Source organism: Chrysemys picta, chromosome 10 (assembly GCF_011386835.1).
Source record: "Chrysemys picta bellii isolate R12L10 chromosome 10, ASM1138683v2, whole genome shotgun sequence".
Classification (NCBI taxonomy): Eukaryota; Metazoa; Chordata; order Testudines; family Emydidae; genus Chrysemys; species Chrysemys picta.
This window is the reverse complement of record NC_088800.1, coordinates 52,313,495-52,583,975: the sequence shown is the minus strand read 5'-3', so window position 1 is coordinate 52,583,975 and position 270,481 is coordinate 52,313,495. Positions and strand designations below refer to the sequence as shown.

The 270,481-nt window shown below is 46.4% G+C and overlaps 4 protein-coding genes across 13 annotated transcripts; 2 read left to right on the top strand and 2 right to left on the bottom strand.

Annotated features, from left to right (window-relative positions):
• The first annotated feature begins 4,374 nt into the window (after window positions 1–4,374).
• Window positions 4,375–28,606, top strand: DECR2 (2,4-dienoyl-CoA reductase 2). Of its 7 annotated transcripts, none has more exons than XM_065559802.1 (10): window positions 4,375–4,800; window positions 5,203–5,312; window positions 6,746–6,814; window positions 8,110–8,161; window positions 20,541–20,676; window positions 21,748–21,872; window positions 23,392–23,485; window positions 24,705–24,809; window positions 25,650–25,867; window positions 28,058–28,606. In XM_065559802.1, the coding sequence occupies exons 1-9, from the start codon at window positions 4,390–4,392 to the stop codon at window positions 25,865–25,867; spliced, it is 1,320 nt and encodes a 439-aa protein (XP_065415874.1). In that variant the 5' UTR covers window positions 4,375–4,389; the 3' UTR covers window positions 28,058–28,606. The 7 variants fall into 7 exon arrangements, with proteins under 7 accessions (XP_065415874.1, XP_023967263.2, XP_023967261.2 ...); XM_024111495.3 differs by having other exon boundaries at window positions 25,650–25,838; window positions 28,058–28,234; XM_024111493.3 differs by having other exon boundaries at window positions 4,682–4,835; window positions 25,650–25,838; window positions 28,058–28,234.
• A 17,893-nt stretch (window positions 28,607–46,499) lies between these two features.
• LOC135974018 (pre-mRNA-splicing factor CWC22 homolog) lies at window positions 46,500–50,821 on the bottom strand. Its single transcript, XM_065559800.1, has 2 exons — window positions 49,940–50,821; window positions 46,500–48,889 (listed from the first exon to the last, which is right to left on the bottom strand). The coding sequence occupies exons 1-2, from the start codon at window positions 50,322–50,324 to the stop codon at window positions 48,351–48,353; spliced, it is 924 nt and encodes a 307-aa protein (XP_065415872.1). The 5' UTR covers window positions 50,325–50,821; the 3' UTR covers window positions 46,500–48,350.
• A 24,236-nt stretch (window positions 50,822–75,057) lies between these two features.
• On the top strand, window positions 75,058–260,033 carry RAB11FIP3 (RAB11 family interacting protein 3). 4 transcript variants are annotated; one of them, XM_005295565.5, is made up of 15 exons: window positions 75,058–77,329; window positions 131,111–131,204; window positions 180,963–181,054; window positions 218,437–218,624; window positions 223,328–223,504; window positions 228,061–228,195; window positions 235,361–235,396; window positions 239,504–239,597; window positions 244,889–244,992; window positions 248,103–248,243; window positions 249,661–249,742; window positions 252,684–252,821; window positions 253,751–253,906; window positions 254,682–254,822; window positions 256,474–260,033. In XM_005295565.5, the coding sequence occupies exons 1-15, from the start codon at window positions 76,331–76,333 to the stop codon at window positions 256,585–256,587; spliced, it is 2,691 nt and encodes an 896-aa protein (XP_005295622.2). In that variant the 5' UTR covers window positions 75,058–76,330; the 3' UTR covers window positions 256,588–260,033. The 4 variants fall into 4 exon arrangements, with proteins under 4 accessions (XP_005295622.2, XP_005295623.2, XP_042710067.2 ...); XM_005295566.5 differs by lacking the exon at window positions 228,061–228,195; XM_024111497.3 differs by lacking the exons at window positions 75,058–77,329; window positions 131,111–131,204; window positions 180,963–181,054 and adding an exon at window positions 201,987–202,230.
• Window positions 173,613–175,729, bottom strand: LOC135974017 (uncharacterized). The gene is made up of 2 exons (XM_065559799.1): window positions 175,180–175,729; window positions 173,613–174,106 (listed from the first exon to the last, which is right to left on the bottom strand). The coding sequence occupies exons 1-2, from the start codon at window positions 175,727–175,729 to the stop codon at window positions 173,613–173,615; spliced, it is 1,044 nt and encodes a 347-aa protein (XP_065415871.1).
• Window positions 260,034–270,481: the final 10,448 nt, after the last annotated feature.

The following is a 270,481-nucleotide window of genomic DNA, read 5'->3' as shown; positions in this document are numbered from 1 at the left end:
TCTAATGCGGTTTTACAAGTGTCTTTTGCTGTGAAGCTTTGCTGGTTTCCCCTCTTGGCTCCTTTACAGATCATGTGGGCATGCAACCCACAACTGCTGCTTTAAGAACAGCTAAACTTTGTATAACCCATTCTCTTATCGGTACCTTGCCTGGCTCCCCCCTGAGAACCTGATCCCTGACTTTGTTGTATTTCTTCCCATCTCCTCAGAAAAGACAAAAGCAAAGTAACTGTTTAACAACGTTCTTTCTTTCTCCCCACCATATGGGATCCACTTTCATTTTAATTGGCTTAATGGTTCCTTTTATTCTTTGAAGAAAGATCCTTCTGGGCGTATTTGTGTGTGTTCTATAGTTTGCTTTTCATTATTTCTTTTACTACTTTAATTTTCATCCCTTCTTCTCTTACTCTCCTTTCTACAGTGGCTGCTAAGCAAGGGGCCAGCTAGTACCAGTAGGTTGTGTCTTTGTGGTGGGAATACCTGTCCCCTGTGAACTAGACCTAGGCCCTCCACTTATCCTGCACATGCTTCCTAACAGCCATCGGATGGTAAATGACCTTCCGGCACTGCTAGGCTGGGCTAGATTAGAACCGACACCCGCAGGTGAGGGAGAGTAGCTCTTATCTAATAGTTAGGGCACAGGAGGTTCATAGAGTTTAATGCCAGAAGGGACCATTCTGATCATCTAGTCCAGAGGTTCTCAAACTTCATTGCACCGCGACCCCCTTCTGACAACAAAAATTACTACACCACCCCAGGCATTGGCTTCGGCCCTGGGCTCCAGCAAGTCTAACGGCAGCCCTGGCAATCCCATTAAAACTGGGTCCCGACCCACTTCGGGGTCCTCCTGACCTAAGTTCCCTGTAAACTGCGAGGCCACGCAGCAGCCTATTTAGTGCCACGCAGGTGTTCAAAGAACCCACCCAGGGACCCAATGGGGGAGGGGCGCTCCTCTCCTTGTCTCCACCTAGCCTGACCCCCAACATGCTGTGGCCAGGACATGGGGCGCCCCTCCCCCAGCACCAACTCTGCTGTGGTGCGGCCGGGCTGGCCCCAGGCACGGCCAGAGCAGCCTGGACACAGCCGTGGCCGGGTCACCCGGACCTGCTGGGGCGGTGCAGCCGGATCAGGCCCAGCCATGGTTGGGGCGGGGTGGCCCAGCCCCAGCTGCAGCCAGGGCGGGGCAGCCCAGGGGTGGCCCAGACCTGCTGGGGCGGCGTGGCTGGAGCGACCCAGCCCCAATCGGAGTGGCCTGGACCCAGGCGCGCCCGGGGTGGCCCTCCCCCAGCCCGGACCTGCTGGGGTCTGGGGTGGGGCGCCTATCCTGCAGCCCCAACCCCAGAGCTGCCACAGCGGGGAGAGGTGCCTCTCCCTCCCAGCCCAGGTGCTGCTGCTGCAGGGAGAGAGAGCTGGGGGGAGTCCTCTCTCCGCGCATAGCCCCTGAGCACCTTCCTGAACCCCAAACCTCTCATTCCTGGCACCACCCCAGAGCCCACACCCCCAGCTGGAGCCCTCACATCTCTGCACCCCAACCCTCTGCCCCAGCCCTGAGCCCCCTCCCATACTTCGAACCCGTCGGCCCCACTCCCACCACATGAATTTTGTTATGTGCACCAATATGAAGGGGAGGTGTCACACATCACCTCCATATTGGTGCACATAACAAAATTCATTCCGCACATGGGTGGGAAAAATTAGAGGGAACACTGGTCCTGACCCACAGTTTGAGAACTACTGATCTAATCTGAAATTCAGCACCACACACGCCAGAGAACCTTACCTAGTAATTCCTCATTGAGCCCATAATGTTATGTACTGCTCGTATCTCCTAGGCGCTAGAGCAGAAAGGCCCCCATCCTGTGCTGTAGGATGGACAACTTACAGTGCATAGCTCAACACCACTAAGCTCCACAGAGCCTTCTTTAGTGCTTAAATGTACTGTAAGTCATAAAAACATTTATCAACCTTTTGCCAAGAGTGGCATAGTTAATTTTTATTAGGAACTGTGGACTCCCTCCGGCATTGTCTTTGCATCTGTGCATAGCTAGTCATTTCAGACCTGACCTGGGGCCTAGTTCTGTGGTTGACTCACTGTGTAACTTTGGCAAACTTCCCAGTGCCTCAATTTCCCTGAGAGGGATATGATGAAATGTTCAATGTTATTATGTTTTGAGTTCTTTCTCCCACTGTCAATCCCTGAGCCATCCCCTCCCCGATCAGTAAACCTTAAACACATTTCCTCATTTGATTTAAAATTCTCTCTTTGATTTTATAGTTTTTTTTAAACTTTACAGCTCAGCATCTAAGGTTAATAAGACAGTAAAAGTGTCAAAGGTTGAAATGGAACAGTTCTGAAGCAATACAGACTATGCAATTTCAATGGCAAACATGCAGATTATTTCAAAATTCTCAACAATAAAAGCTCAGTTTAGTGCCATTAGATGCATCCTAAAGAAAATGGAACTAGATGAAAATGCTTAAGCCACTCAAATGGTACCTTATTCAAGCACTGTGTGGTTTCCTTTGGGAATTAGCATGTAAACTGGAGGGAGGAGCAGAGGGGACAGGTGAAGAGAGAAGACAGATGTATTAGAATAAATGTTTGATTTGGGCCAGAGTAGAAACATCCAAATCCAGGTCCAAATCTTCCCTAAATTTTAAGCTGTTTGGATCTGGGGTTCTCATCTGGCCACTGCCAGAGAAGGGACAGTTGTGAAGGGTGGGATTGTTTAGATCTGGGCCATTCTTTGGATCACGAATCAGTTTTGTTCAGTGTCATACTAGACCAGGGGTGGGCAAACTACAGCCTGCGAGCCACGTGCGGCCCACCAGCCGATTTAATCCAGCCCTCAAGCTCCCGCTGGAGAGTGGGGTCTGGGGCTTGCCCCACTCCTGCACTCCAGCTGGGGAGTGGGGTTGGGGGCTGCTCTGCATGCCACAGCTCCTGGAAGCAGCGGCATGTCCTCCCTCTGGCTCCTACATTTAGGGGCAGCCAGGGGGCTCCACGCATTGCCCCCTCTACAGGTGCCGCTCCCGCAGCTCCCATTGGCCAGGAACTGTGGCCAATGGGAGCTGCAGGGGCAGCGCCTGCAGATGGGGCAGCGCGCAGAGCTGCCTGGCCGTGTCTCCGTGTAGGAGCTGGAGAGGGGACATGCTGCTGCTTCCGGGAGCTGCTTGAGGTAAGCACCGCCCAGAGCCTGCAACCCTGACCCCCTTCCGTTCTCCAACCCCCTGCGCCAGCCCTGATCCCCCTCCGTCTGAACCCCTCAGTCCCAGCCCAGAGCACCCTCCTGCACCCCAAACCCCTCATCCCCGCCCCACCCCACCCCAGAAGCTGCACCCCCAGCCAAAGCCCTCCCCGCCTCCCCAACCCCCCGCGCAGCCCAGAGCCCCCCCCCCACACCCAGAACTTCTAATTTCTGGCCCCACTCCAGAGCCTGCACCCCAACCAGAGCCCTCACCCCACACCCCCGCCCCATGCCTCTGCCCCAGCCCTGATCCCTCTCCTACCCTCCGAACCCTTGGTCCCAGCCTGGAGTACCCTTCTACACCCTAAATCCATCATCCCCACGCAACCCTGCACCTCCAGTCAGACCCCTCATGCCCCCCTGCACTCTAACATTCTGGTCCATCCCAGAGTCCCCTCCCGCACCCTGAACTCCTCTTTTCTGGCCCCACCCCAGAGCTCACACCCCCAGCCAGAGCCCTTACCCCCTCCTGAACCCCAACCCCAATTTCGTGAGCATTCATGGCCCACCATACAATTTCCATACCCAGATGTGGCCCTAAGGCCAAAAAGTTTGCCCACCCCTGTACTAGACTGTATTGTACAGCCCCTCCCCTAGCACAAGCAAAAGTAAGGGAAAAAGGAAAACCATTGTTGAGGGTTACATCCCATGATCCCTACACATGTGGAGATGGGGACCACGTGAAGATCAGCAATGTGGATGTTCCCACTGGAAACAAAGCAAAGGGATATTTGAATGACAGCTACTAACCTTAAATCAAGTATCAGGAGATAGCCGTGTTAGTCTGTTTCCACAAAAGCAATAAGGAATCCGGTGGCACCTTAAAGACTAACAGATTTATTTGGGCATAAGCTTTCGTGGGTAAAAAACCCACTTCTTCAGATGCAAGACCTTAAATCAGACACTCTGGTAGGGCAGGGATTTTATCAATCTCAAATCAGCTCCTAGAGGTTCTTGTGTGGGCCTGATGGGGGGAGAGAGAAGACCCAAGTGATCAACTCATCTCAAGTTGGACATGTTAATGAGTATGATAAATACATATAACATTAGCTGGGGAGGCAGTGTTGCCTAGTGATAGAGCAGGGCAGGGGTCTGTTCCTGGGTCTGCCGCAGGCTTCCTTGGTGCCAGTTATTGCCAACGATGGACCCAGAGCTGCGCCTCTGCCGCCGGGACAGGGCGGGCTCTCTGCTCAGTCTCCGCTGGAGGGGGTGTCTGTGCCCCGCTGGGGGCGGGAGGGGGCATCAGCCTGGCCTGGAAACCGGAGTGTGTGTGCTCGTGGCTAGGTCCTTCCGCCACGCTCTGGGCAGGCCCGGGGACACTACGCCGTGTGCCCCGCTTCCCCACACGGCTCGCGGGAGGGGGCTCCCTCAGACAACACAGCCGCCACCACCCCTCAGCAAGGCGAGCAGCGCGCATGCGCCTCGAGAAACACCCCCTCCAACGGGGAAGGAGGCCCGAGCGGGAAGACGAGCCCCAGAATGCCCTGTAGGACTACAAATCCCGGCGTGCCCTGCGTGGAGCCAGCTGGTGCGCAGGCGCGGTGCACTGGAGGTGAGAGAGATCTAGCTCCGGCTGAGCAGCTCACGGTGGGTGCGAGGTGCGTCCCGAGCAGGCTTTCCCCGTGCCCCAGGCCAGGGAGCCCTTTGCTGGGGTGCGCGCCCCAGGGAGTCCCCCCGGGTGGGGGTGCGCCATGCGGCTCCCCAGCCCCCGCGAGAACCCCTCACAGTGACGCTGGCAGTACCCGGTGGGCTGGTAGCCAGAGTGGCCGAGGCTGGCGAGCGCTAGCGGGCTGGGGCAGGCTGGCATGGGCCGTCCTGGGTGGGAGGCAGTGCACGGGAGAGCAGGCTGGACATGTAGGCGGGCAGCACTGGCAAGGGGCGCGCTCCCCTGGGGCTGCCCCTTGCCCCTGTCGAGCTCGTGGCTTGTGTCTGACCCTGTCTCGCTCTGTTGCAGTGCAGGGAAGCCATGTCCCAGCCTGGCTCTGCTTGCCAGCCGCCGCCTGACGTTGACACAGATGACTGTCTCCAGGACTATTCCTACCTCTTCAGCCCGGATATCCTCAAGTAAGTGCAGGGAGAAGCGGCTATTTCTGGGCCCCAAACATCCTAGCTGTTCTCTGGCCCATGACCTGTACTAATCAATGGTTATCTGCACTTTGCTCCTGTCCTGTGTACCATAACAACCCTGCCTCACACCTTTTAGCCTGAAAAGTGGGGGAGGGTGTCTTCTGGGAGGTCCTCCCAGGAATTGTCTTTTTATTTAGGAATGTAGGATTTGTTATATCACAGCTGGCCACTGGTCCATCAGATCCAGTATTGTGCTTCTGGCCATGGCCAACATGATTCTCTTTATTTGTACAGCACACAAGTGTGTGTGGTCCTTCACATGTGGTGATAAATTAATATATAATGCTATTCATCAATATATCTCAAAGCTCTTTACAAAGGGTGGTCAATATCATTATCCCAGTTTTACTGATGGGGAGACTGAGGCACTGTAGGGTGAAGTGACTCTCACAAAGTGACTTAGCTGGCTAGTGGTAAAGTCAGGATAGAATCCAGGTCTCCTGAGTCCCAGTCCAGTGCTCTATCCATTAGGCAATGTTTCTGCCCTATATAAATAGGGTAGCGTATACTCTACAGGCAGGGCTGTCCCTAGGGGAGTGCGGGGCCCAGGGCGGAAGTGATGGATTCATCTCTTCCGGGACCGACTGCGACAGCCAATTGCACTGGTCAGAACCCCCCCTTCAAAGCCCGGGGCCCAAAGTGGTCGACCCGATTCACCCTACCCAAGGGACGGCTCTGTCTATAGGTTTCTGCTGCAAAGATATTATGATCTAAATTTATGATTCAGAGAAAGTTGACCCCTCCACTCATATAGCTAAAGACCTCTAGCCTACTGTGCAGTGCTGCATATGTGGGAAGGGATGTTCCTTCTGCCACCTCTGGTGGTCAGCTCATATCTTGAAGCTTGAGATTTAATTACTCTTCTCTTAACACATATAGATTCAGATTCCTAATGTTATTCAGCCCCTTGGATTTGGATTAACATCCCCATTTATAGATTTAAAAGTACTGTGTCATCAGTGAAGATGCTTGAGAACTGCCCTCTCTATGGAAGGGTTTCTGCAGACAGACAGATAGCAATGTCCATCTGCTATAGCAGCCTCAGTAGATTCAACCTCAGGAGTGTCTCGAAACTGACCCCTACATTCGGAGTCTGGGACTAAGTATCCTGAGCATGCTATTTAACATGGTGAGTGCTAGTATCTGATCTGCTTCCTAAAGCAGCCCCCATGCCAACAGCCCACTGTCTAACTCCAGGGGGTAGGGTATTTGTTGCTTCCATGAGATTGCTGTGCATGCACTTACTGTCACCACTGTGTCTTTGGCTTTGATCAGAATTGTTGCCCTCCATGACTGAGGCAGGGAAACATCTAGATGAATTCCATGTGTGAGAGTTTGGCTTTGAACGGCTTTACTTCCTCTGCCAATAGGGGCAAAGTTGCGTTCATCACTGGAGGCGGCTCTGGGATTGGATTCCGTGTAGCAGAAGTTTTCATGAGGTATGGATCTCTGATCTTCCATGACAGTTTTGTTCCCAGTCCACCCCATCTGCTTCCTCTACTTTCATATTCCCCAGCTTCCTCCATTTGTCGTTTAGCTGAACCAGCCCAGAGTATTTCCCTCAGTATAGCTTTTGTCTGATTCCTGAACTCGCCCTTTGGAAAAGCCTAACTTTGATTTTTGTGACTTTTCATTTTGCTGCTGGATCCCAGCTAGCTTTGTACATACCAAAATCTATTGAGAGAGGCCATTCTCTTGTGCTTTCCAGCACAGTTTTTCATGTTCAAACAGCTAGTGCTCATATATTTTCATAACAAATATCTTAAAAACATAAAGTAAAATCACTCATGGCATCTGTGCTGTATCCTTTGTATATTCTGATATGTATAGCTTGTCCAGAGAGGATCCATCATATTAGCCAGATGGATGATTGGAGGAATGCTTGTGTTCCATTCCTGTCTTTCAGATCCTGCCAGTTAGATTGTATCAAATGCAGAGAGAGACTTCTCTGGTCATGTTAACCATCTAACTTGTTTAAATCTCTTTACTTTTGTGCACTGAACGTATTGTTGGTGCTAAATTAAATTCTAATCAATGTCCATCATTGCGGGCCATTCCTCTCTGTGCTTTCTGGACAATTTACTTTGTAATCTGGTTGCTCTACAGAATAACTGTGTAATAGTATCTTTACTTTTGGTAACATTTGTAACAGCCTTCTAACTCTGATTTAATTTAACCTGAGCACGCTATGGATTGAACACTCTGAATTCGCTCCCATGCTGAGCCCTGTCGGGCTCTCTTTGCTACAATTTCCTGTTGTACTGTTCTTCGGATGATGAATCCCCTATGCACTGTTACTGATGCATAGATTTTTAGGGCCAGAAGGAAGCATTCTCATCATATAGTCTGACCTTCATAACACAGGCCAGAAGACCTCACCCAGTGATTCCTGCATCCTGCCTTTAACTTCTGTCTGAGCTAGACTAGATCTTTCAGAAAGAAAGAGGGAGCCAACTTACCTTTGCCAGATGTCCATTGTGGAGAGTGGAAGGCACATCATGAATAATACCACTTGCTCTCAAACACTATAGAAAAGAGAAGTGAGCTCAACCTGTCTCCTTCCCCTGAAAACACTGTGGTGAGAAATTCCTAGGCATTCCTGTGGCAGAGCTCAGCTTCAGGTTTACTAAGCCACTGTGGGTGTGACAATTAATCTTTGTAAAGATTTTGAGATAGAGGAGCTGTGTGTGGTCTGTACGAGGCATTCAGTGTCCCTATTGGGGTTTCTTTGCAGGCATGGCTGCCGTACAATCATTGCCAGCAGGAACTTGCAGAGAGTAGCTGAGGTGAGTAGATGGGAGTCTGATGGGGCAGGAGCTGGGAAATCCAAGAACATTTTTGCATATTTCCAAAGAGACCAGAATACGATAGGGGCAGTAAGGCATGGTGGTACTAAACACCTAATGAACTCCACCCTCTTTTGTCTCCATGCACATCTCGAGGAGTATGGTCCGTTCCAGGCACCTCGGTATCTGAAAGGGGTTGAGCTGAGGGGTTATGACAAGGAGTATTAGGATAAGGCTGAGCTAAGAATTCCTCTTGGTGAGATCTGTTGCATTTTGGATTAGTCTTCCAAGGGTAGTGGTGGAAGTTTCAGTGCTTGAGTTATTTACAGCAGGACTGGATGGAGCACTGGAAACAGAACAAGGAATAATGGTCTCAAGTTGCAATGGGGGAGGTTTCGGTTGGATATTAGGAAAAACTTTTTCAGTAGGAGGGTGGCGAAGCCCTGGAATGGGTTACCTTGGGAGGTGGTGGAATCTCCTACCTTAGAGGTTTTTAAAATCTGGCTTGCCAAAGCCCTGGCTGGGATGATTTAGTTGGGGATTGATCCTGCTTTGAGCAGGGGGTTGGACTAGATGACCTCCTGAGGTCCCTTCCAACCCTGATATTCTATGATTCTAAAAGTCAATTGGAATACCACCACCACCCAGCTCTTATCTAGTGATTTTCATCCATAGATCTCAAAAGTGCTTTACAAAAGGGGTGGGGGGTTCCAGTATCATTATCCCCATTTTACACATGAAGAAACTGAGGCATAGAAAGGAAGTGACTTGCCCAGGGTTACCCAGTTAAACCAGAGGCAGAGCTGGAAATGAGACCCAGTTCAGAGTAGGGTCTAATCCTGTATTGGCTCCAGAGGATGGACTACCTGGAACCTAGCAGGGTTTTTCCAGTCACTACATGTTGTTTTTTGCATGATTAAAAGGCAGGTAAAAAGAATGAAATTCTAGAAAGTAGAGGAAGAAAAAGGCCTCTTAGGCCCTGTCTACACTGGTAAGTTTCTGCGCAGTAAAGCAGCTTTCTGTGCTTTAACTCCTGAGGTGTGTACACTGCCAAGCTACTTAGTGCGCAGAAACTGTGCAGTTGCAGCACTGTAAAAACCACCCTGACAAGAGGCGTACAGCTTTCTGCGCCGGGGGTACAGTGCCAAGGTAGACCTAGACACCCTGGTCGATTACAGCGCTGCAATTGGCCTCCGGGCAGTGTCCCACAATGCCTGTTCTTGCCTCTCTGATCATCGGTTTGAACTCTACTGCCCTGCCCTCAGGTGACCAAGCATCATCCTCACCCTGTAAAATCCTTTGGAATTTTGAAAGTCTCCTTCCTGTTTGCTTGGTGATGCGTGCAGTGGTCTCAGCGCATCTTTCCAGGTGACCATGCCTGCTCCACGCACCAGGCGATCCCCCACTTGGAGCAATGCCGAGCTGCTGGACCTCATCAGCATTTGGGGAGAGGAGGCTGTCTAGTCCCAGCTGCGCTCCACCATAGGAATTATGATGCCTATGGACAGATTGCATGATGCATGACAGAAAGGGGCCATGAGTGGGACACACTGCAGTGCAGGGTCAAAGTGAAGGAGCTGCGCAACGGCTACCATAAGGCATGGGAGGCAAACTGCTGCTTTGGTGCTGCGTCCATGAGCTGCCAGTTCTACAAAGAGCTGGACATGATACTGGGTGGCGACCCCACCTCCACTGCGAAGGCCACTGTGGATACTTCGGTGGCTCGCATGCCAGTCCAGAGTGGACCGAGCCAGGAGGAGGAAATCTTGGATGAGGGGGAGTGGGACCCAGAGGCAGAGGATGACTCGGAGGTCAGAGATGCATGCAGCCAGAAGCTCTTTTCTACCCCAGAGGAGGCTAGCCAGTCACAGCTGTCGGATCTTGGTAAAGCACAAACAGGAGAGGAGGCCCCTGGTAAGTGGAATTGATTTGGGGAATTGCTGAAGCGAGTTGTTGGGGGCAGGAGGGTTGCAGAAAGCAGGCTTGTGTCTGTATGATGCGTGTACCACCACGTGCCTAGTCTGAGCGGCAGAACAGGCTGTTGATTGAGGCAGATTCCCATGAAGTGAGGGAATCAGAGATCTCCAGGAAACTCTCATGGAGATACTGGGCAATCTGCTGCCGCAGGTTCTTTGGCAGAGCTGCTTTGTTTCTTGCCCCATTAACGGTAGCTTTCCCGCACCACTCTGCCGTTAAGGGAGGAGGGGTGTGGAACATTGCTGCACACAGGGGAGCCTCATAAAGGCCAGGGCAAAAGCCGCAGTCTTGGAGAAGACCCTCCCTTGATTTCCTGCTCACCCTCAGCAGTGAGATATCTTCCATAATGCACACAGCCTTTGGAAAATGTGAGGACAGGAATGATTATCAGCCCTCCCCCACCTCCCACGGTGCTGTCTTTCCCCAAGAGCCACGTGCCTAGTGTACAGTAGGGTCCGGGAACACTAATCCGGGAACCCTGCCCCTGCAGCTACACACCATTTTGGGGATCTTGTGGCTCATGTGTGCTTGCCTGGGGTCAGCCAGTTAGTGACAGGTATGTGAATACTGTCTGTGTTTTTAAATCACTGAATCAGTGTATTGCAAACAATACTGCTTCTGTAAAATGTTGTTTTGGCTTCACAGAGATGACCTTGGGAGCCCAGCCTCCCTCTTTATCGGCAGCTGAACGGCTGCACAGAATTAGAAAGCGGCCACGAAGAACTACGGAGGACTTTCTGGTGATGTTATCATGCACTATGCGGCCAAAAAATGGGAATTGAAGGAGAGGCGGGACAGCAAGAAGAGGGACCAAAAGGAGAACACGGCACGCCAGAATGAAGCCACGGAGTGGCTCTTAAACATTATGGAGCGCCAAGTGGACACGCTCCAGGCGATACTAGCTCTTCAAACCGAGCAGCTCTGCACCCACCCTTCCCTGCAGCTGCTGTCGCAAAATTCTTTCCCATGTGCCCCCCAGACACTGCCAACACACTGTTATCAATCTCCTGGCTCCAGTCTGTACCTATGGCATTCCACTCCTCCCCCCTCACAGTCCAGCACTGTGGACTCCCAGTACCCCCTGCACTCAACACCCATCCCTCTGAAGTTTGGCCCTGCTGAAATACAGTACTCACTGCATTGTACTCCAAAGTAGAAGGATGGATATGATCCCTGGACATACACAAATCTTTAACTGTCCTCGGACCCCCACCTCCTCCTGGGACCTTCCCTTCCCCTATCCCCCTCAGTGCTGATGTGTTTTTTTTGTTTGACTCTCTCCTCCAGTTGTTGTTTTTTAATAAAATAATTGTGTTGGTTTGAAAGTAATCTTTATTCTATTAATTGAAAATAAACAGAGCCATGCAGAGCAACAGATAGTTATCTTAAACCTCCATATTGTAGCGTCTACACCAATCACAGTCGCCTCCTAGCATTACAACCACTGCAATCCTGAGCATAGCAACAAATATCAGTGGCTTTCAGCTTCAGATCACTGCCTCAAGGCATTCCTGAGGCCCCGCGACTCCCTCTGCCTTCCCACAGCTCTTAGCGGCAGAAGAGGAAGAGATGTTCTGTGGGATAGCTGCCCAGAGTGCACCTCTCCAAGTACCGCCGCAAGTGTGAACGTGCTATTGCGCCGGCAGCTGACAGTGTGAACACACAACAGCGCTTTCCCTTCAGCGCTCTCTGACCAGCGCTGTAACTTTGCCAGTGTAGACATACCCTTAGACTTGACTATGCATGAGGAAGATGACCTAAACTGAATGACTTTGTTAAATCGAGCTTTATTTGTTTTATTTCAATTGAATCAAAGCCTCCAGTTGCAAGTTGCTGATTTCCATGCAGATTCATAAAGTAACAGCAGAACATCTGATGTAATCCAGCATCCCCTTCACCCTGTGTAGAATTCACTAAAATGGAACAAAGATCCAGATAGAAACTGGAGAGTGAAGCGGTGTGACTGATGGGCTGCTTAAGATGCAGGATTGCAAACCCCGAGCACTTGAAAAATCATGAGTTGGGATAAAAAAAAACCTACCTGATTTAAAAAAAAAAAAATTTTTTTTTTTGGTTCTTTTTTGTATTTGACTTTTGGGGTCTGAATCTTTAGGGGCCACTAGGTTACATTTTCAAACTTTTCTCTGCAAATATGAGGGCTAGAAACTTCCTTGTAATTTATTTCTGTAATAAAAGCTGAGCGTCTCATGAAATCACCTGACGCCAGGAGCTGGGGCTTGAAGAGAAACATCAAATGTTGTGGAACTTGTGCTAAAATTGCAAGAGTTGGCAACACGGCAAGTCATGGGCATGCATCAACCCATTCTGATGTGCACTTAATTGTTTGAAGTTGTGTGGGAGGGTGGAAAGACCAACAAATAAAAAAGAACATCCTGAAAGTCACAAACCCTACCTCTCCAGGCCAGGGGGCGTTGGCCATTCTCACCCTGCTCATGTGGGGGTGGGGGAAGGGGCACTGTGATGCTGCTGCAGCTGATAAGCACATAGGCTCTGCCACCATCCTCGTTTCCCTGCCTGCCCAACGCTCACTGGCTCCAGGTCCCTGGTACTCTTCCATGGGGTAGGGGTTGGGAATCACCACTTGGGTTTTCCTCACAGCAGTAGCAGCACGTGGGGCTCTGACAAAGCTGTGGCTCCACCAGGGAAGGTGGCGTGTAGGTCAAGGGCAGCCTGGGTATCTGTGGTCCACCAGCACCTTGCTGGCCTTCTAGCAGTCGTGTGCTGTACATGCCCTGCGGGATCTGTCCCTCAGCGGGGGGGGGCTGGAGCAGGGAGAGGCTGGGGCCGCCGGACCTGTCTTGAGCATCAGGGACATGAGTCATAAATGTGGGGGCCCCAGACTGTGCTTTAGGGATTTCCTCCTTCACTCCTGGGACTGGCCCCATCCCCAGGAGTGGGGGAGAGCAAAGACTGGTTGACTCCTGCCCTGTGCAGTCTCCCAATCCAGCCCTGCCATGTGTCCTGGGGGGCAGAAAAGAGAGAAATGGTGTTGGGGGAAGAGGGATAGAAAGACACATGGGTGAGGAGAGAGATCAACGGGCTCAGGAGCTGCTGCAGGAACTCTGGAAATGGCTGGACAAAGAGCCTTCAGGGTTGAATGAGGCATGAGTGAGGGGTGTCATGCAGGGTATGGGGTGAGACAGTGATGACCTCATAAATCTGTAGTGGGATGAGGGGGCAGAGTCACTCTGGATGTGAAGGAAGACACTGACCTAAGAGTTAAGGGCCGCTCAGCCAAGCACCACATTCCCCCTCCTCCACGCCCCCTGCACACACCAACTCAGGCTCCCTCTCATCCAGACCTTTCACACTACCCAAACTGGGCCCTTGGCCCTCCCACTCTGCTCAGAACCTTATTGATTATGGTGAAAAGCAGAAAGCCAGAGTATCCTTAATTGTAGGGGAAACCATTCTTTCCCATCTGCCCATGCCCAAGAAATAGTTCTGCCCTGTCTCATCTCTCCTTCTCCTGGGTTCCTCACCACCTCTCCCAGGCTCTTGGGGACTGCAGCTGGGTCCCCTATCCATTCCCAGGCAGGAGCTGGGGGTGGGCAGAGGAGCCTAGTCCTGCTGCCCATAGGGGAGTGGCTCTTACTGCTCCCCAGCCAGCTCATGGCGAGGAGGGAAAGCTCCACTGGCCTTCTGCAGCAGCAGCCCTGATTGGCTGCCCCTCCCCTGGAGGCAGCTCAGTGGGGCAGGCAGCCAATCAGACAGGGGCTTCCCCCCCCCACTCCCCCACCCCGGGAAAGGTGGAAATTGGGGCTAGGCAGGAGCATTTCATGTCATACCCAGATGGCTCCGCCCCAACACATCGCTGACTTGGGGCAATGGGGAGGAGAGGGAGAGGCTCCCTGCTGTCAGAGTGGGGCTGCCCAGCCTCCAAAGGCCCGGCCTTCCTTCTCGTCATTGGCTGCAGCTCTGGAGGAGCGGGGCACAGGCTCTGCCTCCCCTGGGCCATCACACAGCTCCTTGGGGTCTCCCAGCCTTGCTGCTCTCTTGGTTTCCTGCTCTCCCTGGCTGTGCCCATAGATCATTTGTTCTTTCCCCTTCTTCCTCTGTTCCTACTGGCACAGTAGCTATGTATGGGGTGATGGAGTCCAATCGTGCGAGTGATGTGACAGAATGTGGCCTTGTATTCACACCCTACACGCTATTGTAATGATCTTTGTCCAAGGCACGCCTTGGGAGGTATCATTTGAAAACTCATATCTTGATGATCAGTAACATGCATAAACTTTATGAATATAAGCTGATGTCATGGCTGTCCTGTGTTTCCCAGATAAGTCTGGGAAGTGGCTAAACCAGTTTCTCTGAGACAAAGGGCAAGCTGATGCCCCAGTCAGGTGTCAACAAAGCTGATGGGCGATGACCTATGAAGTGGCCATTGCTTGGTAAGAAAGGGGGGGCAGGGACAAAGAGATCTGGATCTTAGCACAGAAACAGCACAAGGTCTCCTTCCTCCACCAGCCCCTGTCTCTTGGTTCTCAGCTGGAAATGCTTTTCAGAGAGGGACTGAAACTATAAAAAAGAGGGACAAACACTCAAAGAGACCCCTCCTATTTCTCCCTGTCCATCTCACTCTTTGCACCTGAGAAGACAAAAGAAGCAGCTGTTGGACTCTGTGGGAGGGGTCCTGACCTGACATTTGGCCAGCAATGCTGTTTGTGACATTGCCAACCCCAACAGTTCAGAAATCATGAGTCAGACCCACAAAATCATAAGATTGGCCTAAAAATCATGAGATTCTTGTAAAAGATTAAATCGTGGGGGGTTTTAGTCCACCTTTGGGTTTTTGATCTCCCCCTGCCTACTCTCAGAGGATCTGTGACTAGCACAGTACTGCCTGTTCTTGCATATTTATTGAAAGGAAGAGGATTTTGGCTCCTGCTGGAGGAGCTCTCTCAATAGTACAAAGAGCTCTTACCTTTATGCAATTATGGAGCACGACCTTCAGGGTCCACTTTTTATCTCTTGCCCGCCCAGGCCATGGCAGTCACCTGTTCCCATAGCTGCCAAAATGTTTGCAGCTCCATGCAGGACATTTTGCAGCAGTGTGAAAAAGTCATTAGTCTCACCTAAATGGTCCCCTGCCACTGTTTGTGGGGGAGACAGCTACATGAGGGACATTAAAGACTCGCTCACTGATGAGGAACATCACACATGGAGCTTCACAAAACGTTACTTCCCCCCAATAGTCTATGAATGCCCCATACCTTTTGTGGCTCTATTATTGCCTCATATCCTGCTGCTGTCCTGCAGGAAGCCCTCACTCAGGACTGGGGAATGCAGAGGAAGACGATGGAATTTTAACTCTGCCTTACTCCTGGTCAGAAGCAGCAGCAGTGCCTAGAGCAAAAAGGAAAACCCTGGGGAAATGAGAAGGAGGTGCTGGTGAAAGCTGAGCTCCAAGCAGCTGCCCGGGGAGGCATTATACAGCCCTGGCAGAAGAGGTGAATTGAAGTGGCTCCCCAAAACAATGTGCATCCCAGAGCAGTGGGAAGAGGTGGGGGATGGAGGGCTCAGCCAGGGCAGTGAGATGAGGTGGTAAGAGGCAGAGAAGCTTATTTGACAGCAGGAGCCCTGGGCGCCCGGGGTGGGCTGATAGCAATTTCTAAGTAAAATTAAGCCTGACTCTCAGAGTTCTAAGGTGAGCTCATGAGCCAGGCTTAATTTTACTTAGAAATGGCGCCTTTCACAACTAATTGGCGAGCGTTGGCATGTCTGCTGTTGGAAGCATGTGGTGAGAAACTTTTGCTTTGAATCTAATATTGTTTGTTAGGCTAGGCACTAGAAATGTTTTTGTCTTTATTTTCTTGTAACCATGTCTGACTTTTATACCTCGTTGCTTGTACTCACTTAAAATCTCTCTTACACTTGTTTTATTGTTTAATCTAATCCAGTGCGTTTAACTTAAAGTGGCTGGGTAACTGTAAGGTAACAAGCTATTGTATAAAGTGACAAAGAGTCCTATGGCACCTTATAGACTAACAGACATATTGGAGCATAAGCTTTCTTGGGTGATGCCCACTTTGTCAGACGCATGTGGTGGAAATTTCCAAAGGCAGATATAAATATGCAGGCAAGAATCAGTCTAGAGATAATGAGGTTAGTTCAATCAGGGAGGATGAGGCCCTCTTTTAGCAGTTGAGGTATAAACACCAATGGAGGAGAAACTGCTTTTGTAGTTGGCTAACCATTCACAGTCTTTGTTTAATCCTGAGTTGATGGTGTCAAATTTGCAAATGAACTGAAGTTCAGCAGTTTCTCTTTGGTGTCTGGTCCTGAAGTTTTTTTGCTGCAGGGTGGCTATCTTTACATCTGCTATTGTGTGTCCAGGGAGTTTGAAGTGTTCTCCTACAGGTTTTTGTATATTGCCATTCCTAATATCTGACTTGTGTCCATTTACCCTTTTACGTAGGGATTGTCCAGTTTGGCCGATGTACATAGCAGAGGGGAATTGCTGGCATATGATGGCGTATATTACATTGGTGGATGTGCAGGTGAATGAACCGGTGATGTTGTGGCTGATCTGGTTAGGTCCTGTGATGGTGTCGCTGGTTTAAATATGTGGGCAGAGTTGGCATCGAGGTTTGTTGCATGGATTGGTTCCTGAGTTAGAGTTACTATGGTGCGGTATGTGGTTGCTGGTGAAAATATGCTTAAGGTTGGCGGGTTGTCTGTGGGTGAGGACTGGACTGCCTCCCAAGGCCTGTGAAAGTGAGGGATCGTTGTCCAGGATGGGTTGTAGACCACTGATGATGAGTTGGAGAGGTCTTAGCTGAGGACTGTAGGTGATGGCCAATGGAGTTCTGTTGGTTTCTTTCTTGGGCTTGTCTTGCAGCAGGAGGCTTCTGGGTACACGTCTGGCTCTGTTGATTTGTTTCCTTATTTCCTCGTGCGGGTATCGTAGTTTTGAGAATGCTTGGTGAAGATCTTGTAAGTGTTGGTCTCTGTCTGAGGGGTTGGAGCAAATATGGTTATACCTCAGCGCTTGGCTGTAGACGATGGATCGTGAGGTGTGTCCGGCATAATACATTTGGATTGTCCAGGAGAGTGCTGGACAGTACAAGACATACATTTCTGGGGGGAAATCTGGGATGGGAGTTGTTGGGGTCCCCTGGCAAAGGTAACTAAGGCTGGTAAAAGCCAGAGTGTAACCCATGTGTGGCTGGCAGGCTGCAGGTACCCACAGACGCTCAGGATGTGGCTTGCCTACTGAAAGATTGTTTGTGATCAGCCCAGGTGGGAGTCACTGCAGCAAGTATTGAAGGGACCCAAGATTGCAGCGAGGGGGTGACACAGCCCCTCACTGGTCTCAATTGCACCCCGGCTTGTCACAACTGGCCATTCAGTTTCCACTTCTAGGTTAATTACTTTTGGGCTGCTGCAACCACACCTTTGTATTTACCAGAGCAAAGTCTGCCTTGCAATGGAATGGGGCTGCTCTACACTGGGAGTTTACATCGGCAGAGCTACCCCTCAGGGGTGTGAAAAATCCACACCCCTGAGCAACGGCGCCATGCTGACCTATGCCCAGATGTGGGCAGTACTAGGTGAGCAGACTTCTCTTGACTTAGGCCTCAGTCCTGCAATTGGGTCCTCATAGTGACTCTTTATGCTTGCATGGAACTTTATTGTGCCTGTGCAGACCTGATGGCATGATTGGGGCTTCATGTTGTAACTTTGTCAATAATGAAATGAACCTCTTTAGATCTGTGAGATTCTTGGAGGGTCTTAGATATGCTGCAGTATAACAAGACTACACACAAAAGGCAGAATGTTTTGTTCTGTAAACCATTTTAAACGCCAACCCTCTTTTCATTCAGTTTCCAGGGGCAATCCTGGCAATTACAGGCCCGTAAGCCTAACTCCAGGCAAATTGGTTGAAACTATAGTAAAGAACAGTATTGTCAGACACAGAGATGAACACGATATGTTGGGGAAGAGTCCACATGGTTTTTGTAAAGGGAAATCATGTCTCACTAGTCTATTAAAATTCTTTGAGGGGGTCAACAAGCATGTGGACAAGGGTGGATATAGTGTACTTAGATTTTCAGAAAGCCTTTGACAACGTTCCTCACCAAAGGCTCTTAAGCAAAGTAAGCAGTCATGGGATAAGAGGGAAGGTCTTCTTATGGATCAGTAACTGGCTAAAAGATAGGAAACAAAGGGTAGAAATAAATGTTCAGTTTTCAGAATGGAGAGAGGTAAATCGTGGTGTCCCCCAGGCATCTGTACTGGGACCAGTGCTGTTCAACATATTCTGGAAATGATCTGGAAAAAGGGGTAAACTGTGAGGTGACAAAATTTGAAGATGATACAAAACTACTCAAGATAGTTAAGTCCAAAGCAGACTGCGAAGAGCTACAAAAGGATCTCTCAAAACTGGGTGACTGGGCAACAAAATGGCAGATGTAATTCTATGTTGATAAATGGAAAGTAATGCACATTGGACAACATAATTCCAACTATACATATAAAATGATGGGGTCTAAATTAGGTGTTACCACTGAAGAAGGAGATCTTGGAGTCATTGTGGATAGTTCTCTGAAAACATCCACTCCATGTGCAGCAGCAGTCAAAAAAGCGAACAGAATGTTGGGAATCATTAAGAAAGGGATAGATAACAAGACAGAAAATATCCTATTGCCTCTATATAAATCCATGGTACCCCCCACATCTTGAATACTGTGTGCAGATCTGGTCATCTGATCTCAAAAAAGATCTATTGGAATTGGAAAAGGTACAGAAAAGGAAAACAAAAATGATTAGGGGTATGGAACAGCTTCCATATGAGGAGAGATTAATAAGACTGGGACTTTTCATCTTGGGAAAGAGATGACTAAGGGAGGATATGATAGAGGTCTATAAAATCATGATTGGTGTGGAGAAAGTAAATAAGGAAGTGTTATTTACTAATTACGCAAGAAGTAGGTGTCATCTGATGAAATTAATATGCAGCAGGTTTAAAACAAACAAAAGGCAATATTTCTTCACACAACACACAGTCAGCCTGTGGAACTCTTTGCCAGGGGATGTTGTGAAGGCCAAGACTGTAACAGGGTTCAAAAGAGAACTAGATAAGTTCATGGAGGATAGGTCCATCAATGGCTATTAGCCAGGATGGGCAGGGATGTAAAACTATGCTCTGAAGTTTCCCTAGCCTCTGTTTGCCTGAAGCTGAGAAAGGGCAACAGGGTATGTATCACTTGACGATGACCTGTTCTGTTCATTCCCTCTGAAGCACCTGGCATTGGCCACTGTCAGAAGACAGGATACTGGGCTAGATGGACCATTGGTCTGACCCAGTATGGCCATTCGTATGTTCCAGGTTGTTGGCCTGTTTCCCAATTAGATGCTCCTGTGTGGTCCTGCTAACCCGTATGATAATGATGTCTATTGAAAGCATTTTTTAATGGGTGCCAGTTCTGTGTTTTCTGCTGGAGCTTTGAGTCTGCCTTTTAGCAAATGGCTTATGAGAGATTCTCTGTGAGATTTCTCTGGAGACTTATTCGTGGGAGGAGGGTGGAAAGAACACAGAAAGAACATACCATAGTCAATGTGGCTCAAGAGGCACTGATGACTCTTACTTGGCAATGAAACAGAGGAGTTAGAGATGAAAAGATCTAGCAGCCCAGCCCTAAGGGCCCGAGCGGGGTGGTATCCTGCGGTATCGTCTTCCGTGCTTTGTCTGTTCCAGTTCAAATGACACTGGCAATGACTCTTTCCACTGGCAATGACTCTTTCCACAGTCTGGTAGATCTCACTGTTAGGAAGCTTTTATTGAGACTACATTTTACTTTACTTAGTTTCATTCTATTGCTTTTAATTACATCCCCAGCCTAAGCAATTCCTCTCAATTTCACCCATCAGATACTGCTGACTGTTACCACATCCTCATTAGCCATCGCCTAACCAAGCTTAAATTTTAGCTCTCTCAGTCCTCCAGTGTAAGCCAGTGCCTGCAGCCTCTATTATTTTTTGTTGTTCTCTCTTGGATCCCTCTAATGTGTCAATATCTCTCTGGTAATACAGTGCCCAGAAGTGAACACACATTCCTGCTGTGATCTGTCCAACAGAGCCTTGATGTAAACATTCCACACACTCAACAGAGTAATTTATAGGTTATAGCTACATACAAGAATCACTTCACTCACCACCAAAATGCAGCTGCCTCTGGGGTGGGATATGGCAGCTGTTTAACAGCACAGTCATATGACAGGAGACACAAACAGCTCCCCCAGGTCATGACAGGGACAGAAGGTCCTTCTGCCTGATATGTCCTTTTGCTGATGCGAGAGTATGAGTCTCCCCTCTGATTCCTAACAGCAGGAGGTAGGACTGGGATCCCTAATACAAAATCTTTCTCTCTCTTTTCCAGGCTGCCAAGAAGCTGGAGGCTGCCACTAGTCAGCGATGCCTGCCTCTTTCTCTAGACGTCCGGCAGCCCCAAACCATCATGGCCGCGGTGGACAAGGCTGTGAAAGAGTTTGAACGAATTGACATCCTCATTAACAGTGAGTTGCTTGCGAAGCGGGGGAAGTGACAGGATTTTACAAACCCGTGTGTTTCAGGGAACAAACTCATCACCAACTGAGGGTCAGGAAGAAATTTGCCCCCCCATGGAGGCAGTGTTCTGTTAACGTCTGGGTGCATTGCTGGCATGGGTACCTTTGTCTGAATGCTGGTCACGCTGGAAACAGAATGCTGGACTAGAAGGCATATTGCTCTGTTCTGGGTGAAGCTTCCTATGCTCTCACTGCCCTGTGGGAGCCTGCAGTGCCAAGTGACATGAGAGGCTGGGAATACTGGGTCCCATAGAGGTAGTGGACTGACAACTGTCTGCCAGAAAATGAAGTGCGGAAGGGGGCAGTCAAGCCTCATTCCCAACCCAGCAGGTTCCCCATTCATCTTTGTTTGACTCTACCCTGTTCTGTATCACCCACTTAAGCAGCAATTCAAGCAGTCCCTTCTTGGCTGATCTGGAAATTGATTGCAGCCAACCCTTTGATACCCAATTGTCCCAGTAGCGTTCTTCCTCAAGAGCCAGGGGTGGCGATGCCAGGGGGCACCCGGGCACTGCTCTCTGAACAATGAGCCCTTCACCCAGTTCTGGGACATACTCAACTACTGTATATAGAAGTGTATCCCTGCCTGAAAGGTCTGTGCGCAGCTGGCTGCTCTGCTGCTCCAGCGAGCTAGGGACTCCAAAGCAGGAGCTGTAAGTCTTTGGGGACTTTCCTGACACGGCAGAGGCCTGAGGGGCACTCTTAAAAATGTCCTTTGCTAACTAAAGTGGGGGCAGCTAAGGCAAGTTACAGTGCCCCACCTAAACCGAGGAGCCAGAAACCATTAGAAGTTGCACTGGGCAGCCTGTGTCAGTGTGGCTCTGGGTTGGTAGACTCGAGGCAGATTGCGTGTTCTCTATATAGTGATCAGTTAGGAGGATTGTACACGTGCACACACACCCCGTCCCTGCTGCGGAGGAAGGGAGGGAGCAGCACCCGATGCCCACCTGGTAATAGATCATAGCAGTCTCACTCCCCCGCTCCCCACTGACTGTGCCCCTGGATGCTCTCCCTCTCCAGATGCTGCTGGTAACTTCCTGTGCCCGGCCAGCGCTCTGTCCTTCAATGCCTATAAGACAGTGATCGACATAGACACCCTCGGCACCTTCAATGTCTCCAAAGTGCTCTATGAGAAATGCTTGAGGGTAAGTTCGTCCTACACCAGGGGACGCGCTGCTGGGAAGTCCGTCGTGTTGATAAGAGGGTGGGGGTTCGGGTCCAACCATGGATAAGCTGTTAATAAAATCCTTGCTTGTTATTATAGCGTTAAACAGTTACGTGTGGTCTGGAGTTCAAGGGCATGTTATCACCAGTGACTCCCTTTGTACCAATCACCACTTTAACCTTTTATTAAAACTCTTTAACCTTTTATTAAAACACAGCGAAAGCATTTGAAATGTAAAGTATTAATTGTAACACTGTTCCTTAGTCCCTTTCCATTCAACTGCAGAGAGTCTTTTATGGGGGAACCCCCCATTTGCCAGGCATTTAGATTGGGGGGTGGAGGACAGGAGGAGAGAGAAAGGGTTAGCTTTGGATAGTCTATTGAAGTCCAACCCTGTTTCCTTTGGACAAAACAAGACGAACACGTACTTGTATCCATCCTTTCAGAAAGCAATTGCAAAGATCCTTTTCCTAGCTCATTGCTCTGACCACATCACCCCTCTCTCTTTCCATCACTCCCCTGGCTCCCTCTTTTCTAGTGTATCAAACATACGCACTTGCCTTCACTTCCAAGGCCCTGCTCAGCCCAGCCCTGCCCCACCTGTCATCTCTCATCCAGTATCGAAAGGCTGATTCCAGCCTGCAGCGGACTGACGATGGCAACCTCCATCGCCCACTTGTTAAACTTTCCAACAAGCCCCTTTGTGCTTTCTGCCAGGCTGCCCCTCCTGCTTGGGAGGAGCTCCCCTTAAACACCCCCAAAGCCGCCTCCTCCTCCTCCACCACCAAACCCCTCCTTAGAACTCTCCTTTGCCATGATGCATACAAAACACTTGACAATGATTAGGCTGCTGGTGTGCTAAGACCACAGCTGATCATGCTGATGAATCTTGTCTCATTGGCAGCCCCATCTTATATCACCTCTCTGTCTCCTCGTGTCTTTCCTGTACCTTCCATCCTTGCAGCAGAACCTTCCCCTGACACAGCCATTCACCTGTGACAGTGAATGTGGTTCAGGCGGCCTCTAGAAAGTGGCTGCCTGCAAAATGTGGGTTATACGTAATGCTGGGGAGAGGGTGACCTTGACTTAGGAGAAGTAGATGGAGGGCGACGTGAGCCAGTGAAACACTGATTCTCTTTCCCATCCCAAATCCTTCTAGCTCCTTCACTTTTCCTTGAGGCCTCTACTCTTCTGCCATCTCCTGCCTCCTCAGGGTGCTTATACCTTTCTAGAAACGGGCTGCAGATTGTGCTGGAATGTTCCAGCCCAGCCCGGAAGGAGAGCCGTCCTATGCAGCTCCCAAGCAGGGAGGTGTTCAGAGAGCCAGGCAGCGATGGCAGAACCACAAAAGTTGGGCAGACAATTCCCATTCCTCACCAGACCAGTTTCGCCTTCAGGGTATTTCTCTGGTCAGTCTGTTTCATCGCACGCCCAGGTCCTGCTGCCCCAACAGACGATATCTCTGCTCTGTTCTCTAACTCCCTGTCTTGTTTATCCAGGACCATGGCGGGGTTATAGTTAACATCACAGCGACCTTGAGCTACAGAGGGCAGGTTCTCCAGGTGCATGCTGGGACAGCCAAGGCAGCTGTAGGTACAGTAAACACACCTGACCCATTTGGTTCCTTTCTGTGTCTTTTCAAGCTGCCAAAGCCCAGCCAACTTACTGGTTCTTTCAGAGCCTCTGATGGAGAGACTTGGAAGAACAATACTGGGATCTTGCATAGTACTCCCCTTAGTACAGATAGGCTGAGTCAAGCCCAGATCTCTGCAGCACCCTCCCTGACCAGGCTAAGAGGGGTCACTCGGCCTGGCTTAACAAGTTATTCCCCCCTTGTGCAGTCTCTGTACTTGCCGCTTTCCAGAATGTGACATTGCAGAAAAATTGTGGTGACACAGGATGATGCATTCTGGGATACCACCAGCAAACCGTGATTGTGCAGAAAGGAAAAATAACTGAAAGGAGACTAATGAAAGCTGGTTTGACAAGCCCGCCCCCCCTCCCCACCCCCCCCCCACCCCCCCGCGCCACACACACCCACCGCCTGCGATGGAGCCTTCCGCAGATCGGTGCCTAAGCACCAATCCAAAGCCCACTGGAGTCAGTGGGAGCATTTTCACAGACTTCAGTGGTCTTTGGATCTGGCACTAAGTGACTTGCCAGGGTCACACTGAGCTGGTGACAGAGTTATGTTTAGAACCCAGGCCTGTGCTGGGCTCAGTCCAGCAGACCACACTATGCTGCCGGTCTCCGCGGCTTGTTAATGCCAGATGACGTTAGTCACATGGCCTGTGGGACACATGCACAAACTCACACGTTGTCAGGGCGACTGCTGGGACCAGATGGCAGCGATAAAAGGCCCTCCATCAGCAGGCAGGCACAGCTCCTTGGAGGGGGTATCTACAGAAGGCCAGCTGCTTCCCCAGTCCTGTGCATTCTGACTCCTGTGTTTCATTCAGACGCTCAGCACCCGTCGTATCCCTGATCTGCCCTCCCCGGCCCTGCTAGTAGTGCTCAGTGCTGACTTGCAGCAGCCCTGCTATTCCAGCCTGTCCCCCCCGCCCCCAAGCCCTCTGCTATTCCAGCTCTGGACACACCATCCCCTCCACAGCTCTGCCTAAGCCCCTCAGTCCTGACCCACAGGACCCTCTGCTAGTCAATCCCGACCATTTTCACTCCTTTGCTTTTCAGACTTACACCCCCGGCCTGGCAGTGTCTCTCGCTCCGACCGGCAGCCCCTTCTATTCGCTCTGAAATCCCTTCATTGTTGTTGCTCTGTTTTTCATTCTGCTTTGAATGTCCTTCCTCCCAGATGCAATGACCAGGCACCTGGCAGTGGAGTGGGGGCCCAACAACATCCGTGTCAACAGCCTGGCACCAGGCCCCATTGCGGGCACTGAGGGATACCGGCGGCTCGGTAAGAGGCTCCCAGAGAAGTCCCCAGGTAGAGGCTTCTCCTGAGAGCTAGGGCTCTCTCTGATTAGTGCAACTATATGTGTGTAAGGGGGGAGTTTAGATGGTGTACCAGCCCCCAGAGCTCAGAATGCTGCCTCTGCCTGCCATACCCTGACCAGTGTCTTGCTGCAAGCGGCTAGTGTGTGCCCTGATGCTTGCAGGCCCTCTCTTGTGGTGAAGCTGGGACTTTGCACCACCTTGTTAGTTTACCCTGTGGCCACAGGAGCTTAGCCGCTAAGATTCTCACCCTGGATGCTGTACAAAGGCTTGTTTCTTGCACTCAGTGATGTCCTTGCAATGTCACACAGGTGATCTAGCAACTGCCTGTGCTACCCTAGTCAGCCCCAGCCTACTGTCTTGTTTATGAAAACATTGGCTGTATTTCCATGATAATTTAAGAGACCGTAAAGGTGATGAGGCCACCTAATCCACCCTCCCTGCTGCAGGATTGTTTCCTCCTCTGTATTCTTCAGGTATCTGTCCTGTCCTAAGCAAGGGGTTTCCACCATCTTCCAGGGGAGGCTGCTCCCCAGGCTAAGAGAGCTCCTTGGTAGAACTCTTTCTTTCTCTTCAGGCTAGATCTTCCCTTCCCCACTCTCCTCTCTTTGCCTATGGGCAGATCCTCATGTATGTTTCTGCATCTGCTCTAGTTTCTTAGTGTGGCTCCCATCACTGTAGTATCTGGGCTCCTTGTAGCCCCCAAACAGTGCCAGCCAGTTTCAGCCTTTTGCCCTGGGTAGGGGAACAGCATCCTGCTGGATAAAGAGCCCGAGGACCTTAGTTTGTTTTGTTCTCTCTATAGGTGGCGCTCATGCAGAAGCAGACAGCTACTTCGATACAGTGCCCCTCCATAGGGCAGGGAATAAGACGGAGATTGCCCACGGTGTGCTGTACTTGGCGAGCCCCTTGGCATCCTATGTGACTGGCACAACCCTGGTGGTTGATGGGGGGAGCTGGCTGACCTCCCCTAACAACTTCCCCGCACTGTTGGGTATTGCATCACACTCTGCTAAGCTCTAGGTGACGTGTATTTTCCCCTCTGTGGGACTAGATATGCTGTCCGGGCTTAATGTCTGAACACCTCTTTATGCTGCAAGCAAACCAGTGACATTGGCACAAGGGGGTTGTCCCAGGCATGATGCATTCACAGTGAGTGCATTCTGGGTCACAGGCACTCAGGGTCACCATGCACTCGTCAGCAGCTGGCATGGTAGCCCTGGACTTTCCCTGCCAGGCAGGGGTTGGGGCTGTGTGGCACTGGTCAGTGGTTGGTGTGGACCCCATGCTGCTGTTGGTCACTGCTTTTCCTGTCAGTGCCTCCCCACTGCACATCTGGTTAATAGCAGTTACCATTTTCCTGGTGCTGTAGTTAAATGGGGTGAGGGTGGCGTCACATCCCAGAGGAGCCTCTACCCTTCTCGTGTAGACTTTCCAAGATTAGCAGAATGAAATACCTTGTGCTGTGGTGATTCATATGCAGATTATTCATAGCCCAGGGCCACAGGCCCTGGGTGTGTTTGGCTCCCAGGTGTGTGGGACCTCTCCAGAGGTCCTGAAGACTTGCAAAAACTCATCTGGGATACCTCCCCTGCCCAAAGAGTCCCAGATCGACAGCACCAAGTGTGGAGGTTCCAGGCTAGGCTTCTTGAGAGAAGACTGGGCAAATAGTTAGGAAGTGCAAATGTGTGGTTATTAAATCTGCAATCTCCCAAACACCTTGCCCCATTTCCCCATCTCCCTCCCCAAAACCCACAGGGCGGGGCCATGTGGGAGGAATTCCAGGCCAGCTGGTTTAGTCTGGGCACAATTAGAAAGCGTGTGTGTGAGAGGGCGCACGATGGAGCTCTGGCCAGTTCCACCAGCGCAGGATCTGCCCCCAGGTGTTCAAAGAAGGCCAACCCATGTAATACAAAGTGGTTTAAAGGACAATGGCACCAATCTGCCAGGAGGGGCTGGTGCATGCTCGCCCATTGAATTGGGCAGTGGGAATTGGCAGTGGGAATTAATCCTTGGGCCTCTGGATCTTAAAGCAGGAGCGGCACTGGCTGAGCTAAAAGGCCAAGCTCTGTCAGCCAAGGCTGAAGAAGGCTCATCATCCACTATATGTGGCCCAGCTGCACTAGGGGGGGATGGAGCCCCACACCGAGTGAGCTGCCCACATTCACAGAATGCCCAAGAAACTATTAGTTACAGCTGGAGGTGGCAGACCCAGGCTCGCCTGACTCAGAGCTGGGATTTGGACCTGCGTCTCCCATGTCCCGGGCGATGAGCCCTGATCGCCAGGCTGCAGAGTCAGTCTCCCTTTGGCCCAATGAATATTTTGTTATTTGTACAAAGTGGAATAGCTCCAAGAGGAGAGATTAACTGACTCTTAGTGGTTATGAGCTGTGCTGGTGGGTGGTATCTCTCCCTCTGTCCTCCGCAGGCCGCCCCCCATTTCACAAATCATTTTGGAAGGTCTTGGTCGAAACAAAAATAAATTTGGAAAGCTCTAAACGTTTGGTGAAAAAGAGCTGTGGTTTTCCAGCCAGCCCAGGACTGTTCATCTGGCACCTGTAACTAGCACCATCGGCCCCTAGAGAATGTCTGTCCTTGCTAAGTAACGAGGTGCCTTTTCCCTGTGCTCCGACTGCAGGCTCACTGTGCAGAGACATGCGCAGGTGTCAGCCTCCCCTGCCCCCTCTCTCCATCCTAGCCCTCTCGCACCTTGCCAAACCCATGGACTGTATAGTTGCATCATGTTTTTCAACAACCCAGATCAGAGGCACACAGGACTAATCAGAGACCCACACAGAAGTGTCCCCTGTTTAATTCATAATGTTATTTAACCAAACAACACACCAACAGGTGGAAGGGATGGGCTTGTCCTGTCTCCAAGGGCCCACATTATGGTAATCAGAACCCACGTTAATTAACAGGCTTGCCTGAACATTTACTCTGTATTCAGAGTATGGGGAAGGTGCACTCTGTTATTCATCCCAAAGAGGTTTAAGCCGTGCTTTAAGCACAAGGCTTAAAGCAGCTTTAACTGTGGAGCTGCCTTGGCACCTCCGCAATAAGCTACTGATGTTGTTTGAATGAAGGGGCTCCCTTCCCCCCCCCCCCAGCCCCCACCCCCCCAGTGCTCTTTTTGAGCACTGCCTCAGTCTAGGCCAGTCCACAATGGATTTCACATCCATTTCATTCCCTGACTTCTATTCTGTCTTACAGATCATTGGGCCATGGAAGTGAAGAAAGACAAATGATGGACGACCAGGGACTGACAGACAGGACACTGAGCAAACACTACGGCTTTGGACATCCCTATGACACAGGGTCAGGGGCCAGCCATGACCTCTGGCCATCAGCCGTTGGGATCACCTCACTGGGGCAAAAGTGAAAATGGCAAAGTTGAAGATTTAGTGTATGTCTTGGTGGCGGGGGAGGTGTTGGCGGGGGAGGTGTTAGCGGGGGGGGGGGGGAGGGGGGGCTACGGGAGTCCTGTCCAGAGGGGAGCTGGGCCCAAGTTTGCTCCTGATTTCATATTTTGGAGCTGGTCTAGCAATAGGTGCAGTGCTGGTGATGGGTCTGTGAGGGGAAAGGCAGGTTGCTGGAACCTTGCTCCCCTTCACTGTGCTGTTTTCATTTCTATTACATCAAACTCCTTGTTTCTCTGCTGAATTACCTTGGTAATGCCAGAGAGCAGTCCTGTCACCCCTCTGTCTCGATTCCCAGCTGATTTTTCCCAGCTTTAACCTATAAATTGCTGATATCTTTCCACATCACTGGTTGATACCTTCATCTGGGCAGATGTTCTCTGAAGACGGGCGTTCCAGGTAGTGTGTTGCCCTTTCCCGTTGCAGACTCAGTTCACTCCCATTTGAGAGCTGAAGGCAGCAGTGATCTGCTCCCAAAACTTGCACCCAGCTTGCAAACTGATCTCTCTGTGGCGCATGCCGCCTGAGGCCAGCCCTGAATCTCCATTCCCCTCCTGCACTTAGATGGACTGGTGACCATCCAGAGTGTGCACTGTGAACAGGCGAGAGTCCATATTCCCACCATTAAAAATCGCCCTCAGCAAGCTGCAAATGACCACCTCCCACTGATAGCAGCATGTGCCCTGCTACCGTTCATCCTGCCGGGGATGTGAGCCAGATCACTAGCCCTGCTCTACTGCCACGGCCTTCTGTATGCTCCAGCTCTCAGAAGTGGTATTCAGCAGCCCAGACCCTTGCATTCTGTGGCACCACAGCACAGCAGGGGAGAGACTCTGCAGCAGCTTCACATACACTGTGTAGTGGTGTTACTGAGTTATGAAAAACAGGAGTACTTGTGGCACCTTAGAGACTAACAAATTTATTAGTCTCTAAGGTGCCACAAGTACTCCTGTTTTTTTTGAGGATACAGACTAACACGGCTGCTACCCTGAAACCTGAGTTATGAAAACAACCAGTACAATGTCTACCACACTCCTTGTGCGATTCACTAATGGGCCTTCAGTCTCTGGGTGCTAACGTGCCCAGAACGCCCATTCATCTCCACTAGAGTCATAGGTGCTCAGCACCTTGGAAAATCAGAGCCTGTGAATTTTTATTTTTATTGTACTGCAGGTCCATGTCTCACCAGTGCATCATTGTCCTACAGATGTTGGGGGCAGCCAGAGGTTCTGGCAGTTGGGGAATGTGCAGCAGGCAGTTTGGGCTATAGGATAAGCGCCCAAGCCAAATGATAAAAAGAGTGGCAGTGAAATAGTTAACGTGGACACTGGAATCTTAATAGTGTAAATTTCAAACTCACCACTGAGATGGATGGGGCAGTTCACACCTCTCAGCTTGTGGTTTCAGGCTGCCTGCACACTCAGGCAGACAACACGTCAGTTACACTCAATTCACATTTGAAAGGCTTTCTTTGCAACCAGAAGAACTAAAGAAGCTTTGCTGTTTATTTAAGCTTTGCTGCTAGAGCAGGATTCTGCATTGTGAATTGGGCCCTGACTGCGGCAATTAGGGTATATCTACACTTGTAATGCTACAGCATTACAGCTGCAGCGGTTCCGTGTGGACAACAGCAACTATCTGCTGATGGAATCCAACTCCTGTGAGGCAGGAGCTAGGGCGACAAGAGAACTCTGCCGTTGACCTAGCGCCGTCCACTCTGGGCTTCGGTTGGCTTAACTGCGTTACTCAGGGGTGTGGCTATCCCGATGTAGGTTTTCAGTGTAGACTGGCCCTTACAGACAGTAACTGGTCCTGTTGCCATCCTGTGGGTTAGGTCTTGATTATCAGCCCCATTTCACATGTGAGGATACGAGGCAGAGAGAGGGAAAGCAACTTGCCCAAGGTCACTCAAGGCGTGAGTGTCAGATCCAGCATTAGGACTCCCTGAGCAGTTCCTGATTCCTAGCCCCGTATTTAAACAGCTAGAACACCTGGGACACATCTGGCTCGGGATAAAGAGGTTACAACAATGGGAGGTAACTTGCCAGCCAGCCAGTGGCTTGTCCTTGCTCTGACTTACTTGGAAACAGCAGGTTTAGAATTCTAGTTGTGGTTCAGCAGCCAAAGAGAAGGGAAGTACCTTAAAGGAGAGGCCCATGAGGGTGGTTTCTTTGCCTGCCTGTAGTGGGTCTTTGGCAGGATCCCATATGTCTGTAATACATCAGCGCTTCAGGTGACTGATCTAGCAATGGGTTGTATCCCACAGAATATTCTAGCTTTTCCAGATGTAAAACTGACCATTTCTTTTCTGGTTGCCCCAAATCTTCCCTAATGTCCAAAATCAGAGAGGGAGATTTGAAACAAGCGTATCCTGCATCTAATCCCATCTCCACTAGCTCCGAGACTTTCCCAAAAGTCTCCTAGGCCCAGATCCACAAAGCTAGTTAGGCTCTGAACTGCCACAGAAAGCAACAGAATTTAGGAGCCTGAATACCTTCATGGTCTCAAGTATCAGAGGGGTAGCCATGTTAGTCTGAATCTGTAAAAAGCAACAGAGGGTCCTGTGGCACCTTTAAGACTAACAGAAGTATTGGGAGCATAAGCTTTCGTGGGTAAGAACCTCACTTCTTCAGATGCAAGGCACGAAAGCTTATGCTCCCAATACTTCTGTTAGTCTTAAAGGTGCCACAGGACCCTCTGTTGCTTTTTTCATGGTCTCAGTTTCTTTATCTGTAAAATGCGGAATGATGGTAGTAGGCTACCTCCCGGGTGTGGTGCGAGGATTGACTCCTGCCTGTAAAGTGCTTTAAAAGAAGAAATCATTATCTAAGTTCTCCTACGTTTGTGTCCAGCACACGTTGCTTCTGAGTCCCAGTCTCTCAAGGTACAGCCCGGTACATGAGACCTTTGCATATCTGTGCAGTACTCGATGGTAGGAAATGAGGTGAAATTCACCACGGCCAGAATCAGTGCAGCAGTGTTAGCTACCTGTTCTCTTTAGTTTGGCTGCAGTTAGCAGGGCTCTGAGGCAATAAGTCAGACCAGCTTGTGGAGCAGCTCAGAACTGTATGAGAGCTGAAACAGAGCCTTTATTGCTGCTGACTGATGTATTTGAAAACCCACCCTTGCCTCCTGTGATTCTGCTGAATACAAACTACCTTCAGTTCTGCCTCAGAGTAACCAGAATGCCAGAGGTATTGCTTCACCAGTGCTGAATTTCTCAAATATACCTCCTGTAATCCTTGAGGGTGGAGGATTCCTGCTGTGCACTGGCACTGTCTTTGTTAAGGAACTGAACAGCCAGGAAATTCTCTCCCTAACAGTGGCGCAGATTTGATCAGATACCACTCATCATTGCACCATAGGCAGCAGCCCCTGAATCAGTCTGTGAACCCAGAGAGAACAACAGGGTCTCTCTGTCCAGCAGCCTCTGTAAAGAATCCCATTTACATCCATTACAACAGAGTCTTATCTCTTCTGTGTTGAACAGACAGTACCATCATCAGGTAAATCCAGGGGTGGATTTTGGTGCCCAGCAGGAATAGATCTTTTCTAAATCAACAAATCAGCTGATCCTCTGATGCCCGTGCATGCTAGCACTGCACCTTAGAAAATAAGCTATATGCCATGCAGAAGGGGTGTGAGTGACTCCTAGAAAGGATTTAGCACAGGTGGACAAACTTTTTGGCCCAAGGGCCACATCTGGGAATAGAAATTGTATGGCGGGCCATGAATGCTCACAAAATGGGGGGTGAGGGCTCTGGGGTGGGGCCAGAAATGGGGAGTTGAGGGGGCTCCAGGCTGGGGCAGGAGAGTGGGGTGTGTGGGGGGGCTCTGTCTGGGGGTGCAGGCTCTGGGGTGGGGCTGGGGATGAGGAGTTTGGGGTGTAGGAGGGTGCTCCAGTCTGGGACCAAAGGGTTCAGAGTGCGGTAGGGGGATCAAAGCTGGGGCGGGGGGTTGAAGTGTGGGAAGGGGTGCAGGCTCCAGCTGGGGATGTGGGCTCTGGGGTGGGGCTGGGAATGAGGGGCTTGGGGTGCAGGAGGTGCTCTCCTGGGATCGAGGGCTGGGATTGAGGGGTTCAGAGGGCAGGAGGGGGATCAGGGTTGGGGCAGGGGGTTGGGGCACAGGAAAAGGCTCAGGGGTGCAGGCTCCAGGTGGCACTTACCTCAAGCAGCTCCCAGAAGCAGCTGCATGTCCTTTCTCCATCTCCTACACAGAGGCGCGGCCAGGTGGCTCTGCACGCTGCCCCATTTGTAGGCACTGCCCCTGCAGCTCCCATTGGCTGCGGTTCTCGGCCAATGGGAGCTGCAGGGGTGGCACATGGGGTGAGAGCAGCATGCAGAGCGGAGGCCCGGCTGCCCCTATGTGTAGGAGCTGGAGGGGAGGCCATGCTGTTGCTTCCAGGAGCTGCATGGTGAGGCCCCAACCCTGCTCCCCGGCTGGAGTGCCGGATTAGGGCCATGCCGCTGCTTCCGGGAGCTGCGTGGAGTGGCCCCGACCCTGCTCCCTGGATGAAGCGCCAGAGCGGGGAAAGCCCCAGACCCCACTCCCCAGCGGGAGCTTGAGGGCCGGATTAAAATGGCTGGCGGGCCAGATCCTGCCCGCGGGCCATAGTTTGCCCACCCCTGATTTAGCAGGTCCATGCCACCCTCTCGGTGCTAGAAATAACTTTTAATCTGTTTCTAATTTTGTAAAAGCTTGTTTTAGAAGATTCTGTTTCTTACTTGATTGTGGTTTTGCTGACTGATCCTTCCTCCGAGTTAACACTAAAGAATGAACCCTATCTGAGCTATCATATGTTTACCCGTCAGTGTGTTTTATTCTGCAAACTTACCTCTGCCTCGAATCAATATGGGTTTGAAAAGACAGAGTAAATGTTCATTTCCTCTCATGTTCTTAACAGAGTTTAGAACAGCAGCAACTGAAGATTTAAAAGATCCATGCAGCTCTTGGATTGGAGCAGGTGACAAGCTTTGTATGGGGCCCAAGGCTGTTGAGCCAACCAGTTTGCTGCATGAAAGGCTAATGAAAATGAGACCAAACTGCTTAGCCTAGCTGTGTTCTTCCTGCATCACAAAGGATGGAGATCTCCTGCCTTCTTCACAATAACGGCCTGATCCAAAGTCCGGTGAAGCCAGTGGACTTTGGATCAAGCTGTTATAGAGGGTAATTGTAAAACTAGAAGTGTCACTTAAGCACCTATGAAATGCCATGTAGGGTTTATAGTCACTAGACTGGAGCTCTGCAGTGAGTACATACACCCATAAAAGTGACTCAGTCAAGCCAAAGGTGTCCTATCTGTTGATATTCGCTTCAAGAGGTCAGGTTACAAATACTCCCCCCCGCCCCCCCACTGCCACACCTCAATAAATGAGGATTGCATAGGGGAGTTCCTCAAGGGTTTGGGGCATTACCTACCCCATTGGCTTCAGTAGTCTCAGCAATTGCTGCATGCCTCACTCTCTTACTGTCTCTGGCCAAGGGATCTCTAGCTGTGGAAGCCTTGGCAAAGCCCCCATTTGTGAGGAGTTCTGTGCGGTGCAGGAGGTGCTGCTGCGTTCAGGATATCCTGCTGCCTGTACTTGGGTCTGAGCTCTGACCCTTAGTGAATCACCAGCATGCTGCTTGGCACAGTGCTATCCTGCACCAGAGCTATAACTACCACTCACCGCAGTTAAGCAAAATGCTGTCACGTATCGGGCAATGCCTGACCACAAATGTACATCTGCCCTGCAGGCCTCTGGATTCTTCCAGGTGAGAGAATCTTAGCACATAACAATGGGGGGAAAGAGCAATTAAATCAACCACTTCCTGCAGTAACATAGAAAGGGCTGCAAGGTAAACTACCCAGGAGAGCATGTCTGAGGGAAGCCCCCATGCAAAGCATGACTGAACAGACCCTGAGTATGCACACAAATTACACATGAAATATTTGAAAAATGCAGACAATTGTCTCACTAGAGTCCCAGTTTGCAATAAGACCCCTCTCTGAGTGGGCCTGTAGAAGCAGCAGGATTTAGTATTCTAGAAACACCATCAGTGAGGAATATAACTAGGGAATAAGTCTCTAAACATCAGTTGTCAACGAGGACAAGCAAACTGCAAATGCCTTAGAACAGGCCTTTGCTAATCTCCAATTTGAGTACAGACTCCTTTCCAGAGCACAGCAGGGAGCTACTGGATATTTAAAACTTTGTTAATGTCACTCACAGGATGTTTGCCAGGGAGCTCCGGGCTCATTTCTGCTCCTGTTTCAGTCAATAGGAATTTTGCTGTTGACTTCAGTGGGAGTATTAAAGAGTTACAACTATACTGCACTTGTCAGATCTACACACACTCTTACTCTCCTTGACTTTTAAATGGGTTCTTTGCTCATTAAGCCATGGGATCTACCCTTCTGCGCTGGATCTCCCAGTCTCGGTTAGCAAGGCCAGGCCATTTTCAGCACTCTTGTGGCAGAGACTGGGCAAGGGTGCTGGGCAAAGGGAGTGGAAGTTTGGCAGTGTAAGTAATGTGTTATGGCGTGTGTCAGTAAATGGAGCACTTGTCCGGCCCCAGCGTGAATGAGGGTCTTGTCTGGGCTCACTCTGAGCGCTAAACCTGCTTTTAGGAATGTAAGTGCCTATAGTGCCAGATTCACTGGATCTGCTGCGTGGCAAGAGGCTGATGCTCAGGCTTTGTCTGTTGATAGTGCTCCTGCACTCTAGCTTCTGACTTGTAGACCTGTTTCAGCTCTCACGGAGCTTAGCTCTCAGAAGCAGCTCCATTGTCCAATGCTAGGGTGAGGAGACTTAAACAGAGCTGCCCTGCTCTCTGGTGCTAGCTAGTGGTGCCTTTCTAAATTTCAATTCATTTTGAAAACCATCTCAAAGTGGGCTTGAAATGGTTTGTCAAAATTGATTTCTCCAGGGAGCTAAACAAGTAATGACATGAAATTCCATTCCTTGGTGGAAGATGCTGTGATACACCATCAGCTGCATCTTCACTGCATGTTCGGTCAGATTGCCTCATTCAGGGCATCTCTAAATTTGAGCCAATGCTATTTACACACAGCATAGGGAGCTGTGAGTGATGATTGATGTGCTGCTGAAAGGCCAGCTATTCAGAGGTCTGGGGATCAGTGTGTATGGGGTGGGGAGAGATGAGGTTGTCTCTTTGAGATCCATGGCTGCAGTGTTTCTGGATTAGCCTTCATGGCACAAAGAGAGGGAGGACAGGGTCCCATTCCCCAAACAATTTAAATCCACTTTGCTCTCATTGCTAAGTTTACTTAACTGTTCTGGATTGTTTTGTTGTTGTCCCAACTGAGGACTCCCCCTTCCAGTCAATGTCCTTTGTTCCAGAGCTCCTGCTGGCCAAAGAAATTCATAGATTCATAGAGTGTAAATCCAGATGGGACCATTAGCTCCCCTACTCTGACCTCCTGTAAATTACAGGCCATAAATTTCACACAGTTTCCCCTGCACTGAGCCCAATGACTTGTGTTTGAGAAAAGCACATCTTCCAGAACGGTATGCAGTCTTGATTTGAAGATACCAAGAGATGGAGAATCCAACACTTCCCCTGGGAGTTTGGTCCAGTGTTTAATCACCCTCACCTAAAAATGTGTGCCTTAGTTCCAATTTGAATTTGGCAGCCCTCTGCTTCCAGCCATTGGTTCTTGTTATGCCTTTCTTTGCTAGATTAAAGAGCTCGTTAATACTCAGTATTTTCTCCTCATGAAGGTTCTTATCCACTGTAATCCAGTGACGTCACAATCATCTTGTTGGCAAGCTAAACAAATTGATCTCCTTAAATCCCTCACTGTCGGGCATTTTTCTCCAGCCTTTGAGTCATTTATGTGGCTCTTCTCTGCACCCTCTCCAATTTTCAAACAACTTTTTAAAATGTGGCCACCAGCTCTGGAGTCACCATTCCAGTGTCAGTCTCACCCAGGCTGTATGCAAAGGTAAAATCGCCTACCTATTGCTATTCACTGCTCCGCTGTTTACGCATTAGCCTTTTTTGACACAGCACCACACCGGGAGCTGGTGTTGAATTGCTTGTCCGCCATGACCCCTGGATTGTTTGTGGCATTGCTGCATTCCAGAATACAGCCCTGCATTCTGTAGGTCTGGTCTGCAGTCCTTCTTCCTACATGTATGACTTTGCATTTGGCTGTATTCAAACACATTTTGTTGGAATGGGCCCAGTTTACCAACCAATCCAGTACTGGTTAAGATGCCACTTCAGAGCTTAGCACCATGGGGACCTGATCAGGGGTGCTGGAACAGGGTGGGCCAAGGGGCCATGGCCTCCCACTTTATACCGGCTGCAAGGGCAAGTGATGGGAAGAGGGGGTGGAGAGGAGCGAGCGGGGGACGGGGTTTTGGGGGGAAGAGGCAGTGCAAGGGCAGGGGCTTGGGGAGAAGGGTGGGGCCTAGGGCGGTAGGGCCATGGTTCGGGGGCCTGTGGGCCCCGCCCTTAGGGCACTTCCGCCACTCCTGGACCTGATCCTAACTGGGATCTTTGGGTTCCAGGGGCTCTATCGATATTTAGCTGCTTCAGCTCCTCCCAGCCCCCATCCTGATGCCACTCCATCCCCTGCAACAGCAATGGAGCTGCTGGGTACCCCTCTGTGTGGGTTAATAGTGTTGGTTGACAATTAAAACCCTTGACCCAACTAGGATGGAAGTGAAGATGCAAAGGCTGAGGCAGGAAGCCTTGCTGGAAGAAAGGCTTTAGTCAAACACAGGTGATTGGGGTCACTGCAGGAGTGCCGGGATGGAATTCTCTGGCCTGTGATAGACAGGAGGTCAGAGTAGCTAAATTAACTATCCCTTCTGGCCCTAAAATCAATTCCATGAGGCATGTCGGCTCTTTCATGAATGAAACATGTTCTTTGTACACACAATACACTTTACAGAACACCTGATGCGGGGAGCATTATTTCCAAAACTAAAGAGATTTTTACCCACAGCCCCTCAGGATCCTATTAGATACACCATTTAAAAACAAACCAACTTGAATGTTTGAACAGTAAAAGCTGAATTGCACTGTCCCTACCCCCTTTAGAGGGGCATTAGAGAACCGGCTTCACACTTTCCCCCAACTCAGCCTCTCCCACTGTTCTTTTTGAGGTTCCCACCCTTCTCCATGTGACAAAACCATCACACATGCTAATGAAATTGACATGGCGTGCTTGAGTGGAATAGCAAGGCAGGGCTGCAGGGCAGGGATAAGGGGCATTGGCAGAGCTGCATAGGGAAGGCCAGACTGGAACAGCAAGGGCTACAGGTCAGATTTGGCCCAATTCTCCCATCAATTTTTGAAGTTCAAATGCTGATTATAAATCACCAGAACTAAATGATGTTTGTTGAGCTGAGCTCTAAATGGAAGTGGATCTTGGTGTTTAGTTGTAGGATGCAGGGAGGGTTGCAGATAATGTTCCTGACAGTAAATAAACCTGTACAAACTAAAACAAGTCCTAGAGTCATTTACTGCTAAATACTGTTGCTGTGAAGCCGGATTCTTGCTGGCTCTGCAGAACTGTCTCAAGCCCTAATGAGCATATTGGAGCAGCCACACAGCTCAAGTGTTAACATTCAATATATGGGAAATGTACCCGGAAGCGCAAAGCGGGAATGGATGGGCAGCTTCTACTTTGAATTCCAGTCCCACCACACCTCTTTCCCTAGTATGTACACACACTTCCCCTAGGTGGCAGTAGAGGACAGTTAGATGTAGGCAAGCCGGCCTGGAAAGTTGCCCATAGCTTCTGTTAATCACAGATTCCCATCAATACATTTTGTTTAATCGTTTATGGGAAACATTTGTTTATGGCCAGTATTGGGACCTAGAGACCCAGTGATGGACACAGCATCTTTGCATGTGTTGTGATGTGACAAAGCAGGCTGGACATAGATTTATGGGTGCTGAGATGGGACTTCTAGTACCCTAATCTCACAAGCAAGATAAAGGAAACCAAAACCACCACACTGGACCCGACTAGATCAGTATCCTGGCTCAGGAAGGTGAGCAATACTCATAATGCAGATGGCCAGCTGTGCAGTGCTCCATGTAGGGGGAAAGTTCTCCTGCCTCCCACTGATGGGTTTACGCTCTGACTCATGAACTCTCATCACCATCTTAGCTGGAGGTGTGTCACAAATGTGTCATGAAGGGGCATAAAGCCACCCTTTGTTTAAATCTAGCCACAAAATTTGACTCCATGGTGCTTTTCAGCCAGATGGAGGTTTTCCCCAAGGTTCATAAGAATCCCTCTTTTAACGTAAAGAACTGGTTAAGAGTTTCAAAGCCAGCTAGGGTCAGAGCTAGGGGCTTTAGACAAGGGGAGCTGTATATCTAAATCCTCTAGACAGCTACAAAAGTTTGTTTGCGCTGTTGGACTTCTCCCCTCATTTACTCACGGTGAGGTACGTTTCTTGCCATGGGATCTTTCAAAAACCTGCTTTGAACTCAATGGGATGTCTGTGACAGGAGGCAGAGGCCCCATCTGATCACCGGCAGACAAGGGGTTAATTCCTGTCTCTGATCGCCACAGGTGCACAGACAAGATGGAGTCAGGAGGCTGATGGCAGAACCAGGAAAAGAACCAAGATCTCCTGACCCCTAGCGTGATGCTCTCGTCACTGGCCATGCAGAGAAAAAGAACTGCCCCCTTTCCTCGCAGATGGTATGTACCCTGAATCAGCACCCTCTGTTCCAAGAGCTTGTCAGCGCAAAGGATAGATCTGTGACTAATGGTTTTGGAGAATTTCTCTTTGGCTGTTCTGTGCAGATGGCTATGACACTGACACTATCAATCCTGTTGGAACTGCTGACCTCTACCATGGCATCAATAGCGAATGTTAATGGGGCTTCTCTTGTCACTAACCAGCTAAACATGGATGGAGCTTCGTGATTTAGTGCAATTGCTCTAGGGTCTAGTCTGGGTTCTCAGTGCTTCATTGTTATTTAAAACACAAAATTGCGACAAGTGCGCTCCAACTCACTGGATGACTAGACTGCTCAATAATGACCCAGCCACAAACCCACATGGACCTTCAGCCTTCAATCCCTCACCTTCACCTCTGCTCCAAATGCCTCTGAGAAAGGGACTTTGCAGCCTGCCCAAAACGTTAACACATTGAGACCCCACGGTTTGCTTATAGTTTTCTTTTACACCACATGCTCTGACACACCACACTCAGCACTGTGGCATCAACACTAGAGAGAGAGATGAGCTTCAAATTATACCATCAGGACAGCTAGCCAGCCAGGAGAGTCGAAGATATGGCATTCTTCCACATGGGATCTTCCCCACACCTCACTCCCAGAGCTGATAGAGGCTGGGAGCATGGGTGTAGATTCTCAGAGCTGCACTGACAGACTCCGGAGAGAGGTCTCTGTGATGCTAGCTCCAAAGAATGGCTGTGATTGCTGTGTACCTCAAGGGGAACTGAGCCAAGCTCTTTGCTTTCATTGCCATCTTTCAGGTGCTCTGGTTCTGGCTTTGATCCTTGGATTTTTCAGGCTTACCTGTGGGTGTGACTGAGCTGTTCATTTCCTTGTGAGGTGGTTGGCAGTTGCTAGAAGTTTAATCCTGCTTCCTCTCTGTAATCAGTTGGGTTAGAGGAGCTATAATCCAGATGCATTTGCTAGTATTTAAGAGCACCTCTCATAGTTATAGCAACCAGCAAGTGGTAGGATCCTGGCAATGGACAGGCTGGCAGGCAGCCCGGGCTTGGGAGGTTGTGATGGGGTGTCTAGTTAAAAAGGGCCAATTAGCCCCATGAGAGGCTGCACTGGGGGAGAGGCAGGGCTGCTAAGGCCTAATGGCTGACGAAGCCCAGTGGGGAGGAGCAGGGCTAGGCAGGAAGTTGGTGGTAAGAGGGGACTGTGGGAGGAGCGCTGTAGTTACTCCCTAGAGGTGGCAGTTGGCAAGAGACAAGGAGGAGAATAAGGGGGAGAATAAGGCCTGGGATCCTGCCTTGACCTACAGACTCTAGCAAGAGCCCAAGAAGGGTGAAACAACCACAGGGAGCAGCAGAAGCTCCACTGCTAACATAGAGAGGGGCCAAAGCTAGAGACAAAAGGTAGGGAGCAGCGCAGTGGGGTCTGGGATTGCATAGACACTAGTCATAGGGTCCCTGGGCTGGAACCTGGAGTAGTGGGCAGGCCTGCATTCCTCTACCACCCACTGGGGGAGGGGCACAATCTGGACAATGGATTGGAAGACAGCTTGAGACAGTCCAGAGAGACTGAAACCCTGGAAGGGGAAAAAAGATGGTTACTCACCTTTGTAACTGTTGTTCTTCGAGATGTGTTGCTCATATCCATTCCAATTAGGTGTGCATGCACCGCATGCACGGCCATTGGAGAATTTTTACCCTAGCAACACCCGGTGGATTGGCTGTGCTGCTCCCTGGAGTGGTGCCTTCATGGCACTGGATATATACCCCAGCCAACCCAGTGCCCCCTCAGTTCCTTCTTGCCGGCTACTCCGACAGAGGGGAAGGAGGGCGGGTTTGGAATGGATATGAGCAACACATCTCGAAGAACAACAAAGGTGAGTAACCGTCTTTTCTTCTTTGAGTGCTTGCTCATATCGATTCCAATTAGGTGATTCCCAAGCCTTACTTAGGCGGTGGGATCGGAGTGAAGTACCGTGGATTGAAGAACTGCTCTACCAAATGCCACATTGTCTCTGGCTTGCTGGACAATGGCATAGTGTGAGTCAAAAGTATGTACTGAAGACCAAGTAGCGGCTCTGCAGATCTCCTGGATTGGCACGTGGGCCAGGAAGGCCACCAACGAGGCCTGAGCCCTTGTGGAGTGAGCGGTAAGAGGCAGGGTCGGAACACCAGATCATAACAAGCACGGATACAGGACGTGATCCAAGAAGAGATCCGCTGAGTGGAGACTGGGAGGCCCTTCATCTGGTCCACCACCACAACGAAGAGCTGGGTCGTCTTCTGGAACAGCTTCGTACACTCAATGTAGAAGGCAAGGGCCCTACGAACATTGAGGGAGTATAGCCACTGCTGCTGATGTCTGGCGTGCGGTTTTGGGTAAAAAAACGGGAGGAAAATGTCTTGGTTGATATGGAAGGTCGATACCACCTTGGGAAGAAAGGCAGGGTGAGGTCGTAGCTGCACCTTATCCTTATGGAAGATCATGTAGGGTGGTTCTGAGCTAAGAGCCTTGAGTTTGGAGACACGCCTCGCCGACGTGATAGCAATGAGGAAAGCCATTTTCCAAGAGAGGTATAGGAGGGAACAGGTGGCCAACAGTTCGAATGGAGGCCCCATAAGTCTGGAGAGGACCAGGTTAAGGTCCCATGTGGGGACTGGCTGTCGTACCTGTGGGTATAGACGGTCCAGGCCCTTAAGGAACCTACTGACCATGGGATTGGCAAAGACAGTGCGGCTATTTGCTCCTGGGTGGAAGGCTGAGATAGCCGCCAAGTGAACTCTGATGGAAAATATCGCCAGGCCCTGCTGTTTCAGACTCAGGAGATAGTCCAGAATAAGAGACACAGATGCTTGGAGGGGGGGGCGTGCCACGGTGAGTGCACCAACATGAGAATCGCTTCCACTTAGCTATATATGTGGCCCGAATGGAAGGTTTCCTGCTGCCCAACAGAACCTGTTGCACCAAATGAGAACAGAGGAGTTCTGAGTGGCTCAGCCATGCAGCATCCACACCGTGAGGTGGAGGGACCGTAGGTCGGGGTGACATAGGTGGCCGTGATCCTGAGTGATCAGGTCTGGAAAAAGGGGCAGCAGGTCTGGGGCATCCACACAGATCTCCAACAGCGTGGTGTACCAATGCTGTCTGGGCCACGCCGCGGCGACCAGGATCAGACATGTCTTGTCCCCGTGCACCTTGAGCAGGACCTTGTGTATGAGTGGAAACGGCGGAAAGGCATAGAACAATCGGCTTGTCCACGGGAGTAGGAAGGCATCTGTGAGAGAGCCCGGGGAACGACCTTGGAGGAAGCAAAATGCCGGGCATTTCCGGTTGTTGCGTGAGGCAAACAGGTTGACCTGGGGAAACCCCCACTTTAGGAAGATGGAGTGGATGACATCCGAACGGAGCAACCACTTGTGGGCGTGGAAGGATCTGCTGAGGTGGTCCACCAACATGTTCCGGACCCCTGGGAGAAAAGACACCACCAGGTGAATGGAGTGGGCTATGCAGAACTCCCAGAGTTGAATGGCCTCCTGACAGATGGGGGAGGAACGAGCTCCCCTTGCTTGTTGATGTAGAACATGGCTGCAGTGTTGTCTGTGAGGACCGCCACACAACGACCATGCAGCCGCTCCTCAAAGGCTTGACAAGCCAGATGTACCGCCATCAGTTCCCGTACGTTGATGTGGAGAGAGAGTTTGGATGGGGTCCATAGACTCTGTGTCTGGATGTCCCTGAGACGGGCGCCCCATCCCAGGGATGACGTGTCCGTAACGAGGGACAAGGAGGGCTGAGGGATGTGGAAGGGGCCTCCTTCGCATACCGCCCCTGGGTCTAGCCACCAGTGGAGGGAAGTCAGGACCTTCTCTGGGACGGTAACTACCAGGTTCATGCTGTCTCGACCTGGGCGATAGACAGATGCCAGCCAGGCTTGAAGCGGGCGGAGCCTTAGTCTGGCATGCTTGGTCACGTATGTGCAAGAAGCCACGTGTCCTAGAAGACTCAAGCATGTTCTTGCCGTCGAGGTTGGGAAGCTTTGAAGGCTCTGGATGAGGTCCAACAAAGCTTGGAAATGAGCATCCGGCACGCACGGAGTCCAGGACGGCCCTGATGAATTCTATTCTCTGGGTCGGTTCTAGCGTCGACTTCGCCACGTTGAGAAGGAGGCCTAAACGACCAAACGTGCCCGTGACCAACTGAATGTGGGACTACACCTGCTCCTTAGTGCGCCCCTGGATGAGCCAGTCATCGAGATATGGGTATACCTGTATTTGTCGACGATGGAGGAAGACTGCCACTACTGCCATACATTTGGTGAATACCCGGGGGGCCGTAGAGAGGCCGAATGGAAGAACCGTAAACTGATAGTGTTCACGGTTGACCACAAAGCGGAGGAAGCGTCTGTGTGCTGGATGGATCGCTATGTGGAAATATGCATCCTTCATGTCGAGGGTGGTGTACCAGTCTCCAGGGAAGGTATAATGGTGCCCAAGGAGACCATGTGGAACCTCAACTTTACCATGAATTTGTTGAGTCCGCGCAGGTCGAGAATAGGCCAAAGCCCATTCTTGGGAATTAGGAAGTAACAGGAGTAAAACCCCCTGCCCCTTAGCTCTCTTGGAACCTCCTTGATTGCCCCCATGGCGAGGAGCGTCTGAACCTCCTGAATGAGGAGTTGCTCGTGAGAGGGTCCCTGAAGAGGGATGGGGAGGGAGGGTGGAAGGGTGGGGAGAAAGAAAATTGGAGAGAGTATCCCCTTTCCACCTAGCGAAGAACCCCACGGTCCATGGTTATGAGGGACCAAGCACAGTGGAAACGGGATAAAGGATTCAAGAAAGGTGGGGTAGGATCCTGAACGAGGACTGGTACATCATCCTTGGGCGTCCCGTCAAAAGTTTTGTTTAGAATCTGCCAAGGGCTTGGAAGAGCCCTGGCCCTGGCCGGATTGGTGGTTGGAGGGTTTCCTTCTGCTATTGCGCTCCCGTCTCCTATAGAAGTCCTGCCTTGGTCGAGGAGGGAGATAGGAGTGTAGGGGCTGAGGTTTGAATGACTTCCGCTGGGTAGCCAGTGTGTGCATCCCCAGCGATCATATTATGGCCCTTGAGTCTTTGAGGCTTTGAAGCCTCAAGTCAATCTTGTCCGAAAACAGGCCCTCTCCGTCAAAGGGGAGATCCTGTAATGTTTGCTGAAGCTCCGGTGGTAATCCGGAAGCTTGCAGCCAAGAGATATGCCTCATTGAGATCCCCGAAGAGAGAGTCTGAGCGGCAGAGTCCACGGTGTCCAACAAGGCCTGCAATGAGGTCCGCGCCACCGTTTTACTATCTTCTACCAGGGCCCTGAACTCCTCTCTGGACTCCGGAGGTACCAGCTCCTTGAACTTCATCATAGAGTTCCAAGAGTTAAAATTGTATCGCTCAGGAGAGCCTGCTGGTTCACAATCTGGAGCTGACGCCCCCCCCAATGGATAGACTTTGCACCAGAATAAATTGAGGCACTTGGCAGCTTTTGACTTGGGCGCCGGGGCTTGCTGACCATGTCGTCCTTCTCGTTCACTGAGGCCACCACCAATGAACAAGGCTGTGGGTGAGTGTATAAATAGTCATATCCCTTGGAGAGGACAAAATATTTCCGCTCCAACCCTTTAGCAGTCGGGGGAATGGAAGCAGGTATTTGCCAGATTGTTCTGGCTGTGGTTTGAATGGTCCAGATGAATGGTAGGGCCACCCTAGATGGAGCCTCTGCGGACAAAATGTCAACCACAGGGTCCTCCACTTCCACAACCTCCTCTGCTTGCAGATTCATATTTCGTGCCAGTCTGCGTAAGAGCTCCTGATGGGCGCAGAGGTCTATTGGAGGGGACCCGATATAGTAGTTCCTGCCACCGCCTCGTCGGGTGAAGATGAGGAGGAGGCTATGGGAGGAAGAGGATCATCTGGAGCCTCTTGTTGAGCTGGGACCTATTGCTCTGAGCCCTCGACCTCAGTGTCAGGACCAGGAGCTCGAGTTGGAGGGGGGCCCGGAGCCGGGAAGGATGACACAGCAGTCTCCATGCCTCCAGGAGCAGGACGGCTGGCAGTGGCCTCTGGTACTCGTGGGTTGGATGGGGTTGAACGAGAAGCCTCAGACGGAGCACCCTGGGCCTGGTGATACGCCCAGGGCGTCCAAAGGGGCCACTTGAGTGGGACCTTGCTCCTGCGCCTGCCAATGACCAGCCCCTAAATTCAGGCAACCATGATCCAAGTGGCAGCAGTCTGAGAAGCGTGACCTTGCCTCCGACTCCGACTCGTGGGAGGTGGAACATGATGGCCACGATGGTGCCGAGTGGGTCTGCGCTGAGTCACATCGAAGAGACAAAGTAGAGCAGTACCGTGAAGCTGGAGATCGGTGCCACGATGGTGGAGATTGGTGCTGTGATGCTGGGGAGCATTGCCGGGACCTAGATTGGTGACGGGATCTGGACCGGTGCCTGAATCTGGACTTAGGCCGCGACGATGACCGGCGTCGGGAACGGCATCTGGATTGGGATCTACTCCTGGACTGTGACCGGCGTGGGGAGCGGTGTCAAGAATGGAGCCGGGAGTTGGAGCAGTGCCGCAAGTATGACTGGTGCCGCGAGTATGACCGGCGCTGCGATGGAGAGCAGTGCCAGGACTGCGAATGGCACCGGGACTGCAAGCGACGTCGGGAGCGGGAACGGTGCCGAGAACAGGATCAGTGCCGAAGCTTAACCAACGGTGCTGGTGGGTGAATAAGAGCGGGTTTGCCCCAGGATGGTGCTCCACGAACAGGTGCCAGTGCCTTGGACTGCTGAGGCGATGCCAACAATGTCATGGCAATCAGATCCCTTGCAGCCACAAAGGTATCTGGAGTAGACGGCAACTGGACCTCAACCACACTGCGAGTCGGGGAGTCCAGTCGCACCGGACTCAACGGCTCCGCTTTCAGTGCCGGAGTCAATAGTGCTGAAGCTGCCACTTGTGCCCTGGGCACTCCGCTGCGGGACGTGGCTCTGCAGGCGGATCCGGGAAGGGTGGTGCTTGCTGAGGTGGACCCACCTTTTCCGGTTTCCGGTGCCACTTCTGGCCAGGCGAGTGGGAGTGGTGCCGGACCGATGATGTTGGCTGCAGTGCCGGAGAACATCGGTGCCGCGGGTCTCTATCAGAGTTCAACCACAGTGCCATTCCTACCACTGAAGCCGGGGCGCTGCGCACCGAAATGCTTGGTGCCGGGTCTTGGCATGCTGTTGGAGGCTGAGGGCTAAGAGCTGCCTCCATGAGGAGCTGTCTTAAGCGAAATTCCCGCTCCTTCTTAGTCCGGGGACTAAAGCTCTTGCAGATCCTGCACTTCCCTGCTTGGTGAGAGTCCCCCAGACACTTCAGGCAAGAGTCATGGGGGTCGCCTGTTGGCATGGGCTTAGAGCAGGAGCCGCAGGGCTTAAAGCCCAGAGCCTTGGGCATGAGCCCAAGCAAAGGACGGGAAGGAGGGAAACCCCTTCCAACTCCACTAAGGGTATGTCTACACTACAGGATTAATCTGAATTTATATAATTCGAATTTGGGAAACAGATTGTATAAAGTCGAATGTATGTGGCCACACTAAGCACATTAATTCGGCGGTGTGCGTCCATGTTCCGGGGCTAGTGTCGATTTCTGGAGCGTTGCACTGTGGGTAGCTATCCCATAGCTATCCGATAGTTCCCGCAGTCTCCCCCGCCCATTGGAATTCTGGGTTGAGATCCCAGTGCCTGATGGGACAAAAAACATTGTCGCAGGTGGTTCTGGGTACAGCCTCACCCCTTCCTCCCTCCCTGCATGAAAGCAACGGACGGCAGACAACCATTTCGCGCCTTTTTTCCTGGGTGAACACTGCAGACTCCATACCACGGCAAGCATGGAGCCCGCTCAGCTCAAGACAGCAGTCATGAACATTGTAAACACCTTGCGCGTTCTCGTGGAGTTTATGCTGAGCCAGGACCAGAAAAATGAGGCGAGGAGGCAGCGGCGGCGGCAGCGCAGCGACAAGCGTGATGAGGACATGGACATGGACATGGACACAGAATTCTGTCAAACCGCGGGCCCCGGTGCTTTGGAGATCATGTTGTTAATGGGGCAGGTTCTATCCATGGAACGCCGATTCTGGGCAAGGGAAACAAGCACAGACTGGTGGGAACGCACAGTGTTGCAGGTGTGGGATGATTCCCAGTGGCTGCGGAAATTTTGCATGCGTAAGGGCACTTTCATGGAACTTTGTGACTTGCTGTCCCCTGCCCTGAAACGCCAGAATACCAAGATGAGAGCTGCCCTCACAGTTGAGAAGCGAGTGGTGATAGCCCTGTGGAAGCTTGCAACACCAGAAGCTACCGGTCAGTCGGGAATCAATTTGGAGTGGGCAAATCTATTGTGGGGGCTGCTGTGATGCAAGTAGCCAAAGCAATCACTCAGGTGCTGCTACGAAAGGTAGTGACTCTGGGAAATGTGCAGGTCATAGTGGATGGCTTTGCTGCAATGGGATTCCCTAACTGTGGTGGGGCGATAGATGGAACCCATATCCCTATCTTGGCACTGGAGCACCAGGGTACCCAGTACATAAACCGCAAGGGGTACTTTTCAATGGTGCTGCAAGCACTTGTGGATCACAAGGGACGTTTCACCAACATCAACGTGGGCTGGCCGAGAAGGGTTCATGACGCTCGCGTCTTCAGGAACACTACTCTGTTTAAAGGGCTGCAGCAAGGGACTTACTTTCCGGACCAGAAAATAAACATTGGGGATGTTGAAATGCCAATACTTATTCTTGGGGACCCAGCCTACCCCTTAATGCCATGGCTCATGAAGCCATACATAGGCAGTCTGGACAGGAGTCAGGAGCTGTTCAACTACAGGCTGAGCAAGTGCAGAATGGTGATAGAATGTGCATTTGGCCGTTTAAAGGTCGCTGGCGATCGTTACTGACTTGCTCAGACCTCAGCCAAACCAATCTCCCCATTGTTATTTCTGCTTGCTGTGTGCTCCACAATCTCTGTGAAAGTAAGGGGGAGACCTTTATGGCAGGGTGGGAGGCTGAGGCAAATCGCCTGGCTGCTGATTACGCGCAGCCAGACACCAGGGCGATTAGAAGAGCACACCAGGAAGCGCTGTGCATCAGAGAAGCTTTGAAAACCAGTTTCATGACTGGCCAGGCTACAATGTGAAATATCTGTTTGTTTCTCCTTCATGAAAACCCGCCCCCTTTATTGACTCATTCTCTGTAAGGAACCCACCCTCCCCCTTCCCCCAGCTTGCTTTCAAACCAAATAAAGTCACTATCGTTTAAAAATCATTTATTCTTTATTAATAGATTATAAAAAGAGGGAGGGAACCCGGGTGGGGTTTGGGAGGAGGATCGGCGGGAAGGAAAATGCCACTAAAAAAAGGTTAAAAAAATGACAGCCTTTTGCTTGGGCTGTCCACTGGGGTGGAATGGGAAGGTGTACGGAGCCTCCCCCCCCGCGTTCTTACACGTCTGGGTGAGGAGGCTATGGAACATGGTGAGGGGGGAGGGAGGTTATACAGGGGCTGTAGCAGCACTCTGTTATCCTGCTGCCGTTCCTGAAGCTCCACCAGATGCCGGAGCATGTCTGTTTGCTCACGAAGCAGCCCCAGCGTTGCATCCTGCCTCCTCTGATCTTCCTGCCACCACCTCTCATCTCGAGCGTCTCTCCTCTCCTCACGTTGGTCCCTCCTCTCCTCACGTTGGTCCCTCATGTTCTCACGTTGGTCCCTCCTGTCCTCACATTCACTGGCTTCTTTCCTATACTTTGAAACCGTGTCCTGCCACTCATTCAGATGAGCTCTGTCACTGCGGGTGGATTCCATGATTTCTGCGAACATCTCGTCTCGCGTCTTCTTTTTCCGACGCCTTATCTGTGATAGCCTTCGGGATGGAGGAGGGAGGCTTGAAGAATTTGCAGCTGCTGGAGGGAGGGAAAAAAGGAGAGAATTTTTTAAAAAGATACATTTTGCAGAACAATGCTTATACTCTTTCACGGTGACCAACACTATTCACATTACATAGCACATGTGATTTCTGTGCAAGGTCGCATTTTGCCTCTTAATATTGAGTGCCTGTGGCTTTGCTGCTAGAGATCACAGACGCAGGTCCGGGCAACAGAATTCGGCTTGCATGCGGCCATGGTAAGCCATTGTGTTTCGGCTTCTGCGCTCTCCTTTCCCACAAAGCCCGTTGAGTGCTGCAGTTTTCCGGTTAACATTCAGCAGCACAAAACAACCTAAACACCCCCCCGCATCCAATTCTCTGGATGATCGCTTTATCCCTCCCCCCACCGTGTGGCTGGTATCAGGGAAGATCCCTGCAGGAACCAAACTAATACCCCCCACCCCGCCATGAATTCTCTGGGATGATTGCTTTACCCCTCCCCCCACCGCGTGGCTGGTATCAGGGAAGATCCCTGCTAGCCAAACGCGAAAAGCTCTGGGACAATTCCCCCCCCCCCGCCCTCCCCGCGCTTGGCTAACTGCAGGGAAGGATTTCTTTTCAGCCACAGGCAAACAGCCCAGTAGGAACTGCCACCTCTGTCCCCTTAATTAAATTCCCGTATTTCAACCAGGTTACCATGAGCGATATCACTCTCCTGAAGATTACACAGCAAGATAAAGAATGGATGTTGCTTGAATGCCAGCAAACACTGGGACCATACGCTGCCAGGCTTTGTCATGCAATGATACCAGATTACTTGCTGCAAGCATAGCGCGGTCAAGTGTCCTACCATAGAGGACGGAATAAGGCTGCACTGCCCAGAAACCTTGTGGCAAGGCTTTTGGAGTACCTCCAGGAGAGCTTCATGGAGATGTCCCTGGAGGATTTCCGCTCCATCCCCAGACACGTTAACAGACTTTTCCAGTAGCTGTACTGGCTGCGAATGCATCCCAAGGCCTCAGGGCAAAGTAATCATTAAAAACCCTTGCTTTTAAAACAAGTTTTATATTTTAAAAGGTAAACTCACCTGAGGTCCCTTCCATGGGGTCGTGGTCTTGGATACTGGGTTGGGAGGGTACTTCAGTCAGGCTGAGAAAAAGATCCTGGCTGTTGGGGAGAACGGAGTGCTGGGTGCTCTCTGCAAGCTCGTCCTCCTCCTCCTCCTCTTCCCTGTCTGCAGAATCCTCAGGTGTAGCTGATGAGATTATCCCCGCCTCAGAATCCACGGTCAGAGGTGGGGTAGTGGTGGCGGCCCCCTCTAGAACTGCATGCAGCTCGTCGTAGAAGCGGCATGTCCGCGGCTCTGACCCGGAACGACCGTTTGCCTCCTTTGTTTTTTGATAGGCTTGTCTGAGCTCCTTGACTTTCACGCAGCACTGATCTGAGTCCCTATTGTGGCCTCTCTCCATCATGCCCTTGGAGATTTTTTCAAAAGTTTTTGCATTTTGTCTTTTTTGAACGAAGTTCTGCTAGCACTGAATCCTCTCCCCATATAGCGATCAGATCCAGTACCTCCCGTATGGTCCATGCTGGTGCTCTTTTTCGATTATCGGCCTGCATGGTTACCTGTGCTCTCCACGCTGGGCAAACAGGAAATGAAATTCAAATGTTCGCGGGGCTTTTCCTGTCTACCTGGCCAGTGCATCCAAGTTCAGATTGCTGTCCAGAGCGGTCACAATGGTGCACTGTGGGATAGCTCCCAGAAGCCAATACCATCGAATTGCGGCCACACTAACCCTAATTCGAAATGATAAAATCGATTTTGGTGCTACTCCGGTCGTCGGGGTGGAGTACAGAAATCGATTTAAAGAGCCCTTTATTTCGAATTAAATGGCTTCGTTGTGTGGACGGGTGCAGGGTTAATTCGATTTAACGCTGCTAAATCCGAATTAAAGTCGTAGGGTAGACCAGGCCTAGTACAGACAACTATACTAGAACTAGAACTATTAAACTATACTATAACTATCAACTATTAACAAACTATGTAGGAAAAATGCTAGGGAGAGTGGAGAGTAGCAAAACCAAGCTCCACAGTTCCAATGACCATCACGGGTGGTCAGGGCCGGCTTTAGCAAGAGCGGGGCCCGATTCCTGGGGGCGGGGCTTGCTGCAAGACCCGAGCCGCGCCGCGCTGCGGGGGGGGACGGGGGGAGACCCGAGCCGCGCCGCGAGGGGGGGGACGGGGGGAGACCCACGCCGCGCCGTGCCGCGGAGGGGGACGGGGGGAGACCCGCGCCGCGCCGCGGGGGGGGAGGACAGGGGGAGACCCGAGCCGCGCCGCGGGGTGGGGGGACGGGGGCAGACCCGAGCCGCGCCGCGGGGGGGGGGAGACCCGCGCCGCGGGGGGGGGGGACGGGGGGAGACCCGAGCCGAGCCGCGCCGCAGGGGGGGAGACGGGGGGAGACCCGAGCTGCGCCGCGCCGCGGGGGACGGGACGGGGGGAGACCCGAGCCGCGCCGCGGCGGGGGGGGGACGGGGGGAGACCCGAGCCGCGCCGTGGGGGATGGGGGGGTGGAGACCCGCACCGCGCTGCGGGGGGGGTACGGGGGGAGACCCGCTCCGCGCCGCGGGGGGGGGGGGGACGGGGGGAGACCCGGGCCATGCCGCGCCGCGGAGGGGGACGGGGGGAGACCCACGCTGCGGGGAGGGATGGGGGGAGACCCGAGCCGCGTCGCGGGGGGGGGGGGACGGGGGCAGACCCGAGCCGCGCCGCGCCACGGGGGAGGGACGGGGGGAGACCCGAGCCGCGCCGCGGGGGGGGGGGACGGGGGCAGACCCGAGCCGCGCCGTGGGGGACGGGGACGGGGGGAGACCCGCACCGCGCCGCGGGGGGGGACAGGGGAGACCCGCGTCGCGCCGCGGGGGGGGACGGGGGGAGATCCGAGCCGCGCCGCGGGGGGGGGACAGGGGGAGACCCGAGTCGAGCCGCGCTGCGGGGGGGGGGGGGGGACGGGGGGAGACCCGAACCGAGCCACGGGAGCCGTGCCGCGAGAGCCGCGCCGCGGGGACCGGGCCGGGCCGGAGCCGACCCAAGCCGCGGGGGCCGGGCTGGAGCCAAGCCGGGCCAGAGCCGCTGGGGCCTGCGGGAACGGGCCGCGCCTCCCCGGAGCCCTTCTCGCGCCCCCACCACCCCAGCTTTCCTTGTCCTGCCCGCCCCTGCTTCTTTTCAGACTTCCCGCGAATCCCAGCCGAATGGGCTGAATCAGCCTAAAGCCGGCCCTGCGGGTGGTAAGAAGTAACTGAGGGGGTGCTGGGTCAGCTGTGGTATATATCCTGCATAGGGTGACCAGACAGCAAATATGAAAAATCGGGATGGGGGTGGGGGGTAATAGGAGCCTATATAAGAAAAAGACCCCAAAATCGGGACTGTCCCTATAAAATTGGCACATCTGGTCACCCTAATCCTGCGCCATGAAGGCGCCACTCCAGGGGTCTCCATTGCTGACCCACCGGGTCTTGCTAGGGTAAAAATTCTCTGATGGCCATGCACGCAGCACGTGCACACCTAATTGGAATGGATATGAGCAAGCACTCGAAGAAGAACTATTGTAACCCTCAAGGAGATTACCTAGATTCCTGGGGCTCTGTCTGCTGGCAGCTCAGGGAGAGGCACACCGTCCCTGGTAGGGATGGGGAGCCAAGGCAGATTCAGAGTCTGCCCAGCAACCAATAGGGAGTGAGATGCCCCTCCCAGGGAGTTCAGGAAAGGGGAGAAGCCATTTTTGAGTCAGTCTGGAGCCAGCCTGGGCAAGAGCAGGACTGGCTGTGTGGGGAGCTGGTTACTCCCAGGCCTGCATTCAGGGTTTCCCCTGAAAACTGGCCTCTAGGGACCTGAAAGCAAGCTCCCTAAGCTGGGCTTTTCCTTCTCTACTGATGATTCCCAGTTTGTAGAGTTTTGGGGAAACTTCCCCAGCCAGACTGAATTAGCCCTCCAGCTCCCTAGGTGAGACCAGTCACCACATGGTGAGCTCTGCTCTGGCTGCTAGTTCAGGGCTGCTGCCTGCTGTGTGTGTGTCTGGATGCTGGGCTAGGAGACTACACCTGCACCTTGAGCCCTACACCCCTTTGTGGTGAGAGGAAATCCTGGGACTGATGCAGCCTGATTCCTGCCTGAGGAGGATCCCTCCCAGGAGAGATCAGCCCCTCTGCAGTGACTGAGGAGTCCAGAGTCATCTTTGAACCTGAGGATCATTCATCGAGTTTGTGAGTGCACCATCTTTTAGTCAGTCAGGGAATTTGTTTTGGGGACCCCCTACTCCCTGAACTGTGTCCTCAAGCCAGGGAGTAAGGGTTTGGGGATTTTATAACCTGCTGCATATTAAACCTGTGGAGGGATTTACCACCTTCTCCCACTTGTGAGTCCTTTGTACGGTGACCAGACGTCCCGATAAAATCGGGACTGTCCCGATTTTGAGGTGTTTGTCCCGCATCCCGACCGAAGTACGGTCAGGATGCCATTTGTCCCAATATTTTGTTTCGGGCTTTTTTTTTTTTTTTCTTTTTTTTTACACTCACCCGTCTGCGTCTTCGGCAGCAATTCGGCGGCGGGTCCTTCAGTTGCTGCCGGTCTTCGGCGGCATTTCAGCAGCGAGTACTTACGTCTTTGGCGGCAAGGTTTATGACCCGCCGCCAAAATGCCACTGAAGAACGTCAGCGACTGAAGGACCCTCCGCTAAATTGCCGCCGAAGACCCGGACGGGTGAGTGTAACAATTAAAAAGGTGCCCCCCCTGCGGCGGTCCTGATATTTTCCACTTAGCATCTAGTCACCCTAGTCCTTTGGGCTGTACTGAACCCAGTCAGCCACACTGCTAAACCACAGCAGAGAAAAATTTTGTGGTCATATGTCATCAAGGGCCCCAACAAAGTACGCATACCAATGGGACACTAATCTTACATTTGCTACCTCAAGTCACGTAACTGGGGAAAGTCACAGGTATTAGCAGCATGGGCACCGGTGACCCTAAAAATAGTGTTTTACCCTGTTATGTATATTTGTCTCCTGTTTAATATAATTATTGCATTTGTTTGTGTTATTTCTTAGAAGTCTCCAACTATCTGGCAATAAGTGGGGATTACCCTGTGGTTAGAGTTTTCCTCCCAAGCTGCCCTGGTGACCCTGCCAGGAAGAAGCAAGGGGGGTGGAGGCACCACCAAATAAATTAATAGGAAAAAATAAAGAAGATACACCCTGCTGAGTGAGTGGCAGAATCCAGAAGAACCCAGACCTGTCCATCAAAACCTGTAAGCAGATTGGCATTAAAGAAGGTGGAGAGGGGGCGCTACACTATAGTGAACTGGCTGGAGGGCCAAGTCCTGAAGAGGGAGTAACCTGACTCCAGAGATAGTGGGACTGTGGGGTGAGAACCTGAAGGGGGGGGTGTCAGACTGGTTGTGCACTAATCCCCAGATCAGCCCCAAAAAGGCACCCAGTAGTGATAGTGAACTCCATGAGGGGGTGTTAAAGTGAGACCTGCATATGGAAAAGCATTTCCCTCGTGTACAGGCAAACTGTTGCAGTTCTGAGCATATGGTGATTCCATTGCACCATGGAGACTCCACTGAGCAGTGTTTTCTCTACGATTAGCTGCTTGTATTTCTTTTCTCCCCTCTGTTTGGAAACAAGCCTAATCCCTGTCTCTGAATGTTCCTTGCATGAGGCAGATGTGTCATGATGTCCCTTCTCAGTGATACCTGCCAGCTACTGACCACAGTAAGAATGGCCTTGTCCAATTAGGTAAGCCTGCACCTTCCTTGTACATGCCACCCATTCTCATAGCTGAGACTCTACATGTTGTTTTGGGGCAGCCTCCCCCACATGAGCTGCTAGGAGCTGTGCTAAGAGGGTCTCAGATGGAGGTTTTCTTTTTGCAGAGCTTTCAGTCCCCTTTAGTGTAAGGAAATGGGACCACTGGGTCCACAGTTAGGTTTGACATAGGAAAAGTCTGCTTTGGAAAGTCTTGCCAGCTGCTGTGTGATGAGACACCGTCAGGTTTCACTAGCTCCTTGCTAGATTTCTCAAGGAGATTCAAAGCTTCAGCTCCTGTCTCTCCCCCCTCTCAGGTATTGAGGTTGGGCTCTTCAGAGGGCTGCCCTCAGAACTGAAGAATAGGCGGGCTCAGACCAAGGAGAGAGAGGCAGAGAGAGAGATCATGGTAAAATGAAAGCATCCAGAGAGGATTTATTTTGTCTCAGCACCAGTCCTCTGGCTGCTGGTTCCCTTGGTGAGCTTCTGAAAAGTGCCTGTTTAGGTCTCTATTGCCCAGGGAGGCTGTGGCATCTCTGTCACTGGAGGTTTTTAAGAGCAGGTTAAACAAACACCTGCAGTGATAGTGTAGATCAGTGGTGGGCAACCTGTGGGCTGCACTGGGTCTGTCAGGGTAATCTGCTGGCGGACTGCCAGACAGTTTGTTAACATTTGCACAGCCGCCTGCAGCTCCCAGTGGCTGCGGTTCGCCGTTCCCGGCCAATGGGAGCTGTGGGAAGCGGTGGCCAGCATGTACCTGCGGCCTGTGCATCTTCCCACAGCTCCCATTGGCCGGGAACGGTGAACTGCGGCCACTGGGAGCTGCGGCTGGCCGTGCAAATGTTAAAAAACTGTCTGGTGGCCTGCCAGCAGATTAACTCGACAGGCTGCATGTGGCCCGCAGGGCACAGGTTGCCCACCACTGGTCTAGATAATACTTAGTGCTGCCGTGAGTGCAGGGGACTGGACCAGATGGCCTCTTGAGGTCCCTTCCAGTCCTACGATTCTATGATTCTACAGGGTCTGACAGGGCCCTGGAGCCTGTTGTTCAATCATTGTTGTTTCTGTCCTTGCTCGTAGTGTCCAAGTGGAGAGCAAAGGAACAGTTCCACAGCTGACAGGAATTCAGACTGAGGGGGACACTAGCATCTCCTCATGTTCTTATCCAAGATAACACCTTCATGAGAGGGACTTTGCATAATTTTTCCCACATATTTTGCAGCAGATTAAATTAGTGTCTCTTTGGATTGTACGGGTGTTAGTTCTGCCCTTGCTGCGGTTTTCTCCTCTAGGCACTGGTCTACACTATGAGTTTAGGTCAAAGTAAGCAGCATTAGATCGATTTAACCCTGCACCCATCCACATGACGAAGCTATTTTTGTCGACTTAAAGGGCTCTTAAAATCGATTTCGGTACTCCTCCCCGATGAGGGGATTAGCGCTGAAATCGACCTTGCTGGGTCGAATTTGGGGTAGCGTGGACGCAATTTGACGGTATTGGCCTCTGGGAGCTATCCCAGAGTGCTCCATTGTGACCGCTCTGGACAACACTCTCAACTCCGATGCACTGGCCAGGTAGACAGGAAAAGCCCCGCAAACTTTTGAATTTCATTTCCTGTTTGGCGAGTGTGGCGAGCTGATCAGCACAGGTGACCATGCAGTCCCAGAATTGCAAAAGAGCTCTAGCATGGACCGAACAGGAGGTACTGGATCTGATTGCTGTTTGGGGAGACGAATCCGTGCTATCAGAACTCCGTTCCAAAAGACGAAATGCCCAAATATTTGAAAAAATCTCCAAGGGCATGAAGGACAGAGGCTATAACAGGGACCTGCAGCAGTGCCGCATGAAACTTAAGGAGCTCAGGCAAGCCTACCAAAGAACCAGAGAGGCAAACGGCCGCTCCATGTCAGAGCTCCAGACATGCCGCTTCTATGATGGACTCCGTAAATGGATTCTCACGCAACAGGGATGCGGATTTTGGGGACGAGGAAGATAGCGCACAGCATGCAAGCGGAGAAAACATTTTCCCCAACAGCCAGGAACTGTTTATCACCCTGGATCCAGTACCCTCCCACCCATCCAAGGTGGGTTCATGGACCTTGAAGGTGGAGAAGGGACCTCTGGTGAGTGTACCTTTGTAAATATTGTATATGGTTTAAAAGCAAGCGTGTTTAATGATTCATTTGCCCTGAAGACTTGGGATGCATTCATGGCCAGTACAGCTACTGGAAAAGTCTGTTAACGTGTATGGGGATGGAGCGTAAATCCTCCGGGGACATCTCAATGAAGCTCTCCTGGATGTACTCCCAAAGCCTTTGCAAAAGGTTTCTGGGGAGGGCAGCCTTATTCTGTCCTCCATGGTAGGACACTTTACCACGCCAGGCCAGTAGCACGTAGTCTGGAATCATTGCATAACAAAGCATGGCAGCGTATGGTCCCGGTGTTTGCTGGCATTCAAGCAACATCAGTTCTTTATCTCTCTCTGTTATCCTCAGGAGAGTGGTATCATTCATGGTCACCTGGTTGAAATAGGGGAATTTTATTAAGGGGACATTCAGAGGTGGCCGTTCCTGCTGGGCTGTTTGCCTGTGGCTGAAGAGAAATCATCCCCGCTGTGCGCCACACAGTGGGGGGAGGGGTGAAGCGATCATCCCAGAGAATAGGGTGTGTGTGGGGGGGGGGGAGTGGGGAGGGTTAGTTGGGTTTGTGCTGCACGTTAACCCGAAAACCGCAGCCCCTCCTTTTAAATGGCCAACCCATTTTAAATGGCCAACCCAACGGGTGCTTGGTATGGGAAATGAGGGTGCTACTGTTTGAAACCATGTAATGTTAACAGCTTGGTTCACCGTGAAAGAGTCTACCCATTGTTCTCTAAAATGTGTCTTTTTAAATACTACTCTCCCTTTTTTTCCTCCCGTAGCTGCAAATGTTTCAACGTTCCCCGTATCATCTGTGTCCCAGAGGCTAGCGAAGATTAGAAGGCGAAAAAAACGCACTCGCAATGAAATGTTCTCTGAGCTCATGCAGTCCTCCCACACTGAAAGAGCCCAGCAGAATGCATGGAGGCAGACACTGTCAGAGTGCAGGAAAGCACTAAATGAATGCGAGGACATGTGATGGGATCAAGATGATAGGTGGTGTCAACGTGATGAGAGGAGGCAGGATGCAATGCTGAGGCTACTAGAAGATCAAACTGATATTCTCTGGCGTATTGTTGAGGTGCAGGTAAGGCAACAGGAGCACAGACTGCTGCTGCAGCCATGTGTAACGAACCGCCCTCCTCCCCAAGTTCCATAGCCTCCTCACCCAGATGCCCAAGAATGAGGTGGGGGGGGCCTCCAGGCACCCAACAACTCCACCCCAAAGGACTGCCCAAGCAACAAAAGGCTGGCATTCAATAAGTTTTGAAGTGCAGTGTGGCCTTGTCCTTCCCCCCTCCACCACTCCACCCGGTGCTTCCCTCCTCCCTCACCCCTCCTGGGCCACCTTGGCAGTTATCCCCCCATTTCTGTGATGAAGTAATAAAGAATGCATGAATTTGAAACAACAATGACTTTATTGCCTCTGCAAGCGGTGATCAAAGGGGGGAGGGAAGGGCAGTTGGCTTACAGGGAAGTAGAGTGAACCAAGGGGGCGGGTTTTCATCAAGGATAAACAAACAGAACTTTCACACCGTAGCCTGGCCAGTCATGAAAGTAGTTTTCAAAACTTCTCTGATGCGCAGCGTGCCCTGCTGTGCTCTTCTAACTGCCCCGGTGTCTGGCTGCGCGTAATCAGCGGCCAGGCGATTTGCCTCGACCTCCCACCCCGCCATAAACGTCTCCCCCTTACTCCCACAGATATTGTGGAGCACACAGCAAGCAGTAATAACAATGGGAACATTGGTTTCGCTGAGGTCTAACCGAGTCAGTAAACTGCACCAGCGCGCTTTTAAATGTCCAAAGGCACATTCTATCGTCATTCTGCACTTGCTCAGCCTATAGTTGAACAGCTCCTGACTACTGCCCAGGGTGCCTGTGTATGGCTTCATGAGCCATGGCATTAAGAGGTAGGCTGGGTCCCCAAGGATAACTATAGGCATTTCAACATCCCCAACAGTTATTTTCTGGTCTGGAAAGTAAGTCCCTTGCTGCAGCTGTTCACACAGACCAGAGTTCCTAAAGATGCGAGCATCATGTACCTTTCCCGGCCATCCCACATTGATGTTGGTGAAACGTCCCTTGTGATCAGTGCTTGCAGCACCATTGAAAAGTACCCCTTTCGGTTTATGTACTGGCTGCCTTGGTGCTCTGGTCCCAAGATAGGGATATGCGTTCTGTCTATCGTCCCACCACAGTTAGGAAATCCCATTGCAGCAAAGTCATCCACTATGACCTGCACATTTCCCAGAGTCACTACCCTTGATAGCAGCAACTCAGTGATCGCATTGGCTACTTGGATCACAGCAGCCCCCACAGTAGATTTGCCCACTCCAAATTGATTCCTGACTGACCGGTAGCTGTCTCGCGTTGCAAGCTTCCAGAGAACTACTCAATTGTGAACTGTGAGGGCTGCTCTCATCTTGGTATTCTTGCGCTTCGCGTCAGGGGAAAGCAAGTCACAAAATTCCATGAAAGTGCCCTAACGCATGTGAAAGTTTCGCAGCCACTGGGAATCATCCCAGACCTGCAACACTATGCGGTCCCACCAGTCTGTGCTTGCTTCCTGGGCCCAGAATTGGCGTTCCACAGCATGAACCTGCCCCATTACCACCATGATGTCCAAATTGCCAGGGCCCGTGCTTTGAGAGAAGTCTGTGTCCATGTCCTCATCACTCTCGTCACCGCGCTGCCGTCGCTTCCTTGTCTGCTTTTGCAGGTGCTCGTGCTGCATACACTGCAGGATAATGCACGTGGTGTTTACAGTGCTCATAACTGTTGCGGCGATCTGAGCGGCCTGCATGCTTGCCGTGGTATGGCATCTGCGCGGAAAAAAGGCGCGAAATGATTCTCAGCTGTTGCTCTCACTGAGAGAGGGGGGCCTGATGACATGTACCCAGAACCACCCGCGACAATGTTTTTGCCCCATCAGGTATTGGGAGCTCAACCCAGAATTCCAATGGGTGGCGGAGACTGCAGGAACTGTGGGATAGCTACCCACAGTGAAATGCTCCGAAAATCGACGCTAGCCTTGGTACTGTGGATGCACTCTGCCGACTTAATGCGCTTAGTGGGGATACACACAATCGGCTGTATCAAATCGATTTCTAAAAAATCGACTTCTATTAAATCGACCTAATTTCGTAGTGTAGACATACCGTAGGATTCATGGTCCATGCTTTAGTGGAGCATGAAGGGAAAGACCATGGGATGTGGCAGAGGCTTGCCCCAGATTTCTTGCTTTGCTTTTTGTTTCTGTGGTGGAACAGAGGAAACCCTGGATCCCCTCAGTGCCTCCTGCACACTTTCCTCAAGCAGGAAGAGACCCTTGAACACCTCCTGTTAGACCTGAATTCAGCACTGCTGGAGGTGTCCAGCTCCCCCACCCCTCTGGAAATTGGGGGAGGCTGGGGGAGCTCACTTCAAAGCATGCCTAGAAATGTCAGACTGAGTTACCAGGTCAGATGGAAGCTGGATGGATGAGTTTCTCCTTACTGTTCTGAACACTCTTCTGCCTCTGGCCGGTTGGTCTTTTCACACTTTTATACACATGGTAACCAGCTGTTCCTTCCCTCACCCCCACCCCAGATGGGTTTTTGCTCCTTCCATTGCTTTTGTTCTTGAATTATGTCCAGATGTTTCTCCTGTTTGTGTTTCTGGTCCCTAGGTCTGGAATGTGATATGGCAGCATTGGACACTGGCTTGGGTTGACCTTTTTGGCTCTCCTACTGTCACTAAACACTTGGCAATGATTGTGAACACATGCCCCTTCCTTTCTGCACAGCTCCAGAAATCTCTTTGTCATAATGCAGCAGACTTCTCCAGGCAGAGGTCTGCTCTCTTGTGGGTAGAAAAGAGACATGCCAGGGAACAGACTTCCTCCTAGCTGTTGCAATGGTTGCCCAGTTGGTTTGTACGTTGGCCTTGTTCAAGAAATCGCCTTAGTCACATACCAGCCTGTACTGGCTTATGAATTCATATTTTTAACTATATTTAATATTTTACAGCCACATTTTCAAAAGAGGCCAGTGATTTTGGGTGTCCAGTGTGAGTCACACTTGGATGGATTTTCAGAGGGGAGGGATATCTCAGTGGTTTGAGCATTGGCCTGCTAAACTCAGGGTTGTGAGTTCAATCCCAGGGGGGCATTTAGGGATCTGTTGCAAAAAAAACAAAAAATAGTTGGGGCTTGGTCCTGCATTGAGCAGGGGGTTGGACTAGTTGACCTCCTGAGGTCCCTTCCAACCCTGATATTCTATGATTCCATTGACACTGGCAGAAGATGGTGATGCTCAGCAAAATTCCCACTGACTTAAGCAGAATTTGGCCCACTGAGTTCTTAGAAAGTCACATCTGCTGCACAGCCTCAGCTGGCCAATACATGGAACAACTTGTCTGTTCTCTCACACCCCCTCATGGGAGGCAGATTCAAGATAAAGAGCAAAGCTTTTTTTATATATATTATCTTTGAAAACTCAAAATCCTGCCATCTTAAACCAAACCGAAGGCCTTAGGAAAACTCTGTAAAAGGTAACTGAAAAACCCAAGAATATCTGCAGGAAGCTTCCTAGCAAGGTGAGTTAGGGGTGACGCCTTTAATGGAAGATATGGGTGGTGGTTTTGCAGATAAATATACAATGGGGCTCCAGTTAACACTTTTGACATGTTAGAAATATAAAAGCAAACTTTGAAACCTCAGATTGATTTAGGGTGGATACATTTAAGCCTTGATTCAGGAAAACATCCCTGTTCAGGGAAGCACTTAAGCACCTACTTAACTTGCAGCTTAGAAGAGTTTTCTTTTTTGGATTCAGTGTTGTTTCAGTTTATTTTGAAAAGCAGAGTATCCGGAATAAAGCACACATCTCACAGGCCGCTGTAAATACAATAACCATGCCTACAGAGAGGTTAGCAATTATGCTGTGCACTGCATTCTTCTCTTTCAGGGTCCTGTTCATAGAAAATACAAGGAGCAAAACTTGGTAACTTCAGTGAAACAAGTAGCCATGTTGAAATCAGTGGGACTGTATGCAAGTAACAAAAGGGGGATTTATTCCCCACCATAAAAATACTAGCAATTATTCCAATATTGTTCCCTTTATATGCAATAATGTAGACAGACATTACACCTTCTCTAAAAAGCCTGTCATATCACATGAACTGTCCCTATATTTGCTTTTCCTTCTAAAAAAATTCAACAAAAGAAAACCCCATGGAAACATTTTTCCAGATAATTATGGAGGTAAAAGAGTGACACCAGAGTTAAACCTTAACTAGCTTTCCATTAGAAGCCTGATTTTGACCCACTTCTAACTTTCTCACAAAAGCTGCCTTCCTCCTGAAGTTTCACATGCATGTGGGCTCTAGTCCCAAATATTTTTTGTGTGTACAGGCAAATTTTGAGGTTAATGTAAGGCTTCCCAAAGAGATAAGAGTTTGAAAAACTTCAGGTGTTTTGCTGTGGGAAAAGACTAGCTTCTTTGGACCTTCATCTCAAAACCAGCTTGGTCACATTTCACAACTTCACATTTGTTCAGCTGCTTTGCCCTCAGTGAGAACTAGTGCATTTAAGTGTTCTTAAAATGGCTAGGTATTAATTTCAGAGAGATTCAGTGTGACAGCTTAGAGCCTTTGAAAACTCTCTGGGATCTGGTGGAGTTTATCAAATCTGACAGTTAACTCTTTAGATGTCAGTTCTAATCTGACCTTGCAAAGGGCAGAGGCTGATGGGATCAGACATAAGCATTACACTATGACCAATGTTTTCAGGGGCAAAGGTCAGAGTTAGGCCAATGCTGAACAACTTTGAAAATCCCACTTTAGAAGTCTGGGGAGTTCCAAGGATTACGCAGCTGTAACAGAGGCCAGAATTAGGCCCTAGGTATGGAAACTGAAGTTACTAGATACTTTTTGTCATCTGTCATTGTGAGTTATGTTATCGTTACAGGGCACTTTATATTAAAGCTCATGGGTCCATGTGAAAAGCAATGGTTGAAATACCTGAATGCCAGCTCTGGGTATTTACATCTTTAAATCAAATCTTATTATTGGTGACTGTCCTGACTCTGCATTAAGTGCAGGAAGCAGGCTAATCTCCCTCAAATGTTTTTATCATCAATTATACATAATGTTCTATAATTCAGGCTGGTGTGCTTAACTAACTCATGAATAAATAAAAAAGCCGCACAAGAATACTGTGATATATTTCTGGTTACAACAGGGATAGCTATAAAGTTACTACCTTAGAAATAACTATGCTAACGCCTGTGTTAATCATAGAAGATTAGTGTTGGAAGAGACCTCAGGAGATCATCTAGTCCAACCCCCTGCTCAAAGCTCCAACTCCAGCTAAATCATCCCAGTCAGGGCTTTGTCAAGCCGGACCTTAAAAATCTCTAAGGATGGAGATTCCACCAACTCCCTAGGTAACCCATTCCAGTGCTTCACCATCCTCCTAGTGAAATAGTTTTTCCTAATATCCAACCTAGACCTCCCCCATTACAACTTGAGACCATTACTTCTTGTTCTGTCATCTGTCGTCACCGAGAACAACCTAGCTCCATCCTCTTTGGAACCCCCCTTCAGGTAGTTGAGAGGCTGCTATCAAATCCCCCATCACTCTTCTCTTCTGCAGACTAAATAAGCCCAGTTCCCTCAGCCTCTCCTCATAAGTCATGTGCCGCAGCCCCCTAATAATTTTCGTTGCCCTCCGCTGGACTTTCTCCAATCTGTCCACATCTTTTCTGTAGTGGGGGGGGGACCCAAAACTGGACGCAATACTCCAGGTGTGGCCTCACCAGTGCCGAATAGAGGGGAATAATCACTTACCTCAATCTGCTGGCAATGCTCCTACTAATGCAGCCCGATATGCCATTAGCCTTCTTGGCAACAAGGGCACACTCATATCCAGCTTCTCGTCCACTGTAATCCCCATGTCCTTTTCTGCAGAACTACCGCTTAGCCAGTTGGTCCCCAGCCTGTAGCAGTGGATGGGATTCTTCCATCCTAAGTGCAGGACTCTGCACTTGTCCTTGTCGAACCTCATCAGATTTCTTTTGGCCCAATCCTCCAATTTGTCTAGGTCACTCTGGACCCTATCCCTATCCTCCAGTGTATCTACCTCTTCCCCCAGTTTAGTGTCATCTACAAACTTGCTGAGGGTGCAATCCATCCCATCATCCAGATCATTAGTGAAGATGTGGAACAAAACCAGCCCCAGGACCGACCCCTGTGGCACTCCGCTTGATACCGGCTGCCAACTAGACATTGAGCCATTGATCACTACCCGTTGAGCCCAACTATCCAGTCAGTTTTCTATCCACCTTATAATCCATTCATCCAATCCATACTTCTTTAACTTGCTGGCAAGAATACTGTGGGAGACTGTATCAAAAGCTTTGCTAAAGTCAAGGTATATCATGTCCACTGCTTTCCCCATATCCACAGAGCCAGTGATCTCATTATAGAAGGCAATCAGGCCCATCAGGCATGACATGCCCTTGGTGAATCCATGTTGACTGTTCCTGATCACCTTCCTCTCCTTCAAGTGCTTCAAAATGGATTCCTTGAGGACCTGCTCCATGATTTTTCCAGGGACTGAGGTGAGGCTGACTGGTCTTTAGTTCCCCGGATTCTCCTTCGTCCCTTTTTTAAAGATGGGAAACGGCAAATATAGTGCCCAATCATCTGGGACCTCCCCCGATCGCCATGAGTTTTCAAAGATAATGGCCAAATGGCTCTGCAATACATCAGCCAACTCCCTCAGCACTCTTGGATACACTGCATCCAGCCCCATGGACTTGTGCATGTCCAGCTTTTCTAAATAGTCCTTAACCTGTTCTTTCACCACTGAGGGCTGCTCACCTCCTCCCCATACTGTGCTGCCCAGTGCAGTAGTCTAGGAGCTGACCTTGTCTGTGAAGACTGAGGAAAAAAAAAAAAATCAAAACCACCACATTGAGTACTTCAGCTTTTTCCACATCATCTGTCACTAGGTTGCCTCCCCCATTCAGTAAGGTTCCCACACTTTCCCTGACCACCACCTTGTTGCTAACATACCTGCAGAAACCCTTCTTGTAACCCTTCACATCCCTTGCTAGCTGCAATTCCAATTGTGCTTTGGCCTTCCTAATTACACCCCTGCATGCTTGAGCAATTTTTTTTACTCTTCCCTAGTCATCTGTCCAAGTTTCCACTTCTTGTAAACTTTCTTTTTGAGTTTAAGCTCACAGGAGATTTCTCTGTTAAGCCAAGCTGGGCATCTGCCATATTTGCTATTCTTTCTGCACATCGGGATGGTTTGTTCCTGTGCCCTCAATAAGGCTTCTTTAAAATACTGCCAGCTCTCCTGGATTCCTTTCCCCCTCATATTAGCTTCCCAGGGTATCCTGCCCATCAGTTCCCTGAGGGCAGGAAAGTCTGCTTTTCTGAAGTCCAGGGTCTGTATTGTGCTGCTCTCCTTTCTTCCTTTTGTTGGATCCTGAACTCGACAATCTCACGGTCACTGCTGGCCAGGGTGCCACCCACTTCTACTTGCCCTACCAATTCATCCCTGTTTGTGAGCAGCAGGTCAAAAGGAGCACAGTCCCTAGTTGGTTCCTCCAGCACAGGGCCAGCTCTAGGCACCAGCAAAGCAAGCAGATGCTTGGGACGGCAAATTTGCAGGGGCGCAAGAATCCAGCATGAGAGCTGAGAACCAACAGGGAGCCCTGGGAGCTGTAGTTCCTTGGTTAGCTCCCTGCCTATAGAGCCAGCCCTGGAGCAGGGAAAGAACTACATTTCCCAGCATTCCCTCGGCCGCAATTAACAGGAAAGGGAGGGGGAAGGAGTGTAGAAAACTGAAACCTCATACTGCAGCTTGCCATAAATGGTAGGAACAGAGCCAGCTCTAGGTTTTTTGCCACCCCCCACCCTGGGCTCCCCCCGTACCCCTGTGTTGCCCCAGCCCTGGACTCTCCCCTGCCCACACCCCCTGCTGCCCTAGCTCTGGCCCCCCCCCCGCACCTCCTGCCGCCCCAGCCCTGGGTTCCCCCCCCCCGCACCTCCTGTCACCCCAGCCCTGGGCTCTTCCCCTGCCCCCGCACCTCCTACCACCCCAGCCCTGGGCTCTTCCCCCCACCCGCATCATCTGCCACCCCAGCCCTGGGCTCTTCTCCCCCTCCTGCACCCACACTCCCTGCTGCCCCAGCTCTGGCCCCCACCTGCACCTCCTGCCGCCCCAGCCCTGGGCTCTCCCCCTATCCGCATCTTCTGCCACCCCAGCCCTGGGCTCTTCTCCCCCCCCCAGCACCCACACTCCCTGCAGCGCCAGCTCTGGCCCCCACCTGCACCTCCTGCCACCCCCTCCCCGCACCTCCTGCCGCCCCAGCCCTGGGCTCTCCCCCAAAGAAAGAATTGGGTGGACTAAATGGACATTGCACCTCTCTATTTGAAGCCTAGCAAGGCAGGTACGTGGATCCCACTAGAATTTAAAATGAAAAGTAAGAGAGGGGAGGGCTCTACTAGACTGGGCAGCTTTAGATACAGTACCAGGCACGTAGGAGGATTTACACTTCTGAGCCATGGAAGCAGAAATTGACTTTTCTTTTCCAGATTTAGCTAATATTCAGAAAGGGAATCCAGCACCTGCCTTCCAGATTTGAACACCCTCAAAATTCAGGAGTGCTCAAGCTCAATTTGGGCAGCTGTTACTTAATTTCTCCTAAATCAAATATACTGATCCATTGTAACTTGCTGTAGGAAAAAGTAGAAGAAATTGAGCAAGAAATGCTTCCCAGTAGTTATTAGGACTGGAATTGCTATTTTCAACAGCCATTGCTTTTTTTTATTATTATTATTATTTTTAAGTTTTAGTTTTATTTGTTTAAAAGGAAGACAGTGATATTGCATTGGCAAATTCCCCATAGAAACAAAAAATGGAACAAAGAATAATAAAGGCACCTCAACTTTTCCTCATTTATATAGGACAGTCTTATAATATGCATCTAGATAGCCTTCAGTCACACAAGCTGAAAATTGTTCCACTTTACTGCAGTTCTGTAACCATATGGGAACCAAGCCTGTCTGTGTTCTGTGCACATCCAAAATTCCTGCTGAATGACCCGCCCTGGGAGCGAGTTACCAGTGACCCAGGGCTGGGGCAGCAGGAGGGGGGGGGGGGGGGGGAGGAGCAGCCAAATTTTTTTTTGCTTAGGGCAGCAAAAAACCTGGAGCCGGCCCTGCTCCAGCACTTGCACCAGGAAGTTGTCCCTAACACTCTCCAAAAACTTCCTGGATTGTCTGTGTACTGTTGTATTGCTCTCCCAGCAGATGTCAGGGTGATTGTAATCCTCCATGAGAATCAGGGCCTGTGATCTGGAAACTTCTGTTAGTTGTCCGAAGAAAGCCTTGTCTACCTCATTCTCCTGGTCTGGTGGTCTATAGCAGACGCCCACTACAACATCACCCTTGTTGCTCTCGTCTCTAAACTTAACCCAAAGACTCTCAATAGGCTTTTCTCCAGTTTCACACTGGAGCTCTGAGCAATCATACTGCTCTCTTACATACAGTGCAACTCCTCCACCTCTTCTCCCCCGCCTATCCTTCCTGAACAGTGCTCCAGTCATGTGAGTTACCCCCTCAAGTCTCTGTTATTCCAATCACATCAGAGTTCCTGGACTGTGCCAGGACCAGGGGCGGCAGGTTTGTATAATTTTTGGTGGTGTCCAGAATGGGTCTAATTCCCCCCCACCCAAATGTAAAAATGGACTGGAAACACTAAGAGTTTAACAGTTTCCCTTTATTGCACAATATCACTATTGTAAGAAAAAATTATTTAACTAAGAATATCAATTTTAATACTCTTGATTATGGAAACAACCATACACTCTTTGATTAATAACCCTCAAAAGCAAATACTTTCAAAATTAAAACAAATATAGCCCCTTCTTTTGCGATGTTCTTCAGGAGGCAGCAAACACTTTTCGTCGTTCTTTGGTTCTTGAAATGAAGTCATCCAGGAGACTTGCAATGTCCAATTCAGAGGTAGAGTTCTTATGAACGTGCAGAAATGCCAAGTGATTTAGACGTTCTTGGCCCATTGTCATTCGCAAATAATTTTTCAGTTGGCGCAAGCAACTGAATGATCACTCAGCAGTGCAGGTTGTAGTCGGAATTGTGTCGAATAATTTCAGGAGAATTGTAACTTTTGACATGTCACTCAAGCCTTCGCTTTGTTTTAGAAATTGCTTCACTTTGCTCACTAAATTAAGCTGGCAATTTCTCGATCTGCAAATATCACTCAACATTTCTAAATGAAGAAATAGCTTCTCCGTGTTAATGTCACCATGGAAAGCTTCACTTATTGGGACAATGTCCTGTTTTGAGCCATTTGCTGCCTCAGTTATAAGCTTCTCCAATTTTACTGTGAATGTAAAGCTTTCTGTTGAAAACCTCTGTTCAATGGCAACTTTGCAAGCATCAATTATCCCAACATATATTTGATGAAAATACTCTTTGGGGTCACTGAAGGTGTGAGGAAGGCTTCCATGGTCGAGCCATCTCGGTGGCTTGCGTTTTCTCGGGAGTGTAGGATCATGTAAATAAAGATTTCTTACTTTCTCTACTGTTGTTTTCCAGAAGTGACTGTATGATGAGTTGGTGCGCAAGCCACTCAACACCTCTTGCAACAGGCCAACTTTCTTCATAACGCTTGCCAATGACACGTTTGGGCTTTGAATTTTTGCATTAGCTTCTTCTACAGGACCCATGGCTTTCACAAGAACTGTTAGCGTAAAGTACATTGAAAAAGATTGAAGTTGCTTCGAGAATCCAGTACATTTTAAGCCAAATTCACTGGAAGAGTAACTAAGTTCATCTAGGCAGTTCATCATGGCCTTGTAGTTGTGGAGCTACTGATCCTTAGTATCCATCATGTTGGGGACAATGGTCGTAAAGAAGGTTCCCTTTCATTCTGAAACTCTCTGAATGCTGCCATACGTTTTGGTGACTCCCTGAAGGCATAGATGAAATCTTTCACCATCGAAAACATACCCACGACATTCTTGAATGGCAAGGTTAAGGGAATGTGCAGCACAGTGCACAAATTCCACTCTTGGTTTTTGATCCTTCACTCTGGCTTGGACTCCAGTAAATTTGCCGGACACATTACTGGCTCCATCATAACACTGCCCCTGACAATCAGAAAAGTGTATCTTCCACAATTTTGAAAAGAGAAGCAGTATCCATTGCGTCAGTTTGGTAAAACCCAATAAACTCAAATCTTCCAGTCTTCACTAGAAAAGAACCTTAAAGAAAAACTTACTTGTTCTTTTCTTGACAAATCGGTAGTCCCATCAATTACAATGGCATAAAACTTAGAAGCCTTTATCTTTTTCACAATTTTTCTTAGCACCACCACTGCCATCATTTAGATTATTTCATTAATAACCTCATGTGACAGCCACTTGTATTTTGTGCGATTTAAGCCACTGTCTCAGAATCTGTACTGCATAGCAACAAGAGCTACATCAAATTTGAATCACTCTCATTATGGTCATGTAATGCTATTCCTTGTTGAGCTAGGTACTGAACACTGGTAAAAATGTTGTGCAGTGCAATCCTAGCTAATTGTGATTCTTTTCTGCAACTGGCTGACATTAGTGCAGAAACATTTACCTGGTATGCTGCTCTGCAATCAACCTCTACTCCGATATAACGCTGTCCTTAGGATCCAAAAAATTTTACTGCGTTATAGGTGAAACCGCGTTATATCGAATTTGCTTTGATCCGCCGGAGTGCGCAGCCCCTCCCCCATCCCGAGCACTGCTTTACCGCGTTATATCTGAATTCGTGTTATATCGGGTTGCGTTATATTGGGGTAGAGGTGTACTTCATTACCGTTTCCTTGTGACAGGATTTTTCGTGTGATGTAAAACCACCCAATGCGTCTCCAATCTTGAAATCCAGAAAAAATAAATGTTGGTTCGGCCTTCGTAGAAAATATTAAGATCTTCTTTTCAGAACAGTTTTTGCAGACTGAGCAAAAAGCTCTGTTTAATTTGCTATTGTACTCCAACCACTTAAATCTTGATAGCCAAGATTGCTGAGAGCTCCTTTTCTTATCTTGTAGATTTGCCGCATCTTTCTTTTGTATAACTTCAGTTTGAAAGCTGGGTGTCGAACTCAGGCCGTCAGTTGATTAATTACCCTTTTCGTCTTTTTCTCTGGGTAACTTTATTAAGAATGTATCCATTGTTGATTACTAGTGGTCCTACAAATCAAGAATTTGTTGCTGGGATAAAATGAAGCTACAACGCACTGGCGCCACAAGATTACAAGGGTCAATTAAAAGTGGAAAGTCAGAAGCAGCACTCGCCTGCTTCAATATATTATATTTTGTTGTACCTGTTGTGACGAAGTGGGAATGTTCTTCATGTTTTCTCTGAATACTCCTATATCATGGTAGATATTTAAGAGTAGGTTAGATAAATGTCTATCAGGGATGGTCTAGACAGTATTTGGTCCTGCCATGCGGGCAGGGGACTGGACTCGATGACCTCTCGAGGTCCCTTCCAGTCCTAGAATCTATGAATCTATGGTAAACTGCTGTGTGGATGCTCTTATTTTGGAATAAGAGTGGCATTTATTTGTTTAGCTTAAACTTCTTTCAAAATGAACAAAACTATAATATACTGGAATATGACTTGACACAAGGGGTAATACCAGCATAACTACAGTGCTTTAAAATTCACACCTTAGATTCTACCAGTATAACTTTGCTGCATAGATAATCCCTTAAATGTATGTATAACTTTACTTGTGAGAACTAGCCTTGTGCAGAAAAGTTATCCGTGTACATAAGGGTTTGAGGCCTCTACATTTAATAACTAATTCAATAAAAATTCATAGCAAACTATATTTTTACCTAATGAAGCACGATTCCTCACTTCAAGGTGCATTTTCCCCTCTTGTGCACAAGTACCCTTCTGTAAAATGGGTGTTGTGAAGATTAAGCAAGACCCTGTTCTTTTATCATTGAAGGCATTGGGAAGCACACTCTCTGCCCTGACATTTAATATTTGAGATCCTTACATGAAAAGGCACTTCAGAAGTGAAGTGTAGTTATTGGCTATCCCAGAGCAATGAATTAATAATATAAATTAATAGTACTTTGTCAATCGACGCTCAACATCTTAAATTTAATTCTTGATGTAATTATTGATGCTAAATGATTAATACTTGGCTAAGCTGAACCAATTATGTTGACAAAATACATATTTTTGATAGTGGTGCTGGCATGATGCTCACATCTTTAATGATGATGCAGTCTCACATGGATGTTGACGTATGAGGATTCAGCTCAGACCAATGTGAGTATTGCAAATATCATCTCATGGGACAGATAAGAATGTCCATGACCATTGCAGGCTATTGTAGCCTTGCTTCGTGCAGTTCATTTTTTCACATATGGTGTTAATATGCCTTGCTTCAAAGAGGTTAACGGCAATGTGCCAATTCTGTTCCTACCTTACTCTGTCAGGGGCTGATGCTGCCTAATTGCTGGGATCAACCTGACAGTGACATGCTTTCAAGTTTGACTTCAGTGCGTCTTTATATCGTTTATACCTGCCACCAGAAGGGTGGGTGCCTTGTTTTAGCTGATCATAAAATATGGTTTGAGATGGCTATACGAACAAGATGCCCAGGCAATCTTGACTGCTGGCACTAAACATTAAAAAGGTTGTAGAGCAGTTTTTAAACTAGGAGATGGGGGAAAGCCGACTGCTGCAGAGGAGCATGTGGATCAGAAAGAGACTTCTCTTAGAGGAGAGTCTATTGATAGAGATTCTCTAGGTTATAGTCAGGAACAGAGGATGGAAGAGGATAATGTAAGGGCCAGATCAGATGAGAAACATTCACATAAAGAATCTGACACATCAGAAAAGGGCAGACAAATAAACAGTGACAAGTTTTTAAAGTGCTTATACACAAATGCTAGAGGTCTAAATAATAAGATGGGTGAACTAGAGTGCCTCGTGATAAAGGAGGATATTGATATAATAGGCATCACAGAAACCTGGTGGACTGAGGACAATCAATGGGACACAATCATTCTGGGGTACAAAATATATCGGAAGGACAGAACAGGTCGTGCCGGGGGGTGGGGACTGGCACTATATATGAAAGAAAATGTAGAATCAAATGAAGTAAAAATCCTAAGTGAATCCACATGTTCCATAGAATCTTTATGGATAGTAATTTCATGCTCTAATAAGAATATAACATTAGGGATCTATTATCGACCACCTGACCAGGACAGTGATAGTGATGATGAAATGCTAAGGGAAATTAGAGAGGCTATCAAAATTAAGAACTCAATAATGGGGGGGATTTCAATTATCCCCATATTGACTGGGAACATGTCATCTCAGGATGAAATGCAGAGACAAAATTTCTTGATACTTTAAATGACTGCTTCTTGGAGCAGCTGGTACGGGAACCCACAAGGGAAGAGGCAACTCTAGATTTAGTCCTGAGTGGAGCACAGGAGCTGGTCCAAGAGGTAATAATAACAGGACCGCTTGGAAATAGTGACCATAATATAATAACATTTAACATCCCTGTCATGGGAAGAACATCTCAACAGCCCAACACTGGCATTTAATTTCTAAAGGGGGAACTATGCAAAAATGAGGGGGTTAGTTAAACAGAAATTAAAAGGTACAGTGACAAAAGTGAAATCCCTGCAAGCTGCATGGGTGTTTTTTAAAGACACCATAATAGAGGCCCACCTTCAATATATACCCCAAATTAAGAAACACGGTAAAAAAACTAAAAAAAGAGCCACCATGGCTTAACAACCATGCAAAAGAAGCAGTAAGAGATAAAAAGACTTCCTTTAAAAAGTGGAAGTCAAATCCTAGCAAGGTAAATAGAAAGGAGCATAAACACTGCCAAATTAAGTGTAAAAATGTAATAAGAAGAGCCAAAGAGGAGTTTGAAGAATGGCTAGCCAAAAACTCAAAAGGTAATAACAAAATGTTTTTTAAGTACATCAGAAGCAGGAAGCCTGCTAAACAACCAGTGGGGCCACTCGATGATACAGGTAGAAAAGGAGCGCTTAAAGACGATAAAGTCATTGCGGAGAAACTAAACGAATTCTTTGCTTCAGTCTTCACGGCTGAGGATGTTTAGGGAGATTCCCAAACCTGAGCCAGCTTTTGTAGGTGACAAATCTGAGGAACTGTCACAGATTGAAGTGTCACGAGAGGAGGTTTTGGAATTAATTGATAAACTTAACATTAACAAGTCACCGGGACCAGATGGCATTCACCCAAGAATTCTGAAAAAACTCAAATGTGAAATTGCAGAACTATTAACTAGGGTTTGTAACCTGTCCTTTAAATCGGCTTCTCTACCCAATGACTGGAAGATAGCTAATGTAATGCCAATATTTAAAAATGGCTCTAGAGGTGATCCCAGCAATTACAGACCGGTAAGTCTAACGTCGGCACCGGGCAAATTAATCGAAACAGAAAGCCTTTGACAAGGTCCTTCACCAAAGGCTCTTATGTAAATTAAGTTGTCATGGGATAAAAGGGAAGGTCCTTTCATGGATTGAGAACTGGTTAAAAGACAGGGAACAAAGGGTAGGAATTAATAGTAAATTCTCAGACTAGAGAGGGGTAACTAGTGGTGTTCCCCAAGGGTCAGTCTTAGGATCAATCCTATTCAACATATTCATAAATGATCTGGAGAAAGGGGTAAAAGTGAGGTGGCAAAGTTTGCAGATGATACTAAACTGCTCAAGATAGTTAAGACCAAAGCAGACTGTGAAGAACTTCAAAAAGATCTCACAAGACTAAGTGACTGGGCAACAAAATGGCAAATGAAATTTAATGTGGATAAATGTAAAGAAATGCAAATTGGAAAAAATAACCTCAACTATACATACAATATGATGGGGGCTAATTTAGCTACAACAAATCAGGAAAAAGATCTTGGAGTCATTGTGGATAGTTCTCTGAAGTTGTCCACGCAGTGTGCAGCGGCAGTCAAAAAAGCAAACAGGATGTTAGGAATCATTAAAAAGGGGATAGAGAATAAGACAGAGAATATATTATTGCCCTTATATAAATCGATGGTATGTCCACATCTTGAATACTGCGTACAGATGTGGTCTCCTCATCTCAAAAAGGATATACTGGCACTACCATTTAATACTGCAAACTGCCCTAAGAGAGTGCATATGGAACCGATCAAGTTGCTTAATGTGGCAATGATGTGTTGTCTATGTCTTGCCCATGTCTCACGGCTGCCTGAGAGACATTTAGCTTTATGCTTCATAGAATCATCATAGAATATCAGGGTTGGAAGGGACCTCAGGACCAATTCCCAGACAGATTTTTACCCCAGTTCCCTAAATGGCCCCCTCAAGGATTGAACTCACAACCCTGGGTTTAGCAGGCCAATGCTCAAACCATGCATTTGCATAGGTGATCAGACAGCATTCCAAAAGCCAGAGCTGGCCTTGGCTATGAGGGGTAACCTCATCATCAGCTGTGGCATGCTGTAAGAGTTCCTTCATGCTTACCATCTAAAATGAGGATTATTAATAAATAACACCCAAGTAATAACAGTGGCGGTGTTTAGACAGCGCTTAGCACAATAGGGTCTTGCTTCATGAGTGGTGCTCCCAGGTGTTACACAAATACAAATATTTAATTATTTGTTTGGTGCTCAAATACTTTGAGACCAATCCTGCAGACGCTAATTACAGAGAGGAAAGCTTCATAACACAAGGAGCCCCACTGAAGTCACATTGTAGGCTATGGGCCAATGGTCTCAACATTTTCTATCCCAGGCCCCTCCCCATCTAGGTGGGATGTCAAGAGAAGCTCTGTGTCCCCCCTAGCACTCTGAGAGGAGCAGGGTGGTTGTTCCCCCAGGGCACTTGCCAGGAAGCTATTCTATGTCCATCACTGCTGTTGCTAGTATTAACTCCTGCTGATCAATTACTGTTCTTTGACGTTTATATTTCTGAATAAATCATCACCATTCACGTTGCACTTCATGCAATGCCTGCCCAGCTCCTCCTGCAGCAGGTCAGTTATTAGGCTGTTCGGCTAGTTCTGCATCAGAGAGCAGGAGCTGCTGGCAGCTCGCAGGGGAGTGTCAGCGCTCAGACAGCTTCCAGCCCGTGCTACCCAGCGGACGCGCTGCGGGCTGCTCTGTGCCAGGCAATGCACCAGCGAGGTGCGGTCTCCGTGCGCCCCACCCCGCGCACAGCGAACGCCTCGCACCCACGCGCGGCTCTGCAGAGCGCAGCGCGACCCTGGGCGAAGGCTGCTGGCACCTTAACTGTTCCCGCCTCCGACCCCGCGCACGCGCACCAGCTCTGCTGCCGGCGGAGACAGGAAGGTCCTCGCGCCGTGCCCTGGTTGGGAGGGGTGAGAATGACGGGGGAGTGACATCATCGCTCTAGTTACTGCGGCGGCTAGGCAGGGTAGGGCTGGATTGAGCGATTCACGGTGAACGGGCAGTGCTGGTGTTAAACGGGCGGGCGGCGGGTTTGTTTCACGGCGCCACCGACCTGCCTCTTTCCCAGGCTTGGGAGAAACCATCAAAAAGAATCTCAGCTAGGGAAGGGGCGCACAGACACACACAGCTACCCCCCAGCCCAGAGCCCCGCGGGTGACCACACGGACACACACAGCTCCCCACGCCAGCAGGCCTGGGACGCCCGCTCGGAGGCGAACACAGTCCCGCCCCTGTCGCCGGGCGCGGGAGGAGCCTAAGCCCGGAGACACAAAGCCCTCCCCGGGCTGCAGGCGGAGCCAGGCCGGCCAGCGCGGAGATCGGCCCGCCCAGCCGGCTGCCAGAGCAGAGGCTGTAGCCAGCCGCAGGCGGGAGCCCTCGGAGCTGGGGAGCAGGACCCCTAGCGCCCCCGCACTCTCCCCGGCCGCCGGGGGAGCCCAGGTCCCGAAGTAGCTCGAAGGGCGCAGCCTGTGCTCCGGGCCACAAGAAGGGCCGGGAGCACAGCCCGGTGCTGCAGCACAGCCCGCCTCTGTCCCCCGTTAGCCCGGGGATGCCGGAGCAGCAGGTCCTCCGTGAGCTGGTGGCTTAGCAGCACCATCCTTTGCAGGGGGCGCCGCCGGTTCTTTGGCGGGGGCAGCCCTGGGGTGCGGGCTGAGCCCGGGCTGCAGGCTTTGTCGGACAGCCATCAAGGCGCCTTCGATTCGTGCGTGGCTGCGATTGCCTTTTCCTCCCCATTGGGATTCCTTTAGCTGCTGCCCCGCCGCCGCCGCCGCCTCCTGGGATGTGAGGCCGGAGGGATGGAGAAGATGGATGCAGGCAAATGGCAGCAGCGCATCTCCCGTTTGCAGAGGAGGCTCCCAGGAGCCGCAGCAATGCAGCGGTTCTGTGGTGGGCTCTCCGGGAGACCCGAGCTCTGCCGCGGGGAGACGGCAGGGCAGTGATCGCTCACAAACCCAGCCCTTTGTGTCTAGGAGGGTCTGAGCAGCCGCTGTGATTTGTATTAAATTCTTTTTTTTCTGATGAAAATGGAGCCGGATTTGTTAATGACTCTCTCAGACCCAGGGAGCAAATCGGAGCGGGCATCGCTGCTGACTCTGTTTGCCGAGCAGAATGGGGGGTATCTCATCATGGAGCAGAGAGGGCAGCTGCCTAGCCCAGACCTGGTACTGGTCCCCAGGGAGACGCCCCCGGACGCCCCTTTGTTCCTGGGGCCCTCTTTACAAGAGATGGAGAGCGGGCCAGTGGTGCTAGAGCAGGTTTTGGGGGAGATGAAGCTATCCGGGCTAGATCCTACGCTGTTCTCAGATAGGCCCATTGAGTATTTATACCGCATGGAAAAGCAGGAGAACGGCCTCTTGGACCAAGACACGACCGACCCAATCAGCGACCTGGAACAAGAGTCAGGTGCAGGTGATAATCATCATGGTTGCCCCCAGAGTGATTTTGATTTGAACCTTTCTCTGGTGCAGGGTGCACTGGCCTCTGCTCAGATCACAGATTTGGAGGAGCAGTTCTTCTCTCTTGTGCTGGACCAGGCTGTTTCTTCTCCTTTTCGGGATTTACAACTCAGGAGTGCTGGGCTAAGTCCAGAGGATTCAAACAAGGCAGAAAGCTTTCCTGAAAGTAGCGAAATCCTGCAAGCAGAAGGGGAGTTTTACTTAGGAATGGAGACCTCCCAGGAGGAGAACCACTCTGAAGGACTCACTCCCACTTCCCCTTGGACTAAAGACACAGAAGATTACATATCCCAAAGCTGCCAGGAGCCACTTTCCTTAAGTACCCAGGATTTGTCCCAGATTGACAAGGAGATGGACCTCTTCCCCACTTTCCATTCCTCTAGCAACCTGAGCCAGCCCCCGGAGTTTGCCCAGCCTGATTCCATAACTAATGACTCTCCAGGCTGTCAAGAAGAGGAGCCCCATCTCCGAGCTGTGTTTGATGCCCTAGACCGAGATGGGGATGGCTTTGTGCGGATAGAGGAGTTTGTTCAGTTTGCTACAGTTTATGGCGCAGAACAGGTAAAATTAATTTATCATCTGTATTTCACTTAGGCCGAGGTGCCTGTGAATGGTTACTCTTTTCACTCCTGCTAAGGAACACTCTGTTCTGTTGTTCAGGTATGTTTCTCTTTTGTGCATAAAAATGGTGTATATGTATTGTAAGTCTTATGTACTATAAGACTTCAGTATTACATCTCCTATAATGAAGGTTCAATATGTATTTTCCAGCAGTGTGTTTATAATAATGTTAAGGGTCTGCTTGAGGTCCCTCTTCTGTAGTCCTGACTTGGGCAAAGCTCCTGTTGACTTTGATCAGTATAATAACTCTGGGGGGGGGGGGGGTCAATAAATTGACAAAAGCCAGCATTACACTTGCACAGTGCTGAGCTCCTCCTATTGTGCTTAGGTATTGTAGCATGTGGTATTGTATGGCAAATTAAGTGCTGTTCTAATTTCATGTGAATTTTGGACACAGACTGATACCCTTATTTTTAAAATGTCTTAAATTGCCACTCACATTTCCTATGATTTCTGGTCCTTTCTCTTATGTTTTGATGGGGAAAATTTTGTTTGCTAGTTATGGGTTTGTAGGTCCTTCTTACTTTGCATCTGTTTTCGGTAGCTTGACCTCTCAGCCTGATGTATTTAAACCGTTATTATTTAGAGAACCTGTAATATACCCATACCCCTCTTTACTTGTAGAATTTCTGAGCGAGTGGGCTCCCAGCTCTATGAAAGACAATTTGTTGATGCATTAATTTATGAACCCTGCCATTGCATTTTAGACTTCTTTGCTTATCCAGGCCAACTTCTTCAGATTATTCATATAAGCCGAGTATTTAGGGAGAGTGTGTACAATGGGGCCTTGATAAGCTTGTATCTTTCTGGGTTCCTTACACCTCAGAATTGTGGCAATTGGTAAACACTTGCATGTTTATCATATAAGGCACCTTCCTGAGGAAAATAAAGTAAAATTTGACAACTGGGAGTTTTGAAAGCTTGCTTGTTAGAAATGAGATTGAGGCAAATAGTAAGAAGTAGGTAAAGCAGTGCTTCAAATGGACCAAAGAAGAAAAATCAAAATGAGCTAAAGTTCAAGCACATGTTTGCTAATGAAATGTTACAAATCCAATTTAACTTAGGCCATTTGCTAGTGTTTGTGGACACTATATTTCCTGTATCTGCTTGCTCTTGTTAAACACAATAGTAGGTATTAAGTAGCTCAGTTTTTGATGGATACAACTTTGTGTGTGTGTGTGTGTGTGTCTGTCTCTTTTTCTTGTTTCTATTGTACTATGGTGAGTTTGGATTTTGATATATCCCTTCGTAGCAGATCAAATGTGGTATGGTGTAATATGAAGTCATCTGGTATAACCCAAAATGTGAATTAGCAGCTGAGGTTTCCTACAAGGAGGAAGAAATTAGTCAGTTGCTATCTCATTTTTGGTTTGTACTGATACCTACATAAACCTAAGGGCTTGTCTATACTCACACGCTGGTTCGGCGGCAGGCAATCGAACTTCTGGGTTCGATTTATCACGTCTTGTCTGGACGCGATAAATCGAACCCAGAAGTGCTCCCCGTCGACTCCGGTAATCCTGCTCGGCGCGAGGAGTACGCGGAGTCGACGGGGGAGCCTGCCTGCCGTGTCTGGACCACGGTAAGTTCGAACTAAGGTACGTCGACTTCAGCTACGTTATTCATGTAGCTGAAGTTGCGTACCTTAGTTCGAATTGGGGGGTTAGTGTAGACCAGGCCTAAGACTGTATTCAAAATGACATTACATGCACACAAAAATGCTTCTTAAAAAGATTGAGTATTTATCCAGTGAGGAGATTTACCTGGTCTTCTGTACGGACCTGGTACATAAAGATATAATTCACCGTGAAACAGCACACAATATGTTGAACTTCTGGGGGAGAGAAGTTGTCTGTAATCTTGCTTTCTAATTGTTTTTAGAAAAAATATCCATATAAAAGCAGCAACAAGCCAACATGTCTTTTCCTTGTAAGTCACAAAAGGGAAGGGAACTCAAGTCTGTGATATACTGGGTTAAGGGATAATGTATAAGTCTGTTACCAACTTGTTACATGCCTAAATAGGTAGCATAATAGAAATGACAAAGACGAAGGAAAGTTATAAACAAAATGACACTTCTGTGTCGCTTCATAGGAAGGAGTGTTTGCTTTCCTAGGCTTAAGTCATCTATTTGAAAATTTCATAGCCTCTTACAGCCCCCAAAAGATAAAGTAGTAACGAAACCTTCACTTCAGAGAATGAAAGATTACTCTGTTTTGTTGCCCTCCCCCCAAATTCCAAAACTCTTGGGTTGGTGGGAGGGTTTGCTGAAGAGCCATGTGCTCTTTCCACTGCCCCATCCACCTCTCCGCTCGCTACAAGAGCGAGGGACAAGCCAGAGTCCTAACCTCTAGTTGTGGCATTACGTTTCCATCCACATATTTAAATTGTTCTTGGAAGTACAAGTTGTAAACCACGTCCCAATGAAAATCTGTGGAAAACTACTGTAGAAGCTGTAGGACTCTCTCTTCCTTCCCGCCCCTTGCAAACTGCAGAATTTTAATAAACTCTTCTAGCGGGCTACTTCAGAAATGAGTGGAGGTTTCTTTGCTTAAACATATTCTTATAAGGAAATATAAACACTCAACCTGTGAATGCATAACTAATGCAAAATACTACCAGAATTTAAATACAGTGAACTTCATTATGAAACATTTACTGCAAACATTTTAAAATGTAGTTCTAATAGGTAGTAGCAAATGTTTTGGACAAAGTGGCACAAAATTATGAAACACTCAAGCCCACAGTAAAAGGAGGAGGGATTTGGAATTCCTTGCCCTCAGGTGTGTATTCCCTGTCTTGTCTCTAGAAAGAGACAAGACAATTCCTACAACAGGGTGCAGACAGTCCCTCCATCCAAACATGGCCCTCAGTTTTGGTAATATATTTGGTAAACCCATTAACATTACAGGTTGCTCACAACTTTTGTTGTTGTTGTCTTGGGGATGAAAATTAAAATGGAGCCTAGCAATTTTAACTTGTTTAACTATGTATAATCACATGATAGTCTTCCTATACTAAGCAATCCAAATCAATAGAACATAAGGGCATACAGATTATGTGCAACAAATATGTGGGTTTTTTTGCACTTGCTAACTGTGCAATCAAGTTTAAGTTTAATTACGAATTCATTTTAAGATTAAGAGTTATCGCTGTATCACCTTGCTCAAGTCTCCCATCCTTTCTGTACTTCAGTTTTCCTCTCTGTAAAATGGGAATAACACCAACCTCCTAGGGATGTTAGTTAATTAAAATTTGTAAAGCACTTTGAGATACTTTAATTTCTCTAGCATCATCTGTTCTTAGTGCTATTTATTACGGTCTGATCAGGGTACCAGCTTACACCAATGCCGTGTCTTTTGAAAAACGATCGTTTTAAACATGAGACAAAATGCAGGGTTCTGTTTTTATTCTGTCTTATGATCCTAGATCAAATGTGCTCAGTTAAGTTTTCTTTTTTTAAGTCTATCTGTTGTGTCCCCCCCAATCTGAAGATCCTGCTTTGTTCCTTCTGCATGAGCATAGAATATCAGGGTTGGAAGGGACCTCAGGAGGTCATCTAGTCCAACCCCCTGCTCAAAGCAGGACCAATCTCCAGACAGATTTTTGCCCCAGATCCCTAAATGGCCCCCTCAAGGATTGAGCTCACAACCCTGGGTTTAGCAGGCCAATGCTCAAACCACTGAGCTATCCCTCCCCCCATGATCAGTGACAACGCTGAAATGTATTATAGGGCAGGGGTTCACCTTTTTCTTTCTGTGGCCCCCCCCAACATATTATAAAAACTCCACAGCCCAGCTGTGCCACAACTGTTTTTTCTGGATATAAAAACCAGGGCTGGCAATGAAGGGTACCAAGCAGGGCAACTGCTCAGGGCTCCCATCACAGGGGCACCGTAAAGCTAAGTTGCTCAGGCTTCGGCTTGAGCCCTGGGTGGTAGGTCTCAGGGCTGCAGTCCTGTGCAGTGGGCTTTGACTTTCTGCCTTGGGCCCTAGCAAGTCTAATGCTGGCCATGGTTGGCGGACCCTGTGAAACCTGCCCGTGGGCCCCCGGACCCCTGGCTGAGAACCACGGTTGGTGTATAGCTTGTATATAGAAATGTATTACTTGACACCTTCAACAGTTACTTCCTGGAACAGCAAGTACTGGAACATAGAACTGAGATCCAAGTAAGGTGCAGGAATTGGTTCAAGAAATAACTTTAGTTGAGCCAGTAAATAATAGGGACCATAGTGTAGTTAGGCTCAATGGCCTTGTAAAAAAAAAAAAAAAAAAAAAAAAAAAAAATTAATGGAGATATCCCCTCTCCTAGAACTGGAAGGGACCTTGAAAGGTCATCGAGTCCAGCCCCCTGCCTTCACTAGCAGGACCAAGTACTGATTTTGCCCCAGATCCCCAAGTGGCCCCTTCAAGCATTGAACTCACAACCCTGGGTTTAGCAGGCCAATGCTCAAACCACTGAGCTATCCCTCCCCCCCAACTGTAGTAACAGTTGACAGTAACAAACTAGCATTATGACACTGAAATTTACTAGAGAGATTAAAAACAAAGGAAGCTTTTTTTTTGCTTTTTTTTTTTTTTAAGCACTAAAATCAAATGTGAGGAAACTAAAATCATGTGATACGTCGAGAGGCTATTTAAGTATCCATAATGGAGTTGTTGATGGCATGCATACCTCTGAATAAAAAAGGAAGCAGGAGGGCGAGGAAAAACAGTATGGCTAAATGGAAAGGGACAGGCAGTTATTTGGTATCCTTAGAACATGGAAATCCAGCCTAGGTGAAGCTAATGGACAGGAACATACAGTGGAAATTAGACGGTATAAGGGGACACACCCCCAGTACCAGGACATTTTCAAGACCATTAGTAGGTCTACTGGATTACCAGGGAGTAAATGGAGCCATTAGGGAGGATAATGATCTCGCAGAGAAGAGAAATGACTTCTTTGCATCAGCCATCACCATGCGGCATGGTAGAGAGAGACCTGCTTTTCCCACTAAAGATGAGGTACTGAAATACATTGAGACGTAAAAGAGGAGGCACTGGAATCAACTGATAAATTTTAAGAAAAACAAGTAATCAGAACCAGGATTCACTCAAGAGTTCTGAAGGAACTTAAGTATGGAGTGGCTACAAAAACTTGCAGTATCTAATAAAAATTGATACACATACCTCCAGCCCTCCTGTATCGTTATCTTTTGCTATCTTTAAAGAAGGTGCAAGGGGATGGTACTTGGAATTTAAACTGCTGAGTTTACTACTGTGCCAGATTAGTTGATTGATGCAATCATTTAGTTATAAAACCTAGATAAATATCAAAGTAGGGGGACAAAGTAGCTTTGATTTTTGTCACACAAATCATGTCTATCTAATCTATTAGAATTCTTTTGAGCATGTCCTCAAAATAGTGAATAAAGGAGAGCTGGTATATATGATTAATTAAGGTATTCAAAAGTTTTTTGGCAAGGTTCCTTGAAAGACACTATTAAAGGAACTTTGTAGTTATGGGGAGAGAGAGGTAATATACTATCATGGATTAGACGTTAAGAGAGGGAAAACGAAGAACAGGAATATACTGTCAATTTTCAAAATGGTAAAGAGTTAGCAGTAGAGTACCCCATGGATCTGTACTATGAGAGGTACCTTTAAAAAAGGATGAACTGTGTGATGGCAACAATTGACAATGATACTATTGTTTAGGATAGTGCAGGCCGGAGAACACGGCGAGAACTCTAGAGAAACCTAAAGCAGTGCAACTAGATAGCACAATGTCAGATGAAATTGATGTCAAAAGCAAGGCAATCTACATTAGAAGGAATAATTTGAACTAGTCATACAGTGTACATTACTAAATTTCTTATGTGGTTATGGTTTAAAAACCTGGGACAGCTTTATTTTAAAAAATTAAGTATTGTGTTTGTGTCTTTAAAAAGAAAAGTTAGGATAAAGAATGAGAGAGAAAAATACTGAATATATTATAATGCTATTACATAAATCAAAAACATGCTTTCACATGGAATACTGCATTCATTTGTGGTCACCCTATTTCAAAAAAAGATACAGAGAAATAAGAGGGGTCCACAATGTATGATGCCAAAGATTAGAGACATGGAAAGACTTTATTATGGGGAGAGGTTAAACAGCTTAAAACTTGAGTTCAGAGAGGAAGTAAATAAGAGGGGATGTAATAGTTGTATAAAATGAATGGTATAGAGAGGGTTAATTGGGTGTTCCTATGTTCTCACTATACAAAAACAAGGGGATGCTAATCAAATACCAACAAATTTAAAACCCAGAAAAGGTTTTTATGCAATGCACAATGAACCAGTGTAAATCATTGCAGCAAAGTGGAACAGGAACTTTGTATTCTGACAAGTTTTGTTTTATGTGTTGTGATTTGAAGAAAAAAAAATCTTTTGATCCAAAAGATTACTGGTTGGAGGCTTCTCCCCCTTAATAGAATAAGAAAAAATAGAGACGGAAAAGGCCTGTTACACAATGTGATTTATCCACCTAAGTTAAATGAAAGATTAGCCCCTACAGTTTGTCTAGTCTAGTTTTAAATGTGCCAAGCAATAGGGCTTTTTTGCTTTCTCTTGGGAGTGGCCTACATCCTAACACATCTTACTGTGGGTGTTTTTTTGGGATAATGAGCTTGTATTATATCCCATCACTTCTAGTTAGATCCTCTTGTTATAATCTACCCTGGCCCTTGATGTTTACATCCTTCAGATATTTCTTGGGTAACCATATTGCTTCTCTTCTACTTCCACATGAGCTGTTGCTTAGTCAAGCTTTGCATATTTAGTACTTTTCATCTTTCCTCCAGCACATTTAATCAGTTCTGGTTGCTGTTCTCTGAATTTCCTCCAATTTGTCAACATCTCTTGTAATGAGGTTCCCAGAACAGAAGGCAATGTTCCTGGTGAAATTGCACCTGGGTGTGGTTTCACTCTGTATTCTCCAGTTCACATTTCTTTGTATCCACTGCGCAGCTTACAACATAAAGGTATAACCAAAGAACCAGGGATCTGCACATTAGTCTGTGAAATGGAGAACATGGGCTTTTTTTTGTTATTCCATCAGAGTAAAGCATCTTATTTCAAGACTTATGGGTCATTGTTTTATATGATAGATGAGTGCCTAGAGTATAGTCTGACTTATGACTTCTTGATTAAAGTTCCTCTTGAATCACTGCTGATACATTTGTATTTTGTTCTGTTTGATTTCACTTATTGTAGTTAGATTTAAATCAGAGTGCCCCCAGAATCTAACTTAGGGAGAATATATAAAAATCTGTGGTGAACCTTAATTCTGCAAACTTCTCTGTCTGTCTTTGTGAAAGGAGATTCCTAGTTACATAACGAGTTAATATTTCCCCCTGAAGTATATGAAAACAAGTGGATTCTTACATCATCTAAATGTGAATGGCATTTACTTTTCTTCCATCTGTACTGCCACTGCCACAACTTTCAAAGGTTTAAAAGGTTGTTTATTTTTGGTGTTTGCTTTTTGGGAATGGAACTAGAAGTCCAGTGAGACGTTTTGGGTGTGTGCGTGCGTGGAAGAGAGAGACAGACTCACAATGCCTAGCTTGCCTCTGAACTGCTAAATGAAGTGTGTGGGTGATACAAAACTTCACTTTCCCTCTTATTCTTTTGTCAGTGACAAAACTTCCATTAACTTTAATGATTCAGCTGCCTCAAACATTCAGCTGGGTTGGTTGAAAATCTACCATAGTGATTAGTCTGCTTTTTCCCCTCTTCAACAGGCATTATATCATTGGTAATAAAACATTCTATGTAGAGGAACTCCAGCAGACATGGATCTCTCTCTCCTGCAGCAGGAAAAGCACTTCAGAGGCAGAATACTCCAACAAATATCCAAATTATATCATGAGAAGTTATGGTTATTGACAGCTAGCTGAAAATGAAAGTCACTTTATCTTTTGAAATGAGAGAGGCCCTATTAAAAGAGATTCTTATTATGGAATATATGTATTAGGAATATGGGGATGATTTTTTTAACTTTAAAAGCATCCCTTTTCAAAATGGACAAAGTAGGTGGAGACGTGTATAGTATCAAAAACGGATCTCTCTGAGTGCATGAATGAGGAAAGGAACTGCAGGAAAAAGAGGTCCCTCTGGTTAAAGAAATGGATGAGCACTTGGTTTCTGACCATCACTCTGTCACAGACTTTATCTATGAAGTTGGCAAGTCCATTTAAATCAGAATTTTTTGAAGATTGCCACTAATTTTTGTCTTAAGCTGTCTGGATTGCTCCTCCCCCTCCACCCTGTGAAATGGATATATTTCCCTACCTCCCAATGTTGTGGGGTAGATAAACTCAGTAGTGTTTGGGAGGGGACAGAAAGTAGAGTTGTGCAGTGAGAAATGAGGAGTATTGAAGGGATGTGGGAGTCCTGGACCTCTCTGTTGTGAGGGGAGTTTAGTAGCTGCTGGAGGTTGGCATTTGGCCCAGGAACTCTGCTGTGCAGAGAAGAAGGGGAAAGTGGGGACCAAGGGGTCTGGAAAACATGGGCTGGGTAGCAAGACAGGTCTGTGTGTCTGAGACTGGCATAGAGAACTCTGCCCTTCTAGTGAATGTGCAGAGGACAGCTTGTCTGTCAAGTCCCTGGACTGGGACTTGGGAGATGAGATTTCAGTTCCTGGATCTGCCACATACTTCCTGCGTGACGTTGGCCAAGTCATTTAACTTCTCTGTGCATCAATTTTTCCTTTTCTGTAAAATGTGTGGGGCTACTTCTCTACCTCCTTGGGGTGTTGTGAGGCTAAATTCACTAAGCTTTGAGGGGTGCTTAGCTACTGCAGAGATTGGGGGGGGGGCAATATGATCATTGGCTGTGCTTGTGGGTTGGGGTAAGGGCCTCCCCTGCCTGCTAGCCTTATGCTCACTGGGGATCCATGGGCCCTTCAGGGATTTCTAAGGGGCCCCCCTGAGCCTTAATAAGCTCTTCGGGGGGAGGGCTGACAAGTCTATTTTTGGCTTATTTAGGAGCCAGTTTCAGTTGATTTGGATCTTCAAAAACTGGGGCCCTTTGAGGTAGGGACTGTCCTTATGTCTTTACAGTGCGTAGCATAGTGGGCCCTGGTCTGATTGTGGCTTTAGGTGCTACCCCATATAAATGTTCAATAATTTGGCCTACAGCTCAATTTAACTGCTTAGCTTGCAGATCAGTTAGTCATGTTTGCAGGGATGGCAGTTAGAAAAATCTGTTTACTTGTAGACTGAAGAAACTTGCTGTGGACTCAATAAGCTGGAAGAAACTTGGGTGCTCATGTTGCCGTTTTTAGAGTCCCTTTTCAGATTATAGCTGCACTAGTTGAAATCTGGGGATGGGCGGGGGGAGAGAGAAAGTGTATCTTTTCAGATTTATTCTTGATCCTGTGCTCACCAAAGTCAGAGGCAAAACTATAGACTTTAAAGGTGCAGAATCAGGCCTGAGTTCCCTACCCTTTTTAAATTCCTTTTTTGTTCCTTTGCTCAGGGTAGAATGTTTCTTCAGGCCTTGATTATATGGTGATGGGTACATATGAAATGCCTAATATGGGTAGATAAGTGTCTGATTCAAACTGATTCAGCTTTGCTTTTCTATCTGGTGGTGGTCAAAATATGGATTAAAGAAAAGAGATGGAAAGTATTTGAAAAGGTTATTACAAGGAAAAAAATTCCCAATTACTGACAGAAAAATTTAGGACTTGCATTGATAATGCCAAACTGCAGCTTTCTATATAATGCACACACTCCATCTTGGAGTTCTGTTAATCTCTCATCGGAATGCTATCAGAGAATGCTTGAAGATACTAATTTGATTTTAAGTCTTAATCAAGGCTTGTGGCTTTTAGTTTTTTTGTTTCAGAGCAGAGTTTGAGGGGACAAGTGTGTGGTGAGAGTCTAGGCCAGCTGCTTTTTGAGGCAGTGTTCTTTTCTATTATGTCAGGTGCACTTCACTAGAACCTGAGCTAGCTTCAAACCAATCATCAATTCTCAGGCTTTGATTTCCTTGCTAAAATGTAATCCTATGTTATTTCAGCCTCTTAGCTATGAAAGTGCTTAAAGAGACACTGTACTAGCAGCAATTTTACAACTACAGTAAAATTTCAGTTATGAACACATCAGGAATGGAGGTTGTTTGTAACTCTGAACAAAATATTATGGTTGTTATTTCAAAAGTTTACCATTGAACATTGACTTAATATAGCTTTGAAACTTTACTATGCAGAAGAAAAATGCTGCTTTTAACCATCATAATGTAAAATGAAACAAGCACCAAAACAGTTTCCTTACCTTGTCAAATGTTTTTAACTCTCCCCCCCCCCCCTTTTTTTTTTTTTAGTAGTTTACGTTTAACACTGTACTGTACTTGCTTTTTTTTGTCTTTGCTGCTACCTGATTGTGTACTTCCAGTTTCAACTGAGTTGTGTGGTTGACTGGTCAGTTCGTAACTCTGGTATTCGTAATTCTGAGGTTCTACAGTAAAAGATGTATTTAACCTTTGCCATACCTACAGGATAATATTCTCTATAAAATAAAGTGGATGTTTACTTGGGAAAAGTTTCCTTCCCCCAATGGAATGACTCTAGAAGAATAGTACTATTGTCTTCAGTAATCAAAGGGCAGCAGGGTCATCTTGGGAGATATTTTATTCACTACAATCAAAAATATTTTTTTGTACAACAATTTTCATCTGCAAGAAATGATTCATAGTTAGAAGTATGTCATATTAAGATTGTTTTCAAAGTTGCTTATATCATTACACACCTAAACAGCTAAACAACCAATTGCATGCATAATATTCCTTTCCACACTTAAAATCAAGACAATAAAATTATTTGCCATTCATTGTTGTCAGATGCTGAGATTCCTTTTGTACTCTTAAATAAGTGTTTGTCCTCCCAGCTGACTTCATGTCACAGAACAAATGACTTCCTGGTAGCTGCAACCCACAGTTTGTGGGTAGAATAGTCATCTGCTGCTGCTTGGTGCACACATCTAGATTTTTTTCTTTTTTTTTTTTCCTGAGACCATGTGAGTCAGCCCTAGACTGTAGCTCAACAGCATGACATTAGGGGGAAAAGATTATTTCTTGTATGTGTCAGGTGAAGTGACTGCCTTAATTCCTGCTGATGTCGATAATCGTGTGCTTCAAGCTTTTGGTCTTCTAACATGGATTTAAAAAAAAAATCTTTCAACACTTATCTGGTCATTCTCGTCTTTGTTTCAAAATCCTTGGCAGCCAATTTCCAAGAAAACCCAGCTGCATCCTTTCCTTCTAATCCCTCAGGCTGGTTCACAATGCTAATATTGTTCAATCAGAGTTCTCAAATGCTTCCAGTCTCTGTTCGTTCTTTATTTTTCCTTTTAATGAGGAATATATCATTTAGGTTGCTTTGTAGCAATGTGTCTAAGGGCAGATGGCTTTCTCATTTATGTCCATTTTAGTATGTAAGCTAGTGAGCGCTTCTTTTGTATACCACCCTCTTGCCCCCTCACTCCCCTTCTCAACAGCTGAGTATGAAGAAGCAATTGTTACCTGGATTGTGTCCATTTTATGCTGCATGGCATGAAATCTCCTTGTAGGTTTGGGAAGAAGATGGCAGCAGCTGGTTTGGTGTCGAGCACATTTGCTGGTGGGAGCAAGTTTGGCTTGTTTAGGCACTTTCAGCAAACAAACAAAAGTATGTTTTGGTCTCTGTTTCCCCAGAAGCTGAGGGCTCTGAGAGAACTAAAATGGTAAGAAATAAATCTGACATTGTCTACCCCTAGAGTTTTGTAGTGGCACTAGGTTTCCTTGCCTCCTGTCAGTCAGATGGTTCCAACCCTCACAAATACTTGAAAAGCCATTCCTCTTTACTAGGAACTCGCTTACTAGGCCCTGAGTTCAGGATTTCATGTTTCCTATCTGAGGCATCGTGTACACTGTTTCAGTTCTGTTTTAGTAGCTGTTATGGCATCAATTGTTGCTGGTTAGAAGTGGAATCCTGGCCTATTGTTGTCCTTTCCATCTGGCACAGGAGAATAAGTCTGCAGAAAACTGGTAGCTCATGTTACTTTTAAGAAGTAGGTAACTGAATACTATCCTCTCCCTATCCTGTTTAGGGATATCTGTTGTATAGGTTTTCCTTGTCCATATTGCTACAGTGCTTCCTATTTGTAAATGGACCCCTGAATTTCCTTAGACAGTATTATATTCTCATTCTTCATTCATTTTGGGAACAACTAAGTAGTTGTTTACCTTTGGGAATCCTGTCAAACTGGTTTCTTTAGCATTTCTCCTCCCCAGTGTTGCTTCATAAATAAACATTCTTATCTGGTAGTGTGGGGTGTTTGAAATACTGTGGTCAAAGCACCTTCAGTTAGCTCTGAACACAAGGAAAAACAAACTCAAATTTAAAATTCCATTGGAATCATCAGCTCTAGAAATGAACATCTCTTAATGCTATATGGTCATGTATAAAAGGATCCCCGATTTTGATATCTTGCTACTGTATTCATTTTGTTAAACATGCTTGCTCACAAATTTATCCCCACATAATTGTATATTTCATACTTTCAACAACTCTTTCTCTAACACATGCCAGAGTTTCCATCTCTGTCTGACTGTAAAGTATATTCTCAGTGCAGCATTAACTGAATGAAAATACTCTGACAGCATTTTTTTTACTACATCTGCACTACAGCTGTCTGCTTAACAAGCTAAATGAAAACCTTAAGGCATAGTGATACTTCATTGGTGATTGAGTTAATAAGCCATACAAAACAGGACACTGTCAAATGCCCACAAAAAAGCTCTTTCAACTTTTTCATTTTCCATTTCAAAGACATTGAGCCTTCCTGTTTCAAATGGATTTTCAGTGTGATATTTCTGTTTGCAGCAGTGCCTCACTGAAGCATCCTAAAGCTGTACTTGAATTGTCAATATTAGGACCTGTAATTCACCACTGGTGCTACCTGTACCAGTGGAGGATGAGGCATACAACCCTGTGCAGAGTAGAGTTGGACAGTAGTGGTTAAAAACACCCAAAGCCCGCATAAACTAGAATTTCCACTGTTGCAACCACTAACAGAACTGCCTCGGGGTGACTTTATAGGTCCTAATTTTTCTAGTGTAGACAAGAACCTAAGTGGATGCAGTGAGAGCTAGTATGAATTTAGTGAGGCTTGCAGACTACTGGCCTTTAAGATATGGTCGATGTAAGTCATCTCTGTGACGGGTTTGGTCACAGAAACTCCCTCAAGACTGTCACTAAATGTGCTGGGATACAACTGAGAACAAACACCCCTGCCAGAGAAGGCTTCCTTCCACTCCCATCTTGCTAAGCTAGACACACCAGTCGGCTACAGCACAGACCAAGAGGTTGGGCCACGCCCCCCTGCAGTTCACAGAAACTAAGATTCATTTAGCCCAGGGGCTTCTCAGTTAATGGACTTTTCCAGCACCCAGTGTTCAGTCTTTCTGGGAGCCTAAACCCCAAATGAATCCATATTACCCTGTATAAAGCTTATACAGGGTAAACTCCTAAATTTTCTGCCCTCTATAACACTGATAGAGAGATATGCACAGCTGTTTGCTCCCCCAGATATTAATTGCTTGCTCTGGGTTAATTAATAAGTAAAAGTGATTTTTATAAAAAGTAGGATTTAAGTGGTTCCAGGTAACAGAACAAAGTAAGTTACCAAGCAAAATAAAACAAAACACGCAAGTCTAAGCCTAATACGGTTGGAAACTGAATCCAGGTAAATCTCACCCTCAGAGATGTTCCAGTAAGCTTCTTTCACAGACTAGACTCCTTCCTAATCTGGGCCCAGTCCTTTTCAGACCAACAATGTGGTTTATGGCCTGGGTCGAGCAGTCACTCACACCCCCGTAGTCATAGTCCGTTGTTCCAGTTACTTTCAGCATCTCTTTGGGGTAGAGAGGCCATCTGTTGAGCCAGCTGAAGACAAAATGGAGGGGCTTCCAGAGACTTGTATATTCTCTCTCTTGTGGGCGGAAACCCCTTTGTTCTCTTGTGCAAAATCACAGCAACAAGATGGAGTTTGTAGCCACCTGGGCAAGTCACAGTCCATGAATGATTCCGCTTTTTGCAGGCCGATGCCATTGTTTACATGTTAGTTTGAACGTTCCCAGGGAAGCTCAGATGCGGATTGGTGTCTCCCAAAGTCCATTGTCAGTTAAGTGTTTCTTGATTGGGCACTTACTCAGAATAGTCGTTCTCCAGAAGCTGACCAAATGCTTCACTGATGCTACTTAGAATCAAACACATTGAGATACAAGTACATAGCCAATATTCATAACTTCAAATACAAAAATTATACAGACAGCATAATCATAACCAGCAAATTACAAACTTTCCTTTACTTGACTTCCTTTGTACAAGATTTGGTGCAATTATAGGATGATCTATACGGTCACAGTTCATGTCAGTAATGTCACAATCACTTTTCCCATGGGACAGCTGGGAGATACCATATTTATATTGGTTCCAGTCCAACACTCAAAGCCTTGAAGTAGGGCTACTCCATATACAAATGTTGGCTACTGGTGGTGCTGCTTCTGTGATTTGGGAAGTCCTTGAGGAATGTTGTCAATTGTGAAATGATTGTAAACAAATCCCTTGTGCTGTTAACACCATAGATGACTGAAACTGGTAAGACCAAAACTAATCCAGTTGACTCGTTACTCACTATGTACACTCTTTTCTTTCTTGCATTTCTCCAAGTTGGACAAAAGTCAGTGTCACTCTTGTTGAGAGTGGGTTTTGCTTTCGGATTCAGTGTTGTGGTGTTCGAGCTGCAGGGCTCCTGAGTTAGTCTTAAAATCAACAGCTGCCTTTTGGAATTAAACAATAAAAAAACAATCTCATGTGAGGAAACTGTATGTTTACAACCCTGCGTTTTGGACCAGGCTTGCATTGGCAGCATCCCGTCGTTGCTTCTGCTGCGACCACAGCTCTAAACAGAAACCCAGATGGTGGCAAACTCCAAAGGAGTCTTCAGCTTTGAATGTAGAGGGGGAGGGAAGTGGAATTTACAGCAAGTTTGGGGGTTTTCTGAAGCCTCAGTTGTGAGGTTTCCACACAACCTTCTTTGACATCAGTGTAGCTCTGAAAAGAGGGTGTTAGTTTTCTTTGTTCTGGGGTAGTAGAACACACACAGTACAATTGGTTCCACTGTCATCTGGATCTTTTTGTGTCTTGCATTTGGGTATAGGTCACAATCTGAAATAGGTAATTAGGGGGAGGGGGGAGGGAAGTGGAAACAGCAGTGATTGAACCTTTTTACCTACTGTTAGGGTAACTTTAGAAGTATACCATCTGCAAGCCTAGGAGAACATGTACTCAGTTCTTTGTTTTATGCACTTAACAGCACTCTGTGTATAGTCAGCTTATTTATTTATTTATTTATTTTTTTTAGTTCGTGTTTGGGCTTTTTTACATGGCAACATTGGAAATCTTCAGTAGGAAAATGACTGTAAAATCACAAACATTGGCAGGGGAACATAGGGAGTAGGTATATTACAGGCAGTCCTCGACTTTGATGTTTGACTTACAACGTTTCTGAATTGACACCCTGATTCGACTTACGACAGTTGGTTTCGACTTTATGACCACTCGGTCCCACAATGGAGTGGATCGTGGTTGAGTTATGACATTTCAACTTCCAATGCAGTTTTTAGGAACCAATTGTGTTGTAAGTCTGAGGACTGCCTGTACTTGGAATTTAGTTTCAAGTTGATTGTGTCCCTCTAAAGTAAGTTTAAAAAAAAAAAGTGTTCTAAACATTCTGTCTGCTTTGTGGTAGCAGTAACAAGTCCTGTGTGCATGGATGGGGCCTGGTTCTGAATTTTGGCATGACCTCTGTTTTGGCAGTTTGGCTCTTCTCTTGGCCTAAATGCCAGGGTTAAGTGAGTACAGAAACTTAAGGCCCAGTACTGCAGCATATTTGCAGAGCACCATCGAGGACAACTGCCTTTCTGCTTCATCTATTTGTAAGTGATCAAGAGTACTTTAGTTTCCACTTCTAGCTGTCTTATTTAATGAATGTTAGCATTTGTGGATGGGGCTGAGTTGATGTTTTGGAGACTCTAGCTAAAAACAGCACAGGAGGTAGATATGCTGTCTGGACAATAGACCTCAAACGTGGCATGGAAAGTTTTAATTTTTCATGCCCATCCAAACCTAGGTCTAGCTACTTAAATTGTGGTCAGTCAAGCATACCAATTACTAGCAACTCTGGTAGTGATTTTGTGATCCCAAGAGCTATTCACTCATTGCTGGACTGAGAACTCCAACTCATTTCATACAGTATACTGAACCATCATCACATGGGCTTAGTACAATGTGGGATAGATATAAATTGACAACCTAAAGGTGGAAAAATTCCTTATTCTATTACTCAAACTTGGAGCTTGTCCCTCACCCCCCCCCCCAGTCTTCTCTTTTCTTTGTAAGTGTTAAAGTTACTGCTCTGTAAGCCAGATTGTCTGTGTTACTAACATTCAAGTAGTGTTGTAATCACATCTATGGGGTGTAAATTCTGCTCACAAGCGTGGCTGGCTTAGCTTTAATGGCTAGAAAAGTACACTCACTGTTAAATTTATGCCTTATTTCCAGTCTGAACTTGTCTAACTTCAACTTCCAGCCACTGCATTGTGTTTTATACCTTTCTCTGCTGGATGGAAGAGCCCATTATTAAATATTTGTTCCCCATGTAGGTATTTAGACTGTGATCAAGTCACCTCTTAACCATTTCTCAGGGAGCTCAATCTATTTAGCTTATCGCTATAAGGCAGGTTTTGTAAACCTTTTAATCATTCCTGTGGCTCCTCTCTGAACCCTCTCCAATTTATCAACATCCTTCTTGAATTGCAGATATCAGAACTGGCCACAGAATTATAGCAGTGGTCTCACCAGTGCCAAGTACAGAGGTAAAATAACCTCTCTGCTCCTACTTGACTCCTCGAGGTTCCCCTGTTTATGCATTCAAGGATCACATTAGCTGTTTTGGCCACAGTGTCTCACTGAGAACTCACATTCAGCTGATTATTCACCATGACCCCAAATTTGTTTGAGTTACTGCTTCCCAGAATAGAGTCCCCCATCCTGTGAGTCTTGCCTAAATTTTTTTCCTGGATGTATACATTTACATTTAGTCATATTAAAACCAATATTCTTTGCCCCCGGTTTACCAAGCAATCCAGATTGCTCTCTACTAGTGACCTCTTCCTTATTTACCACTCTCCCAATTTTTGTATCATATGCAGACTTCTATCAGTGATGATTTTATGCTCTGTTCCAAGTCACTGATAAAATTGTTAAATAGCATAGGGTCAAAAACTGATCCCACTAGAGAGACATCCACACAGTGATGATTCCCCATTTACAATTACATTTTATGGCCCATCAGTTAACCAGCTTTTAACCCATTGACTGTGCCATGTTATATCATTCTAGTTTTTTAATCAAAATGTTGTGGGGTACCAAGTCAAATGCCTTTCAGACACCTAACTATATTACATCAGTGCTATTCTCTTTATCAATAAAACTTGTAATCTTCTCCAAAAAAGGTATCGTTAGTTTGGTAAGATCTGTTTTCCATAAACCCATGTTGATTGGCATGAATCTGTCATTGATCTCCGCAGCAGTTCCCCGGCTATTCCAAACCTGGGCACTCTCAAAACTTTAGTGTTTTTGGAATAAAACCTACTGAAGAATGTTCTGAAAATGAGTCATTAGCTACAAGTGTAACTTTAATGCCCTCGTGACCAAATTGGAGTCTGCTTTGCAGGCATCCTTGGCCAAGAGATGGCGCGCGCAGGAATGCAGCAGAAATCCCTTCCACCCCAGGGGCACCTGTTCCAAACCCCCCAGAGTGAACACCCACACCCACAGGAAAAGTACAGTGGCTATAACAAGGGAAATATTTATTTACAGAGGGATGAGAGGAGAAAAACAACAAGGGGAAATATAGGGGGAGTAGTAAAACAGGGTTGCATCCAAGCCAAGGCCCCACAAGCCCAGTGGTAGCGCAGACTGGAAGGGCAGACACTGAGCAATGTGTCTGCATACAGAGTTCAGGAGTCCTGAGCAAAGTTCCAGTTCAGTGGTGAGTCTTGGGTGTTCCTGGTCGTCTTCGGCGCCAGTGAACTTTTCCCCAGCAAACCCCTCCAGTGCCCTCTTCTGCCGCTCTCTGCAAAGCCACACAGAGCGACCATCTCCTCACTTAACTAGCTACAGCCTCCCTCCTTGTTCCCAATGCAGAGCCCCAAGCCCCAGTACTCACAGCTCCATGCAGCTCTGGGCAGCAGCGATACTGGGTCCAGCTCCGGCCTGTCCTTCTTGGGCGATTCGTCCCTGGCACAGTGCTCCTCCTGGCTCCTGTCCTGGGGTGTCCCCGATCGGCCCTGTCCGTCTCAGGCCTCGGGCAGGTTCCCTCTGCTGCTCCCTTTGGGAGGGCCTGCAGGCTGCTCTCCCTCTCCCTCTCAGCTCCAGCTCCACCCCTTGGAGTTTCCCTCCTTTTTTCTTACTCTTCCCCTCCCCCCTAGGAAAAAGATTTAAAGGGGCCATGCTCTCTAAACCCCAAAGGGGTTACACAAGTAAAAAAGTGGGTGGGGGGGGGGAAGAGTGCTATTCGAATTAATCATTAGAAAAACCAGAAATCGACATCTGTGTCTAGATCAGAAATAAAACCCTTCCAAAAAGAGAACTTGAGCAGTTAGTTTATGGACCTGCTTTTTGTGAAACATATTTATGTTGGCACTTCCACAACAGAGTTCTAGGTTCCTTAGACATATCTATGGAAGGTAGATACTGACTAAATTTACATAATTTTCTTGGCAACTGACTGAAGCCACCGAGTATGACTGACTTTTCTGTTCAAACCAGGGAGGGAAATCCCCATCATACTTGACACAAAGACTCTCTGGCTGGACTTTACAGGTCTAAGCAGCCTAGACTATCCTCTTGCAGTCATCCTTCTGTCATACAGGATCTTCCCCACTAAATCCCTGATGCCAAGACGGGTGATGGATGACTGAAATGGTCATGGATCGAATCTAGATTACTGGTTTGATGCTATCAGTCTATCACTTAGCCGGCGTGGTCTAGATCTGCTCTAATCTAAGGGAAGCTTTCTGTATCTTCAACCCTTGATCCCTCTGATCTTCTAATCCAGTTGGTTTCAAAAGCATCATTCCCAAGGTTCCCTTTCTTCTGACATCTGATGTGGTAGTATAGTGTGTTGGTTTTGTTTCTAGAAGCTTACAGTGTGCTAGGTGTGTACGAATACAAAAGAAGCCATGTTTCTGCTCCAAAGAGCCCGTATTCCGATGCAGAGAGACCAAAAGGAAACAACAAACAAGGTGGCCAGGGGGTGAAGAGCTACATCCTGATAGAAGGGTTTAACAATGCCTGTCTTGAGAGTCCCAAATCACAGTATTGTCATAGCTGCTGGTCATGGTAGAGATGTGTGATAAATGAAGGCGGGGGGGGGGGGGAGGGTGGCGGCAGGGAAGGTAGCTCCCTTTTATGGACCCAGCCAGCCAGTTAGCTATAAAATCCCTCTTAGTAGCTGTTCTCTACTTGATTTACCTGTAAAGGGTTAAAAGTCTCACTGCTATGCATAGGTAAAAAGAAGTGAGTGGGCACCTGGCAAAAAGAGCCAATGGGAAGGCTACAACTTTTTAAAATTGAAACAAGACTCCCCTTTTGTCTGTTCTCCTGAAGAGAAGGGTCAGAGGAGTTATGCTGTAAGAGCTTGGGCCAGGTATGAAAAAAAATCATCAGTATCCTACCTAGAAACTACTCATTTAAAAGCCCCAGATATGTAAATAGATCAGGAAATGTCTAGGAAGACGCAATTAGGTTTATTCCTTTTATTTCATTATGGCTTGTGGATTCCTCTGTGCTAACCCCAGGTGCTTTTGTTTTGCTTGTAACCTTTAAGATGGACCTCAAGAGAGCTATTCTTGATGCTTAATCCTTGTAATTGTTTTTTTTAATCTAGCAAAAATGCTACGTTCCTGGATGTATTTTTTTTTTCTTTTATTAATACAGAAAATCTACTTTTTTTATTTTATTTTAAAGAACAGAATTGAACTTTTGTGTCTTAAGAGCTTTGTGCACACGTTGTTTGTTTAAATTAACTGGTGGCAACAGCTGATTTCCTTTGGTTTTTTTTTTCTCACCTCTTCCCCAGAGGGGGGGTGAAAGGGCCTGAGGGCACCACCCAGGAAGGAATTCCCAAGTGCGTAGGGTGACCAGATAGCAACTGCGAAAAAAGGGACAGGAAGGGGGGTAATGGGTGCCTATATAAGAAAAAGTCCCCAAAAAATGGGACTGTCCCTTTAAAAACAGGATATCTAGTCACTTTACAAGTGCGCCTTCCTGGGTTCTCAAAGGGGTTTTTCACTTGGGTGGCAGCATCTACCCATCCAAGGTCAAAGAAAAGCTTTAACCTTGTAATACAAGTCTGGAGCGGCCAGTATTAATTTTTAAAGTCCTTGCGGGCTCCCACCTTCTGCACTCAAAGTGCAAGAGTGGGGAATCAGCCCTGACAAGATTGGTTGAGGGAGTTGACTGAGGAGAGGATAGGGACCTCATGGACTATTGTAGGAAGTGTGTTCCAGATGTAGGAGGCATTGTGGAAGGAAGTGCGGAGATACCTGTTGGAAAAATGGACAGATGACGGGTTTGCCTGGCACCGTTGGCAGAGTGCAGGGGGTGTTGACCATCTAGCGACTGCATCAGCATTAGAGTGACTCTAAGATTAGAGAAGTTTCTGAAACCTGTTCTCGTACATTGTTTGCTGTTACCCCACTTTAGTGATGTTTAAACAAAACTTTTTCCCCTTACGGCCCAGCTGTTGGCTTGTCTGGCAGGCTACCCCATCCTGTTCATCCTGCTTAATTGATACAGAGACTGTCATTAAGAGCTGTCAGTCATTGGTTGAGCCTTTCTCCTATAACCAGCCCTCAGCTTCAACTCTTCACTGCCAGAAATTCTTCCTTCGTTAGTAACCAATAGTTTTCCAGAGTGCTAATTGTTGGAAACAGTCTACCTTTTAAATGGAATTGGAGTCAAATCCAGAGGGAAGTGGCTTCCTTCAAGTCTGAGGGGAAGCTTGTGGCAGATCCAAGATTAGCCAGTTGGGAGCCAGGAACTCCAGTTTGATACTGCAGGAAAGCAATCATGTTTGTTTCCATGAAAAAGCGCAAGGTAGACACACTTATTGAAAGAAGGTGTGTGTTTGTACAGTGCCTAGCATAGTGAGGGTGTAATCAGACACTGGGGCTCCAAGGCACTACAGTAATCCAGATTATCGATACACATTATTGGTAGGTGTGCTTTCTTAAGGCCAGGGGACTCCTCACACATACCCCCTACTTCTCAAGAATTCCACAGAAGGACAGGATCATCCTGAGTACATCAGACATGCCCCAGAGACCCTCACACTTGAATGTCATGGAAGTGAGAGAATGGACTATACTGCTAAGGCATGATTTAATGTCTTGGGGCTAGTCTACACTACCTGCCCGGATCGGTGGGTAGAAATCGATCTCTCGGTGATCGATTTATCGCGTCTCATCTAGATGGATAAATCAATCCCCGAATCGACGCGCGTACTCCCACTTCGTCAGGAGGAGTAAGCGCTGTCGACGGGGGAGCCGCGGCGGTCAATTTGCCGCCGTCCTCACAGCAGGGTAAGTCGAATAGGATACGTTTGCGTAGCTGAATTTGCGTATCTTACATTGATTTCCCCCCCCTTCCCCCAATGTAGACCTAGCCTTAGAGTACAACATCAGACCCAAATCTAGCATCTTTATATTTGGTGTGGATTTTACAGGGTCACTGCTGAAACTGAAAGGCCATCGGATCAATGGATAGACCAATGGCACAGGAAAAGGAATCAATCTCCAGAGTGTGTGTGTGTGTGAGAGAGAATAGATTGATTATAGGTGCTGATGCAGAGAGAAACAATTCAACCTAGCTAATGATCTATCCCAAATATTACCTTTGACAGGATATCCCAGCTGTGTGGCTTAGTATTAAATTAGTGAAAGTCCAAGTGAGAGCATTGAGGAAGTATGCTGGAAAATTAGTACAATATCCGGTTGCCCCAAAGTAGCAGGATTGAGGGCTGCCAGTCTACTAGGATCATCCCCATATCAACTGAAAGTCTAACTCTGTTTCAGGAGCTCTAACAGAGAGGTTATTTGAACCATTGGGAAGGTGGGATCCCTATTCTTAGCAATCATTTTTCCCTTTTCGGTCTCAACTTTGGGTTAGAAGCCTTCAGAAAGGGAGGGTGGTGTTGGTGGTTGGTTTTTTTCCCCCTAATTTGTCAGAATGCGTTAGGGTGACCAGACAGCAAGTGTGAAAAATCAGGACAAGGGGTGGGGAGTAATAGGAGCCTATATAAGAAAAAGACCCAAAAATCGGGACTGTCCCTATAAAATCGGGACATCTGGTCACCCTAGAATGCGTTTATAGGTTAGCTTCCCCTCTCCCCACACACACTTAACACTACTCCTCTCTTTTACCCTAATTTTTTGCATATAGGAGAGGACTACTATTCAAAATATCTAAGCTTAGCTGAAAAGAAAGCAATGAGCTCAGATATATAGAGGTTAAAATTGTTCTAAAATCAACATTCTCTGGGTGGATCAGGTGCTGCGTTTTAGAAGCCTACAAAATGTGTGTATGGGGGGGGGGGAGTGTGTGCGTCACAGGTGGTTCATTGCTGGATATGCAATATTTGAGAGAAGAAATGAGAAGGTAATCTTTATTCCCCCCCACACACACACACTTTGGTCTGGCATTGAAATGGCAGTTTGAATTTGTGACATCCCAGGTACAGTTTTTTGTGGATGTCATAAACTTTGTTCTTTGACTTTACTGCTTAACTGTGAGGAAGTTCCACTTAAAACACAAATATTTTTGAAGATTCAGGCCTAGTAAACTTCTTGGTGGGTGTGGGTGTGGCTTTCTTAAAGTTCTAGTAGCAGAGTCCATCCGTTCTGCCCCACCCCCCCACCCCCCCAAAGAGCTTTCAGGGACTTGCTGGTACTGGTTAACTGAGCGTTTTGCAAGAGCTTCCACGAGAGAGGAACATGGAAATGTACAAAACTGCATTTGTTTGTTTTAAAGTACTGAGAAATAACCCGAGAGAAAAAAATCTTGAAAAATGTAGACAAACCCTCCTCTTTCCATCAGTGAGCAAAAACATTTCTGCTTTGCTTCTACGTGCGGTTATAGATAGCACCTTTTGCAAGTGTGTGTGTGTTTGTTTTACTACTTCTGATACTGTGCTCAGAACACAGGGAAAATGTTGTAGTTACCCCTCCTGATCTACACTGCTATAACCTCTCTGATTAATTATTAGAATTGAAAACTGTTTAGGTTGACCTGTTCCTACCCACTAGCCTCAGATTTTATTTTTGTTGTATACAGTATTAGATGCACATATCATAACGTAAAGCAATAATATCAAATGTAGTCAGAGTTGGTAAGGAAGAGCTGAGAACTTTCCTTCCCAAGTACCTTTTTCAGCAAGGACAGCATATCCTGTCTTCTGTGTTATTACGATTTCTCAAATATGGCAGTGTCCTCTCCACTGTCTCTTTCATGGTGGTGATAGTGATGGCAGTGCTGCTGCTCCATTTGAAGCATGTTCTTTGGTTCCTTCTACCTTTATGGATTTCCAGGCATTTCTGACTCATGTGCGTTCCAGGGCTGTCTGGTTTCATTAAACCTTTCTCTTTCACTTATGCTACGGTCCCTGAGCCATGTCTTTCTGGATTTTATTTGATGTTTGGCTTGTAAAGGCTTGGACAGTGAGATCAAACCTTGCAGGGGTTGTGGGTGTTTTTGGAGGTGTTTTTTCTTTTATTTGCTTATATTATTTCCCCTTTGTAAATTGTGCATTAAATGCATCCCATTAGGGTTGCCAGGTGTCCAGTTTTTGACTGGAATGCCCGGTCGAAAAGGGACCCTGGTGGCTCCAGTCAGCACTGCCAACCGGGCAGTTAGCCCCGCTGCGCCTCTGGCCAGACTTTTAAGGCAGGCTCCCAGCCTGTCCTTATGCTGCACTGTGCCCCAGAAGCAGACAGCAGATCTGGCTTCTAGGCGGGGGGTGGGGCCATGGGGCTCTGCGTGCTGTCCCCACCCCAAGCACCGGCTCCGCACTCCATTGGTTGGGAACTGCAGCCAATGGGAGTTGGGTGTGTGTGTGTGTGTGTGTGTGTGCGGTGCCCGTAGGCAAGAGCTGTACGGAGAGCCTCCTGGCCCCCCGCATAGGAGCTGGAACCGCTGTCCGCTTCTGGGGCGCAGCGTGGAGTCAGGACAGGCAGGGAGCCTGCCTTAGCCCCCGCTGCATCTCTGACTGGGAGCTGCCCGAGGTAAGCCAATGCCCCAACTCTGAGCCCCTGCCCCAGCCCAGTGCCCTCTCCTGTGCCCAGAGCCCGTACCCCCTTCCTGCACTCCAATCCCCTGCATCAACCCGCAGCCCCCTCCCGTACTCTGAATCCCTCAGCCCCAGCCCAGAGCCCCCTCCTACACTCCAAACCCCGCAGCCCCAGCTGGAGCCCTCACCCCTTCCCACACCCCAACTTTGTGCCCCAGCCTGGAACCCCATCCTGCACCCTGAACCCCTCATTTCTGGCCCTACCTCGGAGCCTGCACCCCCAGTTAGAGCCTGCACCCCCTCCTGCACTCCAACCCCCTGCCCCAGCTCAGTGAAACTGAGTGAGGGTGGAGGAGAGCAAGCCATCGAAGGAGGGGTAATTTAGTAAGCGGGGGGCAGGGCTAGGGTGTTAGCTTTCTAATCGCACAAAACCTGGTAACCCTACATCCCATGCTAGCAAAGCGTGTTGCAGCACCTCCCAGGTGGATATACTATCCTGAGGGGATGCGGTGGGGGGGGCTATATGGAGTTATGTGCGCCCCCCCCCCCCCCCCCCCGATTTGCTGCTTGGCTTGTACTGAGCATGCTCACACAGACTGAGCATGATGAGTAACGCTGCTGAAGCCAGCTCCCCTCACTCTGCCCCCCCCCCCCCCCACTATTGGCAGGCATGGGACATCTCCATCTCTTTGTACAGGTAATCTGATGGGATTCACGTCCGTCTGACAGTTTGGATGTGCTTTTATAGAACTCCACCTAAGAAAAGCTTCACGAATTTGAGACACATTTTATTTAAAAATCATAAATTGTGTCAGATTAGTTCCCACTGCTAGATGGGATAAAGCTTCTGTATGAAATGTGATCTTTAATGTCCCAATATCCTTGTTACGTTTGTGTGTAAACCTTGGGCCATGTCTACACTACAAAACTACAGTGGCTCAAGTCAGGTCAACATAATCTCCTTGTGTCGGCAGTGTGCATCCTCCCCAGGAGTGCTTGTTTCGATTAGATTGTCAGTGTGGGGCATTGTGGGACAGCTCGTGAAAGCCAGTAACAGTCGATGTAAGCAATGCAGTGTCTACCTCAATACATCAATCATGACTCTATGCTGTTAGGGGAGGTGGTGTTACTAAGGCTACATCTACACTACAGGGGGGAGTCGATTTAAGATACGCAAATTCAGCTACGTGAATAGTGTAGCTGAATTCGACGTATCGCAGCCGACTTACCCCGCTGTGAGGACCGCGGCAAAATCGACCTCCGCGGCTTCCCGTCGACGGCGCTTACTCCCACCTCCGCTAGTGGAGTAAGAGCGTCTATTTGGGGATCGATTGTCGCGTCCTGACGGGACGCGATAAATCGATCCCCGAGAGGTCGATTTCTACCCGCCGATTCAGGCGGGTAGTGTAGACCTAGCCTAAATCGGCATAGAGAGAGGGAGCTGAATTTAAGTGAAGACGTTTCCACAACTAGGTCAACACAAGGCTGTCTTGCAACACTATGGGAATAGTAACAACCTCTATACTTTTTTTTTTTTTTTTTTTTTTTTTAAAGCACGGTTTAAGGGTTAAGGCTACCACTTGCTTAGTTCCAGGTCTATTTGAAGTTTTGGGGCTCAGTATTTCCTCTAACTTAATAATGTGCAGTGCTCCGTAGAATAACCACAGCTCCCAGTAGACAAAAAGAAATTAATCTCCACAGCAGGGATCCTATGTCACTATCTTTAGTACCTACATTGTGATTCTCATACAAGTAATGTATCTATTCTTTCTTCAGTGCAAATCCCAGTTGCTCAGACCCCACTCTAACAGTGCCCAATGATAGGAGGTCCCCTCAATAGACACATTTGGCAAGTGTTGCACTCCAATTTTTGTTTGTTTATTCCCTCCAGTTTCATGAATCACAGGCCTATTGTATTCCTGAGACCTTGCTGTGCTAGGTTTGTGCTTTTGGGGAGGAGGGAGAAATTCTTCTCAGTCCCCATCCCCAACCCAGCCCTAGCAGACTCTGCTATGCATCTGAAAGGCTGTAGTGAAAGAGGCACACTCATGGATCTGCTCACTTACTTTCTCTTTCACTTTCATTACCTAGAACAGTGGTTTTCAAGGGTACAGGAGGGGGTCAGGGGTTTGGGCTGGGGTGCAAGCTCTGGGGTGGGGCCAGGGATGAGGGGTTTGGGGTACAGGAGGGGCTCCAGGTTTGGGGGGCTCATGGCTGGGGCAGGGTGTTGGGGTGTAGGGAGGGGGTCAGGGCTCTGGGATGGGGCCGGAGATGGGTTTGGGGTGCAGGAAGGGGTTCTGGGTTGGGGGGGGCTCAGGGCTGGGGCAGGGAATTGGGGTGCAGTCTTACCGCCAGTGGCTCCTGGTCAGCGGCGCAGTCGGGGTGCAGAGGCAGGCTTCCCGCCTGTCCTGGCACCATGGACCATGCTGTGCCCCGGAAGTGGCCAGTAGCAAGTCCGTCTCTTAGGCGAAGGCGTGCAAGCAGCTCCGTGTGGCTCTTGGCTGTAGGCACCTCCCCTCCCCCCAGTTCCGATTGGCCGGGAACCAGCCAATGGGGAGTGCGGGGACAATGGGGAGTGTGGAGCCAGTGCTTGGGGCGGGGGGCAGCACGCGGAGCCCAGTGGCCCCCCTACCTAGAAGCTGGATCCGCTGCTGGCCACTTCTGGAGTACAGCGCGGTGTCAGAATAGGCAGGCACTAGCCTGCCTTAGCTGGGCAGCACCGCCGACCGGGACTTTTAATGTCCTGGTCGGCGGTGCTAACCAGAGCTATCCGGTGCCTTACATGCTGTGACCCAGTACTGGGTCACGACCCAAACTTTGAAAAACGCTGATCTAGATCTATGTGGTGCAAATGATGATGATTGGTTTAAATGAATAGCAATAATCCGTTTAAACAACTTTGCAGAAGATAAACGAACCTAATAATTATTTTTCAGTTTATACACAAGTGTGTGCAGTATTTGAGCATCTTTTAAGACAATGTACAGGTCTGTCTCATCTTATGCTGGGGTTACGTTCCGCGGTCAGCGCGTAAGGCGAAAACCGCGTATAGTCAAAATTACATTGAGTGTAATGGCGGGTGGAATCGCCCGCACTACAGGAACAGTATTTAAATTGTTGTTTTTTGTTTTTGCCGACCGCGTAAAGCTGAATTCACGCATGTTAAATACGTGTAAGCTGCGACAGACCTGTATTTAATATATCATGATAAATGGCAGTTTAAAAACAAACAAAAAAATCATGCTGGTCTCTTACTGTTGGGTATGCTACATATCGAACTGAAACTCACTAGACTATAGAGACTTGCTTAACCTAGTCATTTTGTGGTCTGACAGCCCTGATGAATGACAATGTGGTGAAGAGAGGGTTCCTTTATTCAATTCTAGAATTCTTTTGAGGATTAGCAATCAAATGGATCTCTAGACTGAAGCACTTAATGGTGTGATTGAAATTGCAGCCTACATGCTTTATTAACTTGATGACTTTAATAGGATAGCCACCAATTGTAGCAAAGTCCAAAGCCCCCAGGCCAGCATTGAAAATTAAAGGTATAGAGAAACTGTAATGAATATAGTTCTTTAGACATATAGCAGTAATGTGACAGAGGGAAGGAAATTCTCCTTTTGCTTTTTCAAAATTAATTTTAAATGTACTGTCCTTCAGCCTGTCCCCAAGCATTTATCCCTTGATGACTTCCTGTCAGAGGGGTTTTGATAGTGGTGGGAGAGAAATTTGTCCTTTTTATTGTCTGCTAAGGAAAGATGCCAATATCAGGGGGCCTTGGCTACACTTGCGGATTCACAGGGGAATAGCTTGCAGCCCTGCGCTCGGTGTGTGTGTGTGTGTGTTTTTCACACCCATGAGCGCAGCAAATGCAGCGCTGTGAATTGCCAGTGTAGCCAAGGCCCTAGGGAGACAGGAGTAAATGGAGGACAAAGGCAGCTCCAGAATGAAGGACTGGAGGCATCGTCAGCACCTTGTGCTTTTACTGCCTTTGCTACTCAGTGCCTAAGGTGAAATTGAGAGGAGTGTAATTATGCATGGTATTGGCAGGCTTAGTGGGACCATGGTGAACTCAACGGAGAGAACTTTTTTGAGTTTCACTCTACCTAGTGAAGTGCTGAAGATCATTGGATGAAATGATGCAGCCAGCTGTCGAGACTGGGCACAGTATAGCCACCAGAAGCACTGTTACATAGTTTTGTTTTTTTCTTTCCATTTGGACAATAAGGCAATGATGCAATTGTTAAAATGACTTGCTCTCCAAGTAAGAGCAAATAAAAATGTACAGTAGCAATTACAGAGATCTGTCAGGCTTAGGATTATTCTTATTAATCATTTATATACTATTATAAACTTAAATGGATCTTTACGAAGTTGGATTAAACACACACAACTTGAAAACTAGTCACTTAAAAAAAAATTGCGTGAAGTAGTTTCAAGTCTTATACCTGCCCCTGCAATCCCCCTATCAATTTTTGTGGTTTGGCAGTTTATATTTGCCTATTCTTATTTTAAAAATCTTTCTCTCCTCAGTTGCTGTGTGAAAGACCCACACAAACAATGGTGAGTGATGTGGGGCTGCCAAATGCACAAAATAAACTGTGGGGGGCGGGGGGGAGAAAGGCAATACTTTTGTATCTACTCATTAAGTGTCTTAACATCCAAGATGATTATATTAATAGTAGATAAACAATTTTCCAACAGAATTGTGGATTCTAAGGAGATGGTATCCCTTCCCAAAAATTCTTACCATTGCACTTCATCCACTCTCTCGTTTGTGAATGGCTGCATGTGTTTGAGGTTAATGTTCTAACTGTCTTTTAACTGAGAAAGTAGGGTGGCTTGTCTGACTCCCTTGTGCTACTTACCATCTGCCTAGGGAGTTGAAAGATGCAAGCAGTTGTTGTGAAGATTTTGCAGGCATGTCTGTTTCAGAAGGCATCTGCTTCTCGGTGTTGCGTATGTATCACTGTTTACCACCTGGGATCTGAGGTATGATGCTTCCTCTGTGTTTACTCATGAAAATAAAACAGATTTTAGTTTCTTAAATACTGTGTTTGCAATTTTTTCCCCTAGGGATGTTTGAAGGTCTTGATCCCACTAGGATCTTGTTCCTTCCTGAAGTCCTGGGTCTTTTAGGTTATATAGTCCATCTAAACTTATGCATCAGCTTATTCTCTGTTTACTCATTATTCCAGAGACCTTTTCTGATTCTGGAGGATGTTCTGTTTGTCCAAGATGTCTGCTCTGGACACAGTTTTTAGTGAACAATAAAACTTTCTGAAGATGCTGGAAGGAGGGAGATTCTGGAAGAATGGCTCTAGACAGAATTGACTGTGTAAGAATGGTATTGTCATACTCTGTAATTTTGCTCCCAGGGGGGTCTCTGAATCATATCTGCTTATTTTATTGACCAAACCAAGTTTTTACTAGCCTTGGCACTTGCAGAACCAGTGCAACTATGGGAACTGGAGTCAATTATCTTATACATAAATAGATGTCTCCTTCACTCAGTAATTTTTATTACTGGTGGAAAATGTAAGACGCAGAACAACTTTATTCCCATTCTAGGTTGAATTGGGAATGTTGGCAGTTGACAAATTGGAGGGTGAGTTTTGTGACTGAGTAACTTATTTTCCTCTCAATAAAGTTAGCATAGTATGGAATTTTAAAATCTCGATTCAGAGTCACTGCAGGTGTAGTAAGATGTCAGGTCTCTCTACACTGTTACATTGCTCATCTAGACAACAGGGGTTTGAAAGGGTTGATTGTTCACGTGGACTTCTGGACTTCTGATTGAACCAGAGTATTTCTCTGCAAGAAATCATTCAAATTATCTAGTTGTCCCAGTCATTAAACATCTTTTTCTTTTTAACCCCCAAGTTTCCCATGTATGTTTGTAATTAACTCAGCCTCAATTTTTTAGGAAGGGGCAAGTTAGTCTCCATTGTGAGCTCCAAAGCTTCCTTTCAGCAAGAAAGCTCATGAATGTCTTATCCTATATTTCTACTGCTGCATAGGAATGCCCTGCTTCACCCCATGCCTAAGTTTAGAAGACTTTCAGTAAGTGGTGTGATGAGCATGTTAGGTGGTGGTCTGATTTCATGCTTCTGATGTTTATCCCACTTAGTTGTCCAGATAAGTCTCTATTACATGCCCATAAATGCTGAGGTACAACTCTGTCCTCTGTGGTATCCACTATAGGATAGGTTTCTTTTTATAGTCAAGATTTGTGAAGTTACTTGGCATGTTAAAGAGCGCGTGATAATAGGATCTATGAAAAGGGATAAGTTCTTTTGTGTTTTGTATTGACCTGGCTTTCGCAGGAGTTGTTTTGTCTAGAGCAGGCCTTTGGCTGTGGTGGATCTGTCAAGTTTCATGGATTGAGAGGTGGAAATTCTTCTGTGGGCGGTGAAGCAAATCCCACCTGAAGGACATTATTTCTGATTCTATGAATATGATTAGGGAGTGAAAACTCCCAGACTACTCATGCTATCTAGTGTCCTATGTTCTAGCTGTCAACTTGGTTATCCTTCTTCAAAAGGCTTTTCTTCTCCATTCATATGTTGGGAGCAGTATTTTTCCACAGTTGTTACTAGATATTGTTATACTCCCACTAGTTTCAAGATTAAAATATGGAAACCATATGTCAGCTTTATTACAGTCATTTTAGGGATCAGCTCTATCAACCTTTCCTCTTATCGCTGTTTGTCCTGGTTTGGAGGGGATTGTAATTTTGTTTCTATCCTAGAACTTTTTTTCCTTTTACAGACTTGCTCACTGCTACAGAAGGACTACCAGTGGTGGAAATGGATGTCTTGTTGCAAGGGAATTTAACTAAAGCTAGAGGAAGCGTTGGATTTGGATTGTGGATTTTATCTGGCCCCTCCATGTTTTACTAAGTTATTTGTTGCTTTTCAAAAATCAAATCTAAAAGCCCATGAAGAGTTTACACTCCAGCTTTGAGAATTTTTTGCTCTCCTCTAGACTTTGATATGATCCTGATTGACCTTGCTTTAACCATTTCAGGCTGGGCAAAGGGGTGCAGCACTGGAGCACTTGTGAACTGTTAAACCATAAAAGCTTTTGAGAGCTTTCTGGTGTCCGAGAGTTTTCTGACTCTAAACTGAAACTGCTGCAAAAAGAGAAGCTATAACTGGGAGGAGAACTTGCTCAACTTTCAAACTGGTTTGGCCAAACTAATATATTTGACAGCAGGGAGTGCCTGCTCACGGAGCGTGCCTTGTTTGGCATTGAGAGTTGGGTGGCAAGAAAACAAGAATGTCTGTCTTCCTTAAACAGTATGATTAAAGGGTCCTTTTCTTTCAGTGTGGCGGCTGTTTTTCTAAGAAGCTGTCTTCAATCAGCCCTTTTTACATATTTTTTTTATTAATCTAATGTATGAAATTTTGTGGTTTTAATAAAATAAACTTTATAGAGAAATTAGAAATCACGTTTAAACTTTATCTACTATAAAAGACACAATGAAAACTTTGTTCTCAAACTAGCCTTGTGTATGGAGTGAAACCACAGCATCTCTGATACTTTGAGGATATTCCTCAGCAAGATAAACTGTAGGAAACTGCGCCCACCCCCTTACTTTCATCTACTACATAGCTTTATCCTGCAGTCTTCTTGATGATGATGAAGCACACACAAGTTTCCTGCATTGTTCCTATTTCAATAAATGTGTGTAACCCTGCATAAGGAGAGTGTAAATCCTATGAGGTTCAAAGAAAGCCAGCTGTCAGCAGATTACTAGACCTAATAAATCAGTTTTGTCTGCTGGTGGGTTTTTGATTGGGAGGGGGGAATACATGGTTTTTTGTTTCAGCTGGCTTATAGGGGTGTTGGCCACCTCTTTTTACAATTGTATATGTACTTTGGCTTGGATTCCAGTCTTTGCTTCCTGTTGAAATCTGAGGTTTTGAAGTGTGTGTGTGTGTTTTTTTTTTTTTTAACACTCCCAATCCATATGGCTCTCTTCTTATAAAAATGTCCTTGCTTTAGTAGTGGTAGGATATTTATCCTATATACAGGATACTTATTTAGTCAGCTGCCTGGCTTTTTGGTTCAGTCTCCATTCCTGATTAACTTTAAATGCAGTTCTTCCTTTTTGTTTTTTCTTTTAAATAGAACTTTTGAAAGAAGCTGGAATATTCCACAAATTGCCTCATTCTTATCCTTGAATACTTCACAGTGTTGTTAGTGGGGGTTTTCACCTAGAGGCAAGGAATTTTACTGTATATCTACTCCCTTCCTGACACATTGCACACACCTTCAGACTGTGGAAGTCCGAATACTTCCTGTGTCAGCATTTGAATGAGAGTGATTCTGTGAATGGCTAGTCATGATACCTGGAAGAGAATGTTTTTTAATTAATGTAATTCATGTAATTCACTGTACAAAACCAGTGAACTTGGTAACATATATCAAATGTCCAACATGTGCCAAGACAGCCTTTGTCTTGCTAAATCGGGAAAAATGGACTTGAAAGTTGACTTCTTAAATAACTAAGATTTCATATCTCTCCCCCCCCCCCCCCCCCCCCCCAGGAGAGAGAAGAGGAAGGGAGGCTGCATGTTCCAATCACTGATTAACTTGGACTGGCCTCAGAGGTCAGGGCCGGCTCTAGGATTTTTGCCGCCCAAAGCAAAAACAATTTTGGCCGCCCCCCCCTTATTTAATTACCCCACCCCCAGCCCCGCCTCAACTCTGCCCCTTCCCCAAATCCCCAGCCCTGCCTCCTCCCCCCAGGCTCTCAAGCCTAGGAGGGAGGGGAAGAAGCGACGCGCAAAATGGCCGCTCGGGGTCTCCCCCTCCCTCCCAGGTTTGAGAGCCTGGGAGGGAGGGTGAGTAGCGGCGCGCGAATCAGCTGTTTCGCGCGCCGTGGCAGCAGCAGCGGAGGTGAGCTAGGGCGTCCGGGGCACATTTTTAGGGGCGGCATTCTGGCGCTGGCCATGCCGCCCCTAAAAATGTGCCGCCCCAAGCACCAGCTTGTTTTGCTGGTGCCTAGAGCCGGCCCTGTCTGAGGTAATGCTGAGTTTTGTTGACTTCTGTTTTTGTATTTTTTTTTTTTTTTTTTAAACTGACCTGATTTTATTTCAAGCATGATGACCAAGTGGATTGAATGTCAGATGCTCATTCCACTCAGTTCTAGAATGCATCCCACCCTTTGTTTCCTTGGAGCTTCTGACAAATTAGTGTGAAGTGAGCAACTTTCTCCATTGTCTTTTCATATTAGTCTCAAGAAGTAGGTTTCAGTCTCCTTTGGCATAGGGGGAGATTGGAACAAAACAGAACTGATTACATCATTCCTCGTCTTTAATTAACTTTCCTGTTGGTTTGAGGGATCTTTCTTCCTTGCAGTTTTGAACATTTTCAGGATTAAAGTGACAAGAGACAGTGTATGATCTGACATACATGCAATAACTTGTTTTTTCTCCAAGCTGCAGAAGACATTCCAGCTGAGCATTATTTATGCTAGACCTTTACAGAAAAAGCTTTAACAGACACAACTATCAGCTTTGCTTCTGATCTATTTGTGGCTTTTCTAAAAAACGCAAATAGCAGTGCACTACCCTGGCAATTATAGATAAATACCACCACTTACAAATCTTGCCTTGCTCAGTCATAATTGACCATCACTTCTCACTGTAATGAGATCCAGTCCCTTGAGGATATTTTAAAGATTAATTAATTAGCTATAATTGCAGCAGAATAGAAACTGGCTCTCGGGCAGGCATAGGGATCTCTGGATGCCTTCTGCAACACCAAATACCTTAACAAATTACTGACTTATAAACCTAGTTAGGGAAGGTGCAAACCTAACTTTTAACAATTCATTTAGCTGGTCTGCTATTTATATTGGCTAAACAATGCTTCTGAATATGGGTGTCCAACATGGTAGTTCAGATTACGGCTGTAGGCCTCTGGGAAATATGCTGCATTGCCGTGTCGTTGTGTTATACTTACTCTCTTTTCCAAAGTGCAGATAAATAGATATGGTGTGAGCCCACACAAGTATGGCATGTTCATAAAGGTCCGTCCTTTTCCTCTAACAGGTATGTGGCATCTCACTGACTTACAAATCATATGTGATCTAATTAGAACTGCTTGATGTGTGACAGCACATGCCACTAACAAACTGTACAGCAATGTACTATCCTGCAGAGAGAACTACAGGCGTTCAACTGTCGCTTGCCTGATGCTCAATGACAAAATGATACAACTAGTATGATTTCACTAAGTAATGTTTTTTAATACTCATTGAAAAAAGGAGTGATATAACACTCATTTTAAAATAAGCAAACTTTTTTCATGCATATTTCTAATTAAATACAGAGTTTAAAAATGCTCCACTTCCTCTTGCATTGTTACGAACCTCTTGAGGTCACCCTCATTTCAACTAACGTTTCTCCCTATTTCTCATTAATGTGCAATTAAGACCTCACTGGTTTTACTGCTTCAAAAAGGAAGATCTAACTAAGTGAACTGAAGGGTGATGCTTTCATGTCCCTTTCAGCTGCTGGTCTGAACACACTGTTTGGTTTAGTTTGGTTCTTCCCCCTGTAGATAGCATTAGTTTCAGCGTGGGAAACTGGTTCTCATCTCTACTGTAGTTGAGGGTTATGTAACTGCTTAACTGAATGGGGAAGGAAAGAAGTGTTTTACAGTACTGTTTTACAGTGTTATGCTACATTAGAGGCAGCACTTAATTGTTGGCTAGTGACTTTAATGTTTTGAAAGAGTTTAATTGCATTCTTTTAAAACTCTCTGGTTTAGTCTGATATTAAAGATAATCTAACCACGTATTGATCTGATTTAGAAAAAGGAATAAATATCTCTTGGGAGACAAATAAATAAATAAGGAAACCAAAATGCTTAACACAACACTTTTTAAAAGGTAATTTTAAATACAAACTTTGGTGAGGAAGTTGAAATTAATGTAGCAGAAGATTAAAAAAGAATCCATCTTGACATTTTCAAAGCATTGGAAGCTGAGGAATTTTGAAACTGTAGGGAAGATGTATATCATTTTGGTTAATTTCAAAAGCAATTGGTTAGTACAATTTTTATAGCCCTTGATTTCTCATGTTACATTAGGAGCAGCAAACCTAGTCCTAATCAATATTGTGTAACTGGAACTGTTGCTGGGACTTGTCGGGGGGGGGGGGGGGAGAACTAGGTGTGTGTCCTTTTTATGATGCGTAAAAGAAGCCACTTGTCCTTCCAGCTCCTAATTTACATTTGCGATTTGCATCTTCTGTGCTGCACCTTTTCCTGAAAGATGCTCCAAAAGCTACATATTTAGGAGGCTTGACATTGGAGCCGGCGCTAGGCATAAGCAGACTAAGCAATTACTTAGGGCTCTGAGCTCCTCAAGGGGGGCACCCCACTTATTTTTTATTATAAGAACTTGCCTGTTTTTAGTATTTGGGGAGGGAGGAGCAAAAATATTCCTGCTTAGGGCCCCCAATGGACTAGCCCCCTGCTGGACATCACAAGTAGAGTGAAATCTGTGCAAAGGAGAGGGACTTTTAGTCACTTACAAAATGCATTTGGGTTTCACACTGGTCAATCATTTGTGAGAAAAGGTCTCTTTATGAAATACTAACCATCCTCCTTACTTCTATTAAGAGCTGAGAATGCGTTCTTCAGGGAGTTCTCCACCAAGAAGAGGAAGACAAGAATTGTTCTTCTTTTTTATTTTTGAAAGTAAAATAACAAACACAATAAACTCTGCCCAGGAGGGGAAAACCTTTTAGGCCATATGTGTACATCCAAAAAGAACCACAACAACAAGAAGTTACAAACCCAACTTTATTTTTCTTTGCAAGTCACCCTCAAGGATTCTGTGCAGTACTTCTCTCAAAAGTAAAAACCTATGCCTTTATCTTAAAAACACAGGAAACTTTTTTATCTTGGTTTATAAACCTGTTTTATTTAAATATTTTTGGAAAATATCTTGGGTAGCTTTAAAGTTTGTGGACTTTTTTTTTTTCCCCTGTAAAACTTTGACAATGTTAGAGTGTGTGTGTGTGTGTGTGTGTGTGTGTTCTCTCCAGTAGACAAAGGTCCTTAAATTGTTGGATGATTATTCCAGAAAGAGCAGTTCTGCTAAAACTTTGATAATTCTGTGATCTTAGTTTCCAAATGGCAAAATATCTGCCAGCACAGAATGTGAGGTTACCTTGTAGCATTAAAGAGGCCCTGATTCTTTTTATATGAGTAATTCAGCTTCATATGTAGTAACTTTTCTCTCAGGTGAGTCCCCTGATTCTCTTTTCCCAATGCTGTGTTCTCATTTAGGCCTCCCTAACTTAACTGACCTGGAGTTTGATCCTGTGAGGCAGCTTCCAGAATTTGTGGTGCTCAGCACTTTGTAGGATAAACCCCTCTAGAGAAGTGGTTTATGTCTGTGCACCTGTAGCTAGCTTGCAGTGCTACTACAGAATAGCACTGCAATCTGCCTGCTGCCAGCATGATCTATCATTTTACAATTACTGGAATAAGAGACTTGATAACTCAACAGTGAGGGGGATTGCTGAAGACCCTTTCCCCACACCACCTTGTCTATGGTATTAATGAAGTTTTAGATGTGTGATCAAGGTCAAACAACCAACCATTCAAAAACTGATGCAGAAAACTTGATCAACTCCTTTTAGAATGAGAAGTCCTGCCATGTCACACTTCTTAGATCAGGTGTTTCTGTTCTTGTACGCAGCCAAACTATTCTTCCTTCTCCTCCCCATTGGCTTGAAGTCAATAGGGAGCAATGTTTTTGACATTTGACAATGTGTAGATGGTACAGTGATACATGATCTAGAAATGTTTCTAGAGAAGGCCTTAGTTTGTCAGAGGCCCAATGAAACAGCCCAGAGACCGAAGCTTGGGAATATTTATGGCCCTACCCATCTTATGGGCACTGCTGAAGGTATGCTTGGAATGTGGCTGGAACGTTTGGTATGTTTTGGTGCCTGCTTTATTTATAACTACACTTAAAAAAAAAACACTCCACTTGCACACTAAATGTGTTTATTGACTTTCTTAAAATTACTACCAAAGGAGAGAGTGTTTTGATTTTTATTTAAGTTAATGCTATTTCCAAAGTATTGCTCATGGAACTGCTGTTGCATATCCTCACTGTAGGACCTGCATTGTGTGCCTCAGAAACCCAGAGCTCTTCTGAAGGAGAGGTGCTATTTATGGAGTGTGCATCCATCCCCCTCAGAGCCAGCATTGCAGTCATGTTCTGAGAGGCCTGATTCACAGCCGCCATCAGTTCTTCCTCCAGGAATACAGGCAGCCTTGGATTCGTCCCATTATATTGCTAGCCCTCACTACAAAAGGTGAACATGACTATCTTTCCTGGTGGTCAGGGATTCACCATTTCTAAGTAGGGGAGATCTTTACACTAAAAAAGTGGCCTCTGCACTGGACAGACTCTTCATGGGCAGCCAAGTTGAGGCCAGCATCCCCTTAGCCCCCTCTCTTGGGCATGAGAGAACTCAGATGACATCAGACCAAGCAGAACAAATTAATAAAACAAAACAAAAACAAAATCTATGGACACCATGTGACATACGGTCTCCATGCTTTGCTACCCAATGCTAATTATGGTGGGCAATATTGCAAATGTGGTCCCTCCCAATACAAAAATCCCACGGCCTAAGAACTTCTCCCTGGAAAAAGATGTGGGGGACACAAATCTATTTCACACAGGTATGTGGGGCTTTGCCCTTAAGATTAGTTGCTCAAGCAAATCAATTCCCTGTTCTCTGAGCACTAAAATGGAAAACTTTATGGAAAGCTGAGGTTATTCAGAGTCATTGGAAAAGTTGACTTACAATCCTGGATCCTGCCAGACACTATGGAAAGGAATAGAGATCATGGGGCAAATGGAAGCAGTCCTTGAAGTATGATGGGAGAAAATGCCACATTGCAAGTGGGAATACGTGCAGGTTGTTGAAGTGAGGTTAGTCGCTGTCCTGAATTGCAGCAGAGCAATCTGCATGACTCCTAGCCAGCACTGCCTGGAGTTAAGCCCCTGACTGGTGGCAGGCTCCTTCAGTGTGAGAGGAAAAGACCACTATAATTCTGATCCAAATGAGGTCATTGGAGATTGCCCGGAAAGGGTCTCCTGTGAAGCTATGCAAGAATCACAGGCACAGCTTGTCATGGATTGGGCCTGTGTCAAATTGTGAACTCCTCTTGTTCTGTGAACGTCATTTGTTTTCTGCCACTCCACTTTGTATTGTAACTTTCAATGTAAATTGGAGCATCTGTTTTGTAGTGAGGTCTTGACACACAAATGTATGAGAAGCTGGTACAGAGCAATCTGGGGTCATCAACAACAAATGACTCTTTCCTGCTGGAACAATGGGTTTTCTACCAGTTGAGCCATTCACTTTGACTATCTCTACACAGAAGGTGCTGGGAGGTGGGGGGCTGGAGGTTAGAATTTTCCCAGTGGAAGCACATAAGCAAAAGAAGGGACAGAAACTGTTTTGAAAGAGGGGTCTTTTTTTTTTTTTTTTTAAAGAGCAAAAGGCAGACCACCATGACCTGCAGGATAGACTGCTAGCCTTGAGATGCTGACCAAACCCAGAACTGACAGGAGGGAAGAGATCAAAGCGGAGGGGAGGGGAGGGAGGGAGGGATACTGGACTTCCCCCCCCCCCCCCCCCAAGATTTGTACTCTTTAGCATGCTTTGTTAAGAGTAAAGTATCTGTGCTTAAAGAATTCCTGTGCAAAGTCTGAGTTCCTTGCTTTCCTGCCACAAGACCCCTTAAGGAATTAACTCTGAACCAGAGCTCACAGTCAGGTGGACTGTGGGGAAACATGTCTAAGCAGCTATGGACTTGACTGGGAGTGAACGCTGGTCTAGGGATCAAGGGCAGCTGGACTGTGGGGCCATATATGGGGCCTGCATCTGAGGGACCCAGAGCTGGTACCAGTGACCAGTTAGTATCAAGGCCAGTGGGTTTTGAAGCATATGGGATCCCATGGTTGAGTTGACAAACATCAGACTGGAATCTGTCTAGACTGGAGTTCACAACCTGGTGCAGTCCCCCTATGTTCCATTCCCAATCTTGAGCAATCCATGGAAATGCCAGGACATGAATGAAATCATCCATTTTATACAACCTATTCCCCATCTTATTTCTAGACTCAAAGAACTTGGAATAAAGAGAGCCGGGCTCAGTCTGAAACATCTCAACTTCCTAAAGGTCAAGTTTCTATCTTGACATTCCCATTTTACTATCCTGCAGACATTTGCTATGTTTGCATGTAGATGGTCGCTCCCCCCACCCCCCAGTTTTGCTCTCCAGTACAATAAAAAAGGTAGGAAGACAAGAGCAGCAGGTATACTGTTTATACCTGTGTGACTGAAGAGGCTATGGTTCTCCAGTCCGATTTAACCTACCACTGGACCTTCCTATGTCTCTGCCTCTTGGAGGAAGTCTGCTTGTGTGTGGTGTTTTTTTTGTTTGTTTTTTTTAAATCCTCCATCCAGGATCAGATTCATAGCAGATACTTGGATGAAATGATTATCACTCTCATAAACCCTAAAATGAAGTAAACAAATAGTATTTATTCTCCTGGCTGGTTCAAACTCCATAGTTTAACAACCATACTAAACAAGTGAAAGCCTTGAGTTCATCCAGGAGTCCCTTTGTATGCTTGGACATTCTTGTACACCCACAAAGATCAAGTCTCTGTAGTATGTTATCAGCATATTCTTTTAAAAAGTGCTTTCTTAGGCAATAACCCTTTATTCCAGACCTACAAGGTCACAGGACATGACCTTGGAATCTCGCTCTTCCTTACAGCACATGACTCCATAAACCAGCTTTGTGCATAATTTATTTAATGTCAGCAGATTTAATTAGAGTTGAACTTTACATCAAAGTGATGTGGACAGGTCAGATCAGTGGAAGCTGCAGGTAATGAGGGGTGCTTTGTTCCTAATATGTACACTTATGTCTATGGGGAGAGGAAATAAACAGCACAGAGAAAATGTGAAGGCTTACCCAAACAGCTGCACCTATTCCGTTTAAAGTGAATTTATTTTCGGCTTGTCTCCTTTTGACTATCCTAATATTTTTCGTATATTCAAGGCACTATAACAGTGCGGAAATGAGATCCGGAGGAGCTGTGAGTAATGAAAGAATCTGTCAAGTGACAGTCCACACTGTAAAAGCACTTCAGAGCCCTCTGGTAGACTGCTTTAAAGGTAGTCGAAATATGGGAATGCTGCATTTACCTGCCCCTCTTTCTGCATTTTTTAAATTTTCAACCCATGGAAGGGGATTGCACTTTTTCGTCCTCTGAAGTGCTAGTGAGAGCATCAGAGTGAAACTGACTTAATCCCTCATTTGTCTGGCGTTTCCAACTTTAATTTCCAAGGTATTTTTAGAGCACAGCCAGTATCTCCTTGGGGCTTGGGCAGGCTGCAAGAAAAGTTTCCTTATTAGATCAAGAAGCAAGGGCTAACCAACCTCATTCAATCATATGGCTTAGCATAGAAGGCAAACACTCCAATGATCCAGCGTCTCAATACTCAATACTCCTTCCCAAAGCTGTGCTTGAGAGAGTTCCACTAATTGCTGGAGAGAGAAGAGCTAACAGTGCTCTGTCCACTTCACCCCTTCTTGCTCAGAGAAGGGTTCTTGAGGCAACGGGCAGGCTAACATGGTATCAAAATGCATCTGGGGTGCTGCACAAAAGATGCTCATTGAATACCAGCCAGAGGGATGGGTGATTTGTAGCTATGGCTCAGGTCACGATTGACAGCTCTTTCTACTAGAATGACGATTAGCCCAACTTTTTTGTGGATGGAGCTGAGTTGCTCAGGTTGAGGTACATTTCTCAAAGACAGTTCTATACTCTTGGGATCAGATAGACTGCCCTAGACTATGGATTTGCTCCAGATCATTGTACAGGCCCTGAGATTCCATCTTCTGTTGTGGTGGCATACGTAACTTTTGTATCCAGATGTCCTATGGAAAAGTTAAAGGTCAACTTATTGCCGCTGTTCTGTAAGTACAGACATTGGCATTTAATGTCCTGGGGAAAAATTAGCTTGGTGGCCATTTTCATTTTGAGCAGCCTTTTTAGTTCATCTACCATTAGTCATGTCTTTCTTTTTTTTTTTTCTTTTCCCCTCTTTGGAATCTGAACCCGGTCCTGAAGGCAGCTCTGAAGGCAGTTTCTTTAAAGTTTGTCACCTGAAAGGTGGTATGCCACATGAGTATTGTTAACCTAAAGGGTCAGGAATCTGGCAGTCTTGTCTTAAGACTTCTGTTTCTTTTCGTTAGTGTGTTACTGCACACATTTACCTTTCCTCCGACACTTTAGACTTGAACCAGGAAGTCCTGGCCCCTACTTGCGTGCTAAGCTACCTAATAATGAAAGAGCATCTCTGGAATTGTGTTGGTAGCAATATGACTTAAATTATACCTGAGAGAATTTACAGTCCAGTGGATCAAGAATGTCTAGGTATTTGGGAGGTTCTTAATATTCTTCAGGGATTGGATCACTGTACTTGGGTTGTGGTGGCTTGAGCAGAAAGTGTGGAGAAGGTTTCAAAAAGAGGAATTTATAAAGTACCAAGATAACCAGGCTTGATAGGTTAAAGTGCTGTAACTCAGTGTTGCATCTACAAAAGCAAAGGTGCTCTAACCAGTAGTTTAACTCTTCCTACTTCTTTGTAATACGAGATTGCTAGCTTGGTCCTATCATTTTAGACTGGTGGATTTGACAGTGCAGATGCTTTTCTTCTCTAGTTAACCTTTTTTTTTTATTGGAAGCCTTTTCTGGAGGAAGAGAGATGGAGAATGGGATACAGAAGGTTGGCCTCAAAGTGGTTGTGAGCAGGTTTTATTTGTGCTACTCCTTGGCAGTTTCAGAAGAAGAGCTGCAAATAGAGCTCACTGTATCATTTTTGTCCAAATGAAATTCTCTAACTAGTGTATACATGTGACTGACTCTCTCTAGCTTAGTGATGAGTGCACTCTCTTGGGACGTGGGAGATCTAACTTCAAATCCGTGCTCTGGCTGATTCAGAATGACCTCAAAGCTCAGGATTTGTCCCCTTGTGGACATTTTGATAAACTCTGTTTTTTGTGAAAATATTAAAGTTTTGTTATTGTTTCAAAACCGAATGGAAACACGTTCCAGAAATTCTTAGGCCAGAAGGGACCATTCAGATCATTATCTGACCTCCTGTATAACACAGGCCACAGTACTCCCCCAAAATAATTCCTAGGGCATATATTTTTACGAAAACCTAGTCTTGATTTAAAAATTGTCAATGATGGAGAATCTACCATGACCGTTGGTAAATTGTTCCAAGGGTTAATTACCCTTATTGTTAAAAATGTATGCCTTATTTCCAATCTGAATTTGTCTAGCACCAACTTCCAGACATTGGATTGTGTTATACCTGTGACGGGTTGGGTCACAGAAACCCCCTGGGAGCTGCCACCTGATGTGCCAAGACTACTTCTACCCCTGTTTTCCCTGCCAGCTCAGGACTTCAGCACCCTGGCTTGCTGAGCCAGACACTCCCGTCTGCTCCAACGAAGACCCAGGGTCTGAATTACTTACCCCAAAGCTGCAGGTTTACCTGAAAACCACTCACAGAAGTGTGCTTGCCTTTAACACTCAGATGCCCAACTCCCAATGGGGTCTAAACCCAAATAAATCTGTTTTACCCTGCATAAAGCTTATGCAGGGTAAACTCATAAATTGTTCGCCCTCTATAACACTGATAGAGAGAGATGCACAGTTGTTTGCTCCCCCAGGTATTAATACATACTCTGAGTTAATTAATAAGTAAAAAAATGATTTTATTAAATACAGAAAGTAGGATTTAAATGGTTCCAAGTAGTAACAGACAGAACAAAGTAAGTCACCAAGCAAAATAAAATGCGCGAATCTATGTCTAATCAAACTGAATACAGATAAGATCTTCACCAGTTCCAGAATGCTCCCTTTTACAGACTAATCTCCTTTTAGCCTGGGTCCAGCAATCACTCACATCCCTTTGTTCCAGTTTCTTCCAAGTATCCTGGGGGGTGAAGAGGCTCCCTCTTTAGCCAGCTGAAGACAAAATGGAGGGGTCTACCACGGGTTTAAATAGACTTTCTTTTGTGGGTGGAGACCCCCTTCCTCACTCCTATGCAAAGTCCAGCTCCAAGATGGATTTCTGGAGTTACCTGGGCAAGTCACATGTCCATGTATGACTCAGTCTTTACAGGCAGAAGCCATTGTTCACATGGTATCTTGTATGTCTCCAGGAAGACTTCTTATGTGGATTGGAGCATTCCAAGATGCAATTGTTCCCCAAGTGCTTCCTGATCGGGAACTTAACCTTGCGAATTCCTTCCTAAAGAAGCTGACCAAATGCCTCACAAAGCTTACTTAGAAATCAAGTATACAGCCAATATTCTTAACCTCAAGTACAGAATGATATATGTGTACAAATAGGATGAACAGATCTAGTAGACCATAACCTTTACGGAGATATGTTACATGGCACAGGTAGCACAAAACATATTCCGGTTATGTCATATTCCTATAAAGCCTTATGGGAGGTACCGTCACAATACCTTTCTGTGCAAGCTTGGAGATCTCATTATTAAATATTTGTTCCCCGTATAGGTACTTGTAGACTGTAATCAAGTCATCTCTTAACCTTCTCTTTGTTAAGATAAATAGATTGAGGCATATTTTCTAATTGTTTAATCGTTCTCATGGCTCCTCTCTGAACCTTCTCCAATTTATCAACCTCTTTCTTGAATTGTGGGCACCAGATTCTAGCAGTGGTCATACCAGTGCCAGATATAGGGGTAAAATAACCTCTCTACTGCTACCCAACATTCCTCCTGTTTATGCATCCAAGGGTTGTATTAGCTTTTTTGGCCAGTGTCTCACTCAGAGTTCATGTTCAGCTAATAATCCACCATGATCCCCAACTTATTTCAGAGTCACTGTTTCCGAGGATAGAGTCCCCCATCCTGTACTATGGCCTACATTCTTTGTCCTAGACTTATACATTTACATTTAGTCATATTAAAACACACAATTTGCTTCTGCCCAGTTTACTAAGCAATCCAGATAACTCTAAGTCAGTAGTGACCTGTGTTTTCCTTTTTTATTTCTCCCAATTTTTGTGTCATCTGCAAATTCTATCAATGATGATTTTATGTTTTCTTCCAGGTCGTTGATAAAAATGTTAAATAGCATAGGGCCAATAACTGATCCCTGCAGGACCTCACTGGAAACACACCTATTCTATGATGATTTCGCCATCAGTTAGCCATATTTTAATACATGTAATGTGTGACATATTAACTTTATATCATTCTAATTTTATAAACAATGTTTTGCAGCACCAAGTCAAATATTACATCAGCAACATTACCTTTATCAAACAAACTCATAATCTTAGAAAAAAATAGTTAGTTTTACAGGAATGGTTTTTCATAAGCCCATGTTGATATGCATTAATTACATTACCCGCCTTTAATTCTTCAACTGCTCCATTATCTTGCTCAGGTTCGATGTCAGGCTGAAAGGCCTATAATTACCCGGGTCATCCAGTTTACCCTCTTTAAAAATTGGCGTAACATAAGCTTTCTTCCAGTCTTCAGGAACTTTCCCAGTGCTCTAAGACTTATTAGCATTAATGGTCCAGTGAGCTCCTCAGCCAGCTCTTTTAAAACTTATGGATGCAAGTTGTCTGCAAAACAATGAGGTGACTTCATCTGATTTTTCTGCAAATACAGAACATAAATAATGATCACTTTTGCCTTTTATGCATTATTTTTGATAATTCTATGACTTCATCTAGTAGTGGACCAATATCATTGTCAGGATTCTCTTATTTTTTAAATATATTAGAAACAAAAAAACAAAGCAAAAAATACCCACCTCTTCTTATTGTCCTTAACTCCACTGACCACAGATTTTTTTGCCTTGTCCCTTTGCTTCCCTTATCGATTTACTACAGTTCCTTTCTTCAGATTTGTATTCATTATGATCAACTTCCCCCTTTTTTTATTTTTTTTTATTATTATTTTAAATAAATTTGTATTTTTATAGCTGCCTTTGCTTTCCCTCTAAACCAAGTCGGCTTTCTAACTAATATGGCCTGTAACAAGGTACCTCCTTCACTTTGCCAGACTCAGTGCTTCTTCCTTTGGTGGTGGCGGGGCCTGGAGTAAATCAGCCCCATTCTGGATGGTGTTTGTTTTCTCACTTGGGGTTTATTTCTCAATATTTTACAGGAAGGCCTCGGAGCAGGCCCAAGGGGTGCTCCTCTGCCAAACAAAAGAAACAAATTTGCGACACAAAACAAGGGGAATACCTTTTCCTATCCACTCTCTGGGGTGTGTGTGGCCTTGTTATTGGCCCCAGCATGTGCCAGTCCTTCCCCTAAACAGGCAGTCAGTTAGGTAGCTTCCCCTGTAGGGAGGAGAGCAGCCTCCCATGCTGGAGGACCTTTCTCCCTGATGCCACTAGCCCTGCAGCAGCTTGTCTCTCTCCCTCCTCTCTCACCAGAGGAGGGGTTTTTAAAGGTCTCAGGCAGCCCCTAATTGGACTCGGGTGTCCATAGTTGATTTAAGGTGTAACCTCTTTTCAGCTTATAGGGGAAAGGGCCTTTATCATTCTAAGGCTAATATACCTGCCTTCCCCCACTGTCTTACAGCTGTCCAGCCTGACTTTGTCACAGGCCCTTTTCCTCATTAGTGGGATTGTGGCTTTTGTGGCATCTACTAAGGTATTCTTAAATGATTCCAAATTATCACTCTCACTTTTCTGATTAAATTCTTCCTCCCAGCTGATTTGGCTCATAATTGTTTTGAGCTTTGAAGAATTGGCTCTATTAAAGCACCAAGTATATATATTACTGGTCTGGATTTCATTCTGTTTGCACATTATAAATGTGATCCAGTCAAGATCACTTGTACCAAGGCTACCATTAATTCTTAGTTCTGTGATCAGTTCCTCTTGATCTCTTAGAACATGGTCTAATATAGAATTCCCCTGTTAAAAAATGGTCATTTATCGTGTTTAGAAATGATGTATTAGTACTGGCAGCATGAGACCTCCAGCATATGTCACTCAAATTGAAGTCCCCCGAGATCACACAGCTTTTCCCCCTAACATGTTGTAAATCAGTGTGTAAGAAAGCAGTGATCCTGTTCCCTAGTGTGATTTGGTGGTGTAGTAAATACCAACTAGTACCCCATTGTGAGCTTTCTCTGTTGATCCGTAAGCATTCAAGATCACTTTCTTCTGAGTAATCAATGGCTGGGAAATAGGTAGTTCTGTTTTAGACATAGTGCCATCCCCTCTTCCCTTTTGCCCACTTGACCCTTTCTAAGTAGGTTCTAATAATTGGTTTTAACATTCCAGTCATACGAATCATCCTACCAGGTTTCAGTAATACCAACTAGCTCACAAATGAGAAATTCCAGTTTGTCCTGTTTGTTACCCAGGCTCATAGCAGTCGTGTATAGGCAATTCAAGAATTCCTTCTCCAAGTCTTTTTGGTTCTTTGATTTTTCTTCTCAACATTTTAATTTTGTGCTGAGTGCTCATATCTTCCTTCTTTTTACCCTCCCCTTTTGCTGTTAGTTTAATCCCCTCCTGACTACTCTAGCTAGCCTGTCCCGGAGATTGGTCCCTCTTCTAGTGAGGTGGAGGACATCTAAACCATACAGTCCCTTCTCCCCATAAAAGGTGGATCAATATTCCACAAAACCAAACCTCTCCACCCAGCAGTTCATTTCTAGAATCTTCTGCTTTGTCATCTTTTGCTCATGGGACAGGAAGGATCTTGGAGAAGATTGCTTGGACATTCTTCTTCAGCACGCTTCTAAGTTCTCAGAATCATCTGTTATTTGGGAGCTATCCTGCTATGCCGTGTCATTAGTGCGATATAAACCATCACCAATCGATCCTTGCCCTTGACTTCAGAAGCCTATCCAGTTTTAGAGTGACCTCTCGCGTCTTGGCTCTGGGAAGGCAGCACACAGTCCTGTTGTCTGCCTCTACCTTGCAGAATGTTCTTTAGATTTTTCTAGTATTGAATATCCAGCAAGGATCATCTGTCGTTTTTGGACAGTTGGAGGAGAATTTGTGGGTAAGCTTGATTTCTCCCTCCTCCTCCCCCCCCCCCCCCCCCCCCCACTGGTTGGGCTGAGTTGCCATCCACATGTGTTTTCTGTACAGGTCTGTTTCCTTGGTCTGTTGAATCTTATCTCAAAACCTCGAAAGTTGACACACAATTGAATTGTCATTGTCAGTTTTGGACACATTTATCTCCCTCCCCCCCCGCCACTTTGTGGTCCATTCCAGGAGTATCCAGTCCATGTCTCCAGCCAACACTGTCTTTCCCTCTTTATTGTGTCCAGCTATATGCTGTGGTTTTGTGGGTTGGTTCCCATCACCTGCTGGATTCAGTCTAAGCGTATCTTTCTCCATGTGAAAACAAGTATAGAATTTTCTGTAACTCAAACCGTTCTCCCTATTGAAAAAGGACTACATGGGTTGATAGCTTGATAGCTGTTTGTTTTGTTGGTTCTTCCCTTGCATCTGCCTGCTTCCTGTAGGCTCAGTGTTCTGTTTGAGCCTAAGACATGTGATTGGCCTGCCTCCACTGCATATATTTTGCATTCAGAATAGCATAAAACTTAACAAGTTGTCTGTGTAGGTGTCTAAAACATCCCACCAAAATGCATCCCCTTTTCTTTCTTGATTTCCTCCCCTGCCCTAAATAAATAATAGATATAAATATTTTTTCCTGAGATTACTGGTAGGAGCACCAAAATTTCCCCCTCCTAACTTTATCTCCGATACCTCCCTGTAGTACCTTGGTACTTGTATATCTTTTGGATAACTGAAGAGACCAGAGAATGAATTTTTCCACATGAGGGAGGAATAATTCCAATACTAAACCCTTTTCACTGATCCAAGATAGTATTTGTATACTGCAGCATGGATGCAATTTGTGTACCTGGAAGTTTAAGCTTGTTAGTTGGCCTGCTTTGAATGTTCAAGTGTATTATTCAAATCTCAGCATCGATTTCCCCCGCCCCCAAGACAGGGTTTCTCAATAATTCAGTTTGTATGTGTAAAGAGTAAAATAAGGACATATTTCCTTGTCCTAATTTCTTTACAAGTTTGGGGCATAATCAAGTAGCAATTTTGCATTAATGACGAGGAAAAAATATAATACTCTTTTTAGCATCCTTTAATATGTCATCCAAAACACTTCAGATGTGACCAGCTGTTAGAGTAAGAGAAAAGAATAGCTTTGAAGAGTTTTTTTTTTTTTAAAAAAAAGAAGAAAGTCTTTCTCTCTCCTTCTCCCACCCACCCCCACCCCCCGCCCAAAACGCTGTTTAACAGCAATGATAGCAGGCCATTCTGAAATCACACCGAACTCGAACTTCGTGTACCGTACCTCCTGTTGTCTGTTGAAATTTGGGACTTGGGTGAAGGTAATGTAGTTCCAGAAATCATTACTGAAGCAGGTTATTGGTTGACAAGTAATTAAACCTCAAGCATTGTGCATTTTAAAAGGAGGATGCTTTTAACAGACATTCACTAGAAGACCTCTCGAGATCCCTTGCAGTCCTAAGATTCTGTGTGATGATTCATAATGCTTATACATAGTTAAAGATGGTCAAAAGGCCTTGCTGAAGTCGAAGATTGATTTTTAAAATAAATCCTGATCTTTTCAGCAAACAAAACATCAATTCAGTATGAGAAGCTTTTTTTTTCTTTTCGGTTTGTGTTAATATGGATGGCTGATACCTACATAAGTAGCTTTATAAGATCTTGTTTAGATTTTTATGTCCAAGATGTGATTTCCTCCCCTCCCACACCCCCATGTCTACTTATAAACTGTAGCTCTCGCTTATTATTTCTCTATTTGATGCAAAAATACACACTACTGCAATGCTATGGATTCATAGTTAAGCTCACACACATCAGGAAATGCAGTTAAGATTGACTGCTCACATAAGAATGGCCATACTGGGTCAGACCAAAGGTCCATCTAACCCAGTATCCTGTCTTTCAACAGTGGCCAATGCCAGGTGCCCCAGAGGGAATGAATGGAACAGGTTTCAGGGTAGCAGCCGTGTTAATCTGTATCCGCAAAGAGAACAGGAGTACTTGTGGCACCTTAGAGACTAATAAATTTATTAGAGCAGCTTATGCATCCGAAGAAGTGGGATGTAGCCCACGAAAGCTTATGCTCTAATAAATTTGTTAGTCTCTAAGGTGCCACAAGTATTCCTGTTCTCTTTGTGAATAGAACAGGTAATCATCAAGTGATCCATCCCCTGTTGCCCATTCCCAGCTTCTGGCAAACAGAGGCTAGGGACACCATCCTTGCCCATCCTTGCTAATAACTATTGATGTACCTATCCTCCATGAACTTATCTAGTTCTTTTTTGAACTCTGTTAGTCTTGGCCTTCACAACATCCTCTGGCAAGGAGTTCTACAGGTTCTCACCATAAATCTGCCTTTTTGAGAAATAGAAATAGCAATATATTGCGTAGTATTTCTTTCGTGCAACTTCTTAAATATGTGTGTAACATGTAGTAGTAATGTGTACTAACTTAGAACAAGAGAGAGGAAACCAATGGCGTGTGCAAGTATACATTTGTGCAAGGTGTCTGTCTGTGTCTCTCTCATTAGGTGTCTGAGATAGGGTGACCAGATGTCCCAATTTTATAGGGACAGTCCCGGTTTTTGGGTCTTTTTCTTATATAGGCTCCTATTACCCCCACTCCCTGTCCCGATTTTTCACATTTGCTGTCTGGTCACCCTAGTCTGAGAGGAGATCTGAATGTGTGCATAGTAGAGATTCAGCAAGGGCATGCAGAGAATCTGTCTGTTTAGGATCTAAATGTAGCTTGTGTGTGGATGCGTAGGATTTGGGGTCTCTTGACAGTAATAAAATATGCCATGATGACGGTCTGTTTCCACAAGGCTGAATGGTGTGTTTGCAATCCTTCATTGCTGACGTGGAGTATGTGTACATAAACTTTGGCTTCTGTTCTCTAAGCTGTAGGGATGCCCCTGTTCTAATGTTTGAGTCTTGACTGAGAGTGTGGGTGGCATCAGGGAGCCAGCTCCAGCTCCCTGATTTTCAGTTACCTGGCTCTAGCTCAATTTAAAGTCCTATTGTGTCTCCTCTCTTTCCCTCCCCCCCCCCCCCCCCCGCAGTATTAACTTAACACGGAAGGATCCTCAGCAATCTGATGTCAGTGGAGAACTGGGTGTTGTGGGAGGCTTATTTTTCACACCTACGAGATGATGGAACTGCCTCTACCGACTTCATGCCTGTGGAGATTCCCCTAAAACAAAGGGAATTCTGTAGCTGCCATTCTGGCTGTCTTAGGTTCACTTTGTGCAGCATGAGCAGCACAAGGTGAACCGTGTGAGTATTGGTGTGATATGGCAGTGGATTGGTGGTATGCATTTCCAAGGAGCAGGTCTATCTGTGCCTGTGTGCAGAGGGAGATTATCTGCTGGGTGTGCCACTATGGGGTTGGGCACTGGTGGTTTAATCAACTTGGTAGTGTTGCCAGTAACCATGCAGTTAAACCCTTGTGAAGACTTTGTGTTGAATGTTAATTATAATTTTATATTGCATAGTGCCCACAGGCCTCAATCTAGATTGCAGCCCTGTTGTGCTATGCCAAGCCAGCCATAGTTGCAGTTCCTTATAGCTCACGGTGGAACAGTTACTTGAGATTATGTGCACCGATACACATTCTCATATGCGTATTTTATTTTAAAATACCTTTTTCAGTCTGACAGGAAATTTGACTCTGATTAAAATCGAAGTCTGAAATGTGAGTTCAGCAGTTTACCTGTATACCAACAAATAACAAATACTTTTTTTTTGAAAAACAGGAAAAGTGGTGTGGTGTGGTTTTAGCTTTCCACCTCCACTCACTTAAAACAAAACCAAACAATTCCCCAACCCCGCAAGATGACAGAATTGGTTTTTACTTCATTTCCATGCTTGGTGAAACGCTTCAGTTGATGTAAATCAGTATTCGTTCCATTGATTTCAGTGGATCTCTGCCAATATACACTAGCTGAGGATCTGGCCCTGGGTTGTCTTAGACCCAAGATGAATTTTTGGAGAGGGATGCTTCAGCCCTAAAGAACTGTCCGGAGTTATGTTGGAAACAGGATTTTAGACTGTAAAGTGAGTTGCTGCGATGAAAACTCCATTATTTGCCAGTTTGTTTCGTTTTCTCTAAACAAGATAAGCTTGAAATGAAGAAAATGGGCATTAATTTATTCTTAAATTAGTGTACATTTTTCAGTCTCGTATATGGGGATTTGATCCGTAAATCTGCACAAGTTGTGTCAAAATGCAATATCTTAACTTTTTGTTTCTTTCAATATTGTACTTCTTTCTGTCTTTCTTTCTTTCTTTCTTTCTTTCTTTTTAAGGGTAAGGTAAATCTTCCTGTAATTATGTTCTCTGAGCAATTTGCTGGCTAGCATGCTCTTAGTTCTTTTAAAAGCAAAAGTGTTCCAACACAGAAAATTCATAAGAGTAACCAAACCTATACATCACACTGTTTTTAGTTTCACAAGTTATTACTCAGAGGAGACCTACACCTTAAAATGTTTGTGGTTTATTGCTTGTCACTTCCTGTGCATTAATAGTATGTTAGCAATTGTTTTTGGTAGGTGGAGTCTTTCTGAAGCAATGATGTATTTTTTCCCTCTTGGAAATGTTAGAAATCATGCATGAGAATGTCAGGGAACCATGGAAAGTTCGATTACATGTCACTAAAGTGCATGTGTGGGTGGCTTTTTGATATATAACTACAGACCGGTGTACAATGATGAGACATTCATGACACATTGACAACTCAAAGGGACACTGCTAAGCTTGGTAAACACCAAACTCCTGCTTTTCCTGTTCTTGCTTGTTCTCAGATTCTTTTTAGGTGCAAGGTTTTTCTCAAAATAAATGCTGTGTCTCATCACCTTTTTTGCCAAGTACAAGCAAAAATAGAGAAATAATCCAAGCTCCAGCAACATGCAACTCCGAGCAACTGGAATCAGAAATTAGTTTGTGTTCATAACGGATTTGGCCGGGGGGAAGAGTCAATAAGGAAACTACCTCCAAGCTTTACCTATAAATGGTAAAGTTGGAGAGGGAAAGGAGAATGTGAATTGGGAAAGTTCTGTGACAGTCTTTTTAGTACAGCAGTATGAAACAAATTCTATAATTCCATTTGTGCCTTTATTCAGTGTCTGGGCTTTGTTTTTTGTTTTAGAACTAGAGTATATGGCTTTAAGATAGATAAAGATGCCTCAATGTCACTTGAAAGGGTAACTTTCTAAAATAGCAGCCTAGGAAAAAGTGGTTAATTGTTTCCACATCCTAAGAATGAACTATTCTGTAATTGTTTGTCTGAAACGAAGGCTCAGTAGCAGCCATTGAGGGAATTAGATGCACCTGTTTTTTTTTTTTTTTTTTTTTTTTTTTTTGAAGTCTTTGTTTGGACTGCTGAGGAATCACTTTAGTTTTGCCCTCTAATTGTAACTATTCTATTTGAAATGCCAAAATAATCATTGCCAGTTTGCCAGAAATGTCTTATTACTCCTTGTCTCCCATTCACTAGTAGCCTCCTAATCCTTGCAAGCTGCTGATGTGATTGTTTTTTTTTCTACTCCCTGCCCCCTTTAAACATTGCCTAATCATGAAAGGTTTTCCAATTATGTCTAAATACATAGCACAGATTAGTTCATTATTGTTGAATCCTCTTAATTGGGACCCCCTGGTGGACATCCCATTGTCTGAATTAAGCACCTGTCCCAATTAAGAGAAGCTTTCTTTTTTTAAAGTGCTGATTGAAAAAATTTAAGTTGAAACAAAAATATTGTACTGACTCATATTCACTGTATTTCCTCTTTGTATCTCCTAGTCAGTCAACTTCAGTATTAAGACTGGCACTTAGAATTTCACTCCCATTTAATGGTTCATTAAATACCAGTTAACCCCTTGGCATTGTCTGCTTGCGTCCCCATTAAATGGATTTTTTGTTAATATTGTCTCAATTAAGAAGCACTCCTTGCCATTTTCTATCATTAGGCTGAATCTGCTGTCTTTGTAATCAGATGGTGTTTTGATGGATTGTCTCTGTCTTCCCAAATAAGTGAAGTATACTGTGCTTGAAATGCTTTGCCATGAAATTTATAATGCTGGTTTTGTAATTCCAGGTGAAGGACCTAACAAAATATCTAGACCCCAGTGGACTTGGAGTAATCAGCTTTGAAGACTTCTATAGGGGAATCAGTGCTATCAGAAATGGAGGTTAGTTTATTTGCTATTACAATATGAACAAAGGAAAGAGATGAAATTTAGAACTTCAAGGAGTAAACCCTCTAGACCAATTGCTTGGTAAAAACAGTTCCTGGGTTTCCTGATCCCTTTAGAAAGCTTATAAACCTTATTTAAAGTATTAATGTTGTGACACGAGGTCCATTGTTTTCTGTATTGTATGAAGAACAAGGCAGACTGGTTTTAGACGCACTTAAAAAAAACTCTGTGCTACTACATTGCATTTCACAACTAATCAGTAGGGCTGTCAAGTGATTTAAAAAAAATTAAGCACGATTAATCGCACTGTTTAAATGCAAATAGAATATCATTTACTTAAATATTTTTGGATGTTTTCCACTTTTTCAAATATATTGATTTCAGTTACAACACAGAATACAAAGTTTACAGTGCCCACTTTATATTTATTTTTATTATAAATATTTGCACTGTAAAAAAACAAAAGAAATAGTATTTTTCAATTCACTTAATGCAAGTAGTGTAGTGCAGTCTTTTTATCCTGAAAGTTGAACTTACAAATGTAGAATTATGTACAAAAAATAACTGCATTCAAAAATAAAACAATGTAAAACTTCAGAGCCTACAAGTCTACTCAGTCCTCTTTCTTGTTCAGCCAATCGCTGAGACAAACAAGTTTGTTTACATTTGCAGGAGAAATGCTGCCTGCTTCTTGTTTACAATGTCACCTGAAAGTGAGAACAAGCATTCACATGGGACTGTTGTAGCTGCCGTCGCAAGATATTTACATGCCAGATGTGCTAAAGATTCATATGCCCTTCATGCTTCAACCACTATTCTAGAGGACATGCGTCCATGCTGATGACAGGTTCTGCTTGATAACAATCCAAAGTAGTGTGGACTGACGCATGTTCATTTTCATCATCTGAGTCAAATTCCACCAACAGAAGGTAGTTCAGGTTCTGTAGTTTCCGCATCAGAGTGTTGCTCTTTTATGACTTCTGAAAGCATGCTCCACACCTCTTTCTTCTCAGATTTTGGAAGGCACTTGGGTCGAGTGCTGTAACTATCTTGAGAAATCTCACATCTGCAGTGAAAGTATTCTTAAAATGAACATGTGCTGAGTCCTCATCCGAGACTGCTGTAACATGAAATATATGGCAGAATGCGGGTAAAATAGAGCCAGAGATATACAATTCTCCCTCAAGGAGTTCAGTCACAAATTTAATTAATGCATTATTTTTTTAACGAGCGTCATCAGCATGTCCTCTGGAATGATGGCCAAAGCATGAAGGGCATACGAATGTTTTTAGTGTATCTCGCACGTAGATACCTTGCAATACTGGCTACAAAAGTCTCATGCAAACGCCTGTTCTCACTTTCTGGTGACATTGTAAATAAGAAGTGAGCAGCATTATCTCGCGTAAATGTAAACAAACTTGTTTGTCTTAGCGATTGGCTGAACAAGCAGTAGGACTGAGTGGACTTGTAGGCTCTAAAGCAGGGGTCTCAATGTCCCGGCCTGCGGGCTATCTGTGGCCCGAGAACCTCCCCACTGCAACCCGTGGAGGAGAGACGCATGCAGCCACACTGCCGGCAATATCTGCTACATGCACCACCCCCTGCCGCTCCCATTGGCTGGGGGAGAGAGACAGAGATACCATCACTAGTTGCTGGGCAGAGTCAGCCATGGAGGCAGTGTCACTTTTTTCCACAATGAATATAAACAAGTCAAAATGCCAAACACAACTATCTGAGGAACTATGATGTGATTTGGAATAACAGAGACTTCATGGGATAACTCACATGACTGGAGTACTGTCAAGGATGGATATAAACTGTTCAGGAAGAACAGGCAGGGCAGAAAAGGTGGGAGAGTTGCATTGTATGTAAGAGAGCAGTATGACTGCTCAGAGCTCCAGTATGAAACTGCAGGAAAAACCTGAGAGTCTTTGAATTAAGTTTAGAAGTGTGAGCAACAAGGGTGATGTCATGGTGGGAGTCTGCTATAGACTACCAGACCAGGGCGATGAGGTGAACGAGGCTTTCTTCCGGCAACGAACAGAAGTTACTAGATCACAGGCCCTGGTTCTCATGGGAGATTTCAATCACCCTGATATCTGCTGGGAGAGCAATACAGCGGTGCACAGACAATCCAGGAAGTTTTTGGAAAGTGTAGGGGACAATTTCCTGGTGCAAGTGCTGGAGGAACCAACTAGGGGCAGAGCTCTTCTTGACCTGTTGCTCACAAACAGGGAAGAATTAGTAGGGGAAGCAAAAGTGGATGGGAACCTGGGAGGCAGTGACCATGAGATGGTCGAGTTCAGGATCCTGACACGAAGAAAGGAGAGCAGCAGAATACGGACCCTAGACTTCAGAAAAGCAGACTTTGACTCCCTCAGGGAACTGATGGGCAGGATCCCCTGGGAGAATAACATGAGGGGGAAAGGAGAGCTGACTGTATTTTTAAAGAATCCTTATTGAGGTTGCAGGAATAAACCATCCCGATGTGTAGAAAGAATAGTAAATATGGCAGGCGACCAGCTTGGCTTAACAGTGAAATCCTTGCTGATCTTAAACACAAAAAAGAAGCTTTCGAGAAGTGGAAGTTTGGACAAATGACCAGGGAGGAGTATAAAAATATTGCTCAGGCATGCAGGAGTGAAATCAGGAAGGCCAAATAACACTTGGATTGCAGCTAGCAAGAGATGTTAAGAATAACAAGAAGGGTTTCTTCAAGTATGTTAGCAACAAGAAGAAAGTCAAGGAAAGTGTGGGTCCCTTACTGAATGCATTGTAAATTGAGTTTGAGACGCCTGCTCTAAAGTTTTGCATTGTTTTGTTTTGTAACGAAACAAAAAATCTACATTTGTAAGTTGTACTTTCATGATAGAGACCTCACTAAAGTACTTGTATGAGGTGAATTGAAAAATACTGTTTCTTTTGTTTATCATTTTTACAGTATAAAAAATATTTAATCAAAAATAATACAAAGTGAGTACTATACACTTTGTATTCTGTGTTGTAACAGAAATCAATATATTTGAAAATGTAGAAAAAATATCCAAAAATAAATTTCAACTAGTATTCTATTGTTTAACAGTGCGATTTTAAAACTGCGATTAATCGTGATTAATTTTTTTTATCACGGTTAATATTTTTGAGTTAATCGCATGAGTTAACTGCGATTAATCGACAGCCCTACTGATCAGAAGTGGGTTTTCATAAATGTTTGCTGAAATTAGTGCAAGTCTAGTTAGGAAAACTCACTTTGGATTTAGTATATATTGAATCTTGCAATTTTCCCATGGGGTTGGTCAATAAAGGCACATAGTCAAGTGATTTTAATGGAGTGCTTGCAGTGCATGGCTAATTCTGGATTAGGGTGTAGGACCTTCTAAATTGCTAATGCAAATCCACTAATTTTTACTCTAACCACCAGTGCACATAGCATGTGTAAATAACATCTAACAAGAAGCAGATGTAATAAGATTCTTCTGATCTTTTACTGTTTGTAATCTTTGTCATATAATATCTTTTTCGGTATTCTAGCCAACTTGTATTGTAAACTCCTAAGGGCAAGATCATGTCATGTTTGTCAGTAAAATGCCATGCATGCCTATAGTGCTATATAAATAATCTCAATGAATCTTCCACAAAATGACCCTTCAGACATGAGGATGTCTTCAGAAAAGAATGTATAAAGGAATGCTATTTAGCTGTTACCTGTATGAAAACAGTATTTTAGCAGTTCTCATTGGGGCAACTGGATATTATGAACAGAACATGAAATGATTGTTTTCAGCCCTTTTAGAGTACATTTTCTGTTTTTAATCTTTAAAATGTTGAGAAGGGGTATTGATATATTCTGCATGAATTATGTAAAAGTATCTTGTATATGTATTTTCCTCCATAATTGTTCCAACATCATTACTTACTCTGGCGTAGAGAGTAAATTCTGTTGCTGCTCACCTGCTGCTTACTTTCATGCGTGGTCAGTGAGCTACACTGACAGCAGGGAAGGTTAAGCATATTTTAGAGCCAAAGTGGTGTGAATTCATTGTTTCATTTACTATAGTAATTGTGTGTGTTTAAAATACAATACAGTTCTTACAGCAAATAACTTGCACTAAGCTATTAAGTTAAGTTAACATAGTACAAGCATCCTGATTGGCTAATAACTTAGATTGGTTAATTAAATCACACAGTGCTTTAGTATCATGTGCTGCAAAGAGCTGCAGGAGACTGATTTAAAGAGCCTCAGTCTGAGTATCACTGTTTTAGAGCAACACAACCACAAGTGTGAAAGGAGTCTGTTTTTTTTACTGAAACTCCTTTCGGAAAAGTCTGGTTCCATGAATAACCCTTGAAGGTGGGAGTGACTTATGGTCACTGCTTAGATTGCTTGTTGGCTTTATAACCATTCAGCACTGAGTGACATCATTGGTTTTTCCTTGGGAGTTTCGAATCTAAATATTTACAGTTCACTGCAGATTATATAGCTTGAAGGCTTGGTGTGATGCAGCTCTTTAAGAAGAACTGCTCTTGAATTCTGAAGAGGTAGCGAAGAAAGCAAAGAGCCATTAATCTGAGAAATTGCTATCTGAGAAGAGTGTGCATTAACTGAGCCCTGGCTAATGTTTCTCTTCAATAATTCAGTGCCCTGGTGTTGTGTTGTGTTTTTTAATTGGATAGAAGTAGCAGGCCCCAAGACGTTAAGACCTTTCTTATTGTGACAACATTAAACAATTTAAAATATGGTTTGGATTGAGGTTTTGCAACTACAGAGTTTTGCTTATTCACTATAGCAAATACACAACAAATTCCCTTAAGTTTTTATTAATCATAGAAGCATAAGAAGAGACTCAAAGCAGGCACGGGATGTTTCTTAATGAGTCTGAGGATTGAACAATTATCTATTTTCAATGGTTTCAAGCCTTAAAGTCCTTCAGAGGGTTGATTACTGATTGGAGCAATTTGCTTTTATCAAACATCAATGATTTAGATAATGGTATAGAGTACACTTATAAAGGTTATGACCAAAACTGATATATTTTCCCTGACAAGATATGCCTCATACTGAACGGAGCCAAAATGTCTAAATTTATGAGACAAATCCAAAAGAGCAAAGACATTCTTAAAACACTGTGAAGTTGACTGCATTAGTTAGAAGTCGTTACTGTTTATGGGTCCTCTATAGAAGGTGTTGCTACAATTGGCAATGTTATGTACTCTGCTACCTTTTGAAATGTTCATTTCACCATATGGGCCAAAAATGTGCATTGGTAATTCTCCATTAACAGCAGTACACTTTTAAGAATCACCGAGTACTTTTATGTTGACCACTCTTGCAGGGTGATTTTACAAACCTACGAGCATTGCCTAGATACTTCAGCTTGGATTTTCCAATAATAGTCTCACGTGTTGCTATGGTCTGTTGGGACGAGGAAAAGTCCTTGAAAGTATTACATTGAAAGGAGACATAATTGTTGTTTTTGTTTGTTTGTTTGGTGTTTTTTTATTTTTTTATTTTTTTTTTTAATTAAATGGCCATGTTGACTTTTAGTGACTAGCTGGGAAAATTATAGCAGTAAAAATAAGAGACTGAAATACAACTTAGTTTGAGATGCTGCTAGATTGACATTGCATAAGGTAGCAAACAGTGAACAAGGTAAGGCCATTTTTTTTTTTTAACTGATAATTGGAAATTAGTCAGGTAGGTTAAATAAGGTTGGAGTTGGAGAAAATCTAGACTCCTTATATTGTATAGTTTGAAATGTTGATAAGTTATGAAAGAAATAACACACGTTGGCCTTTGGAAGAACAGAGTTAGTGTAAAAGTGTCAAGAAAATTGTATGAACTCAGGAAGGCCTGGGAAACCCACAGTGGGAAAAGTGCAAAATACTCCTGGTACAGTCAAGTAAGCACCTACTGGAACATAATTCCAGTAAAGTCAGAGAAAAAAGATGAAGTGGCAACAGGAACTAATGTGGCTATGTAGAGAGATAAAACTATCACAAGAGACAATGTTTACAAGATCTAAACAACCTGGGATAAACACAAGCTGTCTGAAGCTAGATAAATTCAGACAAGAAATAATGTGCAAATTTTTAACAGTGAGATAACTAGCCATTGGAACAGCCTACCTAGGGAAGCAATGGATTTGCTGTCACTAGAAACTATATGCTTTAGTTGAGGTTGTGGGCTTCACACAGGAATTAGTGGATGAAATTCTCTGGCCTATGGTGTTTCGCAGATCAGACTTGATGATCATAATGGTCCTTTCTGGCCTTTAAAGGGCATGTCTGCATTGTAGTTTAAGCCCAGGATTAGTTGAACATGAGTTAGCAGTCCCTGGGTTTGTTAATCTAGGGCTTGAGTGTCTACACTCATTTGTGACCCCCCCCCCCCCCCAAGTTAGTTAGGAATTGTCCCAACCATTGGCGCCGACTTCCCCTTTGCTCAGTGGGTGCTTGACCCCACCCCGTCCCTGGCCTGCCTCTTCCCGCCTCTGCACCGTCCTCACCCTGCCCCCATTCCACCCCTTCCCCAGAGTCCCAACTCCTTCACTTCCTTCCTTGAGCGTGCCACGTCCCCACTCCTCCCCTTCCCTCCAGGAAAGTCCTAAGCGCTGCCAAACAGCTGTTAGGTGGGGATGGGGTGCAGGAAGCGCTGGGAGGGAGAGGAGTGGGGACGCGGTGCGCTTGTGGGTGGGGGGGGGGAAGGAGGTGGGTGCTGAGCATCCGCTAATTTTCCCCGTGGGTGCTCCAGCCCCGGCGCATCCACAGAGTCGACGCCTATGGTACCAACTTGGGGCTCCAGCGTCTATGCTGCATTATGTTGGGCTGAGTCCAACCACCATATTCCAGAATGTGGCCACTCTAGCCCTTTGTTCATGGTGCACGCGTGGGAAAACCTGACTGCCCAGAGAACAAATGAACTCGACTTGTGGGATAATTTTAGCAAACTGCCCGAGCATGCGTCTTGTGGGGCTATGTGTATGCTGCAGCAATAGGGTTTGAACCTGAGCCCTGACTTGACACAGGCTTGGATCGTCCCCACAGGTGTGTGCTGAACACTGTGCAGGTTGAAACCCTTGAAGAGGGGAGCACAGAACTTAAATTGGGGGGGATTTATTATTTATTGCCACAGTGTTTAGGAGGCCTAGTCATGGACCTGGACCCACTTGTGCTAGGTGCCGTACAAACACAGAACAAATGAAAGAGTTGTCAAATAATTGCAGTATTTGTATTCTGTATGCAGAGAGAGTGGAAAGATGTTAAAGTCAAGCATGGATTTTTCAAAAATGGTAGGAGAACCTAGGTCTTGTCTGCACTGGGGATTTGTCAGGGGTAGCTAGCCACCAGTGTAGCTGCATCAGTGCAAACCTCTAGTGTAAACAGGCAAGGCTGCTATTTGTACCCAGGCAGTTTACTTCTGTTTGAAACCAAGATAATCGGCACTGGTGCAAAGTGTGGCTCAGTGATTTACTCTGCCTGCAATGCAGGTTTGCACTGGTGCTTGGACTTCAGCCATCAGCAAATCTCTTGTGAAGACGATGTGTTCTTGCTGATACAGTGTAGGAGAGGGCCTCAGGTTGGTGTCAATGTTCCTTCCTGCATTGGTTCTCTCCTGAAGCATCATTCACCGGGAGACAGCCGAAACCAAGTTTCCCCTCTGAAGCAATGCTTTCCCACTGAAACCTGCCAGTAGGAGTCACTGCTACAGTGACACAAAGCATTTTAGCTTGTCAAAGCTTCTTACTGGCTGACTATTAGTAGGTGTTTGTAGTTGGATACAGCTGACAGTTCCATGGATCTGCCATGTGCCAGACCCATCATGTGGGTGGCACTTGATGCTTTTTCTTTTTACAGCTGTCGTGCTGTTTTATGTCCTTTTTTTATAACATGGAGGACCTGTTCTAGTTCTGCATGAAGCATGCATAGTTTGTCATTTAAAGCCATGAAGAACTCAGCAGGCTGAGTTATCCAGGACTGCAAAGATGGCTGTAGAAAACTACTTAAGCCACCACCTACACAAAGATATCAAGGATTTAAAGGACTGGAGCCAATTAGTCTATAGTTGCATGTGCACACTTAAGGCAAGTCTACACTACAGCGCTACATTGGTGCTGTGGTTTGGTGAAGACATGCTATGCCGATGGAAGAGTGTCGTGGAAACCGCTTTAAGTTATGTAACTTGCGTAACTCAGGGGGTGGCTTTTTCATACTCCTGAGCAACGTAACTTGCATCGACTTCCGTAGTGTAGTCGATGCAAGTCCCCCAGGGCTTGTCTAAACCGTGCAGCTTTTAGCGACAAGGCTGTGTCGACACAGCCTTGTCGCTAAATGTCGGTGTGTGTAAATGCTCTTTGTCTGCACTTTGTCAGCACTTTCACTGACAAAATACTTACAGCCCCATGAGTGGTGTTCGCTTTGTTGGTAGGAGAGCGCTCCTTCGGACAAAGCCACGTTCACACTGCCATTTGCTGCGGCAAAACTTTTACTTTCGGGGGAGGGGCTTTTTTAAGTACCCGTGAAAGACAAAAGTTTTTTGTTGACAACTTGGCAGTGTAGACAAGTCCTTAGTGTGTTGGAGTAAATTCAGAGTGGCTCAAAGATCTGTCTCCCTGGGCCTCTGCATTTATTTCCAGTTGCTGTGGGGGACCCATAGTAGACTTGAGAGGGCTTATCTCGGTAGCAGTGGCTGCTGGTGAAAGTGCAGACAGTTCCTGGGATTTGTATCTTAAGTCTCCCAAGCTTTGGCAGTTTTTCTTAAAGCCCTCGCTCCTGGAGTCAGGTGATCATGTGAGAGTCTCAGCTTGCATTTAAAATAAAAAGCAAGTTCTTAGCCCCCCTGGTTGCAGAGAAAAGCTTGAAAACATAACCTTTAAAGGCTTGAAAACCAGAGGATTCATAAAGAATCCAAGCTTTATTTTTTAAATCTCATGACTTTTTGAGGTGCCTGATCTGACTTTTTGGAATGGTTTTGGCTTGGCAATACTGAGGTTATTACCTTGAGTCATGTGATTGTGCTCTGCTGCGAGTTTTTAAGGGGAGCAGAGTGGCTAGGCCAGTGGATAGTGTAATCGGGCTGTACGTGCATTTGTAATCGGAGTCCTGCTGGTGCTTCTCTGGATCTGATAGCTCTAGGGGACATCTTAGCACAGATGGAGCACCCTGGTTGGTCATGATCCACTGATCATTTGTGGCAGTCTGCCAGACACACCATGGGGTGCCAGGTGCCACTTGATGCTTTATTTATTTTTACAGCTGTTTTATGTCCTCCCTTATTATAACATGGAGGGCCTGTTCTAGTTCTGCATGAAGCATGCATAGCTTCTCGTTTAAAACCAGGAAGAAGATACAGAATGCGTTTGGGGAGGGAGAGGACAAGACTGTAGCTTTATACATCTGTCCTCTTCTGCTACATCTGGTAACATACGTCATTGATTCTTTTTTCTTGTGGGGTCTCCATTGAGATGGCTTTTTCTGCAGAAAATAAAAGCTTTCAATGCACAAGAATATATAAAATCCAAGTCTACAGGCACTCAAACATTCTGAATCCAGCTGGCTTTGATAAGAGTATAAAGAATTACGAATCCTGGTTAAGAGTACAGAATTCTAATTGTATCCTAACTAATGCTGTACAGACATGGCAACGTTCTGCAGCATGGTTATTAGTAGTGTTTAGTAGGGCTGTCAATTAATCATCGTTAAATCATGTGATTAATTTAAAAATTAATTAATTAAAAAAATAAAAAAAATAATTAAAATTTTTTTGGATTTTTTTCTACATTTTCAAATATATTGATTTAAATTACAACAAAGAATACAAAGTGTACATTGCTCACTTTATATTATTTTTCATTACAAATATTTGCACTGTAAAAATAAAAGAAATAGTATTTTTCAGTTCACCTCATACAAGTACTGTAGTGCAATCTCTTTATCGTGAAAGTGCAATTTACAAATGTAGTTTTTTTGTTACATAAGGTCACTCAAAAACCAAACAATGTAAAACTTTGTAGCTTACAAGTTCACTCAGTCCTACTTCTTGTTCAGACAGTCGCTAAGACAAACAAGTTTGTTTACATTTACAGGAGATAATTCTGCCTACTTCTTATTTACGTCACCTGAAAGTAAGAACAGGCATTTGCATGGGACTTCTGTAGCTGGCATTTCAAGGCATTTACGTGCCAGATATGTTAAACATTCATATGTCCCCTCATGCTTCGTCCACCATTCCAGAGGACGTGCTTTAATGCTGATGACGCTCATTTAAAAAAATAAGGTGTTAATTAAATTTGACTGAACTCCTTGGAGGAGAATTGTGTGTCTCCAGCTCTCGTTTTACCCACATTCTGCCATATATTTAATGTTATAGCAGTCTCGGATGATGACCCAGCACGTGTTGTTTGTTTTAAGTACACTTTTGCTGCAGATTTGACAAAACGCAAAGAAGGTACCAATGTGAGATTTCTAAAGATAGCTACAGCACTCTTCCCTAGGTTTAAGAATCTGAAGTGCCTTCCAAAATCTGAGAAGGGCGAGGTGTGGAGCATGCTTTCAGAAGTCTTAAAAGAGTAACTTCTGATGTTGAAACTACAGAACCCGAACCACCAAAAAAGAAAATCAACCTTCTGCTGGTGGCATCTACTCAGATGATGAAAATGAACAGGCGTTGGTCTGCACCGCTTTGGATCGTTATCAAGTAGAACCCATCATCAGCATGGATGCATGTCCTCTGGAATGGTGGTTGAAGCATGAAGGGACATATGAATTTTTAGCGCATCTGGCATACAAATATCTTGCGACGATGGCTACAAGAGTGCCATGCGAATGCCTGTTCTCGCTTTCAGGTGACATTGTGAACAAGGAGTGGGCAGCATTATCTCTCGCAAATGTAAACAAGCTTGTTTGAGTGATTGGCTGAACAAGAAATAGGACTGAGTGGACTTATAGGCTCTAAAGTTTTACATTGTTTTATTTTTAATGTAGTTATTTTTTGTATATAATTCTATATTTGTAAGTTCAACTTCCATGATAGAGATTGCACTGCAGTACCTGTATTAGCTGAATTGAAAAATACTATTTCTTTTTTTACACTGCAAATATTTGTAATAAAAAATAAATATAAAGTGAGTACTGTACTCTTTGTATTCTGTTGTAATTGAAATAAATATATTTGAAAATGTAGAAAACACCCAAAATATTTAAATAAATGGTATTCCATTATTAACAATGCAATTAATTGCACAATTAATCACGATTAATTTTTTTACTCGCTTGACAGCACTAGTGTTTAGCTAACAGTAGAGCTGTTGGGAGGGTCCCTAGACCCTATTTAATATGTAGGGCAGTCATGTAGAAAAAGGAACTTTGAGTGGCGATGTGTACACTTGATTAAGAATGCTAGATACTCGGTGCATCAGGATGTGCAGTCTGACATTTTCTCTGGTCTAGGTTTGTTGCTGAGATTTTTATCCATATTGTGTCACTGCTGAAAAGATTTCATTAATGATCCAGACCACCCTAAACTGCCACCCATTAGGAAGACATTTTATTCTATGGCTGAAGGTGGAACAGATGCCTTTTGTTTATGTTGTTTACAACTGTCATTGGGGAGAACAGAAACTGCTATGAATGTAAAATCGGAATCAATTCAAGAGCAAGAATGAGTCAAAATTGCTCTGACTGCTTTTCTCTGTATCACATTCCAGGCCACAATGTCTTTGTACTCGGACCAGGGATTTTCAGAAAGAGGAATGTTAACTTTTGCCCCCCTTCCTCCCCCCCAAGTAGGCTAAATCCTAGGAATTAAATGTGTTTTGTCTTTTAATATTTATGGTATTTCAGTAACAAAAAAAACTCCTAGGGAAGCATCTTAGCTCAGAACATATTTCTTGACGCCTATGTAATTTAATAAGACAGACAGGCAGCACTCATTCGGCTGGCTGCAGGTAACTTCAATGCAGTACAACTCGTGTAGAAATATGGTTGCTCTAAATGGTGGGGAAAGGAAGATTAATTTGCTGAAGCTTAAGGCATCTTTGTCTTTTTTGTATTTCTCAGTCCCTTTGTTTTCTTGCTTTTAAAGAGGACGCTCAAATTCCTTTTATTGACACTGGCTCTTCATTCTCCTGACTTCTTAAGAGATGCGCTTGTTGGCCCATGTGAAGAGGTGGGGGATGGGCATCTCCCCCAGTGATGGAAGGGGGACAAGATTTCTTGTCCCCCCATGCCCCAAAGTCCCTTTTGAAAAAACAGAAGCACTATATTTAAAAGTACTTCGATGCATTCTTCCCCTCCTCCACTATTTTCTTTAAAATGCGTTACCAATTGAGACCCCCCCCCCCCCCCCCGAAAATGTGCTGCTTTGCCTCTCATTTATAGAGGATTGTTCAAGCATTGTGGTGTCTTTGACTTTTCTCATTTGTGCCCCAGTGCCAGTGAGTACTGGCCTGTTGGTATGGCCACAGAGCTTGCTTCTATTCCTTGTTTCAATATAGTATTTTACACCCCACGCCACCTAGTGGCTGAACAGTGTGATACAGTTTAACATTCCATTACAAGGCCAGCTCTGGGTTTAGTGTAGGAGTTAGTTGCTGCTACTGAGGGAATGAAATTGTCCTACATCTATTGTGGGGTGGATATCACACTCGTTGTGAGAGAAGAGAATAGGGAGGTGTAGAGGATTTTTATTTATTTAATTTATTTATTTATTTAGAATCCAAAGTACCTCTTTTGCCACATGACAATATAGCTTGGCCCCAAACTTGAATGTCTTGGTTACTCACACCTTCTTGTCTGAAATGGGCCATTCTCATTACCACTTCAAAAGTTATTTTTCCTCCCTTGGTATCCTGCTGTCAATTGAATTGTCTCATTAGACTGACCTCACACTTGGTAAGGCAACTCGCATCTTTTCATGTATTTATACCTGCTCCTGTATTTTCCACTCCATGCATCTGATGAAGTGGGTTCTAGCCCACGAAAGCTTATGCCCACTAAATTTGTTAGTCTCTAAGGTGCCACAAGGACTCTTCCGTTGTTTTTGCTGATACAGAATAACACGGCTACCACTCTGAAACCTGTCACCATTTCAGACATGTCCCTCTTTTTCAGATAGAACCATGCAATTTCAGCCTAGTAGTTATTTTACTAAGTAAGTTGTAGGACTACTGCAAGCCTGCAAATTACATTCTTGAGACTATAGATAGGTTTATCTTAGGAAATTCTACTCTTTCATCCCAATGTCAGAGCATCCAATGAGATTTGACTAATCACAGATAGCGGTTTATCTCCCCTCAGAGCTGATGGAGTAGAAGTAAGGGTTAGGGTGGAGAATAAGTAAACATTCCTCCACCATGAAATATTTCTGTCGCTGTTAGAGGTTCATATACATTAGCACACAGAGTTCTCACACAACACATTATGTACTCTAACATTCTGTTTATATGAGTAACTAAATTATCTTCTGCACTCAAGCAGGTTTAGACAGAATGGAAGCAAATAGCAATCAAAGCTGCCTTTTGCATTTGTTATGCAGTAGCAAGAGTAGTGAAAAGCAAGTATTTGTATCTTTAAAATTACTTGGGCCTATTTGTGCCCAATTAATCTGTGATGTAACTCCAATGACCTATTAAATAGTTATACCAAGAATGAATTAGGACCACTGTCCTTATACCATCCATTGGATAGTGTATTTGCCCCAAAACGATATAGCAGATGACACAGTACATTGACCTAGTTTTAAGAGAAACACAAGAAGGTTCTAGCAATGATGTCCATAGGCCTTATCACTGCAGCCCTGGAATAGGGTTGACAGGGAATTACTCAGACATGCTGTCATAAGACCATTGCTATAGTTTAGCAACCCTCGGGGTCTGAATGAGATGGATTTGCATAAGAATCTCTTACTTGTCTGAAAAAGTAGTTTGGTTTTTTTTTAGTTTTTTCCCAAGTGCATCAAATTCCATGCCATCCCATGCAGGAGTATCACACCTCTGTTAAAATCTCATCACGTCTCATTGAAAGCTTAGCCTCAAAGTGAAACCCTTGTTCCAAACTGGAGACCAGCTATCTTGAGAGCTTCTATAGTTGTTCTCCTGCAGAACTGCTGTGTGCAACTCCTAGTGCAATCTTCTGTGTGGTGTGGAATTGTGCACAATACAGAAAATAGTTATGTCTATAAAGACAGTTTCTTGTTTGGAAAAAAAATATAGAACTTCCCCAGCATACATCTGCTTTCTCAAGTCTCTTTCATAATCTTCCTCCTTCCAGTCCAGAAACACAGCAGCATCTGAAGGACAAAGCAGTTCTCATTCCAGTCCTGTATGTTTGATTTAACTCTAGGGTTTTTTGTTTTGTGCATATATTTATCTAGTGCTCATGAATGAGAGATTAATAACCTTGGTTTGAGCTAGGCATAGTGAAGAGTGATGCTATGCGGATTGACATCCCCCATTGCCACAGCTTTGCCAGTGTGTCAGTTATAACCTTTAGCACCCTCTACTATCACAGTCCTGGACCTGGATTGGTTATGCCAATTGTCTGGTTAAATGAGTTTGTTCATAAGTGGTGGCCTCATACTAGGCCAGTGGTTCTTGACCAGGGATACATGTACCCCTGGGGCTACACAGAGGTCTTCTAAAGGGTACACCAGCTCATCTAGATATTTGCCTAGTATTATAACAGGCTACATAAAAAGCACTAGCGAAGTCAGTAAAAACTAAAATTTCATATAGATGACTTGTTTATACTGCTCTATATACCGTACACTGAAACGCAAATACAATATTTATATTCCAAATGATTTATTTTATAAATATATGGTAAAAATGAGAACATACACAATTTTTCATTAATAGTGTGCTGTGACACTTTTTTTGGTATTTTTATATCTGATTTTGTAAGCAAGTAGTTTTTAAGTGAAGTGAAATTTGGGGGTATGCAAGACGTATCAGACTCCTGAAAGGGGTACAGTAATCTGGGAAGGCTGAGAGCCACTGTGCTAGGCCATGTCTGACTCATTTTCACTACACTGACTAGTGAACTAAATTAGTTCATAAGACTCATTATTTTAATTCTAACAGTCTTCTGACACTGAAGAGCCAGGCTCTAATCCTGGTGTACTTAAGCCACGTCGTTCTCATCTCGGAATGTGACCTGGAAGCTGAACAGCCCAGGAAGAGTGGATTGTGCTCAGGCAAATTAAACTTCAAGACTGGAAGAGTGGGGAACTTCTCAAGTCAAGAGGAGGAGTACAAACTCTGCCTTTTCCAATGAGTTACAGCACAGGACTGCACAGGATAGGATCAAATGGAAGTCCTAGCAGGTGTGGGCACACTCCTCTTTCTCAGCCCACCCTATTTTACTTTTCTGGCACATGAATGCCCTAACGTTTGAGGGGAGTGTATTTGGGTCCTGGGAAGTCCAGGATACGGCTACGCATGATCTCCTGGGTGGCTGTGAGAACCACCATTTTTCAGCCAGAGACAATTTTCCAATCCCCAGCATAACAATGCTGTTCTCATTTCCAGCCAGATGAAACAGCTGTCTGTCTCTGGACATCACTATAGTTCCCAGTAGTTACAAATGATTCTTCTTACAATAGTGGCCAAAGGCGACTCTTGGGCCTCCATTGTGCTAGGTGTGTCCAGGCTCCCAGGAAGATGTGATTCCCTTCCTTGAAGAATTTACTGTCTAAAGACAAGCGAGGGGTGTAATGAACAATAAGAAGGGAAAGAAAGTGAAGGTGATAAGTCTGTGTGCTCCCATAGCCTTCAGTGTGACCAATGGATGGCTCTGCACCATGTGAAAAGGAGTTGAAGAGGGCATGGAAGGACATAGATATTAGGAGTGAGGGAGGTGGGAGGATGCAGAAGAGTGGGATTGCTCGGAGGGAGGCGATATGGCATGGGAGGTGCCCTGGAGATGGAAGACAGGGAGGGGTAACAGAATTGGGCCAGAGGGGGATGTGCTCGTTTACATGAAACCATATGAGAGATGGTAGTAGGAAGAGTGGGGTATTAGAACGGTCACTGAGCCAATAACAGCAAACAAGATTACAGGCCGTCCAAGGTAGCAGGTTCTGTTGTCCCAGTCGTTCTGGAAGTGCCCGGCAATTGCAGCTCCTGCAGAGGTGATGGGCGGGAGATGTAAAAGGCAGTTAGGACTTTCTTCTGCTCCCCTTGTCATTGTCCTCCTGACCACCCTGCCCCGAGGAGTCCTGGGCTTGATTTTGGAGCTCCTGGAAGAAAACGAGTAGACCTGTAGTTCTGAGGTATAACTAACCCGTCATTCTGTTTCTTCAAAGAGTCATCTGATCCCTGGATCTCAAGTCTCTAACCTTATTCCTAGTGCAAGCCAGTCTAGTCAATCTGCAAAAACAACAAGGAGTCTGGTGGCACCTTAAAGACTAACAGATTTATTTGGGCATAAGCTTTCGTGGATAAAAACCTCACTTCTTCGGATGCATAGAGTGAAAGTTACAGATGCAGGCAACCAACCCAGGAACCAATCCCTGTAGCAAACCTCGTTGCCTACTCTGTCCCCATATCTACTCTGGCGACACCATCAGAGGACCCAACCACATCAGCCACACCATCAAGGGCTCATTCACCTGCACATCCACTAATGTTATATATGCCATCATGTGCCAGCAATGCCCCTCTGCCATGTACGTTGGCCAAACCGGACAGTCCCTCTGCAAAAGAATAAATGGACACAAATCGGACATCAGGAACGGTAACATACAAAAGCCAGTAAGTGAACACTTCAATCTCCCTGGTCATTCTATTACAGATTTAAAAGTCACTATCATTGAACAAAAAAACTTCAGAAACAGACTTCAAAGAGAAACAGCAGAACTAAAATTCATTTGCAAATTTAACACCATTAATCTGGGCTTGAATAGGGACTGGGAGTGGCTGGCTCATTACAGAAGCAGCTTTTCCTCTCCTGGAATTGAACCTCCTCATCCGTTATTGGGAGTGGACTACATCCACCCTGATTAAATTGGCCCTGTCAACACTGGTTCTCCACTTGCGAAGTAATTCCCTGCTCTCCATGGCCTTGGCTACACTTGCAGATGTACAGCGCTGTGAGTTAAACCTGACTTCGTGCAGCTGAGTAGGGAGAGCGCTGCAGTCTGTTCACACTGACAGCTGCCCAGCACACAATCGTGGCCACGTTTGCGGCAATTGCAGCGCTATTGGGAGCGGTGCATTATGGGCAGCTATCCCACAGAGCACCTTTTCCCATTCTGGCGCCGTGGGTTGTGGGAAGGGGGCGTAGGTGCGGGGGATTCTGTGTCCTGTCCCAATGCCCCGTGATGCATCGCTTCGCATCCCAGAAATCCCTTTGTTTCCGTCCACCTTTGGCACCATCTTTCAACGGTTTCTGTGCAGCGCGATCTGTCTGCGGGAAATGGAGTCCAAACTGCTGAGGCGTATGCTGACGAGTCTCGCCAGCACGTCACGTTTGGCTATCGAACTATTCCTTAAGATCCAAAGTGACAGCGAGAGTGAGGGTGAGGAGTCCGACGATGCTATCGAGCCGCGTAACGCTTACGACACGAAATTGCTTGTGGCACTCATGGACATGCTTAGCACCGTGGAACGCCGCTTTTGGGTTCAGGAAACAAGCACCGAGTGGTGGGATCACATCGTCATGGAAGTCTGGGATGACGAGCAGTGGCTGCAGAACTTTCGGATGAGAAAAGCCACTTCATGGGACTGTGTGAGGAGCTTGCCCCCACCCTGCGGCGCAAGGACACGAGATTGAGAGCTGCCCTGCCAGTGGAGAAGCAGGTGGCTATTGCCATCTGGAAGCTGGCAACTCCAGACAGCTTCCGGTCAGTCGCAAACCAGTTTGGAATGGGAAAGTCGACCGTCTGTTTTTGTAGATACAGACTAACATGGCTACCCCCTGATACTTGACGCCATGCAAGGCACTAAATTTAGCCGTATGGAGTGGAAATCCATCAACCTCAACAAAAAACTTGCACAGATACAGACAGACATCATCTTCCTCTCCAAATGCAAACAGATGGACATCATACCAAAAGGACTGAAGGTAAAAAATCCATTGCAATCAACATACTACACGGCCTATGGTGAGAGACTGTGCCACACTCTCTCAAAGAAACTGAGGAACCACTTGATCAGCATCCTGTACAGCAGACAGGAGAAGATCAAGAATGAGCTCTCAGAACTGGAGACTCTCATACAATACCAACCTTCCACACAAACTTCCACGTGGCTGGACTTTACAAAAATGAGACAAGCCATTTACAATGCACACTTCACTTCTCTACAGAGGAAAAAGGACAATAAGTTATCTAAACTCCTACCTGCCACAGGCGGCTACAACAGTGGTACCCTCAACTCATCTAACAACATTGTCAATCTTTCCAACCACACACTTAGGACAGACTCTTCTGCTGGGCTATCTCGGGGACTCTTTCTGTCCCACCATCCCCACGAACACGATACAGTTCTGTGGTGATCTGGAAGCCTACTTTCGTCATCTCCGACTGAAGGAATATTTTCAACGCACCACTGAACAGTGCACTGACCCACAGGAACCCTCCTATCAACACTACAAGATGAAGAACTCTGCATAGACTCCTCCTGACGGTCGAAATGACAGACTGGACCTCTACATAGTGCTTCCGCAGACGTGCACAGGCTGAAATTGTGGACAAACAACATCACTTGTCCCATAACCTCAGCCGTACAGAAAGCAATGCCATCCACAGCCTCAGAAACAACTCTGACATTATCATCAAAGGGGCTGACAAAGGAGGTGCTGTAGTCATAATGAACAGGTCAGATTATGAACAGGAGGCTGCCAGGCAACTCTCCAAGACCACATTCTACAGGCCACTATCCTCTGATCCCACTGAGGAATACCAAAAGAAACTACACCATCTGCTCAAGTAATTCCCAGCTACAGTACGGGAACAAATCTACATGGACACACCCCCAGAACCCCGACCAGGAGTATTCGATCTACTACCCAAGATCCATAAACCCGGAAACCCTGGATGCCCCATCATCTCAGGCATTGGCATCTTACAGCAGGATTATCTGGCTATTTGGACTCTCTCCTCAGACCCTACGCTACCAGCACTCCCAGCTATCTTCGAGACACCACCGATTTCCTGAGGAAACTACAATGCATTGGTGGTGTTCCTGAAAACACCATCCTGGCCACCATGGATGTAGAAGCACTTTATACCAATATTCCACATGAGGGTGGACTACAAGCTGTCAGGAACAGTATCCCTGATGAGGACACAGCACGCCTGGTGGCTGAGCTTTGTGACTTTGTCCTCACCCACAACCACTTCAGATTTGGGGACAACTTATACCTTCAAGTCAGTGGCACTGCTATGGGTACCCGCATGGCCCCACAGTATGCCAACATTTTTATGGCTGACTTAGAACAACGCTTCCTCAGCTCTCATCCCCTAGTGCCCCTCCTCTACTTGCACTACATTGATGACATCTTCATCATATGGACCCACAGAAAGGAGGCCCTTGAAGAATTCCACCTGGACTTCAACAATTTCCACCCCACCGTCAACCTCAGCCTGGACCAGTCCACACAAGAGATCCACTTCCTGGACACTACAGTGCAAATAAGTGATGGTCACATAAACACTATCCTATACCGGAAACCCACTGACCGCTATACATACCTACATTCCTCCAGCTTCCATCCAAGACACATCATACAATCCATTGTCTACAGCCAAGTCCTAAGGCCTGGTCCCCACTAAGTCCCCACTTCGGACTAAGGTACGCAAATTCAGCTACGTTAATAACGTAGCTGAATTCGAAGTACCTTAGTCCGAACTTACCGCGGGTCCAGACGCGGCACGGAGGCTCCCCCGTCGATGCTGCGTACTCCTCTCGCCGAGCTGGAGTACCGGCGTCGACGGCGAGCACTTCCGGGATCGATTTATCGCATTTTAACCAGACGCGATAAATCGATCCCAGAACATCGATTGCCTGCCTCCGGTAAGTGAAGACGTACCCTAAGATACAACCGAATTTGCTCCAACCCCTCAGACAGAGACAAACACCTACAAGATCTTTATCAAGCATTCGTAAAACTACAATACCCACCTGGGGAAGTGAGGAAACAGATTGACAGAGCAAGATGGGTACCCAGAAATCACCTACTACAGGACAGGCCCAACAAGGACAATAACAGAACACCACTGGCCATCACATACAGCCCCCAGCTAAAACCTCTCCAGTGCATTATCCATGATCTACAACCTATCCTGGAAAATGATCCTTCACTCTCACAGACCTTGGGAGGCAGGCCAGTCCTCGCTTACAGACAACCCCCCAACCTGAAGCAAATACTCACCAGCATCTACACACCACACCACAGAAACACCAACCCAGGAACCAATCCCTGTAGCAAACCTCGTTGCCTACTCTGTCCCCATATCTACTCTGGTGACACCATCAGAGGACCCAACCACATCAGCCACACCATCAAGGGCTCATTCACCTGCACATCCACTAATGTTACATATGCCATCATGTGCCAGCAATGCCCCTCTGCTACATACATTGGCCAAACCGGACAGTCCCTCCGCAAAAGAATAAATGGACACAAATTGGACATCAGGAATGGTAACATACATAAGCCGGTAAGTGAACACTTCATTCTCCCTGGTCATTCTATTACAGATTTAAAAGTCACTATCATTGAACAAAAAAACTTCAGAAATAGACTTCAAAGAGAAACAGCAGAACTAAAATTCATTTGCAAATTTAATACCATTAATCTGGGCTTGAATAGGGACTGGGAGTGGCTGGCTTATTACAGAAGCAGCTTTTCCTCTCCTGGAATTGACACCTCCTTCTCCATTATTGGGAGTGGACTACATCCACCCTGATTAAATTGGCCCTGTCAACACTGGTTCTCCACTTGCGAAATAACTCCCTGCTCTCCATGTGTCAGTATATAATGCCTGCATCTGTAACTTTCACTCTATGCATCCGAAGAAGTGAGGTTTTTACCCACGAAAGCTTATGCCCAAATAAATTTGTTAGTCTTTAAGGTGCCACCAGACTCCTTGTTGTTTTTGTAGATACAGACTAACACGGCTACCCCCTGATACTCTAGGCAATCTGGTATCTTTAGAGAGGGGATAATTTTACTCCTCTGTAACTTCTTTCTCCGTGAATAGCACTTGACCCTTGGCTCCCAGCTTCAAGTCATGCATTAGAGGCTTGAGGTACAAGTGGGAGAGTATTGTGGTGGTGGTGGTGGAGATGGTGATGATGATGGTAACTTCTCATAAAGCCTCTTGTTAGGTCAACAAGTCTCTCTTTCTACTGAATGTTTCCCAGTATTTTGTTCAGACTTGTTTTAAACATGCCATGTGAAGTGGCTTTCACTGCTTCACTGGGGAAATTATAATAGGCTAATAGATTGTGCTGTCATGAAGCTTATCCTGAGATTCAGCCAAAATGATTCTATTGTTAATTTCAATCCTTTGTTCCCAGTTATCCCACTGTATTATGCCAAACAGTACCTCTCCTTGGTTCTTTATACCCTTCAAATATTACACCTCTTACCTATTCTTTTGTCATCTCTCAAGCAGTTATCCTATATATATATATATATATATATAATGCATGCTATCTTTCCTCATAAATCAATCTCTTCAGCCCCCTCATAATTTGTTCTTCTCTGTACTCTCTCCAACTAGAGGGATTTTTCTGGTGCCTAGTAGCAGTACAAGAATGATATGGAGAAAGTACCTCTGCCACCTTGCCCCAAGACGAGATGCTTCTGCAGCCCAAAATTACACAGGGCTATTTTGTTTCCATGTCCCTTCGCAAATTCCTATGTAACTTGTGGTCCAATATTGTCCTAAAGTCTCGTGTGTTAATTGCTTCCCCTCCTTTCCCCTTCCATTAAATAACTTTCATTTTATTGTCTAGGCCCTTTTGTATTACTTCTCAGTCATAACAGGTGTGTGGTGTTCTCTTAATTTAATAACATCTCTGAACACAACTAATGTGTTTTTAAATGTCCTCCTTGCAGATCGCTATTAGATAAGATAGATATTAGATAAGACAGGACCTTTCCCAGTTCATGGTGATACCTCCCCCAACTAAAACTTTTACTGCTTACCAGAACCCTTTCGTAACTTTTCTTCAGGAAGTTTTCAAAAGCATGGAAACGAGAACAGCATTGCTATGCTGGGGGCTCTGGCTGAAAAATTGTGGTTTTCACAGCCACCCAGGAGATCATGCGTAGCCATATCCTGGACTTCTCAGGAGCCAAATACAAAAGCATAACCACATTGATCTGAATTAATTTTGCGCAAGATTTTGTGACTATCTAATGCATTGCTAAAACCCAAACACCCTGTGCTACTTTCCTCATTGCTGTTACTGGATCAGTCAATTATTTTAAATGTTATTTCCATTGTTGGGATTTAGTTGGTTAATTCAGGGAAGAGGAATTATCATCATGTTTACCTCCTGCCAATAGCTGTGCATGCCTGTACTCTTCAAAGCGTGTGCCTACACTGTGCCCTTCGCGCCCCCCCCCCCCCCCTTAAAAAAGAGTGTTCTTATCTCAGGTAGCTAGCTTGGGTTAAAATAGCAGTGAAGACAGGATATCTCAGTTTTTACCTTGTTAGCAGCTTGAGTAAAAACCTAAGGAAAACCTGGGCTTGAACTTTATATGCTAACACGAATTAAAAACGGAGTTGCCGTGTCTTCACTGCTATTTTAATCCAGATTAGCTAACCCGAGTTAAGAACACCTTTTTTGCAGTGTAGACGTACTCTCTAGGAGTCTTGCCTTGTGGATTCTGAGGATGTGAGAACAAGGACTACAAATCAAATTTATGTGAACATTTTCCCTTTTTCCTCTTTCATTTAAAATGTTTTCTGGATGCTCTCTATATATGGTCTGAGCAAAAAACACTTGAAAAAACCAAAGCCCTTTTACGCCCACCACTGACACTGTGATTGAAAGGGTGAGAATTGGTGGGGGAAGAGGGTGGTTTTTGTATGTTTTTATTTATTTTTTATTTATTTTTAAAGCATTTAGTCTACCTGCAGCCTTGGAGGAAAGTTTCATGCACATTATTTAAAACTTTTCTCTGGGTTTGCAGCAACGGCAGTTTTGAATTGCCTTTCTGCTGTGTGTATTTTTCTGCAAGAATGAGTGACCTGGTTAACTGTCCGTGTTCACTCAGATCCTTTTAGTCCATGAGAACTGGCAGCAAAAGAAGCACTGCAAACAAGTGAGACTTTGCCAGGAACCATGGAACAGGCACTCATTTTAAAATCACTGAAAATAAAAATAAATGGAAGTGAAAAGATTACCCTTTTCCCTGTGCTTCTCGAGTTCTGAGCCATCACTTTAAATGCTTTCTGGTGAAATTCTCTTCAGTCCTATCAAAATGCCAACAGGCCAATCTTTCTCCCTTTTTCCTGTCTGTTTTGACCCCCTGAATTTAAGAGGATTGCTACTCTGAAAAGAGACTGTAAAAATGATACTGTGGATTGTTTCAGTGACTTCAGAGCTGCCTATTTTACAAGTGAATTTTTTTTCCTGACTGCTGGTCCTCACCCCTAGATCTGAGGCCTTATCTATAGTCGACATGGTATGTGGGTATAACTATTCCAGCAAAACCACCTCGTGGAGATGCAGTTTATATCGGCAAAATAATTCTTTTGCTTGTATATTTAACCCAGTCCCCCAAACTAAATAGGCCAGAGGTTCTCAAACTGTGGTCCGCGGACGAGCTCCATTTAGGTGGACTGTGGATAGTTTCCTCTAAGGTGCGCTCCTGGGCGGCCGCACACAAGAGAATGAAGGGCCACCCACCTAATTAGTGGAGCCACTCCAGTAAAAGCATGTGGTGAGAAAAATCTTTGATTTTGAATTCCTTTAGCTTGTTAAGTTAGGTATTAGTTTGCATTTTACCTCTTATTTCTTTGTAACCAATTCTGACTTTTATGCCTCATTACTTGTAATCTCTTAAAATCTGTCTTTAATAAAATTGTTTCATTGTTTATCTAAGTAAGTGTTTTGTTTGAGAACCTCCATTTGGGATAACAGGGTTTGTGCATATCACTTTTGTGACAGACCCAGACCAGTGGGGTACAGGAGTCTGGTAGAGGGCAAATATACTGGTTATTGGATGAGTAGTTTTCTGTTCCCTGAGTGACCAGAGCAGGGGCTGCACTAGAGTAATTAGGAACCTGCTAAAACCAGTTAAGGCTAATTAGGACACCTGGAGCCAATTAAGAAGAAGCTTCTAGAATCAATTAAGGCAGGCTAATCAGGGCACCTGGGTTTTAAAAAGGAGCTCACTTCAGTTTGTGGTGTGAGTGTGAGGAGTGGGGAGCAAGAGGCGCAAGGAGCTGAGAGTGAGAGGGTGTGCTGCTGGAGGACTGAGGAGCACAAGCGTTATCAGACACCAGGAGGAAGGTCCTGTGGTGAGAATAAGGAAGGTGTTTGGAGGAGGCCATGGGGAAGTAGCCCAGGGAGTTGTAGCTGTCATGCAGCTGTTACAGGAGGCACTATAGACAGCTGCAGTCCACAGGGCCCTGGGCTGGAACCTGGAGTAGAGGGTGGGCCCGGGTTCCCCCCAAACCTCCCAATTGACCTGGACTGTGGGTTCTTCCAGAGGGGAAGGTCTCTGGGCTGTTCCCCAACCCACATCGTGAATCTCTGAGGCAAGAAAATCCGCCAATAAGCGCAGGACCCACCAAGATAGAGGAGGAACTTCGTCACACTTTCTATTAATTAAATGACTGACTTTCTGTGAGCTTGTATTGTCCAGAAGGAGAGAGCCGGGCAGTACAATAGGCACATTTCTGGTGACAAGTCTGGGACTGGGAGTTTGTTGGTGTTGCTCTGCAACATAATTCAGGAGTGACTGGCTAGAAGCACTCCTATAATTCAGCTGGGAGTGATTTTTGCATGCTGGATTTTTGCATGTGTGAGTAGACCAGAAGTGGTAGTCCTCACAGCAAAGCAGTGTAAATGACATCCCAGTTTGGACATTTGAGGGGGGATAGCTGTCCATCAGTCCAGATTGTATCCTGGGAAATGTCACAGGAAGCCAAAACCACTTTATCAACAGGGTTTCTATCTTTTTATGGATTGTAAAACACCTTGTGGTGCATTATTTGCAGGTTATTGTGCAAGAATAGTTTGATAGTCTTTTGGTGTATAGCACTGGCAAATCTGTAAGAGCTGGTGGCCTATATTATGTGGGTTAGGAACCAGAGCCCATCTGCAGTTCCTTGGGAAGAGGCAGTGTCCACTGCAATATGGTGTTGAGCTATCATCAGAACCATTGGGTTGGCCTGATAACATCTTTGTAGTAACAATCTTTGTGCTTTAAAACCATTCTTACCTTCAACTTTTCATTTCCATTGCTCCCGAAAAGTCCAAATGAAAATATAAGAACTGTAGAAGAGTTCCATGTTTTGTGGATCAATACACAAAGCACTTCAGTCTGCCTGGGACAACACTTAGCACTTGAATAGTAGTGTGTGGAATACTTAAGCCACTAATCTTAAAATTCATGCACTCCAGTATAAGAAATCTCACTGATGAAGCTCAATCGAAATTCACAAATACTGGAATAAAGCTGACTTTTTTAATTTTTTTAAATTCTTTTGAGTGTTTGAAATTAAAGCTCAAAATTGTGTGTTTTGTTAGGCAAAGATTCAGGGGCCAGGGTGAATCCATTTAAAAAGTGTTCTCATTTCCCCACACACACATTTTGAGGGGGCATTTAGGAATTTTTATCCGAAGTGTATGTGGTAGACAGGGAAGATATGCAACACCTGTTCTTGTACAAATTAAGTATATCTGTGGGATTGCTATAGTTTTTTTTATAAAAGAATACTATACTAAGTATTATAAGTGGTGCAGGTAATGATGCCTAAAATTAGGGTTGACTGATTTCCAATATAAAATCCAGTTTTCAGTTGCTCTGTAACTTTTGCCAAACTTCAACTGTTTAGGCTGAAATTTTCCATGTTGAGTGTCTGCTACAGGTCCTTTTTGCTGAGATTAAAAAAAAAAAGAGAGAAAAAAGATCAGTCCGGCTCTTTTTCAGAATGAGGTTAAATAAAAGCACATTGTTTTGTCCACATTAAATTCTTACTAACATTTAGCTCCTCCATGCTTTTTGAGCAGGGACTTGAAATTTGGTGCCGGAATCACCTTGGTGTTAGGGATGTGCCTTTTGTTGCCTTCCTGGACCCACTTCCTATTTCCCACTGTGATCTCTTCCGCTGCGCTCCAAACCATTAAAGGGGTAGGGTGCAGGTAAATCTAATCGTAACATTCCCTTATCAATGCTACATATTCCTTGTGAAAGTCCACCCAAATTTGGCAGTTATAAGCCTCTGAAAATCTGTCTGCACCCATATTCAGAGTTTGGGACCTTGCATTCAGCATGCTCCATCCCCTCCCTTCCAGTTCATCTGAACCAACCAGACTACAAGTGCGGTCCCCGCAGAGCAACTGAACATGTTCCATCCTGAGGTTCTAGAGGCTGAGCAGGATTTTCTTCACAATTGTTCCTAGTGCCACAGCTGTTCCAGCAGAACCAAGACTAGGGAACCTCTTTCCTGCATTTGCTGTGCTCCCTCTACCAGCATCCAGCTAAGGCTATGGGGCAGAACAGTCTGTAGCCTCTAGCCCATGTTCCCTTCCAGAACCAAGCATTGAACCCAGGAGTCCTGTGTCTCTATATTGCTCTGCTGTCAGCAAATATCTGAAACACACTTTGCCAGTGGATTTTGTCTCCCTCTAGTGGTTGATCCACAGAGTGGTTCACAGCTGACTGCTGCCAGTTACTCCATTAGTTCAAGTGATCTGTGATGTAGCAGTAAAGATCTGAATCCTGCTGTGACACAAGTTGTAGATCAATATGGTTTCACATGATAAATTTCTGATTTTCATTTTTTAAAACAAAATTGGGAAATTACATTTTAAAAAAACCTACATCAACAGACTATTAAGACTGCAAATTCAAGCATTCCAAAGTTAGGACATACAAGAATGAGGGTTGCCCCTTCAGCCTTAATATAGCCCCATTATGCATATGCATTATTGGGGTACAATTTTTAATTACATGATCACATGCCATTTTTCCCCCACAGTACCCCTGCCTTATTAGTGCACAGGAGGGATGGTATTCTGGGAACTGAACAGGCTTGTGTAGGGAATGAGGCTGTTCTCTGTCGAACCCCTGCATTGCTTGTTGCAAACGTTGAAAGATGTGTAGCAAATGAGGCACGGGATTGGAGGAAGAGAGGATGGTCTCTTGATTAAGGAAGTTTAATGCCACCCTGGAGAACTTGATTCTATCCCTGCCTCTGCAACTGTCTTCCTATGTGATGCTGGGCAAGTCCCTTGAACTGAGATGAATCCAAAATGTTCCTTGTTTTTCTCGGTACCCAACATGAGAGACTTGGGCTCAGACTTGTAGATGTTTTGAGCACTGACTACTGAGGTTGATTGAAGCTGTGCTTTGAACATATAAAGTGCTCTAAATATACTGAGTACTCTGAAAAATCAGGCGCTAGGTGTTTCAAACTGGACACCCCAAATTAGTGTATCCTTTTGTAAGTTTTGTCTTTAATCTATCTCTCTCTCTCTCTCTCTTCATTCCCCAGGTGTAAAATGGGGACAGTAATACTATCTGATCTCGGGGGTGTTGTGAAGATCAATTCATTAATATTTGTGAGCACCCGGGTGTCACGGAGAGCACCATAGAAATGCTCATGAGGAAATGAATACTTTTTTGGTTCATTGCTGGGTTTTAGATGGTGTATGTTAAGAAGACCTGAGCCAATATATTGAATTAGGGGGATAAAAAAAAATATGGAATAATCTACCCATGCACTGAATGAGGCAGGTTTCCTGTGGAAAAATTAGCATGTGGCCATGAAATTAAATACTGCATCAGAACCATTCATGCAAGGGGACCAAATTAAGGGTGCACAGGAAACTTTAATTCTGACACTTCCGAACTTTTGACTTTGCAATCTTTATATAGTTCTTTAAATGTAGTGCTTTGGATGTAATATTGCATAGTGTATAGAAAACTTCCCTGTTCCTAGGCAGAGTCAGTATGTGATCTCTCCAGATAGTTAGTTAGTTAGGCTGGATCACAAGAAGAGAAGTGGATTCCCCTTTAGATGCAATCCTAGCTGCGTAGAAAAGCGGAGTTGCCTTCCCCTTAAAGGGCGAGAACATACATGTCTATAGCACGCTGGAGACCTTTTCATGCCCCCACTTCTGTCTAGTTCTTTCACCAGCCCCTTATTCTGTTTTTGTTAGTAATCTTTGCTCCCCAGCCATCCAACTCTACTTTTTTCTAACCTTGCACTCCTCCAAACTCCTCTCCATGGCTTCCTGCTCCTTGATCTCCCCTTTCTCCTCACCATATTCCAGGTTGAGTACCCCATTCACAGTTCTCCTGCTCTGTAGCACTTCCCCCACACCCTTCAAATGCCTTCATCCTTCTTGCAGTGCATGTGGTGCAAGCTGAGAGGCTTAAGACTTCTCACACAGCAGCACTGTGTAACTCCCACAAGCTCCCACTTACTGGGTACTAGCATGATCGGGGTTAGGGTGACCAGACGTCCCGATATTTCGGTGTCTGTCCCGCGTCCCGACCGATCTTCGATTGGGATGCATTTTGTCCCGATATCGGCCGGCAGCACTTTTTTGTTTGGTTGGGTTTTTTTGCTCAGCCAGCGGGCACCTCCCCCCCACCCCATGTGTCCCGATATTTTCTTCCCCTCATCTGGTCACCCGAATCAGGGGGAGCAATTCTCCAAACCTGGGGAGAGGTCAAGCGACTCCTTCATCTGTTCATGGCTCCTGTTGCGGGACTCGCAGGAAGCCAAGAGCAGAAGTGCCAATGGTAACAGGCGCAGAGAGGCAGAGAGAGAGAGTGAGTGTGTGTGTGTGTGTGTGTGTGTGTGACCGACCCCTAGCCCTTGTATGCTTAAGAATTGAGTCGAACTTGAAGCTGTAGAAATGTAGAAAGAACCGTAGTGCTGCCCACCTTGTGGGATCCGAAGCTGCTGTTGATATAAAGAAATGGGAGGGGAGAGTTTTTGGAAAGGGTGGAAGGCTTTTCCCCTACCCCTTCCAGCCCCTAGTCAGTGCCACCTATTTATACCTGGAGAAGACACTGCAAAGTGAAGGTCTCCCCTTGCTGAAGTAGGAATCCGTTTTATGAAGGACATGCTGTCCCTGAAGCAGGAGGACTATTAGGCCAGTGCTAAGTCTGTCCTGCAATTAAGAACGGACAGCTATTTGGAACTAAAATTAAAGGCATGTGGTGCAGCGATGCCTCTGGAAATACCAATCCAGCTATCTTGTATCTTTTTAACCTAAAAAATCCAACTAATGGCTTGCCCCTCTGTGGAGGGACTGCTTGTACAGATCGGTTCTGCTCTCTTGGACAGATTCATAGTCCTTAGCTATTGCTGACCCTGACAGTTTCTGGTGTTTACTACATATTTTGACCACCTTGTTTTTAAAACCCTCTGCTTTTAATAGGTTAGTCTCCTAAACGTCAGTCTATCATTTCTTTGGCGCGGAGTTGCTGTCTAAATTAAACTATACTTCAGTCTTTCTTTCTGAGGTTCACGTTAAGATTCCTCCCATCCTCTTGTCCCCTGTCCCACCCCACCCCAAACTCTTTTACAAGGTCTCTAGGTCTCTTTCCTGGTCTCTTCTCTACACTTACAGTTCATGCAAGTTCCCAGCCTCATTACCTGACATTGAATCATTCGAGTTCTCTACGTAATCCTTACTGTTCAAATCATTGCTGGCTTACTAGCTCCCGGCACCAGGTACAGTATGGTATTGTCAACTCACTTAAACACTTTTGAAAGGATCTATTTTTCTAGGTCATTCTGAAGTGAAGTAGACACAATTGGCTCTGCTAGTGACCTGCCTGTCACTGCCCTTGCTGCTCTCCAGTATGGAATGTTCTCCTTAGGTTGAAACCCTCTGCGGTGTGTCCCTAAGCCAGTTTTTAATTTATTTCAGGAGCCATCTCTGCTCATGACTTCCTGTATTCTAGCTCCACGTTTTGCTTTGTAGTATAATTCAAGCCTTTCAGGAAATACTTCTGCTTTCACAACGCCCTTTATTAACACTTATCCTGACTTCATCCCAGTGAATTAGCTCCCATTTGACAAATGGAGAAACTGAGGCACAGAGCGCTTCAATGACTTGTCCAAAGCCACAGGCCTCACTGTCAGAGCTGCAGCTAGAACTCGGGGAGGTCCTACCTCCCCCTGCTCTGTACAGTACACTAGCTCATCCTGCTCCCTCTGTGACTGTACTAGACTCGTGGGGGGAGTTTCTCACCATTCTAGTACCAGCTCTGCCACTGGCAATGCTGTTTATAACTTGTACCGCTGTAGTGTCTAGGAGCCCCAGTCATGGAGCAGGACCCCATTGTGCTGGGCGCTGTATAAACCCAGAACGAAGAGAAGCCCTAGCCCGAAGGAGCTTACAATTGAAGGGTAAGAGGAGACTCAACAGGGGCATACAGACAGGCAGGGGAGCACAAGGAACCAATGAGATAATATAGGTAGGGTGACCAGATCAGCAGTCCAAAATATCGGGACGGGGGGGAGGGGGAAAAAAAGGCATTTAAAAGGGGCCGGGGGCATTAGCAGGCCCCAGCCCCGTGCGCTGCCCTCCCTGCGAAGCCTCCTGCCCCCCCCGGCCCGCCATGGGCATATGCGGCACGCGGTGGATCCGGGCGGGGGCAGCGCGGAGCGGGCAGGAGCCGGGTGGGCGGCAGGGGCCGAATCCCCGCTGCTGCCAGGGAGCCCCGCACCTCTCCTGCTCGTGGCTGCGGCTCCTTCCCAGCGGGATGCGCCTCCCACCGCCCTGGCCACATGCGGCGCGCGTCCCCCGTGCCTACTCTCCCTCCCGCCGGGAAGGAGCAGCTGGTCGCGTGCCGCATGTGGCCAGGGCAGGCCGGGGGGCACGTCCCACCGGGAAGGAGCCACAACCGCGAGCGGGAGGGAGAGGCGCAGGGCTCCCTGGCAGCAGCAGGGATTCGGCCCACGCAGCCCAACCGGCCCCTGCCCAGACCCACCGCGCTACCCCGCGGGCTGCAGGGCTGGAGCAGCCTCCAGGCTGCGCTCCCGGCCCCGGGTGCAGGAGCCCTTTGTCGCGGTGGGGGGCTCAAAGCTGAGCCCCCCGTCTCCCTCCCTTGCCAGCCCCCTTTGCCCACCGGGTGCCCGGGTGCTGGAGCTGACTCACCAGCTCCAGGATCCAGGTACCACCGCCACCCCCTCCCTCCCAGGCTCGTGCCGCCATGCTGCAAGCCTGGGAGGGAGGAGGAATGCTGTGTGGTTGGGGAAGAGGCGGGGCCAGGGCAGGGATTTGGGGAGGGAGCCAATGGGGGAAGGGGGGGCGGAGCGCAACATTTCTTTTTTGTCCAATGTCTTTTTGTCAGTCGGGATGCGGGACAAAGAAGCAAAAATCGGGACGTCTTGTCACCCTAAATAGAGGTCAGCGTGATAGGCAGTGGTCTCTCCATTGTCAAGTTTGTTTTATGGGCATCATAGCAAGGAGCATGGTAGGAAGGGATTTGAAAAGAGGACACTGAGGTAGCTTTGCCGATGTTCATGGGGAACCCCCACTCTGAACGCAGGGCAGTATGGGAGAAAGTGTAAAGGTGATTGTTTGACTATTTAACAATGGCTGATCAGAGGCGAGTCGCATCTCGATAGTGTATGAGAGGTGATAGGCAGTGGAGGGCCTTGAATGTGAAGGCCAGTAGCTTATGTTGGACGTGACAGAGAAAAAGGAGCTAGTGGAGGGACGCAAAGAGAGGGGTGATGTACTCAAATTGAGAAGCTAGAGAGATTATCGTTGCAGTGGCATTTTGAATGGATACAAGCAGGGCAAGATGGGATTTGTGAAAGCCAGCGAAGAACATGTTGCTGTAACTGATATGTGAGATGCCGAGTCTGAATGAAATAGGAAAGGCTGCATCTGGGGGTGTCAAGCCTGCTTCCCCACTTTGAACTTTAGGGTACAAATGTGGGGGCCTGCATGAAGACTTCTAAGCTTAACTACCAGCTTAGTTCTGGTCCGCTGCCACCATTCTCAAAAACTAATTCCCTTCCCTGGGTAGCCTTGAGAAACCTTTCACCAATTCCCTGGTGAATACAGATCCAAACCCCTTGGATCTAAAAACAAGGAGAAATTAACCATTCCCCTCCTTCCTCCCACCAACTCCTGGTGAATACAGATCCAACCCCCTTGGATCTAAAAACAAGGAGAAATTAACCATTCCCCTCCTTCCTCCCACCAACTCCTGGTGAATACAGATCCAACCCCCTTGGATCTAAAAACAAGGAAAAATCAATCAGGTTCTTAAAAAGAAGGCTTTTAATTAAAGAAAAAGGTAAAAATCATCTCTGTAAAATCAGTATGGAAAATAACTTTACAGGGTAATCAAACTTAAAGAGCTCAGAGGACTTCCCTCTAGCCTCAGGTTCAAAGTATAGCAAACAAAGATAAACACTCTAGTAAAAAGGTACATTTACAAATTGAGAAAACAAAGTAAAACTAAGGGTATGTCTACACTACGAGAGTAGTTCGATTTTACTTAAATCGAATTTTTGGAATCGATATTGCAAATTCGAACGTGTGTGTCCACACTAAGGACAGTAATTCGACTTTGTGAGTCCACACTAACGGGGAAAGCGTAGACATTGGAAGCGGTGCATTGTGGGCAGCTATCCCACAGTTCCCGCAGTCCCCGCTGCCCATTGGAATTCTGGGTGGAGCCGCCAATGCCTTCTGGGTAAAAAAATGTGTCGAGGGTGCTTTTGGGTAACTGTCGTCATCCGTCCATCACTCCCGCCCTCCCTCCCTCCCTGAAAGCGCCGGCGGGAAATCAGTTCGCGCACTTTTCTAGTCAGTGACAGCGCAGACACCACAGCACTGCGAGCATGGAGCCCGCTGCGACCATCGCTGCAGTTGTGGCCGTTCTCAACGCCTCGCAGCTTATCATCCACCTTTCCCAGAGGCAGATGCAGATAAGTCAGGCGAGGAGGCTACGGCACCGCGGTGAGGGCCTGAAGTCTGAGAGTAGCACAGACCTGTCAGAAAGCACGGGACCCAGCGCCGAGGACATCACGGTGGCAATGGCTCATGTGGATGTTGTGGAACGGCGATTCTGGGCCCGGGAAACAAGCACTGACTGGTGGGACCGCATATTGCTGCAGGTCTGGGATGAACCCCAGTGGCTGCGAAACTTTCGCATGCGGAAGGGAACTTTCCTTGAACTTTGTGAGTTGCTGTCCCCTGCCCTGAAGCGCAATGACACCCGGATGCGAGCAGCCCTGACTGTCCAGAAGCGAGTGGCCATAGCCCTCTGGAAGCTTGCAACGCCAGACAGCTACCGGTCAGTCGCGAACCACTTTGGCGTGGGCAAATCTACCGTGGGGGTTGTTGTGATGCAAGTAGCCAAGGCAATCGTTGATGTACTGCTGTCAAAGGTAGTGACCCTGGGAAACGTGGAGGTGATCATAGATGGCTTCGCAGCGATGGGATTCCCAAACTGCGGTGGGGCCATAGATGGAACTCACATCCCTATCCTGGCACCGGACCACCAGGCCAGCCAGTACATTAACAGAAAGGGCTACTTTTCCATGGTGCTGCAAGCACTGGTGGACCACAGGGGACGTTTTACGAACATCTACGCCGGATGGCCGGGCAAGGTTCATGACGCTCGTGTTTTCAGGAACTCTGGTCTGTTTAGACGGCTGCAGGAAGGTACTTACTTCCCGGACCACAAAATAACTGTTGGGGATGTGGAGATGCCTATAGTCATCCTCGGGGACCCAGCCTACCCGCTAATGCCCTGGCTCATGAAGCCCTATACTGGCGCCCTGGACAGTGAAAAAGAACTCTTCAACTACCGGCTGAGCAAGTGCAGAATGGTGGTGGAGTGTGCTTTTGGCCGTCTCAAGGGGAGATGGAGAAGCTTACTGACTCGCTGTGATCTCAGCGAAACCAATATCCCCATTGTTATAGCAGCTTGCTGTGTGCTCCACAATCTCTGTGAGAGCAAGGGGGAGACCTTTATGGCGGGGTGGGAGGTTGAGGCAAATAGCCTGGCTTCTGATTACGCCCAGCCAGACAGCCGGGTGATTAGAAGAGCCCAGCGGGACGCGCTGTGCATCCGGGAGGCTTTGAAAGCTAGGTTCCTGAGTGAGCAGGGTAACCTGTGACTTTTAAGTTTGTGTACAGAGAAGCTGAACCTGCCCCACCGTTTCTTTACCCAGTTAATGTTGACTATCCTCTCCAGTTACATACCGCCTTCACCCCCTTCCAACACACGTTTAGAAATAAAATCACTTCTACTTTGTTAATGAACACCGTTTTTTTTTATATCACTGTTTTCGCGGGAATGTTTTAAACCTGGGACGCAGACTGTGGTGGGGAGCGGGTGTAGTGTAGTGACGCAAATGATGCTTCTAAACTCCAGGATTGACAGGCTCCGCTGTGGTGGACTGGTTGTTTCAACGGAGCCTGTCACCCCTCCTGATCGGGACTGTGTGTATGGGGGGGCTATGTGACTTTGTGGCAGGGGGAGGACGGTTACAGATCCCCTGCTGCGTGGCTCTGTGATCCAGGATAAGGACCGCCGCATAAGATCTGTAACTGCCCTCCCCTGCCACAAAGTCACAGAGCAACCCACCCCCCACCACAGAACATGAAAACCACCTCCCAGACTGACCAGGGTAACTAGTGACTGCACTGTGTATGTGCCCTGCTGCTCGACCTGCCCCCGCCTATGTACCCTGCTAAAGGTGACTGTCCTGTCCAATTACCAACCCCCTTCCCCCCCTCCTCCAAAAGAACATGATGGAAACAGTAATTAACAGAAACGTATTTTTTATTAGCAACTACACATGAAACTGGGAGGTGAAACTTGGACGGGGGCTTGTGTGAGGTGGGAAGGAAAGAACTTGTCAAATTTTGGGGAATGAGAGCCTTCTACTACTAGAGCTGTCTGCAGGGGTGGAGTGAGAGTTTGCACGGACTCTGCCGCCTCTCCTCCTTTGCACTTTGGGTGAGGGGGGTATGGGACTTGGTGGCGGGGGTGGGCGGTTACAGATAGACTGCAGCGGGGCTCTGTCCTCCTGCCTCCGTTCCTGCAGAACATCCACAAGGCGCTGGAGCGTGTCCGTTTGCTCCCTCATTAGTCCAAGCAGCGTTTGAGTCGCCTGCTGGTCTTCCTGCCGCCACCTCTCCTCCCGTTCCATGTGTGCTTGGTGCATTTGGGACAAGTTCTCCCGCCACTGGGTCTGCTGTGCTGCCTGGGCTCGGGAGCAGCCCATAAGTTCCGAGAACGTGTCCTCCCGTGTCCTCTTCTTCCTACGCCTAATCTGCGCTAGCCTCTGGGAGTGTGATGCCAGGCTAGGTTGTGAGACAGTCGCAGATGTGGCTGTGGGAATGGGAAAAAGGGAGTGATTTCCTCAGAAAGATAAATGTAGTTGTGAACAAAGAACATAGTCTTTCTCTGTGAACAAGACCATGCACAGCACCTATCACATGCGCACTCAGGACAAGGTCGAATTCTCGGCCTTCGCATTCAATGCCTGGGGTCTTGCACTGCAGATCTGAGAAGCGGGGCAGGACACCGGAATTTGTGTAGCAGGCAGACATGGTAAGCCGTAGACTTGTGGCAGCTTAAAACTTTAATAGTAGCACTGGCCTCCTTTCACATTGAAAGCAATGCCAGTCCCTGCTGCCAGCAATCCGGCAAGCAGGAACTCTGCCCCTGTCCCACCCCCTCGCGGCTGTCCCCGGGAAAGATCCCTGTATGCTGCCCCTCTCCCGCCTCCACCGCGTGGCTGCAAACCAGCGGTTACAGTTCTGTAAAGGAACGGGCAAGCAGTCCCAACACTAACATTCCCCTACCTAATTCAAAGCAGGTCACCATGAGCGACATCACCCTGATGAGGATCTCAGACAGTGAGAAAGAAAGACTGCTTCGGGAAAGCCTCCAAAGACCAGGGCCGTATGCTGCCCTGCTCTGCAGGGCAATGATCCCTGAGTACTTGATTGTCTCGTGGCGCGGAAACGTGTCATACTACGGAGGACCCAATAAGGCCGCTCTCCCCAGGAACCTGATGCAACGGCTTTCCAATTACCTCCAGGAGAGCTTCCTCGAGATGTCCCAGGAGGATTTCTGCTCTATCCCCGGACATATAGACTGCATTTTACTGTAGCTGCACTGGCAGGGACTAAACAGTAGAGCGGCTTGGGCAGAACAATCATGCTAAACCGGACATTGTTAGATTTTTTTTCAATAGTTGCACTGCCCAGGACTGAAACGTTAAGCGCCTAGGGCAAACTAATCATGAGAAACCCATTGTTGTTGTTCTTAATTCTGTTAAAAATAAATGTTTAGATGTTTAAAACACTTACTGGCTGATCCTTCCCCAGATTCTGTGTCCGGGTTAACGGCTGGGGACGGTTGCTAGGGGATCTCTGTAAGGGTGATGAAGAGATCCTGGCTGTTGGGGAAATCAGCGTTGTAAGCGCTGTCGACTGCCTCGTCCTCCTCATCTCCTTCCTCATCTTCCCCATCCGCTAACATGTCCGAGGAACCGGCCGTGGACAATATCCCATCCTCAGAGTCCACGGTCAGTGGTGGGGTAGTGGTGGCGGCCACACCTAGGATGGAATGCAGTGCCTCGTAGAAACGGAATGTCTGGGGATGGGATCTGGAGCGTCCGTTTGCCTCTTTGGTCTTCTGGTAGCCTTGTCTCAGCTCCTTGATTTTCACGCGGCACTGCGTTGCATCACGGCTGTATCCTCTCTCTGACATGTCTTTAGAGATCTTCTCGTAGATCTTTGCATTCCATCTTTTGGATCGCAGCTCGGAAAGCACGGACTCATCGCCCCACACAGCGATCAGATCCAAGACTTCCCGATCAGTCCATGCTGGGGCCCTCTTTCTATTCTGAGATTGCACGGCCATCACTGCTGGAGAGCTCTGCATCGTTGCCAGTGCTGCTGAGCTCGCCACGATGTCCAGACAGGAAAAGGAATTCAAATTTTCCCGGGGCTTTTCCTGTGTGGCTGGTCAGAGCATCCGAGCTCGGACTGCTGTCCAGAGCGTCAACAGAGTGGTGCACTCTGGGATAGCTCCCGGAGCTATTAGCGTCGATTTCCATCCACACCTAGCCTAATTCAACATGGCCATGTCGAATTTAGCGCTACTCCCCTCGTTGGGGAGGAGTACAGAAGTCGAATTTAAGAGACCTCTATGTCGAACTAAATAGCTTCGCGGTGTGGACGGGTGCAGGGTTAATTCGATGTAACGGCGCTAACTTCGACATAAACGCCTAGTGTAGACCAGGCCTAAGACGCCTTGCCTGGCTTTTTACTTACAAGTTTGAAATAGGAGAGACCTGTTTAGAAAGATGTGGAGAACCTGGACTGATGTTTGGTCCCTCTCAGTCCCAAGAGCGAACGAACTCCCAAACAAAGAGCACAAACAAAAGCCTTCTCCCCTCCCCCCCCCCCCCCCCCCCCCAAGATTTGAAAGTATCTTGTCCCCTTATTGGTCCTTTGGGTCAGATGCCAGTCAGGTTACCTGAGCTTCTTAACCCTTTACAGGGAAAAGGATTTTGGAGTCTCTGGCCATGAAGGATTTTATAGTATTGTACACAGGACAGCTGTTACACCCTTCCCTTTATAGTTATGACAGGGGGATGTTAGGCAGAAAGAAGTGGCAAGATTTAGACACAGCCTGCATATAGTGATCTAATTAGGGCAGAGTTGAAGATGACACCCAGGGTATGGCTCTGAGTGACAATGATTGTGGTGTTGTCCACAGTGATTGGGAGAGGCAGGGAATGAGGGGGGTGGGGTAGGGGTTGAGCAGAGTAGGAGGTCTGTTTTGCCACGTTGAGCTTCAACTAGCAGCTGGATGGCCATGAGGAGATGACCCAGAGACAGGCTGTGATGTAGTTTGGACAGAAGTCTGGAGTAGAGGTAGATCTGCAAGCGACTGGCATAAAGATGAGAGTTGAATTTATGTCCGTGGATGAAATTACCCACAATCAAGGTATAGGAGAAGAGAAGGTGACCAAGGACGAAGCAGAGAAAGTTGGAGTGGGAATGGGGAGCCTGTGAGTGACATGCAGAAGGAGCGATTGGGGAGGTAGGAGGAGAATCAGGAGACGACCGTCACGGAAGCCAAATGAGGATGAGCAGATGAAAGGTATGGTAGATGGCATCGAAGGCAGCCGACCAGTTGAGGAGGAAAAGGGTGGGGCACTGGTTCTGAGCTTTGACCAAGAGGTCAGGAGAGACTTTGGTGAGAGCAGTTCCATTGGGACGCTAGGAGTGAAAGTCAGATTGGAGGAGGCCTGGGATGGAATTGAAAGAGGAGAACTCCAGACGGCATGTTCAGTGAACTCTGAAACTAATGGGAGAAGGGGGGGGGGGGATGGAGGGGCAAGTGGAGTCAAGGCACCTCCTATAAATCAGAGATTAAAGCATGTTTGTACTGTGGGGGGGAAAGAGCCAGAGGAGAGCAAGAAAGATGAGAGTGGGTGTGAGGGAGATCAGAGATGGGATGGAGTCACTTGGCCATGTGGAAAGTTAGTGGAGAGCAGATGAGAGAGGGCAGGGAGGAGGTGAGAGTTTGCATGGGTGTCCCTGGTGTCATAGTCAACCGTGTGTAAATCCTGGTTAATGCCAGTGCCCTTTCTACACTAATACTCCCACCGTTGCTGTTGCTGCTAGTGAAGATGTGCTGCTGGTTGTGATAGTGGGAGCATTTCAGAAACAATTCTAGCCTGGGCAAGGTCTTCTATACCGTGCTGACTTCATGCATGAGTTTGTACGTACATGTGAAGGTGGTGTTCATGGGTCTGGAGCACCTAATAATCAGCTAGGTAGTTCTTTTGTTTTTCTTCTCATTTGGACAGGAATTTGAAAGCTTAATGCAGCCTATTGTGTTGGAGGACAGGCAGGCGAGATCTCCATAGCAACCCTTAGTATACACAAAGCGCCATATGGGTGGGGGGGGAGGGGGAGGTTGGGGAAAGAACCTGCCATAAGAGGAAAGATAATGAGTTGAGTAGAAAACTCGCCCATGGTGTTCACTGTTTTTTTGTCTTCATTGTCTGCTTTCTGCAGCTAGTGGAGAAAGTAGCCTTGAGTTGGAGGCATGTGGAAACAAACCTGACTCCTAGCGATTGCTTCTGTAGAAGGGAGCGATGGCAAGTATGCAATCAGCTGTTGAGAAACCTATACATTTTTTTCTTACAAAGCTCTTTTTAGTGGTGCTACATTTTCAAAGCACAAATCACAGTAAGAATAGAATATCTGACTATTCGGAGAGACCTCTCCAGCATAACCAAGTCACAAACAGATGGGGCAACTTGCATCCATATTCTCCACAAAATTAAATAAGATCTAGTGTGTTGGACACTGTCCCTTCATGTAACTGAGCAAGTACAAAGGGTAGGATCAGACAGCATTAGAGCTAACTGGAATGATGACAGAGGGTGAGTGTAACAGAGATTTTGTTTATTTTAATTGTGCACGGTTCCCATCAACAACTCGAGATGTGCATATATAAAATCAGACTCTCTTAATCCAGCCCGCCCCCTACCCCGACCTAAAATCCTCCTATTTCAGCGTACCCCCTCAGAAAGGACCTGAATAAGTAGTTTTGTCTTGAAGCATGCATGGAGGGCCACTAGGTACTTAGACTGGGGAGAGGAGTACATTTGAATCAAGAGCTGAGGCTCTGTTTACTCTAGACTTGTAATTTTTTCCCCCTCTGCTGATAGCAGCAGTCAGAGCAGTATTGTAGACCAGACTTCAGTATTTCAGCCACCATGTTGCCTGACCCAGCTTAGAGCAATTCTAGATGATACAGTGGTAAAAGTGCTGGCAGCCACCCAGTTCCTAGCCACTTGGCACAGATCTGGTCGCTGTAAGCTCAGCACTCCGTATATTGTTAACTCTCTTGATACCCACGTAGAGATGAGGCTCTGAAGTCATAAAGGGCTTTTAGAAATTGAAACTTTCACCGTGAATTGCACCTGGAAACTAACTGGAAGTCAGCACAGTCTGTGGAGCACGGGTGCAATGTGCAGTCTGTGCAGACCACCACTAAATGCTCTAGCTGCAGCTTCCAAATACTCTTCAAATCTAGCCTGAGTTAGAACATGTTGCAATAATCCAGAGGCATGAATTATAAGGTCCGCATCTGATGAGATCTCTCCTCATCCACCTAGAGATGTCAATATTAATAGTATATTTTAGAAGGGCTGCTCGCTCACTCCTCCACAAAGATCAGCCTTCTCCCCGCTCATCTTTGAGACTCTCTCAGGTCACTGTCTCTGTCTCTGCCTCAAAAAGAACAGGAGTACTTGTGGCACCTTAGGGTATGTCTACACTACGGGATTAATCCGAATTTATATAATTCGGATTTGAAAAACAGGTTGTATAAAGTCGAAATGTATGCGGCCACACTAAGCACATTAATTCGGTGGTGTGCGTCCAAGTACCGGGCTTAGCGTCGATTTCTGCACCGTTGCACTGTGGGTAGCTATCCCATAGCTATCCCATAGTTCCCGCAGTCTCCCGCGCCCATTGGGATTGTGGGTTAAGATCCCAGTGCCTGATGGGACAAAAAACATTGTCGCAGGTGGTTCTGGGTACAGCCTCACCTCCTCCCTCCCTCCTCCCTCCCTGCATGAAAGCAACGGACGGCAGACAACCATTTTCGCGCCTTTTTTCCTGGGTGGGTGAACACTGCAGACTCCATACCACGGCAAGCATGGAGCTCGCTGAGCTCAAGACAGCAGTCATGAACATTGTAAACACCTCGCGCGTTCTCGTGGAGTTTATGCTCAGCCAGGACCAGAAAAACGAGGCGAGGAGGCAGCGGCGGCGGCAGCGCAGCGACAAGCATGATGAGGACATGGACACGGATACAGAATTCTGTGAAACCACGGGCCCCGGTGCTTTGGAGATCATGTTGTTAATGGGGCAGATTCTATCCATGGAACGCCGATTCTGGGCAAGGGAAACAAGCACAGACTGGTGGGACCGCATAGTGTTGCAGGTGTGGGACGATTCCCAGTGGCTGCGGAACTTTCGCATGCGTAAGGGCACTTTCATGGAACTTTGTGACTTGCTGTCCCCTGCCCTGAAACGCCAGAATACCAAGATGAGAGCAGCCCTCACAGTTGAGAAGCGCGTGGCGATAGCCCTGTGGAAGCTTGCAACGCCAGACAGCTACCGGTCAGTCGGGAATCAATTTGGAGTGGGCAAATCTACTGTGGGGGCTGCTGTGATGCAAGTAGCCAAAGCAATCACTCAGGTGCTGCTACGAAAGTTAGTGACTCTGGGAAATGTGCAGGCTATAGTGGATGGTTTTGCTGCAATGGGATTCCCTAACTGTGGTGGGGCGATAGACGGAACCCATATCCCTATCTTGGCACCAGAGCACCAAGCCACCGAGTACATAAACCGCAAGGGGTACTTTTCAATGGTGCTGCAAGCACTTGTGGATCACAAGGGACGTTTCATTAACATCAACGCGGGCTGGGCGGGAAGGGTTCATGACGCTCGCGTTTTCAGGAACACTACTCTGTTTAAAGGGCTGCAGCAAGGGACTTACTTTCCGGACCAGAAAATAAACATTGGGGATGTTGAAATGCCAATAGTTATTCTTGGGGACCCCGCCTACCCCTTAATGCCATGGCTCATGAAGCTGTACACAGGCAGCCTGGACAGGAGTCAGGAGCTGTTTAACTACAGGCTAAGCAAGTGCAGAATGGTGGTAGAATGCGCATTTGGCCGTTTAAAAGGTCGCTGGCGATCATTATTGACTCGCTCTGACCTCAGCCAAAGAAATCTCCCCATTGTTATTTCTGCTTGCTGTGTGCTCCACAATCTCTGTGAAAGTAAGGGGGAGACCTTTATGGCAGGGTGGGAGGCTGAGGCAAATCGCCTGGCTGCTGATTACGCGCAGCCAGACACCAGGGCGATTAGAGCACACCAGGAAGCGCTGTGCATCAGAGAAGCTTTAAAAACCAGTTTCATGACTGGCCAGGCTACAGTGTGAAATATCTGTTTGTTTCTCCTTCATGAAAACCCGCCCCCTTTATTGACTCATTTTCTGTAAGGAACCCACCCTCCCCCTTCCCCCAGCTTTCTTTCAAACCAAATAAGTCACTATCATTTAAAAATCATTTATTCTTTATTAATAGATTAGAAAAAGAGGGAGGGAACCCGGGTGGTATTTGGGAGGAGGATTGCTGGGAAGGAAAAAGCCACAAAGAAAAGGTTAAAAAAATGACAGCCTTTTGCTTGGGCTGTCTACTGGGGTGGAATGGGAAGGTGTACGGAGCCTCCCCCCCCGTGTTCTTACACGTCTGGGTGAGGAGGATACGGAACATGGGGAGGGGGGAGGGTGGAACAGGGGCTGAAGCGGCAGTCTGTTTTCCAGCAGCCGTTCCTGAAGCTCCACCAGACGCCGGAGCATGTCTGTTTGCTCACGCAGCAGCCCCAGCGTTGCATCCTGCCTCCTCTGGTCTTCCTGCCGCCACCTCTCATCTTGAGCGTCCCTCCTGTCCTCACGTTGGTCCCTCCTGTCCTCACGTTCACTGGCTTCTTTCCTATACTTTGAAACTGTTTCCTTCCACTCATTCAGATGAGCTCTGTTACTGCGGCTGGATTCCATAATTTCAGAAAACATCTCGTCTCGCGTTCTCTTCTTACGACGCCTTATCTGTGATAACCTTCGGGATGGAGGAGGGATGCTTGAGGAATTTGCAGCTGCTGTAGGGAGGGGGGAAAAAGAGAGAATTGTTTAAAAAGCTACATTTTGCAGAACAATGCTTATACTCTTTCACGGTGACCAACACTATTCACATTACATAGCACATGTGATTTCTGTGCAAGGTTGCATTTTGCCTCTTAATGCTGAGTGCCTGTGGCTTTGCTGCTAGAGATCACAGGTCTGGGCAACAGAATTCGGCTTGCATGCGGCCATGGTAAGCCATTGTTTTACAGCTTCTGCGCCCTCCTTTCCCACATACCAAGCATAGCCGGTAGAGTGCTGCGGTTTTTCTGTTAACATTCAGCAGCAGCAGAAAACAAACTAACCCCCCCCCCCCTCTCGCCATGAATTCTCTGGGATGATCGCTGTACCCCTCCCCCCCACCGCGTGGCTGGTATCAGGGAAGATCCCTGCAGGCACCAAACTAACCACACACACCCCCCGCCGCCGCCCCCCTCCCGCCATGAATTCTCTGGGATGATCACGGTACCCCTCCCCCCACCGCGTGGCTGGTAACGGGGAAGTTCCCTGCTAGCCAAACGCAAAAAACTCAGGGCCAATTTCCCATCTGCGCTTGGCTAACTGCAGGGAAGGATTTATTTTCCGCCACAGGCAAACAGCCCAGTAGGAACGGCCACCTCTGTCCCCTTAATTAAGTTCCCGTATTTCAACCAGGTTACCAGGAGTGATATCACTCTCCTGAGGATTACACAACAAGATAAAGAACGGATGTTGCTTGAATGCCAGCAAACACCGGGACCATACGCTGCCAGGCTTTGTCAGGCAATGATACCAGATTACTTGCTGCAAGCATGGCGTGGTCAAGTGTCCTACCATGGAGGAGGGAATAAGGATGCACTGCCCAGAAACCTTCTGGCAAGGCTTTCGGAGTACCTCCAGGAGAGCTTCATGGAGATGTCCCTGGAGGATTTCCGCTCCATCCCCAGACACGTTAACAGACTTTTCCAGTAGCTGAACTGACCGCGAATGCATCCCAAGTCCTGAGGGCAAAGTAATCATTAAAAACCGTTTGCTTTTAAAACAAGTTTTATATTTTAAAAGGTAAACTCACCTGAGGTCCCTTCCATGGGGTCAGAGTCTTGGGTACTGGCTTGGGAGGCTTGGGAGGGTACTTCAGTCAGGGTGAGAAAAAGATCCTGGCTGTTGGGGAGAACGGAGTGCTGTGTGCTCTCTGCAAGCTCATCCTCCTCCTCCTCCTCCTCCTCCTCTCCCCCATCGGCAGAATCCTCAGGCGTCGCTGATGAGACTATCCCCGACCCAGAATCCACGATCACAGGTGGGGTAGTGGTGGCAGCCCCCCCTAGAATTGCATGCAGTTCGGCGTAGAAGCGGCATGTCCGCGGCTCTGACCCGGAGCGACCGTTTGCCTCCTTTGTTTTTTGATATGCTTGTCTGAGCTCCTTGACTTTCACGTGGCACTGCTCAGAGTCCCTATTGTGGCCTCTCTCCATCATGCCCTTGGAGATTTTTTCAAAAGTTTTTGCATTTCGTCTTTTAGAACGAAGTTCTGCAAGCACTGAATCCTCTCCCCATACAGCGATCAGATCCAGTACCTCCCTCACGGTCCATGCTGGTGCTGTTTTTCGATTATCAGCCTGCATGGTTACCTGTGCTGATGAGCTATCTGTGGTTACCTGTGCTCTCCACGCTGGGCAAACAGGAAATGAAATTCAAATGTTCGCGGGGCTTTTCCTGTCTACCTGGCCAGTGCATCCGAGTTTAGATTGCTGTCCAGAGCGGTCACAATGATGCACTGTGGGATAGCTCCCGGAGGCCAATACCATCGAATTGCGGCCACACTATCCCTAATTCGAAATGTTAAAATCGATTTTGGCGCTACTCCGCTCGTCGGGGTGGAGTACAGAAATCGATTTAAAGGGCCCTTTACATCGAAATAAATAGCGTCGTTGTGAGGACGGTTACAGGGTAAATTCGAATTAAAGCTGATAAATCCGAATTAAAGTCGTAGTGTAGACCAGGCCTTAGAGACTAACATTTGTTGGAGCATAAGCTTTCATGGGCTACAGCCCACTTCTTCGGATGCATATAGAATGGAACATATATTGAGGAGCTATATATACACACATACAGAGAGCATGAACAGGTGGGAGTTGTCTTACCAACTCTGAGAGGCCAATTAAGTAAGTGGAAAAAAAACTTTTGAAGTGATAATCAAGATAGCCCAGTACAGACAGTTTGATAAGAAATGTGAGAATACTTACAAGGGGAGATAGATTCAATGTTTGTAATGGCTCAGCCATTCCCAGTCCTTATTCAATCCTAAATTGATTGTATCTAGTTTGCATATCAATTCCAGCTCAGCAGTCTCTCATTGGAGTCTATTTTTGAAGCTTTTCTGTTGTAAAATAGCCACCCACAAGTCTGTCATTGAATGATCAGACAGGTTAAAGTGTTCTCCCACTGGTTTTTGAGTATTATGATTCCTGATGTCAGATTTGTGTCCATTAATTTTTTTGCGTAGAGACTATCCGGTTTGGCCAATGTACATGGCAGAGGGGCATTGCTGGCACGTGATGGCATATATCACATTGGTAGATGTGTAGGTGAATGAGCCGCTGATGTGATTAGGTCCTATGATAATGTCACTTGAATAGATATGTGGACAGAGTTAGCATCGGGCTTTGTTGCAAGGATAGGTTCCTGGGTCAGTGTTTTTGTTCAGTGATGTGTGGTTGCTGGTGAGTATTTGCTTTAGGTTGGGGGATTGTCTGTAAGCGAGGACAGGTCTGTCTCCCAAACATTGAATCTGTCTCCCCTTGTAAGGATTCTCACATTTCTTATCAAACTGTCTGTACTGGGCTATCCTGATTATCACTTCAAAAGGTTTTTTTTCCTCTTACTTAATTGGCCTCTCAGAGTTGGTAAGATAACTCCCACCTGTTCATGCTCTCTGTATGTGTGTGTGTGTGTGTATATATATATCTCCTCAATATATGTTCCATTCTATATGCATCCGAATAAGTGGGCTGTAGCCCACGAAAGCTCATGCTCTAATAAATTTGTTAGTCTCTAAGGTGCCTGTTCTTTTTGCGGATACAGACTAACATGGCTGCTACTCTGAAACCTGTCTCTGCCTCCTGTGGTTGGGAATGAGAACACTTTCCTTGGGTTTTCGCAGCTGTAGAAGTCAGGAGCCCACGTTGTCTTTTTCAAAATTTGAAATCCTAGAATGATGGAAAGTTGAGATGGAAGAACTCTGTTGGGTTATGTGCCCACCCCTGCCAGTTCAGGATAGTTCCTTGCTACTGGAGATTCTCAAGTGCTTTGTCCAGCATCGTTTAAAGCAAAGCTGCATATAGAGCCGAGTAACTAAAATCGGAGAGAGAAACTATCTCTGATAGGAAAAGGTTTTGAATTTTTAAATAACGTTGGGGCTAAAAATGGGGTAAAGAAAACAGTCTTCAAGTGCCTTTTTACATGACCACTTTATTTGCATAGGAGGAGGAGGAACGCTGGCTAGTTGTCTCACTGTTAGGCCTTGTCTTCACTTACCGGAGGGTCCGGCGGAAGGCAATCGATGTTCTGGGATCGATTTATCGTGTCTGGTTAAGACGCGATAAATCGATCCCGGATCGATCCCGGAAGTGCTCACAGTCGGCGCCGGTACTCCAGCTCGCCGAGAGGAGTACGCGGCATCGACGGGGGAGCCTTCCTGCCGCGTCTGGACCGCAGTAAGTTCGGACTAAGGTACTTCGAATTCAGCTACGTTATTAACGTAGCTGAATTTGCGTACCTTAGTCCGAAGTGGGGACTTAGTGGGGACCAGGCCTTAGAATACTGACTAGCTCTGGCTGAGTATGTGACAATCTCTCTTTGATTACAAAGCAGAATCAAAAGACTATAACCGCTGGCAAAAGAGAACTTGGCCTGTGCAGCTCCAAGAGATGTTACAGACGTAAATTGCACACAGGAGCACCTTTTCATCGGTTGAAGGAATGACCCTGCCATTCTCATACGATAGAGCACATAATCAGACACCACTTGCTAAAGAACATGTTCAATCTTGTTCCTCACTGTGATTTATGGTGTCGCCACTGAAAGCCACACATCCAGGTTAAGGGAGGACTGCTTTGTCAGAATGCCATGTGTTGTAGGCTTCCTCTAAATTGCATAGCTTTACAGTCCATAGACATAAGGTGAGGGTATCCATCAAGCCAGAGGTTAGTTATACAGTAGTTAACTCCTAGAGTTTGGATTCAGGGTGTGTGTGTTATAATGTTCCATTTTTACTGGCCTACTGAAAGGGCAACATTGATGGGTTTTAGGGAAGGTTACTGCAACTCTTAGCTTTGGGTGAGTTAGGGAGAGTAAAAAGGGGATGGGAGGAGATAGGTGTGAAGGCAGGGTTACCAGATGTCTGGGTTTTCCTGGACAGAGCCTCTTTTTAATCCTCTGTCCAGGCGGATTTTTCAAATATCAGGCAATGTCTGGGATTTTTATAGAACAGTCTTTGCAGCTCAGAAAGAGCCCTGATTGGTCTACTTCCTGATTAGTCCCGCCCTACCACTGCAGCTGATTGGTCCATCCTCCTGCAGCCACAACTGCTGGATCCTGCCCACCCAGCCCCCAGCCCTGGGGAGGAGGTCCTGCAGGGAGGTGCTAACTTACGGCTGTCACTGCATCCTGGGCTTGTGCCAGCTGCCCTGCCACCATGACAGGGAGCAACACTGCCCCCCACCTCCAGTGAGCACTGCTGTTGCAGGTATCCCCTCCGCCCCCTCATACCTCTCCCACTACACACACCTCTCCAGCTCTTCCCTGCACCCCCACCCCTCTGGCAGTGTCCTCTTTTTGGGAACCTGAAATATGGTAACCCTAGAAGGAGATCTGGAGTCATGGAATAATCAGGCCTATTTTTAAGAGATGTTTGCTCCTATTTTTAAAATTAAAAAAACCCACTTTGAAAGAGGGGATTAAGTAAATGTACACTTCCTTTGTAATGAGTATAGCAAGCTAGCTAAACCAGGTATGCACGTTTCAGCCCAGTCTCCCCACCCCTGGGCCACTGAGTTCCTGCTGCTAGTCAAGTTTCTGTGCATCACAGTTACTGCTGACACACTCCTTGGTTTTGCTGCTCTCAAAGGACCTGTTGATGATAGCAGTGAAGTATTCTGGTAAACATTGCTTGGTGGTGGCACTTGTGCAAGGACACTTTTTTTCTTCACCCTTAAGGTAAAAGCACTTTTCCCCAGGCTTTTCAAATTGCAGAACAATTTGCAGACCTAGAATGGACTGAAAGCAGCTTGTTTAGGTGGTGATTATTTGTGTTACAGTAGTGCCTAGAAGCCCCAATAGAGATTGGGACAGTCTCTGTCCTGAAGAGTTTTCACTCTAAATAGCCAAGTCAATGGATGGGAAGGGAAATGGAAAAGAGGCTGGGGAAGAGTAATTTGATCATGCTTACACAGCAGGTAAGTGACAGAACTGGACTTCCAGTCCAGTGTTCTGTACAAATAATAATAATAGACCATACTGCCTCCTACTCTTAATAACTAGTCAAATCTATTAATAGCAAAAGCTATTTATTAACATTTTCTGGATAGATGTTGAACTTGTGCACACACACACACACACACACACATTTTCCACTCCATGCATCTGATGAAGTAGGTATTCACCCACGAAAGCTTATGCTCCAATACGTCTGTTAGTCTATAAGGTGCCACAGGACTCTTTGTCGCTTTGTACATGATTGGACAGCTTCTCTAAAACACTATTGTCCATAGTGATTCCTTGCCCTGGTTAATGTCATCCAAGTTAAACAGCTTTGATATGTGTAAATTCAAGAGATGTGATCCTGCTCCCACCATTTAATTTGAGCCCATGGGATTGGGTATCTTACTTTAACCCCTCACCTTCCCTGATTGAACTAACCTCATTATCTCCATACTGATTTATACCTGCCTCTGGAAATTTCCATTACTTGCATCTGAAGAATTGAGGTTCTTACCCACGAAATCTTATGCTCCCAATACTTCTGTTAGTCTTTAAAGGTGCCACAGGACCCTCTGTTGCTTTTTACTTTAACCCAGTGTTTCTCAACCTGTGGGAGGAGTCCTAGGTATTGCTCAGAGGGGTGGGGAGGACTTGTGCAGAAGGGAGCACTGGGGCTGAGAAAAATTCTATGATCTCAGATCAACTCTAATGTCAAGGTGCTTGTGTTTTGGGTAAAGTGGCTCAAGTAAAGCCCCTTGAAAGCCACCCTCTGTCCCTGCCCTTCTGTCTTGGTGGCTCCTGATGGAGCTGCAGGCTCAGTAGCAGCCTGTTCTTTTCACCAGTCCAATGGCAGTCAGTTCAGTCTTGTGTAGAACTGATGGATTCCCCTGCCCCCAGCAGCATGTAGCCTTCTGCTGAGTAGGAGAATGGGGAAGTGGGAAGAGGTGGCATTGCTGGGGAGAACAGTGAAAAAAGCTAGTGACCAACAATACCACAGAAGAATAAAGAGTGAAGAAAGAACACACAGAAAAGGAGAGATGGCAGCAATTGTGCCATGGTATGTTGTGGGGAGACAGAAACCCAGATCCCAATCACCTTCAAGGTGCGGAGGGACACCAAGGACCTAATGTTAGGAAGCACTTTTTTAACTGGATTAATCCTGTGACTTTGGCTGCTCTCAAACTGGGATCTTTAATAATAATTAAAAATCCTGCCTCATAAAAATCCTCCTCTGTTGAAAAGTAAGTCCTCTCTCAACTCTGGCCCGCAACTACCGGCTCTCGCAGGGACATGCTCTTCATTTTGGGGTTCAAATCCACTTCTGATCTCTTTCCTCCCCGCTAGTAACAGCTGACTTTTTCTTTTCTGTGCTTTCAGATTCTGACAGCCAGTTGTATGAGATGGGGTATACCCATGAGGAGGAACCTTCTGTCTGTCCTGATGAGTTTGATGACTTCGTCACGTTTGAGGCAAGTATAAGTAAGCTAATAAGGGCATGAAAACTGGGAGTGTGTAGTCTGGGACTTGAAATACATAGGCAGTCTGCCTTGTAGAGGTGTTGAACCCTCACAGCTGCTGTTAACGTCAGTGGGGGTGGTGCTCAGAGTCTCTGAAAGCTGGTGATGTGCTGAACACAAGCACTGTTCTTGATAGAAAACAGCACTTGTGTAAAAAGTCTGATAGCATCCCTTTGCCTTACCCTTGTATTAGAATCAGTATTTCTGCCTGCCAGACATTGCTGCATGTTGCTTTGGTGCTCAGAGTTGATGATAGCATTGAATGTTCATAAGGTTTTTCCATCTCTGGACACAAGCTGCCAGTGTGTGGTGTGTTCCTTGTGGGAGTGATGCCCCTTGTGGCAAAAGAATGTTAGCAGCATGGCAAAGATACGTTGCTGTGGTTGCATTAGTTTTGCCACTGGGGGTTGTGGCAACAGAGAGCATGAACCCATTTCCAGGAAGTACTTACTATAAATACGCCCATCATGAGCCTGTCTCTCTGCTCCAATCTCTTGGAGGCTGTTTCTAAACAGAAGGACGACACAGAATATTTCAGATGTCATCATTCATTGCTGTGCTGTCAGCTAAAGGCAGAGCAAAGGGCAGTGTGATTTTTTTTTTTCCCCCACCCCCTTTTATTTTTGTTGTTGACATGGCATGTTTCATTTCAAAAAGCAAATGATGCCCTTCCGCGTTGGCCCTCCATACTGGGAAGGATTAGGCCATTCAATTTGTCTCTTGCTGTTTGCTCTCCTCCTCTGTAAATGAGGCTGCTGTTACCAGGACATGCCTGTCAGCTCTAATTGTGGGCTTTTTGTTCTTCCCCAGTTGGCGGGTGCACTGGATGCCTTGCAGACAGCAGCAGCAGGAGGGCCACCATAATTACCCTCTGAGCAAACACTCTCCTGCTTCCATGAAGGCCCAGATCACTGGGTTGTTTAATTGTTTTTCCAATTTTTTTAAATGTTTCCCAATATAATTCAGTATTTCTCTCAAAGCCTTGCGATGGCACCCCCTATATAAGGTGTCTGTGCTTGCTCACTTGCCTACCAGACTGCCCAAGCCTTTAACAGTCCAGAATGGCAGACTCCAAGCTTTGCAATATTGAGACTCCACTGGATAGGCCAGGGTCTCAGGGTTGCTGTGTGTTTACATAGAAATATGTCTACTATTGCTTGATCACAAATAAATATACAGCCCAGAATGCATTTTCTTGGTCTTGTATTTTCTTCGATAGAGGGCTAGGCGCTGTTCTCTTGAGTTCCCTAGCAATACACCTGACACTGATCAGCTTTGTTCTGCCCTTTGTCATTAAAAAGCAACCACTGGCTGCCCTGTACTTTCAAGACCGTAAGTTTTATATGGCTTTCACGTGTCACTTTGAAGACCCTGGTTAGTATAAAGTAAAATCATAATAAACCATTCCTATTTTTAAACCTCTGCTTCTTCCACTTCCGCGGCATTTACTGAAATAGCTTGTTGGCTGGTTCCCACTTTTCACCAAAACCACGGATACTTGCTCTCCAACCTTGGAGAAATCACTTCTGTTTCCCCATCTGTAGAAAGGGAACAATACCAGGGGCTTGGTTAATGTGTGAGCCTTAAGTTCTTCCATTGGGAGGCTTTCTTTAAGTGTAAAGTTATTTATTTGGAGTCTGGCTCTTTATGTGCAAAATGCCCTCATTGTCTTGCCTTGTACTCTGTGCAGGAGAAGATACAAGTGTACGCTTCACCATTTTGTTTGCTCTCTTGGGTATTGGAATAAACCTCACAAACACCATTGCTGTTTTTAGAAAGGTGGCTGCAGCCTTTTGACTTAGAAACCCCAATTTATACTTGGAGGGACAGGGTAGGAAATGCATTTTCTCAAATTCCTCTAACAGTTTGTTCAGCATCACAAATGCTTCTTACCTCTGCTGACTGGGCTAAGCTAAATGGGAGTTGCAGCTGCTGCTAACCTTTTCTGTGCTAATAGCCAGCTAGAGACTTTAAATGTTCACTCCCTGGATTTGACTGATGGCTCCATTGCACTCATACAGTTAATGATCTTCGCTTTCTCACTCTACAGAGCTACTGCGAGCCATTGTGGGGGTGGGCCTGTCTTTAAAGGGAAAGGAAATTAGAGCAAGGGCACTTCCTAGTGGCTGTGTGGGAATGTTGCAATTAACCTGTTATTCTGGGAACAAGTTCATACTGAGAAGTTCAAAGTCACTTACTTGTCAGAATAAAAACATAAATAGAAGGAAAATGAACGGCAAACCTGCAGCTTGCTTTTTAAAACTGAGAATCCATTTTTGGGGAATTGTATTTGGGGTAGTTTTCAGCTGATATCCAGCCCAATGTGTTTTTGAATGTGTTTGGTAAAATCACCATAGTTGTCTGACGCATGACCTGAAATAATTTCCAGGCTATAAGGATTTCACAGAGCCTCTGCAAATGAGAGCATGATAGAAAGATATTGCTCAGTCTTGCAAGTGTAAAAATACACGAGTGTCTCGTGTGTTTTTTTCTTTTTTCTTTTTTTTCTTTTCCCTTTTAATATAGCTGATCAACAGGCCCCTGGTGTGTGGCATCTTATTCTGCGCATCCTGCAGTGCTGTACCAGGGAAAGCTTGGACTGTTTAGAGGAGAAACTAGGGAAAAAGTAAACGAGGAGTGCTGGCACAAACAAATGTGCTGTGAGCTTTCTTTGATGTTATCTGTTAGCACTGTGCTGTTCTGCTAATCTGAGCTAGGAACTGTAGATTAACATTCTGTAGTTGTATGGAGGACATGCCCTAGAGAATTTCTAAGGCAGTATAAAACAGACAGACATAATCAAAAGCCTCTTTCAAGATGATAAGAGGGAAGAAAAGGAAAAAGGACACAAACTTTCAAAAGTCCAGACATTTCCCTTAGGCATACCAACACTGGTGATCCAGTGAAAAGTACCTTGTTTCAGGCTCCTGTTGGAATTTCCCTGCGTATCTGTTTGCAGCAATCAAACAACTTCGCAGCCTTTTTTTTTTTTTTTTTTTTTTTTTTTAATAAACTGGGCAAGGCAATGCAGTTAGAATTGTCATTTAAGATGATGGCTCTTTAGGTTCCCAAACATGTAAATGAGTACATGAGGTTCTAGGCTGTGGATTAGATGAAGGTGAGCACTTTTCAAAATCAGTGATGTCCTTAGGCAGGGCAAAGGGAGATGGGTAACATTTAGCTTCCCTCCTTCTCAGTTGTCAGAGATCTGGTCTCAGAAGAAATTTCTTACAGGTAGGGTGACCAGACAGCAAATGTGAAAAATCGGGACGGGGGTGGGGGAGCAATAGGAGCCTATATAAGAAAAAGACCCCAAAATCGGGACTGTCCCTATAAAATTGGGACTGGTCACCCTACTTACAGGTGACCTGCAAAGGAATAAAATTTCCCTCTTTTGGTACTCTGGCGCACAAAGGAGTCAGGAAAACTCTTTAAAATATATCTTAATCTCTTGCTTATTTTGTACTTCCCTAATTTTACTGGAGGATTTAATGAGCATCACAAAAATGTGGATTGGGCACGCTCCCTGCCCTTAGACGAAGGGGAAGAAGTACTGAGTCCTTAAAAAAAATCTTTATTCCCAAATGTTTGGGTTAAATAGGTGTAAATAAAAGTTGTAAATAGTCTGAATAAAAACTCCTTCCCTTTTTGTTAATAAGGTTGTTCTTCTATACACTTGTGATATCATCATTCTCCTAGTTCTTCCTCTGTATGTAAGTGGGGTAATGAGTCCGCTATTGTGGGGAACTTTCCTAGCTTATACACTACCCTGGTGAAGTGGGCTAGTGAAAGGATCTGAGTCCTCACTCCCACTTCCTTTACCCAGAGGCCTGCCTGACCTCGAGGGCTCTCCTGTGTGGCAGAGTCCTTGTAACCCCAACAAGGTTGGGCCCAGGATTCCTGGGGAGCTGGACTCCCAGCCTTGGCATGGTCACTTAGGGCAGAGGTGGGCAAACTACGGCCTGGGGCCGCATCCAGCCTTCAGATGCTTTAATCCGGCCCTCGAGCTCCCGCCGGGGAGCAGGGTCCGGGGCTTGCCCCACTCCAGCGCGCCAGCCAGGAAGCAGGGTCAGGGGTTGGCCCCGCTCCATGTGGCTCCCAGAAGCAGCGGCATGTCCCCCCTCTGGCTGCTATGTGTAGGGGCGGCCAGGGGGCTTCACACGCTGGCCCGCAGCTTCCATTGGCCGGGAACCGTGAGCATTCATGGCCCACCATATAATTTCCATACCCAGATGTGGGCCTCAGGCCAAAAAGTTTGCCCACCCCTGGGCTAGGGTGTCTCCACTGCGGGGTGGTCTCTCTGCACTGGATGCTTCCCTGACCCACTGATTACATTCAGTTCAAAGCAAATACAATTTATTAAACCGCAATCAATTAAAAAAAATAAGGAAAAATGGGAAAGGTTAAAAGAAAACATATAACCCCGCTCTGAGGCATGGGGGCATCATAACCAGCATCTCTGGAATGTAAGAGAAGTTCAGTCTGTTCCTCACAAGTCCCAGGCCTCCCTCTCAGGCACTGGCTGTGCTGCAGGGATGCTGAGGGTCGGACGTTTGCTCTGGCAGTGGCCACACGGTCTCAGGCTCTAGGTGGCAGGACCCTTCTTCCCAGCATTGCCCTCTCCCCGTCGGGGTTACGATCCCCCTCCAAGTCTGACCTGCAAGGCCTCTTGGCTGGGGGCGTCTCCCTGCACTGGGCCCGCTGCTCAGGGGCCCCCTCGCTCTCCCCAGTTGCTCACCGCACCTGGCTCCAGACTGTTCCCACCCCAGCCCCACTCTGCCTCAGCACAGCTGCTGCTGCTGCTCTGCCTCCAACTTCCTGGGCTGCTTCTCTGGCCCCCCTGGCTCTGGTTGCTGCAGCTCTCCTCCCAAACAGGTCTGCTCTGTGGGCTGCTTCTATGACTCTGCTCCCAGCTCTGACCTGCTTCCAGGGCTGCTTTTCTGGCCCCTCTGGCTGGCACGGACCTGCTCCCCAGCTCAGCTTGGGCCTCCGCTTTCTCTTTAGCTCGGCCCCACTCTGTCTGACCCAGGCAATTACAGCTCACACGGAGGACGGGACTAGCCTGCCCACCCTGTCAATGAGGCTGACCTGGAGCATTGGCCTCTCGGCATTGTTCCTGGGGACTGTCAGTGTCAGGGTCCTGATTTCCCATTGGCCCTTCCCCTTTCTTTTAGTACTGAGAGCTAGCCAACCAAAACAACCCCACTGAATCTTTACATATGGTAGGCAAGACTTGAATCTGTAACGGGGAGGGGGGGGGGGCGGCAAAGGTTTTTGGCCTGAGGGCCACATCTGGGTATGGAAATTGTATGGCGGGCCATGAATGCTCATGAAATTGGGGGTTGGGGGTATGTGGAGGGGGTGAGTGCTCCAGCAGGGGGTGCGGGCTCTGGGGTGGGGCCAGAAATGAGTTCAGGGTGCAGGAGGGGGCTCTGGGCTGGGACCGAGGGGTTTGGAGGGGGGTGTGAGCTCCAGTTGGGGTGCGTGCTCTGGGGTGGGGTTGGGGGTGCAGGAGGATGCTCTAGGCTGGGACTGAGGGGTTTGGAGGGTGGGAGAGGGACAGGAGTACAGGTTCCAGGCATCGATTGCCTCAAGCAGCTCCCGGAAGCAGCGGAATGTCCCCTCTCTGCCTCCTACGCAGAGGCATGGCCACGCGGCTCTGCACGTTGCCCCATCCACAGACGCTGCCCCTTCAGCTCCCATTGCCCATGGTTCCTGGCCAATGGGAGCTGCGGGGGCCGCGCTTGGGGTGGGGACAGCGTGCGGAGCCCCCTGGCTGCCCCTATGCGTAGGAACCAGAGGGGGGACATGCCACTGCTTCTGGGAGCCACACGGAGCGAGGCCAACCCCTGACCCCGCTTCCTGGCTGGAGCGCCGGAGTGGGGCAAGCCCCGGACCCTGCTCCCCGGCAGGAACTCGAGGGCCAGATTAAAACGTCTGAAGGGCCGGATATGGCCCCCGGGCCATAGTTTGCCCACCCCTGATCTGTAATGTTAAAAAGTTGTCTCTTTTTTTAAATCTATTTTTGTTATGGGGGGGAAGGACCTGTTGGATCTTTTGGGTGCTTTTTTATGTTGCGCTGAAAAGGGCCACAGCCCAACTGTTTGCACTTTGCAGGTCCCCTTTACAAGGCCAAATGCCCTGTTACAATTTGACCGATTGTGTTGCAATAGTCGCAACAATGTGGAGAGAGGCTTGGGTTAGGAAAGTGGATGGGGGGAACAGAGGAGGAGCAAAGAAGGGTAGAAGATGGGGGGGTAATGCAAAGTTTTCATTTCTTATCTACAGGAGGTTTGATATTTCTGTAACTGTAGCAACCCACACAAATCCTGTTAGATTGCTGGCTGGCAAAGATGCAGAGAAGATCGTAGCAAAACTGCTTAATCTGCTCCTCGTGACTGGAGATTCAAGCATACCTCTGAACTTTCAAACCTGCCAGTTTGTCACAGACAAAACTGAAATGTGGAACTTATGAGTTTTCTTGCACATCATACACCATAATTGACAAATTATGTTTGAAAAGCCTAGTTTAAGAATGTTTTTTCATTGCATGAATTAAATAACCCAACTGAGTAAATAGAAAACTGGAAAAACAAATTCTGTCTTGTGGGTAAGCCGTACACCCACACACACATCATCAGCAGGGTTTGAACTCAGGACCTTCAGTTCCGCAGCCCAGAGCTCTACTACTTGAGCTAAAAGAATAGTGGTCTTCATGTGAACTGGCCTCCAAAGTGAGACACAAAACACTTTGCCAGTTGGTTACTAGACTGGAGTAGAATATTGGGGTTGACAATTTGTGTATCTTAGTGGGAAGGGTTGTCCAGTTATTAGAGCAGGACATTGGTTGTCAGGATTCTTGGGTTCTATTTCAGGAACGAAGTGTTGTCTAGGAATTAGAAAGGATAACCAAGTGCATAGTTTCAGTATGTTCATTCTGAAATGCATTATGGATGAGGCTTGAGCTTGTCATGTTAGCCATCTGGGTTCTGCTTCCAGTTCCAGTTTGCCTCTGTCTTCGCAAACAAGGTCAGCTCCCAGACTGCTGGACTGGGCAGCTCAGTATGGGGAGGAGGTGACCAGCCCTCCATGGAGAAAGAAGTGGTTTGGGACTATTTAGAAAAACTGGATGAGTACAAATCCATGGGGCCGGACGCGCTGCATCCGAGGGTGCTAAAGGAGTCGGCGGATGTGATTGCAGAGCCATTGGCCATCATCTTTGAAAACTCATGGCGATCGGGGGAGGTCCCGGATGACTGGAAAAAGTCTAATGTAGTGCCCATCTTTAAAAAAGGGAAGGAGGAGGATCCGGGGAACTACAGGCCAGTCATCCTTACCTCAGTCCCTGGAAAAATCATGGAGCAGGTCCTCAAGGAATCAATTATGAAACACTTAAAGGAGAGGAAAGTGATCAGGAACAGTCAGCATGGATTCACCAAGGGGAAGTCGTGCCTGACTAACCTAATTGCCTTCTATGATGAGATAACTGGCTCTGTGGATGGAGGGAAAGCAGTGGATGTGTTCTTCCTTGACTTTAGCAAATCTTTTGATACGGTCTCCTACAGTATTCTTGCCGCCAAGTTAAAGAAGTATGGGCTGGATGAATGGACTGTAAGGTGGATAGAAAGCTGGCTAGATCGTCGGGCTCAACGGTTAGTGATCAATGGCTCCATGTCTAGTTGGCAGCCAGTTTCAAGCGGAGTGCCCCAAGGGTCGGTCCTGGGACCGGTTTTGTTTAATATCTTTATTAATGATCTGGAGGATGGTGTGGACTGCGCTCTCAGCAAGTTTGCAGATGACACTAAACTGGGAGGCGTGGTAGATACGCTGGAGGGTAGGGATCAGATACAGAGGGACCTAGACAAATTAGAGGATTGGGCCAAAAGAAACCTGATGAGGTTCAACAAGGACAAGTGCAGAGTCCTGCACTTAGGACGGAAGAATCCTATGCACTGTTACAGACTAGGGACCGAATGGCTAGGTAGCAGTTCTACAGAAAAGGACCTGGGGTCACAGTGGACGAGAAGCTGGATATGAGTCAACAGTGTGCTCTTGTTGCCAAGAAGGCTAACAGCATTTTGGGCTGTATAAGTAGGAGCATTGCCAGCAGATCGAGGGACGTGATCGTTCCCCTTTGTGCGACATTGGTGAGGCCTCATCTGGAGTACTGTGTCCAGTTTTGGGCCCCACACTACAAGAAGGATGTGGAAATATTGGAAAGAGTCCAGCGGAAGGCAACAAAGATGATTAGGGGTCTGGAGCACATGACTTATGAGGAGAGGCTGAGGGAACTGGGATTGTTTAGTCTCCAGAAGAGAAGAATGAGGGGGGATTTGATAGCTGCTTTCAACTACCTGAGGGGGTGGTTCCAAAGAGGATGGAGCTTAGCTGTTCTCAGTGGTGCCAAATGACAGAACAAGGAGCAATGGTCTCAAGTTGCAGTGGGGGAGGTCTAGGTTGGATATTAGGAAACGCTATTTCACTAGGAGGGTGGTGAAGCACTGGAATGCTTTACCTAGGGAGGTGGTGGAATCTCTTTCCTTGGAGGTTTTTAAGGCCTGGCTTGACAAAGCCCTGGCTGGGATGATTTAGTTGGGAATTGGCCCTGCTTTGAGCAGGGTGTTGGACTAGATGACCTCCTGAGGTCCCTTCCAACCCTGATATTCTATGATTCTTCAAAACATGACCTTCTACATTCTCTCCATTAACTTCTTAGTAGAATGGTGGGAATGACAGTTGTCTCCTCCCTGCAGTAAGGAAAGTGAAGCAGTCCTCAAAAGTAAGAGCCTTGAAGTGCAAAGAAACATAAACAGGGCACTGTGGAAGAGGTGAGTTTGTGACTCAGCCTCTTGGCTCCCGGCCTGTTGTGCCCTGCTTTGCACAAAAGGGCATTTGGAGAATCTTTCTCTTCCCTGCCTCCTGATGGAAGGTTTGCCTGGCTTGGCCAGGTTGTGGAACAGGGAGGCTGAGTCACTTGAAATGACTGCAAAATCAAGGACACTAGGGGTTTGACCCAAGGGGTAGAGAGAGGAAAGAGAGTGAGCATGCCCGGCAAGGCTTACTGTATCCTTGCAATACTCGGGTGAGATGGGGAGACAGTGAGTATATTATCATTTGTAATCTCAGGGATATCTTGATTTGGAAAGAATATGGGAAGATCTAGAGCCCTTTTGGTAGCTACCAAGTAGGGCAGCCAGGGGGAGTAACTAAACTTTCTGTCAACCTGAGGTAAGACAGAGGTAATTAGTGTGACCTGTGTTAAATTGCCAAAGGAAAAAATGCTAACCAGAAAGTACAAATGTGCATTGTACTAGAGGTGCTGAGAACTGCATTGGCAGCATTGCCCTCGGCCGGCCAATCAATGCAATGTATTTCAGAGATGATGAAACAGAATAGATGGTTTTAAATGGTTCAAAATTAGAACAGCAAAAAGTCTGAGCTCTTTAGCTCCTCTGAATTATTGATCAAAGAAAGTAAGACGCACTAACTGATGCATGACGTGAAATCTTCTTACAAATAGATGTTGACCCTTCCAACTCCTGGCCCTGTGGTTATTTGTATTACCCTAGTGCCTAGGAGCTCTAGTGATGGAGCTGTGTTTACACTGGCATTGGAACAATGCAGACTCAGTTACTATTGAGCCCTGAAAAACCAAGGTCTGTTGGTAATATTTCATTAGCCCTCGTGCTCTCTATCAAAGCACTTCTGTTTGTGAAACCCAGCTGCATTTCAGTCAGATGAAATGGAATAAATGTTTCTTAGCACTGTAAAATTGTTCAGTGCAGACAAGGCCTCAAAGTTCAGGTTAGTAGAAGAAATTTGCAGTGCAACAATGTGGTTGATAATGATTGCTTTCACCAAGCCCTCTAGGCAGCAGAACCTGATGTATGTTGTAGTTATGCAGCCATCTGAGTGGATGTGTAATTGTATGGTTATGCCAAACTTGTTCTCCAGAAGCTAAGCTTTTGTGGGATGAGGGGTGTGGGGAGAGAAATCTACATCCTTTAAGGTTGCAGAGAAAACCTTCAAAATGTGAACACTGTAATTATCATGTAGGGCTGCCTGCCTGAGCCTGTATCCAGCCTGTGACAATCACTCAGAGCTGTGAATTCTCCTGTTGACCTGAAGCCTAAAGCCACCACTTTAAAATGTGATTTAACTATTTCACTGCTGCACACTTTAGCAGAAACATCAAGCTAGTGTCTTCCTTTCATGGCTGGGAATGTGGGGGAAGGGTGCAGTAGCACTTAGTGATTCTAGTTAGGATTGAGGAATTCAAGCCCTTGGTCCCTCCCCCTTCAAATTTGTCATCTTTGACCCTTTCCCAAAATGGAGAGACAAACTGAGAAGTGTCCCCTTATCAGAATCCAAAGTTTTTACTGCATCCAGGAAACAAAAAATGCCCCTCCAAGGTGCCCAAAGCCTCATCTGCCACTGCCAAACTGTCCAAAGCTCCCACTTCTCAGTGACAACCTGTAAGTGTAGATACGCATTTAAAATGCCTACATCCGTGGCACTCAAACAGTGAAAAGTTGAGAACTTCATTGCTATTCAGCTTAATTAATAAATAAAACCAAAGAGGTATTGACCGAATGGAGGGGAACGGAACTGTGCAGGGGAAAAGGCTGGGGCAGTGCTGCATAATTCCCGCGTCTCTGCCACTTGTTAAAATAAGATTTGTATTATTTAAATTGCAGTAGCAGCCAAAGGCCCCCAGTAGGATCTGATGCCTCGTCCTGCTGGGAGCTGTACAAATGTGTATATAAAGGTAGTCCTAGCCAGGAGAAGCTTACAACTAAAATTCTGTACATTTTCTATCCTCTCTGGGCTATTCTGCCTAGTGGGAATGGAGAATCAGGAGGGTGCAGATAATTCTTGGAGTCCATGTCTTAGAGGGCCCTGGCCTCAGCCTTTAGTGATTTCAAGCTAGTTTAAGTTGTATCATTTCCTTCCTCCTCCAAATATTGCGCCTTCTGTTCATCCACTGATCCAGCTGCACCCATGCGAGGAACCAACTAGGGGCAGAGCTTTTCTTGACCTGCTGCTCACAAACAGGGAAGAATTAGTAGGGGAAGCAAAAGTGGATGGGAACCTGGGAGGCAGTGACCATGAGATGGTCGAGTTCAGAATCCTGACACATGGAAGAAAGGAGAGCAGCAGAATACGGACCTTGGACTTCAGAAAAGCTGACTTTGACTCCCTCAGGGAACAGATGGGCAGGATCCCCTGGGAGAATAACATGAAGGGCAAAGGGGTCCAGGAGAGCCGGCTGTATTTTAAAGAATCCTTATTGCGGTTGCAGGAACAAACCATCCCGATGTGTAGAAAGAATAGTAAATATGGCAGGCGACCAGCTTGGCTAAACAGTGAAATCCTTGCTGATCTTAAACGCAAAAAAGAAGCTTACAAGAAGTGGAAGATTGGACAAATGACCAGGGAGGAGTATAAAAATATTGCTCAGGCATGCAGGAGTGAAATCAGGAAGGCCAAATCACACTTGGAGTTGCAGCTAGCAAGAGATGTTAAGAGTAACAAGAAGGGTTTCTTCAGGTATGTTAGCAACAAGAAGAAAGTCAAGGAAAGTGTGGGCCCCTTACTGAATGAGGGAGGCAACCTAGTGACTGAGGATGTGGAAAAAGCTAATGTACTCTATGATTTTTTTGCCTCTGTCTTCACGAACAAGGTCAGCTCCCAGACTGCTGCACTAGGCAGCACAGTATGGGGAGAAGGTGACCAGCCCTCTGTGGAGAAAGAAGTGGTTCAGGACTATTTAGAAAAACTGGATGTGCACAAGTCCATGGGGCCGGATGCGCTGCATCCGAGGGTGCTAAAGGAGTTCGTGGATGAGATTGCAGAGCCATTAGCCATTATTTTTGAAAACTCATGGCGATCGGGGGAGGTCCCGGATGACTGGAAAAAGGCTAATGTAGTGCCCATCTTTAAAAAAGGGAAGGAGGAGGATCCGGGGATCTACAGGCCAGTCAGCCTCACCTCAGTCCCTGGAAAAATCATGAAGCAGGTCCTCAAGGAATCAATTATGAAACACTTAGAGGAGAGGAAAGTGATCAGGAACAGTCAGCATGGATTCACCAAGGGGAAGTCGTGCCTGACTAACCTAATTGCCTTCTATGATGAGATAACTGGCTCTGTGGATGAGGGGAAAGCAGTGGATGTGTTCTTCCTTGACTTTAGCAAAGCTTTTGATACGGTCTCCCACAGTATTCTTGCCGCCAAGTTAAAGAAGTATGGGCTGGATGAATGGACCATAAGGTGGATAGAAAGTTGGCTAGTTCGTCGGACTCAACGGGTAGTGATCAATGGTTCCATGTCTAGTTGGCAGCCGGTTTCGAGCGGAGTGCCCCAGGGGTCGGTCCTGGGACCGGTTTTGTTTAATGTCTTTATTAATGATCTGGAGGATGGTGTGGACTGCACTCTCAGCAAGTTTGCAGATGACACTAAACTGGGAGGCGTGGTAGATACGCTGGAGGGTAGGGATCGGATACAGAGGGACCTAGACAAATTAGAGGATTGGGCAAAAAAAACCTGATGAGGTTCAACAAGGACAAGTGCAGAGTCCTGCACTTAGGACGGAAGAATCCCATGCACTGCTACAGACTAGGGACCGAATGGCTAGGTAGCAGTTCTACAGAAAAGGATCTAGGGGTCACAGTGGACGAGAAGCTGGATATGAGTCAACAGTGTGCTCTTGTTGCCAAGAAGGCTAACGGCATTTTGGGCTGTATAAGTAGGAGCATTGCCAGCAGATCGAGGAATGTGATCGTCCCCTTTTATTCGACGTTGGTGAGGCCTCATCTGGAGCACTGTGTCCAGTTTTGGGCCCCACACTACAAGAAGAATGTGGAAAAATTGGAAAGAGTCCAATGGAGGGCAACAAAAATGATTAGGAGGCTGGAGCACATGACTTATGAGGAGAGGCTGAGGGAACTGGGATTGTTTAGTCTCCAGAAGAGAAGAATGAGGGGGGATTTGATAGCTGCTTTCAACTACCTGAGGGGGGGGGGAGGTTCCAAAGAGGATGGAGCTCAGCTGTTCTCAGTGGTGGCAGATGACAGAACAAGGAGTAATGGTCTCAAGTTGCAGTGGGGGAGGTCTAGGTTGGATATTAGGAAAAACTTTTTCACTAGGAGGGTGGTGAAGCACTGGAATGCTTTACCTAGGGAGGTGGTGGAATCTCCTTCCTTAGAGGTTTTTTAGGCCCGGCTTGACAAAGCCCTGGCTGGGATGATTTAGTTGGGAATTGGTCCTGCTTTGAGCAGGGGGTTGGACTAGATGACCTCCTGAGGTCCCTTCCAACCCTGATATTCTATGATTGGTGGTCTCTGCCCTGGGAAAGAGGAGCACAAGCTACTTGGAGATCTAAACAACTGTTGGGCTATGTAGATTGTTTTATAAACCAGGCTGGACAATGCTCAGGATATCCCCTGGTGCAATGCCAATGAGTTAGAGGTTTTAGAGACCCCTGGCCAACGCAGCGCAACTGGAGCTGGGGCTAACCTCTCCACACCTGGAGGAAATCATGCCATCCTCACACTATGAATTTAAAGCACCCATAGCTCTAGTGTGCTTCTTTCAATAAGATAAATGTATTTTAGTCTGTTTCTCATAGGAATAATTTCACAAGATATTACTAGTCCTTCTTTTGCATGAAGTATCAGGGAGTGTTGGTATCCTGGGAGGTGGGAGTCTTATTTGAGAGAGAGAGAGAATTTGACTGTCTCTCTCTTCCTGATCCGTGCTTAGCTCTGCACTTTTTGAATGATTCCAGTAAGCCATTTCCTGTCAACGAGGCGAAGATTTGAGAGACCTGCCATAGTTATCACCTGCAGTGTGAGAGAGGTTCTATACATGAAGGCTGATGTTGCAAGCAGCGTCTACATCATGTACAGGAATTTGCTTTAAAAATAATGAAATCTGATCACAGAGGCAGTTCAGATATTTATCTAGGAATTCTGCTGGGGCAGAAATTTTCTCTGAGATGTAGTCTCTTCTAACTGCAGGCTTACTTATCGTCTAAATACTACTGGTGTTGGCAGCAGGGTGGGTTTGTTATAACACTTTAAAATCAGAGTATATGGCTATATGAAGGAGTTGGTGTTGTAAGACCCTTTTTTTCAGAGGTGTTATCCTGAGTTACCTTTTGGCTTTTAGACTCAACTTTAATCCTTTTTTTTTAATGTATCTATTTTTTTGGAAATCTTTTCCTTACTTTAGGGCACAGAACTAGAAGTCAGATCTGCATCTAATCCTGTCTCTACCACAGACTTTAGGAAACCCACTTAGGGTATGTCTAAACTGCAATTAAAAATCCACAGCACCAAGTCTCGAAGCCCAGGCCAGCTGACTTAGGCTAGTGGGGCTCTGGTTGCAGTGCTAAAAATAGCAATGTAGACATTTGGGCTTGGGCTGGAGAACGGCTCTGAGACCCTGCCCCCTTGTGGGGTCTCAGAGCCCGGCTCCAGCCCAGGCCCCAAATGTCTTCAGTGCAACTTTATTATAACCCCACAGCCCAAGCCTGCTGACCTGGGCCAGCCACAGCCAAGCCATGGATCTTTTATTGCAGTGTAGTCGTATTCTCTATTGCTGTAGCTTGAATTTCCCTAATCTAAGGAGGAGGAACACCACTCCTCTGGCAAGGATAAATTGATGTTTATAAACATGTTGTTCTCTTGCGTGGCAGGCACTATACCCAGACCCTTCCAAACTTCCTCATTTTACAACGGCTTTTTAACCCCGTGCAGTGGCCATTTTGTTATCCATCGTCTTACATCTCCTTTATCCGTGAAGCTAGACTATCTACAGTCTACTTAATAAACTAAGGTGACAATATTCAAGGTGTCCTTGGGTAAAATGCCAGTTCGGGTATGTCTGCACTACCAAAAAAACACCTTGGGCCACGAATCCTAGAGCCCAGATCAACTGACTCGGGCTCATGCTACGGGGGCTAAAAATAATAATAAAAATGCTCCCACTCTGGCTGGAGCGTGGGCTCTGAGACCCATCCCCCTTGCCATGTTTCACAGCCTGGTTCCAGCCCGAATAACAGCGTCAATTCTTTCTATTTTTAGCCCATAGTGCAAGTCCGAGTCAGTTGACCCGAGATCTGAGACTTGCTGCCGAGCGATGTATGTATCTGGTGTAGACATGCACCTAAGGCCTTGTCTATTTTATGCTTATTGACCAATGGTGGAACAAGCGGAAGGTATAGCATAGATAAAACTTAGGAGGGCTCTGGGTGTTTTCACCATCATGTCCTCTAACCTTGCTCTGAACAAATTGTGACATGTCCGTAAAGTTGTCTGAGCCTTATCTACACCCCAGCTCCTGCTGGAATTACCTAATGGAGCTGCACTTGTTAGGAATTATAGGTCTGAAAATCCTAGTCTAGACATAGCCATTGACAGCTAGCTGTCAACCAGCTGTGAAACTCGGATACTTTCTGATAAAAAAGTTAGCTGCTTGGGCCCCATGCCCATGGAAACTCCTAGAAGACAATGGCCACTCCAATTGCCTGGACATTTGGCACCTAGCAACAAATGACCATGGATGGCCCACCCTCCTTAGGAAGCCAACTGGGTATGATCAGCTGGGGAGCGAAGGGCTGGGGAATGGCCAGGTGGGGTTGTTAAGTGTGGGCTGCTGAAGGCAGGAGAGAAGATTCTGGACTGGGCTTAAGGGAGGGGTCAAAGGGCTCTGGACTGACCCAAATGGACTGGTTTCAGAGTAGCAGCCGTGTTAGTCTGTATCCGCAAAAAGAAGAACAGGAGTACTTGTGGCACCTTAGAGACTAACAAATTTATTAGAGCATAAGCTTTCGTGGACTACAGCCCACTTCTTCTGATGCATATAGAATGGAACATATATTGAGGAGATATATATACACACACACATACAGAGAGCATAAACAGGTGGGAGTTGTCTTACCAACTCCGAGAGGCCAATTAATTAAGAGAAAAAATCTGCACATCTACCAATGTGATATATACCATCATGTGCCAGCAATGCCCCTCTGCCATGTACATTGGCCAAACCGGACAGTCTCTACGCAAAAGAATTAATGGACACAAATCTGACATCAGGAATCAAAATACTCAAAAAACAGTGGGAGAACACTTTAACCTGTCTGGTCATTCAGTGACAGACCTGCGGGTGGCTATATTACAACAGAAAAACTTCAAAAACAGACTCCAACGAGAGACTACTGAGCTGGAATTGATATGCAAACTAGACACAATCAACTCCGGTTTGAATAAGGACTGGGAATGGCTGAGCCATTACAAACATTGACTCTATCTCCCCTTGTAAGTATGCTCACACTTCTTATCAAACTGTCTGTACTGGGCTATCTTGATTATCACTTCAAAAGTTTTTTTTTCTCTTAATTAATTGGCCTCTCAGAGTTGGTAAGACAACTCCCACCTGTTTATGCTCTCTGTATGTGTGTGTGTGTATATATCTCCTCAATATATGTTCCATTCTATATGCATCCGAAGAAGTGGGCTGTAGCCCACGAAAGCTTATGCTCTAATAAATTTGTTAGTCTCTAAGGTGCCACAAGTACTCCTGTTCTTCTTTTTCCAAATGGACTGTTATAACTAGGGATGTAAGAGTTCAATCAGTTAACCGATAAGTTTGATGCTTATTGGTTTCTGTTAATGGTTAAACTCCACCCCGGGTCCTGCCGGGCTGCTGGCCCCGTGCACCCAGGGTCCTTCACTGCAGCAGCAGGGATCCCCGGATGTGTTGGGATGCCAGGTGGCAGCCGAGACCCCGGGCACACCTTGGGGCTGGCAGCAGCAGGGACCCTGGGCACGCCACAGGGCCAGCAGCGCCCCCTATCCCCCACATCCGTAGTTCACCAGGTAAATGTTTAAGCATGTAACCAATAGAATTTTAATTGGTTTCACGGTTACTAGTTTTTAAACGTTATTTATATCCCTAGTTCTAACTTTCTGTTCTCTATGGTAAGTAAGGACTTTCTACGCTGTGTTCCAGACATCTAATAAACCCTCGTGCTTTTACAATGCTGGCTGAGAGTCACTCCAGATCAAGGAAGTTGGTGTGTATTGTTCCCTTTGGGTGTGCAAGTCTCCCACAGGTGTCCATTCCATCAGCTCGCTGCAGGGAGCTGATGGAATGAAGCAGGGGTACTGAAGTTTCCAAGGTTTGGGCCCAATAGGCAGTGAAGCCAAGTGCCTTGCCCCCGTGAAACAGTGTTGTGCAATTTCCACTTTTCAATTTCCTGGCTTTCAGGAAATCTTGTGGATTTTAAAAACAACTACATTGTGCAATTTCCCACCTGAAGAATACTCCATATATTTATAATCTTAATTCCAGTTTAACAAAGGATTTTTGTTTAGTTTACTCCCACCACTCCTGAAATATGTTGTTGTTTTTACACTGTGGATTTAGACTGTCAATTAATGGTTTCCTAGAGTATTTGTGTAATTCCTCTGAAGGTGTATAAATGCTTAATTTTCTCTGGTAGCAACAGTGATTTTGTATCTCTGCAAAAAGAGTTAAAAACAAAGATCCCCAATAGAAAACAAATATCATATATAAAAGAACCTCTCTCTTCATCCCAGCAGAGTGAACAGAAGCCTATCTTGTTTTAACTGAAGGAAATGTACATTCCTATTTAATTTTTTTTGTAGTATAAATAATTGCTGAATTTGGAATCTCCTGAGTGGCTGGAGGCTTCTGAAAGATACTTTTTTGTGTTTGGCCAAGTGACTAGCTCTCTGGGTAATGCCAAAGTCCTGTATGCCATCTTCATGTACCTTTGTTCACTCTGCAAAGACAGTAATTGTGAAATCCAGTAAATCATACTTACTTAGGTGTCTCATGTTCATAAAGGCTTGCGTAGACCTAGAAATTGCACTGACTTAACTAAATCCAGTTTCTAAATTTAATTGTTACATTGATGCAAGCCCTTTGTTTGGATCCTTAAATCAGTTTCAATGGGTAATATAGATTTTTAGTTTTGTTTGTTACAAAATTGCCCAACATAGATGATGATATTCCTTAAAGAAAAAGGAAGGAGGGGAAATAAAGGAAAATAATGGCTTTTAAAAATATGTGCCTCTTTTTCATAGATGACAGTGCAGCGGGAGTGCTTTGCTGCCTGCCAAAGAGTCCTTGATCTGGGAGTTTGTCAGGGTGTTATCTTGCTCAAAACAGGATGCAAAGAATTTAGAAAACAAACTTCAGACCTTAGGAAACGAGATGGAATTATTATCTTCAACTCTGAATACAATGGATGGGAAGCTAGAAAAGCTGGGTCCCAGTGCACCACTTGGAACAAACCAAGGACGCTGGGAGTAGTTAGCTTCAACAAGGTTGCAACTCTTGGGTGGGTCAAGCAGTTTGTTTAAGGGAGTGGCCACCTCCACAGAGGTTGGACCTTCAAGAGCTGATGACATTTTTGATGAGCAAGGCAGTGGTAATGGATGCAAAAGTCAGAATCATTTCTGGTGGCAGCTGAGTTAGAGAAAAACTCAGGATTTCCCTGTCATTTCTGAGAGTGCCATGAGTAAAAATGTCATAGGAGGGATCTCATCATCCCTCCCATTTCCAGCAAAGCTCTGGGTAACCCATGACCTGAGATTTTTTTTCTGTTCTTGGGTAGAGCCTTGGTGAAGAGGTTCCTGGAAGAAGGTCCAGGAGGTGAATAAACATATGAAGAGAGTCTAGTAGAGAACTTCTCTAAGAAGGTGAATGCCATTGTGACAATTGGAGATGTTCTTTATAAATAATTGTAACCCCAAATGTGTGAAAGAACTGGGTAAGCTTCACTTTGGATGGAAGAAGGAATATTTAAACAAAATAAATGCTGCATCTCGGCAGGTGGCGACCCTTGTGGTCGCTTCTAAACCTAGGTTCTATGATTTAGTTTAAACACTTCCCTTTTGGTGCTTGCTTAGTAGAGTAGTGTTTGTTTATTCCTTCCTTCATTCCTTCGTTCGTTCGTTCTTGGAGGGCCAAAATCAAATCTGGGCATGAATGTTTTTGAATGTGGCTGCTTTGAAGACCTTGCACATTAGAGAGAAATTTTCAAAGGCACAAAGGGCAGCGTGGCACCAGTCTGCAGATTTTTGAAAAGGTGTCTTTGTAGTTCTCTCCACTGTGTTTCTGCTTGTGTGGGCGAGTTCTTTAGGAAGAATTATGGCTTGCAGGTTGTTCTCATCAAAGTCAACCAGGATTTTATTCGCCTCACCACTGGTTATACAAACAATCTGTTCTTCAATATTAAAGATATTAAAAATAGATGGATGTGTGCTACCAGAGGCTTGGTAGCTAAATAGGCTAAGAAGGCTAAATACTATTTCTGTCATTATTAGTACTGACCACTGTATGGAGGGGTGTGTAGTTTTCCCATCTCCCACCCTCAAGTTGCTCACAATTTAATGTAAAAAAACACTTACACATGTAGCTTTTAAAAATTACAATGTGTTCCTTTGAAATATACCTAACACCTTTACTCCCGAAGTCCTGATGACAAACAGCTGCAGAATACCATAGCCCTCAGCATGGAGGGGTGGGTATGGCAGTGGGCTCATTTGAAGTGGTTTATACCCTGTGTCAAGCCAGAAAGCCAAGAGAAATGTCAAGAGATGGTTTAAAAAGAGAAACTTCTAGTTTGGAAATTCTGCACCATCAAACCTTATATTTTCAGAGATATCCTGATCTGAGATTAAGGGTCCTTAATGTGTTTCAATAATGAGGGCTCTAGGAAACCTGGAGATACAGTACCTAAGCACTTCCCAGGTAGAATAATTGTTGGAGAGAGGTTCCTAATGAGCTTTGAGGCTTGTGCTGCCCTTCCTTGTTAGAAGGGCATAAAGGAAAAAATTCCTTCTATTTAAATTTTTGTTTTAACTTTTAAGAAACTATTAGGTATCACAGGTGATGCAAGAAACATCCCTTCTATCTGTCACTTTCCCTTGCAGCACGGGGCCTGGGTCACTTGCTGGTTTGAACTAGAGTAAATGGTGGAGTCTCTAACTTGAGGTCTTTAAATCATGATTTGAGGACTTCAATAACTCAGCCAGATGTTAGGGGTCTATTACATGGGTGAGGTTCTGGGTCCTGCAATGTGCAGGAGGTCAGATTAGATGATCACAATGTTCCCTGACCATCTGAGAAGATGATCTAGAGAAATGAGAAATAAATCATGTCATTAGGGCTGCATAAACCCATTTACTTTTGTTTCAGTCATAAAATTTTGGTTCTTTAACAACAGCTTATGGTAATAATCAACCAAAAAAAATTTACTTTGCCAAAAATGCATAAGGGTACAAACCTCATTCCTCTTACTATTTATAGGCCTAGGATAGCGAATTTCAGTGTCTGATTTTTTTTTTCCAGTTCTGTGTCCTTTTATAACAAGAGTCCTGTGGCAGCTTTAAGACTAACAGATGTATAGCCTTAAAGGTGCCACAGGACTCTCTGCTGCTTTTTACAGATCCAGACTAACACGGCTACCCCTCTGATACTTTGTTATAAAGTAATATTCCTAAAGTCTTGTGAGAGAGAAGTCATCTGGGAATGGATGTGCCCCAGATCAATTATAGAGTGCTTTAAAACAGTGAGTGAGGCAGATGTGCTCTTCCTTTCAATATAAAAACAAAATCTCGATATGGAATGTCATGTGCTGGGAAGAAAGAAATTGCATGCACCTTGAATCAAGTCTTTGTTTAGTGGCTTTTTTAAGGGGGAAGGAGGGGAATAATTTTTGAAAGTCACATGAATCAAACTATCTGTAAAATGGCAGGGAAAAATGCATTAGCTCACACATTTGTTATCAGAGAGGTTGGTAGGTCAAGAACAAAAGGAACTCTGTTTAGAGACCTGAGGTTAGTCTGTTAAAACCAGCACGAATACTTCCTGAACTTTGCTTCCCTCCTCCCTGTCAGAAATAGCTGGGAGTTACCAATGTGTAGCTGGAGGTGAATTTTCCTTTAGAGAGGCAGCGATATGTGCTCACCTGGGGGCCTGGCATTTAACTCAAAGGAGAAACTAACTGGACTGCAAAACTGGAAAGAGAGAAATCCATGTTAGTTCACGGAGATCAAAATTTCTGTCCAATCTGGAACGTCTCAGTGCTGCAGGTAAGAAGTTTAATGACATGGCAATGAAGAGAAGTTCAGTCTTTACCCTGCTGAGAGTTCTGATTGATTTTTTTTTCATCGAGTCCACTGAATATCTAATTTAGTTAGAAAGTATCTCTTCTCCCTGCCATCTGTGGTGCTCTGTGTGTCTGCAGATTTTTGAAAGGTGTCTGTAGTTGTCTCCATTGTGTTCCTGTTTATGGTGCGGGAGTTCTTTCAGGAAGAATTATGGCTCGCTGGTTGTTCTGCAGCACTGAAGACGGTTTCTGTGAGAAATTGGTAACTGCTTTTCGGAGAGTCCTTTGTTTAAATATTAACTGGATAAATATGGTACAAATTCTGCCTAACTTAAAACAGCCTGTATATGTCTGTAATGAAGTTAGGTTTAAAAAGCTAGAATCTATGAACTTTCAAAAAGCATTGTAACTTGTAACAGCTGTATCCTGCAAGGTGGATAATTGTCAAGATCCCAGGTGGAGTGTTAGAATCGCAGGTTCCTACAAAAAACTGGATGTTGCCCAAATACATAGGAACAATCAGGTATTGCCACACCTGAGAGCTCACAGTCCTACAGCTGGTGACCCGCTGTACGGAAATGCTAAGCGATTTAATAGTTCTCTGTCTCAAGGCATATATTTGCATGTTGGCACTGGAAGATCATACCACTTGCAAACTGTTTCAGGAGTTCTCTTTTTTAACAGGGTCATGGTTTTGGAAGTTGTTTAATTTTTAGCAGCACTGATTAGTGTTATGCTGTAGAGCACCATTCACCTGTTGTGGACAAGCAAGCTGTGCTGGTAGAAAACTCTTTCTTCTAGGCTCAAGCTGTTGTCACAGTGCTGTTGGCCTGCACCGTGCAGTGTGGCACTGGAGCCTGCATAGCTGGCTTTGGGTTCACCCAGCGTTGTCTGAAACACCCCTGAACTCTTGATTCCATTATTAAGGTATCATAGGTAGTGTTTGGGCAGAGGAACTGGATGTTTGTTTCCTCAGTACAAAGAGAATGTTTGTGTTGTCGCTTCTGCTTAACTCTGTCTTTTGGTTTGGTTTTGTTGTGGATTTTTTTGTACAGTTGGTGGGCCTTTACTCCAGAAAGAAGCGTGTTCTTGGTTTGTGCCACCTAACTAATGGGCTTTGTTGGTTCTTGTTGTTAGCCAGCCATCAGAATGGAGATCGTTCTGAAACTGGAAATACCCTTGGCAGGTATTTTGTGTGATTGTAGAACTAGCAAAGGGATGGCTGATCTCAAATGGCCTCCCACTGTTTTCACTGTGTAATCAATACAGGCATTAATCTAAAAATACACTGTTTACTAGGAAACAAAGATGTTCATAGTTCCTAGTTTCTGTGGTCAGGGACAATAGCATTTCAAGTCTGGATTTTAGAATGCATAAGACCAAAGGTCCGTCTAGGCCAGTATCCTGTATTCTGACAGTGGCCAATGCCAGGTGCTTCAAAGGGAATGAACAGAACAGGTAATCGTCAAGTGATCCATCTCCGGTTACTCAATACAGATATTTTTTGAGGGTGGGGCAAGAATGACTGCACAGTAATAAAATGGCACCTGCTGGGAATAAGTTTCCTCTGATTACTGCTGTTAATAACATTAGTGCTATTTTACACTACTTGTACCTCCTGCTATGGGAGGAACTTAAAATGCTTTACGGACATCAGTGAATTTACACTTTCAACAAAGACATTCTCTCCATTTTACAGATGGGGCAAGTAAAGTTCAGAGAGACCAAATGACTAACCCCTGGTCACACAGGAAGTAATGGCAGATATGAAAATAGCACCCAGGCTCATGGCTTAACCATAAGCTATCTTTCCTCCTGCATTAGATCAGTCTAGCAGATTTTGCTATAGACCATTTTACTTGGTTTTGGTTTTCTGAGGTGCACTGCTTCCTCCTTCACCCCACTCTTTGCCTTATCTTTTATCCATTGCAGAATGCGAATATGTAGTATGGCCTAAAAGAGGGGTTGGGAACCTTCGGCATGTGGTCCATCAGGGTAATCCACTAGTGGGCCGTGAGACATTTTGTTTACGTTGACTGTCCACAGGCACACCCCCTGCCTCCCCCGCAACTCCCAGTGGCCACAGTTCGCCATTTCCGACCAATGGGAGCTGTGGGAAGCGGCGGACAGCACGTCCCTGCGGCCCGCACTGCTTCCCGCAGCTCCCATTGGCCAGGAATGGCAAACCACAGCCACTGGGAGCTGTGGGGGGACATGCCTGCGGACGGTCAACGTAAACAAAATGTCTTGCAGCCTGCCAGCGAATTACCCTGATGGGCCATGTGCTGAAGGTTGCCAATCCCTGCCCTAGAATTTTTGCAGTAGGTAAAACTCATTTGCTCTGAATCTTGGGGTACACCCAGCTGAATTCCAGTTATGCTCTTCTCTTGACTGATGGACACAATTTTGGGAGCGCAGATCTGCACAGTAATCTATCTCTCCCCACCCCATCCTAAAAAAGAAACCAAAACAAGACTATAAGGTGGATAGAAAGCTGACTAGATCATAGGGCTCAACGGGTAGTGATCAATGGCCCCATGTCTAGTTGGCAGCCGGTATCAAGCGGAGTGCCCCAAGGTTGGTCCTGGGGCTGGTTTTGTTCAATACCTTCATTAATGATCTGGAGGGTGGCGTGGTCTGCCCCCTCAGCAAGTTTGCAGATGACACTAAACTGGGAGGAGTGGTAGATATGCTGGAGGGTAGGGATAGGATACAGAGGGACCTAGACAAATTAGAGGATTGGGCCAAAAGAAATCTGAGGTTCAACAAGGACAAGTGCAGAGTCCTGCATTTAGGACGGAAGAATCCCATGCACTGCTACAGACTAGGGACCGAATGGCTAGGCAGCAGTTCTGCAGAAAAGAACCTAGGGCAGGGGTTCTCAAACTGGAGATCGGGACCCCTGAGGGGGTCGTGAGGTTATTACATTGGGGGTCGCGAGCTCTCAGCCTCCACCCCAAACCGCGTTTTGCCTCCAGCATTTATAATGGTATTAAATATATAAAAAAGTGTTTTTAATTTTAATTTTAGAGGGGTCACACTCGGAGACTTTCTGTGTGAGAGAGGTCACCAGTACAAAAGTTTGAGAACCACTGACCTAGGGGTTACAGTGGACGAGAAGCTGGATATGAGTCGACAGTGTGCCCTTGTTGCCAAGAAGGCTAACGGCATTTTGGGCTGTGTAAGTAGGGGCATTGCCAGCAGATCGAGGAATGTGATCATTCCCTTCTTTTTGACATTGGTGAGGCCTCATCTGGAGTACTGTGTCCAGTTTTGGGCCCCACACTACAAGAAGGATGTGGAAAAATTGGAAAGAGTCCAGCGGAGGGCAACAAAAATGATTAGGGGGCTGGAGCACATGACTTATGAGGAGAGGCTGAGGACACTGGGATTGTTTAGTCTGCAGGAGAGAAGAATGAGGGGGGATTTGATAGCTGCTTTCAACTACCTGAACGGGGGTTCCAAAGAGGATGGATCTAGACTATCCTCAGTGGTAGCAGATGACAGAACAAGGAGTAATGGTCTCAAATTGCAGTGGGGGAGGTTTAGGTTGGATATTAGGAAAAACTTTTTCACTAGGAGGGTGGTGAAGCACTGGAATGAGTTACCTAGGGAGGTGGTAGAATCTCCTTCCTTAGGGGTTTTTAAGGTCAGGCTTGCCAAAGCCCTGGCTGGGATGATTTAGTTGGTGTTGGTCCTGCTTTGAGCAGGGGGTTGGACTAGATGACCTCCTGAGGTCCCTTCCAGTCTTGATATTCTATGATTCTAAGAGATCTGCAAGCTTCCAGAGGCTGTATGGCATTCCAAGGGGTAGACATAGCAGAGTTCTATTTTTTTAATTGGATTAAGGTCCCTTTCTATATCACTGGGCCACACCTGTGTGAATGTGTGGTCTTTCTGGCATGAGAAATGCACGTTACTCTTCTCCAGGATACAAATTAGTATGGGGCTTTGCAACAGCTTGAGTACGCTTGAGTACACTTGGGTACATTATCTAGAACTACAGAATAGAAGACATTTTATAAAATAAGGATTCTTTGTACTTACGGTAACTTCATGGCATTAAAGGTACTTTCCAAACGTTACCTAATCCTCCCATATGTCCATACCCTTTTGAATTAAAGGCTAAAGCCCAGTTTTTAAAAGTTATCCTCTGATTTTTGGATGCCTCAGTATTTTAGTGCCCAGGTTGAGATGACAAGGACCCAACTATTTTCAGAAGTAATGGGGACTTGCAGCTCCCCTTGACTTTAGAGTTGTAGGTGCTCAGCACCTCTGAAAACTAGGCCATAAATGTCACAAGTTGAGCATGCAAAACTCGAGGCTACTTTTGAAAACTTTTGTCCCTTTGTGTCACCTCTGGCAAGTCACAATGTGTCAGCAGAAATGGGATAAGAATTCTGGTGTTCTTGTGTCGGTGTTCAGTCCACCCAAGGATGCTGCCTCTATAAATAAAATATATGTTCTGAATACAGGTCAGTGGGAAACCTTTGTACTCTCCCTTCCAAATTCAAATATCAATCCAATTTTGGAATCTTTTTTTTCTTTCCACTGGATCAATTTGGGTCACCTCCCACCACTATTTACAGCAGCGATGGGCAAATTTTTTGGCTTGAGGGCCACATCAGGGTTCTGAAACCGTACGGAGGGCCAGGTAGGGAAGGCTGTGCCTCCCCAAACAGCCTATCCCCCGCCTCCTATCTGCCCCCTCCCACTTCCTGCCCCCTGACTGCCCCCCTCAGAATCTCTGACCCATCCAACCCCTCCTGCTCCCTGTCCCCTGACTGCCCCCTCCCAGGACCCCTGCCACTAACTGCCCTGTCCCCTGACTGCCCTGACTCCTGTCCACACCCCCGCCCCCTGACATGCCCCCAGGGACTCCCACGCCTATCCAAACTCCCCTGTTCCCCGTCCCCTGACCGCCCCCCCCAACCTCCACCCCATCCAACTGCCCCCTGTTCCCTGTCCCCTGACCGCTCCGCCCTATCCAACAGCCCCCTGCATCCTGTCCCCTGACTGCCCCCTGGTACTCCCTGCCCCTTATCCAACCCCCCTGCTCCCTGCCTCCTTACCATGCCGCTCAGAGCAGCAGGACTGGCAGCCACGCCACCGTGCTGCCCGGCAGGAGCTCGCAGCCCCACAGTCAAGAGCGCTGGCGGCATGGCTAGCTGAGGCTGCGGGGGAGGGGGACAGCAGGGGAGGGGCCGGGGGCTAGACTCCCCGGCTGGGAGCTCAAGGGCCAGGGAGGATGGTCCCGCAGGCCATAGTTTGCCCACCTCTGATTTACAGTAACTCATGGAGTTGGATTTTCAGGGGTCTCTTCCCTTGATGTGAATATGTAACTGCTAATATATTGCATCCCATTTTTTCAGAAGAACTGGTGCATTGCTACATCTCCACTATCTTTTTTTGGTCAAATAGATGGAATATTGATTATCAACTTGTTCTAAAAATGTCCCATTGTTTTATCCTATCTCCGTGGTTATATTACGCATTTGTATCACACGTTTCCTCCATTATGTCCTTCGTGTGGCAGGACCACTCAACAGCCTGATTCCCAGACCTTGAAAGCTTGCATAATGGCACTCCAGATAAGCAGAGAAATGTAGCCGTGCAGCCATTGCCGTATACTATATGTACAGAATTCTCTAACACGAGCAGCGCTCAACCTGCAGGGAGCAAAAGATTTTAAAGCCTTTGAATAGGAGATAATTTGACCATGAAATGTGTGAACATGGGGGGAAAAGAAGAGTAGCTCTCTGATACAGGCCATACAGGAATTTTAACAGCATTATATGTTGTATAGAATACCACTAGCATGCCACAGGTTTAAAAAAAAAAAAAAAGTGGCAGATAGTGGAATTAACTCCCAAAATTGTAAGGCCTTTCCTTGCCAGAGAGGACTGTCAAAAGTGCCTGGGGCAGAGCTGAGCACTCTCTTCTTGACCTTTTTATAAACACTGAAGGATTTAGCAAGTAAAAGCCAAAGCTGAGACTCCTCCCATGAAAGGAGAAGATATACCCTCCCAGGTAGGGACTGTATGTATAATGTATGGGAGGCGTAATCAGTTAATGTGTGTGACGTGCTTTGAGATCCACAGATGAAAAGTGTGAGGCATTGCTACATATTAGGACAGTGTTTGATAGTTTTACACAATAGATGAATTCCTTGGGAATGCAACACTGCAGAATTGCCCTAGCGTAGGAATGGTCAAAGGTTCAGACTTTGTGCCCATTCAGTGTCTGGCCTGGATTCAACGAGTGCTACAGAGTTCAGCTCCCAAGAGCTCCTCCTCTCCTGAAGTGTGGCATAGGAGGCGCACATCTGAGGAACAGCTGTGTGTTCCTGGCCTTCTCCACTTTACCTCCTAAAGCAGGAGCACAGCAAAAGTGGAGGCTACTGCCAGAGTCTTAACAGTTGCTCAGATGCTTCTGTCAATGGGAGCTGCTGTTTTGCAGCCTGGGACAGGGGAATACCTCCTTTTGGTCCCTGTGGAACTCCCATGCACTCTACTGATGCTTTGTATGAGGACTGAGTTTGTCCCAAAATATGGGGTTGTAGCAGGAAGGGAAGGCTAATATTCAGAGAGAACTCTTCCTATTAATGCTGTTCTGTAGCAACTGGTAGGCCTGGACTCAGATAGTGGAAACAGAACAATACATTTGATGATTTGTATGACTACTCTCCCTAATAGCCTGTGTTGGTGGGTGCATTATTCCATCTGATTTGCAGCACCAAGAGTTTAACTATCCCATACTTGAAGGCATGGAAGTATATATTACTACCACCAAGAATGCCTTTCTCATGGCCTGAAGAAAGCTTGTTCGATTGTGTAAGGCTTCATTTCAAAGGGGATGCTAATTATTCATTGCGCATAAATAAGATTTTGCTGCTTTTTTTTTTTTTTTTAAGCCTTCTTATATTTTTTTTAACCCTTCTTGTATTGCTTTTTAGCCCTGAGGCTTACTTAGGACATGTTTAAGAAAGGAAATGGGAATTTCAGTTAAGCTTTATCTTACTTGATAAAAACTTAAAATACATTAATAAAAAGTTGAGTATTTACTTAAATGGAGGTAAACATATTCACAATAATCCATTTGAATTCTATACATGGAATAAGATTACAGCAATCTCGTCTACTTGTCCCTATGATTCCTTATCAAGCATTTAGAGCAGATCTCACGTGCCATGTTGTATCGGGGGTTCTTTGAAAATGTGCTTACATCTTGCCTGTTAATATAAAAGCAAACTTTGTTAGAGGGAGCCTGCAAATGGTTTTACATGGTTGCCCTAGACAGCTGTTTAAATGGAGCTGTAAAAGGACCTTTCGGCTAAATTGAAATGCAAGGTTTTGCCAGGATATATTTTAACTTTGTAACACTTTTAATCTTTGTTTTTGGAAAGGGAGAACTAGGTAAAACATCTAAGCCTGTCTTCTCTGCATTTTGTCTTGGGGTTTAATATTTAATCTGTGCAGTGAAATGTAAAACACAGTCCTGCACACTGCTGCTCTGAAGGAACACTTGGGTTATCAAGCGTGTGTGTGTGTGTGTGTGTGTGTGTGTGTGTGTGTGTGTGTGTGTGTGTGTGTGTGTGTGTCCTTTGGGATCACATACAAATTAGATTAAAGGAAAACATAATATATGCCCACCAAAGCAAGGTTTCACATAATTAGGTAGAGATTACATATCAGACAATGCTAGAGAGAAGGTTTGTTTCAAATATACAGATAAGCCAGTGGCAGGAATCTTTTGAGACTATACATCAGTGATCCCCAAACTTTTTACCTCGTGCTCCCCCCTTATCCCTGTCCCCACCCAGCCAGGACTGGGGCCATGGCTTCGGGAGGGGGCACACAGACAGTGGCAAGAGGGTCGAGACTGGGGGTGGGAGTGGAACCTAAGCCGGGGCCAGCAGCCGCGGCAGAGAGTGGATCCCTGGTTGCAGGGCCAGGAGCCAGGAACCTGGACGTGGGGCTGGCAGCCAGGAGCGGATGGATCCCTGTACACAGTGCTGAGAGCGGAGCGGATCCTCAGGTGTGAGGCCGGCAGCCAGGGCCAAGAGCGGAGCCGAGTGGCGCTCCCTTCCTGCCCCTGGGGGACTGGTCCAGGCCCCACACTGCCCCCCTCCCAGAACATTCCTCTGCGCCCCCCTCTAGGGGGCACACCCCACAGATTGGGGACCTCTGCTATAAATAATAAAAGTAGACTATATGCATAGTGCTATATAGAACAGGAATCTAAGCATTAGTCAGAATCGCTGTTAGAAAAAACTGATCAGATAGCCTTCTGTTTCTAATGCCGAGAAGTGTGTTCAAAGCTTAACCAGAAAATAAAAAAATCTTTCATTATATAGTAACTTCCAAAGCATACCAGAGCCTGTCACATGATATACAAAAAGTAGGAATGTTCAGGTCTCCCTTCTCTCCATTAATGAGAGATTTAACACATAATTTCAATAACAAGAAGTTTTTTACCTTGTAAATAAAGCAAATAACAGCATGGGAGATTCTTTATGGGTAGAATTTCTTTTTATATATCTGTTTTGTATAACATGGATATTAAAAAGTGAACATTTACAAACCTATTACGGTTAAAATATTTCTTATAATTACAGGGGAACTGATAAGTGTCTCAGATGTCAACAGTTAGCTTTTAGCACAAAGTAGTAAACGTTGACTTTTCAATAGCAGCCAGTGTATTCAAATTGGATGTGAAGTGATGAGTGAGGTGGGGAGTGTGTGTGGTTTTTTCCTAACTTTTATTTAAAATATTACAAGAATATGCATAGACTTTTTTCCCTTTATTTCAATAACATTTCTTCTTAGCAAAGATGTCTCTATACCTATATAATAACAAATGGCTACAAAATCATTCAGTAGGAGTAAGTCTGTTATTTATTTTTAAGTGATTGAGTGATGGTTCCCGTTTCTTTTCTGAAGAGATCAGAGTTCTATGTGCTTTTGCTTGCCCTGTTATCATGGACATGGGGCGTTGTATTGCGTTAGAGACATTGTCATCTGTCTGTAGTTAAAGTTGCAATTACATTTCCATTATAAAGTCCTGTTTTAGTCTCCATACCACTTTTGTCTGGAAAATTGGTTTGGCCTGAAAATTGTATGCTTTGAAAGCAAAAGAGAATGTCTTCTGCAAAATGTGAAGAAAATTTTATCAGACTGTTTGAGTTACAGGTCATTTAAAAAAAAATGCTTCAAAATTTTGACTTTTGTCTACCACTTTGACTACTTCTATCTCAAAACAGCTGATTGCTCTTTCAAACTTTCCAGGTAGTTACATTTCCTTGAACTGTTGTAATTAAAAGTTTCTCTATACTGGATCAGAATGTTTATCCTGTGGGTGGAGTAAGATTGCCATGTTCTTAACTGTTTGTTTCCTTGGTTTTATGTGCTTGGGTTTTGTAGATGATGTGATAGACTAGTGACCGTAACTGCATTGATTTTTTTTATGAAGTATTTGTTTTTAAGGATTTTGGTTTTTTAATTTTTTTTACGTTTGTAATGCTGTTTTCAAGTATAGTACTTGTGTGCTTTAAAATTCTTTCAAGAAAGACAACTTCCCAATAACCCCCCAATCTTTTAAAAGAGATGGAGAGTTTGTTTTGGACATCATAACCCAAAGCTGTAAATAGTATTATTGAAAGACTTTCTTTTAACCCAGTAGGAGAAAACAGCTAAAAATATTCCACTGAAATTTGTAATTGGATCTATAGACAGACATTGGCAGCTGTAGACATAGTGTTGACATGCCCTCATAGTGCCTGTTGGAACTTTCTCTTGTATCAGGTTTCTTATTTCCTGTGTAGCAGAGCAGTTCCAATCTGGAACAGAAGTTTGTTGGCCTCACAAACCAAGAGGCTGGCTTGTTCTAAATACTGTCACCACAAAAGAGCACTGAGGAAGTCTGTAATATTCTGTCCAACAGTGAAATGTGACCAGCTCCTGACCAACACAGCTACCACAAAAACCTCCTTTTTTTTTTTTTTTACTGGAAGTCTAGTCTGTGCTAGCAGTTGGCTTAATTTGTATTAGCACTAAAAATGCGTCCAGTTCTCCTACCATTCCTCCTTCTACTATTTCAATAGTAGAAGCAGACGTAGTTGCTTTCCTGTTAGTATTGTGGTAGAGGAGTGCAAATAATTCTCCAACGTCCTCTGCTAACGTATCTCTCAGCAAACATCAGAGGCCATGCTGTAGTGAGCACTGAGCTTCTACTTGTCCTAGGGCTGACCTCCAATCTCCTCTGTCCTCATTCTACCTATACTGCGGGGGCCTCATTAAGATTCTATCCATCACTTATAGGAAGTAATGTCCCAATCCAGCAAAGTACTAAAGCACATACTTTACGCCTATGAATATGTTTTAAAGTGTTTAATTTTAAGGTTAGTGAAAGCCTCTTTCCCTTGTTAACTAGCTAGTTGGCTAAGGTCTCACCACCACTTGAGCAGAATTAAACTGGCCTCATCAACTTGGTGACTTAGGCTCTGGTCCTTTAAGGATTTACATACGTGCTTAACTTTGACATTAGGAGTGTGTTTTGGAGAGAATTATTGGGGAGTCAGTGAGTCTACTCACAAGCATAAAGCTGAGCACATCTTTGCTAGGTGAGGGCCTTAATTGCCTCTTTCCAAGTGCATCTCCATTCTGTAGCTCAGTGTTTAAGCGTTTTCTGTTTTCTGGTGGCTGCAACCTCAGTGGACCTAGCGTACAAACAGAAAGGGTATGGCTCAAATGGCGATGGGGCTAAGTGACCTGCTGATTAATGGACAAAACAATGTTTTGTTTGAATTGGTTGTGATCCCATAGAGCCAATGTGGAAAATAAGTGAATGGACTGAACTGATGACCTTCTACCTGCTTTCACAAGGTAAAAGTCCTTCCCTTATACTCGAGACAATGGCTTCTGCATTTTTACATACCCTTTCTCCGTCTCCCGCTGCTGGAATAGAGCTTTCTGTTCTTAGAGTATTGTACACTAAGTAGGTGCTTTCGTATACATTCCTTGCAGTCTAACTTAGTCTTATGTGTTATTAGAAGCGCCCAACAGTGTGAGAAACTGCAAGTGAATTCATTAGTTATTCACCTTACAACAAAGGCTGCAGAGTTTTCAAAGATAGAAGCTGGACTGGAAAATGTTAGTCAGCAAATGACTTTGTGTGTGTGTGTGTGTGTGTGTGTGTGTGTGTGTGTGTGTGTGTGTGTGTGTGTCTTAGTCACGTGTGATAAATTACCCAGGAGTTGATGCTGACTATATTTTGCACAACAGAAAGAAATTGGAGGCCTCTGGAGGAATATATGCACACAGCAGTTAGAAAACACAAATTATATCACACCTCACACACGTTCATTTGCTAGAAAGCTCTTGTGCTATAGGGTGGGATGGAAAGGAAGCCTTGTGCTCTCCTTAACAAAGTTTCCACAGAGGTCCCCAGACATGAGTTTTCAAAATGAAGTAAGAGCTTGGGTTTAATTCTGATCTCATTTGCACCAGTGTGAATTGGGATCAATCAAGTTTTACTGGTTTAAATCTGAATGAAGTGAAATCAGAGTCAGGCCTACCCTCTTCTGGGAATTTTCTCAATGTATACAGAACGCAGGTGGTTTTTATAAATGACGTGGTGATAAAAATGTGTCCTCTCTATGCTAATGTACTCACCTTTTGCTACCACTGAGGCTGCTGCACTGATGGTGGTAGAGCCATGGGAGATCCTGAAAAATGCTAATGTAGTCAAGGTTTATGGTGCTTGAAGTGTTATGGACTCCTTTTCTTCTCCCCTATGACTCCATGAGATGAACAGCTCTTAGGTGATTCTTCAAAGACCATAAGTGACCATGCATGGTACTTCTTCCGGCAGTCTACTGTACTGGATGGTGTACCTCATCCGGTGTACTACATGCCCCAATAACTACTATGTGGGCAAAACTAGACAATCACTGCTCTCAAGTGAACTCACACAGAAAAGCAATAAAAGACAAAAACACCATGTCACCTGTGTGTGAACATTTTTCATAGAGCGGTCGCTCCATATCTGATGTCTCAGTCCTCACCTTCAGGACACCTGCACAACACTTTCAAAAGACGAGCCTGGGAGCTTAAATTCATAACTTTGCTACAGGCTAACAACCATGGACTGAACAGAGACACTCGATTTATGGCTTATTACAACAAATCTATAACCCAGTAACATCCCCCCAGCATTTTTTCTCCTTTTCCCCCTTATGATTGGATAGGTATTAACTGGCCACTTCACCTTGAGTGGTCCCTTGAAGTATGCGTTAACTACTTAGTGAAACAATTTGTTCCACCTTGTATTTAGTTGTGACACTCAGAGTGCATTTCCCAGCCCTGATGAAGAGCTCTGTGTAGCCCAAATGGTCTCTCTCACTAACAGAAGTTAGTGAGAGAAAAGATATTACCTCCCCCACTGTGTCTCTCTAGCATCGTGGGACCAACACGGCTACAACACTGCATGAGAAACTTAGGGCAGCTTCTCTTCTAAAGCAGATGGAAAAGCACTAAAAGCTCCTCTGCACAGTCTTTAGCCAATGACAAGGAGTTGGCTTTTGCATTGCTATTATTGCATTGGTCCACTCAAGGTATTACTTGCTTTCTATACCTCTAATCCTTGCAGAAGCAAAATGGCATCAGTTACAGAGCTGCTTTGATCCAGTTGGGTAAACTTCACGTAACGTAGACATTCTTGAGGTCTGTGTGAGAAATGGTCTGTGGTGGCTGGAACGTTGATCATGGCAAATGCTGCCAGCAAAAGGCCTTTGAAAGGGATTCCAGCAGAACTGTGGTTCCTGTATGTAGACTCACGGGCCTCTGATGCTCTCCCTCAGTCACTCACCATGGCGGGCTCCCTGCTGCTGCACTTGAGTCTTCACGGTTCTAACTCCTGTGGTGATGTCTGCCTGCTGGCCCTTTGCTGCAGAAAACCTCCCTCTGCTTCTTCCAGGCAGGGTGGAAATGAGAGAGGAAACCCCCAAATGTTACCGGTTTTCAGCAGGGTGCCCAGATGTAGGAGCCCTGGACTCAGCTTTACAAAAAAGAAGAGAAATGAGAGAGAGAATTACAATAAAATAAAAGAAGAACAGGAGGACTTGTGGCACCTTAGAGACTAACAAATTTATTAGAGCATAAGCTTTCGTGAACTATAGCCCACTTCTTCGGATGCATATAGAATGGAACATATATTGAGGAGATATATATACACACATACAGAGAGCATAAACAGGTGGGAGTTGTCTTACCACCTCTGAGAGGCCAATTAATTAAGAGAAAAAAACTTTTGAAGTGATAATCAAGCTAGCCCAGCACAGACAGACAGTTAGATAACAAGTGTGAGAATACTTACAAGGGGAGATAGATTTCAATGTTTGTAATGGCCCAACCATTCCCAGTCCTTATTCAAACCGGGAATGGTTGGGCCATTACAAACATTGAAATCTATCTCCCCTTGTAAGTATTCTCACACTTGTTATCTATCTCCCCTTGTAAGTATTCTCACACTTGTTATCTAACTGTCTGTCTGTGCTGGGCTAGCTTGATTATCACTTCAAAAGTTTTTTTCTCTTAATTAATTGGCCTCTCAGAGGTGGTAAGACAACTCCCACCTGTTTATGCTCTCTGTATGTGTGTATATATATCTCCTCAATATATGTTCCATTCTATATGCATCCGAAGAAGTGGGCTATAGTCCACGAAAGCTTATGCTCTAATAAATTTGTTAGTCTCTAAGGTGCCACAAGTCCTCCTGTTCTTCTTTTTGCGGATACAGACTAACACGGCTGCTACTCTGAAATAAAATAAAAAAAACCTGGCATAAGCCTTTCCTCCTTGTGGCTTCTTATCAAGCTATGCATTCGCTAGGCCCACCACCTGTTGCATTCTCACCAAAGCTTATCTCCCATAGAGGTCAAGTCTGACTGCTCCTCTTGAAGCACAGGATGAGGTTGTTTCTCATAGGTGGAAAGATGTCGCTACTCCTTCTCTTGGTCTGCTGCTCCCATGGGACACTTTAACATAGAAAGACAGGTCACTTAAATGTTGTTGTGGTATCAACATTGTGGTTGTGTCTGTGACTCAGAAATGAAAATGGCTAGTTTCACTATCCCAAGGTGAACGAAGTGTAAAAAGGAAACAACATACATGCAAAAAGAAGAACAGGAGGACTTGTGGCACCTTAGAGACTAACAAATTTATTAGAGCATAAGCTTTCGTGGACTACAGCCCACTTCTTCGGATGCATATAGAATGGAACATATATTGAGGATACATACATGCAGTAAAGTAAAGTATATTCCTGCCGTTTGGTCACTAGTAGTAATATTTATTTTAGTAGCATTTCAGTAGCTCACAGAGGCCCCATCTAAGATCAGGGACCTCTTGGCCTAGGCCAGGGATGGGCAAACTGCAGGCCATATGTGGCCTGTCAGACCTTTTAATCTGGCCCTCGAGCTCCCGCCAGGGAGCAGGGTCAGGGGCTTGGCCCGTTCCATGTGTGCCGTGGCTCCACGTAGCTCCCAGGAGGCAGCCGGCATTTTCCCCCTTCCGGCTCCTATGCGTAGGGGTAATCGTGGGCTCCACATGCTGCCCCCCCAAGCCCCACCCACTCAGCTCCCATTGGCCGGGAACCGCAGGCAACGGGAGCTGAGAGGGCAACACCTTTGGACAGGGCAGCTTGGAGAGCTGCTGCTTCCAGGAGCTGCTTGAGGTAAGCACTGCCCAGAGTATGCACCCCTAAACCCCCCCCCCCGGGGCCCTGCCTCAGCCCTGATCCCCCTTCCACCTTCAGAACCCCTCGATCCCAGCCCAAAGCACCCTCCTGCACCCAAACCCCGCACCCCCAGTCGGAGCCCTCATCTCCCCCCACAGCCCCCTCCCGCATCCTGAACTCCTCATTTCTGGCCCCACCCCACAGCCCACACCCCCAGCCAGAGCCCACACTCCCTCCCGCATCCCTACCCCCAATTTTGTGAGCGTTCATGGCTTGCCATACAATTTCCATACCCAGATGTGGCCCTCGGGCCAAAAAGTGTGCCCACCCCTGGGCTAGGTGGGCACACTTAAGTATTGAGGGTACTGTGGGTAGATTTAAGTATTGAGAGACAGTCCCTGCCCCAGGGTAATTACAATCTAAACAGACAAAACAGCCAAAGGGCGGGAGGGGAATTGATTTGCCTAAGGATCACGCACCAGGCGAGTTGGTAAGCCAAATATATCTAGGTTTTCTGACTCCAATTGTGGGGCCCTGACAACCCGATCATGCCACCATCTTACAGAACATTAGAGACATTATTAGTAAAGCAGTTAAAAAATATTTTTACAACATTTTTTTGTTGAAAAGTGTCTCTGTTCAAGTCTCTTTAAGATTATATATTGAAGGTTCAACCCTGGCAAATTGAATGTCGTCTTAAAAGTTTTTAAACAAATTTATTTTTATATTTTTGATGGGTGGAGGATTTCTTGTAACAGCAGAAAACAGTACTTTGCAGTAATAAAGCCCGCATAATTACAGTCTTTGTGGTGATCATCCTAGAACCCCAACTAGCTAAACTGCCAAACTTTTTAAAATGAATTGGATAAAAGGCATACGATGATCCAAACCATCGTTGGTCAGATTGCAAACCTCCTTCTAAGGCAGTATGCTGATATTGATCCCTGTGTTCTTCTAACACAACCTCTACCCCTCTCTTACGTATTACACTTTTATTTATTTAGGTTGCAGAAGTGCCCAAAATGTACTTGATATTTTCTAAACACTGACGTGCTCTCTAAAATGATGAGTCTAGGGACACCTTAAAGACTAACAGATTTATTTGGGCATAAGCTTTCGTGGGTAAAAAACCCACTTCTGTATCAAAACATGTGCAATCTAAAAGCAGTAATTTATTGAAGGAAACTATGTAGTACCTGAAAGCCCAAAATTCTGGGGTTAGTAAAATCATTTGGTCTCTTCTGATATGTCTGTCAATTTACAAGTGGTTGGTGTGTGTTGGGCATGCATAACTGCACATCTGGTCATGATTTACAGTTCATGGAACTTTTTTTATCCTTAAATTATTGCCTGCATTTTTATGTTTAATTAGTGTGTGCACGTTTGATGTTCCTGTTGTAGAGCAAAATCAGGTAAGAGTAGCTAATAGTTTTTCTGTTGTATTTTATAACAGGCAAATGAGGTGACTGACAGCGCCTACATGGGCTCAGAGAGCACTTACAGCGAGTGTGAAACCTTCACAGATGAGGACACTGGCACGCTGGTACATCCCGAGATGCACGATGAAGTAGAAACGGACAGTGCTATTGATTCCACGGTGCACTCAGAGTTCACCGATCCTATAGAGGATCCAGAGAATGGGTCAGTGCTGCTCACTTCTGACAAGTATGTAAGAGGGAGGGAGGAGGAGGACAGTAACAGGGTCAAATTCATTGATGGCGTAAAGCAAGCACAACTCCACTGATGGCAAACTCTCCCATGATTTGAATTACTGGCAAGAATATAATGAGGTTTTGGGTCTTTCTAGTTCTAACAGCTTGTTAGTGTTTGTGACTTTATGCAAGAATTAAATATTCTGAAAAAATTAGTATACAGCCTATTTTTAATTACCTTATTTAGTGTGGTAATCTTTTGGAACATGGACACAGAAAATGTCACCTCCTGTGCACATCTGAAAGCTCTCTATCAGTTGTCAAGTTGCTTATCTGTTCAGGGCCTGAGATCTCTCACAACACTTTGAGGAGCAAAGCATAAAGTTTAATATACCACTTTAAATTATATTTTTGGTTATTTGGTTTCTAAAAATAGGAGTAGTATTCCCACCCACACCTTACTTTGTAACTCCAGTTTAATGACTTTTGTCTGAAAAATCTGGTTGCAGGGTATGACTAAAAGACATTCTTTCATGTGGTCTCTGGAACAGCACTGACATTCCTTTGGAGGAACTGTTGTGCTTGACTTGAGTCCTCCCCAAAGGATATTGTGAAGGTAGTTTTGGGGGTAGGGAGGGAAATGAGAGGATGATGGAGAGAGGTAGGGAAGAATGGGGAAGCTGTCAAATTCTACTCTTAGTAATGACTTACCAATGGAAACATAATGACCTCTTCAGTCTTTATCAAAATAAAAGTTTGTTTAACCTTTCTAGTTTAAAGCCTGCTAATTAATGTGCTCACTGTAAGATTGAGAAGCAGATCAGCTGAGTCCAGAGGTCTCCATTCAGGTTGGCATTTCTTTGTTTGTTAAGCCTGTCGCTTCACTTCTTCCAAAAGTGAAGAGGGGATGACTTTTCAAAGTGCTTCTTTGCATGGTGGGGAAAGGGAGGGGAGCAGGTGCTCTGAACTGGGGCGGAAAGAATACTTACCATGAGAGGCCCTGGGTGTTATAAAGGAAAGGAGATTAGCTGGCTGCGCTTTCTTTGCCGAAGAGTATTCGGCTCAGTGATGATTAACTCTCAGTGTATAATCAGCTTCCAAGCTGCTAGGCCACCAAACAGTGCTGATTGTACCAAGGAGGGTCAGCAAAACATGCCGGCCTGCATACGTTCCCCCCCGACCCTCTGGAAAAATGGCTACATGTCTTGGACTCACCTGCCTGTAGGTACAAAAGCCTTTGCTTGGGGATTTTTTTAAATTAAATTGGGACCATCACAATTAGATTTAAAGATGGGGGAGGGGGAGGTGTTTACAGTGCTTTATCCATCCCCCACCTTCCTACTTGTTCAGTGAGGCAGTGTCCTGTAAAACCCTCTGTGGTTCAAATAGTTTATAATAGGGCTTTAAATAAATGTTAAACTTTGGGTTAAAATGTGGAAGGAAGCTTAAGAAATTGAAAATTGTGAAAGGGAGAATATTTACCCAAGAAATCTGACTGCAGGCTGTGGGATTTAACGGCATTGAGGCAGGGCCCCTGTAGAACTGCCTCTCGCACCTCCATTGTGCTTCCAGGGATCCATCACACAGTAAAACCCTGTCACTGTAGCTGTTGAGGCTGAGCGTAGTTCTAAAGGTGACCTTTCAGTCACTGATATTAAAGTCTGTGCACCTTAGACTGTATGAACATAAATAAACATTTCAGCTGTTGATCAGAAAGATTTCTGTAGGATTTTTAAGCCCTTAACATCTACAGTAGATATGCATGAAATAGCACAAGAATGTGTTTCATAACACTGCCCTTTCATAGGGCCCATTCTGTCCTTTAAAGGGATCTGCCTCGCTGAGATCAGCCAAGATGTCTGCTCTGACATATTTTCTATATATTTTGTTTTGTAAATAATCTTTCCTCTGCTTTGTTCTGGCCTGTGTTGCTTTCTTGATGGGTAGTGTACCCTCTCTCATTTGTAAAGGAGGTGCCCTGAGCATCAACCCAGCAGCCTCCGTTTATGCATTTAACTTGTGGATGAAAGACATTCCTAAAAACTTTGAGGCTTGAAAGCATAATTTTTGATGGACCTAGTTAGAGATTTAACTGCACTTCCTTAGTGTGTAGGAAGGTGTGCAGATTCCCAGCAAGTTGAAGCTGAATTTATCTGCTGTCAGACTCGCTTCTGCATGGATGGAAGACTTTTATTAGCAGAGTAAGGCGGAAGTCTCTTAAATGCTGTATATTTTTGTCTTAAATGGCTTATCTATAACTTTTTCATTAGATTTAACATTGTTGGTCTGATACATTTTTTTCTTTAGCAAGTGGATAATGAATTAAGCCACGTCCTTATAAATAGCGGAATTTTTAAAGTAACCGGTTCTCTGATTGTCATTGGAATCAAGAAAGGATGATGGTGCCTGGATGCTTTTTTCTTTATGCGGTTAGTCTGCATAGCAGTGTCCGCTTGGAACGAAATTTTGGTTCCATCTTAGACTTTCTCCAGTGGTCGACTCTTACAATCCCCTATATTCTCTAGAGTTGCATAAAAGCTCTGCATTCCAATTCCACAAGATTTTCCATAAATTAGTATGTAATGAGTTAATATTTGTACAATGGGTTGAAGATGAAAATTGTTATGTAAAGCAGGATGTTTTTAATGACTGATGATAGCTTGAGTATCCTGTCTTAATCAAATGAAATAGTGGGATATCAGCGATGAATCTCGTGCATACTTAGATAAGGGATTAATATGCTAATACAGACGTCACTTGTGAATCTGATGTCAAAACCGTGTTAAAAAAAAAAAAGCAGCAGTACCTCCCCGTTTTTATCCACCTGACTGCTTAAAATATTTTGCAGTGAAAACCAGAAGAGGGCTATTTAGGTTAGTGGCTGACTTAAAGGAAACTTTGATGTTTTGAATAGCTGCCTTGTGCAACCAACGAGGATCTGTGCCACTGACTGGTTAAACCCCAGTACTGGGCTCTTAATAGGATTACACAGCACTAAGTGAAATAACAGGCTAACGTGTAGATGTCGGCTGACTGTATAACTTAACTGCATGGTGTTAACTCAGGAATCCTTTAGCTTTGTTTTCTCTGCCCAGCTAGCTGAGCATACTTCTGTGACGAAGTGGGGTTTTATTAATCTTGTGTTGCATGCGAGTCTTACTGTCCTGTCCTAATATTGTGTGTACCTCTGTTTCCCTGTGTACTGCACCAATATTCCAGGGGTGGGAATTGGGTATGTGATTTGTGCCGAGACCCTCTGGGCAGGTGAGGCTGCCCAGCGGTCTGCACGTATGCTATGGCGGTGCCCTTCATCACCTGAGACCCAGGAGGGGGGTGCAACCAGGTGGCACCTTTTGCCCGTGAAGCAGGACAAAGGGGAGGAGGAGGAGCAATGGGGGTGTCAGGGGACAGATCGCTGGAAGCTGGGCAGTCTGCTTGGGGGACTGGAAGAGGGGGAGTCCAGGCCGTCTAGCCCAGGACTCCCCAAGATGGACTTGGCTGAAAGTCACTGATTTCTGTGATAGCAAGCTCTGTTCTACGCTGTATTCTTGTCATCTAATAAACCCTTCTGTTCTACATGCTGGCTGAGAGTCACTGCTGACTGCAGAAGTTGGGGTGCAGGGCTCTCTGGCTTCTCCAGGAGCCGCACACGGGGAGGAAGGGGATGCTGAATGCCCAAGGTCAGACCAGTGGCGTAGCCAGCTTCTAAGAGGAGGGGGAGCAAATATAAAAAAGGCGCCCCCCCCTTAGCTCCTCTTCCGGCCAGGCCCCCCTGGCTCCTCCTCTGGCCGCACCGCCCCTCCCCCACATGGTTCCTCCGGCCCTGCCGGGCCACCCCCGTGGACCCCCCCTCACTCCTCCGGCCGCAGCTGCCGGCCACCATGCTGTGCCCCCCAGCTCCTCCAGCCATGCCTGCTGCTCCTCCATGGCTGCTGGCCATGCTGTACCACTCCCCAACCCCCCCCCCCCCCCCCCCCCGCTCCTCCTGCTGCAGCTGCCGGGGTATGCTGTGGGCCGCCAGGCTGCGCCCTCTCCCCCCTCCCTCACAGGCCCCACTCCTCCGGCCGTGCCCGCCGCCCCCCCATGGCTGCCGGCGATGCTGCCTGCGCCCCCCCCACCCCCCGCTCCTCTGGCCGCTGCTGCCGGGCCGTGCTGCGGGCCGCATGCTGCGTTCCCCCCCCCCCTCCTCCGGCCGCTACTGGGTCAGACCCAGGAAGGTCAAAGCTGTGTATGCTTCTTGTCCTGGTGACAATATGCTCAGAGAGAGGAGGCATGCTACACCAGAGTCCTGACTGGCTTCGTGTGGAGTAGTTCCAGAACACTGGCCCACTGACTCTGTGACAACTTCACCATTGGTTTTACTGACCAAATTATACATCATCTCACCAGTTTTACTATGCCAAGTTTCATGGTACTTCTGAGACAGGTTTGTTGCATTTACTTTGGTGCCCACCTTGATGGACATGACAGACTGTTGGTACAAACTTTCACAGAGCACTTGTGTTGCCCCTTCCAGGGTCCAAGTACTGTACAAATTATGCTGCAGCCTTCCACTTTCCATAAGAATTAGTCCTTTATCCTGAACTGGCGTGTAATAAGCACAATTGGAATTGTGGGTGTAATATGAACCTTTGGAATGGTAACTACCTTGGCAACATTTTAACACCTTTCTTTTACTTTTTGCTCTGATAGATCCCATCCACAGGACCTGCCCTTGAGCTCAGACCTCAACAATCACTCCATCGTTACCGTAATTAGTGGGGAGGAGCACTTCGAGGATTATGGAGAAGGGAATGAAGCAGATTTGTTCTCAGACAGCCTGTGTAACGGAGAAACCAGCTTTAGCAGCTCCTCTTTCCTTTCTCCCAGGTAATATCACACCTAGTACTGGCAGTATTGTAGCTACTTCCTTTGCACAGCATTTTTAACCAGGCTTTGCACATGTGGGATTTCCTTTTGTTTTATACCAAACTGGTTCACAGAGGGAATCCTGTCAAGTTGAATACAATTGGCTAGTCACTTCTGAAGTTAAAAACCTCTTGCCAAGTTGATTTTCAGAGCAACAAAGATGCTCAGAGCTCCAGTAGCAGTTGTTGGGGGAGTGTGTGTGTGTGGGGGGTTTCAGTTTCACACGCGTCAGGGAAAAAGTCATGTTTCTTTTCCCGTGAGAAGTGTGATTAATACCAAAACCTTTTGTTAGAGAAAACTAGTACCCTGCCTTCGCTGATGCCTCTTGATTCAAAAATCTTCCTTTTATGACTTGCATGTGGTAAGTTGGTTAGTTTGCACTAGCTGATGCAGCTTTCTCTGTTGAAGCCAGCATCAATGGCAGATGGGGCAATGTAGTGCAGTGGAACAGCTGGGGGCTTGGAACCAGGAAGTTGCTGGCCATAGGGCTGGTGTGTTTCCTGAACACTTCGTGTTTTGTGAATAAATGATCCAGCTAGAAAGCAGAGTAAAAATCAAGAAGAGTTCCTTGATGCTGACCCACTGCTGCATCTGAATAGAGGTTTCCTGTGGAAATAAATAACTAGAAAAAACCCTTAGTGTGCTTTTAACTGTTGAGAAGTCCATATTTTGTCTTGCAGAAACAATAATTTTGTGGAATGGAAGTATAAAATACCATTGCCAATATGATAACCCTGAAATTGCTGGGGAAAATAACATGATCATTTCTCTTTTGGATAATGGCACCTAGAGTGGCTCCACCAAGGAAACACATTTGTGCTTTTTTTTTTTTTTTTTAAATAACTGTAAAAGCCCTTCATAACTATCTGACTTGCCAGATGTCTGTTTCACAAGATTCACAAAGCCTGATTAAAACTCAGTAGGCAATTCAGGACTCTATTGGTCGGAAAAGGAAAAGCTCTTGTGAAAATCACACATACGTCATTTTTAATTGCAGTAGAGGGGACACCACTTCTTTGCTAAAATCACCGGTGAAACAATATCAGACACCAGATGATCTTTGCTAACCCTAGAATCCAGAAGCTACAATCCCAAGCTAAGTAACTTCCATTTGGGAGACACATTGTAAACTAAGATTCATGATCCTGACGTAGCATTTTTATTACTTTCCATGCAGTGTCCAAATGTGATCTCCTTTCCATATGAGCCCCCATAGTCCTGGTGATCTGCCCAGCTTTGATCCCCTCCCTATAATGTTCTGCATCACAGCATCTTCCTTCTGGCGGAGAAGGATGTGGATTACCCTGATAGCGTTCATCGCTACTCTGTGTACCCATTAGAGGGGCTTCCAAAGAAGAGAGATTAAAGTGAAGGCTATATAAGTTCCAGATCATGGCAGAAGATGCCATCAGAAGTAGTACCCTGTACCCTAATGTGTCTCTAAACTGTAGGCCTGCCCCCCCCTCCTGTTTTTTTGTCCAGATGTGCATTGTCGATAAGTCCCCTATTTTGAATTTTCTCCAAGAATAATGTTCTATTTTCCTAAACAACATCCCTATGTAACCAGGTTTGGTGAAGCTGGCTTTTGTTGAAATGAACTGGAGGATGTAATGGTTTAGACTGAATTTTTTTTTTGCTGAGCTGTTTTATACAAACTACATAAACAATCATGTCTCCAATCACCAGTTTTATGTTACCAGCTTCTCTAAGTGGGAACAGTAACATCACAGCTGTCTGCTATAGTTCATGGAATCCTGCGCCAGAGGGTTCATCAGAAACTTAAGATAATGAAGGGAACATTAGGGTATATTGACACTTCGCCTTTAACAAACGCTTTGTGTTTGTGACTCCTCGTACTGAGTTTCTGCCCACTCCCTGGTACGTTCATGCAGTTACAAAAGAGCTGCACTGAAGCACTCATTGCTGAAAAATGACTGGTAATTGGTAATTGAAATAAAAGGCTCCAGCGCTACTTTTCTTAACTAACAACATTCTTTCTGTTATAAGCACAGACCCTACATGGGCTATGTTAAGTGACTGTACCAAAAGATGGGAGAGGGTAGCAATGTGTTCATGTAAGTTGCAATGTATGACAGTCAGTGTGGTGACCCTGGGCTATCAGCATGCTTCGTGTAGGTTGGGAGGCCAACGGCCCGGGGTTCCTTCACCCACCCAATGGGCAGGTAGTCTAGTATGTAACTTCATTTCTTGAAGAGTAATTTAAACACTATTTTAAAAATACTACCAATAAGGTGGTGATAGGGGGGACCTGCCCCTGGGGTTATTTTTATATATGTTTGTTGGCCAATGAGGTTTCCCATTTTAGCACGTTAATTTTTATTAATACAGATCAATCTGACAAACTTATTAGGTGTAGTGAGCCATCCAAAGGGTGAATTGCTTCTTCCTTCTGTGTCTGTGACGGGCTATGAACTAGTAAAAATACTCCTTTGGAGCTTCAGTTTGAGATCAAATTCCAGAGGCAAATTATTTTTAGATTATCTATTTTATTTTTGTGTTTTTTTTTAAGATGAGAATCCCCTCTCATGCTTTGTGATTTGAAATGGATGTTTCCCTTTTTCCAGTCACCCTTTCGCAGCTGCCCAGCACCCCTAGTTTGTAAAGCACTACCAACTATAGCAGCTGCCGCTGTGAAGTAATGATCTTCACTGCACGGAGTCAACCCTAGAGGGAGGAAAGAAGTTTTCAAAATGTCATTACCCAAATTAAAATGGGTTTCAAGCATTCAGCGATGATTTATTAGAAGGAGTTGTGTGGTCTGTAAGGATATGTGGAGGCTCGGGAATACTGCACAGAATTTGAATTTGGAACTTTACAGCCTGATCCTGAGATGCACTGGGCTTCTGAAGCTCCCCTTGAAGTCAATGTGGAGAGTTACGGAGTTGCTGAGCCACGGTAACTGCTCTCATTGACTGCAATGGCACTCGGCACCTCTCTGGGTCCAGGCCATTTGCTTGACAAGCAGTATCAATCTGTGCCATGGTGGCTGACTAGTCCTTTCAGGTGTCTTTGACTTTTAACCTTGTTTCTGTCTGCTTACGCCTCTACCTCTCTCTGTTTTTATTAAACTTCTATGTCATGCTTTTTCACTATTAACTTTCCTTTGATTAAAGTTTGTGGCTTCCAGAAGTATTTTCCATTTGGAGAGGATGTATGGTATCCTAGAAATATTACATAGTCTTTGCTATTAAAAATCTTTTTGTGAAACCACTGGTAGTTTAGAGACACAAGGTGGGTGAGGTATCGCTTCTCGGCTCTCTGAGCTCTGGTCAAGTGAAAAATTCTCTACGTTATATCTTTTATTGGTGAAAGACACAAGCTTTTGAGCCTACACAGAGCTCTTCTTCAGGTCTGGGAAACTCAATGGCACAGCTAAATACAAGGTTTGAACAGATGATTTAGCATAAGTAGTTAACACACATTTCAAGGGACCATTCAAGATGAAGTGGTCCATTAAGGCTACAACAACACTGAATACAACACTGGTAATTTAGTCAGTCATCAAAAATGATCAGCTGCTTCATTTGCCAAATGTCACTGAATTCATTAGTACCTTGTGTTCTACATAAGTTGCTGAAAGCCAAAGCCTTACAGTTTGTAGCAGCTAGTGAAGCACTTTGAAGTCTTTTCTAACATCCTCACTTCACAAACTTCGGGCTTCATATATTAGGTTCTCTTTTTAACAGCAAAACTAAGCTGATCCTGTGAACACTTGCACATCACTTTAAAGAGAAAGGTAACATTGAAGTGTCTGGAGCTGGCCCCATGACCTTTTATTCTTTCATTAATATTTCTTTCAAAGCTGTGCCTTCTGAAATGAAAATCCTACCTGTTAGGGTGCTGCCCTGTTTTCATCATACAGCAGCTTTCTAATCTGTCTTTAGAACATTCCTAGTGGAAAATGATGTGTCTGACTGAACATATTTGGCTTTAAACTAAATCACATCACAGCAACATGTCAGTTAGGGCTCTGTTTCTGACCAGGCAAACCAGAAAGAGTTTCTTAGTGCTGTTTAAAAGGATAGCTCTCTAAATTCTGATAACCATTCTAGGTAGGTCCGCATGCTGCTGAATGGCCCACATACATCCTAACATCCCACTGAGTTTAAGAAAGCAGTAACACATAATGCAGCCTGACAGGTACATTGGGAGACCAGAAAAAGTCAATTATCCAAATCCATACCTGTGGTAAGTGGGCATAACCCCCATGGGACAGAATGGAAAGAGGTGATTGCTTACAATAGGGATGATTTGACCCAATTTGTCCAACAAAATGGCTTAATTACCAGCTCAGTTGCACTTCTCAGTCATTGATGTTTGGATTTAATATTTTTATAGTAACATTTGCCCCGAAATTTCTTATTGTAATTCTTGCGTGAAAAGCTTGTGACTTTCCCACCCTTCCAAACATCCACTTAACTTGTGGAAGCCACAGATGAAATCAAATTGGTCTGTTCTGTCCTGTCCTGTTAAAATGACACTTGTGATTTCTCTAGCGTCAACCCGCTCATTGCGAAACTGCACAGCATTATCACTGATGAGGCATTTGAGTTTTACTGTAGCCAGTGCCACAAACAAATCAACCGCCTCGAGGATCTTTCTGCTCGCCTGAATGATCTTGAAATGAATAGGTAATTGATTTTGTGCGTGGCATTCTAAGTGTTTGAACAACATTCTCAAGAAGGAGAGACTCTCATTGTCATCCTCACTTGCCAAGTTATGTTGCTTGATTTCTTCATACAAAAAGGACCATTTTAAATTGACAGAGAAGTTGATGTAAGAGAGCTGTCAGGCCTCTCCAGGTCTTAAAAGTTTACCCTGTGACTTTATGGAAGTCTTTATAGAAGCTAAACAGAAGTCTCATTAATCCAAAATATGGAGCGAGAAAAAGATATTGACAATGGGAATCTTTCATTCTACTCTAATCGGTCTCTTTGCATGTACTGTTGGTTGAGTGTTAAGTGAATGCAGCACTTGATTACCATGCTCTGTGTAGTAAGACTTGTTAACGCTAAACTGAAGTCTTAAGTTTGACATGTACACTATTTGCATCACTGGGAGAAATGGCTAGATAGCAACTTTGAATTAAAAACATTAATTTTGAGTAGCCAGCTAAGTTGGCTGTGGGTATTTTGCAAGCAACTGGTTCAGAAATACCAAGATGCTCTAGAACCACCAGTTCAAATCCTGGCCGGGATAACTCAACCCTTCATTCTTCCACAGTAGATAACTTGAATTCTGTGTGGCTCTTTTGGCAGAGATGCTAAAAATGGAAGCCTTTTCTGTTCCAGGTAGCCACTAAAAGTTCCATGTTACATGACAATCAAATAGGAATTTGTTTCAAGGTCTTTGGCCAACATCCTCAGATCAATGTAAGATAGCTGTCTCCCTGCAATCCCATATCGGTCATCAAGCACTCAGAGAACCTTAATAATAAATAATATGGAGATATACCTATCTCCTAGAACTGGAAGGGACCCTGAAAGGTCATCGAGTCCAGCCCCCTGCCTCCACTAGCAGGACCAAGTACTGATTTTTGCCCCAGATCCCTAAGTGGCCTCCTCAAGAATTGAACTCTCAGCCCTGGGTTTAGCAGGCTAATGCTCAAACCACTGAGCTATCCCTCTCCCCAAACCTTCAAGAGGAAAGTTACTCTACCAACCTATAGTATATGTAGATTACACACATGAGGTTTGATTTTTAGGTTCAAGCTGTTGTTTACAAATCAATCTGTTGGATAGGAGGACTAAAGAAACTAATATTATTAGTGAATATTGATTTATCCAAACTGCCCCCTCCCGTCACTTCCTGAAGCCTAACTTGTCATGTCAGAATCCACAGTTGCTGCTATTGATTTTTCCTTTGTAAGGGACAGCGTGGAATTAGAGGGTTCAGGGCTATGTAAAATGGGAAGTGAATCAGAAAATGAATGGGCAATTGACTTGGGGCTAGTATACACTACAAAGTTAAGTCAACTGAATTACATCACCAGGGCTGTGAAAAATGTCATGCCCTGTCTGATGCAGCTAAGCCGACCTAAGCCCCAGTGTAGACACCACTAAGTCGATGGAAGAATTCTTCCATCCACCTAGCTAGTGCCTCTCAGAGAAGTGGATTTACTACAGCGGCGGAAGTAGTAAGTGTCTATACAACAGCTGCACTGCTTTAGCATTTCTAATGTAGACATACCCTAGCTAAGAAGAACTGCTCTGAATTCTTATGACAAACAGCTGCATCAATTGTTACAGCTTTCAAAGGAAGGCATTCAGCCTGATGCTTTATCTCCAGTTATGCAGTCGATGAATACAGATGCTAGATTTTTCTTGATGTGCTGAGAGCCTCATTTCTACCCACATTATGAGTTTCTCAAGTAAGTGTGATGGAGAAATTCCAAGGCCAGCCCAAATTCTTGTTAATTAAGGAGGGACTTTCAAAGTATCCCAAGAGAATTGGGCCCCTAATCCAGTAAATTTCAGTCAGAATTGTGGGCCTAACTCCCTCAGGCTTCTCTGAAAATCTCAGCCTCACCGGTTTAAATACATTTTGTTTTTAAACTGATTTAAGTTAAAGAGCTGTAACTTTCTCATGTAGCCACACCCTCTGACTGACCAAGAGTGCTCTGTGAGGCAGAACAGACTTACCCCAAACACCATTTTGTGATTCTGTGCTGTCAGCCCTATAGGAAACCTGAGAAATTACAGATAATGGTTTAAAAATTGTTCTCTGGAGCTCCAAAAAGCCATTGGGCATGACGAAGCAAGAGAAGGAGGTAAAAAGGGTAACAGCTATTTTAAAATTTGGCAGACAAACATAAGTAGTGCAAGCAGGGGAATTGAAGATTTACTTTGAGTGGAAGAGCCCAGATTAGCAAGAGGAAGTAGACCTCCAACTTACTTAATAACTCATGAGTAGCTCAGAGATATAAAAGAGGTTGCAACAACCAAGTCAAGAAGCTCTGCAAAATAATAGCTTTCTCCAAACTGAGGACAGTTCATCATGGAAGATTAATCATGTTCTGCCCAGGAAGGAGACAGAATACATGCATTGTACTGCATGAGGTCTAAGCTGGTCACCCAACTGGAGAAGCAGTTGGACCCAAGTGCCAGCCAACCCTTGAAGGAAGATCAGGAAGTCCGAAGTTGTCTCTATTGTTGTTATCTTGTGAAGATGTAAGAGTCAGAGAGCAGAGTAATGGTGAAAGAATCAGAAAGGGGCTGATGAAAAATGACAACAAGAATACAAAGAAGTAGGATCCTCAAGAATACCTCCTGCTTTGGAAAGGAATTCTAGCTGACTACAAAGAGTGGATTTCCACGAAGCAAAGAAGTACAAAGAGTAGGCAGAGGACATAGTAGATCAAAAGAGACTAGTGAAAAGTGGGAAAAAAATGAGGAGTCCATGTGGCACCTTTAAAGACTAACAAATTTATTTGGGCATAAGCTTTCATGGGCTAAAACCTACTTCATCAGATGTATGAAGTGCAAAATACAGGAGCAGGTATAAATGGTAAGTGACATTGGTGGGTGATTTGGTATAAGTGGTGTCACCCGTGTATTCTGTGAATGGGGTTGGGGGGAGGGGGCACAGGGCTGCCTTCATGGAGCACAAATTAGAGATTGCCTAGCCTGTTCATGAGTTTTGTTTATATCAGAAGTAATGAGGCAGCCAACAGCTCATTGGACAGAAACCCATGTAGTGCCCTGGGCTGAGATCTGGTAGACATGACTGCACAGGAACAAGAGAGTAATGAAATATCATAGACAAAATGTTAAACTAAATAATTTGCCTTGTATCTTGCCCTGGAGGCAGCCAAACTCTGGCTGTGTTGGCCCATCAAGGGGAAAGAACTCCAAAGAAGAGAGCATTCTGCTGAGAGAACTGAATCCACACAATAAACAGCAAGAACATCCCAGCTTGTATTGCATGCTGTGACAGAATAGGGGCTACAAGATCCTCTTTCAGGCAATGGCCTTGGACCACTGATGGCTTTGAAGATGATTACCAACACCTTGCACCCAGAAGAAAACAAGGAGCCAAAATATCTAAAACAGCCAAAATGTCTAGAAGCAGGAGCAGCATTGCAAAATCATAGATATTTTTTCAGCAGTGCTTTCCCTGATCACAAGAAATCCTTCAAAGGAGCAGTCTCAGTGCTGTGAAATAAACAGCAAAAACACCCCCAAACCCTGTCTAAAATGTACCCAGGATTCCATTGTCAGATGTTTGCATCTGCCGTAGGGTTACCATACGTCTGTTTTTTCCCGGACGTGTCTGGCTTTTCGGCAATCAAACCCCCGTCCGGGGGGAATTGCCAAAAAGCCGAACATGTCCGGGAAAATGCCGGCCGGGCACTTCCCCTCCCGCGGCTGCTCTGCTCCTCCCCTGACTCTTCGGCTCTGTTTAAGAGCCGAGCTGCCTGAGCGCTATGGGCTTCAGGCAGCCTCCTTGCCTCCGGACCCCAGCCGCCGGCGGGCACTTCCCCTCCCGGGCTCCGGCAGCGCAGGGTCCGGAGGCATGGGGGCTGCCCGAAGCCGGTAGCGCTCGAGCAGCCCGGCTCTTAAACAGAGCCGAAGAGTCAGGGGAGGAGCAGAGCAGCCGCGGGAGGGGAAGTGCCCGGCCGGCATTTTCCCGGCCGGGGGTGCAGGGTCCGGAGGCATAGGGGCTGCCCGAAGCCCAAGCGCTACCGGCTTCACGGTTTGCCGGGCAGCCTCCAGACCCTGCGCCCCCGGCTGGGCGCTTCCCCTCCCGGGCTCCAGCTGCGCTGGGGAAGCACTGGCCGGGGGCGCAGGGTCTGGGGGCTGCCCAGCAAACCGTGAAGCCGGGTAGCGCTCGGGCAGCCCTTTTCACGTGGCTGGGAGTGGGAGGGAGGAGGGGGCGGAGTTAGGGTGGGGTTGGCGCGGGGAGGGGCGGGGCTGGGGTGGGAAATGGGCGGGGCCAGGGCCCCGGGGAGGGTCCTCTTTTTTTTATTTGTGAAATATGGTAACCCTAGTCTGCCGCCAAGCTGCAACTGCTTCTACCCAACCATTGCAATAGGTAGATAAACTTGAAATACCTTTTGTGGATAGATGCACCTCCCATGCCAGGTGGCTTCTCAGGCCTGGGATCCAAAGATGCCCAGATACACTTTTGATCAGCCATTTGTGAAGAAAAACAGATTAATCTCCCTCAGATACAAGTGACGACATGCATTGATTTTTTTTTTCCTTCACAAGTTCTGGAGAAGCAGTATCTAGCCCCTTTCCATCAGAGAGGGGAAGCAGGTTTCCAGAATCCTTGAAATCTCGCCAAAAGTGATTCCTTCACTCAATAGAAATGTCAAAAGTTCACTGTCAAAACCACGATTAGGAAACCAGTTAGCTTGAAAAGCATGATCAGCCAGTGCTTCCCAGAAACTATTTGTGAGTTGATTCGGTTCAAGCTATTTTTAGTTCCTCCTTCTAAGGGGTAAAATAAGCATTTCACCTCTTGGAGTCAGTGATCTACATTTTATGTCCATTGCCTTTCCTCTCTGCTCAGCCAATTGTTCATTTTAAGTTTCTGGATCTTGGAGTGTAACTCCCACCAATATCTTATTTTGAGAATTTTTTTCAGAACTCCCCACATTTTGGGGGAAAAAAACATTTACTTCATCCCTAATTTAGTGATACTATAGCAACAATAAAATAAATAAAACTGGCCCAGTTACTTACTCCTTGCATGTGAACATATAGATGCAGATCTATTAATTTCTATTTTTCTTTCTCTTTTACATTTTTAAATTAGGAGAAAGTGGGGGTATGAACGTTCCATCTTTTTGATGATACTGGGCTTGACTAATTAAATAGATCTTTTATCTTTCCTAAAAATGTCAGGAGATGTTGGAAAGTGAGAACGGGGAATAGGTTTGTAAGAAAAGTTAAATTTTTGAATGAGTGACTCAGACCCTCCCTCTCTGTAAAGGAGTTTCGTCTGTAGCCCCCGATCCTTCCTCTTTTCTCCCTCTGCCTCCCTCCCTTGCCTGAAAGGAGAGGGAGGTATTTAGCAGGTCTTTGTGATTTGAGGGAAGAGAGCTGGTCTAATTGCTTTGAGCATCCAGGCTGTTTCATAAAAGCTGTAGGGTGGTGCTGGCTTGCTCAGTGCTTGGGACAGCAAGTCACTCTGGCCAGTTGAGTAGAATAAAGGGCAAAAATTTTAAACCTCTACCAGTTTCTGGAAAATACCTAATTATAAATGCTCCATATCATCTGCAACATCTCATTAACTATAGTAGTTCCCTGTACATGGGGATACCATGTTGCAAGCATCAGAACTTTAGAAATTGACAACCTCGCTTCTCATACAGTAGCATTGCTCTGGGTGGGAGCAAGGTTCTGTTTAGATTTTAATCAGTCTCCTTTCCTATGAGGCCATCTCTGTTTGTGCAGTGGTAGACGCTGGAGTGTCCCAGTTCATCCTCTTGCAGGTTTCCATGTGATCATGGTTTTGAAGAATCCAGTTGCAGAGGGAAATTAAAGCCATTATTTCCCAAACTTGGGACAAGGGGAGTGAATAAAGGAGAAAGAGAGAAGATTCTGGAGGAAGCTGATTTTTTTTAAGCAACCACTTGATTACAATAGCATACAAAATATATGTAAAGAAATTTGAGGCACATTATGCAGTAACTAGTCCTAATTTTGATTGCATGTTAGTAAACTTAAAAGAGGAAAAAATAGATAAATCATGACTTTTAAAATCACTTGAAGTGGCAAATAGCAAGTGGCTGATGTGAAGAAAGTATTAATCTGTTATGTTGTGAGCAAAGAGGTCCTGTGACCAGGTGCTTTTCATCATCATAGGTGAGCTATGCACTAAGAGAGGGTCACTATATCAGGACATTAAAGCTGTGCAGCATGATGTTAATGTTGATATGTCCTTATAGCCTATGTCGGGATAGCATGCTAAGTATTTAAAAAGAAAATACAATTCTGTAAGAGACGACTCTGTTAGCTGCTGCTAAATATAGCTTATGAATGCACCTATTTCTAGTACTTGAAACATTATCTTGCTTAAAATCTAGTCTTCCTGATTTTAAATGCGAACACAGCTGCATATGAGGGAGGGAGAGAAGAAAAGGTCAAACAAATCAACCCCCAAAATCTGGGGAAGTCGCAGTCTGAAATACAAGCAGCCAGCCAGTCGTATGTCAACCTATGTTGTTATGTCCGATGTCAAACACAATTCAGTAAAATTATAATTGTTTGGAGTTGATGAAATACAGAGGATAGTTCATTGAGCTGTTTGCTTTTTAATTATTATTTTTTGCTCTCCATACTTGTGATTCTAGTACAGTCATTCTGCTTGTATTTGCAGCAGGATATTTCAGTGTTTTCTTTCAGAGATGGGCTCATTGTCTGCACAAGCTGCCAGGTGGATCAAGTGTATTTCGGGCTACAGTCCATTTGTAACGGGTCTGAGTCCCACCAAGCTCAATTCTTCTATTAGCATTTTTCCTAGGGATCTGCTTTCAGGACTGGAATCAACGAGTTAAAAGAGAGAGCACTTTGCTGGACCCATTGAAACTTCTGCAGCAATGACAAGTGCTGTATGTTCCAATTCATCTTGACATGTTGTTAAATGTGTGCAAATTTACCTGGATTTTTACATGGAGATTGCCTCAGAGAAGCTGAGTAATGCATGCCTTGTGTGTGCCGTGCTGTGGTGTTAATTGTAAAGGATATGGCCCCTGTCACTCTTGCTTAGTTTGTTTCCTGTTTCCCCTTGCTCTTCACTCTCAGTTTTCCTGACTCTGTTTTCCTGTTGTTTTTGTTCATTTCACAGTCCAAATAAAAGACTCTCAAGCAAGAAGGTAGCAAGGTACGCTGATACTTTTATTATCCTTTTGTTGTCATTAAGGAATATGCTTGTGTAGGTTGTTGCATGTACAACGGGCTTACAGCTATCTACAAAATGTGCAAAATTTTACTTTTAGAGAAATGTACAGTACAGTTTCTGCAGTGTGTAATGGACGGCAATTTTAATTCACATTATAGATTTTAAAGATTTTTTTTTTAATCATTAAAAAGATATTTTCAGAATGCATTCACCTCTGGAGACTGACTTACGCGTGACTTCTCCCAGGTTGTCCTCCCAGACCCCCAGTCTATGGATGCCCAGAGCATGAGAGTCTGCAGGAGACTTTGCCCATGTTGAAAACTCCTAGTTACTGATGTACGTGCTTTTCTGTATCACTAGCCTAGACAGTTGAGTGAGCCCTTGCCCGGTCAGCTGAGTAGATGCATCCAGTCAGAAATTAAGCCTTTGCCACACCACTAAAACACCAGTCCACGCAGACAGATTCACTGTTTCTGTTTTGCTTCTGCCATATTTCGAGTTGTGCTCCTCCCTGTTTGACTTCATGGATGCCATGAGACTTGCTCTTCATCTCTTCCATACGTTGTTTCATGGACTCCTTAGGCATTCTTAAACATAGGGGCAGAGCTACTCTCCCCAACTGTGGCTTTATATTATTGCATATGTTTCCTGTGGTATAGGGACTGTCTTAGGGCTTGCCTACATGTGGAAATTTACCTCTCTACTTATACAGGTATAATGGTAGTGATATAATTTTGCTGGTAAATTTCCCCATCTAGGCAAGCCCTTGTCTCTGATTCTTGCAATGATCTGTTAAAGGAAGCACTCTGACTGGGCTGTTGCTTTATTTTCACAAGGTATTTAGGTTCCCAATAATGGGGGATGGGAGGAAGCAGTTCATTCTGGACATAATGCTTTCATCACTGTCACGTGAGAGTGCAAATTTTCCCAAACAGTTCATCTTGTTTTCAAGAATCCTGGAACGCTGAAGGGCCAGGATCTGCTTGGGTAATGCTTTAAGGATCCCTGTCTCTCCAGCGGAGTTGCATGAGGAAATTTGTAACAACTAGCCAATGAAGCTATGAGACCTTCCCCCTGTATAACAAAAAGGCAGACACCACATTTGCTCTGAAATTCTCTCAGAAGCAAGATCATTGAGTCTTGATAGCATTTTGTCGGTTTCGTATCTTTTCCTTGAGGGGGTTGGCTTTAATACTTCTTTCCATGGTGTTTCTTTTCTATAGCTGAAGGAAAAAGTTTGTTCTAGCTGTCCAAACCTGCCTTTTTTATTTTCGTGTGTTCATTCTCTGGCATAATCTTTACTGACACCCCTCTCTAGGATTTTTGGAAATCTAATGTAAGACTCAAATACATTGTTCCCTGATACTCTGAGAGAGGATTTAGGGAAGAGGAAGGTTTCTGCTGTTCTTACACATACTCTTTTGTTTCCAGGTCTCTCTAGTTTCAGGTCTGGTTGGGATGTTTGGGAAACATGGGCTGGTCTTTTGAACAGTCTGTGTGATGATTTGGCACCCTCTAGAAATGTGTATTCTCAGATCCCAGGAGTCTGTTTACATAGCAGCATTCCTGAGTGGGTCAGTCAAGCTCTGGAACAAATTCCAAGAAATCTTCACTCCCCGTGAATCTGTTGGGTTTGGAATCAAGGGAAGGGCTGGAGATTAGGTCTATGTCAGGCTTATCCTAGGGAAACAGATTCCCTGCCCTGCTTTCATCAGCTCAGGAGTTCTTTGGAAATATTTTCCAGCTGTTTTCCCACATTGTTTCTTCTTAATTTTTCCTGTAACCAGCAAACGTTTCCAGACTCGGTTCTTTCTCGCTGGTGGGGAAATGGGTCTTGAGTATTACATTTCATGGTTCCCATAGTCTCACTTTCAAGCTATTTGTTAGAAACTTTTTTGCTTTTTTAGTGGTTTTAAGCTAGAAGGCAAGTTTCCAGGCTTCCTATTTAAGACTAGCCTTTATAATTTGACCTTGTGTGACTCCAGAGGTTCTGAGCACTCTCTCACTCAATTAAGTTGTTTCTCTTCCATCTGCTTCAGGTACCATGAGGGAGTTTTAATTTAAGATTAAGCTGCCCCCTTGCCATCCTCTCATTCTTGTTTGTTCTCATGTGATATTTTAAAGTTTTGGAGTACTGGATCCAAGATCACAATTCTAGGTATTTTCATACCTAGAAATTTGGCTGGAGTCAGAGTCACAAATTCAGAGGTTCTCTGCTTAAGCAAACGGACCTCTTCCTGGAAAGTTATTCTTCCATGTGCTACTTGTTGAGCTCTCATTAAGAGCATAAAGTAGTTCAGTGATATTGTGATGCTTTTTAAAAAAAAACACAACCCTTCTTGATTCTGACTGGATGCATACACCTTCCTGGTGGGACCAGAACAGAATAGCTTTCGAATGTAGACCAGGGGCTCTCGTTCACAAACCCTAAATTTCTCCCAGTAGGAGAGATCCTTTCTCTCTATGGTCAATAACTATTTTATAATCATTCTGCCTGGTTTGCATGGTGTGCTTGACATCTTACTGACACCGTGTCATCCAACACTGAGGTATTTTCCAAGGATGTGTCCCAGACCTTTAGTTAAAAATATTAAATGTTTTTGTAGAAAGCAGTAGGTAAAAAGGCAGAGCCGACCTATGTTAAAACTCTAAGAGGATCCATTCTGTGCCTTCTTTCTGAATAGAGTCAGCATACTGAAGGGCCAGTTACTTAGTACTTAAAGACCAGATTAAGAATTAGGATGCTACTTGCTTAAAGAAGATTGTCTTCAGGGATTCAGATTAGCTCTGTTTACTTTTAACTCCCTTGGTTCAGCAGAAGTGACCAAAGGAACTACCATCATCTTTTGTGACTGGGAGCCTTCTCAAGAAATGTTTTTTTAGTTTTGAGAATGCCCAATACTTTGTGACCATTTAAGTAGCTAAAATCTATTAATATATTGCCCCTCCATCATAATGCTTCCATGCTCTGGTCACGGGCCAAGGGAGGGGCTGTGTTCCTGCCCCCGTCCCCTGGTTGTGACCTGCCCAGTTCAGATTCTCAAAAGTGGGGGTATATGGTTCCCCCTGCTTAAAAAGTGAGGAGGTAATGGCCCTTTGCTCCTCCCATTCCCCTTAACCCCACCCCCCATCTCCAGCACCTATGCTACTAATAGTGTATTAACCATAGTGTGTGGGGACACAAGCCATAATACACCCATGTTACTAACTAGTTACAGACTCATGTAAAAACTCCAGAGAGAGAGCCAGTAAAACTATAGTCTGTGTATCCTCAGCTCTCTCTATATCTATAGTTCTTGATGTAAATCCTGTGCTTTTAATTATTCAAGGTTGTAATAATTCTGCTTTCCCCCTTCCCACCCCCACTACGGTGGAATACCGCGCTCAGCTCCTGTAGAACACATGTCATTACATTACAGGGTGAATGTCTAGACTGTTTTGAACAGTGTCCTTTGAAAGAAAACAAAAACCCAAGTGTTATAAGCCATGGCTAATGATTTACTAGTCTCCCACTTGGAGAGCTGGAGTTGAGTGTGTATTTCACAAGCTCAGTTCACTCCCCATTCCTTTCTGGCTTTATCTCTGGGGAGAGCAGAGTACTTTTAGTCCTGCTGCTCTGGAATATAAATGTTAAGTTCAAAACGAAATGAAGTGTGGAAAGTAAGCTCTTTCCATATTCCAAAGAGCAAGAATAAGAAGTGTTAGCACCAAGTTCCAATGCTACTTGTCCATTTCCCCTCTGACAGCCAGGTGCTGTTCACTACAAGTCACAAACCTAGTGAAGATTCCTGCCCCATAGTTCGGCAGTACTGAGGTGTTGTGGGATGCTGACTCTTGTTGGCTTGTCAGAGCATCATTTGGTGAAAGTGAGGCCCGCTACTCGATAGAATCGCTATTTTGCCAGGATAGCCTCCTTGTTTAATCATCTTCACTTACTGTCACCCAAAAGAGAGTGATGGCCCAATGTCTCCTGCAGGAGAAGGGGTGAGGAGTTGAGAGAAATTGTATAAGAAATTATACTTTTCCTTCTGCAATGTTCTCTCTAATGGTCATCTTGCTTTGGGTTGGGTTGGTCTGTCTCGGATAAAGGCACTTACATCAGACGGGCACCCTGACTGCGGATGCTATGGAAGAACCTTTCTGTGACCACATGGAGTGTGCGGATGAGGACATCACTGACAAGGTATGAATGCTATTGCAGCTGCCTCTGAAGTTTTAATGGAGGAATAGCTTCTGAGTGTCCCACTAAGCTTATCTTTGCCGTCGAGTGGTTTTCCTTTGGGAGGAGGGAGCACATGCTCCTAGTGGTTAAACCAAGAGGACAGGATACCCAGGTTCTGTTCCTGACTCTCTTTGATGCACTGGGTGCTCTTGGGCAAGGCATTTCTTTGTGCATCAGCCTACTCATTAATGAAGAAGGTAGAAGAGTACCCATTTCTGCATGGAGTAAATAATGGTTTACCATGGTTCAAGGTCCTGGGACAAAAGTTGCTGGGGAAATGCGAGGTGTTAATTACTTGCTATTATTGAATGCCGGCTGACACTGGGTAGATAACTACTGGGAACAGACGGTTAACTCAAAGCATTCTGTACTGACTGGGGGTTGTGATTTGACAAAATGATCAGAAAAGGCATAGTGTGTTGCTGTGTTCAGGTTGGGAGGTCGAATTCCAGGCTTTTCAGTGGGTGTTGAGGCTCGTTGCACAGCTTGGGCTGAAGATTGCTTCATGGTAAATGGCTTGTGGCTCCTCCTGGCCCTCTACAGTTGACTAAACAATGCTCTGTGTTCTGTAACCTCTTATAATGCTGGCAGGGGGAAGAGATCTGTCCCTCTGTCTCAGGCTTCATCAGCATCCCTTATGTCACTTGGCGTGTGAATAAACCACCCCCCGAGTGACATAAGTGACACTGACATACACGCTCATATGCACAGCACTATGTCAGCAGGAGAGCTTCTGCCGCTCGTGGAGATGGTTTTTATGGTCTCCCGTCATCCTAGAATGTCTCACCAGGTGCACTGCAATGGTGTGGCTGCATCAGTACAGCTGCACCACTGCAGTGCTGTACATATAGACATGGCCTTAGTCTGAATGAATGATGTCACTGACACAGGTGGTAAGATGTACAGTATTTGCATACACTGTATTTGAAGTTGGTCATAGAGCAACCATTCATAGAGCAATACTAATACTGAGAAATATATTTTAAACCAACTTATTTTGTAATTGTTTCCCAATGCTATATACACTGCTGTCTAATGCTACTCTTCCTAGGAAGCAAAGCTATTTGACTTGAAACAGGAACTTCCTGTCTTTCGCTCATGCCTGTTCTGCTCAGAATTTGTCCTGCAGTGAGGCTATAAATGCTGACTTTGTGACATCTCTATTTCATTCCACGTTAACTTACTGGGGAGTTTATGAGCAAAGGATCATGTGGCAGGAGGAGGAGAAACTGCATTCGGGAAAGGAAAGCTTTACTCAAACATCAATAGCTAAAAATAGCCGAGGGAATATGGAAAACTCCAAGCCAAGTGAATTGTGCTTTGTGTAAATGTTTGCTCCAGTGTGAAAATACCTCTTTAAAACTGCTCCTTAATTCTGACATCCTGAATAGGAAGACGAGTGGAGCTGTGGGTATGACAGAGAAATAAATATATATGCATACATATACACATTTCTTGTGCATTTGACAGCACATTAGTACAATAATTCATAGAACTGAATCATTTATACTGTCTCATTTATACACCGGCCAAAATTTTCACACCTAGATGCCTGTGTAATGATGTGGTTCTGGCGGGACCCAACTGAGAGTGCCAATTCAGGACAAATCGCTTAAAACAGGGCAGTTACAGCCCAAGGCTGGGGTTTTTCCACCTCTAAGGCAAACCAAACCAGCCAGACAAAGAGGACTTTGGTCTCACCCCACTGGCTAACCACAAGTCACACAAGCAATTCCCTTAGACATTCCAGTTTCCCAGTATCCCCACCAGTGCCACTCGTTATGGGGACAAATGGTTATGAAAACCAATACCCCAATAAAAGAAAAAAGGTTTTCTCGATCCCAAAGGATCAAGCCCCAGACCCAGGTCAATATACAAATCCGATCTTACCCACAAATCACGCTGTTGCCACTCCTTTAGAATCTAAAATCTAAAGGTTTATTCATAAAAGGAAAAAGATATAGATGAGAGCTAGAATTGGTTAAATGGAATCCATTACATACAGTAATGGCAAAGTTCTTGGTTCAGGCTTGTATAGGGTGATCAGATGTCCCGATTTTATCGGGACTATCCCGATATTTGCTTGTTTGTCCCATGTCCCAACCAATGTTAGGTCGGGACACTGGACAAACAAGCAAAGGCACCGGAGCCCGGAAGGGCTTGCGCCCCCCCTGCCCCGACTCCGTCACCTCCTTCCCCCATTGGCTCCCTCCCCAAATCCCCGCCTCTTCCGCAAGCATGCCATTCTCCTCCCTCCACAAGCGCTGGAGGGAGGCCCTGGAGACGCAGGGGGAGCGCGGGGCCGGGGTGAGTGAGAGTCCAGCCTGGCCACGAGCGCAGGCAGGAGTCAGTCGGCTGGTACCTGGAGGGAGAGTAGGGGGGGCGGCCCGTGGGGCCAGGTGGCGGCTGATCTCCCCACCTGGGCAGTGGAACTCGGGAGCAGCCGCTGCTGCAGCTCCCACTGCCGCGGGGGGAGGAAGCGGCCATGGCGCTCGGCAGTTGCGGCTCTGGAGCCCGGGCCTGAACCCCATGAGCCCGGGCCGGTTGCGAGGACCCAGCAGCGCGCACGCTGCGCCCAGCCCGTGGCCAATTGTGTCTGGGCTGGCTGCCCAGCTGGTGCAATCCCACGGCGGCCCTGGGGTGGAGGTATCGGCAGCCCAGCACCATTCGTTCCCCTGTGGGACCCAAGCGGGACGGGGGGGCTGGGGCCACCCACCCCCACTCTGGGGCCGCCTGCAGGATTGCACCAGCTGGGCAGCCAGCCCAGACGCGACTAGCCAGGGGCTGGGCACGCGCAGCGTGTGCGCTGCTGGGTCCCCACAACAGGCACAGGTTCGGGCCCGGGCGCCTCAGCCACAGAGTGCCATGGCCGCTTCCTCCGGCCACGGCAGTAGGAGCTGCAACAGCGGCTGCTCCCGAGTCCCGCTGCCCAGGTGGGGAAAACAGCCGCCGCCTGGCCCCGCGGGCTGCCCCCCTACTCTCCCTCCAGGTACCGCCCAACTGAGTCCTGCCTGCGCTTGGGGCCAGGCCGGACTCTCATTCACCCCGGCCCCGCGCTCCCCCTGCATCTCCGGGGCCTCCCTCTAGCATTTGCGGGGGGAGGGGTTGTTTTTTTGCTCTGCCACTGTTTTGTTTTTTTATTTTATTTTATTGCTCTCCCCCCACCCCGTGTCCCGATATTTGACTGGGTGATCTGGTCACCCTAGGCTTGTAGCAGTGATAGAATAAACTGCAGATTCAAATCAAGTCTCTGGAGTACATCCACAGCTGGGATGGGTCATTCAGTCCTTTGTGTAGAGCTTCCATTTGTAGCAAAGTCCATCCAGAGGTAAGAAGCAGGATTGAAGACCAGATGTAGTTGAGGCATCAGTCTTTTATAGTCTTTTCCAGGTGTAAGAACATCTCTTTGTCCTTACTGTGGAAAATTACAGCAAAATGGAGTCTGGAGTCACATAGGCCAGTCCCTACATACTTTGCTGAGTTGCAAGGTGTATTTGCCTTCTCTCAATGGGTCAGTTGTATAGCTGATGGTCCTTAATGGGCCATCAAGCAGGCGAGGCAGAGCTAACACCAACTTGTCTGGGAAGTTTCCAAGAAGCATAGCATAAGTTTGAAATACAGACAGTATAGAGCCAATATTCATAACTTCAACTACAAAATTGATACACACATATAGACAGCATATCATAACCAGCAAACCATAACCTTGTCTTAGACATCTCATTTGACCCCCTTTATACAAGATTTGGTGCAACTACAGGACTTTGGTTGCAACCATATTCTATATGGTCCCAGATTATGTCAATAACATCACAGCCTGAAATTCAGCTCCTGTTTCAAAGTGCTCTGGTTTTGAGGGGCTGCACTCCTGCAGCTCCCCTTCACCTCAGTGGGGTTTATGGGTGCTCAGCATTTCTGGCCATTCTGAGCCCAAAGACAGATTTAGTAGCCTAACGTCAGGCACCCAGGTTTGAAACATTTGGCTAGAGTATTGTCAGGATTTGGTTTATACCCCAGATTCATGGACTTGGTATAGATTTGTTCATCGTTTGTCCTTCACTCTAAAGTAACATGTAAAATTCATTTTTGGGCATATCCAAAAAAAGAATTAGTTGTTGTTCTTATCTCAAAAATTAACTTTAGTTTTTACACAGATACTTTGTCCTCAGGAAAGTATTCCCACCTCCTGCTTGTTTATCAAACGCAATGACAATTCTCAGTCTTCTTCACTGCAGCCGTAGTGATGGTGTCACAACACTGAGTGCCGCAGTCTGACAAAGTGGTTGAAGGGTCTGAAGAACACGTTGCTGATAGCACATGTAACATCGCCTTTCTAATAAGGCTGAGAGCAGAGCAGGGAGCTATGTAACTCGGGGGGAGGAAAGGAAATAATTCTAAGTTAACATTCAGACCCCTAAAATGCAGATTTTTTTATAACCAAAGGAAAGTTAATGTATCCAGCTTGTTTTGTGCAACTCTGCAGGAGCATCTCTTAAAGGGACACCATCAAAGTGAAATCTAGTCAATGTTTAAAAGGAATTTAAAGTAGTTTCTGGTTGTAAACCAGCCCTTGAGTCCCCTTTCTAATATCTGTGGCTTGGCAACAGTCTATTCCTTTTTCCTTGTCTCTCTCCATCTGTGAAAAGGACAAAAGGGACATAGTGTCCCTTTGAGGTAGTGTGATACATATTCTCAGCTGGCATACGTTGTCACAGTTCCATTGGAGCTATGGCGATTTCCACCAGCTGAGGATCTGGCTCTATAGAGCCAAATGTTCAAAAACTTAATGAAGACAACCACTGATGTGGCCTTTGACCTTAAAGGAGAAACACCAGTGAAGCATTTGGCCCTGTGTTCGTATTATGGAACACTTCTAAAATTTAGGAGCTAAATTCTAGCAAAGTGCAAACTGTGTTTTTAAAAATCTGTGAGATGTACCTAAATGGAATGCCTACTTGTAAATTTCTTGAATGAGAATGAGGTCACCTCCTCTAGATTAGGGCACATTTCAGCAGTAATAGGTGAGACATGATGAAGCGCAGAACATAATGATTCTCTCAAAGTCGAGCAAAATACAGTTCAGTTTAGAGGCAACCAATTGAATTTCTTCAATTATTACTTCAATGGTTGCATTTGAGTTTTGTCAGGGTGGAAATAATTCTCAGTACTATCATTTGGCCTGCACTTGTAAGAAAGAGAAATAAAGCTGAAAGAACATACTGGTATCTGAATCCTCTCTCTTGCTTGCACAGGTCGTCTTCCTGGAGAAGAGGGTAACAGAGCTGGAAAAGGACACAGCTGCAAATGGAGAGCAGCACAGTCGGTTAAAACATGAAAACCTGCAGCTGGTGCACAGGTGAGGGTATTTGGCTTGTGTCACAAGAGCAAACATATATCCTCATGAGGAGTTTCTAAGGGCTTGTCTGCACTGTGCAACAGTGTGCACTAGAGGAGTGTGAATTCTCTCACACACACACAAACACATTGCATGCCAAGTGACCTTCATAGACCCTGCTGACATCCACCAAAAGTTCCCTGCTTCAACGTTAGTGCACACTAGGGGACTTCTACTTAGTGCACCTCACAATTTGCACCCCTGGAGCGTGTATTGCTGCACCGGGTAGGGAAGCCCTTAATGTATTTTAGAATTGTTCTCTTTCCTCTGCTCCCTGTGTGAATTAGGAGCCACACACGCGACTTTCTCTAAGGTTATTGTCTCTAAAGAAAAGGCAGCCGTTCTCAGAACTCCCTCTGTTGGGTTAAGTGTGTGATGGAAGCACGCCAGTGGAAAAGGAGTCAATAGAAAGATAAAGAAGAGACTATTAAATCTTAGCAAATCTGCCCTCCCTCACAGTTCTAAATTCCATTCCTGTCAAAAGCCAGCAGGCATCTAAACTGCTGCCTTCGCAAAAGGCCTTCTCTGCGTCATTTTCCATGCCTCACCTGTGCACTTTTCTGTGCCACGGACTAACTGCTGGAAATTCAGGTAATCTGCAGATTGTCAGGTCTGAGTCTCTGACCTTTTGGTAACAATGCTAGCTTTATGTTCCAATAGTTCTAAATAATCTCTCCAGCCACACATAACCTAATCTGTAAACTCTTCATGGCAGGGATAGCTGTCGTTGTTGTTGTTGTTGTGGGTCCAGTGCCTAGAGCAATAGGGCCCTGATCCTTCACTGGGGCCCCTGGCTGCTGCTGCTACATTACAAATAATTAACAATAATATTGAGCATTGCTATTTGTGAAGGGAAAGTGACTGTTTGTTTTTTCCACTCTGGCCTTTCATTTAGAATCATAGAATATCAGGGTTGGAAGGGACCTCGGGAGGTCATCTAGCCCAACCCCCTGCTCAAAGCAGGACCAATCCCCAGACAGATTTTTGCCCCAGATCCCTAAATGGCCCCCTCAAGGATTGAACTCTCAACCCTGGGTTTAGCAGGCCAATGCTCAAACCACTGAGCTATCCCTCCCCCACAATTTCAACCCCTGCATTTCAATGGGAGCTAAAGAAGGTCTATACTGTGTCCCTGACTCCTCACTCCTTCCCCCGAAATACCCCTATTGCTTTTGGATGTTGGGACTAGTATAAATCTGCAAATTTTATTTAACCCCTGGGATTTTTAATCTGAGGGGCTTCTGTTCTCCAGGGGTGTTTACGCTCCTCAGATAAAGCCATTAAGAGTTTATCTATAGGACTATACCAGGCCTGCACAACTCATAAAGCGGCGGGGGCCATATTACTCCAAAGAAAACAACCCCTCTCCCCTGACGCCGGCTCACTGCCTGCCTGCTTGCCTCCTCAGCCCCCCACCCCTCCAGCTCGCCTACTCACCCCCCGCCACTGCCCGCCCATTTGCCTCCTCAGCCCCCTGCTTGCCTACTCACCCCCTGCGGGCCGCACAGTGAGCCCACCTACTCACCCCCTGCGGGCCGCACAGTGAGCCCACCTACTCACCCCCCGCGGGCCGCACAGTGAGCCCACATGGGCCACATGCGGCCCCCGGGCCGCATGTTGTGCAGGCCTGGACTATACGATTGTTAAGTAGTATGTGTGTCATGGACAACAGTGATTCAAGTAAAGGTTTTCCTAAGCCCTGATAAACTTCACAGTAACAAGATGTTTTCCTTAATACACACAACTCCCCCTTGAGTGCTTTAATCACGTAGCCCAGACGGATTAATTATTTTTATCCAAATAAAGGGCTTAGGTAACAAGTTGATCAGTTAGAAAAATGTGTCCCTCTATCAGAGGTTTGCATTGCATGCTTTTGTCCTGTGTTTTTATAAGCTCTATAACAAAACAATATCCAAGCAAACTGCAGCTTCCCAGCTGCTGATGCTGAAGATGGTTCATAGTGCACTGCTTTGGGAAGCAAAAGCAGCTTTACAGTAATGTAATCAAAGGTCATAAAATGACAGCCACTCTATGCACTATTTATTCACCTGCTTCCAAGGACAGGTTTGAGGGAGCAGATTAACAGCAAACATCTGTCCACTGCTTGAATGTCTTCTGAGACTTGTGTGCTCCATTGAGAACCATGTGACATTAAAAATGTTTGCCAGTTATGGATGTGGCCTGGAAAAATAACCCTCCATACTCCCCTGGTGATTGAGAATTCAGAGGGAAATGGTCACTTTCTTTAGGTCCTAGATTTGATTTAATTTAAAATTAAGATGCTAGAAGTCTTACAAATCCCAACATCTATTAAACATCCTCTCTGTCTTGTATTATAATATTTCTCTGCAACAATTAAATAATCATTGTTATGTAGGCCCTGCTTAATTTATTGGCAACCTGCAGACAGCCAAATATTGTATTCCTAGAGCTATACAATTATCACTGATGCTGGTGCCCAAAGGAATTACCCATAAGTGGCATGTGAATTTCATACTCCACTACAAATCCAGGTGAAAAAGAAGATAATTAATTAATTAGAGTAATTAGCCTCAGTAGTTTATTCTGTGCAGTACTCTGACTCTGCTACCTACTAAGACACAAGTTTTAAGATAATCTTTTACTTTGTTTTCTTCTCAATCCTCGCTTCATTCCTCCTTTTGGTTAGTTTTAATGTGACCACTGAAGCTTGTAGAAACCTGCGATGATAGGATACCAGCATCCATTGCCTGGGTTCCCAGTGATTTAAATGCGAAATAGGCAGTGGCTTCCAAGTGGTTCAGCATCACAGAGTGCTCAGGGATTGGATGGTTGTGAGGATGTGCTAGCTGCTTTCCCCCAGGTGTCTGTAAGTGCCTTGCAGGTGCCTGTTCTTTGTCTTGTACAGATGCTGATCCTTTTATGATGATCCTCGAACTCCATGGTGGCTTCTACTGGCTTTGCAATAGGAGGAAGAGGGGAGGAGGGTGAAAAGAAAGGAGGACATCCTTCTCCCTAAAATATCTGAATGCCAATGGGACAGCTGTGTAATGTCAGACTTGGCTAAACCCCTTCTTTCCTTTTCTCCAAAGAGCTAATGCCCTGGAGGAACAGCTGAAGGAGCAAGAGTTGAAAGCAGATGAGACGCTCCTAGAGGAAATCAGAAAACAAAGAGAGCTCCTGACCAGGATGGAGAGAGAGAAGAGTATTGAGATTGAGAATCTGCAAGCCAGGTTGGTACAGCTGCCATATCCTCCACATGGTGACGCTTTGGGGGTGTATCACTAATCAGTGACAACTAGAACACAGCTGTGGGTGAGTTTCCAGAATAAACTCCAGCCATGGCTATGCTGTCTCTAATAAAGCTGGCCCCCATGTAATTCTAAACCCTGGTTTTGACTACCTCCTTCCTCTGTAACTTTGTCCCAAAGTAGTAAATTAACTCACCTTTGACAGTTGTCTCCAGCCAGAGAGAACTTTCCATTTGAATTCCATTAGCTCATGCATGCTCCCTCTTGATCCGCCCCTAACAGTGTGAATAACGAGGGTGTTCGCTTGAACCTCCTGCCCGTTCGCATGACTAGTCCCTGGAGCTCAGTTTGACATTGTCACATGAGTCAGCTTCGCAAAGACATGCACAAAATATCTGTTCTGCTCCCAGGGAAGTCAATTCTGCCTTTGACTTCAACAGGCATGAGCCCAAGGCGAGGACTACAGCTTTCCTCCGCCTGAACAGCCCTGAGAGGGAGGAGCAGTTACAGAAGCGTCTGAGCAGTGTTTGGTTATTCTAGAAGGAACAGAGCCACAGCACTGTCTGGGGCTGTCCCAGAGGAATTGTAACAGCAGCATGGGGAGATCTGATCTGAAAAACCAGCTTGAGTAATACCCTTGCTCCTAGTGACTGATCGCATCAGGCAATCACCAGCTTGCAGGCTCTCCCACACCCTCAGGCTGGCTTCCTGGGCAGAGCCAACCTGTCCTGGGCGAGGGATGTCTCTTCTCTCTGGCTGGGCGGTTTTCACTAGGGATTCAGCAAATGCAGAACGTTTCATTCTTGCTCAGTCCTAACTGGCCATGAGTGACAAGAAAGGACCAGGAAGATAATATAGGAGGAAGACTACCCATGTGAATTTGAGAGATCTGAATCTGGGGCACTAGGTGAGGCCATCTCTGGACTCCTCCGGGTTGCTGTGTGCCAATCCCTGGCACTTGGCCTCTGAGGGAAAAATACCGAGAGGAGAGGCATCAAAAATGGGGGAAATAATTGGAATGCAAAGAGCCTGTGCTCAGATAACAAGTTTCACCCTTTGGTGCCCAGAGCTGGGATTTGCTACTATGGGGCAATGAAGGTAGTCAGTGCTGAGCCTGAAGGATGGCCTGGTGCCTTGGGGGTGAGATATCTGTCACAGCAGGCAAAAATTAGGCAGAGGGCTTCAAACAACTCCAGCTAAGTCTGGGTAGGTGTCTCCTCCTTCCCCGTGATTACTGGTGAGGAGGAGTGGGGTGGACAAAGGCAGAGTCCATCCTCAGTCTACATCCACACTCCGGTCTTCACTAATATGCTCTTGTTATTTTTGCTGCTTGCATGACTTTCTCTAGTCTCAGGGCTCTAGTAGCGGAGTTTCTAAGTGTGTTCATTCGTTGCCACAGACTGCAGCAGCTGGAGGACGAGAACAGCGAGCTGAGATCCTGCGTCCCTTGTCTGAAAGCCAGTATCGAGAGGCTGGAGGAGGTGAGGGAGAGCCTTCTCACCTAGAAAGATACTTCAGGCTCGTACTTTGGTGTGTTTGAAAACAGGCTGAGGGATCTGTTCTGTGCCAGAGATTCCTTAGCGGTGAAGCGTGAATGCGCATCTCTGCATGGGATGTGGCATTAATTGTGCCACTATGACTCAGCACCCTGGCCCACTGCTGGCTTTCCTGAGCTTATCATACTTTAGCGTCTCTGCAGTGCACATTCCAACTTGCCTCAAGTTAACCTGTTGGTGTATTAATCACTGACACCTGTGTTCTGCCCAGCTTCCAAGGCAGTGTAGCCCATGCAGAATGAGAGCTCGCTGTGGTTTTCCCTCGGAGTCAGGAATTGTGGTCAAGGCTAAGTGCCAGTTGCAAACAACAGAGATGGAACGCTTTGCACAACAGACCTATATGAATCCCAAGTTCTGTATAACAAGCAAGGCAAACAAGCAAAGAGCCATTTCCTCCTCTAGTCCTACCCTAAATAGAAACCAGGACCTAGGCCTTAATGCTGTAGATACTTACTGAGTCACTGTGTTTGTCGCTGTAAAATCTGTAGATCCAGGACCAACCTCTCTGAGGCAATGCAGTCCTAAATATACTTCAGCAGTAATCCTGTCAGCCGCCCTTAGAACCTCATACACACAAACAAGCAGTGCTGCTGTTTTTTGTTGCCTTATATATGGTACCTGTATCACTCTCTTTGCTGTTTTATGAATGAAATTCTGCCCTCTTGTGGCAAATTTTGGGGAAGTTCATTTCCGGCTTGGGTCCTGCTGACTGAAAACATAACACAGGACGGTGGAACCTTCTTGTAGGGAAGCTTTACTAACCAACTTGGCAGTGCACACAGGTTCACCCTAACAGGTTGGACACTCTCCCAATGCAGCTCACTGAAATGATTATCAGCTTTCCTCCTGTGTCACAATACCCACGTTCCACTGTGTGTGTAACTCCAAAGGGGATGTCATGGGAGACTTTATCACCATTGTATTTTTTAATTGTCAGTTTTAGCAGAGAACACATTTTACACTAACTTGTGTGCGTGCGGAAAGGGGTATGTATAATGGAATATGGATGTATTGTGTTGGTGTGTAATATAATAGGTATGTATTAAATTATGTTAATTTCTGGCTTATATTTGCCAATATATAAGGTTCCCTGAAGAAATAAGATTTGATCTACGTGCCTAAATATGGATTCAAGGGCCTAAAATTTGCCCCCCAAGTTTTTCTTAGCTTCATAAACTTCAAGGCCAGAAGGGCCTATGCTGGTCATCTAGTCCAGGGATAGTGAGTAGGTGGACTGTGGGCCAAATCCAGACTGCCAGATGCTTTTGAACGGATTCAGAAATCTCTTTATTTACTTATTATCATTATTGTTATTATTTTTGTATAATTTTCTCTGGAGTCTGGACCTTCACTTTACCCTGACCAAGAAATTTGGACCTGAGCAAAAAACAATTGACTATCCCTGATCTAGTTTGAGATCCTGCATAAAACAAGCTGTAGAACTCCACCCAGTGAGAGATGGGTTGAGATTTTCCTGGCAGAAAAGATGCTGTATAAAGAATATAATTTAATAACACACAATAATAACAATCCCACGTTTCAAACAGCAACACTAGATCTGAGGGAAAGGGTGTAAATTGTGAGGATTCCTAGGTGCATTCAGCCACCTGAGATGTGTTTATTCTTGACTGTCCTCTCCTCATAACATGTTATTGCTCATCTCTATTTTAGCTTAAATTAGAGTTAATGTGGCTAATGAGCAGTAACAGATGCAATTAGCTCTCCATGGAGGATGCAACCCTCTGCTGATAAACTGGATGTCTCCTTTGTTTTTGTTTGAAACATAGATTTCCTGTTTGTTGTTAATATTATTTCACATTGACAAAGCACCTTTCATCACAGAAAATGTCAATGCATGTTACAAACTAGTAACACATTTTGCAAAGTTGAGTGTCTGCACCTAATTAAGTGACTGAATTTTCACTGGGGGCTGTTGGTGCTCAGCACTCCTGAAAATTAGGTCACTTCTCCAGGCATATAACATGAAGCACCTACAATTTTTTTGGACAATTTTGGCATGTATAAAAATAAGTGACTCCAGCAATCACCTTTAAAGTTGGAACCAAGTTAAAACTTATGAGCAGCACATGACACATTGGGGAGAGGGGCTGATCATATGGGGAAAAGTAGCAGCAGCGTAAAGAAACCTTGTCACTCACAAGGCTCTGGTCACAATTAAATAATGAGTTTTACTTGGTTTTAAAGTTTGAACAAATTCAGTTGACTTCCCTGTTCAACCATCGAGCCAAGGTGGAGAATAATAAAAGGGTTCTTCTGAAAATCCATGGGTGTAGTTCAGTTTTAGATACTAATTTACATTGCTCGGGTTCTTTCATTGTCTATTTGCTCTCTGTGAAATCCATGCTCAGCTAAAACCCAGGATAAAAAAGGGTTTAATGAGATCAGAGTTCTGGCTCTATTATAAACTTCTCTGAGAGGGCAGCTGTTGTTTAAACTAAGGGATTCCTTTGATTTGATGTAATTTTCATCCGGTAGCCCTTGCTTAGGCCCCAGTTCTGCAACAACTCTGTCCTGCCCCTGTGCAGAGTCACTGAAGCCATCTGGGCTCTGTACAGATGCAAGAAGTTGCTCAAATGGAGCTTATGGCAGGAGTCATTTATTACGTATCTCTCCTGACTATGCTGGTCCATTTTGTTTACTGCTGGCAAAGCACTGAGGCTGTGATGTTCTCAGACAACAGATGAAAGCACAGCAGGCAAAAGTGTCCAAACTAATGCACGTCGGCTAAAAGAATGTTCCCATGTGGCAATGTGCATATGTGCTTTCCTCTCCGAATGACAGGAGAGGGGCCTTGCCGTGCTGTGGGGAAGGTTTTGTGATTTCATCTTGCTAAACTTTGTTGCAGGAGAAGCAGAAGTTGATAGATGAGATAGAAGACCTCACTGCTCAATTCAATGAGGAGCAGGAAAGCAAGAGAAAAATGGGAGACAAACTGACCCAGGAGAGACACCAATTCCAGAAGGAGAAGGAGTCCACTCAAGAGGTGAGCAGAGTGAACAGTTGACACCATTCAGCCTGTCCACACCTGTCTTCCTGGAGTCCTCGGCAGAAACTGCAGCTATTTACAAGCACTTTCCTCAGAGGTCAACATGCTGCGTCCTGTACACAGGGCTCAGTGCTGTTCTAGTTCCTCGATAACCCTAGATACAAATTGCACCATGAATTCACCTTGTTATCAGCACCTTGTAATGTGGCCTCTGCTGTTGCCAAATGGAAGAAATACAATGAACTGGAGGGAGAGAAATTAATTGATGCTTTCAGCTGCCCTTACCTGCATGCTTTTTCGTTTCCACGTGCTTGTGTGTCTAGTGTTCACAGTTACAATGGACACAGCTGGGTGGAACAGCTCTTGCCTTATTCCTCCAGCAACAGGGGATTTAAATTGAGTAACAGGTGAAAGTGTATTTGATCATCTTGTTCTAGCTGGTTTGCCACTCTTCAAACCACTGCTGTTTGGCAGTGCCTCGTTGGAAGGCAGTCTGCAAGGGTGCATTGGCTTAGCTGGACTGGGAGCTGGCACAGCACCTGCCCTGTGTGTGGCATCAGCCTGTCCCTAGTCCCTTGCTTTCATGTACATTAAAATTCACTCCAGCGTCTGTCTCTGCATTCACATTCTAAGGCCTGCACAAGTCAGGATTCACCAGCCTGCTCAACATGGCATATTTCTGTGTGGATGTAAAGGTGTAATGGCAAAGGCCTGAGGTAGGAACTTGGGCACAGTCAGTGTTAACAGGAAAAGGACAGGAATATAACACTGAGAACATAACTGGGATTTCTGTACACTTCCTATTGACTGTTCTCTCTCCTCCTGCTGTCTCACACCTCTCTGGTGCAGCAGGGAGGCTCACTCAGTGCTTAGCGCTGTGGCACTATGGCCCTCAGGCACCATCGCTCTCCTTCATTGCATTGCAGCTGATTGAGGACCTCCGAAAGCAGCTGGAGCACCTGCAGCTGTTCAAACTTGAAGCGGAGCAGCGAAGAGGCAGAAGCAGCAGCGTGGGTCTCCAAGAGTACAATAGCAGGACACGGGAGACGGAGCTGGAGCAAGAGATTAGGCGGCTCAAGCAGGTACTGGGATTCTGGGGGCGATGTTTTGGTTTGGCTACTAGATGCCAACCAATTCAACACCACAACAGCAACTTGGACTTCCATATCCAGCCTCACTATCTGGTGTAGACTCCTGGGACTGCACCGGCCTGTTCTTTAGCCACTGGAGGTGTGATTAAGCATTGGCAAAGGACAGCTAGGATTGTGTATGGGAAACAGGAGAGGCACTGGGGAGACATCTCAGCACTATAGTCACAGCTACCATGTCTGTTTGGCCTAAAACCCTCTTCTGGGAGAGAATCGTCATAGCCCGCCCAAGTATCACAGAGAACATGAGCATGTTTCACTGTGGGGGAATGCTTTGCCTTTCTCAGCTCAACAGAGGACTGCAGAACACGATCTCCATGGCTGGTGAGGCACAGATTTCAGCCTCACTTCAGTATCTGGAGATACCCCAGTGAAACGCTGATCCATCACAGATCAATCTGGTCAGAACAAAAGAGGGTTCAAATCTCCCCAGCATGTTGCATGTATTCATTCCTCTACTGAATAAAGCTTCCCAGGGCTCTGCTAGCTCAGGGGAGAACAAGAGTCAGGAGAGCTGTATTCTGGTCTTGCTCTGCCATTTAGTCACCAGGGCACCTTGACCATTTCACTTAACTTCACTATCCCTCTATTCCACCAGCTGTAAAATGTAGAGCACCCCTTTCGTAAAGCACCTACAACACCTGCCATCTGTGGAGCTCTAGAAATGTAAATTATGAACGTATTGATTCTTGTTTTTTGTTGTGAGCAGGATAACCGCAATCTGAAAGAACAAAATGACGAACTGAATGGACAGATTATAAACCTTAGCATTCAGGGAGCCAAGAACCTCTTCTCAGCTTCCTTCTCCGAGTCCCTGGCTGCAGAAATCAGCTCGGTCTCCAGAGATGAGGTACTGTGTGGTGTCTAGAGAAAGTGTATTCCTGTTTACCTCAAACCGCTTCCTCTTTAGCATGAGTGATGTCTTTAATCCCCTCTCTTGGCTCCTAAGCACCTACGTGTGCCTGGAAGGAGCTGAAAGTGCCCTCTCTGCAGTAGAGATCACTACTGATAATCCAGGGATCCCGCTGAGAGCCACAGCAATTCCTTTCTACAGCTTGCTGCAATTAGAAAGGGGCCCATCTGGCAGAGGTGGTGACTTGCCATAGGTCATGGCTTCCCATAGAAACCAGATGCTCCTTGAGATAGTGGTGCACACCTTGGCAAGGATATAGCCAAGGGCTAGCTGTGCTGTTCATGAGGTAATGTCCCCCTTGCTAAGATAATGTAAAGAAGATGATGTACGTTGTCTGCTTAATACCTTAGAAATCTCAAGCTAGCCTCTTACGATTGGTGGAGGACTGAGACCCTGGGTCCATCATGGCTGTGCTCTTTATGCTTCTCCCCCTTCCCTGGTTGTTGTACCAAGTTCTCATGTAGTTGTACCTCAGGCACTTACACACATGGACAGACGAGTTCACCAGCAGGAGCCAAGTGAGACAGGAAATGTTGCTATTTGAGTGAGATACATGCAATATTCCTTTCTCTTGGGACAAGTCACTGCCGTTGTCTGGCAGCTAGAGGAAGAGCATTGGAGTAAACCTTGTCTGTCAGTGGGGGCAGGTGTCTAAGAGTATAAGAATCCACGTTCTCTCATGGGAAAGGCAAGACTATAAGGGATTGTGAGACTCATTCCATAAACACAAAACCCTAAAGAAACTCAGTGACGAGCTCAATTTTCACACTGTAGTGCTGAAGTCCCCATGCTGTCGTGTGCCTAAAACAGGTGTTTGGTTGCCTGATATGTGCATCCGGAAGCATGAATTGGCCATCTGAGGTTCCAGGTTTGAAAACAGGACCCACGACGTTAATATTCAGCATGAGCCTGTGGCTTAGTTTTGACTTGGGCAGACTAGCAGCTCTGTTAGTGGAAGGTGCTTGAGTGTGGAAGGGAACAACTAATGGCCGCCCCAGCCAATCCACATTCCCCCACGAGAGACAAGAAGCTAGAACAACGGGGATTCCAGGGAGCTGAAGCTGGGTTTTGAGGAGGACGTACATTTCACTGGAGTTTGTGCTGGACAGTAACAGGAATGAATATGTCATCCAGGGCCAGCTCCAGGCACCAGCTTCTCAAGCAGGTGCTTGGGGTGGCCGCTTGGGAGAGGGGCGGCAGGTCCAGGTATTCGGCGGCAATTCGGCGGACGGTCCCTCACTCTGGCTCGGAGTGAAGGACCTCCCGCCGAATTGCCGCCGCAGATCGCGATTGCGATCACGGCCGCGGCTTTTTTTTTTTTTTTTGGCTGCTTGGGGCGGAGCCGGCCCTGGTGTCATCAGTAGCTCTTTTAAGATACATCCAGTTTTTCCTCTTAAATCTAAAATTGGAGCAGGGAATCTCTTGTGCAGGACGCAGCTTGTGGGACAAAGGAACCCTTTGTAGCGGACTCTGGTGGGTTATTTTGCTGAGCAAACGGTAGAGGGTGAAAATTGCAAAGAAATCTATGCTAGGTGGCCCTGACTTGTGGCCTATCAGTAACCAGCTTCCTCCTCTTCCTCCCCTACAGCTCATGGAGGCAATTCAAAAGCAGGAGGAGATTAACTTCCGCCTGCAAGACTACATTGACAGGATCATTGTGGCCATCATGGAAACCAACCCATCCATCCTGGAAGTCAAGTAAAGGAAGCCGAAAGCTGCAGACTGTGTGCTGCTGATCTGGGGTGGACTTGGCACACTGAGAGGCAAAGGAGAGACTTAGGATGTCTTTGATCTCCATGAAGGCACATGAAGTGTCACTTCAGATCACTGGGTGAATTAATCCAGTGCCCGGGGAAAAAGAAAACCAGCAACAAAGCTTTGTTGTTGGATTCTCTTTCAAGACCCTTGCTGGCTTTAAGGGGTGAAAGGGAATCTGGAGAATAAATGGAGCAAAACGTGGAGTGGGAGGGGGGAAGGAAAGGACCTGCCTCCCTGTCGATGGAACATATCAAACAGTGGGGCTGACAAATGCTAACTGGAACTGTTGCAATATGTAACCCTGAAATCCCTTTTGGCGCATGGGTGGGGAATAGGTCTAAGGAGTTAAGCAAAATACAGGGCCATGTATAGATTCATTCTGCTGAAACTTTAATGAAAAGAGAATAATAGTGGGGTGGAGAAGTTAGTTGATTGACTTCTGAGATAATTTCCTGCCCTCCCCTGCACAGCCCAGAAATCTGCTTTGCCAAAGTGCCCAGGACACCCTTACTGAGGCAGATTTGTGAATAAGAAATGTTCGTTCCACGCCCGTAGAATGTTTTTGAACTTAGTGCAAAGTTCGTCCCTCAGTCTGCACAACTAGCACCATCTCACACCCCCTCTTCCTGGGGGTTGCAGGCAGGAACCCTAGATGACTTCTCTCCATTTAGTGGGTGGAAGGAAGGGGGCAGGGGAATGGCCATCTTTGATATAGGGGTGTAACTGGAGTTCGACACGTGCCTCGGCATTTGTATTTTTGTTCTCTGGCTTGGTAACATTTTACACATATGGCATCTTCTTTAAATTCACTGTTCATCTGGCTCCATTCCTCGCACAATACAGAGGGGTGGCTTTCTTCAGCACTCCCCATTCCTCTTCTGTGGCATGCTCCTTCAGCATCAGATGTTAGCACTTCTCTATCAAACCATGGGACCTGAGTTGGACAGGACTGCAGTAAGGTAGCAATCAGTGGGAGGGGTGAAAGCCACACAGCTGTAGATGGAAGGACAGCGGCTCCCTATCCTGCTGTTTCCTTGAGCGAGTGAAGGAAGGGCTGTGATTTCTTCATGGTTAATTAGCATGCTTTGGAGCCAGCCTGGTAGCTGTTATGTCCTCCTCACTTCTGCTGTATGGCCCACAGTACCCATGTAGCCGTAGTAGTGCTCAGCCATAAGTGGGCACGCAGCTGTTCAGGCTGGTCCCCTAGTGGTGCAACAGAGTAAGTTCTAGCAGAGGGGACCAACATGAACCGTTCACACGCTTGTTTCGAGAGCCAAGGACCTCCGCCATCGTCCCCTATGTGCACGAATGCCAGTGTTACCATGAAGTGTATTGCAATGATCCAGTCAGAGGTGGGCTCTGCTGATGATACTGCAGCACTGGAGGTAGAGCCCTTTCCATGCCCGGGTTCTCCCCATTCTTGTGCTGCGATGCACTTGGCTTGCTATCACATTCATTGAGTAGCTTAGTGGCTCTAAACCAGGGACCGGCGGCTGCTGTTTTGATTTCTTAGACGACCGAGGCCACCTGCAGTGTAGTGATTACAACTGAGTCTTATACCCCAGTGAAGGTGGTGCTCGGAAGCTAAGGGGTACAATTGACTGGAGGCTGAAATCGAAGGCCTCTGGGAAACAAAAACCATATTAACTTCAGACCCATTCAGGCTAGTGTGAAATGCATTTTAAAAGTCTTGTACAATGCATCTGGTTTAATGAATTTTAAAACCTATACAATGCATCATTCAATAAGTAAAAACAGTCATTGATTAAAAATGCCTGTTCCCCTCGGGCTACCAGAACAACCTTCAGGCTAGCACATACCCAAATGATCCAACTTCCTTGGCTTTGATTTTGATTTCTGTAACTGAAAGGCGGCCTGGTTCCAGGCATAGTTGGCATGTTGAATATACAGTAGATTTCTATTTTAAAGGGGGGTGATTTCATTTTTAAATCACCTGGTTAGCTTTCAGAAGGGCCCTGTTAGCCAGGCTGAATCCCAAATTTGTACAAAATATGGAAAATCCCAGTGCATTGGTCTGCACTGGAACATCCTAAATGTGCTCATCGGACTGGGTCATCTGAGCTGCTAGTCCAGCTGCTTACCAGGGAAACCAGATCCAAATCCTCCCTCTGCTGAGAGTTGGAGAGCGATAAACACCACAGCCCCTTCGCTTCCCTAAAATCCCCTTTAGGCCATCACAACTACTGAGCTGGCAACTCTCCTTTATTTTATTCCATGTCTGGAAAGTAAAAGCCCTTGGTCCCAGATGGCTTTTTCCAGGGCGTAAGAAATTGCATAACTGGATTCATGCAGACCCAAAGGATGATTCTAACGTGGGTGAAGAGCCTGTGTGAGTGAGAATAGCTGGGGGATCCCAAAAACACCCAGTGGTGCTGACAGTCCCTGTCTTTCCCACTGTAATGGAGAGATGGTTTCATGGGATGCCTGTGCAAAATGTCCATCTTCATACGGGTTTGCCTTCTATTAAGTCTTTAACCCAGACTTACCCAGTTTTCATTTGAAAACTAAAGTAAGAGAAAAAGCGACTCCAGGGACAGATGGCAGCAGGTCACTGCTTTCAACTCCATCTCCCCCATGCAGGGTCTGGAGCTCCAGTCTCATTGGGATGTTCGAGATGTCCCCAGTCGCATTCTGTGAACACACAATGCCCTTGGTCTTGTCTTTTGTAATAACTGCTGAGAGAGATGAGACAACCTGCCTTCCAGCGAGGGCTGCGTTTTCTCTTCCCTGGACACCTGAGCAATGAGCCATCATCTTCCTTCTCCCTCCCCACATCCTTGTATAGCATCTCCCAGCAAGCCAAGAGCTCCTGCTCATTCATTCTCTAAGCTGTCCCCTTGTGGACCTTTTCCCTCCCTGAGCCTGCGGGAAGAAGCCACGTAATGTACGTTTCCAGAGTAGCTTTGGGTGTAAATCGGTGTATACTTTGAGAGGGAAATTTTTCTATCTTGTAGAGTAGGTATTTTTTATAGAATGGAGGTTGATCAATTTTTTTAATACTTTAAAGAAGAGAGAAATGTATCTGTGTATACACATAAATATATATATATATATATATGTATAAATATATAAATATCGGAGATCTGCCTTTCTCAACTTGGGATCGTGTATCCCCAGTTAACACATTTTTTTTCTGTTGATCACTAAGAGGTACTGTAACTGTAAATAAATCATCGGGAAAAGAGTTTTAAACAAAAAAAGAAGCACTGACTTGCACACTGATCATGCTTTAAGCCCCAAGGAAAAACTGTACTTCCTGACAAAATTCCCCTCTCCCTGCTGGTATGTGAAGGAAACTCCAAACAAGAAGCAAAACCAGTATTGTCTGAACTGATGTATTCTTGTCAAATTAAAAGCTGTTACCATTAATCTTTGGGGGGCTTTTTTTTCTCCTGTTTCCCCAGGAAGGAAGGGATGGCAGAGGAGGGAAGGACTGGGAGATGCTGTTGTCATAACCCCATAAATGCTGACACAGATTTTAAAAGCAGAAGTGGTTGAGTGTTGAAAATCACTATTAACCTAGGAAAGAGTGAGCTTCCTTTGGGCCTGGCAGACTCAGCGAGGCGTTTCCTGCCCCTGTTAGCCAGGGGTGGTATAAAAGCCCTGGGAGCGTACAATGATGACAGCCTTACAGCTCTACTAGCAGCACAAACCGTTGCCACACCGAGAGCCAAATCCTGCTGTTGCTGCAGTGTAAATTGGGAGTAACTCCATAGACTTCCATGAGGTTACTATGGATGTGTGGAGGGTAACAGAGCAGAATGTGCACAAGTCTGTGCCATGGGAGTTTTGCCTATTGATTCCAGCAGAAGCAGGATGGGGTCTTGGCCCTCTGATCTCAAGGCTGGCAGAGGCTAGGTTCACCATGCACGCTGCTTGCTCAATGCCCCCATTCATTGTGTTGCCCCCAGCGACCTCATCTGTGGAAATCATGCAATGGTGTTGGGCTGTGGAGCCAGCATTATCCGGCCTTCCTCTCTGAGCACTCCTCATTGTGATGACATCAGGCGAGGAGGGGCTGCAACATAAAGGGAAGAGGAACTGGAATCTTGTTGGGTTTGGAGGCGGGTCCCCTTTTATCATGGGAGGTTCAGTCACCGACGTCAGCCATGCCAAATGCGTCCCTGAAACCCAGCAGTGGGAAGGTTGGACGTTCCATCCTGTGGTGCTTAGCTGCATATAAGTAGTTGCAGATCACTGAATGGTGAAGAACAACGCCAAAGGCAGTCCCAGGGCTGCCTGTGCAACTAGAATCCGTGTGAGTACAATTGCCAGCTAGAAGCTCTGGTGCCTACGGGATGGGCATGGTATAAGTAACCTGGGGAGATGAATGAGTATCATTTATACAGTGCTGCAGTTGTGCAAGGGGAACAGACTCCCTTCCACTCTGCTGTGGCCACCATCCCTCCGTGTGAAATGGGAGTCGTCTTTTCTTTTTTTAAATTCAACAAATACATTTAAGGGTAACAAAATTCTGAAGTTTTAGAAACTCTTACACTGAATGTTCTCTCGGGCAGATTGTCCCCGGCCTTCTCTTGCATTAAAGAGCAGTGACGTGCAGAAGGTGGCATGAGCGCAATGTAAAGGGATCTGCTGGAGCGGCCCACTTACTCACCTGAGGACCCTGTTGACTTCAGCAGTCTGACACGTCCGCCCAAGGGCTGCTCAGGAGAGTACAGAACTGGGCTCTGAGTTTCCATGGTTGAAACCATGAAGCATCAGGAAATGCAGAAGCTGTGGTTCCAGCAGTAGCTTGAGCACGCTGTGCACCCTGGATTTCTTCTGGCCTGTGTCTTACAGGAACAGGAAGTGCTCTGTGGCCCTTTGAAAGGGACACTGCTGACTCAATCACACTCTTCTAAAAATGCATTCCCCCAGGCTCACGAGAAGGAATGCCTGAGATGACTGTAACTGGAAGAGATTAAGGGAATGTTTACAGTTGGTTCACTTGATGCCTTGGACAGCACTTGGGGTCTGATTTTTAGAGGTGCTGAGTACCCACTATTCTGTTTTAAGTCTGGTTGCTAAAACTGCTCAGCACCTCTGAACACTTTTTTTATGTATAGTTAATTGCACTGATTTCTCTCTCTCTCGTCGGTTTCCTCTTTGTGCCTGGGTCTTTTCTGTAGCCACAGGGGAGAGAGAAGTGTGATTTACAATAGGCAAATAGGCTTGGAAAACCACAAAAATTGGAAGGGGGTTAGGGGCACCACAATAGGGTCTGAAATGAATGACTAGATTGACAGTCTCTCGTTATTACTGTCGAGACCTTGGCCTTTGCATTTTTTACTTCTGAGCTTTAATTGTGAAATGCTGATGTCATTTGAACTCTGTTTTACACTTCCTCTGCTTTTAAAGAAAATATATGCCTGTGATTAATGTCAGTGTTTAATGGCCAGAAGCAAGTACTTTAATTTAAAGATCACCTTGGCAGAGACTGGTATGGAAACGTTTGGCCGAAGAAGGAATGTGCTGGGAATCTGCAAGTGTGTGAAGCAGTAGCGTAGCTAGAGGGGTGCAGGGGAAGCAGCCACTTCCCCTCTGCACATTTTCCAAAAGTGGTGCCTTAGTTAGGGGTTACCATGGCGCCAGTGGGCAGGGCCCACGCTCCGCTCTGAAGCTTGTCCTGCCGGGCCGGCGCTGGGCTCCTGCAGGCAAGGGGGGGGAGGGCAGCACAGACGGAGGAGCCATGGGGGGGGGGGGCGTGGCTGCAGCGCGGCCGGAGGAGCCATGGGGAAGAGGCCCCACTGCATTATTATCAAGGCAGGGCGCGTTTTCCCCGGCGCTAGTGTCGGCTTTTGCCCTAGCCTTTGGCGTAGTGCTGCCGCTGCAGCAGGGAGCGCGTTGCTGCTCTCGGGGCGGTCGCGTGTCCCTGGCGGCTCGCCATGCAGCAGGGGGCAGGCCAGGGGCAGGCTGCCATGGGAGAGAGCATGTCCAAGCAACTGAAGCTGCAGCTGGGGGGCGAGGCGGAGATGGAGCAGCGGGCGTTCAGCAACCCCTACCCGGACTACCAGCTCCACAGAGCCGCCGCCGCCTCCTCGAGCCCAAGCGAGGCCGCGGAGACCCAGCGGGACCCCGCGCCCTCCCCAGTCGGGGAAGAGACTGAGTCCCTCCCCTTCGGCCGGGAGAGCGCCCCGGCCTGCTGTCCAGCGTTCTAGAACCCCGCCGGGCTCTAGAATGTTCAGTCTCCTCCCCCTTCACCCTCCGCCTGGGGGGCCCGGCGAGGGGGGTGCCCGGCACCGTAGTGGCACAGAGGGGAGGCCAGCGCGGACCCCATGCGGGCGGGTGGGCAGGTGTCAGTGGCCTCTCATGGTCTGACGGGGACTCGGCTCCTCAGCTGGTGTGTGCCCGGCCCGGGAGTGGGAGCGAGAGCCCCCCGCTGCCACTCCGCCTGTGCAGCCGATGCCCAGCACCAGCCACTCTGTCCATAAATGGAGAATTCAGCTCGGCCAGCATGGCCGGAGGAGCCATGGGAGTGGGGGGGACGTGGCCGGAGGAGCCATGGGGGAGCGCAGCATAGCCGCAGTGTGGCTGGAGGAGCCGGGGGGAGGGGGGGGGCGTGGAGTGGCCGGAGGAGGAGCCAAGGGGGGGTGCCTTTTTTATGTTTGCTCCCCCTGCTCTTAGAACCTGGCTATGCCACTGGTGTGAAGATGGGGGGTGGTAATAGAAACAGATGTGCAAGCTTAACAGCAAGTGCTACTAGCAACCACAATAAAACTCTTCGGGTTTTCGACGCCCTGCATTGCAATGGCTTTCTGCTTCTTCACAGGCTGCAGTGCATTGAAAGCACACTTGGAGAATCTGCTGTGAACGGTGGGCCATAAATTGCACCATGCTTTAACGTTTGAAATAAACACTGAAAACCAGTCGTGCATTTGAGGTGGGGGCAAGTTGTCATGAGCGTATTCCTATGAGAAGGCGTGATAAAATGTATACACATGCTGTGGGCCAAATGAGCTGTGCTCCACTCTGCTGCTCCATTCCCCAATACATATGGAGCGCTCTCCATGGGTCACAATCCGTGCCAGGCTCCCCTCACAGCTGCCCAGGCCAAATCAGGGTCTGGATCAAGTGTCTAGACAGTGGAGAGGGGAGAAATTGGAATTGCGAATGGTAGGATAGGATGAATTCCCGCCCTCAGCCTTTGTACTAACAATTGCAAAGCAACATAGAATATGTAAGAATATTCCGAGCATGTGGCCTACAAAACTTAATTGTCAAATGAGAAGGGTTTGTAAGTAACCATTCATGCCTTTCTGCCTTTGTAAAGGGGCCGATTGATAATGCCATTGACTTTGCTTCATCCTCAGCACAGAGGGCCCGGGCCTGCCAGTGCCAATGTGCCTTCGCCTCCGTGTGGGAGATGGGAAAACACCAGCTGTGGCCCATTCAGTCCTTTGCCTTTCTGTTGAGACTGCACCAAGCAGGCCAATTAGCCCCAGTTGTGGTGGTGGTGGTGGCTTTTATGCGCTGTGAAGTCAAAAGCTGGGTTAATGCAACCAGCTGAACAGCTGTCAGATGGTAGCAATTTTAGCTCCCAACAGAACTGGGCTGCGACCCATTAACCAATGGTTTTTTTTTTGTTTGTTTGTTTGTTTTTTTGAGTTCTTGCATCACAGAAACAATCTCTAATTTGCTCCTGGCCTCAGTCCTTGTGTCTATCTTGAGCTTCTACCAGGGGTATGGGCTTGGGATTGTTTTCAATAGCCATTATGAAGGAAAAGGCTGAACTGCAAAGCAGCAGCTGGATAGACAAGAGGAAAACCACCATTGAAGCTGTAAGTGATTCTTCCCTTTCCTCGTTTCTCCTTTTTCTCTCTCTCACATGCACCTGCGGCAGGGGAGGGCGCCGAGCCCAGCCAGGGCTCTCCGCTCTCCCCGGCGGCCAGAGCACCAGGGGGAGGGTGGAGAGCCCCTGGCGGCCAGAGCGCCGGCAGCAGGGCGGAGAGCCCGGCCGGGGCTCTCCGCTCTCCCCGGCGGCCAGAGTGCCGGGGGGAGGGTGGAGAGCCCCCGGCAGCCAGAGCGCCGGGAGCAGGGCGGCGAGCCCGGCCGGGGCTCTCCGCTCTCCCCGACCAGCCGGAGCACCGGGGGGAGGGCGGCGAGCCCAGCCGGGGCCCCACCGCAGCACCCCCCTCCAGGCGCCGCCCCAAGCACATGCTTGGTGGGCTGGTGCCTGGAGCCGGCCCTGCTCGAGTGGCCTTCAAAACGCTCTGGTGCAAGCCTCTGCCGGTCATAGTTCACAAGGTTTCCATGCTAGCGAGAGGTGACTACAGCACTGCCCCTTTTAGGAACTGATCCACTGCTAGCTGCAGAGGCCGTGCGCATTCACACGCAGCTTTGCCCAACATCTGAGCTGTATACACCCCTACCAGTGTGTGAGAGGGGATCGCCAGGGTAAATTAGGCTGCTATTGAAATGGATGATGTAACTCTAACCCCTATTACCCCAGCTGCGGCACTGTCCCCTGCTTGTGACTGGGTCACATATTGCAGGTTTGCTACAGCTTCCAGCAGGAGCCTGAGGGCCGGATTTTATTCAGCGTCATGGAGTTTATGGTCAGAAGGAAGTAAGGGACCACCAGATTGTCTCTTCTGGCCTCCTGTCTAGCACAGGCACTTTCGAAAACCCCACTAGTGGTTTCCCTCTTCCCTGCTTCTTTAGGCATTTAAATACTTTTAAAACCCTAGCCTTTAGTGCTTCAGAGACGCATGCTTCTCTCATCAGAGCTCAGCCCCGGGGGGTTGGGGGGGGGGCGGGGGGAGAAGTAGTGGGAACTCTCATTATCCTGCTTGGTATGAAGGCCCGAAAGGGGATTTAAAAACACAAGTGGACAAGGAAAGAGGACATGCAGTAACTCCTCACTTAAAGTCCTCCCGGTTAACGTTGTTTCGTTGTTATGTTGCTGATCAATTAGCGAACATGTTCATTTAAAGTTGCGCAATCCTCCCTTATAACATTGTTTGGCAGCTGCCTGCTTTGTCCACTGCTTGCAGAAAGAGCAGCCCATTGGAGCTAGCTGGTGGGGGCTTGGAACCAGGGTGGACCGGCAGCCCCACTATCAGCCCCCTGCTCCCCTAAGTTCCCTGTGTGGCAGCTGCCCAGTGGGCTATCAATTGCCTGCAGTTCAGCTGTCCCTCCCCCCACTGCCATGTGCTGCTCCTCTCCTCTGCCTGGGAGCCTCCTGCTTGCTGTGCGGGGGGGGGGGGGGGAGGGGAGGGGAGGGAGAAGAGAGGAGAGGGGGGATAACGTCAGGGTGTCCCGCTCCCCTTGCTCCTGCCCCCTGCTTACCCCATCTCCATAGAACGGGGTTGGGGGGAACATGATAGGGCTCAGGACGGAGGGAGCTTGCTTGCAGCAGCCGCTGTCTCAACTTGCTGATCTACTTAAAAAGGCAGTGTACTTAGAGTGGTGTCCGCGTACTTAAAAGGGCAATGCGCATCTCTCTCTCTCTGTCTCTCTCTCTCTGCCGTGCTGTCTCCCCTCCCTCCATCTGTGCTGCCTTGTAGAGTGTGAGGCTACATTAACAACAATGTGTTAACCCTTGAGGGCTCAGCCGAGTGCTAGTTCATCATTTAGCAGCAAGGCATTCCCTGGGAAATATCCCACCCTTTTCCACCCTCTGACTCCACCACCTCAACCAAGCTTCACAATCATCATTGCTGTGTACAGTATCACATTGTTTAAAACTTATACTCTGTGTGTGTGTGTGTGTGTGTGTGTGTGTGTGTATAATATATATAATATAGTCTTTTGTCTGGTGAAAAAAAATTCCCTGGAACCTAACCCCCCTATTTACATTAATTCTTATGGGGAAATTGGATTCACTTAACATCGTTTTGCTTAAAGTCGCATTTTTCAGGAACATAACTACAACTTTAAGCGAGGAGTTACTGTATTTGGTTTTTATCTTAGAAATGCTGGTGGTCCTTCTGCCCCCAGTTCCGCCGGAAGAGTCTTTGGAAGACTGGAGAACTAGTAGGTTCATATCACAGCTATCCTGCAAAAGAAACCTGAAGAGAAGAAGGAGGGACAGCTTCATGAAGCTCATTAAATTTGGCCTTTCAATTAGGGCCTGAAAGAGCTTCTAGTCCACAACTAAGACCTCCAACAAAATAGGCAAGAAAAGACTTGGCCTTTCTGGGACTTCTAAAGGGTAAATAGCTGGAGAGGCTAGGAGGGAGGGGAGAGGAGGGATTAATATCAGAGAAGATAACTTATTGTGTCAAACTTCAAAAATCCCTCAATCAGCAACCATGCATGTAAGTAATAAACCCTGTGACTCTCCTTGTCTGTGGTAGCTCTGCATGTGGTACCCCTTTCCACCTCTTTGTCTTTGGGTATTTAGATTGGAAGCTCATCTAAGTAGTATTCCAAATGCAGGTGCAGGAGTGCTCTGGATTTATTCAGTCTGTTCTGCATGCTGGGCCAAGCCAAAGTTGATGGGAATCCTAAGGATTGTTCAAGGGTGACACTAAAAGAGCCTCAAAGAGCTGATTGGCACCTGCTTGTTGCTCTGAGGAGTTTAGTGCCATCACTGGAAAAGTGACAGTAGCTTATAAAATGCTTTCCTAACCGCCCCATGAAGTGTGGCTTGTCCTGAGTGCAGCTTTCTCGGATCAGACTTTAGAGTTGTGGGGCCCGAACGCTGCACCCTTTGGGATTTAGTCTAACGCCATGAGCTGGATTTGCTGACACCCCAAGATGGTGCTGTCCAGCGAAGCGAGATCAGAAAGGTCACATCCCCGAGAACAAAATGAAATCATCTTCCTCCCGGTTCCAACCAGACCAGTTGGAGCCCGTGATTGTCAGGACGAGCAGGACTGGTGTGCTCTGGTAGGGTTACCATACGTCTGGATTTTCCCGGACATGTCCGGCTTTTTGGGCTCCAAATCCCCGTCCGGGGGGAAATCCCAAAAAGCCAGACATGTCCGGGAAAATCGGGACATGCGGGCGGCGGTGCTGGGCCGGGGGCGCCGAGGGCACTGAGCGCCGGGGACCAGGGGGGCCGGGGGCCGGCGGGGCCGAGCGCCAGGGGTGCCGGGGACCAGGGGGGCCGGGGGCCGAGCACCGGGGGTGCCGGGGACCAGGGGGACCGGGGGCACCGAGCGCCGGGGGCTGGCGGGGCCGAGCGCCAGCGGCGCCGGGGGCCGGGGGCACCGAGCGCTGGGGCCAAGCGCTGGCGGGGCCGGGGACCAGGGGGCGCCGGGGGGCCGGCGGGGCCGGGGACCAGGGGGGCCGGCGGCCGGCGGCTGGCGGGGCTGAGCGCCGGCGGAGCCAGGGGGGTGCTCGGCCGGGGGTCCGGGGTCTGGGCCGGGGGGTGCTGAGCGGGCCGGGGGTGTTCGGCTGGGGGCCGGCGGGGCCAGGGGGTGCTCGTCCGGGGGTCCGGGGGCCGGACCGGCAGTGCTGGGCAGGCCAGGGGTGCTCGGCCGGGGGCCGGCACCTCAGGGCCCGAGCCGACCCAGGCTGGAAACGCCGGGGGGGCCAGCCTGGGCCGCGCCTCCTCCCCCCACACACACCCCCTTACCTGCTTCAGGCTTCCCGCGAATCAAATGTTTGTGGGAAGCAGAGGAGGGGGCGGAGTTGGGGCGTGGGTGTGGGCGGGGCCCGGTGGAGTGTCCTCCTTTTGGAGGCTCAAAATATGGTAACCCTAGCTCTGGTAGGCAGATCTCACTGGAGCATGTGGAGTGCTCTGACTTGCTCAGGGATGGCAAGGCGGTTTTGCTGGTCTGCCCAGGTGTCTGATTTCTTGGCCAAGTTCTCAAGGTGTTGCACCCCCTGAGCCTCCCTGGGCTTCCTGCTCCCCAGGTGTGAAGCCATGTCTCTGGGTCCCCATTGCAGCACGGAGTGTGCACAGGGCATTCGTCTCCCAGCCAGTTCAGTTGCTCTCGAAGCAGCTTTTAATGTGTGAAGAGTCACAATTCCCCTTAAACATGAGCGCAGTACCTGGGCACCAGCGCAGCAGCTGGCATTGGTTGGGGCTTTGCTGTGGGCCAGCCCAGCTCTACCCCTTCCCCCATCGGTGCTAGGAGACTGTAGCCCAGGAGAGGACTGGATTCCTGCTCAATGAAGCTGCTGGGGTTTGCAGCCTGGCTTGGAAGGAGGGGAGCATTTTTCTCATCCCAACACCTGGTGGCGTCCAAGGGCTGTAAGTCTGGCAGCTGCAGAGCTGCCTATTTTCCTGTCCATTTCTGACCATCTCCCTCCAGTGTTCCTTCCAGAGCCAGCCGCAGCCGCTGTCAGGCTGCTCCCTACCCTGTGCACAGCTGCTCTAGGGTGGAGCTGCTGCAGCAGGGGCCAGCGGGGCACAATGAGCTAAGCAGCAGCCATGAAACACCTCCACCCTGGAAGCACAGGTTGGAAACCCAGCAGGCTCAGCTCAGCCCTTTCTCCTGCGTGCCCGTCGCTCTCCCTGGCTGTGGCGCATTCAGCGCAAACAGCTGTTCCATGCAGACATTAAAGAGCCCCAGTGCCCTTAGTCGATGTCTCGGTTGTCCCATGGAGATGCTGTGCCCGGGCTGCCACCTTAGAGGTAGCTGCACTCAGCGAAGTTGGTGGAAAGTGCTTTGGGATCCTTCCAGACGAAAGCTGCAATAGAAAGAGGAGAGGCTTATAAAAGGTCTTGTACGTCCTGCCAGGTAACCCCCTTCCCTTTAGCCACTCGCCATCTGAGAGGTCAGTAGGAGGGCCTGCTCCCCTACTTCATCCAGCCCGGTATTTGGACCCAGAGTTCTTGCTCAGGGTGTGTGCCTTGAGCTGATCAGTGCAGCTAGGGCATGGGAATACACCCCGGAGGACGCTGCAGGTACCGATGGGGAAGAGAGTCAACGTGTACAATGGGCCACATGCAGGGGCATGGCGAGACGAGAAGGGCAGGAAATGCTCAGCAGGGAGGAGCACTGGCCTCCCCTCAAGCCCCCCAGCATGTGGGGCATGTGGAAGGGGCTGTGTAGGTTCTGATCCTGAAGCGAGTGAGCTGTGGATACATGGCACCTCTCAGAATCCACCGCAGCCACTGGGTGTGTACTGGAGCCAAGGCCGTGCTATACGTACTCCCTGACCACTCTGGATTGCTCTGACCACCCCAGTGTTCCTCCCTCCCCATGTTTCCATCTTACCCCCAGCTCTGGAGGTATGTGGTCAGTGGCTGGAGGGACAGACACTGCTGGTGTCTGGCATAGCAACACCCCCTCCCCCAGCCACATGCTAACCCGCAGAACATTAGAAAAGCATCAAGTCGTTTCAAAGTGGGCCCGTTATCATAGCTGACACCTGCCACTCTGGGATACCTAAAGGCCCTTGATCCTGTCGTGCCGCTCCCAAGGCAGCTGGGTACTGGGCTAGCTGCACTGCACGTGTCCTTCCTGCTGTGCGTTTCCCACAGCTGAATTGCTTGCTCTGAGCTCGTTCCCAAAGCCGCCTTCCCTACTCAGTGCTGTGTGTAATGCGGCCAAGGCTGCTGGCCTGAGCTGTACCCGAGAACAGCAGGAAATAGCTCTTCTGGGAGGTGTTCTGTGGCCTGGCAGCTGGTCCAGTCTGAGGAACAACAGGGTTACTGCCTCCAAGGCCTCTGCCAACCTGTGATTGCAGCAGGCCTGGGTGAGCAGGTGGCCAGTGCTGGGGCAGAGAGTCCCTTAATGCACATCGGCCCTGACCTTACTGCGGGTTCAGTTATTAATGTGATGTGCAGGGAGCTCCGTGCAGCCCCTAGCTGGGGCACTTGGAGAGGGGCTGGGAGGAAGAGCAGATGATGATGATGATGATGATTGATGATGAAGTCCTTTCTTAGGCCAGCTCCTATTGGTTATATACACTTAGGC

Excerpts from the sequence above, each read along its gene's own strand:
- RAB11FIP3 (XM_005295565.5), top strand. The coding sequence starts at position 76,331 with ATGAAAATGGAGCCGGATTTGTTAATGACTCTCTCAGACCCAGGGAGC. Across the intron at positions 249,743-252,683 it reads GTATCGAGAGGCTGGAGGAG|GAGAAGCAGAAGTTGATAGA; the intron begins GTGAGGGAGAGC and ends ACTTTGTTGCAG. Across the intron at positions 252,822-253,750 it reads AGAAGGAGTCCACTCAAGAG|CTGATTGAGGACCTCCGAAA; the intron begins GTGAGCAGAGTG and ends ATTGCATTGCAG.
- DECR2 (XM_024111495.3), top strand. The coding sequence starts at position 4,390 with ATGGACCCAGAGCTGCGCCTCTGCCGCCGGGACAGGGCGGGCTCTCTG. Across the intron at positions 6,815-8,109 it reads GTAGCAGAAGTTTTCATGAG|GCATGGCTGCCGTACAATCA; the intron begins GTATGGATCTCT and ends GTTTCTTTGCAG. Across the intron at positions 25,839-28,057 it reads CAACTTCCCCGCACTGTTGG|ATCATTGGGCCATGGAAGTG; the intron begins GTATTGCATCAC and ends TCTGTCTTACAG.
- LOC135974018 (XM_065559800.1), bottom strand. The coding sequence starts at position 50,324 with ATGATGGAGAGAGGCCACAATAGGGACTCAGATCAGTGCTGCGTGAAA. Across the intron at positions 48,890-49,939 it reads CCCCATGGAAGGGACCTCAG|CAGCTGCAAATTCTTCAAGC; the intron begins GTGAGTTTACCT and ends CCCTCCCTCCAG.
- LOC135974017 (XM_065559799.1), bottom strand. The coding sequence starts at position 175,729 with ATGCAGGCTGATAATCGAAAAACAGCACCAGCATGGACCGTGAGGGAG. Across the intron at positions 174,107-175,179 it reads CCCCATGGAAGGGACCTCAG|CAGCTGCAAATTCCTCAAGC; the intron begins GTGAGTTTACCT and ends CCCTCCCTACAG.